This window comes from Meleagris gallopavo, chromosome 11 (genome assembly GCF_905368555.1).
Source record: "Meleagris gallopavo chromosome 11, MGAL_WU_HG_1.1, whole genome shotgun sequence".
Taxonomy (NCBI): Eukaryota; Metazoa; Chordata; class Aves; order Galliformes; family Phasianidae; genus Meleagris; species Meleagris gallopavo.
This window is the reverse complement of record NC_139414.1, coordinates 22,591,651-22,872,815: the sequence shown is the minus strand read 5'-3', so window position 1 is coordinate 22,872,815 and position 281,165 is coordinate 22,591,651. Positions and strand designations below refer to the sequence as shown.

The window sequence follows — 281,165 nt, the reverse complement described above, 5'->3', positions numbered from 1 at the left end:
AGGAGAGGAATATAATTTCCTTGTTGGCTCCCAGTGTCGAAATGCTAAACTGGGAATGAACCAACATTTGTTTTCACCAGAGCTGACAGGAGGGTGTGAAACAAACCACCGACACAGAGCGGTGTGCAGGGCAGCATGCAGCTGGACGAGCTGTAAGAAAGGAGAAAGCAGCGCTCTGCCTGTCTGCATGAAGTATCGTGGGGCACCAATTCCCATATGCTATGCTCGTTATAGGTTATTATTGCAGCACAGCTGGCTGCTGTGAGTCCATGCTCACATCTGCATGCAGTCGGACCCTGCAGGGCTGTTCCTCTCCCCACGGCAGGACAGGCACTGTGCCCCACCTCGCGCTGCCATCCGCCGTGTCAGCACTGCAGCACAGCTATGTGCCATCACTGTGAGTTCTCCCGTGGCCGTTCAGCTGCCGATGGTGCTGCACTGACCCGGCGCTTTCAGCAGATAGCTCTATTTCAGCCACAAACCAGACAGTATCACTCCTGTTAATCAGCTGCTGTGTCTGCGGCAGGCCTGGGGAAAAGTGATGGCTGTGCTTTGGCTCGACAGCTGGGATCCCTTAAACCGTCCCATTCCTGAAACCGCTGCGCCCTTTGAGGAGGAGCAGTTGCCATGTACTTCCACTTGAGCAACTTGACAGTTTTGCAACAAAATACTTCTAAAATGTGATCCTTTGGATCACAGCTGTATCAAATGCTCTTGGGAAGCAAATACTTTGATTGAGTGCCAAAATGCCAGAGTTTGCAAACAGGCCGGCGCTCACAGCTTCTGTCAGCACAGCAGCTCACGCTTTGCGTTCAGCATTAAACAACAGCTCAGCACTTGGCTGCAGCATCTGCCCGGGCAGCACCTGGTGGCTGGCAGAGGGGATGCACCGTTTGCTCAGAGCTCCGGGCCCAGAACAGTGCCCACCAATTACCTGCCCATGGCCCACACATCTCCCACTCAACACCCACCGCCGGTTTTGGGGCGATTTACCCCCATGCTGGAGCTGCTGCCAGGGTTCTGCTGGGCTCAGCCTCCTTCATTCCAAATACACGCTCTGGAATGCTACACCTGAAGTGTAACGCTCCAGACAAGTGAGAACTGGAAGTTGTTGCACCATTATCATATTTTGGCAAAAAGTGGATTTTTCCTGGAAGAAAAAAAAAAAAAAAGAAAAGAAGTGAAATAACTGTAGCCACAAGGGATCGGGAGAGCAAGAAATGCTCTTCTACATACGGCCTATTGCTGCTGCTGTCTTGTGCAGCAAGGAAGAGTGACCGAGCAGTGAGCTGCATATCCACTGGGTAAAATGTATCACCTGGACCTCCTAACAGCTCTCTGTTAATGCAAGCCATGTGTGGAACAGAGATGCCTGGAGAGAGGAAGGTCGGTCTAGCAGCAGGTTGGGTATTAACTGGGATGCAGAGTGGCAACCAAGGCAGTGGTGTGGCTGTGGGCAGCACTGGGAGCTGCTGGGACTGCAGCACTGCAAGCACTGCATGCTGCCTGGGAGCATTGTCCAAAAGGCAGATGGGAGAGATGGGAAACGAGTCCAAGGGTTCATGCTCAATTTGGTGCATGAAGATGTGCATTTCAGCTATACAGCTCCTAATGGGAAACTGAAAACTTTCCTAAACAATTAAAGAAGGGACAAGGGAGATTTCTGCAGCCCCCATTTATTATTGTTAATGATTGCTACTTTTTACAAACAGACAAGGGCTCCTGCTACTGCTACCTGTTCCCATATCCCAAGTCTGGATCTGTTAGACAAGATATACGGCAGGAAGGCAGAGCTGTTATCTGCAAGCACTGCGATAGAACGGACAGAGAGGAGACTTATCTCCCAGCTGGGGGGAGCACAGATTGTCCATATGTTTCCCACATTTCCTCTGATTCAGATAACCGCTTCCAAATTAATCAAGGTGTCCTTATTCATTTCAAACAAAATGCTCCTGGCCCCTCTTAGAATCACCACTTTTTTGCACAGAGCTGAAGCCTTAAGCAAAGCTCAGAAAAATAATGGAAATAAGAAATGTCAGCTCTAATAAGAGAGCATTACGACTACTGATGGATTGAGAACACAAAACCTTCCACACAGATAGAGAAAATGGCACAGGAAAATACCCCTTTCCCCCAGTTTACAGAACATGTACACAAGTGAGATCAGTTGTGTTGATGTTATTATTGACTCAAAAATGAAGTGATGTAGGGTTGTTTGCACACCAGGAACAATTGAACGCCCTGCTTTTGCCATCAGTCACCACTCAGCTGTTCCATGGGCGCCTGCTGAATGTCTACTTCCACAAAGTCAGAGCTTTAACCCAAAGCCTGCTGCTATCCCAATGCATTCTCTGTCTTTAACAGGAAAACTGCAGTTTGCCCATGGCAGCTCTGGGTCGCTCAGCTCTCTGCTCCACTCTACAAAGTGATGTCATCATGTGCTCCTTTAGTCCCGATGGGCCGCCGTGCCACCTCAGATGCTCCTCAGAGCTTCTTCAAATGAACTATGAGTAGAACATCTCGACGTGTTTGCATTTTGGAAAATGACTGGAAAAAACAAGTCACAGCCAACTGCCAGTGCGTGGGGTGCAGAGGGCCGAGCACGCAATGCAGAGCTTGCTGCATGGTGCTGGCCATGTGGTGCATGGCTGTGCTGAGCGGTGTGCTGCTGTGCTGTGCTGTGCATGGCTGAGCAGTGTGCTGCTGTGCTGTGCTGTGCTGTGCATGGCTGAGCAGTGTGCTGCTATGCTGTGCTGTGCTGTGCATGGCTGAGCAGTGTGCTGCTGTGCTGTGCTGTGCTGTGCATGGCTGAGCAGTGTGCTGCTATGCTGTGCTGTGCTGTGCTGTGCATGGCTGAGCAGTGTGCGGCTGTGCTGTGTGTGCACAGGCACCTGTCTGCCACACAGCTGTGCTCATGGCTGCAGGCACAGCCCTCGGCACACGACACTCAGAGAGACGTTCACAGCTCTCTCTAAAGAGGGTTATTAGTTGCTAATGGCATTTGTGCAGGGGAAAAAAAAAGGCATTTTGTTCAGTTCTTCTGCTTTTGCATACTGTTTTGCTGTCTGGAATAATATTTCCGTGTTGTGGTGCAGCCACCTCCATCTCCACAGCAACAACTCACAAACAGAGGACTATGACTTCAGCTGAGGAACATGCAGCGAGCATTGATGAGCTGCCAAGCAATGAAGATTTGGTTTCAGGGTGGATGCAGAAGCCAGATAGTGACATTTTTCCTGGGTTTTTGTCTGCCCTCCTTCCGGTGAATTCCCACTGAAGATAATTTGGGCTCTGAGAGAAGAAAGCCCCTCCCCAGGAACTTGTAATTTCAGTAACAGATGAATAAGGCCCATGGAGGTCTTCAGGCTTCGGACAACGCTTTGGAAGCCATAATAACAGCAAGGAAAGAAACAAGATTGAAAGTATGGCCCGTGGCCATCAATCTAGCTAGGCAGTCTGCTGCTGGTGGCACTTAAGCTGGATAGAATATGAAAGAAAAGCAAACCATGATCCAAGTACAAAGTGCCAACAATTTCATCTTTAATTAGTGGTTAATTAGTTGTTTTGCTCATTCATCAGAGCACGGATGTTTCCCAGCTGTGTATCTAAACAGCATTTCTCAGCCTTTCAGCATGGTCTCGCTGTGATCCTCCATCACTGAGCAGCCCTGGAGTTCCCTCCATGACCTGGTGGGTGCAGCCCTGCAGCCATGGGAGCTCTCAGTCGGGGCGATGCTCTGCTCAGCTCCAGTCCTGTGCCGTGCTCCCTGCCCAGGACTGCAGGGCTTTCCCAGTCTTACTACAAAGGAAAGCAATGCTTTCTCTGGAGTGTCCTTAGGCAGCATACCTGCCTAGTGAAAGATGACTATTCCTAGATGGATTTGCAGTCTTTTAAAAAACAGTCATGAAATAATTGAGTCAAGCTTTCATGAAATAGATCTTAATTTTATACTATGGATCTCATAGATCTCAAATTCTCAGAAACTGATGAACATCCATATGAACACTTTTGCTTAGAAACAGAATTATTTTGAAAGTTCCCAGTGCTTGCAGTGCAGTCCTGCAGCAGTGTGGTGTTGGCATAAGAACAAATGGGAGGAGAGCGTTAAGAGAATGTAAAATAAAGATAACTCTGTAGCAAACCCAGACAATAGCCAACCAATTACCTTATCATTCGAACTTTGCAGTTTGTGCAGAATTTATTATTGATCAGCAGCTGAATTTGGGGCACAAGATTTGGAACATTTGCCACATTCTGGATCTGCCTTTAATTCTGAGCGCCCCACCTGGGGAAGGCTGCTTACATCTGAAGGCAGAGCGGTAGTTCTTGCTGGAGAAGGTAACTATGTTTTTCCTGATAGCTGCATGGCAGGAGCCCCGCAGCGCAGCACAGCTCCCTGCCCAGGCTGCAGCTGCCCCCACCAGCCCAGGAGCACAGCCCAGGCGGGACGCAGGCTGGCACCGACAGCACAGCCTGCAGCCGCTCACCCATCTCACGCCAAAAGGGCCTCACACAGCGCAGTGGGAGCCACGCAGCACTTCCTCCTCCCCGTGCACCGCCTGGTGCCCAGCCCGGCGCTGGCAGACATCCCTCCTACAGTCTCCACCCCAGGCTGAGCACTGGGTGCTTCCAGAGGGTTCCACAGCCTCGGCCACAGCGGCCCCGGTGCTGGTGGTCACCTCTATGAGCGGCCCCAACACCCTGGTGGCTGTGGCAGGAGCGCCAGCCATTCTCCTCGTGCAGGGCTGCAGCTGTGTGCCGCGCAGCCCTTATCTGTGTCATGCAGGCCTGGTGCAGGAAGGGAACGTGGGGCTGGGCACCACCCACAGCCCTCAGCCCCAGGCCTGGCCTCGTCACACCGGGTGCAGCACCCGATTAGCGGCCGGGCCCGGCGCTTGCCATTGGGGAGTTTGAAGCATGCGGCTGTGCCCAGCGGGCAATGCAAAGTACTTCCCGTAGCGTGGCTTTTTTTTATTAGCTGTCAGTAATTTTGCTTCTGTAAGAAAATATATATACAAACTGCAGCCTGTTGCTATGGTAACTGCTCTATGCTACCTAGAATAGCTAATTCCATCTTCTCAGACCCATAGAGTTCAGAAGGTGCAATCGCTGCATTCACCCCCCAGGCCAGGAGCGTCCTGCTGCTGCAGAGCAGCACGCAGTGAGCAGCACGCAGTGAGCAGCGCGCAGGGAGCAGCGCGCAGTGAACAGTGTGCAGTGAGCAGCACGCAGTGAGCAGCGTGCAGGGAGCAGCACGCAGTGAGCAGCACGCAGTGAGCAGCGCGCAGTGAGCAGCACGCAGTGAGCTGTGCAGCACTGTGGGCCGGCAGTGGCACTGAAGCTGCGTGCAGGCGGAAGCCAGGCGGGCGTTCAGGCGGCGGGAGCTGCGTGCTGTCCTGGCTGCGCCCTTGCACGCTCCTGGCAGAACGATGTGCAGTGCCCTGGGAGGTTATGGTAAGCTGTTTGGAATGCTGTTTTTTTATACTGCATCTTACTGAATGTATTTGTGAGATAAATTGAGAAGATTTAAGAAACATGGTAAGGAAACTTGGAAATTTTGTTTGGCAAACTTTACGTAAAGCTCTCTGTGCTCACTGTGTACAGTGACGGCTACAGCTGTCTCTTGGGGCCAAACCCCAAGTCACAGCCATGCAGACCTTTCCCCGTGGGCTCTGTGGGACATGGCACACATGACGGGGATGCGGGAAGCTTGCCTGGCCTCGCCAGGCAGACGTGGAGCCCTCAGAGCCTCTCCAGCTTTTCCTGGGTTCTGTGGAGCGGTGTTCTGTCGGTTTGGGTTCTCGCTCCGCTAGGAAAGCTGAGGCCATGTGCCTATGGCTCCCTGAGCCCAGAGGCGCTGGGCAGCCGTGCCTCTCGCTGTGGGGGTTGCGGTGAGTGGAAATGGGCCCCTGCTGTTGGTTTAACGGCCGTAAAGTCGCCGTTACGCAGAACACACGCCGTATGTTGCAATTATTTGATGTGAAATTATTAGCGCAGATTTTGCTCATTTGTGCACTTGAAGACTCGTAGAAGTTTTTTCTAAATGTTTCACTACTTTTCATACAAGTAGTATTGCTGAGTATAGTATTCACACAAGGCTTTGGTTGGAAGTGCCGTGCAGCAGAAACGCCGGACGTGAAATGTGCCCGTTGCCTTTGCTGAAGCACACATGTCAGTGTATCGCCACAGCAGACAAAACCCCTCCTAGCACAGCAGCACGAGTTGGGTGCCTCCATGTTGCTGCAGAGCAGAAGCGGATGTTCTTCACTGAAGAACTTATGCTGTGACAAAAGGGATGTAAGAATCACTTTCTTTACTGCCAAGGCTGAAACTTAATGTCAGACCCTTTTGGAGAACATGTGCCTTATCAGTGCTGAACAAAAACAGCATAAGGAGTTGAAGAGCTTCCTGAGGGCTGTTATCGTGTTGGGTCTACAATTGAAGCTACGTGTGATCTGCCTTTTATGAAGGCCAGCAAAAAGATGGAAAATTAGAGCAGGTTTGTTTTGTGATGGTGTAAGGGAGGCACCAGGCATGCCTTGAGTGTGCAGCATGGCACAGCGTTCTGGTTTGCAGCAGGAGAGGTGAGGGCTTGGTGCTGAGCAGCCATGTGCTGCAGCCATACCCTGTGCACTGTGCCTTGTGTGCAGCAGAACGCTGCTATGCCAGGCACAGCCCTGCTTCCAGATGTGCAGCACAGTGTCTGTGGGCCTGAGCACAGCTTTCTGGGCTCCATTCTCATCCACCAGCACTGCTGGTGTTGGGGAGCTCCTTTAATCCTGAGATGTCAGAGCCCTGCTTCACTGCCAGAGTCACTGCCGGACCTGGTGCCGAGGGGTTCCTCTTTTGTGCTCCTGTTGTAACAAAGCATGGTGACTCTACAGCATGAAATGTCTTTTCTGTTTACACAATATGCTTCTCTTTTTTCCCTCATCATCTAATTTATAGCTTTTTCTTCTAATGACGTGTGAAGCTGGAGCATGAAATATTTCTTTATCCATGTTTGCCTGGAAGGTAATTAGTCCATCATTCTGGTTGGTATCCCAGATGATAACCTGAACCTGAGAATTCCTCACAATCTCCTCTTTCCAGTGCCCTGCCTGGAGATCATGTTACTGCAGAGCTTGTACTTCATACTTCGGGATGGGACTTGAGAGTTTGGTCTGCTGAGACCTATAAAACCTATAGTAAATAGCACGAATGCCTCATAGGATACAGCGAGAGAGCACATTGCTTAGGAATTAGGCATGAAACTAATGATAAAGCAAACTAGAGTTGCACCTTATCAAGGAGGAGTGTGCTCTGAGCTCAGTCTCTAGCACAGGGAGGTGCCAGCAGCGGCAGGTTGCTTTGGGCAGGTTCCAGCGATGATGGATTCTGGTGGTGACAGGTTCCAGAGTGGCACATCCCAATGGTGGCAGGTCCCAGTGGTGGCTGGGGTGGGCCAGCTGAGGTCCCAGGCAGCCCAGAGCTGACCCAGCAGCCAGGTCAGTGATCTTACATGAAAACGGGAAAATGACGGGAGTTGAAGTAAAACTGAAGTGTTAGTGCAACCAAGTGACGGCTCTGGGCAAGGCCCTTGAAATGAGTGGAGTGGAGGTGGCTGCATGGGCACAGCGGGGCTTTGTGGTGGCCATGCCAGCTGCTGGCTGCGAGCACCCCGCTGGCCACGCACTGCCTCGTGCTGGGGCCATGTAAGGACGCACATCTCACACAGGTTGTTTGTTAAAGCCAGCTCTGCGTGTGCAAAATACAGTCACTACAGACACTGACCTACTGCGGTTAATGAAGAGAAATCTGGGCAACAAAGAGTTCATGCAGAAAACTCTGTGACCGGAACAAGGGCTTTGCAAATGCCCGGCATACTGATGTAAGCACACAGAGCGGAAACAGGCTCCCGTACTCCTTTGTGATAGAACAGAAACAGGAAGAGGGACAAACGGCCCATTACTGTGCTCATTCCCAGGACTACCGAGGCATGTGCAATCAGTGCTGAAGTTATCTGCGTGCTGCATCTGTGCCCTCGCTTTATGTGGTGACAGGCAGAGCGATGTAAGTCGGGGAAAGGTACAAATATCACGGGATACCAATTGTCACCGAATCCGTACTGATCCACATTGAGCTTCTTTGAAACACAAGTGCAAATTTCCTCAAAGGAAAATCATTGTTCCTTTACGTCCTTCCAGCATTCAGTTTTTATGAGAAAATCTCAAACGGGCAAACAGAAATGCCAGGAGGCCCCGTCAGTAAAGTGCCTCCGCTTCCTCGGGTGCCATATGTGGGCAGCTCCCAACCTGCCCTGCTCAGGGCGGCCGTCCTTCCCCGAGGGGCTGCAGTGCTGCAGTCTGTTGTGTGCTGTGATTGGAGCACACAAAGAGTAAGGTAATTATATTAATGCCAGGCTGTACAATAGAACAAAAAACCTTAAGAAGGAACCAGCTGGAGTTCAGATCTCTGAGGAGGTATCATTTGTCCCCCGAAGTGAAGGAATTGTGCGTGAAAGCTGCAAAGCATGTTATCAACTTTCACGAACCTGACTGCTTGTTCAGCTCCAGTGTAGCTGGGGGAAAAGGCAAATTTACCTTCTTGTAGTCGCCAAGCCTAACAAATGTCAAAGCAAATAGCAAAGTGGTTTGTCTAATTCTGTTACAGATTAAAGGATGTAATTCTGAGGAATCACTTGAAACTTCAGAACTTGACAGGAGCTCAGTACCTATAAGTGAATAGAACAGAATTCAGTTGCAGTACTCAGTTTTTTTGTTGTTGTTTTTTTTTTTTTCCCCATTCATAAAGTAAAAAAAAAAACATTCTGGCAACTAGGTTTAGATAGCAAGTGATGTTCAAAATTATAAATTACATGACTTAGGGGGAAAGATAAGCACGAGAGGGGAAGAATGGGCAGTTCTGTCAGACCCACAAACCTCAGTACGTTTAGCAGGAAGAAAAAGATTGGAAGACAGCGTCTGCTGCTGGAGGGGTTGGGCAGGAAGAAGCCCCACTCCTGGTGCCAGAGAGAAACCTAGTGATGAGGAAGCCAGAGCCCTCCATAGCTTTGGGGTGCTGGTTTCTGCAGTGCGTGGTACCCAGTGAGCAGCCAGCTCCACTGCTGAGCACGCTGCTGTGCTGCAGACCCCATGGGCCACAGACCGGTGTGGAATGGGGAGGGGACCTCAAAAACACACCTTTCTACGGGCATCACCGGGTTTTTGGCGTAGTGTGAAATACGCTGTCACGGAACAGGACTCTTACAGTGAACGTTCACTTATTTGACAAACTAATTTTGAAAAGAGAAGCTCTGTGGAGGTGGAGCTGTGGCCGCCTGTAATGCTCTGTTTCTAAAAGCAGTTGCAGCTTCTGTGGAAACTTCCTGCCAAAACCTTGGTTCCTGCTGGGGCTGGGGCCATGCTGGCAGCTGGGCGAGCTGCGCCTGCGCCCAACACTGAGCAGAATTGGGCTGGGAGAATGGCCCAGCATGGCCACAGCACGGCACGGCCAACAGCACGGCACCGCACAGCCCGGGGGGCACAGATAGGGCCGGCTGCCCCACGGCTGCACTACGGGGGGCTGGTGGCTCCCTCTGGGAGAAAAGTATGAGGTTTGAGGACAAATGAGTAACTGAAAGTGAGGTTTTGGAAAGTATATTTGTGTATCCACTCAAGTGCAGTTCGTATTATCAATATATCGGTGTTCCATAGAATACAAAACCTTAAAGCAAACAGCTGGAATCCGTACAGATAGTTGTGAGGTTTTGGAAATCAAAAGACAAAGAGAATTCTGCCACTGATTTTATTAAAATAGCAAAATATAAAGTAGGCAACCAAAAAACGTAATTTTCAAAGATGTGAATATTTTGTGGAAAAGGACAAAAAAACTGTGAAGGAAAGCCATCAGAGGTATGCTGTAAGCCTCGGGGCTGGGCCTGGTGTATGAGGACAGCTCCAAAAGCACAAACCCTGGTGGAGTCAGGGGTGAACCTGCGAGAGGGACCACACGGGTCACTCGGCTCCCCAGGCCCAGAGCAGGACCCGGCACACCGAGCTGCTCCTCGCCCTGGGCCTGGTATCCTTGGCTCTTTTGTCTCTAAGTCCAGCCTGATTCTCTCTTAGAGCAGTTTATGGCTTTCATCTTGTTTTCTGCACCAGAGACAAGGTTCTTGCTCTCTGTGCTTTCTTTAAACCTTGGGAAATTGCTGCCGCCCTTCCAGCCCTGGCTTTGCAGAACCACCCCAGCTCTCCCTGCGCACTGCTCGCCCCGGGGCCGTGCTGGTGGCATAGGGCTGCGTGCCGCGGTGCTGCGGGCTGCTCCGTGCTCGTGGGAAGCCTCTGCCCTCCGGTTCCCCGCGCCGTTTGGCAGGTCGTGGTGATGGATACTGGGGTGTGAAGACGAGCCTCGTGCGAAGGGACACGTTCACGTTGTGCCTGACTGATGAGCGGTCTTGCAACTCGTTCTGGGGAATGTTATAGCAGAATCGATAAGGTTGGAAAAAAGATCACCAGGTCCAACCCCAACCCGTCCCACCGTGCCACGGCTCTTGAACACCGTTTGAGTTCCGTGCTACCAGAGGAGATGTCTCCAGAGGGGTCCCGTTCTGCTCCTCGCAGGGCCGAGCACCGCTCCCCGCGGAGAGGAGCTGAACCCCGAGAGGAGCCCCGGGCCGGGATGGCGGGGCAGAGCGAGGGGCGCGCGGCGCTTCGCTCCCGCGGGCGGCGCACGGCACGGAGCCGCTCCCGGTTCGCCGCCCGGTCGGCAGCGCGGGGCCCGGCCCGGCCCGAGACGGGCGCTGCGCGGAGCCGCTTCCACCGCCGCCCCCCCGCCCCCCCCGCCTCCTCCTTCCCCTCCCGAAGCCGGAGGCGGCCGCGCGGGGCCGCGCACGTGTGCTCGGCGGCTCCGGCACCGTGACTCATGAGGCACCGGGGCGCGCGGGCCCGCCGGGGATGAGGCAGGCCGCTCCGCGCCGCTCCGCCGCCAGCAGCGCCGCCGCCTCCCGCCCGGCGCCCGGGGCGCCGCCCGAGGCCCGAGGTGAGCGGGGCGGGCCGGGGAGCGGAGCGGGGAGACGACGGGGCCTGGGCCCCCTTCGGGCCGCGCTTCCGGGCGGGCGGGGGCGGCGGCGGAAGCCGGGCGCTGGGGCCGGGGCCGCGCGGGGAGCCCGTGCCGCCGTCGCCATGCAGCGGGCGCTCGGCCGCGCCGGGCCGCCGCGGGGACGGGCGAGAGGTGAGCGCCGTGCGGCACGGCACGGCACGGCACGGCACGGCGCCTCGCCCGCGGCCTAGTGCGGGGCGGGGGCCGGGGGGCCGCGAGAGGAGGGCGGCGGGAGGCGGCGGAGGGCCGGAACGGGGGGCCGCGCAGTGCCGGAGGCCGCCGGGCCGAGCCCTGCCCGGGCGCGGAGCCGCGGGGCGCTGCGGGGCTCCGAGCGGCCTCGGGTGGCTGCGCGGCCGTCGGCGCCGGGCACGTGGCGCGATCGGTGCGCCGCTCCGCGCTTCGGGGCGTTCGGTGTCAGCTGGGGCGGACGGAGCCTCTCGGCTGTTCCTTTTTTTTTTTTCCTTTTTTTCTTTCTCTGCGTGTGTTTGGGTGGGGGGGCGTGGGGGGGGGAGGTTGAATTCGGGGCTCCGCTTTGCAGCTGGGGGCTGGCCGGGAGGTGAAGGGCCGGTGTGCCTGGGGAGGAAAGCGCGGCGATGGACAGCTCGGGGAGACGCGGCGCTGCGGCTTCGAGGGAGCGTTTGGCGGCAGCGGGACACAGGTGTCAAATAGAGAAGGAGACGAAATGGAACCGTGAGGGCGGCTTTAACGAGGAGCTGCGATGGGAAAGAGCGATGTAAAAACTAATACTGCATTAAGTGGCTGGACTGCTTATTGGGTACAACATTTAAAAAGGGTCTCTGCCATCGCACTGCATCCCAGGGCGCTGAGGAGGAAGCTCTCTGTGTAACGCTGCACTGATGGCGGTGCTGGGCTCTTACTGCGGGGCCGGGGGACCCAGCGCTGGCAGAGCAGCGGCACCGGGCGTCCCGGGTCCCTGTGCAGGGTGCCAGGCCCCGTGCTGCCAGGTGATGCTGGGCTCCCTGTGTGCCGGGACTGGGTTGCTGGGCCTCAGGGCTGCTTTGCTAGGCTTAATGCAGACAAAAAGCGGTGGCAATTTGTAGCATTATAACTAAGTCGTCTCTAGACTTGAGAACATTTTGAAAACATGCCACCTTGTGCGTAGTATGTGTAGATTTATGGTAATTGTGACATCTACCTGGCTAACATGCCAACTAAAATACAGGGCTGTGCAACCACTGTTTCCTTGTTGAGGGAGGATGCGCAGGCAACATGTTATTTGGTCTGATATATCACAGAGAAAGTCACAGGGCTCATTTGTTGTGTTATTTGCTTAAAGCTGTCGTTGGATTAAGCATATTTTGAGGGGCAGGGTAGGGTCTGAGCCCAAAGGTGCTGGTTTGGAGTGAGGCAGTGGGATGGATGGGCAAAGCAGAGTGGTGAGTGAGGACTGTAGCTCACCTGAGCCCCAGAGCAGCACGGAAGCTGTCCTGTAAGAGCCGCCATCAGCTGCCACAGGTGGAATCATGTCCGTATGCCGCCCCACAGCGCTGGCATTTCGGTGCTGTGCAGCAGTGCTGTCATTTCCTCTTTTCCCAGCAGGTCCCCCTTTGAGTTTGCTCCCTGCGAAGCGCTGTGAGGTGCATTGGGCTGTGTGCTGGAGGGCCGTGTGCTCAGCGTGGTGCCCTGGAAGCCTCCTGCAGGCACGGCGGGGCCGGGCCGCGTGCTGCCCTGCGCACAAACCTCCTGGCGGGCGGCCGCGCTCCTCACCTGCACGGCAGCAAAGGGCACGGCTTTGGGTCCTGGGAGCCAACGGGCCACGGATAGCATCCCTCTTAAGGAGCACTAACGGATCGCTTTAGCTAGTGAAGCAGAGAGTTTTAGTGTTAAATTTCTCTGCTGTACGATTATCTAGCTGCTGAAGGAGTCATAGCAGTCGCTCAGAACAGGCTGCGTGCAAAGGCTCTGTGGGTAAACGCGGCCAGAGGACGTTTCCTTCCCGTGTGGCGGCAGTTGGCGTGCGGTGCTGTGAGCGCGTGTTGGCCGGGCCAAGGAGACACAGTGCTGAGCAGAAGGTGTGAGTGGGTGGCTGTGCAGTGGGACACGAGGCGGCCAGCGGCTTCCTTTGGCCCTGGGATTGCATGGGAAAGGCTCGGGGTTTGCTGCTGATGTTCGTCAGGCTGGGAATGTCAGGCAGTTGGTTCACTGTGCTTTGGGAAAACCAAGCAAGATAGGTAAAAATAAGTGGGTGTGAACTGAGCTGCTCCAGCCGAAGTTGGGAGTTTCATTTTCAGTTTTGGGGAAAGGTTAGCCCTGTTTTGTGTTGTTCCATCTCTCAAATTCTGGCACTCTGACACCTCGTTAAGACTGAGATACTGTTCATCATTTGCTGGTGATGCTCAGCAACAATTAAGGAGTTCATCTTCATTCCGCTTCCTATGGAGTGGCCAAGGGTTGAATTAGCTGACACCCTGGTGACAAATATCACACCCTGGCAAGCGTTTGAGGGCAGTGAATGATTTTGTTGCCTTCCTTTAAACCTGCCCTGTCTGGAGGGCTGTACTGCTTGCTCGGTGTGCTGCCCAAGGAGCACTGCAGATGTGCTACTCTGTGCTTTGGAAGCAGAGAAGATGATACTGAGGTCAGTAATGCAATGCAAAGCACTGCAGTCCGTCTTGCAAGAGATTTGTAGAGGGCAGATAAACCTCTTGTTCTGTGCCCTCTGTACAGTGTCCAAGCTGCGCTGCTTTGCATCACGGCATCCTCTCTATTTTTGTTTCCCTCAAGGACTCACTTTATTCTGCTTGCAGGTTTAATGCAGAGGTAGCAACCGTGCAGGGATGCCCGTGAGGACGGTGAGCCCTGGCACCTCCTGCTGCAGTGCTGCATGCACAGCAGGGGCAGGAAGTGCTCCATGCTGCATGTGGTGGTCCCCACCACCCCTTGGGGAGCAGCGTCCTCAGATTTTTATTAATAATTATCTATTGTAAACTTAGTTTCCCAACTAATGCAGCAAAGTAAACAACATTTCCTTCCTACTGGCCCATAATTATTTACCAAAAGAAAAACATCTGAGTGCTTTTTTATTGCTACCCGCTCTGCAGTGAGCGTGCACCGCTGTAATTCCCATCGGTGTCGGTGAGAGCTTGGAGCACTTAGCAGGGCAGGAGAAGGGCACTCAGAAGCTCACCACAGTCGTGAGGCCTGAGCAGCTCATGAGATAGTGCAGTGCACTTCTGGTGCCTGAAGCTGGGAGCGTCCTGGCAGGGCTCGGTTGGGCTCTCAGCAGCTCCGGCTGCTCTCCATGAGGTTTGGTGTGGGCCGGCTCCGGGTGAGCCCAGCCCCAGGGCAGAGTTGCCATCCCTTCGGGTGCCATTGGTGTCTGCTTGCTGTCAGCTGCTGTGTGCTGAAATTGCTCATGGTTTGAGTTGTGTGTGCATGTTGCATTGTTACAAAAGAGTATCTTCATCTGAAATATCCTTATTTCAGGATGGAAACTCTTTTTAATGTACTCTAAAAGCAAAACGTCTGCTGTGGATCTCATCTGTTTCTTCTCACTGGGTCTAAGCATCCACTAATGCAGCTTGAATTGCTCTTTGTTACCAATTAGAAGCAGGAGCAGCTTATAAGATAAAACCATACTGATGGCCCTGGGATGCCGAGTGCACTCAGAGTGAATTTGCATTGGAATCTGCAGATTGCACAGAAAATGGGAAGCTGGGATGGGGTAACCCTGAGCTGTGTGTGCTTTCTGAAGCCACAGACAGCCTAAAATCAGAATTTTATATCATTTGACATTTGGGAAAGTGAGGTTTGGGATAGCACTGGGTTGCCAGCCCAGCTATATGTGCATCGCCTGTCAGTTCTGTCTGAGCTTGCAGGTGGCAGCTGGAATCTCAGTATGTGCAGGGTGTTTCTGCTGGAGGTGCACATCACTGCCTGCCTGGGTGGGGGCTTTTGTGGGAAGGGGGAATTTCTCACTCATATACTTGTCGTAAAACAAACTTTTTTTCACTTAATACTTGTCATCAGTGTTATGTTTAGAGTTGGTTTGTACAGAGAGCCTTGCTCTCAGTCATGTGGAGAAAACGGAGGAGTGCACACTGCATTTCCCTTATCTCTCTGTGCCACATTTTGTGTATCTCATGGTAAGATGTTTTGTTTCTACAGTTGCGGACCGGTTCTGTTCCAGAAGATTAATAGACTTAGCCTCCCTGTTTGTTAAGCTCAGTGATGATAACACTGTCGTAAGTCATGAGACAGTCATGGAGCATCGGGCAAAGCACAACGCGCCTTGGGCTGGACTTAGAGCAGGTATTTCTTGGAAGGAAAAGTGAAATGCTGCAAACGTAACTAACAGTCCCCGGCTCGGGTGGCCTTTTGGGAGTTCATGATTGCCAGAGGAGCCCAGTGAGCCCACGGGCAGGCGGCCCCCAAGCAAGATGCCCACGGCTGGGAGCAGGGCACGGCAGCGCTGCCCACGTGCTGCACCGGGGGAGGGCGTGGGGCTGTGCCGGGTGAGTAAGGGCTCAGGAAGCCAGGCCGTGTCTGGGCTCCAGGCCCAGCCTGCTTCCAGAGAACTTAGTGGGAATTCACTCTGCTAAAAAAGGCAGCGCAGGCACAGCGCGCCAGCTCGGCCGCAGCACACTGCACGGCCGCAGGTCCTGTGCTCGTGTCCTGGGGCTGTGTGGGCTGCGTGTGCCCGGTGGCACGGGTCACTGTTGCTGCGTGGCCTTGCTGCGGAGGAGCGCTCCGCTCTCAGTACCTGGCTGCTGTAGGGGAAGTGAGCTCAGTGCGTCTGTGGGTCTGGGCAAAGCCCCAGGCCGCAAGCTCCTACAGCCCCTTCCCGTGGAGGTTTTGGGCTTTGAGAGCTCAGTGACACAGACAGATCTGTCGGGTTCTCCAAGCAGGCTGAGAGGCTGAAGTGTTAGGCCTGGATTCACCGCAGAAGAAGAAAGGGCAAACCCCCATCCGCAGGCAGACCCCAATCTGCACACACTCCGGTGCCCAGCTCCCGCCTGCTGAGCCCGGCAGCCCCGGCCCTGCGGCTGCAGCACGGCGTGCCAGCTGGTTTCCATGGCAGAGCTCCTGCCAGCCACGCAGGCTGATAAACACAGCGCAGCTTCCTTCGCACAAATAAACCATAGTATTTTTCCTGTGACTCTCAGAAGCTGGGGAAAAAAAAAAAAAGAAAAAAAATAGCTTCTTCCCATGTTTGGAAGCTTTATTAGTGCCTAGACAGCGTTCTGTCTGTGGGTAATCGCCTGTCTGTAGGGTAATCCTGTCTGTAGGGTTCTGTATGGGAGCCCTTCAGTGCCCAATACGGAGGCAGAACCTAAACTGACTTTGGGATTCCTTTCCCAAGCAGTGACAACAGAAGGCAGCAGTGCAGGCAGAGTGGGACCACGGCCATGTGCTTCTTTGCGTGCGGTGTTCTCCAGGTGTGGGGGCTCTGCTGTCTGCGTCTGTGTGGAGGGGGTCCCTGGGAAGTCTCTGGCTGCCCACCAGTGCTTTGCTATCTGCGGATGTGTTTCTTAAAGGACTCTTTGTGAGTCTGCTTTTTGTGAAAGCACATGCAGCTCTGTTCTTCTTTCAATGGTGGCAGCTCGCATACAGTGACTTGAACTTTTTTCACTCATTTTTTGCCTGAGTGACAGAATTTTGCTGTGGGTTTTTTGTGTTCTTGTTCTCTATGACTTAATAAGCATTGTCTTTTGTCATGGTAAGTGTCAAAACTACTTTGTTTTCCTTCAAGCTGTGCAGAAGCTGTTTGCAGGTACCCTGTGTTGGTGTAAAGGCAGCGCTGCAGCGTGCTGTGCAGAGCTGTTAGTGAGCTGGTGGTGTCGGTGATGCCAGTGCAGGAATATCATCCTTCAGGGTGAGCAAACGTAACGATAGTTCTAGCAAATTGATTTTAAAAAGGTCTTAAAGGTATTTCACTTCTTTCCCAGAATAAAGCATAGCCATTTCTTAATGTTGTTGGCTGATCAGAGCTTCTGCCTGCTATCCAAAGGCATGGCTGTGAGCTGGTGTGAGGCCGTTCGCTGCTCAGAGGGAAGCAGACCAGGGCGTGTGCCCCGAGCACTGTCTGTAGGCATCTCTGCGAAGTCAAGGAAGGCTCCTCTAGACCTGGCTCTGCTCTTGCGTGGCTCATGAGAGCTGCCACAGGCACCTCGGGTGGGGGCAAACCATAGGGTTTGAATTATTTGAGTTGGAAGGGGCCTTTATTTTTATGTACGTAATGCATGTATGTCATTTTAGGTTCAGCGTATTAACTGATGGGTTGTACAAGTTTTTACTACTCCAGAAGGATATGCCTGACATAAATCAAGTGTAAGGTCACAATGTGTTAAAAAATAGAAACTACTCTATTTTGGACGTGAGGTCCTTTGGGAAAGAGAGCTGGTTGGCTTTCTGGGCCTGGCAGCAGACATGGGAGCAGCTCGCAGTGCTTTCTCGTGCTTTGGCAGAGGCGTGTGATGGCCGCCGTGTCACCGCTGCTCCGCGCAGCTCTGCACAAGTCGCTGGGCTGTCCGGGTGGAGCTGTGCTGAATGCAGAAGTACCCGCAGCTCTTCCCTCACCACCCGACCCACAGCCCTGCGTCCCACAGCTGCGGGCACTGGGGCAGCCGGGCCGCACGCCTCTCCAGACAGAACCATCGCCGTTCCCTCAGCCGCTCCCCATAAGAATTGTGCTCCAGACCCTTCGTGGCCAACGTGCCCATCCCTGCTTCCCGAATGCAGTCGGCCCGTGTGCGTCTGTGGTTGGTCAGATAGAGTGTGCAAGAGCCTGGTTGTAAGTAATGTTTTGCCTTTTGGAAGTGCATGGAATTGTTGATCATTTTTGGTTTTGGAGTAGAGCTTCTGGTTATTACAGGTTCTGGTTATTTCAATCTGTGGTATAGCTCTCAGCATTTTAAGGTAGATCGCTAGGTTATTTTTTTAATATAAAGCTTGTTTGTAGACTTGTTTGAGCAGTGTCATGCTTATTGCATGGCTTAAATTCCCCCATAAATCCCAGGAAAATGCAGGACTTCCTATTTGTAACATACACTGTGTAAATGCTATGGTGAAGGAATAATCACGTGGGTAAGCTTTTACTACCAGGAACAACTTTTGCAACTTTAATGTTGGACATGTGAGTGCTTTGTAATACATCAATCGATAGCAATGGATTGAATGCACACAGTCCTTCCTGCTGGACAAGAGGCAGCCTGACCCTTTCCTGTTTTCATTTATGAGTACGCATCCATCGAATGCTTTCAGATAATGTGAACTATTACCAGTTTTGTAAAGGAGATTGATACATAACAACTGAATTAAAAAAAAAAATAATTCCAAAGTCATATTCTTTATCTTGATGTATTTTATTTAGAGTTGCTCCTTGAGGAAAGTTTATGGACTTTGCATGGACTTATGGACATTTTCTGGCCAGAAAATGGCATTACAGTAAAGTAATGAAGACTGGGCTATGGGCTTTGTAGGTTGGTAGAGGAATGGCCCTGACTGCTGGTAGGAATCAGGTCGCAGTTTGATGAGGGATATTCATCTTGGAGAACTGACTTCAGAAAAAGACCTTATTTCTGCACGAGGCGGTAATGGATGCACTCTTGGGCGCACTTTTTTATGATGTTACCTCTTCATTACTTATCCGGGCTTCTCGAACCAAGCTGGATGCATTAAGTTCAGGTGTAATGCTGCTTTTAGGTGGTTGTGCTGAAACTGCAGATGGGACGAAGGCATCAGAGGCGGGGCTGCCTGGAAGCCCCTGGGGTTGTGCTGCCTTCCCACTGCTGCCAGAGCTAGACCCTCATGGGAATAGCCTGTAAAACACCGCTCCCAACACTACAACCAGCAAAGTATGCATCTTATGCAAAATATCTGGGTTGTCAGTAATGTTACAGTAATGTTGGCTGGTATCTCACAGTCTCGGTGTGGGACTTGCTGTGCATTTAGTGCTGATGTGCCTGCAGTTGACAGGGCTGTAAGTCACTGCCGGGTGAGGGGCTCTGAGATGCACCTCGAGGAGTGGCACGTGGCTGGTGGGTTCCCTCGCTGCAGCTGTAATGGGTGAACACAGAAGCACCAGGGAGCAGCATCCCTTTTGCTGTGCCTGCTGCCCTGACGGTACGGAGAGTGGTTTTGTGGGTGCAATACACGTGTCGCTTGTTCAGCAGCAGAGTTGACTAGGGAATGTTTCTCTTTAACCGATCCTTTGCTGTTAGGTGGCCAAGATGTTAATTAGCTCATTGTTTCGGCTTAATTTTATGATGGTGCTATAATTACATCCCTCAGTTGTGCCATGAAGTAATTCCTTTTCCAAATTTTATGCTGAGATATGTTATTGGTAAACTTGCATTTGGCAGAGGAGTTTTGAAAATACTCTAAGGCAGTCAGTAATTTTTATATTTCTTTATTTAAAAGACAGCTATTTGGCAGTTTCAAGCTTTGAGATTGTACCGACAGTGTAAATAGGATATCGATTTTGTTCCATTTCCTATCTCATTAGTGTCATTGTCATGAGGATGGATCCGTGTTGTGTAATTATCTGCTCTCACTGACAGTTCCCGTGTCATTGAGACTCCTTCTGCAGCTTCCACTTTCTGTGAGCATAAAAATAGCACCCGTCACTGCTGTGGTGTTATCGTTGCTCTTTTTGATCATCCAGCCTTGTACCTCTTTCTTTAAGAGACATGTGTGAGTTGAGATAGAGAAGACAGGAATGTCCAGCCGTCCCCTTACAGGAAGAGTGAAAACAATGGCTCCTGCAGAGCCACTTCCAGTGCCTTGCTGCTGTGTCGAGGACTGTAATGAGGAGGAAGAGAGGATCGTTAACCTCACTGCACAACGTGTCCTTATAGAAACAACGGGAAGTAATAAAAATTGGACCCATTTAAGCAGAACTTAGACACCGTAACCATGTGGTCCTTTTTCTGTTAGTTTCACTTTCTTGGGCATTTTCAGATTACAATTTCATTGATTTTTGAAGCTGTTTCTTAATAATTTTCATCGATCCAGCTCAGCAGACAACTGAATCATCTCCATTACCCCCTTAAGGAGCGACTGCTCAGTGTTACTTAGTCTACTTCTGCTTCTGCCCTTTTTGAGAATAGCCTCTTTATTTGCTTTCGATGTTTCAAACTTTGTTTTCACCACTTGTATTTATTTTTGTTTCCTTTGCGTTCTCAACAATCAGCGAATACAAAGTTATACTTTGGCAGTCCCAGGACAAGTGGCAAAAAATTTGAGGAAAAAAAAAAAAAAGGCAGTTTCACACAGCATGTGTGTGTATGTGTGTGAAGTACTCCTGCAGTAAGGACAGCCCGTAGGTAAATCAAAAGATGTGCATCCGTGCTGCCCTCACAGCCAGTTCTGCCCTCTGGATTTGTTGCAGCGTTTCCCAGCTGAGTGCAGACATCTCCAAAGCGACATCTTATGCGCCTGCTGGTTTCTCAGAGATGATGGTATCCTTTAGGATTTGAGGCTCACCGGGTGACTGCTTTGTTGGCTTGCAATATCACAGGAGAATTTCAAAGTGATAGGAGCACAGTTTATGCAAATCAGAAGTTGTAATTGCGTACTGAGGGTTTCCTCCAGTTTGTGTAGTGGGGATCTGAGCACATGCCTCCGGCCCGGCGCGGTTCTTGTTCCTGGCAGAGGATTGCTTTAAAGGCTGTCGTTTCTGGCTGTTTTCGGGTAGATAACAAATTCCAACAAAGCGTCTTTTCTTCAAGAAACTGCGCAGACAAGATCTCTTCTCATTCAGACGATTTCCCTCCGGGGCGGCACAGCTCCTCGGAACTGCCCTGCTGGGAGCCGGCAGAGCGCAGGGCGAAGCTCAGCCCCAGGTTGGTCCCGGCGCGGGGGCAGCGTTCCCTGCGGGCGGCGGCCGCTCCGGCCGCAAAGAGGACGCGTGCCGCAGCCCCGGGGGCGAATCGCGCCGCTTCGTGAGCGTCACCGGATTTGCTGCCGCCGCAGAGCGAGGCTCTCATCTGTTTTCGCTCTGTTATCCGCCGCCTTGCCTTCGTGCGTGTCTTTCTTTCCTGGCCGGAGTGAACTCGGCGCGGCGTGGCTTTGAACTGGCTTCGGCTTTGGCGCATAGAGGACGCGCAGCGTTTCTCCCCCTGCAGATGATAGGGGCAGGACGTCCCTCGTCGCTCCTCGCCGTTGCCGCGGCGCCGTGCGGGTCCGCCGTGCTGCGCCGCGCCCCGGCTCGGGGCTCCTCGCGGATTCGCTCTCCCGTCCGAGCGCACCGTGCGGAGGGCGCTGCGCGGCGGCGCCTGAGGGCCGCGGGGACCGGGCGCCGCTTTAAGCGCCAGGTGCGGGCCGGCCCGGCGGTACGGACGGGGGGACCCGGCCCGAAGCCCCGGCGGGAGGGGGCGAAGGCGGCGGCGCCCGGCGCGTCCCGCGCTGCTGTGCCCGGCGCGGCGGCGGCGAGCGTCTGACAGGCGCGACCTTTCATAAGACGGCCCACGCCATTGGCTCGCCGCCCGGAGCGCCGCTGCAACGCCGCGCGCGATTGGCCGCCTCTCCGTCGCGCGGCGGGTCACGTGGCGCGGCGGGCGCACTCACCGCTGTCCTCTCTCTCCGCAGGTCGGCCCTGAGGGCCCGCCCGACGCCGCGCCGCTTCGCCCCGCTCGTGCCGCCCGCAGCGGCGCCCGGAGCCGCCGCCGCCACCCGTAACCGAGAGACGCTGCCGGGCCGCCTCCGCCTCCCAGTCAAAGTTTGCCGGGAAAGCAGGAGCCTTCCGGCCGAGCGCAGCCGGCCGCCCCCGCCCGCTCCGAGCCGCCCGTGCCCCCCCAGCGGCCGCTCCGAACGGCCCCGGCCCCGCCATGGGGTGCTGAGCCCGGCCGCCTCCCCTTCTCCCCCCGCGCGGTGACCGCTCGGCGCCCCCGGCCCCATGTGCCCCTAGCGGAGCGGGAACCGCCTGGAGCCGCTCTGCTCGGCCCCGCTGCTGTGTTGGACGTTGACCCCGTAGGACCTAACGATGGCCGTCAGCGTCACGCCCATCCGCGACACCAAGTGGCTCACGCTGGAGGTGTGCCGGGAGTTCCAGAGAGGGACGTGCTCGCGGCCGGACACGGAATGTAAATTTGCACACCCGTCGAAAAGCTGCCAGGTGGAAAACGGACGTGTCATCGCCTGCTTCGATTCATTGAAAGTGAGTAAGCGTTACGTTGTTTCCAGGGGTGTGCGGGTAAGGAGGAGCGGGTACTGTGGTGGAGACTCCGGAGCCCGAGGGAGTGCGGCTGTCCGCCGGCACGGGATCTGCTGTTGCTGCTGTTGGCACTGAGGGCTGCTGTCGTTCTCCAGGCCCAGGGAGAGATGCACCGGCACAGAACGAGCTCCGCAGGGCTGGGGTCAGCTGGCGTGGCTGCAGCCGGTAGTCCTCTGGCCCCAGATTGCTCTGTGTGTAGATGGAGTAGAGGGCATTTCGTTCAGAAACAGCTAAGTCACTGCAGGGACTCGCTGTTCTTAATAGCACAGACGCGTAAGCAATATGGTGATTGGTTCCCACCATGGCTGCAGGCAGGCTGGTGCTGTCCCCAGCAGCGGCATGCACATCTTGGAGCACCGCTTTTCCTCTATGTTCCTTGGGTGCCCTGAATGATGTGCTTACGGTTAGAAACGCACGGTTAGTTTCTGTTTCCCACTAAGGCCCAGGTGTGGGGAGGGCTGATGCCCAGCAGTGCGTGGTGCCCCTGGGTGCGGGGAGGTGACAGTGCGGTGCTGGTGTTGGGGCTGGGCCTGAGCTGGGCTCTGTGTGTCTTGGCTGTAGCTGTGGCTTCAGCAGCAGGTGCTGAGAATGTGTATTTGCAGCTCCTTCTCATGTTTTTTGGTAACTTCAATTATCTTAGCACTTAAAGTGCTGTTTGCAGGATGGGTATTTTAATTCAACATAAACATAAAAATCAAAAGTCGGGAAGCAGAAATATTGGTTTCTTCCTTTTGCATAATTTTCTCCCATTCAGCCCCAGACCCAGGAGCAGTGGGCAGTTGCAGCAGCAGGGCCTGTGGTGGGCTTGTACAAAGTAACGGATCTGAACTTCAAATCTGGCTCAGGTGGGGAAATGTGGTGAGCCTTCAGAATGTCCTCAGGTCTAAAATGCCCAGCCTCACTGCGCCAGCCTGCTCTGTGTATGGGAACTGAAACGTGTCTGTGTTGCTTATTAATTGTAAACCAACAGTTATTATAGCACGTGGTGTCCTCACTTTGTCGCTGATGGCAGAAGCCCATGCTGGGTGCTGTTGTGCTTGGTGCGGGCCATGCGCCCGGCTGGGTGCTCTGAGTGGCACTGCACTGCTGCTGCTCTGCCCCTCGGCAGAGTTCCTCTGTGCCTTAATGAAGGAGATAATTATCATCTCTGTCAGGAGCTGCAAGCCCTGGTTAATGGCTGTAGGTGATGTTACAGTGTTGTGTTGCTTCAGGGTGTTCTATCTGGGAAGGCTGCTCTGTTGCTCACATGAAGTCAGTGTGGTTAATTGAGTTGTAAGCCAGGGAGGATTCCCAGCCAGATATGTAAGAAATACCCTGCTTCACAGGAGTGCTTACTTGTGCTCATGGTAAAGGCGTGCTGCTGGTTTGGGGCTGGGCCACAGTAATGGCTCTGTATTGTTTCATTCTTTTTATTTAGTTAAGTAGCTTGTCTAATGTGGGAGAGTGTCTATATCAAAGAGAAAACAGAATATATCTCAGCACTGAACTCCCTGTCCAGTCCCAGCAGTTACTCCTTGTGTTTGTGTTTCAGATTTTTGCAGATTTCTGCACACGCTAAGCTAAACAAGCTCTGGTCACTGTGTTATGTTTGCTGCAGTATCACAAACATAAGATGTTATGCAGAAACAACTCAGGAAAGTGTTTTGCCAAGTTTGTCTGGCTCTGGAAGCTCAGTGAGTAGGTTACAAAAAGGAGGTTTTTCGTTTGGGACATTGTAACTTTTACTGCCTCGGTCATTCAATGTGGATCATGGGTGCCCAACCTTTGGGCTTGCTCTGAGCCACATCAGGGGCAGGGGAATTGTCTTGGGCCGTCTATGAAGTATATAATATTCATCATGTATGTGAGTAATAAAACTTCTTATATTTACTTCTGGTTTTTAATGAAACAAAAAAAGAGGACAACAAAAATATAAAACCTGCACATGAGATGGCAGCCCAGGCAAGGGCTGTGTGTGGGAGCTGCCAGCCCTTGGGTGGCTTTGGGGTCACTGTAAGACAAAAAGGTTGAGGCCGAGCGTTCCGCTTGGGTGCTGGAGTGGCTGACTCAGCTCCAGCTCTGGCTCTGCATTGTTCAAATTCCATCAGATTTTCTTCCTAAATTTGGATGCCTCAAAGCCCGTTGAACTATCCACAACAAAAATATGCTCTTGAGGTCCCAAGTCAGGAAACTGGTTTGCAACAGAAGTCTGATTTTAAGCATCAGATTACAACATTTTTTTTTCATATTTTCCTGGAAAAATCTGCCCAAGTAGGATTCACTGCTGAAGTTCTGGTCGCTTCCCCAGACGCCCCGAGAGCCGCCCTGGGGATGCTGTGCAGAGGGACGGCTGTGCGCAGGACCTGCCTGCAGCCCTGTGCCTCCTCCTGTGCTGCTGTGCTGCTTTCCTACCCATGCAGTTCGGAAATTTAAAAGCACAGAGGAAGGCAATGGGAAAAGGAGTGACCTGGATTCAGAACGTGTTTGCTGTGGCCGCTGTGTTCGGCACTGCTGTCAACAGATGCTTCTCCACTCCTCATGGCCGTTCTGTGGAATACGAGCTGCCTCCATCCAAACCACTTTGGTTCTCACTAATGTGAGCTCCACTGGGGTAAGGATTTGGTGTGATTCATTCGCTGTTTTACAGCTGGTGCACACTGTGGGCATGGCTGCTTTCAGTTCTCCTAAGCTTTTTGCCACTAGGGCTTTTTGCCACTAGGGCTGCTGCTTTGTGTTTGTTGGATGTCCCAGTGCAGTGCGAGAGCTCAGCCGTGCTCTTCCTGCAGCAGAGGACAAGTCTCAAACATTCTCGTTTCTCTGCTTTTTCGAAGTTGTCAGAACAGTTCCAGGCTGTCCTGTCGTGGCAGCGGGCAGCTCCCTTGCTCTGTGTCTGGCTGCTGCTGTGCCAGGTGTCAGTGTGTGGTCGGGGAGTGGCTCACGTCTCAGAAGCCAAACTCCTGAACTCTTTAATAATGACATTTCACTTTTTGTAGGGAGGCCTTAAAAATACCTAACAATATTGTTGTCACGGATGACACCGTGACCGCCCTATTGCTGCCACCTCACAGATGTTGTTAGCATCTCCCTCCTTTGGCACTGCTTCAGAAAGCAAGAGTACATTTTTAACTTCTCTTTGCCTATTGCAGAAGAGTGCAGGGTCAGGACCCTACTTATTTACATAGAAAGAAAAGAAAATTACAGTAAATTGATTTCACCAGTGATGTGAGAATGGCAGATCATTTTGTCTTCCTTTAAGGCAGGAAAAAGATGCGGACACCTGGTTGGAGAGCACGGCAGCAGGCCTCAGTGCCTGTGTGTCTGCGATGCTGTGCTGCGCGGGTACGGCACAGACAGCACCCAGCAGAGGGGGGGGATGCAGCTCACAGAGTAACCTAGGAAAAAAGTCTGAGTGCATGAACGGCGCTCAGATTCCTCAGTCAGCTCTGCTTTGCCGTACTGACCATAGCCGGGCAGATTTGTCTCCTCTTAAGCCTGGTGTGCCTGCCAGCAGGAGAGCTCCAGCACAGGGGCAGAGGGAGGGCGGCAGGCTGCGCGGCACCGGCGCTGCTGCTCCGCTGCGGGCTGAGCGCTGCACGGCTGTGGGGTGCTGATGTGTGTGGCGAGGAGCTCTGCTATGCACAGCCAAAATAAGGAGGAAACTTCTGAAGTAATTTGTGGGAAAAACGTAAGGAGGCCTACAGTCAGAATACCTCATGTGAAAGGAACTCTGTCATTTGTCCTGAGCCTGCAAATGAGCCATCAGAAAGGCTGAGGGAGCTGGGCTTGTTCAGCGTGGGGAAGAGGAGGCTGCAGGGAGACCTCATCGCAGCCTTCCAGTTGTTTAAGGCAGCTGGCAGGCAGGAGGGGACCGGCTTTTTACACGGTCTGATAGTGACAGGACGAGGGGAATGGCTTTACACTACAGGAGGAGAAGTTAGGTTAGATGTTGGAAGAAATGTTTTGTCTGAGGGTGGCGAGGCGCTGGCACAGCTGCCCGGGGAGCTGTGGGTGCCCCATCCCTGGGGGCATTCGGGGCCGGGTTGGATGGGGCCCTGGGCGCTGATCTGGTGGTTGGCAGCTTGCCCATGGCAGGGCTTGGAACTGGAGGATCTTTGAGGTCCCCTCCAGCCTGAGCCGTCCTGTGATTGGCAGCAGCCTGCCAGGCCTCTGTCCTTCAAGGCTGACCCCAAGTCAGAGCTCCTCAGTTCTCCCGAATACAGAAGCCCTGTTGCCAGGGCTCACTCCTAAGTTTGCTGGAAGCAACAAATAAATCACATCCAGGACTGAAGGATCACATCTGGTTTCTGACTTTGGAGCAGTGGAGGTGTATTTGTTGGGATTGCGTGGTGCTGTGAGCCCAGCAGCATCCCATGTGGTTCTTGGAAATCCAGCTGGTGTTGGGCAGGGCTGTGCAGGGCAGAACCGAGCGCCTGAGCCTTCCTTTGTGACAGCACTGAACGGGAAGGGAAAAAGGGCTTTGCAGGACAGGTGCACGTGGGTAAGTGCTTGGCTGTTCTGAAGTGGTTACGGGCACAGCTTAACAGAACCTCCAGGCTCTGGAGTGAGCTCAACTCTTCAGTGCATTGAAGACACCTGTACCTGCCCCTTCCTGCTGGCATTATCAAGGTAGTATCAGTGCAGGCTCAGGTGATAGCTTAAAATATTGCCAGAAAAAGCATGTGCTGGCATTCCTCAGCAGCCCTGTGCCCTCAGCCAGCCCATCATTCCGGGCTTGGTGCAGCCCCCTGCCTCCCGGGAAGGCCCTGCCCTGCCTGCCAGTGCCGGTGTCAAAGTAAACAGTCAGGGAGCTCTGGCTGCAGAGCGCTGTTCTGGCAGATCTTGGATGGTTTGACTTTAGAAAAATAAATCCTGCCGGCTGTGTTTGCCGCTGATTCGTACCCAGTGACCTCCATTCAGCAGCTCGAGCGGAAGAGCAAGGATGGCTCCATCCTCGTGTCTTTACTCGGTCAAAGCCCCAGCGTGCTCTAAGACCTTCCAGCTGCCGAGCAGTGCTTTCTGCTATTTGTCTCCTTCCTGCCCATGCATTTCCCAAGCTTTTTTGGGCTCCTGGTGCCCACATTCCCTGCTCTGGGCTCAGTGTTTGCAGGCTGCACCAGGTGCTCGCTGCTGGGCCATCCACATGCACTGCGGTTCCCCCGTGGGTCTCTCTGCGGAGAGCTGCGCACGGCCAGTGCTGTCCAGGGCTGTTTCTGTGTTTGGGAAGCTGTGCTGTGCCGTAGCACTTCCCTGCTGGTCCAAGCAACCCTGCTATGTCTGCCTGTGTTCCCCACCTCCCTTCTCCTTTGCTTAAACTCTTTCTTCTTTTAAGGGCTTCTGACTCCCCTTTCCCTGGCATTATCAAGCATACCAAGGTTACTGGTTCTCTGCTTGCCACTGAAATCCAGACTACGCAGACACGTTCACTGCAGTAGCTTTTAAATCATAAAGTTTATGGTCAAGTCCTTTCACTTCTTGCTGTTTAACCATTTGCTCATTATGTCCTTTTCTTCCCTTGTTTGCCTATGCCATAAAAAACGATTAACCTATCTTGTCTTTGTTTTGGCTTGCCGTGATTGCTTTCCCTCTCAATCTATTATTATTTAAACTTGCCTTTCCTTCCTGCTGTGTATGCATGCCCCACAGGCTATGCAGTCAAATACTAACTGGTTTTCTGGCATTACCCCTTTACCAACATCTGATGCTGCTGTTCTTTCACTGGTGAGTGCTGCGATGTGCTAGCAGTGTTTTCAGTGTGGAAGATCATCACTGGGGCAATCTGATCCTCGTTTCAACTTTCCCCCCATCTCTGAAGCTTCTGCAAAATGCCATTACAGCATGGGAAGCACGTAGCTCTAGAGCCTCCAGCACCGCTCCGTACGGCAGCAGGGTGCTCAGTGGGCCGGGTGGTGTCCCGTGGTTGTGTGGGATGTGAGCAGCAGGGGGCTGCTGCCCTGAGCCGCTCTGAGGCTCATGTGGGCTGCATGCCTTGCACTGCCGGGGCTGCGGGGGGTGCAGGGAGTGCCAGGGGTGCTGTTGTGTGGGTGCTCCTGCAGCACACGTTGCCCAGCGGAACTGCTTCTGCCATGAGTGCCCGGGGGGGCGGTGGTTCTCTGGGTGTTCTGTGCACCTGCCCCTGTGCGGGAGCACGGGCTGTGCGTGAGCTTCAGCTGGCACTGAAGCTGATTTTGGTAGAAAAGCACTTAGAGCAGTGATGCAGTTCAAAAGCAGCCTCTGAGTAACAGGTGATCACCTGGGATCTGCATGAAGGCCTGGGTGCTGTGAGCGTGCTCAGGGTGACGCTCCTTGGGGCAGCTGTATGCAGTGTGAGGATGCAGCCACGCTGCTCTGCACCTGCACGCAGGAGGGCAGTGAGCCACTGTGAGCACAAGTGTAAAAATGGCAGCAGGAGCCAAAAAGGAGCACTGGAGGCAATGGTGCGCGGCTGCTTGGCTCTGCCCGTTGGGCTCACTGTGTCACCTGGACTTGGTGACAGCATGGGGCATTCCTCCTGGTGCCGGGCCAGGTGCGGTGCATTGCTGTGTGCTGCGGTGTCTGAAGCACTCCGTGCTGCTGGAGGTCAGCCTGAGTTAGCTGATGTGACACTGATCCCTGGTTCTGTAAGTGGCAGTGGTGGTTCTGCTGGCCTGCAGAGCTGGAAAGGGGAGCGGGTGCTGCAGGGTGCTCAGAAGGGTGTGCTGTGCGGGCAGGACTACAGCTTGGCTTTCCTTCAGAGAACCTTTCTCTAAAAGTTAAAGAGACATAAAGCTGGTAGATAACAGTAGTGCCCAGCTGGTCTGGAATGATACGGAATGTAAAGCAATTTCTCACACAAAATTGCAAGTCCTGGTGATCTGCAGCATGCAGGCCTGGCTGGGCATGGGCAGGAGCTTGTGCTATTTTTTTTTTTCCTTTTGACTGCACCATAGCACTGTAAAAAGTACTAATTGCAATTGTTTTAATTTTTGCCTGCTGAATTCTGCATGTTAATAAATTAAACGGTAAAGAACACATCCCCAATTAAGTTCCATAGTTCTTGGTGATGAGCGATGACCATACAGCAAAGCACTCCTCTGTGCCTGCTGTCCAGATCGTGGCTTTGTCAGCACAGCTGCACTCCTGTATTGGAGTGCTGCAGGAACTGCTGCTATCCCTGCCTCACACCACAACCAGCAGCCCACAGCCCTTCTGCATACCTGGGCACTGCTTTGCCCCACACCCCAGGCAATGACATGGCCCCTGCTGGCGCTTTGCAGCATCTTGGTGGCTGCCCTGTAAGCAGCCGTGCTCACGTTCTGCATCCCAGCTTTATGGCATGTTGCACCTTGCTGGGTGCTGCCAGCCCGTGGGTCTGTCTTTGGGTTTTGAATTAGTCCCTCTGCTCTACAGTGCACTGCAGTTCTGTGCCTTGAGAAACAAGCACACATTTCAGCAGTTGTGGCGAGGCATAATGCATGGTAGCACCAGGTACTGTTTTATTGCTAAGAATTCAATGGCTTCTGCTCAGTTTCCCGCATTATTTCTGCATGTTAAAAATGCTTTTACGTGTTTAACTCCTTGTGTGCTCTAAGGCTTGCATTTAGTAGCACGACTTGCAACTACTGTTTTTCCCTCACTGCAAAGAGCCCCAAAGCTGGGTGCTGCTCGGAGGGCAGGAGGGCTGGGGCAATGCAGGGCTGGGGCTGCCAGGGCTGGGAAGGGACGTCCATAGGAATATCAGCAGGGCAGCCAGCCTCGTCTAGTGGTTGGTGACCCTGTCCGCAGGAGGGGGTTGGAACTAGATGATCTTTGAGGTCCTGTTCACCCCTGGCCATTCTATGACCTGACCTGCAGCAGAGCTGCACTGCAGCAGGGAGTGGCCTCAGCATTTTGCAGTGCTGGGAAATGAGAATGTGGGCAGCTGCGTGGTGTTTCCTGAAGGACTGCCCTCAGGTGGCTGTGGGTAAAGCAGGTGGGTGCAGCACGGCGTGCTGGGATGAGATGCAGTGCTTGAAGAGGGCCGTTGGTCGCTTGTGTAATTAGTGAAGCACTCTGAAAATACTTCATATATTTGCAAAGGAGGATTTGGTTGAGCAGTGGGTACATGGGGCTGCTCTCGGATGCTCCTGTGCAGAGGGAAGCGCGGTTCTCTGCAGCTGCAGCCCTGCAGTGTTGCTCACGGCACAAGTGCTGCAGAGCCATGCGCCGGGTCCTGCTGTGCACTGTCTCTGCCTGCTCCTAAATCACAAAAGCGAGGTTTTATTTTTGTATAATAGCAATTCAGTTTTAAATATAGTGTCCGTAATGGTGAGTGCCAGTGTGTTTACTCGTGGTGGGAGCACCAATTACCGTCTGCCTGCCCTCTGCCTCCCGCAGGTAGCACAGCCGCACACCGCACCAGCGCTCTGCTGAAACATTTGCAAGCAGTTGCATCTCCTTTTTCAGACCTATAAATGCGTGCAGCCTGCTTCAAAGCGGAGAAGGAAAGCAGTGCAGGCCCAAGGGGAGGCCGGAGGCCATCACACAGGGCCTGCAGGGGCTGCTCTCCCTCCTCCCAGGGCAGAGAGCAGTTTTTAGATCTGTTGGCTATTTAACAAGTGTTTGATGCTATCCATTATGCCATCTCTCCTATGGTGGTCCCTTTCCATTAACTTGGAGTTAGGTAATGCAGAACTGTTTCCAGGCTCTGCGGAGCAAGGGCCGTGTTACTGGGTGCAGGGTGTGCCAACCTGCGTGCGTTCAGTCCTGTGGCACCAGGGGATTGGGACCCTGAACATCACACTCAACGTTAATGCTGCTGCAGTGCAGCCGTTGGGCAGCTTCAGCAGAACCCAGCAGACCTGCAGCTGGTGGCCGTTGGAATAGGGGAACTAAGCAGGAGGGAGAGCGACTTGTTACCACACTGCGCTGAGCTGCTGAGCTGTGCTCCATGCCTGCAGCTGGCAACCGGATGCAGTGTGTGGGTCTGGAGTGCTAAATAACTGTAAATCCATGACACCTTGCATCTGCTTCTCTCCGGACACAAACATGTCCCTTTTACTCTCAGAACGTTGGGCGTTATGTGCCTGAGTGAGGGCCATGGGGTCACAGGAACAGCTCCTGAAGCACTGCCCATGAGCATCTGGCAGCAGACCTGGCCAGTACAGCTGGAAAGCGGGGCTGTTCCTGCTCATCCTGTGCCCAGGAGGTGGGACCAGCACCCCAGTGGGGTGGCTGTGGGGCACAGGGGGCAGAGCAGCGTTGTCCATCCCCAGGGGGGGAGCTGGGGGCTGGGCCAGGGGCAGCCCGCAGTGTCTCAGTGCACATCCTCATTTGCTGCTGTTGCGCTCAGTTTCAGGGTGGCTTGAATGTGCAGAGGTGAGTGGTTTGGTTATAGCACCGCAGTGACTGCTGAGTGTCAGTAAGCACGCATGTAGGCCCCGCTGTGGGAAGGGGAGGTGAGACATACAGCACTGTGCTGTGCTGGCCCGAATCTGCCTTCCCAGAAACACAGTGTGTATCCTCACTGCTGGAAGCCAGCATCAGGGCTGCTGCATCTTCTGCGTGGGACTTGGGCAGAGCCAGCGGGCAAGCCATGAGATTGTGTTGTAGGAGCCTGGGCCTGCGGGCAGTGGTGAGCTGGGTGCCCGGGCTGCAGGGCAGAGAGCAGTGCAGGCTGCTGGCAGCTGCTGCAACGAGAGCACAGTCCGAATTGCAGCATAAGGTCAAACTGCATTGAATTGATTTGTTTCCTGATAAAAATGTCTTTTTTACTGAACATAAGGCTGTCTTTTGCTTTGTCACTGTTCCTGCTTGGATTTGTTTCAAAGAGGAATGAGTAAAGGAAAAGAACTGTAATTTGAAGGATCTGTTTTTCCAGAAGAGGATTCAGTTCTCTTCTCCTTTTTAACTTTTTTTTTTTTTTTTTTACTACTGCATTATCTCCTCATCAGTGAAAGCTGAAGCTGCTCTGTCACCCTGCAAGCAGTGGATGAAATGGATCTGCTCAGCGGGTGCGGGTGGCCCCGCTGTCCTGGCTCTGAGATGGCTGCAGTGGCCTCAGTGCCACCTGGTGACCCTGGTGCTGTGCAGTGCCTCAGAGCTGCTCAGTGTGGGGCCAGCGCCGGGTGAGCCTCATCCAGCCTCACTGTGTGCTGCTGTCATGGGGGAAAATGCATCCCTGTAAGAGATGTGCATGCTTTACTTTACAACCATTGCTGCTTGCCTGGTTTCCAGCAGCAGCAGCATTTTATTAGCGTTGCTCTACAGAAATGCAGGTTTAGAAAGGCGAAGCAGCCAGCTGGTAGCGGAGCTGTGAGGACGCTTCTGTCTGCACTTGGCTGCTCTGGAAGGAGCTGGGGCTGCAGGGTTGGCTGGGTTAGGCTGATGGGGGCTCCCCAGGAGATGTGCCTCTGCCTGCCTAAGTCTCTTGTGCTCCTTCTCTTCCTCAGGGGCGATGTTCGAGGGAGAACTGCAAGTACCTTCACCCGCCGCCGCACTTAAAAACGCAGCTGGAGATCAATGGCCGCAATAACCTGATCCAGCAGAAGAACATGGCCATGCTGGCCCAGCAGATGCAGCTTGCCAATGCCATGATGCCCGGAGCCCCGCTGCAGCCTGTGGTATGTGCTTGGGGCCAGGGCAGTGAGTGCTGGGGGGTGGGAGCCCGTAGGAGCCCATAGATGTCAGGAACCAATGGGGAAATCCAGTGCTGGGCTGCATGTCTTTGTGCTACTCAATTCCTCCTTGCCTGAGACTACACTGTTTCACTTGTTAATTTAATTCTCTTTTTTATAATATATTTCTTAATTTTAAGAATGTGAGCGATGTGTGTGTGATTTTAGTAGACAGCTATTTCCTTTGCAATTTCATATGCTGTGGGAAACTCTGGGGGAGATTCCTGCTGGCTGTATTCCACCCATTTGGAAGAGCCCTCCGGGTGCTCTGTGTGGGCTTTGGCGGGGCAGAGCTCAGAGTGAGTGGTGCATGGAGCTCAGCCTGCAGCCATGGGGCTGGCAGCAGGGGGACAGATGCAGAGGATGGCCCTCCTGCACTCAGTGGCCTGTTTGGTTTATTTAATACAACTGCTATTCTCCCGTAGAGCTTTATGCCTCACTTATTTCAAGAGAAAGTGTACGTGGCTGGGAAGATCAGAAAACGCTGTGGAGGGATCTTCACAGTGAATTGCCTTTGGTTGCAGTTACCACAGTGTGGGAAGACAGGGCGTTCTCTGTGCTCTTTTGAGCATCCTTCAACACAACTGCACGCATCACCAAAGTGAGGGAGCGAGCTGAGGCCGTGCTGCCGTGTGAGCACCAGTGAGGCCACACTGTGCTGCTGCGCAGGCGTTAACTCCAGAGCTGCCTCCCCATAAGTTTTTAACTGCAAAGTATGCCACAGTTTTGTTCTTCTTTCCTGACTGGAGTAGCGACGCCACACTGGTGCCAACATGGTCTTACTATGAAGGGGGCTATGAAGAAGCTGAACAGTCAACATGTAGCAGATGGTGAAAGCCATTGCTTCAAAGATTCTTCACTATCATCCTACTAATAGGTTCATTACTGCACAGACGATAACAAAGTAATGAAAAGTATGGTTAATTAATAGCAAGTTTAATATTATTTTGTTTCTTGTGACATTTACGTATTTCTTTCTTGTTCACGTGGATGAAAAAGCAGATACATCGAAGAGAGCCCTCTGGTTTATGCAAATATCAGGCACTCTTTTTCTCCAGTAACCTTTGCATATATTTTTTGTGCAGTGTTTCAGACAGACTTGCTCCTTGCTTGCAAACAATTGGGTCATTTCCTCAGGAACTCAAAGCCATGTGGTGCTCTGTGCTGGCTGGCCTACATAGATAGGAAACAGAGAAAAAAGTTGCATTAACTCCATTGTTTTTCCTTCTAAAAATTTATGTGGAAGAAAAATGGAAACGCCTTGAGCAACTGCTTTATTTGGTTTTGGAGACAAAGAGCTGGGCAGAGTCCGACCGGCCGTGCCAGCACCGTGCCCTGCGCTCAGTGGGGCAGCAGGTCCCGATCCTCGCTGCAGCGCTTGATCCTGCAGCTTGCTGCCGCGTGCCGCAGCCCTCATGCCGGTCCTTTCTCACCAGCACCAGACACCTGCACGTGCTTTGGCTGCGTTCCTCCAAGACCTGCAGACCAGTTCCGTGCCCACGAGCGCCGAGTGGCAGCGTGGCAGGTGCCCGTACTTACGCGTGTGTCTCTTCTTGTTCTGCTTGCAGCCCATGTTCTCCGTCGCGCCCAGCCTAGCCACCAATGCCTCGGCTGCCTTCAACCCCTACCTGGGGCCTGTGTCCCCAGGGCTGGTGCCGGCGGAGATCCTGCCCACCGCGCCCATGCTGGTGGCGGGCAACCCTGGTGTCCCGGTGCCTGCTGCCGCCGCTGCTGCTGCACAGAAGCTGATGAGGACGGACAGGCTGGAGGTAGGAGCCCAACGGTAGCTGCTCCCGCAGTGCCAGTCACTGCCTGTGCCGGGGAGAATGTAGTTCTCTGGCAAAAGCAAACTGCAAGCATCACTTCAGCTGATGGTGTCCTGCCTTGGCTGAGGGCAGGGAGAGCGCGCAGCCCCATGCCGTGCTTGTGGCTCTGCTCCTGGCCCTGCAGCCCAGAGGGAAGCGGAGCACTGAGAGTGTCCTGAGGCCGCATTAATGTGTGCGCAGCAGCTGCTAATGGGCACGGGTGCAGGGCCTGCTGCAGCTGCGGGCTGGGAGCCGCTTCCAGCTCTGCCGTGTTCTTGCTCTGGGCACGTGCTGCTGGCATTGCCCGGCGCCTCTGTGTGCTCCTTCGCTGTGGCCCTGGCAAGCGCTGGTCCTCGCTGGCTCTCGCTCCCCCTTGCCCTGAATCTCTCTGATCTGAAAGTCTTGGCCGTGTCCTCGGTACCATATCGGCGTCGTGCTCGGAGGCAGCACCGTGCCATGCAGTCATGGTGCTGGGTGGTGCAGGTGGGTGACATCCCCGCTGGCAGTGTGATGCTATGTGCTGCTGTGCGTGGTGCCCTTGGTGCCAGCACAGATGTGAAGTAGCACCCAGCAGCTCCCAGGTACCCAGCAGCACCTTGCACCGCAGGTGTCTGGGGGCACAGGGTGAGCTGATGTTGTGGAGGTCATCCCTGCGTGTGGTGGGAGCAATGGCAGGGATCTTTTTAGAGTGCAGCCAGCCACAATGGTAGTGCCTTTCTACCTGCTTAGGCATCTGTGGTGATGGGGCATGCGTCTGCTGATGGGGGGCATGAGCACCTTCTGCTCAGTGGTGTCACCTCAGAAGCAGCATGCTGTGAGTGCGTGGTGCGAGGCGCAGGAGGCAGCAAGCTGCCCGGCACTGCTGTTTCTGGGTGTCACATCCACACAGGTGCCCTCCTGCAACGTCACAGCACTTCCCCATGGAGTTGGTGTGTCAAAGGGAAGAGCTCCTTGGAGCACATTCAGGTTGCAGGAGGGGCAGCTTCCCTGGGCAGGCGTGTCCTCCACTGTAAGAGATTTCTCCTCAGCCAGCTCTTTATTTCACAGAGGAGACTTGCCGGAAGGGGATTAAAATAAAATGCTGTCAGATAAACTCCTAAATAAACCACATTGGCCTCAGAAATAAAACTTGGAGATGGGCATTTCCAAGCACCCTGCCTGCAGCCAAGGGTGCAGGGGAAGGGGCTGCAGCAGGTGAGCCACTGCCTGCAGGCCCAGCCCTCCGCTGGCAGTGCGTTCTGTCAGAGGTTCTGAGCTGCTGGGCCACACTTCTCCATGCAACAGGGAGCTGTGGGAGTAACACTCTCACAGTCAGAAAAAGGTCTGCAAAAATACCTGAAATCAGACAAGTTCCCTCTCATTTCCTGATATCCCAGCCTGCCAGCACCTGGCAGCTTCTCTGCTGTGATTGCATTTACCTCAGCTGGCTGTGCATCCCAGTGATGCCTTTGTCCTTGAAGGAGAGCCGTCCCTCCCCGTCTCCCCGTAGCCCCTGCCTCCCTAGCAGGCCTTCCCATGGCCCTGCCTTCACCATGCAGCTCCCTGAGCCTCCTGCTCTCCTCAAGCTGTGTGATTCTGCTGTGACAAGAAGCCTGCCTCAGTGCAGCCGCTCTGCAGCTCCACGCCTCTCCCACACACGTGCAGTGTCTGCTGTGGGCAGGGGCTGCTCCTCCTCCTTTTTTTCCCCTTTGGCAAATGGAGTTTCAGTAGTTTAATATGTAGGGAATGTGGCATTGCCGTCCAGTGTAGTGGTTGTTTAATCTGAGCTATCTAGATTTAGTGTACGAATGACGAATCAACACATATTTTTTATGAACAGTAAGTCATTGTCATGTATTTTATTGATTAGAAAAATGCAGAGCAGATTGGGAAGATTTGACCTCCCAGCAGCTGGCACGCTGCAAGCAGCGCGTGGCTTCTGCTCCCTGCACTGCCACCGTGCTGCCATTTGTTCTTCCTGACTGCAGAGCTTTATATGGTTGGCTCTCTCTCTCTCGGAATGAGCTGTCCCATGAAAAAATAACCATGTGATGTTAGCATCTAATCTTGGAATATGATTTGTTCTGGTTAGAATTTTAAATACTTATTTTCAAGACTGATGTACTCGGTTGTTAATTCAGCTGGCACTCGTGTTCCGGGCTACTGAATCACACTGTCCCACAGCGGAGAGCTCTTTGCACACATGCCCAGGGCTCAGGAAGGCAGCAGGGCTCAGTGTTGTCCTGGGCAGCTGTGGGTGCTGGTGGGGCTGGGCTGCTACCTGCTCCTGCAGCATAGCTCCTTCCAAAGGTTTTGGGGTGCACTGCCCATGCTGATGGTGAGCAGATGTGCAGGTGGTCATCAGCCACTCACTGAAGGCATTGGGCTCAGCGTGGAAATTTCCTGGGTTCAGAATTTCCTTCAGCTCCCTTCGTGTTCCTGCCCAGCCATAGAGATCCTGAACAGAAGCTGGCTCTTCTGGTAAACAAGAAGAGAGCCCTCAAAGGAGGGGAGGTGGAGGAGGAAGAGGCCGCTCACCGCCCTGTTTGTTCACAAGCACGTTTCCCTTTGAGTGCTATCATTTTCTATTCAGAGTATTCGAGAATCAGAACAGCCACAGTCAAGCTGCCGTTTCCTGCATGCTTCACAGATGCCATTTTTTTCTGGATAAAAGCAGCTTACAAGTTCTCAGAGACTTGCAGATACTCACGACATGCTGGATGACAGTGCAGCCCTTCTGATAAGTTCGGTGCAGGGAAGGAGGTGAAAGCACGGGCTGCTGGGGGTGGGCTCGCACCGCGCCGTCCAAGTGAGATGCGCTTCCCTTGGCTGGCAGCTGGAGTCCTGCGGCTCCCTGCCAGCGTCTTAGGTTCTGTTTGTGCTTCTTAGCTTACCAAGTGGAAAATGATGATGCTAATTACAGAGCTACTAATAAACAAACAGATAAACACTCTCCAGATCTGAAAGGCTAGACCACATCTCGTGCTTCCATGCTTCTCTGTGCTCCAGCAGACGAGTGATATATTACTGTGTGCCTATGGCAAGAAGTAACACCATTTTCATTGTTTGCTTGTAAGTAAACAAGAATTGGAAACACTTGGCTAGCATCATAGTGGCTCAAAAGCCAATGAAGGTCATCCTCATTAGAAGGTGCAGTGGCTTCATGGCTTGTGTCTGGTGCTGTGAGTTGTGCTCAAAGATGGGCAAGCAGCGCTGTGAGCTGGGCATTTTCTTGTTGGCCACCATGTGACAGCTCTGTGAAAGCTGGCACTGTGCATGCCAAGGCCTTTGCCCAGCTATTCCAGGCTTCTGGTCATTTTGCTTTGGCTTTTAACTGGGTTAAGTTTCCTTACTCTATGTGTGTTTTCTTTTTCTCTCTTTTTCTGTGTATTTTGTGTGTCATCCTTGGGTTATTTATTGAGCAGTTCCTGCTTACATGCAGAGTTGTTCTGAGACCTTGGTTCTGTGCATTACCAGTGCAGAAGATGAGCAGAGGCAGCCAGCTCTTGTTTGTTGCATCTTTTATCTTCACAGCAAAAGGCTTTCCTAGACTTCTAGACTTCTAGCAAATAATTGAAACGAAGTTATCCACTCCTGTCTACTTAGGAGGCCTGTGTTTGGGTAAAAGACACTGATTTACAGCCCAGAAAGCATTCACAGGCAGTGGAAGGGAACTGGGGCCTGGTCAGGAACCAATCAGCCCAAAAGGCATCCGGCAAAGAAGTGGTTGTTTGCTAGCTGAGGAATGCGCCCAGCCTGTTCCATGTGTGCTACAACAACAGCCCTGCGAGCACTGAGCTGCGAGCAGCGGGGCGGTGGGGATGGAAGAGGAAGGGAGGTGCCCTGGCTGGCTTACTTGGGTCAGTGTGTTTGCTGCCAAACATACATCCACAGCCTTTGTCACCATATGGAAAAAAAACTATAAATAGGGATGACCGTGGAGAAAGGGTGCTCCCTGCAAGCAGGTCCATGCGTGGCAGGGTGTCTGTCCCTGGGGTGTTGTTCCTGAGCTGTGGATGATGGGCAGACGGGCCTGAAGCAGCACAGCGGCTAGAAATGCCAGCAGCATGCTGGCAGGGATGGAGAGGCAGTAATCAGCCGAGTCTGGTTTGTTGTGTGGATCGGAGCCAAGGGTCTCGAGGAAGTGCTGCTGATCCAGGCTCACGGCATCCACTTTTAAAAGGAAATCCCACCTACTAAAGCAGTTTTATTTTTTACGAACTTGCTTGCTTTTGTTTCTTTCTGTTTCCTACAACTTTTGAAACCTAAAATGACAGATCTGGTTTTGTTTGTAGTTTCTGAAGAGCTGGCCATAGAACCCATGCCATTTTCTTAAGGAGAATGTTTCCAAGGTGTCTGAGGTGGGGCCAGCACCGTCGGCACTGGGATGCAGCCAGTGGTGGTGCCAGCGGGTACCGTGTGGCGGTGGCAGTGACACGGCTGCAGTCTGCAGCCTCACTGGTCCGCCGGCACGGTTCTGCTGATCTGCTCGTGGTGTGGCTGTGCCAGGCCGGTGGCTGCTCTGCTGCTCCCTTCCGTGGGCTGAGCCCCGCAGCCCCATGTGGCGGTGCCGCTCCAGGTTACTCTCTGATGACAGCCGTGGGGAGCCAGCAGCGCTGTGCATGCTCAGCACGGCACAGGAGCCTGCCCAGCACGGCCCTGCTGACTTGTGGATGGCCTGGTAGCGTCAGAGAGCCGCGCTGCTGGGCAGCGCCCTGAGTGGGGCTCGGTGGGGCCGAAGTAAGGCCTGCTGTGGGTGTGGCTCTTGGCGCCGCCGCTCCCGGTGTTCCCTGGCACCACAAGCGCTCCTGTTGGTGCCCGGTGCTGTGCTGGCAGGGTGGGATGGCCGCCGGGCTGAGCTCTCCTCCCGGTGTTGCAGGTGTGTCGGGAGTACCAGCGCGGGAACTGCAACCGGGGCGAGAACGACTGCCGGTTCGCTCACCCCGCCGACAGCGCCATGATCGACACCAACGATAACACCGTTACGGTCTGCATGGATTACATCAAAGGGAGATGCTCACGGGAAAAGTGCAAATACTTCCACCCTCCAGCACATCTGCAAGCCAAGATCAAGGCTGCCCAGTACCAGGTTAACCAGGCTGCAGCTGCCCAGGCAGCAGCGACGGCGGCTGCCATGGTGAGTTGGGAAGCCGCATCCGACGGTATGAGTGCGCCGAGAGGGAGTGAGCAGTGTTAGCTACTGTTACTGGGATGTGCTTGGGGTCCCGGCTGGTATGGGGCACAGCGAGCTGCCCCAGCACATGGCGCCAGACCGGGTCTTGCGGAGTTTCAGACCGTTACAGTATGTCACTAATTCTGCCTGCTGGTGTATGGTACATGTACATATACATGTGCATATGTGTGTGTGTGTGTGTGCATACATGTATATAGAGTCTGTTGTATGTCAGTGTGCGGGTAGATGCATACCTGTGTCGAGGCACAGACAGACCCGTGGTGGTGAGCTGCCAGCAGGCTGTGTGCATGGCAGAGTAGCTTGAGGCCACAGCCACCCTGCACCCGCGGCAGGCAGCACAGGCAGGCTGCTGGAGCCAGCACAGTGCAGGGCCTGGCTCTGGCAAGTGGCCAGCGCGGTGTGGGGTCCCCGGCCACACGCAGACCCTGGTGGCGCTGAGGCCCTGGCCACATGCAGGCCCCGGCCATGGCCATGCAGGCCGGGACAGTACTGAGGCCCTGGCCGCGCCATCCATATGTGTGAGTGCAGGGAGGGTGCAGGGAGCCGGGCTGTGGTGCGGGGCACATGGGGGCTGGCCCTGAGAGCCCCCTGTCCCACCGCTCCCGCTGCCCTGGGCCCGATGTGCATGCCTAGTCTTGTTACCGTTGTACACGGCATCCGGTGATTTGTTTTTATTTGTTTTTTCTCACCTACCCAAATGCACTGCTGCCCCCATGATGCACCTCTGCTTGCTGTTTATGTTAATGCGCTTGACCCCACTGGCCATTGCCATCATGTGCTCGCTGCCTGCTAATTAAGACTCAGTCGGCTGTCAAATCACTGAAGCGACCCCTCGAGGCAACCTTTGACCTGGTACTATGACCTTTCACCTTTTAGCTTGGCATGTAGCTGTATTGTAGAGTCGAGTTGGGGGTTAATGTGCAGAATCCAAAAGCTCCCGGATCCCTCCCTCCCTGCCTGATGGTCGTGGGGGCAGTGGGACCAGGCCCCATGGCAACCTTAGCCTGTGCAGGCCCTGCCGACCCCGCCCTGCCCTCCCATGCCCATTCCCATTTCTATCCCATCCCATCCCATCCCATCCCATCCCATCCCATCCCATCCCATCCCTCTCATCCCATCCCCTCCCCTCCAGTCCCCATCCCATCCCCTCCCATCCCCATCCTATCCTTCCTGTTGCTGTCCCATCCCAGTCCCATCCCCGTCCCATCCCTGGGAGCCGCGAGGGCCGGGCCCGGTGCAGGGTGCGTTGGCATGGCTTGGCGGCGCTGCGGCGTGGAGGCGGCCGGGGGTGCCGGCATGCGGCAAGCTCTGCATGCCAGGCAGGCGCTGGGGCCGGGAGTGGGGTAGTGCCGGCAGCGCCGCGCCGTGCCGATTAACATCGCTTCTACGTGTTGATCCTCATGGAGCTCTCAGCGCTGCTTCCCCGCCCGATAGCCTTGCTCCTCGCCCAAGCCCTGAAGCTTTACCGTAGTGTAATAGTTACTGCAGTTCTTACAACGCGCGGCTCCGACACGTCTCCCTGTACTGCTGCCATGGTAGGCCGGAGTAGTGCTCCCTTGTGAAGCTTTGACCTCGCCTTTTATTTGGTAGTTAAAAGTCTGCTACGCTGCTTGCTTGCTCATGGAGAAACATGGTGCTGCCTGGTTTTTTTGCCTTCTACTGATTTTTCTTTTCTCCTTTCTCTCTTCTCTTTTTGTCTCCCTCCCCTCCCATCTTCCACATCCCACACCGCCACCCTTTTTTTTTTTTTTACTGGACTTTATTTTTATGCCCATCCACCATTCAGGGAATTCCTCAAGCTGTACTTCCCCCATTACCAAAGAGGCCTGCGCTTGAAAAAACCAATGGTGCCACCGCAGTGTTCAATACTGGTATTTTCCAATACCAGCAAGCTCTTGCCAACATGCAGCTGCAGCAGCACACAGCCTTTCTCCCACCAGGTAAGTGCCAGCGCGTGCCTGGCGGGGTGGGAGGGCGGGAGCTGTGGGGCAGCACCAGCCGCTGTGCGGTGCCGCAGTGCGGTGCGGCCGTGCTGAGCGGAGGATGCTGGCAAGGAGGCTGCTTCCCTCCCGGTGCTTTTCAGAGGCTGGGTGGGTGTTTTCCTCTCTAACATAAAAATCAGCACTGTGCTCTGTCCTCCCAAATCAGAACTGGAAATCTTTTCTCTCGTTCCTCTTTCCCTCAATTAACTTTTCTTTATGACACATCTCTTCAGCTCCTGTGTTTGTTTCTGTTTGCTGTGAGACCCCTTAGCCTTGCTGTGCTTAGAGGCAGGTGTGAGTCAAAACTGGAGGGTTTTGTTTCACTTTTGGTGCAGCGGTCATAAGGCCCAGCCAGGCAGTCTTGCAGGTAGCTGACCACGAGCACACGCAAGCAGTATCCACACCTCTGCTGCCAGAGCCTCGGGGCTGAGTTCAGCTAAGCAGAAGTGAGGTGTACTTGGTTTTAATCCAGCACAACCACAGTTACACTCGTCCTATTGCAGCTGCTGAAGCATTGATGTCTGTGCTACACACATAAGCAGAAATTCCTTTGAAGTAAACAAGACGTAAAGCTTGAATATAGCTGTGGTTCTGCAAACAGCACTTCACGCAGAAGTGTATTTTAGCCCACTCTGTGAGTTTCTGCCTGTATTAATACAGGCAACTCAGGTTTTTCCACGAGCCCCATGGTAGAGCAGCACTGTCAGTCTAGGAGGTAAGTGATGGAAAGCTGGGGACATCTGACAGACACATACTCAAAACTGGAAGGAGGCTGAGGACAGCCCTTCATAACTCAGGCTAGCTGAGGGAGGGGAGAAAGAAGAACACAGCTATTGAATCTTTACCCAAACATTTTCAGCATGTGCAGTCCTGGGAATTTGGTGCAATGCCTTTTACCATTCTTTCTTACTTGTAGAATTTTGGCATACAGTGATTTAAATGGCACAAAAATTATTTGTTTGATGTAGTGAATGGTAATAACTTACTTGGATTCCCAAATGGGGGTCAATGGAAATGGAAAGGCTTTGACTGAGCAGACATTAGGCCAGGTCTCTAGACCATGTTCTAAAATACAGACCAAATGCATAAGCAATCGCTGCCCATCCTGCTGATGTTAAACAATTTCACAAGCTTGCTTTGTAAAGAGTGGCTGATGTAGTTATCTGCAGAGGTTTCCCACTTCCATTAAGTGAAGTTGGCTGGTTTCTGGAAGTACTCAAACTGCTCTGAATTATGCCCTTTAAACTTAGAAACTCGGGTTATAATTTGTGTACACCAGACCTTATCAGCACAGCCTACCTTCTTACTTAGCTAACCTGCTCTGGAACCTGTAGGAGCTTGGTGCTTCACTTGAACTGTCTTGGCCACTCAAGTGTAGTGGGTGCCCAACAAGAGGAGTAAGGTCAGGGCAGTGAGGGACCGTCAGAGCCAGTGCAGCCCCGAGGGAGCAGATGTCACAGGGCCTGCTCTCAGGGGGCCTGATAGTACAGGGCCTGCTCTCTGGGCTGCTGGAGCTCCCCATCCTGGCCAGTGGCTGGGGGTGTTGCAGCACGGAGGGGAGCGCTGATGGCGCTGGCTCTCCGAGCTGAGCTGAGCTGAGCTGGCTGTACGGCTGATCCTGGCCTGCGCACGCCCACTGCACGCAGGAGGGCTCTGAGAGTAGATATCCCAGCAGGGAGGCACCTTCATGTGGGCTCAGCCACTGCACTGCTGCTGCCCTATGGGAGCTGCTGAGCACAGCCTTGTGGGGCTCCCAGGGTCTGTGGAAGCACTGAGTTCCACGTGTGAGGAAGGAAAGTGCCGGCTGTCTGCAGTCGCCCGGACAGGAGTGCTGGTGCTGTGAGGTGACACGTCCCTCTAGACTGGACTGAATATAATAGGCTGAAAGAAACAACATGAAGGGGAGAAGAAAGAAACTGCTTAAGCCACAGGTGAACGTAGAATATTCAAGTTAGCTCAATTCCCTCTGCTGAAATGGTTGGGAAGTGAGGCGACTGTCAGTTACTGGCACATCCTTGCATTAACGCTCTGCCTTGTGCTGAGCAGCTCGGGAATGTCTGCGACTGGGCATCTATTATTCATGTGTTCTCATTAGTCAGAGCTTCTGAAGTCAAGATGAATATTAAGGTCACAGCAAAAATGGTTTTTATTGCTGGTGAGAGGCCCATACAGCATTGTGTCTCCATATTTGCACATCACTGCACCCTAGTTAGGGTTTTCGTCTCTGCCTTAAGTTCATCTGCTGCGATTCATCCAGAGCTTTGTGCACTGGTTATAACACTAATGATGATAACTCAGACTGCAATTTTGATCTGAAAAGCTTCACAGGGACATTGCAGAGATTCGTTACAAAAATCTAACCTCTTTTTAGCATGTAGGCCTAATTATGCATGGAATGATCTAAGGCTCCAGATATAATGAAGCCTGCACTACCTTATAAATAGGGCTCTTCTTTGGAGAGGCAGGATTCTTCTGTAAATCCCCATTAACACCTGAGTGTCAGAAACATGACTGAGAAAACAGTTCTACTCATGTTTGTACTTCATGGCCAAATGTTGTTCCGTTCCTTAATCTCATAAGCAGTCCCACTGACATCAGCAATGATTCACATGGGGAAATCAGGAAAGATACCCTTCTTTTAACCTTTCTGTGTGAGTATTTTTCATCTTGTCCATTACACAGAAATAGATCAGTAATGAGGAAACAGAACTATTCCCTTTTCTTTGTACCCCTACAGACGCAGTGTTGACAGGGAATCAGCTTGTCCTTGGCAGTAGTGCTGATGACTGACTCTTTTCCTGCTTACTTAAATGCTTCTGAAGCCGTGTGTGCCCCAACACAGCACCAGGTCCCCTGCAGAGCAGTGCTCTGTGCCCACAGCTCTGCAGAGCACCGACAGCTCCATCTCCATTGCAATTCCTGGACTTCAGGACTTAGTTTCTGCTGCTTCAAGCTTAATTAGATATTTATTAATGGATTCATGGATATTCTGAAACATCAGTATTCGAATCAAAATAGAATCAAAAATAGAAAAGCCTGAGTTGAGTGATGGAAGGTGTTTTGCTGTGTAACATAAGCAGTGAGCAGCTTATTGTCATTTTAAAACTGATACCTTCGTGTTCATGAAGTCCCTTGTGGCTCTGTAGCTGAAGGGAAGGATCCAGCAGGTGCTGTCATCTGGCGTTTCTGCACAGCCCAAGGAAAGCTGCAGGGCCCCAGGAGTGCTGCACGCAGCACGGACCTGGGCTACTGCGGGCAGGTGCAGTTGAGTCTTTGCTGTATCTGAGGAAATCCAGTTAGAGAGCACTGCAACACTCGTGTCGACAGGCAGAGAGATGTAGGACGGCAGTGAGGTTCAGCTGCAGGACCCCAGGTAGCAGTGCTGGTGCTCCAGTCGCAGAGGTGAGCTCAGCCCCACAGCCAGCTCAGCCCCACAGCCAGCTCAGCCCCACAGCCAGCTCAGCCCCACAGCCAGCTCAGCCCCATTTCCCAGCTTAGCCTCAGCCCCCAGTTCAGCCCCACACCCGGCTCAGCCCGCTTCTCCCTTTCTGAAGGCCAGTTCTGATGGATCACTGTGCTGTGTGTGGTTTGATTGTGCTGACGGTTACGTGCCACTGTTCCCATAATAACAATTTTTCTTCTTTGTTCAAATGGAATTTTCTAATGACACGTGTGATGGGTTGTTTTAATTCTTTTCCCTTTCCAAATCCACCTTCCTGTTGCAATGCATGATGGGCAGGCTCAATATTGTGCATGACACCCGCTACAAGTGTTGGTAGGTGCCAGCTTTGTTTCTTGATTATCTTAAACCTGTGGTGCAGCTCACGGACCCTCAAAATCCACTGCTAGATCGTAACTTGTAGCTCCTGTGCCAATCCATCCCCTCAGCCTCCCGCACTAACACCTGTCAATTAAATGCAATCGTTTTATTTAATTGACACAGACACGTAGATGTTGTCGGTCCCGTATAGCACTTGTTTGAATTGCACATTGTTCCTTGGTGGATTTTGATTGGACTATGAGTTCCAGTGTTTAGAAACTATCTCGTTTTAAATAAAGACTGTGTCTTGCTATAGTGACGTACAAGTATACTGTCCTTCAACAAGATTAATTTCTGTTTTTAGTAAATATTTGGGTTGAAATTTTTAAAGACAAAACCATGTAAGTGTAAGGGCATTTTAAAATTCTTCTGTTGATTTTTGTACTGAAATGATGAAGCTTGTTTGTGTCGATTTCTCAATTTGATGGTAACAAGCATTTCCCCTTTTTTTCTCTTTCATTTCCCTCCCCTCTCTCTCCCCGGCATGTTGTCCTGCTTTGCACTGTGGTTGCATGTCACGCGCTGCCAATGACGTCTCGGGCTTTTTGCTGTGATAAATACCATGCTCAATGATCCTACCACATGTCGCTCTGGTTCCCATACTGCTACACTCTTCTGTATGTTTGCTTATATGATTTTCCTTCCGAAAGTTCCCATGGTGCACGGTGCTACGCCAGCCACTGTGTCTGCAGCAACAACATCTGCCACAAGTGTTCCCTTCGCTGCAACAGCCACAGCCAACCAGGTTTGCTAATTTACAGCTTTGTTCCTTACAGACATCTTGAAATCAGTGCTTTAATGAGCATGGGGGTTTTGATTATGCCTCTTGTTGGCCTACACATTCTCTGTAAGATCTGCGGCACAGCTTAATAAGCCTTTATCCATGCTCCAAAGGTGCTGCAGTTCCATTTCTGATGCTAAAAATAATCGATAATGGAGTTTCTGACTCAGTCTCAACATTTATGGGCCGTGCTGCTTATTTCTGCTCTCAGAGATGCAAAGAGAAAGGGATAATACAAGGAACTCATTACTTATTTCTATTTCTGTGAAGCCTACAGTTCCTCTTTGTGCAGAACTCCACTCAGATCAGTACAACTTTTGTGCGTGGGGATGGCAGGATCAGGACTGTAACTCTGAGCTTAGCAGCCTGAACCGTGTTCTGATTCTCCTCAGCTCTTCCAAAAGTAAAACAAAGACATTTGGGGCTGGGCCATGCAGAAGCAGGATTTAAGCCTTTTTTTCTACTTATGATTCTGCTAGGCAAAGGCTGATTACTTTATGCACTAGACAAACTTTTGTTAATAAAATGCCCAGTAAGATCTGACTTTATTTCCAGATAGTTACCCCAGTTGTTCCCATGTTTGGATATATTTTGGAAAAAAAGAATACTGTTTTAATGAATGAGCAATTGGAAATCCTGCCAGGAGAGCCCCAGAGAGAGCCTGCGGTGGGGACAGGCACCAGGGCTGGGGAGCAGAGTGGCCCCAAGGGCTGCACCCGCATGGCTGGGCTGTGGGAGGGCAGTCCCACACAGTATGTGGGCGAAGGTGCACCAGCAGAAGCTTTTAAATGACAGTCTTGTTTCTCTTAGAAAAACAAAAGGTTTAGTGAGTTGTACTAGAAAATGAGAATTGCAGTATGTCCTTAAGCCTCAGTTCTGCTCTGAGTGAGGGATCGCACACGTGCCTTTTAGAAGAGGAGAGGAAACATTGCCCGTAGCGTCTTGCAGGTGTGGTTCTGTATGGGTGTTGATCCTGGTTGTGGAGGTCAGTTTGTGAGGGAGGCCCCCTGTCCCCTGCAGCGCCCCTGCCTGCGCCGAGCTGCCGGGGCCACTTAGCGAGGGCTCAGAGGCGCCGTTCCGCAGGTGATTCCACTGCAGGATGCACAGGGCTGGCAGCCCAGGCCTTAGTGTTGTACATCCCAAACAGAGCTCCTGTGACTCTGCCTTGCAAGGGGAGATGTTTGCCCGATGGCCATGTCCCGGGTGCAAACCAGCGTGAGAACTGCTGGGTGTTTGGCAGGGCCAGCCTGGAGCTGCAGCTGCCTCTGCTTACGTGTCACCGAAGCATCTCAGTGCCACAGTGGATTGCGCTGCACAGTTAATTTAAGGATTTGTCCTTAGGTTCTCCGCTAGAGCAAAGGGAACAAGTCAAGAAGCCAAAGAGAGTCATCATCAGTTTTAAAATTTTCTTTGTCCAAATTGCCATGCGTTTTCCCAGACAGATCACAGGGAAGCTTTCCGTTGTAGAAATGGATCATTTCATGCATCTCCTCCCTGGAGCCTCATAACACACTTAGTGAAGTACCGCAGCCAAACCTCAATATATACATATATTATGGATATATGTATATACCATGTGAGCAATGCTAAAGTTATTTACTGCCACACGATGCAATGTGCATGCATGCCAAAGTCTTCAGATCTGGCCCTTCATCTTCACTGACTGGTGTTGGAGGTCCCTGCCATGTCCCGCCAGCACCGCCCCGATGCCCTCCGCAGCTGGGTGCGCCAGCCTGCCTGCAGCAGTAGGAAAATGGTACGAGACAATTCCTTACCGTCGAGGCATTTCTGTGCAAGTTAGCAGTGCGGTGGAGCTGTGTGACACTGGTAGGGGAGGAGAGGGAAGAGGGGTGGAGAAAACAGCACCGAGACCTAGTGCCGGTTCGGTTAAGAGAAGTCCTCTTCATTGCCTTTCCTGCTTGCATTAATAGACCAGTGTTCAGCCCATTAGGAAAGAGCCTCTTCCAGTGCAGTGTTTGTGGCTGTACGGAGCTGTTCTGCGTGCTGTGCCCAAGCACGTCCTCCTGCACGTGAACAAATCTATTTGCTCCATCCAGCAGGACCTCCTTTTCCTCTGTGTAACCACAATTCCTCTGGTCCTGTGTGCATCAGTGTCCTCCTCACTGAGGCAGAGCTGTGCTGGGGCCCGGCGCTGGGGGCAGGGCGTACGTTCCCACAGCTGTACTGCTTGTAGCCCGCTGGCATCTTCACTTTGTTTTGAAGAAGAGAGGAAAATGAGTTGATGGGACACTTAAGAAGCATGTAGTGAGTTGTGTCTGTGCAAATGGAGATTTTGAGAAGCGTTCTGCTCCTTGGGGCAGTCCCAGCTCTGGAGCCAGGCCCGCGGTGCCCAGCGGCTGCCAGGGACTCCCAGCTGTGCTCTTCCCCAGCCCGGGGTGCTGCAGGGCTGGGCCCAGGGACACAGAAAGCAGGAGAACTTCACAAAATCGGGCTGAAACAAGGGCAGGGTGGGATTTGTCATTTTAAATGGTACACTGAAAGCACCAAATTTTGTGTAGGCCAACAAAAAGGGCTATTTTCAATTACCGCACTGCATGACCTTTGTAGATTTTAACTTCTGTTATTTCCTCAATGACCAATAATACTTATTTGTATTTGTCAGTAGTACTTAACACAATGTTTTCCCATTTTAAGTTGCTATTGTAGCACTTCAGTTGACTTTAACTTATAGTTACAATGTAAAATCCACCAACTCACAGCTGATGCTTACTTTTCCAGACTGTTGTGTTCTATAGCAAAATACTGCGTCTCCGGGTTGGCTCATGGCACGTGTTACTCATTGTTTACATTTTTTTACCTATAGATACCCATAATATCTGCCGAACATCTGACTAGCCACAAATATGTTACACAGATGTAGACATTTTGTCATCAAACAGTAAGTTTCCAATGTATTGTTGCTTGCAGTTTTCTCACGTGTGCTTAATTTGTCATTTGCAGGGGGACAATGTTTTTATTTCCTTTCAGAGAAAACTACTGAGATATGAGGGAGGAGGCTGAGCTCCCTCTGCTGTCATTCTGTGAAGGGAGAGCCTATAGTTAGCAGTGCCCTGGCAGCCTGTGTGCTGGCCTGGTGTCAGGACAGGTGTGCATGGGAGAGCACTCTGTGCGTGCGGATATACTTCTGAATAGCAAAATCAGAGTCTCTGTGATTAGAGGTTTGCTTCCTATATATAAAGGATGATGACGCCAGCTCTGGGTAAAGGAGTCATGCCAAGCTCTCGTAGAAAGAAGCAATTTTAACTCTCCACATTTGGAAGGGCAGGGTTAGTCACCAAGTGCAGGTTAGTCACCGAGCTGCAGCCCGATTGCTGCAGGCAGGGCTTGTCGCAGCGGTGTGCTGCGCAGTGCCGCTCTGGCCAGGCAGTGCAGCAGGGATGATGTCGCTCCGGGTGCTGCTCACGTGCTGTTGCTGGAGCTGTGCCCTCGGGCATTGTGTGGCAGCACGTTTTTCCTCCTGCGCAGCCTGAGGTCAGTGTGCCTGAGCCGGAGAGGTTCTCCCCTCCTGTGTTTTCCTCTGAACCAATTGTAGTTTTCAAACTGTTGCTAATTCGCATGCTAAATTCAGACTATCAGCAGCACATCACCTCTGGGTACCCCGCTGTTTGTGTTATCCTTCTCCTTCCCATGTTCTCTTTCTGCAGTGTTTGCCTCTGAAGGGCCTGATCCTAACGGGGCACAACTTTGGGTGACGGTTGGCCGATGGCACGCCGTGCTTACAGCCATGAGTGCAGCAGGGGTGCCTTGCAGTGCTGTGCTTACAGCCATGAGTGCAGCAGGGGTGCCTTGCAGTGCTGTGCTTACAGCCATGAGTGCAGCAGGGGTGCCTTGCAGTGCTGTGCTTACAGCCATGAGTGCAGCAGGGGTGCCTTGCAGTGCTGTGCTTACAGCCATGAGTGCAGCAGGCAGAGCACCCAGCAGACAGCCCCGCTGTGCTGTGTGCTCTCTGGCTGCTCCCTCGTCTGGCCGCAGGGATAACGGCACTCTTCTTTCCTTTCCAGATCATCACTGAGGAGAAAAGGACAGTGTGTTTGGGTTGAGGAAGGACAAGTTCATTAGCCATAATGTATATACCGTCAAGCCACACTCAGAACCCCCTCAGCAGTAAGACATCCACACATTGCATGTTATGGAGACGAACGAGAACTTGGAAATCCACTGCACACTGTTGCCTATATACTTTGTACATTTAATTGATATTTGTGCTGAGGTGATCTTCTTGTCTAAGAACTACAGCATTGTCTATCTTTTCTAGCACAGCAGTGTGCGCACGCGTTGGATTCGCGTGTGCGGTCTGTTTCCTACGTGATCATGTGCGTCACCTTGAAAAGACAGACTATGATGTAACCATAAATCTATTATGTATTGGTACGTCTGTAGACCAAGATATAATTTTTTAAAGTAAGTTTATTTCTTTCAAGGTTTACAAATAACAAAGGTGCACCTTGTATTTAAAATTGCCATTATAGATGAGAGCGTGCATGCACAGTAATTTTTGTTTTAAGAGTAATATTTTTAATGTACTAGATTGTAAGAAGCGGTAAGAGAGGTATCTGACAGAGATGAATGTGCCAAGCAAAACCACAACCGTGTCTATTTTAAAGCACGTCGATGGCTTTAAGTACCACGTTGTTAAGGATTCTCATGAAGTGCCATAGACTGTACATCAGACCAGAGTGTTATTTTGCAGTGTTATTTTCAGAACCACGTTTTCGCTTTCCTTGCTCGTAGCGATCAGTCAAAGGGCACCGTTCTGTTTCCAAACCAAAGCCGTCTCAGAAATGGCGCTCGCTGTGCTGCCGCGCCGGAAAGGGAAAAGCCATTTCTGAGACGCGGTGACAAATGTGTGAGGAACTTCTTCTGCTTCTCTGTCTAGCCTCTGTCAGAAGTCAAAGGACTCTAAACGCTCTGCAGACGGGCTGCGCCTTCCCTTCGCACAGTCACGCCTTAACTGGTGACTCTAAACTAAGGCGGCAGAAGCACTGGGTCAGATGCGGACAAACCAAAACGTGGCAAAACGGAGACGTTAATAGCGTAGGAGTCGGGTGGGGGAAATACTCGGGTGAGTTTTATATGTGATTTTTTTTGTTCAGATTAACTGCTTATAGCCTTAGAAAGCCTTTACAAAATAATAATAAAAAAAAAGATAGATGTGCATTCAAGTTTTAAGAACGGATTCATCCAAAGGAATTCCTCTTTGTGGTTTGGATGTTGCAGCTCGTAAAGGGTATTTTTGCTCTGTTCAGCAAAGTGCTGACGTGGGGGCCAGGGCACTGGCAGCACAGCGGGTGGAAGAAGCGCGGGTTCGGTTCTAGAACCCTCCATACTTCCGAGTTTACGGCGAGTTTTTATGCTTGAGAGAGATGCTTTATAGTCTAAGAATGACGTGTTGATTTTACTGATTGTACTGTACATCTATTAAAGCCTTAGATTATTACATTACGGGTTACAACCCATACCAATGTAATTTCAATCGTGTTAAGAAAGTATAGGTGACTTCACATGTTATCGTAGTTACTCGACATTATAGAATATTACTTATTTTCTTCTCGTTAAAAGTGTAGTTTTTATTTCTTACATTTATTAGGTAGTTTTCGTTTCCTGTTACCAGCTGAGTACCGTTTCAGCTCCTGGGGTCGTGTTTTGTTAGAGCTGAGCGATGAGTTTTCTGAAATAGAGAGCAGTTTTCTTCATCACGTAACTCAGTTTTGGATCTCCGTGTAGCGTCATCCGAATCTTCGTATTCTTGTTGACAAAGTGACTTCTATTTTGCCAATTTAATATGACAATGTAAGAATGTCAGTCATCGTTAGTTCTTGTCTAGTTCTCATTAAAAGAACAAAGATCTTTTATATGGATATCTTATAATTATATAATCATTGCTAAGTAAGGAGTTAAGTTGTTGCTATGGCAACGATCCTGGCAGACAATTGAGTAATATTTTGATGATTTATTTTGTTTGTAATTAGTTATTATGAGAAAATCTAGTTCCTAGATATTAGAATAAAATTTATTTTCTACTGTATCCATTTCAAATGTTAAAATATTGTTTAAATATTTTTTGAGATCCCTGAATATCAGGCCTTGTTATAAATAAGCTGCATAATCGATAGATCAAGGGACTTTTTGTTGATAATCCAAATACTCAAAGTTTACGTAATGAGAATTATAGCGTGTGTGTGCAAACTCGTGAGGGTTGATTATGCTGCAGTTGAGCATGTGGGAACGTACCGGGAGAAGGTTGACTTTTTGCACTTCTGTATATAGTCAAAAAAGAGAGAAACCTGTATAATAGTAAGATCTTATTTTGAATAAAAATGTCTATAATTACAAGGAGTTTTGTTAAGGCTAATAAAATGACAGGCTGAACAAAATTGCTTGCAAAAGTGGCACAGAGTTAGCACTCCATACCCCTTCGAAAAAGTTGCTTTGCTTTATGTGGACAGCTTGTAGTTTGCCAGGATTTTTTCAGCTGGAAAGATATGCCATCCTTCCGAGATCTCATGACTGACAAAAGCTCCACTGGTTCAAATCTGCCTGAAAACCATTACGAAAAAAGGAAAAAAAAAAAAAAAAAAAAAAAAAAAAAAGGAAAAAAGGAAAAAAAAAAAGCAGGTACTTCAAACCATCAAGGTGAACCCATGGATCCAGTATTCCGTACATTACTCAGAAACTACTGCATGTTTAAAGTATCAAAGCTATATTAAAGGTATATACTACTCAGACCAGTTTCTGACCATTTCAGTGGTTTATTGTTCACAAAAAAGATTCTTCAAAACCGATACTGACTTTCACAAAAGAGTTGAATCATGAACAGGCAAACCAAACAGCACACCGTAGCTGTAGTTGTTACGTGATTATTTTTTATTGCTGTAGTGGTCCTGTTCTTTTAGCAGGTGAAAAAAAAAAGAAAAAGAAAAAAAAAAAAACATACAAAATTTTACAGTTTTAATGGGAAGCACTCAATAAACCTCGTGGTTGTCAATGCCAAAGCTGGAAAGAAAAGGCGGTGGGGCCGTTCCTTACCTCCCTCCGGTGCTCGGACGCAACGAGGGGTAAGCTGCACTTATTTGCAACCCCGCAACTTTCATCTGCTGAAAGGACAGATGTGCTTGGTTTTACTATTATGTAATCACAGACTTACTTTTGCTTGTAGTTGCTCCAAATTATGTACTCTGTCCTGGGCTGCAATTTGTTTTTATGCTTATTTTATTCTTACTGCTATAGTTGACCTTGCTGTATGGAAAAATAAAGTGAAATTGCCCTAATAAAAGTTCTCTTTCTTAATTACGTTTTTTGATACCAGGTTAAAAATTGCACCGTTCTCTTTCACACACAGCTTTGTCTGTGAATTTGTGCGTCTGAGGGAACATCCTTTGCCTGCAGGGGAAGAAGCCTGAGGTGCCCCTGGGCTTCGGTTTCCTTCCCCAGCACACAGCAGCCGTGGGCTCTGCAGGGCTGAGCTCCTGCTGTGGCAGTGGGGCGGAGATGGCAGCTTTGGACAGACAGGCTGAGCCCCACGAGCCGCAGGCTGCACTGCTGCAGGCGCTGGGCTGGGACACAATTGGGGTTCCCAACTTGGAGCCCCACGGCAGCTGCACGCCCCAAAGCCCCCTGTGAGCACTGCTGCTGACAGCCCCGTCCACCCGCTGCTCGATTTTCTCCTCTGAAAGCACATCTCTGGTCCAGGAGTGGCTCAGCAGTGGGCGTTACCTCTTCCTACCTTCCCCTCCAGTACTGCTGTCTTGTAGGGCTTCAAGCAAAATGAGCTGTGTTCCTCATTGCCTGAATAGTGTGCGGTGCCAGGGGAGAACGCTGCAGTGAGCCGACCTGTTCCGGGGGGAGTGCCTTGCTCAGCTCAGCACCGGGCTTTGTGCCCTGCAGCGGCATGCTGAGCATCCATCAGCAACCATCCGCTTCCATCTGTGCAGAGGAAAATCTCCTGGTTGCTCACACGATGAGGAGTCCCTCCTGGAATCCCACAGTCCCACCAAAGCTACCCAAGGGGTCCTGTTTTGTGCAGTGCTGCGCCGCAGAGCGCAGACACCTCCACAGGGCTCTGCTTGTCCCTGCTGCATCGGGGACAGCTCACAGGGGCACGCTGCTGCAGCCTGGGCATTATGGGTGCTGTGTCCTGTGCGATGGGGTCCCAATGCTGCAGTGTCTCCACACAGCAGCTCTGTGGAGAGGGATTGCAGAGCTGTGCCAGCCCCAGGCCCTGCAGGCTGCCTCCCACTCCTGATACGCACTGCTGCTGAGTGCCGCTGTGGCGGCGTGAGCTGTGCTGCTGCTGGGGCCTGGCTCAGAACGGAGCTCTCAGACACTGAGCTCTCAGTGCTGGATAAAAACCGGCATCAGCCACTGAGAGCCGCTGCATCCCCGAGATGTGAGCTGCACGCGCTGCGTCGTGCTGAGCAGGCTCTGCTGCTGCGCTCACTGCAGGGAGCTGAGCCTCAGGAGGCTGTGCTGCAAGGGGAGTGCTGTGTGTCTGCAGATGGGGCTCCTTTGCAGCTCCCCGTGTGGCTCAATTGCTGCATTCCTGCCGCCCTCACTCCCCCCGGTTGCAGCACATCCTACAGCAGAGCTGCCGGGAGCCGTGCAGTGCCTGCACTCACAGTGCTGTCCCCACAGTGCATGCGTGCACTGCCCTGCACGGGGTGCTCCTCCTCGGGGTGCACTCTGGGTGAGGCCGGTGCAGCCCCAGAGCTGAGAGCTGGGCTGGGCACCGAGCGCTGCCAACCCCAGGAGCATTGGCATGTTACGTACTGAGCAGCTCTGGCTCAGTAATGAAACATGGGGAGTTTTTGTTTTTGGAGTGCATTTGGTCCATAAGTGCCAAACTCAAGGTGCCACCTTTGTATGCCCATCCCACCAGTGCCGGCTGGGAGATGCTGCTGTCCCAGAGCCCCCACCACTCCATGCAGACCCCGCTGGGCGCACTGAGCGCTGAGTGCTTGGAGAGGACCGGCCCCGATCCTGTCTGTTTCTCAAGAAAGTTCTGGATTTTGACTTTAACACTGACTTACCCTGCTTGGAAGGAGGCCACAGTGCGGTGCTGCACTGCTTCGGCAGTGAGGCCGTGCATTAGGGACAGTGCCAACACCGACCAAAGGGACGCTTCTTGTCTGTACCATTGCCTGCTTGCTGCGGTGCGTGGCTCCTGGGGCTCTGGGCACAGCTATGTGGGAGGGGGTTTTAATTGCACTCCCAGCTCTGATGGCGGTTCAGAGACGGGCTCAGGCTTTCCAGGTCCCAGCTCTGCCATTTCTCTGTAGGTGGCACCAGGCCGCCCCTCTTGGCTGCTGCTCGCTGTCTCTTGGCCAACCCTTTGATTTTTTGGCCTTCACTTCTTTTCTCAGCCCCCACTTTTGTTCCAGTTTCCCACTCCTTTTCAGCCTCTCCGTCTTTTTTTGACCCCTGTTTTTTTTTCAGCCTTCCACTTTTTGGCTTTAAGAGTTTTGGCCCCTGCCCCCCGCCCCGGCTCCCCGCTCCCCAGCCCCGGCCTCCCACACCTCAGCGGCCTCATTTCCACGGAAGAAGCGCAATGCACTCTGAGCTGTAAATAAAACCCTTTCACAGTTGCCCTGAAGTTATTTTCTAGGCTTCCATCCCTCCCCCTCCGCCCCCCCTCGGGTCAGCGGTGCTCTCCCGGCAGCTGACCTTCGCACCCAGCACTCGGGACCCGGTTGTTGTCCTTTGGAGGGGCCGCGGCAGACGGAGGCGGGCGGTTGGCAAACAGGACATTGGCCTCCAGTGCTCGGCGATAAACGCAGCGGCAGCGTTGGCGTCTTAGGGCGGGTGCTCGGCACAGTGGCAGCACCGCTTCGTCCCGCTCGCATTGCCCGTACCCAGAGCTCTGCTGCCCCTCAGCCTGCCCGGATCCGGCACCGCGCGGGGCCCCGTGTGCAGGGCGAGCTGCGGGCCCGGCTGCCGGACACGGGCGGCAGTGCGCCTCGAGCAGCGCGAGCCGCTGGGAGCGAGCGTGCGGCTTCGAGCTCCGTGAGTCAGCGGTGGGCACGTTGGGCAATCCTGTGTTTCCCAATCTGTTTTCCTTTGCAGGAATCCAGCCCTCGCTCTGCCTCCTGCACGGCCAAACCCAGCCCCGCTGCCGCTCTGCACGCACGCTTCTCCTGCCTGCAGACACGGCAGCGCCCCGGGCACTGAGGTGAAGGCAGAGCGCTGCCCGCAGCCCCCGCCGGCCCGGGGCACAGCGCGGCTCTCTCCTCTCCGTCCCAGCGGAGCGCTGCAGCCTGAGGTCCCTCCGGGTGAATGGCCGCCGTGCTGCGGTTTCTTTGTCAGTCCTCCCCCAGCAGCACTGACATCCACGGCTGTGTAAGCCGTGCTGAGGTCTCCTGCCCTCCGAGGGGCACCGACTCACCGCGCTGACGGGCAGGACTCGATGAAGAATTTGGCAGCTGGTTCAGGCGTGCTGTGACAGCCTCTCACCAATCAGAGTATTTACTAATTTCAATCCCCAGTGCGTTGCCCTTCTGAGGCGAGCGCTCGCTCTGCAGAGAAATCTGTGAAATGAGGCACATGATTTTCCAGCAGCACCACTCGCAGTTCGGTTTGAGATGAGAACAGGAAGAAATGTGTCAACACTTTCGTGTCTCTGTGTGCCTGGCCAGGGCTGTGTGCTGTGGACACACGTGTCACGGGCAGCACCAGGGGCTGTGTGCTGTGTGCGGTGCTGTGCTCCGCTGTGCAGGGCTGTGAGCCCGAGCCCCACAGCACTGCAGGGGCTCCTCAGCACCGCTGTGTGCAGGCACTGCCATGTGCCAGCAGGGCAGGCCGTGCTCTGAGCCTCTCTGTGGGCTTTGTGATCATGACAGTGTGCCCCACACACTGTGGGGCTGCAATTAAAAACAGACTGTGTGCAAACCGTGTGGGGCTTTGTATTAATTACGTGTTGCCTCGTAAGGTGTGTGCTGGGATACAGGGGCTGCAGGAGTGGGGCTGATGGCAAAATGAGCTGCTGACCCAATGAGCTGCTCAGCACCAGGAGGACCAGGTTGGGGGGGCTCTCATTGGGGGGCCAGGTCCCCACTGCAGCCCAAGGCCAAATCACAGAAGCCACAACCCTGCTCTGTTCCTCTGCCCGGTACCCGCAGCACTGCCGCTGCTAACATGGCTCTCTTGTTAAGTCAGGACAGTTTTGGAGACAGTTCTGAGGCACACGATGCACTACTCAGCTCTGGGTGCTGGGGCTGCCAGGTCCTGCTGGCTTCGCCCACAGCTTCGGGTTGCATCCATGTGGGATATCCATACTTTCTGCCCTATGCACATGAGCGTTTTACAGAGAAATGCTGTCAGCATCCTGAGGAGCTGCTGCATTCCGGCATCTCAGTTTTAACACCACTCAGTGTGAAAACATGAACATTTTGACACCAACTACAGAATGACAAATGTGAGCACTAGACATCTGCCACTCATTTCAGAATGTCGCCGTTCCCCACAGCACAGCAGTGCTGGCACAGGGCTGTGTGGGGCCCCAGGTGGTGCTGCTCCTTTGCCCCATCCCTGCCCACAGTGGGGGATCCCAGCAGGAAAGCACCATTCACACTGCAGTGCGTGTGCCCGGGTCAGGAGCTTAACTCATCCAGCAGCCACAGTGCTGTTTGCAGAGCTCTTCGTGCACAACAGCTGCATCTGCTGAGCAGCAAATTGCACGGGAAGGACATCAATAAATTAAAAGTTATTAAATGTAAACAAAGGCTGTACAGGAACAGCTGAAGGTTCAAAAGTTGGGACCACTGAGGACTCCTTTCGTCATCCCTTGGGAACCAACTGGAACTTCTCAAGAGGAAGAATTGCTTCCCTTCCCTGCAGGCCCACCTGAACTCACTCCCCCTGGCTGCAGCCATGTGCAGACAGAGCTGTGCACACCCGGGGGCTCCGCGGGGACACGGGGTCGCCTGGAAGGACCTCCTTCTGCAGCACTCCTCCATTTGGGAGAGGAGGAGGTGAGCAGCACTGCAGTGGGGTGGCAGCACCCAGCACAACATGCACTGCTGTCTGCTCTGCTCAGTGGTGTTGGTTCCCGCAGACTGTGGTCAGGATGGGGCCACCCTGCCCTGCACTGCTGCAGGAAGGAGCTGGCAGCAGAGGCCCCAGCGTAGTTTGCAAGGAGGAAACCAAAGCGTGTGGCTGCACAGCTCACAGCACAGCACGGGCCAACATGCATGAGTAGCAGGCTAATAGCCACAGCCAGCAGCGTGCCCGCAGTGCACGGAGGGCCATTGCATTCCTTCCCCCATGTCACACTCTGCATTTGCTCTGCAGTGAGTCGTGGATGAGAACGCTCAGCCACCCAATGCAGGCCACTGCAGCGTGGCCGTGTGCTGCAGGGAATGCCACCAGCGCTGCCCCATCACTGCGCTCTGCATCCTGCGCTGCTCTGCAAAGACGGGAGCCCCCGGCACAGCCCCGGTCCCACACAGCCCACTGCTCACCCTGAACCTGCGCGTCCCCCAGTGGGACCGTGGGGTGGAAGAGCCCATCTTTCCCAGGCAGCGATGGGATCAGGAGGGGTTGTGATGGTGCCTGCTGGAGAGCAGCCGGCCCCTCTGCCTCCACTGTGTGCAGCCCTGTGAGTGTAGCGCTTTTTCTGCAGCTGCAGGAGATGCAGTGGGGTTCACATCCCGCTGCCTGCTTGCTGTTTTTTTTTCTTTCAGCTGGCTCTGAGAAGTGCGGGTAATTAGGAAAAATCTATAACAAGAAGTACAAACAAGTCACGGTCTGCCATTAGCCAGAAAGTCTGCCCTCTGCCTCAGCTACAGCTTGATTCAATCAGAATAATGAAGCAGAAGCTGTGCAGAGGGAAACAGCACTTGGAGAAGATCTGAAAACACAGAGGCACTGCACGAGAGCACGTATTGCAATGGAACCTGATGTGGGGGGGAAGGAGAGTGGGCTGATGCTGGGCCAACACCTCTGTGAGCGCAGTGCTGCCCACGGCGTGTCCAGGGGGGCACTGGGGAAAGGCACCGTGCACTCAGTGGAGGGAGCACAGCCCTTCCCCTGTCCCACTGCCCTTCCCCTGTCCCACTGCCCAGCTGCTGTCCCACCCGCACCCCTCAGGCCCTGACCACCCGCACTGCGGGGCTCTGCCCCTCGCTGCATGTCCCCCTGTGACCCCTGAGGGCCGCAGCAGCTGCAGAGCTGTGTGAGGAACGTCCTCCTGCCCTCCCACGCCGGCCACATGGAAACCCCCGCACCGGGAACTGAGCATTCATCTCTTGTGCATTCTATTAATTCCAGGCTTGGTGTTCTGAGGAGCACGGAGTTGCCAAACATCAAACACAGAGTAACTAATGGTGAGCTCACCATGGTTCCGCGCATTCGCTGCGAGGGGAGCACGCAGCCCTGAGGATCAGCGGTCGTCTTGTCTTCACTGCCCACCCTTCGGACACCGCTCCCAGACCCATGGAACTGAACGTGCTGTGTTTGTTCTGAACCTGATCCTGCTCAGTGCCTGCACGGCTCTTCTAGCAGTGCCCATGCAGCACGGGCTGCAAACATGGGGACACGGCATGGGGACGCCGCAAAGGGCTCACGTGGGGACGGGCGAGGGGCGGCACTACGGCCACCTGGGCTGCACTCACTGCACAGCTGCACTCCCCCCCGGCACCACCAGCGCATCACAGCCGCTCTGCTGAAGCTGTGCACTGGGATGGGATTGCACTAAGAGCGTGGCACGAGATGAAAGCAATTTGTATTTACTGCTCTGCCACATCCCAGTCACTTCCTGTAAACCATGTGGCCGTGGGGAACCGACCTCTTGCGTTCCTCTGTTTAGCTGCCCTGGAGTCGGTGAAGATGGGTGGCACAACTGCTGGGGGTCCCAGTGTGGAGTGGGGGCTTTGGGGCCGGGGGAGCCCCTCTGCACACCCCACATTACTGGATGGGGAACTCATGGCCGAGGCAGCGTGCCCCTCCCACCAGCCGCTGTGCGCTGAGCCAGATCTGCCCCCATTAAGTACAAGACATTAAAATCAATCATTAATAACTTTAAGAGGTTTGTGTAACAGCAAACATACCCGCTCATGTCTGAACATTAACAGAGGTAATTTTCCTTCTTTAACTTCTCGTAGATAAATTCTAGATATTACAAAAGGATTTGATAATTCCAATTGTGTTTTCCACTACATTTTCAGAGTAGACATTGCACCAGGCTGCCGGAGCTCCAGCCCTGGAAGCAAAGATTGATCCCAAGAGCCCCCCAGCCGAAGCAGCTCAGGCTCTGCGTGGCATGGCCCTCACCCCCAATCTTGGCTCTGCCCACCCATGTCACAGCAGGGCACTTAGGGTGTGCGAGGCTGCTGGTCCCAAGGCTTGGCTCCTCACTACGCAGTGCCCGCTCTTCTGCCTTCCCGGCTGTTTGGGAAATGTGAGCATCGTCTGAAACCTGGGTGGATTGTCTTCCTCTGCCAGAAGCTGTACCAAATAGCTTATCTGTGGAGAACAGTAATTCCATTTAAAATGGCAGTACGGGAAGGAGGCAGAGTGCCCCATGCTGAAATGAAAGCAGTTCTCCTGTACTCGCTGTTATCTTTAGAACCCAAAGTGTGGCTGCTCGGCTGGGACCATGAAGCCACTTCCACTGTGCAGCACGGCAGCAGTGGGAGCCACTCGCGTGCTCTGAAATTCAGAAGGCACTCCAAACTGTGGCTCAGATACCCTTTGGTTTATGGTACGAGGGAGTTTTCATCAGAGAGGGAGAGGAAAAGACACAGTTTGTCTGTTTGGGAATGCGTGACAGTCATGCTGGGTATTGTGCAGTATGGACTATGACTCCAAGTTCTCATGTTACCCACTGCTGACCATAAAACTGTAATCTGTAGATTATGGGACCATACTCTATACCCTAACTGCCACTACCAGCCCCAGCCCACCAATGGCTTGTGTTGAGAACCAAATGTCAGCTCGGGCACAGCACACACACAGCAGCACTGCTCCCACCAGATGGGACGGGGCATGGCAGCGCACAGGGTGTGCCCCGGCCTGGGGGCACCGGCCCACCAAGCATGGCCAGACACAGCAGCCAACCCTGGGGACACTGCTGGGCTCTGCTCTGCTGCAGCGTGCGGGCAGGCAGCAGCCAGGCTGCTTCCTGGCAGCAGCGCAGACCCTATCTGCTGCAGACACCCCACAGCCCTTATCAGCCCCGCACTGATATCCCTGGCTTCCTGCCCAGAGGGGCACTGCTCAGCTCCATCCCACAGGCTGCACACAGCAGGCAGAACTCGCTCACTGCATGTCCTTTGCACACCTATCTGCTCGCATTCATGCTTCCCAAATGCATCACTCCCAACTCAGGGCCAAGTTTGGGCATTCTCAGCAAGCAAACCAAAGCTGGCAGATAATGAGAACTGTGATGAACAGCCATTGCTAACAGCCTGTTGTTAAGCATTTTTAAACAGACACGAATGAGCCTTGCTTCTCTTGCACGGAGTTTGCCCACATCCGTTAAGCCAGACTTTCCTGAGCCTGCACATATCTGCACACACACACTCCTATACACAGAGATGTGCCCACACCTTCACCACCAGCAGCGGTTGCTGTGCTCACGCCCAGATCCCAGGCTCGAGCTCAGGCCCACTCGTCACCCTGGCATCCCAACACACAGAGCTCTGCACCCCAACACACCATGGAGCTCTGCACCATTCCCCCCGCAGGCTGCAGCCCCGCAGCGATCCCAGGCCATCCCCGCACACACCGCTGCAGCGCAGCACTCATCGGCCTGGCTGGGAATTTCCATGTGCTCTCCAGTGGGCACTCATTTCTCATTAGGGATGTATCATCCCTTGGAGTTAAATCAGCTGTTAAAAGAACAAAACATTCGTTTCAATGGAAGTCAGCATCATAAAGCCCAGCGTGTGCAGGAGGGGAGCTGGGAGGCAGAGCTGCAGGGGGCTCAGCCTCACGGCAGCGGTGGGAAGCAGCTCCCAGCGGCACATGGCAGAGCACAGAGGAAAGGTGCAAATGGAACATGTTGGATGGTTGCGCTCCAAAATAAGAACAGATCAGTGGCACAAGCAGGAAGACGCTAATTTGCTGCCTGCAGATGAAGTCATGTAACAGCATGGCTGCTAAAAAACATGCCTCGTTCTTCTCTGGTGGAAGCACCAGGCCTTTAACTGTTGCAGTACTGCGGCTGGAATGTGCAAACTTTAAAGCAAAGCGCGGGACCACCGGAGGAAGGAGGCAAGAACGCCGGGGACTTAAACACTGCATGAAAGGGACCTAAACTCTGCACGAAGGGCACATAAACACTGCGGGTAAGGGGCTTAAACGCTGCGTGAAAGGGAACGTCTCAGTGGCAGCTGCTGTCCGGCAGTGCTTCGCGTTCCTCCCGGGGCAGCGGGGCGAGGTGGGCGCGGAGCACCGGAGGGCGCTGTGCAGGCAGCAGCATCGCAGCGCCGCGTCCGCTCTACAAAAAGCAACAGGGAGACGGGAGCACTGGAGACACGGGGGGCAGACGGACACCTCCAGAACCCCGCCCAGCACGCGGCAGCGGAGGTCCTCAGAGCCCTCGGAGCCGGCGGCGGCGGCCCAGCGGCACCTCGCCCGATTCGTCCGGCCGCGCTCCCGCACTCCTCTTATTTACGTCTTCACATCCATCCCCGACTGTGCACGTGGGCCCCACCGGCGCGTCACACCGAGGGCCACCTCTCCGCGCTGCCGGGACGCCGTGGGGAGCGGGCGGTGCCCGGGGCGCGGCCTGTGTGCCGGCAGCGGTGCTTCGCGTTTCAGTGTCCTTTCCCGAGCCCCGGCTGCCTCCAGCAGAGACCCCGGCTGCCCGCGGCAGGACGCGGCTCGCACAGCGCGGGGCCGGGGCTCCCGGTCTGAGGCTGCGGCTGAGGGCACCGCCCCGCCCCGCCCCGCGCCGCGCCTGGTCCTTTTCTTCCTTTCGTACTAAACTTCAGAAGAATCTTCAAAGCATCAAACGTGCAGTTACAAAAAAATGGCTATACGAGACGGAAAGCTCTCATTAGGACAGAATTCCAGACGTTGCTTCAAAGTGGCAGCGCCGGGCGGACGGCCCCTCCCGCACAGCGCCGGGCGCAGGGGGTGGCCCGGTTCGGCTCGACGGAGCGCTCCTGTAATTGAGCCAGACTTCGAAGTTTGTGGGATGAATCCATATGCATGAGGCACTAATAACGCTCTGTCTGAGACGCGGCTTTCAGCCGCTCCGACCGGCTCGCGTCTCTCCCGGCGCGCGTCTGACTCCGACGCGAACGAGGAGAGGCGGCACGGAGCGGCGGAACGAGCGTCGCCACGGCGAGGAGCACCGACGCGCGGAGCCGGGCGCGCACCGCGGAGCGCGTGGGGGAGCTCGGGGCGGCCGGACCCACCGGGGGGGCGCGATCCCGCGGGGCGGGCACGCGGCGGGGCCGGGGGCCGCGGGCGGGGCGGCGCGGGGCCGGGAGCACCTCCCGACGGGGCGGTGCGGGGCGGTGCGGGGCGGCGCGCCCCTGGGCCGAGCGCTGCCCGGGGCCGCCCCCAGCGCCGCTCCCCGCCCGGCTCGGGCGCTGCCTCCCTCCCGCGGCGCGGGGCCGTGAGGCGGCGGATGGAGCCGCGGCCCCGCCATGGGCACAGCTGCGGGCAGGACGCCGCTTCGCGCCGCCGGGGAGCGGAGGAGAGAGAGCGGAGCGGAGCGCGGCGAGGGAGGCAGGTGGGGCGGCGCGGGGCGGCGCGGGGCGGGGGGGGGAAGAGCGCGGAGCGGGCGGAGCGGCCATCCGCCGCCGGGTGCCCCGCACCGCTCCCACCCCGCGCTGCGCTCCGCGGAGGACGGCCGGCCGCGGCGCGGTGTGTCGGGCTGCGCGGCTCCGCTCACCTTCCCGCCCGGCGCGCTTTGCTCCCCTGCTCCGTTCTCCTTTTCCAGATGCGTTGCTGTTCCCGTAGAGCCTTCGCCGCTTCGCCCCAGGCCGTCGTGAGCGCGCCGGGAGGATCATGACCGAAGCCCTCATCTCTGCTGCTCTGAACGGGACGCAGCCCGAGCTGCTGGCCGGCGGCTGGGCCGCGGGAAACGCCTCCACCAAGTGCTCCCTGACCAAAACGGGCTTCCAGTTCTACTACCTGCCCACCGTCTACATCCTCGTCTTCATCACCGGGTTCTTGGGCAACAGCGTGGCCATCTGGATGTTCGTCTTCCACATGCGGCCATGGAGCGGCATCTCAGTGTACATGTTCAACCTGGCGCTGGCTGACTTCCTGTATGTCCTCACGCTGCCCGCCCTCATCTTTTACTACTTCAACAAAACCGACTGGATCTTCGGGGATGTCATGTGCAAACTGCAGAGGTTCATTTTCCACGTGAACCTCTACGGCAGCATTCTGTTCCTCACGTGCATAAGTGTGCACAGGTACACGGGCGTCGTGCACCCGCTGAAGTCGCTGGGGAGGCTGAAGAAGAAGAACGCTGTGTACGTCAGCTCACTGGTGTGGGCCCTGGTGGTGGCCGTCATCGCGCCCATCCTCTTCTACTCGGGGACGGGGGTGAGGAGGAACAAAACCATCACATGCTACGACACCACGGCCGACGAGTACCTGCGGAGCTACTTCGTGTACAGCATGTGCACCACGGTGTTCATGTTCTGCATCCCCTTCATTGTCATCCTGGGCTGCTACGGGCTGATCGTGAAAGCTCTGATCTACAAGGACCTGGACAACTCTCCTCTGCGGAGGAAGTCCATCTACCTGGTCATCATCGTGTTGACGGTCTTCGCCGTCTCCTACCTCCCCTTCCACGTGATGAAGACCCTGAACCTGAGGGCCAGGCTGGATTTCCAGACACCGCAGATGTGTGCCTTCAACGACAAGGTGTACGCCACCTACCAGGTGACGCGGGGGCTGGCCAGCCTCAACAGCTGCGTCGACCCCATCCTCTATTTCCTGGCCGGGGACACCTTCCGCCGGCGGCTCTCCAGGGCCACCCGCAAGTCATCCCGGAGGAGCGAGCCCAACGTGCAGTCCAAGAGCGAGGAGATGACGCTCAATATTTTGACAGAGTACAAGCAGAACGGGGACACCAGTTTGTGAACGGATGTGAAAGGTGTGGGAACACCTTTTTGCAGTAACGCTGCATCCTGACACCGCCGGACAGCCCTGCGCACGCGTGTGTCGGGGTGATCTGCCATCCCCATTCATTTTAGATAAAGGCTCTTTTTCTAAGATTAGAAAAAGCTTAACACAGTAAGTGGAAGAATTTTAATCTTAGTGGAGAATAACATGTCAGAATTCAGCTCTCCTGCTCCTTGCAGAGTTCTCATTTCTTTCTGGCTTGTGTCAGATGAAGTAAAATGAAGCAAATCCCCTAAAGGAAGAGAGCAATCAAAGTGCTTCTGTTTTAATGGCTCAGACTCCCACACTCCAAAAGGATCTTCGCCGGCCTCCCTTGCAAACAGGAAATGCAGACGAGGAGCTCAGCTCGGCCCCCGGAGCTGCCCCTTTGGTAGCAGCCCACGGCCCCGGCGCGGCTGCCGGCGCTGCGTGCTGAGCGCTGCCGCTCCTTCCCGGCCTCGGCGATCGCCCGGCGCTTTGGCAGCACCGGCACCGAACGCCGGCGCCGCAGAGCCGTGCCGACCGCCGCGCACGTCGGACGATCCGAGGGGACGGGCGCGGCGGAGGGGCAGCGGACACGGGTCGCTCTGCAGGCGGGGCGGCAGCGCCCGGCACACGCAGTGCTGTGCGGCCGTCGGTGCCGTGCTGGGCCGGGCCGCGCTGCTGGGCTCTTCCTGCGGTCCGTACGGTGCAGCGCCAGGAGCGCGTGCTGGAAACAACTCCCAGACGAGCGGGGCTGCGGTACTTGAGCTGCCTGCGTCCTGCTGGGTGCGGGAACGCCGCTGTGCTGCAGCCCTTCGGCAGCGCCTGTCCTTCCCAAGAAAACAGTCATCAAAATGAAAATCTGTACACGGACTGTCTTCTACATTGAAGTAGTTGAGAGGGAACTGATTTCTCGGTTTTGTGACAAATCACTGCGTTAACAGGACGTTGCGATATTCCACAGACTAAACCCGCTGCTCAGTGTGTATCTTCTCCCAACATGGAATAGGTCATCTAAAATTAGTCAAGTGTTGTGTAACGCGAGAGTGGTCGGAGCGCGGCTGAGCTCCTCCATGGGCGGTCTGAATGCCTTCTCATATTTTTAAGAAACGTGTTTGAAAATATTGTGCTAAAACAGTATGAAAGCATGCTTTACGTTATAGATTCGGTGTGCAGAATTGGGTTCTGCGTGATGCTGGGGGTGACTTTAGCAGATCCTCGTTCCTCCAATCTTCACGGTGAGTGAGACGGCTCGACGTTGCTCACGGACTCGAGCGGTCAGTAAGAAGCAGGAGCAGCCCTGGTCACAGCCGTGCACAGCAGCTTCTGCTCGGACACACAGCTCAGCCTGCAGAATCCCTATTTATTGAACTTATTTATTAGAAGACTAAACGTCGAGTTTGTAAAGTGTGGTTCTGTGTTCATATCAGAATTGGGCATTAGTGGGAAATTTGGCAGCATGTTTAAGTCACTGTAATACCACGTCTTCTGACAGAACATCTTTATAATAAACTCAATTCCACCCTGATTTTCACTCTTATGCGTAACCCAGAGATAAAGTAAGCTCATGGATTGTCCATTGATAAATTAAACACTGCTCAGGAAGCACAGCTTCTTGAAGCGACGTTACGATCTCATTTAGCACCGCAAGGTGAAGAACGCAGAGAGGAAAAGAACCCCAACCAGGGGTCAGTTGCTAATTAATCCCTACTGACAAACACTGCCGAACAGCACAGCCTGCTCACACCAACAGGGAAGGACTGCGGTTCACAAGGAGCGATGCTGCAATGTGGGGCTGGGCTGACACGCTCCGAACCGCTGCCCTGGGTGAGAACCGGGGCTGTTTCTCTCTTTTCTGTCAGTTGGAAACACAACGTTCCGCTAAGTCACATCTGTGAGTAGATCCCGAGTGGATGGGCAGGGCAGGACACGGAGCCTCGTGCCCGTGCCAGCACACTGCTGAGCCGACACCGCTGCTCCTGACGGGCAGTGAGGGCACAACCGGCCCCAGCAGGACCTCGGGCATTTCACACAGCTCGTTTTCCTCCTTTTAGCTCCCGCGGTCTACAACACAACGCTCTCAGCACACGTCCTGCCCTGCTGCGACCCCCGAGGGCACAGCCCCTGCTGTCACCTGCAGGGCAACGACCCAGGGCAGACAGCTCATGGAGCCAGTAATTAGCAAGCACTGACGGCAGCGGGCAGTGCTGCCTTTACCCCTCATCTCACTGCAGTGCCAGCTGAGAGCCCATCTCCCCTCACTGCTCTGCGTCCACCTTCGGCTACAAACAGGGTTCCATGCATCAGGATTCCAGGTCACACCTCTGTATGGGAACTGCTGAGTCCTGGCCTGAACCACTGATGGAGCACCTGGGGAAAGGACCCGGTGAGCCCTGGGAGCTCAGGTGAAGGCAATTCAGCTGTGGGACCAGGAGGGGAGGAGCCTGGCTGCAGCTCTCTTGGACCCCATTGAAGGGCTGACTGCCACTGGGGAAGGGTCTCTGGTTGGAGATTCCTCTCCTATGGAGTTTTCCCTGTAAGCCTAGCTCTTCAGAGATGGATGGGTGAGCACTTTCCTTTTTTCATTGCAACAGCTTTCTATCACGCTTGTCCCTTAGTCATGCTTGTTCCTTAGGCATTATCCCTCACGTATCACCATTCCACTGTGTTGGTCCTTCTGATTACTACATGCCTCTAACATTTTTTTCCTCTATTTGGGAATCTTTTAATGAATGCAATAATTCCCAGAAGATGCCAATACCAGCTTGAAGTAAGAATCTCTCTGTGAGCCTAGGACTACCATTGCTGAGCATGCAGGGAGCCATGCAGGAAGGGGTTGCTGTCAGCGGCTGTACTGTGCTGCTGCTCATGGGGCTGCTTTTCTTCTCATTTATGCCCATTAACTCCCACGTGCAGCAATCTTTAATACAAAATGAAGTCAGGATGAAACATACACAGGCTCTGCTGTCAGTTCAGGCATCTTCATAGAACAGTGCTGAGGATCAGGAGGTCCCTTCCAGCTGAACCATCCTGTTTTTTCATACCCACTCTGTAGAACACAAAGGCTATGAGATGCTGGCCAAGGACTTTAAGCAGGTAGCACCGAGAACCTCAGGCTCCATCCCAGCCCACACTGCAGCAATGATCTGAGCCCCCCTATCAGAGCCCCACGCCATCAGAGTTTAAGGGTATTTGTGAAAGTGTTTTCTACTGCTGAATGATTCAATGTTGCTGAGTTCCATTTCTGTGGGGCTCCAGTGAGATCTGGCTTTGCAGCACCCACAGAGATGCATTACCTCTCAGTACTTGAGCTTTGAAGCTTCTTGGCTTACTCAACTGCTTTCATTAAATAGTAGTGAAAAATCCCAATTTGCATAATTATAGTGACCAGAAGCTGTTCTTTCAGCCCAGCCCAGCCGTGCTCAGTGCCAGGTACGGCTCTGCAGCCGGGACTATTTTTAGTGGCCCAGCACTGCAGCGCGCAGCTCTGCACCTAGCAACCTGCATGGGAAGGGCTCAGCAGCAGCGCTCCTCCTGCCTTTGTGCTCCTGCCATTAGCTCACACTCCCGGGCAAATCCTCAGACAGCAATACATGCTTAAAAATAGATAATAGAAGGTTTGCAAAAGATGTGTGCTGTGAGATGCTCTGAGGAGACTGACGGACCTCTCCCGATTCCAACACACAGCCCAGCCAGCTCAGCCCAGATCCCTGCCAGCACTCTCCCAGCTGCTCCCTCTTAGTGCTAATTGTCCTCATGAGGACCAGGTGAGCACAGCCCTCTCCCAGCCCTGCACAGCTGGAGCTGCTGCTGTGTGGGGCAGTGCCTGGGGGCCCAGATCCTGCTTTGGGGGGGGCAGCTTCTGGTTTTTGAGAAGACTTTGACCCTGAAGCTGCTGGTGCTGATGTGGGGCTCTGACTGTGATCCTGCGGTCCAAACTGCAGCTGTGTGGCATATAGTGCAGCCATATTTCATTTGTACCTGCTTTACTTTGAACCCCCTTGGCATAAGTGTGCTACTGGCACTGAGCTCACTGAGCAGCATGGGCAGCAGCCTTGTTCTAGAGCGTGGCTGGCAGCTCCCAGCACACTGCTGGCTGTTGGCAGGGCCGCTTCCATGTGCCTCAGCTGTGGAGAAGCATCATGGCTGTGCCTGCTTCCCCAAGGTGTGTGCTGAACCATACTGCTCCCCTTGGTGCACAGTGGTTGGTCACAGCTGAGTGGTGTCAGGAAGCAGGTTCACCCTGTGCTGTAAAGGAGACATCATTCATTTGTCCCATATCGCTGGCCCTTTGCTATGAGAGACTTGTTATGGGGAATAATGGCAGTGGCCTTATTAAATGCGGTTTTGCTCCTGCTAAGCCTCCTCACAGCCATCCTGTGGGCACCTGGAGCTGGTGCTGTGGTGGCCACAAATGCCACGTGCAGGGCCACTCTGCTGTCACTGCTCTGACACGAATGTCCCAGCCATGCTGTGCAGCGTGGGCTCAGAGAGCCCAGAGCTCATTCCTACTGAAGGGAACCTAGAACTTCTTTCTGCACCACAGCTGTGTGTGGCCCCATGCAGGCAGTGCTGGTGGTGCTGCAGACAGCCATGGTTTGGGTCACACACAGAGAAACGCTCTTGTGCTCTGAGAAAAGCCTCACTAGTGCAGAGGCCCCTTCTGGAACAGCATGGCCCTCAAAACTGTGAATTAATTCAAAGCGAAGCAATGCAGGTTTTGTCGCAGCCTGGGGACAACCCAGGACACCCAACGGCACCAGTAGCAGCAGGAAATGCTGTGGTTTTGTTGCTGCTCTGAGTTAGTGACCCTGCCTTTGTGCTGCCGGGCACCCACAGCGTGCTGCAGGAAGCCAGTACTGGCAGAGATTGAAACGTCCCAGCAGAAATAATCAACCACTTTGCTAGCAGGAGGAGACTGCCCTGATGCAGTTCATCTGACAGAGTTAAAAAGAAAAGTCAAATCCCCTTCAGACAGCCTGTGTGTGTGCCCTGCAGGTGCTGGGATCAGGGGGTGCTGGGGGCAGCAGGAGCCCACTGAGAGGTCCTGGGCTGTGCCAGGAAGGGGCACAGCGGGTCTGGGTGTGCACACAGGTAGGTACTTCCCTGCCAGCAACAGGGAAGAAGAAAACCTTTTGTTCTCTATTATACTAATTCCATCACTAGAGTGCTTACCTCCATGGAGCTGCTCAGGGTGGCAGCACAAGGCAGGGACCACCTCCATTTAAACCTTACCCCATCCTCACTGCTGCTCCATGAAGGACACAGCTCTGCCAAGTGCAGGATGGGCTTCACTGCTCCCTGGCACATCCAGGACCGGCACTGTTCTCAGGGGAGGAAGCTCTGCAGTTGTGCAAATACCCGAACAAAGGCCCGGGAGGCTCCTGTACCAACCCCTGTGAGCAGCAGCCACAGCGCAGACAGCAGCACGGCACAGCTCTGCCTGCACTCCCTCCCAGCTGCAGCTCCCCTCCACCCCAGATGTGCTGGGACACGTCGGGCACAGGGAGAAGCAAGCTGTTTGATATTCTGCATGTCCCAGGGCAGTGGCATCGATGCTTCCTGCAGAAAATGCCCACGAGTGTGTGCTGTTCCAGGCCTTGCTGACACAAGTGCTGGGCAGGGAAAGCAGCCCCATTCCCCCCTGCACGCGGCCGGCTGCCCATTAGCATCCTGCTCACGCTCTCACACAAGGACTAATTTTGGCAGGAGCCACTCCTGCCCTACATTTCTTGAGGCTGCTTGCTTAAAACAAAATCGCTTTGGGGAGGTGAGAGCTTGGGGGCTGCCCCCTGGGCCCACACCAGGACCCCTCCATGGCACAGTGGGAGCTGGGGGCGTCAGCCCCCATCAGAGCTCAGCGTGAGCTGGGACTCAGCAGCGGGAACGAGAGTGATCCAACGCTGCTGCTGACATTTACACACTAAAAATAAAGCTGCCGGTGTTAAACGCTTTCAGAAAACGATGCCAATATTCATATATTACTTAGGGGACTCAATTCAGAGCAGAAGCTCCTGTTCTGTGAGCCCGCTCCTCCTGCAGCAGAGAATCACCAAAACGACCTACTGTTCCTGAGCCCTCTTTTGCCTGGCAAAAAGCTACCGCCAAAAAGCTACCGCCAGCAGCACTGAGCCCAGCGAGGATCAGAGGAAGGGACCGGGGCTGCCCGGAGCGGCACGATGGTGATACGCAGAGTGGGGAGCAGCGCCGCGCAGCCCTCACTGCGAGCAGATGGGAGAGGCTGACGGAGCGCTTGGACGGCGTTCAATGAACATGTTCTGCAGCCTTCCATTCTGCACAGGGAATGAATCTGCAAAGAAGAACGCTTCTCGGTGCGGTTGGGCCGGTACCGTCCCGCTGATATCTGCATTGCTCGGCCAGCAGCATGTGCGTTCCTCAGTGAGCACCCGGGCGGGTTCCTCAGGCTGCCGCGGGCTCCTCAGCCGCTGCCCAGAGCTGAAGGATGCAAAATGCAGCCCAGGCGGTGCTGTGTCAGCAGCTGCCGTAGAGCACACACAGGGAGGCACACCTGAAGGGCTGGTCGGCAGCGTCCCAGCTGCAGTGTCCCACACTGCCCCAGCCCACAGCCCTGCACCGGGGCCAGGCTGCCCGGAGCTTTGCTGCTTGGAGCTCTCCTACAGCCGATGCCGGGAGGGATGACTCACCCCTAAGTATAGTGTCCTGCACCCAAAATAGAGCACAGGGCGTGCTGGGCTGTGTGTGGCACCAGCAGGGAGCTGAGGTGTGCAGGGGAAGGTGATGGGAGCTGGCTCCAAACACCCGCCGCTGGTCCAGGCTGCAGGAGTGTTGTGCCTGCTGCAACAAGTCCTGCCACGTGCATCCTGCTGCAACCAGTCCTGCTGTGTCAATTCCTGCTGCTCTTCTGGACCAGCACAGCTCTTTGTGGTGTTACAGGGACAGAAGACTTCAGCTGTCATTTTTCTCAATCTAACCAGTGAGCTTATGGACAGGATCAGTTTGCACTGTACCTAAAAATATACCATGAGCTACATGCACATGGACACACATAGATCCATGCACATAAATCTGTGCATGTGCACATATTCAGAATGCCGGGAAACAGTGATGATTTATGCTCCTTTTCCACTTTCAATGCCCCATTGGTCATCGCTCACTGTGACACGGGGAGAAACGTTGTGCACTTTTGGTCTCAGTTCCCATCACCACTGCTTGGAAATGATCAAAGAGACAATGCCAACACCACTCTGTGGCCGTGAGCACTGAACCCAGAGTGCCACGGTGCTGTTCCAGGCAGCCCTCTGCTCTTACACGGCCCTGCAGACACTGCTGTGAGTGCTTCAGGATTTCTCTGCTGGACACTGCTGCCTCTCTGCGGCTCAGTGTGGGGGGAGGCAGATGGCACGGGGCTGAGCGTGGTGCGGATGGGATCCTGCTGTGCCCCAGGTGCAGCACCAGGTCCAGGAACCACATCCATCCCTGCACCGCTGTGCTCTAGCAGCCACGCTTGCCCTCCAGTATGAATTGTTGAGGACACCAGGTCATATTCTGCCCCTCAGAATAAGATAAAACAATTACATCCAGACCCAGTCTGCAGCAAGTGCCAGAAGTCACTCTACAGCTTGTCGGTGCAGGGAAGCCCCGGGGGCGAGGTGAGGAACCAGGTTTACCCGTCTGTGCCTTTCTCCACGGCCTCCTTATGCCCAGACCAGGGTCCATTCCTGCATGATGGCCCACGTGGCATCACTGCTCCCTGTAACCATGGACCTGACGCTGCGGCTGCAGGAATGTCCCCACTGTGTCACAGCACCACATCACAGCACATCACAGCACCACACACAGCACCATACCACAGGGCTGTGCCCAGGGTCCTCACCCAGGGGCAGGAACAGAGCTGGTGCAGCTCTGCCCGCCCCAACATGTGAGCTTCCAGGGGCAGAAATATGCACGAGACCACTCCAAGTGAGTCACCCCTCAGTGTCATCTAATTATTAGCTATATTACATGATATTTGCCAGCTCATGTTGTAAACAGAGCTGCTCTATAGAGCATATGGGGAAGGGTGTTGGGCTGCTGGGGGTTTTCACAGTCTCTGCTTTGGAAGTGGTTCACATGTGATGCTGTGTTCATAGGCTCCAAACCCAGGAAGCTGTGCCTCATCCCTCCAACAAGTGTGGCAAAGAAAAAGGAGTGAAATGCCTGTGCTGGGATGTCACTGCTGGGATTTAAGGAAGTGTCAGCTGCAGCAAAAGAAAAACAGAAAGGTTCCATGCACCCCCGTTCCCTGCTGCACAGCAACCACACAGCGGGACTGGCACTACTTCCTTCCCTCATACATACATGCCTTCATCATCAGATTGCAAACTGTCATCTGATCTCCAGACTGTTGCTCTCCTCACAGGCTGCAATTTGCCATTTGCAGATCTTAATGCAAAAAGAAGTAGATGCAACCTTGTGATAGGCAGCTCTGGTGCGAGAAGGATCAGGGCGGCAGCAGCAGGCAGGCAGCTGCAGGACAGGGCATGGCTGGGAGCTGCCTGCCTTGCACCACGTGCTCACATAGAGCAGAGGGGCACTCCCAGCAAAGCAAAGCTGCTGAGCTCTGGGAGAGGCCATCAGGCTGGGGCTGGCAAGTGCTTGCAGGGTTTATCCATGCCCCCGGAGCAAAAAGCCACCCTGTTCCAAGGGGAGCAGCACGTGGGATGAATCTCTTTCCTTTTCACGCCTCTCTTGGCACTGACTGTGGTTCTGTCCTCCTGACCCAGCCGTGGGGTCAGTGCTGCTGCACTGACATCAGTGGTACAGCTGCGGCATTCAGCCTGGTGTCCCACGGGTGTGGGCAGGAGGTGGAGTGAGCAGCAGGCAGAGCCTTCAGCCCTGCTGCCGCCGCAGCCATGCAGGGAGCTGTGGGGTGGCCCATGGTCACAGAGAGCCCCAGCACGTGGCTGGAGAGCGTCCGTCCACCTCGGCTGCATGCAGAGCCCGAGCACTGCGCCCACAGAGTGCGGCACCTGCATCATGCAGCACCCTCCGCATGCACAGTGAGCACAGCACACGTGGAGAGCAGCAGCCGGTGGCACCCCTGGACAGCAATGGTGCAGACAGACCAACACCACTGGCCACACCTGGGTGGCAACTCATTGCTGAGCAGCGCCTGGAGCACTTCCAGCATGGAGCACGGCCCTGCTGCTCCATCCCACACAAAGCATTCCCCCCAGGCCCCGTGCCATCCCCGGGCAGTGTGTGTCCCGCTCCCTGCACTGCCCAAACAGCCATGGTTTAGCAATAATTGGAGCTAAAACTGAGGGTATTTCTTTAGCAAGGGCCTTATGTGAAGCTGAGGTGATGAAGTGCAGCCCACCACATTTCCAACCACTTAATTAGAAGCGGGACACTGTAGGAAATTATCATACCACATCTTTTCAACGAAAAGCTTTTCAACACAAAGATTAAACAACACTGTAGCACACGAAGGTAGGAGCAGGTTGTAATTACCACTGACCTCACCTCATCAGCAGCATTTAATTGATGTCAGGGTCTTTGTCTGCCTGTTCAAATTAATCAGCATCTTCGTCCCCTAAACACCACGTTGCACACCCCCTCGGGAAGCAGAAAGCTCTGTGTTATTTTCTCTCTCTCCACCACTCCCACCCACCTCGCTGCCAGTGTGGGCACACACTGCTGCTCAGCATGGACTGAGCACTGGGCACTGCCTGCTGCTGTGCTCCCCTGGCACTCAGAGTGTGTTGGCTGCTTGCTGGAAATGCGATTCCACACCTCCAGAAGCGAACTGGCTGCCGTGGACTCCAGTATCCCCTGTTGGTCCCCACGCAGCCCGCAGGTCTGCCCTGCGCTGAAGGCACAGAGAACTGATGGCACCGGGACTGAACTGAGCCGGGGAGCTGGCCGTGTGCTGGGCACAGTGCGGGTGGTGTAGGCACCCAGCCCACCATGGGGCACAGCGCAGGGATGGGGTTCCCTGCATCACACCACGCCTCACTGTGCCTGTCACTGAGCTAAGCTGATCAGTGCCATTAAAACTGAAAGAGGTTTAATTCTATATGGTAGCAAATCTTCTCTACCAAATGCATTCAGGAGTAAAGTGCTTCTTCTCAGCAGCCCAGAATCATTAGGAGAGATTTGCTGCGGGAGTCTGCTCTCTGACTGCTCCATACGGTCTCCCAGTGTGCTGGGCTTCATTCGGACTCCATTTGTTAAATGCACAGGAAAATATATCACAGCAGCACTGAGCTGAAGTTAGACATGTCACAGACAGACACACTGTGTGTCACCTCTGAGCACAGCACAGTGTCACCTGGAGCTCCTGAGTCCACCTCTGAGCGCAGCTCTGCACCTCAGCACTCCACCGCAGCTGGCCCCGCTTCCTGCAGCAATGCTGAGGGCAGCTGTGCCATCCCTGAGCACGGTGGACAATGCCCAGAGCAAACCAGCAGCCCCACTCCCACACACCAGCAGCCCCACACCCGCTGCCCGTGAGCTGCCACACCACAGGGAGCAAAGCCCTGCTCCGGAGCACCCATCCTATGTGTGTGACTGTGTGAGCTGTGCTGTCAGCCCAGAGCTTCCAAAGCTGGAAACAACAAAAGGAGCCACTGCAGGAGAGTGATCACTGGCACCCAGGTGAGGAGCAGCTCCCGCTGCCCAGCACTCCCACCCTGGCCAGATCCTGCACACACACCAAGCCCTTGCTCTGCCCTGGCCCAGCCGGTGCTTTGCATGTCCCCCAAGCACAGCGCCCACACTCCGGGCTCAGCCTGCACTTCAGATAACATTTAGTATTGCACAGCAGACAGGAACAGAAATGTTATACAAGGGATACCGCGCACCCACGTTTGCTTTTTCCTGCAATAGCACAGCATTTTGGGCTCCACCAGCCCACGCACTGCTGCAGCTTCAGCTCCGTCCCCCCACCAGTGCCTGCAGAAGAAGCCGGGGGGGGAACAAAATCGAAACTTCTGCTGGGGAGGGGAACAAACCTTAAACTGCTTTTGTGGGAAGAACAAAGCTGTAGCTGTGTGTGCTCCCCTTGGCTGCAGGGAGATGCTGCAGAGGCCCGGCTGCCCACTGCACACAGCTCTGCACGCAGCCCCAGGCCCAGGGGCTGCAGGATGGCCCCTCTGGCTCCGGCGGTGTGGGGGCAATGCTGGCAGCACTGGGCCCGATGTCACCGGTGCTCCACTGGCTGTGCCCACGATGCGGGCAGGGGGAGCGGTTCCATTTCATATGCTGTTTACAGCAGGCTGAGCAATTCAGAAGGCTTCTAAATGTAAATGAGGGGGAAAACTGTTGCTGATTTAGAAAGTCATTTTGTGCTTGGAACCAGCAAGCAGCTGTTTGCTGCCCATCACCCTTCCAGCAGAAGCCTGCCCTTCCTTTCAGCACCCTGTGCCTTGGAGGTGTGCCAAGGAGCCAGGTGCATCTCTGTGTGCCCAGGTCCTGCAGCAGGCAGCCTCAGCCCTGCCAGCACAGCACTGAGCACAGCATGTGGTGCCACAACAGTGAGGAAGGCAAGAAGGGGCCCAGAGCAGAGCCATGGTGTTTTGATGAAACGCAAAGTGTTCTGGCAGCGTGCTCGGAAAACAGCGACCTGAGTATGGAGGTGTGGTAGAGTGGAACCAAGGCAAAGGATGTCTGCTCACCCTGGCAGCTTACAGAGTGCTCCGGCACTGAGGTCTGTTCAAGTGGGTCGGTAGCAAGAAGTTGCATTAAAATCAGGAAGGGTTTTATTTCTGGAGGGATGATATATTGCTCTTGAGCTCCATAGTGTCCCAACCCCACTAAAAAAGAGATGAGGTTCTAATGTGAGCTCCTAAATAATGTATCATGGGTCAATTTAGAAGTGTGCCAGACTGTTGAGCACTGAAGGTTCTCTATTCCCTTTAGGTATGGTAATGCACTCGTTGGATCCCAATATCTCAGTGTCTCAGAGGTTCTTCCCATCACACATGTGCTGCTTGGCACGGGCCGGGGTTGGTGCTTTCTAATGGGCCTCTTTCCATATTGCAAAGCTTCACGATCTGCCTTCAGATGGGGGCAGTGCAGGCAGGACCAGCACCGACAACACCCTCAGCTGGCCAAGAGGGCTGCAGGAAGACCCTCTGCCACACTCCACCCACCCGCAGCCAGGCAGACAGCAAGGCTCCCTCTGCAAAGCTCCCGGCTGCAGCGCAGCCACATCCTGCAGGGATCCCACACCGGTTTGCTGCTGCATGGAAAGCATGAAGAGGGGGCAGAACAAAGTGATGCGCTCCCCCCAGCGAACGGCCTTTCTGCTGCCCTGCAAGGGGCGAAGAGCCACAGCCAGGCACTGCAGAATGCTCAGCTGAGGTGACAGCAACAGCGGTCGTCTCTGCTGGCATGGATTTTGATGAGTGTGGCATGCAGCTCTTATTCATCGCTGGTGAAAATGCACAGCTAATGGTGGTGACTGTGTTGAAAAATAATGTTTTGTAGCTAAGAACGTGCTCTCTCAAATTTAGCCAGAGCTCAAACAACAGAATGGGGATGAGCTGGTGTATGGCACCACTGCAACTCGGAGCGCAGTGGAAAGAGCGGAGGCGGAGGGCCGTCTGCTTCCCTTCGTTCCGCACACAGCAGGTTCTGCTGCTCTGCCCACAGCCCCTGGATGGACAGAGCACACGTCGGGCCGAGCGGCACCGAGCAGCAGTGTGAGGATCACGGTGTGCTTCTCACCGGCACCCGAACGGAGCTGCAGCCCAGGGCAGCGCTCATGGCCCCACAGTGCCAGGGCTCGGGGAGCACTGGGACACAGCTCTCATTCGCGGGGATTGGCTTCGCGTGATCCCTGTAGGTCCCTTCCATCCGGGGACGTTCGGCGGCTCTGCGACCTGCAGCTCGAAGGAGTTGAAGGACCGCAGCTTTGCGGTAATTGCTGTAACTGAGGAGATCCACCGCTACCGCCCGGTCAGGGCCGCACCGCGCTGCGGAACACCCGCAATGTCCGAGCGCAGAGCCGTCCGCTACCGTGCGCGTCCCGCTGCGCTGCGCTGCGCGTCCGATGCACCAGGGGGCGGCCGTGGGGCTGCGGTACGGCCCGGAGGAGGGAAAAGAAAGGAGAAGGTCGAGGAGGAGGAGGAGAAAGAGAAGAAAAAGGAGAAGAAGGAGAAGGAGAAGGAGAAGGGAAAGGAAAAGGAAAAGGAAAAGGAAAAGGAAAAGGAAAAGGAAAAGGAAAAGGAGAAGGAGAAGGAGAAGGAGAAGGGAAAGGGAAAGGAAAAGGAGAAGGGAAAGGGAAAGGGAAAGGGAAAGGGAAAGACGTGCAGGCAGGTGGACGTTCATGGCTGATCCGATGTCAGCACCCTGTGCTCCCTGCCTGGGAGAGCCCTCAGCCCACCTGCAGGATGTCCCAGCTGCTGCCCACTCCCCAGGTATGCTGCTTCTCCCCAGGCAGAGCAGAGCTGCTCCTGGCCAGGAACGCGATTTATTGTGTTTGGATAAAGCAGTGCTGCTTGGAGCCATCTGCGAGGTGGTCAGTGCTTTATCCCTCCTCGCAGCATTCAGAGGCTGTAACCAACCCACAGTGATTTTCTGTTGGACCAAAGAGCTCTTAGTGCTGGGCTCTGCTCGGAATCAGAGCTTCAGTTTCAATCCATATCTGAGCAAGGGGCAGAGGCTGTTTTGGGGGGTTCCGTTGTCTTCATTCTTAAATCGGAGTGACAGCACTGAGAGGAAAGCAAAAAGGTATAACTCAGCCCCAGGTGTGCTCATGATGCTGAGGGCACCCCGTGGGCTCGGGGCAAGCTGCCGGCTGAGCATTGCAGGCTGTGCTGCGTTGCCTTGGAGACATTTGTCATGCAGCACGTGCAGGGCTCCTATCCCACAGCTCCTTGGCACAGTGCTGGGTTGGGGTGCAGGGGGCTGCCACAGAACAGGCGGCGGCTGCTCCCTCTGTGCCCTGAAGGAAAAGTGAACTGCACACCTGGCCCTTGTGGGCACAACGGGAGGCAGGTGTTGCCCATGGGTGAACGCCAGCTGGCCACGGGCTGCCTGGTGTGGCTGCATTGCCTCCAGCTGAGGCCTGCCCAGTGCTCTCCGCTCTCATCCCAGCTCCCAGCTCTCTGTGTGCACACAAACCCTGCAGCTCACACCCTGGGGCAGGAGCATGCTGCACAGTGGCTGTGGCCAACAGCCAAAGCTGCTGGAGGGATTCTGGGCACCAGGAACAGAGCTGAGCACAGAGCCTTGGTCTGGGATTGCTGCCTACCTGGTGCTGCCTACCTTCTGCAAACCAGCACGAGAGGTAGCAGTAAGGTGGCACCAGGCCACAGTCCTCGTAAGCTCCCCAGGACTCAGCGTTTATACACTGGGGCAGCTCAGTGGAAGCCAGTGGAAGTGCAGCAGCCTCCCCACACTGCTCCTTAGGTCCGTGAATTCTTTGTGCTCTCTCATCATTGGGCTGTTCCTGGCCTGGCCAAGAGATGCTCCTGCTGAACCCACTGGCTCCCACAGCACAGCCCAAGGCACTCACAGTGCGATGGAGCTGCATGTCCTGCGTTGCAGCACACTGGCTGCACAGTTCCATGTAGCTGCTCTAAATACACAGCCTGCTTGGGCAGATGGTTATCAGAGAATCATAGAATGGTGAAGGTTGGCACAGAGCCCTGGGACTACCACATCCAACCCCAAATTTCCCCACCATGCCCACTAGCCAAGTTCCTATGCTCCTGGAATTTCTCCATTTGAACATCAAATGTCTCCTTTGTGTGTGGCTGCTCACAGCCCAGCACAGAATTTGCCCCAGTGCAAGCAAACAACAGTAAGTCTGGTCTGGATTTGTTGACTACTGTACAGTAACTGCTGAATCACAGCCTGAACCTCTGACTGACCAAGCAATGGCCAGGCAAGCAATGAGTCAGCCCTGGAAGCACAGTTGAAGGCAATTCTCCTTGATGAAGGGCTGGAGCCTGGTTCTGCCTCTCCTAGACCCATTTAAGAGCTGACTGCCACTAGGGAAGGATCTCTTCTGGAGATCGCTCCTCTTGGAGTCTTCTCAACGAGCCCAGGATAAGGGTAAGCTTTCCATCTATTCTTCTTTAGTGTGATAACCTGTTTAGTCTAACTTTTCTGTATATTTCTTAATTATAACATCTATATATTCATTGATTACGCAACTATTTGCTGAAGCTAATGAGGCTCTTCCACTGAAACAAAGTCTAGCTCCAGATGATTGAGCAATGCCAGAAGTGCAAAGACAAGACAACGTGAAAGGAAGCACTTTTCAAGGGCAGATGATTGCTAACGTGTGGGCTGTGGTGCTAAAGCCAGAAATCCGAAAGTAAGTACAGTCTGTGACTCAACCTGCACTCCCAGCCCATTGCCATGCCCAACTCAGGCTGGTGCTTACAGCCACCCCCAGCTGCAGGCTGAGGGTATTGCAGCCCCATGTGCAGTCTGCAGGAACTGGGCTCTGAGAGCAAACCCCCAGCAGACTCCTTCCTCCATCCCTTGGACGAGTCAAGGCTTTCCAAACTCTCTGCCTGCATAGAGATGAAATACAAAGGACAAGTGATGAGTGAATGTCTGTGCAGGAGGAGTTTGGCAAATGCTGGGAGAGGCAAAGCTCTCCGGAGCCCTTATCCCCTCACTGCCCCCGACTTCAGGCACCACCTCAGAGCCCACTGCCCAGCCACAGCACATACAGTGTGAGCCCCTCGGTGCCACATTAGGAGACTCTGCGACTTCGTGCATTTGGAGGAAACCATCTGCATTTATCATCTGCTCAAGAAAATAATATTACCTCTAGTTTATTTTCCTGACATGCTTTTTCAATTTGCTTCTTTAATAATGAATCAAACTGTTGCTTTCTTAATGGAGTGCAGGGCGCACCCCACATTTATCTGTCCTGCATCAGCAGATTGTCATTAGCTGTATTAAATGGGAAGTTAACAGCTACAAGGCAGGAGGAGGCTATTTTTTTATTTCCTTTCTCCTCTGAAGTAATAATAGTCAGGGAGCGTATGCTATGTTTGTCAATTATTTGGATGATTGGCTGTGGGGGTAAATAGTCCTTAAACACAATGGCAGTAGATGTGGCCATTATAACTTGTAAAACCACGTCAGCTTTTCAAAATGTGTTTATGGTATGAAACCAGTGAGACTGCCTCACAGCCGGCTCCTGGCCACCAGTGCTGTTGTCCCTGCTGAGGTGATGTGTCTCCTCACCATCAGTGTGCCCTTCACTCAACTGGAACCACAGCAACTTGAGGAGAGGAAGTCCATCCAACAGGATGATCCACCATAGAAAGGGCTGCATGGTTTGAAATTGCAACCTGCCATTGATTTCTGCAAGTCATTTAGAAAGACTTGGAAGCTAGAATAGCAATTTTATCAGATACGCGAAGCCTAAGAAAGGGAGAAAAGGGCTTCTGGGAGGGGACAGCTGCCCATGCTGGGCAGAAGCAGTGCTATCAGCTGGACAGGAAGGCAGGAGGTAGTGACACGAACATGGAGACAAACTGTGACATCTTGCATTGTCCTTCCATAAGCTCTTTGAAAGAGAGACATGGTGACACAATGATGCTCTCACAAAACACAATTAGAATGCTTTTTATCCCAGCCTGCGCAGATGTGAACCTCGATCTTCTGAAATGTCTGAGTTCAGGCCACTTGGAAGCTTGGCCTCTAACCCACAGCAGGACCTACTTGCACTACAGAGGAAGACACTATTCTTCTGTACCAGAAGTAATAAAATCCTGCTAGATAATGAGATAGAATGGCTACACCAACCATTCAAAGACAGGAAATACAAATAGGACTCCTCTTGTCGCAGACATTCTTAGGTCAGAATTAAGGAACACCATGGACGAGCTCTACAAAACCTCCACTTGGACCAAGTGCTGCTGCCCCATGGCAGAGTGTCCATGTATCAAGACCCGGTCTTGCAAGAGCTCTCCTTGCTCTCTGAGGAAAGCACTGGCATCGCTACCTTTTGTTAGTTATTTGTTGGCTGAACAGTTGAGTGCATAACTCCAAATCATTCAAAGCCAGTGGTGGCTGACATGGTAGTTAGCCCTAGCCCTGCACTACTGCTGGAGATTTACAGAGCGGACAGCTGGAGCTTATTACAAATTATTTTTAACATGCAAGTTAAATGCTTTATATTTGTCTCTTCTGTTTGGATCCAGTCATTGTCCCTATAGTCTTCTTGGGAGACGTCCATGTCATGCATGTTTCCAATTTAATATGGTTCCTCAAATATCTGCATGTTAAAAATAACATTAAAATTGTATTTGGTTGGGCACGTTCTGCCCAGCTCAGACTAGCTGTGGTTTCACATGATGCAGGCACTCCCCTCGCCCTGAACCGTTGCACAGCTTTGGTGTCATCTGACTGAGGCGTCCCCTCACCCCCCACCCCAGGGCTCTCCATTTCCACCAGCCCTTGGCAGCTCCAGATGGTGATGACCACAGCGGGACCCCGCGGGGCTCTCAGACCCCACTGTGGGCTGAGGCCGGGGGCTCTGCAGAGCAGGGCACTCCTCCTCTGTGCAGGGGTTTCGGTGATGTTATGCAACCCAGCAATGAGAACGTGAGCAGGAACCAACGATTTAGTGGCAGTGCTTATCAGTCTGGCAGTGCTTATCAGTCTGTGTCCTTCTGCCTCCTGCACGGAGATCTGCAGGAGCGAACCAGCGTGCCTCCCAAAGCCCTGAAGCAAACAGTTCAGCGCCGTGTATCAGGTTACAGGATATGGGCCCTGAACTGGTTCTGAACCAATGACCTAATCCCGTTCCCAACCCCGTGAGTCATTCATGTCCACTAGGAGCTGGTAAAGTAGTTTGCGCTTCATGAAACTCGCTGGAAAGACCCAGCATGTTGGAATGCCCTCGCCATGCTGCTGCTGTGCTGTGGGCACAAAGCGCTCTCACAGCCCCAGGCAGCTCCCGCTCACAGGAGGACGTCAGAGGAGCACCAGCAGCTCCGGCCTGGTCCTCCAGCAGACTGCGCCCTGAGCGAGCTGCCCCCAGGCAGATCCCTGCCGAGTCCCCTGTAGCTGTTCAAGTCCCTGAAGCAGCAGAGCTAACCAACACAGCTTCTCTGTAGCCCTTAAAGGCCTGCACTGGATCCACCTCAAGCAAACAAAAAACAGGAAAGCAAGAGAGCAAGCACATCAGGATGTAACTAGTGCCATCAATCACGGGCTCTGATTTCACAGCTCTGAGTGTAGTCTGTGGATTTTGGCCAAAACGAGGAATGAAGAGTGCCTGTTCTGTTACTCCATGTCTGGATGAGTCAGTTTCAGACAATATTAGACAATTCTTTTATCAGAATTCAGGTTTATTTTCTTCGCAAATGTTGGCAATCACTGCGCTAAGCTGCACTCCGCAGTCACCCTGCTCAGCAGCGTCACCTCTCCTCCCCTCCAGGCACCACTGACACGTTTCTCCAGGCCCTGTGCTCTGCTGCTGCTCCAGGCCATCCCCATGCCCCCGTGGCAGAGCTGTGCTCGGCTCCCGCTTTGCCATTGGGCTGGAAGTGGTCACTGTGACTTTGTGCTCTGTGCTGAGCAGAGCGGACAGCACGCCCTCTGTTTTCTGAAACGGTTCCTTTGTCATTAATCGAATTCTAATGTATGCCTCAGCTGCTCTCTTAAATTCTAATCCACGAGCTACGGAGCAGCAGCGGTTATCTGCTGAATTAAGTAGTCTGAGTAGAAGAATCACATATATTGTTTCCAGTCAGTGGACACCATGAATAGAGCTTATGTAAAATTACTGGGAATGCATAAGCCATTTTGCAAAATGTTATGGAATTTCTTATCCCAAAGTCCATGTGAAGCGTAAGTTATGTTCAGCTACTGGCAGCTGAATCGTACTCAGCATTCATATAGCACTTCATATATTCCAACAGCCACAAAACTTTAATTAAGCAATAGCTGTCCTAATTCTGAGACAGTGCACTTAAAGAGGCTCCGTGTGCTGAATGCTTGGGGCCTGTGGGCCGGGCATGGCCAGGACCAGCGCCGAGCTGCCCCTCCACATCCACATGTCCCGGCAGGGCGGTGCAGGAGGACTGAGCCCTGCTCTGCCCAGCAGTGCCCAGTGCAGGCCAGAGACCTTAGACAAAAAGAGTGACTCTGTGATTCTATCTCAGTGTTACCAGTTTGTTCTGAAAACTGTAAGGCTCGGCTGCCGCCAGGCTGGGTCAGCTCAGCACATTTCCCACCAGCCGTGGATCTGGCAGAGAGCAAGCAAACTTGACACACACTTCTTAAATGCCAGGGACCACGCTCCCCAGGTACCCCAGCACTGTCACCGAGCCCTGCTGCTCAGTCCCTGCTGCGGTGGGATCCAAAGCCCTGCCCCCAGCGCTGCTGCAGCCCATGCAGCCCCACGGCCCTCCTGCTTCAGGTGCTAAGCCCTGCAATGTTCAGTGCTTCTGTCAGAAAAAATGAAACACTGAAAGGCTTCTAATTGGTTTGTCAGTGGAGCCACGAAGGTTCCACAGAGTTTACTCTCCCATTCTCACAAGAGCAGTTACTTATATTTGTTTGCGGTAGGAATCAATCCCATCTAAACTGTAATGTTTGTTGTTTGCTGTACAAAGACAGATACTGAGAGATTAGTCCACAGTGAAACCAAAACTGACTCTTATGCATATGTTTGCATTAGTCAGTCACCCCAGCATCAGCACAGAGTGCTTCATTAAACAGTCTGTGAAAGAATCAGGAAGATAATAACTTGATAAGAAATGGACGTGAATCCAGATCTAGGTATGAACAAATCACACCACGCTGTACTCAGTCTTCCTTTGTTAGAAGAAATGGAAACCAGTGGCTGTGATGTGTTCTGGACTGTAGAAAAGCTTTTGCCACATCCTCTGCTTTTAGTAAGAAAACCATGATTACATTCTTTCATTGCATTCAGAGTAGTTATCAATTGTCTGTCATAAAACTGGAAGAGATATTAAAAAAAAAAACTGTAATGTAGTTTTAACACTAAAAGCCCAAATGCAAAATTTGCTGCTGCTATCACGATGGTTATGAGCATTCTGCAGAAGAGAATCAGAATTTTAAGTGGCTTTGATAAATTGGCTGGCTGTCCAACATTTGTGCCTTGCATGTCAAACTTAATGATGCATTTAGTTGTAAGTTTTGATTTGCCTTTACGCAAAAAGAATCTTCTCACAGGGTGCAGCAGCCTTCTGGCTTCACTAGTAGGGTGATGCCTAAGCAAAAAGTGGAGGGTGGTTGAAAACTGAACCTCTCTGACCGTCTTTACATTTTGTTATGCTTGAGGGATAACATCTCATCTGCTTCATTCATCCTGAGAGGTCCTCAAAGTTCACCTCTTCCTGAACAGTCAGAACCAGCCCAAATGAGCAGAAGCATGAGTAAACCTGATCAGGGTAGATCCTGGGACCAGATATTGTGTTTGCTGTTTATGAGTGGGACAAACAAGCAGAACTCAGTTCTATCCTGGGGAATACACATCCTGTAAATAAAGTAACTCATGTACATTTCCTGTTTACTATGGATCAGCTCCTGATACGGTAGTGTACTTTTATCCACACATTACTCAGATAAGCCCTGTGCTCTTTCCCATGTGACCGGTCTGGCCCGGGGTGTGTTTTACTGGCACACGTTGAACAGCAGTACCTTCATACTGAACGTGCTGATGACAAAGTGTACATAAATATAAATACATCCTGATTCAGCGAGTGATGGTATTTTGTACTGATTGCTGCAGTTACAGACAGTAGCACGCAGGACGTCCTGCAGCACCAGGAGCACGGAGCAGGAGCTCAGGGCCCTGCGGGAGCAGCCGGTGTGCCGGCAGTGCGTGACCATCTCCACTTTCACATGCATTCTCTAAAGCGTGTGGTCACACCAGCATTCCTGGCTGCCCGGGCAGACAGCATCGAGCACGACTTACAGATCAAACAGAATCAACATCATCTTATCTCTTCATTCTCATGAGGTCATCTGTCAGTAGAGCAGAGGCTGCCGATGTGCTGTGACTCGGCCTGGAGTCAGGCTGGGTGGGGTTATCTGCAGAGGCCAGGTGTCGCAAGACTTGGTTTGCTCCCACATTTGTGGTGATCTGGCCCAGCAGCCACAAGCCTGGGCAGATGAAAGAGTGTGTGGTGAGTGCACTGATGGCACAGCCAGCAGCCAGCCCGCAGCAGCCCTCCAACCCTGACCGGACAGAAACAACTCCACCATAAGCTATAAGCAGCAGGCCTCTTACAACGCGCAGAAAAAGTAATGCTTTGTTACTGTGGAGGACTTTGAGAGATTTGAAGTTTATTGAGGCTGAAATAGGTAGTCTGAACCTGTCACTGCCTTGGTTTTCTTAAAAAAGTGCTCCATTGTTGATATGTTTACCCACGATGTACTTAGAAATACTCAAATACAAGGCTATACACCTGTAAATAATAGCAACCAACTCCTACACTTAAATGTTATCAATCACCTACGATGCAGCAAAGAACTTTGCTGGTTACAAAGGAAGTATGTGTTCTTTATAAAGAACAGTGTTGCTTTCCGTGCTGAAACAAATGCCATCCTTTCTAAGATCTTGCCTTACGTATTCTTCTCGGGTGACTGAAGAGTGAAATTATGCAACTGGCACTGAAATGGTTCTCACTGACCTGCCATGTGGCCGTTAGAAAGGCTGCCAAATTTGGCACAGTTGTTTCATAAACTGCCATTGCCCATATGGCCACATAGCTTGCAGAGATTCGCTGAGCTTGCAGTCTGCCTGTGCACTGCAAAATAAAGCTCAATGGAGCAGGCAGGTCCCCTCGTCTAGCTTAATTTCTTTCCACTTGCAGTCTTCAGGACTCAGTCAGAGTAAGGCTGAGGGATCCAAGGCTTCCCTGACTTCATGAGAGCTAGAGATGCTCAGCTTCCCAAAGGGCCGTACTGTAAAGCTGTAAATATTTTACGTGTTTGTACCAAGTGCCTAAAAATGGGTGCAATTTTTTGTGAACTTCTGCAAGTCTAGTAATATTGTTCTTGATAAAATTGTGTGCAGACAGACTCAGAGAGAAAAACATGCTCTGTGTCAGTGTTCCATCCTGCACAGCTCTTACCACTGATTCTCCTGACCATGAATAAAAAATAAAAATATATTTTTTTAAAAAGGAGGCAAATGTATTCTGTACATTTATATGGCTTTAAAGCTTTGACAGCTCACTGACTATTGTACGATCCTTGTTAAACCTGGAGAGACAAACTGCGGCTTGTTTTCAGCAGCCATCAGAGAAATGCTATTTTAAGCCATTTTCAGTACTATCTGATTTGGCTCAGGAACCTAAAGAATGGGGTATGCTAACACAGGACAGAGAACAATGAGTCAGTTGGCAGATCCACATTGATCTACTGGGTCAGATGTGAATTGATGTCAATGTTCCTGCAGGTAGAATACATGAAATTCTTCCACAGCTCCATCCAGTTTGTCACAATCAGTGTTCCTAACTTGGCCTTTTGTTCCTAACAATTTTCCTTTTGTAACCAACAATAAACAATAAACACCCTCAAATTGAAAACCTTTTTATGTGCTTTTGCTACACCTCCATCCACAGACACACTTGTTTTTTCAGATGAGTGTGTGCTCTTCTCACTGCTTCCAAGGTAAGAAATCCCCAGACTTTAGTAGCTCCCAATAATTACAGCCATAATTTCGCATCACCAGTCTGAGGCAGCAGATAAGCTGTGGTGACGATTCTCGGCAGAACACCATGACTGCACAGCCTGCCTCCTGCTTCCTCAGGACTTCTGGAAATTCCCACCTCTCTTACGAAACAGGGCTCGTGCCTGACTGCCATGTGACCAGAAGTGTCTGCTAGGAGCAGCTCCTTCTTCCTGGTCAAGTGATGGAAGAAGAAACAAATTCAGCTAATTAAAGAGGGAAAACTCTCCCGATTTTAACTCGCTGCTGTTTATTGCCAGCAGAGTTTATACTGCAGTGTGACACCAGGCTAGAGGTAGAGGAAAATGCATTTTTCAACAAAAAGGGCAGTTGCTGCAGACAGGAAGTTTATTTTTGAAATTAGTCATCAGTTTCGGTTCATGCTGATGATACCATTTCCATTAACATACAATAGCTCCATTTCCATACAAGTGCTATCAAGATTACATTCGTGGTTCCACGAGCCGTTTCAGCACACCTCCTTGCAGCCTGCCTGCTGCACGCACTGGCTGATAAGCCTTCTCTCTTGGTTTCACGTGTTAAAACCCCAATCCTCATCACCTCGTATTCAAGATGCCTCGCAGGTAAATGCCCTAAAAGAGGACTGAAGATGAAGAACTGTAGAAATAGACCTGAACTTTGATGTATTGTGCATGCTTTTACCAGAAACATCGTATCTATGAGTGGGATACAAACAAGAAACTGAACACAGGAATCTAAGCCGGCATCATTACATCAGTTCTGATGAGACCCTGTGCAGTGAGCTCTGGCAGCGCGGGCCGTATTTACAGCAGTGATCTCTGGCAGGACTTGTGTTGGAGAAAACAGCCTTTCTTTTCTACAAATTAACTACCCTTTAATTACTATTTCTTTACGTTCACTAGTAGCTGTTACTATCTCATGAAAATGAGACTCGGGTATTCCATCTGTAAGAGTCCTTTTTGCAGCAGGTAGTGCCAGCCAGGCCACGTTTCCCAAAGCTGTGTGCTGGCCCTGCTCACACGGGCAGGCAGCAGGACGAGGGCACAAAGCCCTTCCTCTCAGCAAGGAGCGGGCAGAGGGAACTGCTCTGCTGGCTGAGTCAGGGGAGAAAGCAGCTGACCCTGCTGCACTGCCTCACGCTGCAGCACCAGGCAGCACCTTTGCCCAGAGTCGCTGCGCGATTCGTCTTATCAGTTTCTTTCTGATTATCTGGGTGGAACAGATGGAACGGTTTCACTTACAATAAAACGACTCAACCCGTGGAATTACCCTAATTGACTACCTCATTTAGCTCCATATGTGGGCATCTTGATTTAGAATAAGAACAGTTTATACCACAGGATAAAGATAAACAGAAATCAGGCAGCCTTGTTTCAGATATCTATTCACACTCAGAATTATTGGGAGTAACTCAAGGTGTAGACAAGTTAACTATTGCTAATTTAAATTCTCTTGAAATGCCAGTTTATTTTTTGTGAAGAATTTGAAAGTTCTTTTCTGTTCTTTTCTTTCTTAAATATGAACCTTCTGTGGAGAAACAAGTGCAATGTTATTGACAATCACATAATTAGGACACCAAAACATCCACTTTTTGCACACTTTTGGGGGGAGAGCATGAGAGCAGCATGCTTTATTACAGCAATCTGTTGCACTGCCTTCTGATCAGCACTCTGACTTCCTGCTATTGGAAAGAGGAAGGATGAAACTGGAGAAGTAGAGATAGGATGAAAGAGATCTTCAATCACCCATTGCCAGGATGTGGTCACACGTTCAGAAGCAGTCAGCAGCTTCCTCTGCTATTCCTAAAACGAATTCATACCCACCACTTAAATCTTTCTTGCTGACTTCTGGTTAAAGTTTGGCAGCAGGTTTTAAGGGCTGAGCATCTCTGTTGCACAAGGCTGAGTGCAGTACCACTATTCAAGAGGAGCAATCCAGCTTCGATAAGGAGAAATGAAGATGTTGTTCCAGAGCAAAAGAGACACATTGAATGTCAGTATTAATAGTATTAGACATTATTGTGACAGGCATAACTGAATATCAACCAAAGCCACTCGCAGCTAACAAAGGGGTGAGGGGAGGTATTACTGAGCACATGAGCACACAAAGTCTTAAAAATTGTACCATTTTCCAAATCATTATTAAAAATGGGAAATATTTTAAAATGTGAACACTTACATACTTGTGCTCAGGTCATCTTCTCCTTCCTCAGCTCCCTAAGCAGTGTACAATCAAACAGCCGGTGAGTCTGCAATGAAGACTTCCGTATGCCACTGAATTGAAAACTAGTTCAGGCCCACAGATCATTCACATTCATATATTCAAAATGAATAAACATTGAACATTTTCTCCAGATTTGTCCAACGCCAGAAAACACTTAGTGTAATCTGTACTTTGAACTCTTGGAGATTATTTCATCTTCTTAGCTTCCCTCAATCAGTATTCTCCCTTTACTTACAGTACACTGCTAATACTTGTGTTACATACCGGCTGTATGGGAGTGGGAGAATAGCAGCTCTTCCCAAATGATTCCAAATCCTCTCAGTTTGACTGTTCTATATTGGATTATGAGCCTTTTAAGTCTCAACCTAAGTGAAAAGAAACAGATCTCTGATTTATCCAGGGAACAGTTCAGCTGTCAGGCAGTGAAATGGCTCTGGCGGTGCTCTTCAACCAGGGCTGCCCATCAGGTTGTATCAACAGCAGCACTGAATTAAGACGTCCTCAGCCCCAGTGGTGCTGCTAAAAACGTACCAATTCCCTCTTCAGTTCTTTGTATTCGGCCCCAGTGGCCCATAAGCATTTAAGCAAAACCCACAGCAGAAGGATTTGTTCCTGCCACACAGCAGTTGATGGCTGTTGCAGGGCCTGTGTACACCATGGATCTAAAAACTATTACTGTATAACTGAGGGCAAAAAAAGGGCATGAAGTAATTTTGTCACATTGCCACAGAGGAAAGGAGGAAAAATATGTACGGAGCTGCCTCTTCCATGGAAAATCATTACCTAAAAACATGTTACAAAATTGTCTCTAAAATCACTACTATCTCATTAAGCTTGAATATCAAAATATATTTAGTATTGTTTGTAGCTTTACAGCTCAATTGCCACCACACCTCCCCATCAGCGGCAGAGCACTCCGATCTCAGATGAACTCATTCAGTCAGAAGCGTTTCCTGGGTATTAATAAAAATGATTTCAATGAGCAGCCACTGTCAGAAGCCAGAGAAAGCCTAAACGAAGGCTCTCATCTCTTGCCACTTGAGCTCTAAGGAGTTTCAGGTACAATCACTTTTACACACACCGAATTCTGAGGGTATTTTCAGAGGGTCTGTTTTAACCACCCAGTGCATTTCCTGCAGGTTCTGGCTCTGGTTCATTTACAGAGCTCAGGGCTTCTGAGTTCAGAAGTTCTGTCCTTCTGTTCCACACACATAGCACAGTTTTCTGCGAAATACTCGTCCCAAACAAGCTCAGTTGTACTTAATTAGCTGCCAGGTTATATATCCCTTTGTTGACATTGACCCTGGCGGGGGTAATGCTGTGTGTGTAAGCGGTTTGGCTACGTCTCCTCCAAGAGGAGCTCCAGGGCAGCTGGCTGGATGGTTGTACCAGAACACCTGCACCTGTGCTCAGGGTGTCACATCTTGACGTCCTCAGACACTGATGAACTTTCATGGTACTGCCATTTACAGTTTCATATGTTGATTTAGTCTTTACCTATAATTAAATAGATTTGGGGGAAATTAAAAAAGAGCAAGCAGCACTGCTTTGGAGCTGTGTGATGCTGATACTCATATGTATGGACAAACAGAAAAGCTAACAGCTTGATCTTCTACGTTATGCAGAGAAATAAGCATTACCTGTCTGCTGGTTTACCGAGCGAGCAGGGTTACTCCACACAGCAAAAGCTGGCTGTATATGTAAATATTGTATGGTAAACTGCCTACTAATCACGTTTGTGCTTTTTATGCTGATTTATACGTGACATTTCTGAGCTGTCGACAGCACAAAGAGCAGGTTTTGCTCTGAACACAGTGCATTTTCTTCTTCAGAAGTAACAACGATCAATAGTGTTGTGTAGAATGAAAAAAAAGATACTGAAATTTTATTGTCACTAAAAACAAACAAACAAAAAGAAAATAACAACAACAACAACAAAAAAAAACCAACTCAATAGCGAATTGGGATTTAATGGGCTGATTCAATCCGGCATCATAATTATCTGGTCTTTGTAAAAGCTGTTCCTGCCATGTTAGAAAATGTAGTATAGGTAACTTACGTGTGGGTTTGTTATGGAGAAGATGGAAGTCAACAAACACATTTGTCCCCAAAACTTCATAACAGTGCAAGCTATGAAGAGTCAGCAGAACATGATTTTGTCTTTGTATTGCAGCCTGCAGACACCCTGCAGACTGGACGGGCTGTGAAACCTGGCAGAGCTGTGGGTGCCCCTGTGTTGCGTTGGATTGACGGCCCTCAGAGGTTGCTTCCAACTCAAACCATTCTGTGATTCGATGACTCGAAAATATTCCACTCATCTCCAGGTTGCTCTGTGCAGCTCTGCAGGTGTAGCCGAGGACCAACCTGCAGCCCACGCTTGCAGGTGAGCGCGCACCTGGGGAACCAGGCAGCGGCCTGGCAGAGCTGGGGGATCCCAGCAGACAGACATGGGACATGACCTGCTCCCACAGACCGAGCAGGAGAGCGCTGGCTTCTAGGTGTGTGACCTCCTAAAGAAGGCTGCAGCCCGACACTTTGCTTCTATCCTGGCTGAATGCGACATCCCTTATCTGCAACCGCAGCACAGCACTGGGCGGTGCTGGCAGCAGGAGCAGTTTGAGCAGCCACCGATGGCACAGCAGGGCTGGGGAAATGCAGCTCTGTGCTCGTGGTCGGCAAACACCCACATGAACAGCAGACGGGTTTGGTGTGAGCTCCTGGCTAGAGGTGTGGCACTGACCCGCAGATGAGCACAGCACTGCTCAGTGACAACAGCATGCAGCTGATGGTTAATTTTGGGTACTTTGCCTCCCATGGCCCGTGTCACCCACTGGAGTGCTCCAGTGACATCGGCTATACGCTGCGGTCAGAAGGAGCCACACGTTACCAACGCTTGAATAAAGGCTGAGAACAGTAAGGAAGCGGGTGGGATATAAATGCAAAAGCTTGCGGTGCCAAAATAACCGGCGGTATTTCCTTGAAAGGAACGTCCTCTGGACAGAAAGTGCAAGAAAGCCCCGTACGAACAGACGCGAGCAGGCAGCGCCCGCCATCCAACGCGCCCGGACGAGGCGTGCGGGGCTGCGGGGCGGCACGGCGGGGCGGCACACAGGGGAAGCACACGGGGGAGGCACACAAGGCTGGCCGTGAGCGGCGTTCAGCCCTCGGGACGCGCACAGCGCGGCACGACGCTCCGGCATCGGGGAGCGACTGCCCGCAGCCCAGCGCCGCTCGAGGCTCGGGCGGATCTAACGGGGCTCGGGACACCGCAAGCCGCCCTGAGAAGCGCCGGTGCCCGAGGAGCGGCACGAGCGACGCGAGCACGCGGCCCCGCGCACGGCCGATAGCGGCGGCGGGCCGGCGGGGCGGCAGCTGGGCTGCACCGCCCACAAGGGGCGGGCAGGCGGCAGCCGCCATTCCCGCACTCCGAGCGGAGCGGCGGCGGCGGCGGGGCGGAGCCGTGCTCCGAAGCCGCCAATGACGGACGGCCGCAGGCGGAGGGCCGCTCCGCGGGGCGCTCCCCGCCCCTTCCCCTCCTCTCCGCGCAGGCCCCGCTGCCCGCCCCTCCCCGGGGCGCGGCGCTGCCCGGCGGGGCTCGCCCGGCGCGGCTCCGCGAGGCGCGGCCGCCCCTTCTCCGCCCCGGCGCCGGAGAGCGGCCGGCGGGAGCGGCCCTCCTTCCCTCCGCGAGGGCGGGCGGAGAGCGGCGGCGCCGCGCGGGAGGCGCTCCGGAGCCATGCGGGAGTACAAGGTGGTGGTGCTGGGCTCGGGCGGCGTGGGCAAGTCCGCCCTCACCGTGCAGTTCGTCACCGGCTCGTTCATCGAGAAGTACGACCCCACGATCGAGGACTTCTACCGCAAGGAGATCGAGGTGGACTCCTCGCCGTCCGTGCTGGAGATCCTGGACACGGCGGGCACCGAGCAGTTCGCCTCCATGCGGGACCTCTACATCAAGAACGGGCAGGGCTTCATCCTGGTGTACAGCCTGGTGAACCAGCAGAGCTTCCAGGACATAAAGCCCATGCGGGACCAGATCATCCGCGTCAAGCGGTACGAGCGGGTGCCCATGATCCTGGTGGGCAACAAGGTGGACCTGGAGGGCGAGCGGGAGGTGTCCTTCGGGGAGGGCAAGGCGCTGGCCGAGGAGTGGAGCTGCCCCTTCATGGAGACCTCGGCCAAGCACAAAGCCTCGGTGGACGAGCTGTTCGCCGAGATCGTCCGCCAGATGAACTACGCCGCGCAGCCCGGCGGGGACGAGCCCTGCTGCGCCGCCTGCGCCATCCTCTGAGCGCCCGCGGGGACGGACCCGGCCCCGCATCGCCCGGGCCGGGCAAACGGGGCGCCGCCTCCCGCCCGCCCCGCTGCGCTGCTCCGCTCCGGGCCGCGGCCGTAACGGGGCCCGCCGGCCCGGGCGCCCCACACGCTATGCAAGGTGGAGCGCGGCGCGGGGAGCGGCGCGTCCACCCGGACCGGGACCGGACGGAGCGCGGGGCGCCGCGACCGCCTGTGAAAGGATTCTCTATTTTGTTTACCTGCTGTATCACGGGGGGTCCGCAGGAGAGTGGCAGGGTGTTATTTTTTAATGGTTCTTTTTTTGCGATCAGCTGTGAAAACGTTACAAGTCTGCACAATGTTTAGGTGTGCGTGCGTGTGTGATTTCGTTATTTTATCCCCCCCCTCCGGCGGGCGAGGGGCGTTCCTTCCTTCCCGGGCTCTGTCTGGGTCGGCGCTGCCCCGCAGTGCCCCGCTCCGAGCGGCACAGCCCCCCACCCCCCGCACCCCGTGCCCGCAGTGCCTTCCCCGCACCCCGTGCCGGCCGGTGCCAACCTGTGAGCGCCGCAGAATCCCCTTCTCTGCCACTCCGAACCCACGCGCAGTTCCCTCTCTGTAATCGTGCCGAACAGGCCAGGACAAAAGGGCCCATTGTTGGTGGGATTTGTTTCTTATTGCCACCCGAGCCTCTTAGCTGTAATTTCCACGTCTTGCAAGTTTGGCCTTCATTTACTTCAAATTTGTGAGAATTCAGCATTTTGGGACTTGGAGCGGTGGGCTTTTTTTTCCGCCTCCTTCTTTGTGTTTTATGATGGTTGTTGTGTGGGGTGAGCCTCCAGCCAGCAGCGGAAGAAATCTCAACATTGCAACGTACCAAGAAAATTCTAACACCTGTCCTTTTGATTCCAGACCTGCAGTTAAGAGATGTCTATCCATTTTAAGAATTTTAATACAAATGCTGTTTTTTAGAAAACAACTTTGTGCGCTTTTATGTACGACGTGGAACAAACGTTAATTGTTAAACATTAATTAGATAGGCTGTTAATAGCATGGTCACAGTAAGAAGGGCGTGAGGGGCTTCATTTAGCTGAGGATGGTGTTTAAACAAAAAGACCAAATGCCAAAGCCCAAGATGACTAAATAGCCAGTGGAACAGTAACACAGAATTTCATTTGTGTTTGGGTCCTGATCCCGTGTGAAGGCAGCGCCGCGCTCAGTGGGCAGCTGTAGGAAGTCCTGTGTTGTAACAGCAGCGTCACGTAAGGTTGGCACACTGGTCTTCGCTATGGGCGGCCCAGTTTGGTAGAGCAGAAGTCTGAAAGTCAGTTATTTATGACATCTCTTTGCATTTAATGCCTCGAAATTGTGGTTTCCTGATTTGAAGAGGGAGCGGGGTGGGAGGAGGTACCTTCAGTGAGCTGGGGCACCTGGGCTTTGCTGATCTCCCTTACCTTTCTCTCTTAGCTCCTCTTCAAAGACCAGCACACAAAGTGCAGCTTTTTCCCCGTGCCAAGAAAACTTGAAATTGTCTTTCTGTGTGAAAACAGAAATTGAGCAATGCTGCATGAAGGGTTTTTAGTTAGGCCAGTGCAATCTGACTGCCTCGATGCCCGGCGTAGATCCGATGTTTCTCCTTTTAAGTAGGAAAGCTTTCTGCTTCAGCGCTGGTAGAAGTGGCTTTAGTTAAATTCACCCCAATGATTGACATTAAAATGACAATATTATGTTTTAGTTGAAGATGGGATATTGATTTTAGCAACATCCAATACCTACTAAAAAATTGGATGCTGAGTATTAGGGGCTTCTTTTAACAAAAATGACGTGTTGGAAAGAAAGACTGCAGGCATATCTTGCACTGAAGTTTACGGAAGAAAATTTGCCATAAATTCACATCTCAGCTATTGCGATGGTCAACGTTTGCCTTAAATTCAGTGAGACTGTGTAGTGTTCAGCACCTAACCGGCCTCGTGCCAGATCGATGTACTGGAAGCAAGTCGTTCAGCTTGGTAAAAGCAGTTCTCTGCAGCAGGCAGCAGATTTGTCATGTTTCGTAGTGCCTCCTGTTTTCCTATTGCCTGTGTTGTGATTGAGGAATGATGTACAAATGGATGTAAGTAGCATACGGTGGGACGCAGAGTCCCGTGTTCCTTAGCCTGGCAGAGCAGCTGAAGGCAACTAAGGAAACTCTGGACTGTGCTGTTGTTTTTTTGTAGCTATACTCTTAATTCTTGCCAAAAAGGTGCGTTCGTCAAACGGCGAAGGATTAAAGAAACCACGGCGTGGGTCTGACCGGAGTTCTGAATGTATTGAGGTGTTCAGTGTTCTCTGCGACTTGGTGAGGACAGCACAAAAGTAGAACTCAGCGTTTGATCTTCCAAATCCTCTGAAGTGTTCTGGTGCTTGTTAAACATAGGCCTTGTCTATCAAGTAGAAACAAAATCACACTGCTTTAACTTGACTGAATAATGAAAGCTATATTTGCTTCTACACTAGAAAAAAAATGTTGTATCAATATAAAGGTACTCTTTTATTCCTTTTCCCTGTGGGAATATGTTATACCAGTGTCAATGCAAAGGTGGTATATAGTTCTTTTCACAGTGAGAATTGCAAAAAAGTAATCGATTTGGAAGAAAAATTACATTCCCAGCCAGAATACTTCCTGACAGTGCAGAAATTGTATAAACAAGGCCTTGGTTTAAGGCTGGTCTTATGACCACATATTTTGCTGTACATAATGATGGTATTTTTAAAAATCCAAGCTTGTTCTATCGCCAGAAAGCATGCCTTTGAAATCCCAGTCTCTGTGATTGTAACCATGCCGTATTCCGGACTTTGTTGCAAATACAAGTGTGGTTCTCCCAACCCCGTGCTCAGGCTCTGTTGATGTGTGCAGTTCTGAGGGTGACGCTCAGTGCTCTGGCTGTGGGATTCCTGGAGGTTCTGCTGCTCTCAAAAGAATGTGTGGCAGGCTTTTCTCAAGGAGCATTTATTTTCAATAAAGGGCAGCTGGCTCTTTGTGACTTCTTCATCTGGACCCTCCTTGCGTGCAGGTGTTGCTAAGTATCGCGTTGCCTCGAGGAGTGACAAAATGCAAGAACTTCCATTTTCCCGAGAGCTTTGTGTGAAAAGGAGCAGCGTGCGTGTCCTTGAGTCCTCTGCCATTCAGAGTAACGGGCAGCTCCCCTGGGCGGCCGTGGGAAGGTTTGGAGCAGTGAGCCACGAGGAGCTCTGTGACTCACAGATGAGCAGAGCAGGCAGCCCAGGAGCCTTTGTGGCAGAGCTTTGCTGTACCCTGGAGGACTGCTGCCATGAGCGCCCATTCGTGGGCTGAAGAGAGGCTGCTCTGGAAGCAAGTATGTGTGTGAGCTCTGTCGAAGGTGGGATGGTCTTCAGTAATGGCCTTCGCAGCCCAGAGCCTCCTCCCGCAGCATTTATAGCTTTGTACAAAACGTGTACGTCAAAAAGGCTCTTCTGTCATATTGCTGTAACCCCGTGGTCTGAAATCTCATTTTTTAGGAATTCAACATCTGCATGGCTCCTAAAATCTTTTATTTGGAAGTGAGGAACTCTGACAAACGTATGCATACATATGAGAGTGATGAAATAGCAGGATGGTTCGAATGGTTAAAGGTGCCTAAGTGAGCTGAGTGCTGACGCCTGGGGTGCGGCGCTGGGCCGCCTTGGTTCGGCTTTAAGCACGCCTCACACTGTGCCAGTCTGTAATGGAGAAGCTCTCTGTGTTTCCCAAGGAAGAGTGGTTGTGTGGGGTGTGTGCTTCTGCGTTTCTTCTGACACGGCTGGAGTCAAAACTCAGCCTTAGCACCAGTGGCCTCAGCCTCTGTGCTCTCCGTGCTGCATACAGTCACTACGGCGTGGAGAAAACACGCAGTGAAACCTCAACTGGTCGAGAGATACTGACATTAAAATTTCTCTGTAGCAGTCTTATTTTGCGGGGGGTATGAGTGCTCTCATGCACACTGGGTGCCGATTTAATATTGTTGATGCCAAGCGTGGTGATTCACGTAGCTGACATACTGTGCAAAAACCAAACACTATAGATAAACACTTAATCTGCAAAATCTAACATGTCTTAGATCCTATCTAAAACACTGTAAAATTAGAAGTGAATTAACTAGAACTTGTAAGCTGTTCAAGTAAGTCTTAAAAGATTGGAAGCAGATGTTGTGCAGTAACTTTAATATCTCCACAGCATCTGGGTCTCTGGGAAGTTTGGGCTCAGACAAAGCTAAGTGGTCCAGAGTCCAAAGCTTTGTTTTGATAATCTGGGCAGAGGGAGGTTTTTTGAGAGAGTGTGTCAGACGTGTAACTTCAGCTTTAGTGAGTTAAGAAAACATTTTACTTCTACAAAATTCTTTGGTTTTAAGGGAACATTATAAAAAGTGCCTAATTAATAGATCTAAAGTCCAGGTAATGAATTTCAGATGTTTCTGCTGCAAGAAATCCCGTGGCAAACAGTCTGGTCAGTGACACTGATTTTGGTGGTGTATGGGAACCGCTGAATCACGGCCTGAACCTCTGATTGACCACCTGAGGCGAGCAGTGAGCCAGCCCTGGGAGCACAGGTGAGGGCAATTCTGTGCCTGGCTGCGCCTCTCCTAGACCCATTTAAGAGTTGACTGCTACTGGGGAAGGATCTCTTCTGGAGATCGCTTCTCTTGGAGTCTTCTCAGTGAGCCCAGGACAAGGGTAAGCTTTCCATCTATTCTTCTTTAGTGTGATAACCTGTTTAGCCTAACTTTCTTCTGTATTTCTTAATTATAACATCTGTATGTTCACTGATTATACAGGTGGGTTGTTGCCTTTTTGGGTTACGACACTAGGATGCGATGGGATGTTTGGGGTTATTTGTGAGGGTGGTTGTTAATCAGCTTTGAGGGGAAAAACGACCCACCAAAGAAGTGTTTTTTTCCTTTGAATTGGGAATTGAAAAGGTGCAGGCCAGCATTTGTATCGGTGTTCCTTTGCCAGGTTCTCTCTGGTATATCAGTGTTATACACTGTTTCTACCACGCTACTGTTAAACTAATTAAATAATTAGTGTGAATACCTACAGATTCATGTTATTTTGCTGGAGTTGCAGGTAAGACCATAAACGCTGAGCTGCAGGTGTACGTCTGCATTTGACCTGCTGTTATTAATAGGCAGGATTAACAGGTACGGACCCCAGCGTGGCTATTTGGAAAGAAGTCTCAATTTTGCCATTAAAAGTTCTGCACTGCAGATGTTCCCAGGAACGCAGCTGTCCGTGAACTGTGTGCCCACTGTGTTCTGCAGAGTGAGAGCAGACGGCAGAAGGAGGTGCACGTCCTGGGGCAGGGGGCATGGCGCGTCCCTGCTCACAGCCAGCATTTCAGTTCCTTGCCTTCTCGCTGTCTCCAGGCACCATTAGCACCGCTAGCAGAGAGAGGAGGGGCAAGGCCTGACCTGCTGGCTGTGTCAGGTGCCCCATCGCCCTGTGCCGTGCCGTGCCCTGCTTCTGGCTCCCTGCTTCAGTGTGGAACTCCTGCGTACTTGTAGCACACCTGCTCTGCTTTCCACACCTCCATTTTTGCACTGCGTGTTTTGTCAAAGTATCACTTTTGGTGCAGGTGTACTGATTTCTCCTGAGACTTTCAGTCTGCAATTGCAGTACCAAGTGAAATAAAGGAAGAAGATGGAGAGAGTCTGAGGATGCTGCAGAAATGTTTCTTGCAAGAGGATGTGAGCTTTTTCCTTCAAGACAGAGGTAGACATTGGAAGCCAATTTTTCAATGAATGTCTAGCAGAAATCTTAGTTTAATTAAGCCTTATGCCTAATTCAGAAGAGACACTTAAGAGCACTTGGATGATTTCAGATAATTATCTTTGCCACTTTCACCACCTGGTACACATGCTTTGTATTCACTTTTGCATGTCCAGAGAGCTGGCATGCAAGAGAGGTCTTGCATAGATGTCCTGAAAGTGCTTTCTGTATGTGCATCCTATGGATGGTTTCTGGGGGTGAAAGCAGAATCTTTCTTTTTTTTTTTTTTTTTTTTTTTTGTGTGTGTGTGTGTGTGTGTATTGTTTTTAAGAAACTTACATGACTTCTGTTTAAATTCCTGCACTGGGTTGTGGTTCCTGCCCCTGCGTCATGGCTGGTGTGCTGGAGAGGTCTATTTCTTTAGAAATCGTGGGGGTGATCAGAAATAGCATATATACTTTTTTCAGACCCGTAACAAAAGTAAGTTTGAGGGTTATTATTTGTGCGTGTCCGTGACATCCTGTGCACTGAACAATCTCCTCCTGTGCATTTCTGTGAGGCAGGTGTACGTGACCAAGGGCTAGCAACGTTGGGTCTGTAAAACACTGGGGTGCTCTGGGAGAGAACTGGTAGAAATTTTCTGTTTCATATGTAAGTAATAGCCTTTTGTTTGTGTATATCATGGGCAGAGTAGCTCTTAACATTTGGATTTACTTCTATTTTTCCTCCCTGCCTCCTGGGTGAGTCTGTACTTCCCTGTTCTGGGCCGCATGCAGCCGTACCAGCGCAGCTTGGACTGACCTCTGATTTCATGTCTTGTAACTTATTAGGCACAGAACATGCATTTGTAAAGGCTGAAATTCTGGATTAAATATGCACGATCTTTGGAAGGCAATCTGATGTCCCTGTGTATTGTTACCAAGCAGTAGTAGTGTCTGTTGCACTACACAAGTTTATGAAAGCATCAATTTTAAGTGGTTAGATGTCAAATTAGTAATGTGCTAAATAGTTATTTTTCTAAATCATACTTTTTCCCAGCCCAAATCTCAAAAAGGTGCTGAGGAACTATTGGGCTGTTTTAAGAGCTGATATATGTCATGCAGTTCATAAGGTCTTGTGAACATCTGCTGTGGATTTTATTGGTGCTGAGTGTACTCGAAACTGCAAAGAAAGTTTGTGCAGTCGGTTTATGCACCAGGGATGCTGTGACACTAGGTTCTTCCTAGCTTCTGTATGCTATAGCTCACCAAAATCCCTGCTAACCTGTGTAGGACTTGACGATAGTGATGGTTACAGTGTGACTCAGTTGGGAGCCATGTGTATTTCAGTATTATATTTGTGATAGCTCTATTCCGTGAATGAACTATGGTGATACTACATACCTCAATTCAGTATTGGGAGTTTCCTGCCAAGTTTACTTGATGATTAGCAGAGGTAAGATGAAAGCATGCTAATGAAGTACTTGAGTAATTAAGTTGCTAATACTTGAGATCTTGATTTCTAGTCTCTTTTGAATACTTGCCTGCATTCCAGATTGGCTGTTCTTCTGCTGGGTTCCTCGTTTCAAATATTGTGTTTCCTTTAGTATGGGTTTTGTTTTTTCTTTAGCTGTTGGATCTTTTGCTTTTTCCTTAAACCAAAGGAAAAAAACAGAGATTCGCATTGGAATTACTGTACAGCACGAGCTGCCTAGATTCCAGCAATACCGCCCCTACACTTTACGTGTTTTTGCCATAAAAACAAGGAGAATACTGTATGGTTAAGGTATTTCCAAGGCTGGGACTTTCAGCAGAGAAACAGCTTGAAAAAATTGATTTACCAAAGAACTAGGTCAGTCTGGTGGAGTGAACTAGAGTGCTCACATGTGCTTTGGTATTTATTTACTTACAGAACCACTCTACTAAAACCCTTGAGCAAAAGTCACAGGTTTCTGAACATAAATATTTATGCACGCCTACAAAGTTGTATCTGGTATCCACAATTTGGGAAATGTACAAATTTTTCTACTCTAGGCATAGAAAACCAGGAATAAGGTGCCTACAAGCACTGAATGTTAGACTAGTAGGATAGAAATATAGGCATGTATTTATACAGCCAATTAGGAGCAACAAAACAGAGTCGTCTTGTTCCTTTTCAAGCATTTTTGGCCTGGCACAAATTAATTTTCAGCATTCCTAAACCAGAAAATCACAGCGGTTGTTCAGTGTGTGCAGCCTTGCACCAGCTGCAGGGGTGGCAACCAGTTAAACTAGTTGCAAGTGTTTGTGGTCAGTGCTGTCTGTGGATGAACCTTCTAGCTCGTGTCTCACTTCTGTACTGCTCGTGATAAGTAAATTGAAACCAAACCTGCCTTGACAGAAACACTAAGAGTTCGAGGATGGGCATTCTTGGATTCCCTGGAGACTTTATGATTAATTGGAATTGCTCAATGTGCAACTGGTCATAGCTTGTTTCAGGTGTTGCTGAGATGCTGACTTCCTGTATCAGTCACTCAGGGGTTTTCAGCACTTATTTAACAGAAATTAATTGATGGGTAACCGGAGTTCATTTGGCAAGCATGTTTGTGCATACTGATACGAAGACATAAACTGTAATATTCCAGGATGTAAACAGACCAAACTGATGTGTTCAGTGCCCTGGCTGTCTACAGTGGAACTTCTAATGTAACTTCAGTCATGAAGTTCAACGATGTGTTGAAGGATTCCTAACAGTGTCCAAACTAATTTTGTAGGGTTTTGAAGTCCAGTTTGTTCTAAATTGTGTGGTCAGTTTGAGAAAGAGACTGTATTTAAAAAAAACAAAACAAAACAAAAAAAAACAAACAAACAAAAAAAAAAAACCAAAAAAAAACCCCTGACAAATACTTTTAAAATAACACTGTTCTCTAATCACAGAATTATAGAATGGCCTGGGTTGAAAAGGACCACAATGATCATTTAGTTTCAACCCCCTGCTGTGTGCAGGGTTGCCAATCACCAGACTGGGCTGCCCAGAGCATCCAGCCTGGCCTTGGATGCCTTTAGGGATGGGGCATCCACAAGCTAAGCAATAAGCCTTTAAAAAAGTTTTGGGTTCTTACTGCACGTAAAGTCCCTCTGCTAGTAAATGAGCTAAACATTTTCAACATGCAGATTTCAGAAGATGTAGCAGATCCCTGGCAGAGCAGTGGTGCAGGAGCATAGGCTGCCCGCAGTGCTGGGCTCCCTGCACCTGGATGTGCTCAGGAAGGCAGGGATGGGCGCTGAGGGATGTGGGCAGATGCTGGGCTGGGGATCTTACAGGTCTTTTCCAATTGTAACTATTCTGCGATTCTTTGGTCTGACTGAGGCTCTTCGTCCCTGAGGAGCAGTGCCTACCTGCTCAGTGAGGACATCGGCAGCGCCTTCAGCCACACCATGGGGAGTGGGGAGGACGCGGCTGTGCCTCCTCCTGCCTGCACTGCCCCCACACAAATGAGTCTGTTTCTTTTTTGTCTCGCTGCTCCTGAATATCTGCTTCAAAGAGGATTTCTTTATTGCTCCTCTTTACTCTTGGGAAGGAAGAAGGGATTGAAAAGAGCCTTGTGTGGGGCGCAGGGAGCTCATAGTAAGCATTACTACGAGCATTAAATGCATTATTGAGGAGGCTTAATTGAATGCCTTCCCCTGTGACTTTAGCTGGATTTTCAGATGTCTGAAATGCAGCTTTTTATAAACTTTGGTGGGCTTTCTCAAATTGAAGTCATACTGGGGTAGTATAAATTATGAAATTGCCAACTTAAAATGGCAAAAGGTTGATAGAAAGTAAATTTTATGCAGTTGTTTCTTTCCATTCTATCGGGATTTATAATACGTTGTTCAGTGAGGTTTGTTCATGCCTGTTATACATCCATTAGGCAACCTTTTATCCTTGCAGTGTTATCTAATCCAATGTGCTGTGCAGGGGTGCTGCACACTGGCAGGCTGGGGGCTGAGCTGTTACAGGGTGAGGCCTCTCCTCGATCCTGGCTGTTCGTTGCAAAACTTCAAGACATCAGTTCTGAATAGGATACCGACTACCAAATCCAGCTTCTCTTTAGTATGTTTAACAGCATTTTTTCTTGTGGAAAAAATGATCAAAGAACCCTTTACCCTGTATGGCCCAAAGGATGTTGAGGTAGGCTTACAAGCACAAAGGTTTATTTTCAGAGTCCACAGCTGATGGCATACATTGACTATAGCAGTAAAAATTGCTTTTGTCGAAAACTTACTTAAAAAAGAGGCAGAGATAAGAGGGAAAGCTTGCACTAACAGTCAGAAGCACTTGGGCCTTTGCAGATAGGTGTCCTGCTGGGGGTGTGCTCTCCAGAGCAAACAGCAGCCTCCCACCGTGCTGCTTCTGCATTGTCTGTATGGTTTTCCAGGACGTGCTCAGACTCCCTGCAGGTTGCTTCTGTCCCTGGTGCTTGCAGTGCTGCTCAGAGCATGCCTGGGTCAGCTGCAGGTGTTGCATGCTGGCTGAGCGTTGAGCTTCATGCACACTTGTTGCTCAGCACTGTGCTTTGTCTACATAAAGGATAACGATCTGCCAGGTGAATTGTGTGGTAGTTCATCAGACTGAAATCTGCAGCGGTTCTGAACTGATGCACAAACTAATCTTTGTCCCAGCAGTGCAGTCCATGATGCCTGCTGCAATTGCAGCAGCTGACAGCCAAGAGAGCAGCAACACCTGATGGCTCCAAAGCCCCGAGCCTGCTGTGCTGTGACTGCTGTGCTGTGCCCCAAGCACACTCCTCCACAGCTGCTCTGTGCTCTAGCCAAAGAGCAAAGTTAAGCAAAGCTGTTGCTTTTTTTTTTTTTTTTCCTTTAAAGGCTGATGCCAGGAGCAACATAAACCCCTGAACTATGTCAGCATTGGAGGGAGAACAAAGGTGCCCTCAACTTTCCTTTTCCTCCTACCCTTTTGCCTTTTCTGCATTCAGGAAAAGATGAACTCTGAGTGTTGGAGTCCATGGGTCACTGCAGAGGCGTATGATCCACGTGTGTGGAAACACATATATTCTATAATAAAAACCCTTGCTGTTCTGTACTTCAGGAAGCAAGACTTCTGTGTTGCTTTGGCGTAAGTACTATGCTGTGCTGCAGAACCTTTGGGAAGAGAATCATTTGTTCCTTAGATTGCCTCCTTCACCCTGGGCTCTTTGAAGAAACCTGGAGATGTTTGTGTCTGAAATCCGGGGGCTGGGTGTGAAAGGTGCTGTGTGAGGGTGTGCAAATGGAATTCATTTGTAAATGTTACGGTTTTCATTTGCTTGAAATTGGGTCAATTTCCAATCAATCCTTTTGAAGGATAAAGCCTATTTGCTTCAAAAGGGCTTTTGTGATGACCCCGTATGCTGCTCATTGAATTAACAGAAAGAGTTGATCCCGTGGTGTGTTGAAAAAGGGAGTGTTTTCCTATGTTTGGAGGGTTGCAGCAGGTAGCAAGGTCAATCTTGGCAGCTGCCACAGCTTTCTGTCAAGGAAATACGTTAATTCAGTTTATTAATTACCCTCAAGGAAGAGGAAAGAGTTATTTACCACTCTTGAGGAAGGTTTAGTCAGAAGAGTGGTGACTGCAGGGCTCTGGATGGGGCATGATAACTTCTTTCAATTACCACTGCAGAATAAGGGATGTATATCTCCGTGCTTCACCATCTTGTGGAAACTAGCGGCATTTGGATCGTGTTGTGCTCAGTTTGATCTCTTGGGCTGTGGCTGGAAGGCAGCGCACCGGCCCCTTGTTCGGCAGCCTCGGCCTCGCCCTGCCCAGCGCGGTGTGTGTGACTGAGGGCAGCCCTGCAGGGGCTCCGTCCTGCTGCACGGCCCTGCCAGGCCGCACGTGAGGAGCAGGCCCAGCTTGCTGCTGGCAGAAATAGAGCAGCAGTTACTTCTGCAGTTACGGTGCTTCCTTCTTCCTCTCTTCCATGTGACAGGTGCCCATCCCTGCACGCAGGCAGCACAGTGGGTAAGGAGCAGTGGGCTGCGGTGGTGCAGGGCGGCCGGGCCTGTGCTGCCGGGCGGCACTGCTGGTGACTTACAACTGATTAACTCCTGTTTGCCTGAAAATACCTCAACTTGTGCAGCCTGTCCGTGGGGGCTGGGTCGTCTTGAGTCCTGAGGGCTGTGTGTGGTCCAGCAGCTGTTGGTGGTCAGCAGAGCCCCCTGTGGGCTGAGGCTGGGGGGGGTTGGAGGTGACCTGGTTACCTGGTGCCTTTCCTGTCTGCTTGGAAGAAGGGCTGCAGAGCAGTGTGGCCCTTCAGCCTGGTCATGGTTGCATGGCGTGCAACCCCACGCAGAAGCCCAGCAGTTGGAGTTCAGCAGGGATCTGATGGCTCCTCTTCCTTCCGAAGTGGTGCAGGTAAGTAAACATGCAAGCAGAGTGCACAAGTGTGGGGAGGAATCTCCATTGCATGAGGCCTTCAGGGCTGGGTGACTTTCTAGAAGATGCCCTGGAGCAGCAGTGGTGCTCTGGCTCTGTGCTTGGATTTTGTTTCTCTGGGAGCATATCTCCAGAAGGGGTGTCTCGTGGCACCTCCCAGATCTGCGTTTGCATCAGGTCCTCAAAGGATCACACCTTGATACCACTGTGCTCCTTGTTCAGCTTTTCAAACCGACAACGGCAGGAGCTGCTGCCAGTCAGTAGTTCTCTATGGGAGCTGTAAAGAAGAGCAGAGCCGTGCTTTGAGCAAGTTCAGTGAGATTGTGATGCAGGAAGTGTGGAGCCTGCATCTCCTTCCTCTCCCCCATGTGCTCAGCTCACCTGGTACTTCACAAAACACAAACCTAGCGGATGGGATGGGAGCTGTGCAGCCTGAGGTGGCTGCACAGTGTCTGGAGAGATGAGAGCAGCCTTTGGTTCCTACTCTGAGCTGTGGCTGTGAGTTCTGGCCGAGCACCTGTGCTGGTGCATACAGACAGGCTGTGCGGAGCGTGGTGTGCACGTGGCACCGCTGCTTTCAGAGGTCTGCAGCTGCTTAATTCGCACTTGGAAACCAGGGCAATTGGTAAAAGAAAAATTGTTGTGTGTGTTATACCCTTTTTCTCAGCCATACTAATTTCCTAATATGTGTTAGGAGTTAGCATTTTATGTTTCTCCATAACATAAATAGGATAAAACAAAAATGGCTGGCATTTCAAAGCCTATTAGTGTGGAAAGCTGGGAATAAACATCCACTTTGAACAACTTCCCCTTAGCCTTGCATCACTGTCTACTCTGAGCACTGCTGGAACCGACAGGTTCTGGGTCAGGCTCCTGGAATGAGGTTCCTGTCAGTGAATCCCCTTCCAAGGCGATGCTGGCAGCAGGGCATGGGGAAAGTGCTCCAGAGGAGGGTGGTGAGGCTTCCTCAGCTGAGAAGTGTCGGCCAGGCACTTACTTGGAGCTGGTTAGCAAGGCCTGCCTTTCTGCCAGTGCTCACTTTGACATTCACCCTTCTCTTTTGGCAATATCCAAAATAAATGGAGCCAGTTAGTGCCCTGCGAATGGGATGTGGCAGTTGGGATTCAAGATTTTTTCAGCATCATACAGGTCTGGGAGGGACTGACATTCCTATAAAGATGAGGCTTCATGCCATTATTCACAGGGATGGTGAACATGCAGTCAGATGCCTTCTACGTAGATTATACAATTAGATAATTACAAAGTACAGTAATTTCATTAATTTTTAGCGTTTCTTGCTTGCACTATTATTATATGAGTGTAGCTGATACTTGCTGTTGGATGTCAGCTATTACGCACATAGATGCTTCAGTAGCAGTCATACTTATTTTAAGGGAAAATGTCTGCTTTGATTTTTTTTTTTCAGTTCTTTTCAATGGGTGTTCATTCATAGGTGTACGTCTAAACTTATTTTTCTGATTCTTTTTTTTTTTAATTTATATTATATTTTGAGGAGAGCGTACAAGAATTGCTAATTAATGCCTTCCATGGCTGCTGCTGACAGATGTGGCTTCCAGCCCTGCTGGTGCAGCCTGCCCCATTGGCCTTGCTTCCTGGGGGAAGCTTGGTGTGGGGGAGCAGGGCAGGGCAGTTTCCAATGGAAAAGGAGGTGTGGCATCAGAAATGGTGCAGTATGAAATGTGAGAATTGTTGCTTTTCACTTAGCTTCCTCGTAGTGTAGTGGGAAATGCTTTGTGCTCAGGAAGTATCTGGACAATATTGTTGTATTTCATGCCATGTAAGCAGGAATAGCGTGTGTTGCTCCGACATATTAGAAAAAATACATACAGATGTATTCATCTGAAATAATTTTTACTATGCCGAATATGCTTATTTCGAAGTGCTTTCTTGTGTGTCTGATCACAATGCAGGAGTTCTGCACAGAACAGCAGTGTTACCCACTGTGCCCTGTTGGATCCGGGCTGCAGTGTCCACCTGCCGTGGGGCAGCCCTGCACTCTGCCCGTGACAGGGCTGTGTTCATGGGCCCCAGCTGTTTTCTCTACTGGTACCAAACTGGCTATTTGAGTAGGAAAATGAGGCGTGGAGTCCTTTCTATCCACTTGTAACTCCACTTTTATGGGTTTCAGGGTAGACCATAAAAGCTTTCTGTACAGCATTTGGATGCTGACTTTGAGTGCTATGAATAAAATGCCCATCCTGAGGTGTTGCATTGATTTTTTGATGGAACTGTTAATCTGCTGACTGCCTGGTGAGGAGCCAGTGGAGGGACTCGCAGTATGGATGATTCAAGCTCTGAAAGAAGTTCCTATTTATGGCGTATTGTTAGCATTTATGCTGATCATATATATTTGACCATAACTTACTTTTGTTGAACATATTTGTTCTGGGATTAATGCCAGGACAAAAACTGAAGGAAATGAAGAAACCAGCATAAACCAGCCCTTTCTGCTCCACTCCAACTGTTCTCTTTATTTTTAGGGCGTTTATTTAATTAAAGAGATTGGCAGAATCTCAGACCCATGTTCCTTGTGAAGTTAAAGAAAGCACAAGCTTCAGTACAGGAATTTCAGCGTGTCTCCAGGGCACCTTTCATTGGCTTCAGATTCCTTAACAACATTTTCTGTCCTGTGTTTCCTTCTCTTAACAGTGATAATAATCTCATATCAGCAGAATTTTGAAGTCCTTTTAAAACTTCCTTATCAAATGTTGTAGTACAAGATCCTCCTTTGCCACTTACTTACTGCTCTGAAAAGTTATCCTATGAAATGTGAAAAATGCTCCCAGTGCAGCATGGCAAGGTGCAGCACCCTCTCTCCTGACTCTGCAGAGCTTTGTTTTCTGTGTTGTGGTAGATGGTGAATGTTTTCCAGGCACCATCTTCAAGAAGAGCACAAAGCAGAAATCTGAGTTCCTGTCACACTTACTGCTTCCAAGCGTCCTCCAAAATCCCAGCGACAGCCCTGCTGTTTCTGCAAGGGCTTCCCTCTGAGCCGCCGAGTGCTCAGTACCTTCCCATAGGCAGGTCAGGTCTCCCAGCTGCACCCAGCAGCCGTGTTGTAACCCCTGATGTTGTGTCCCTGCGGAGTGTCTCTAAATGAGAATTTCAGATATTTGCAGGTATCTTTTATTGCATTTTCTGTGTATACGTGCTGTGAAATGAGGCTTTGTAGTGTAATTCTGTAGGGGTAGTTAGTATTGTTTTGTACAGTTATTTATCCTTTCCCACGTTATGGCTAGCTGCGTGTCCCAAGATTCTGCAGCACTCTGCTGTGCTGGGCTGCTTGCTGGTCCTGCTGCCCGCCGCTCTGTGCAGTGCTTGCTGTTTCCAAAACGGATGGCTCCTTTCGCACGCGGCTGGGCAGGCAATTTATGTGCTGATCACCATAGAAACCTGCAGATCCATCGCTTGGTCAAACTGTTCCATATTGTATCGGCAAGCTGGCATCGGGAAATGCAAATGAGGGAGGTGAGAGGGGGCCGGCGAGCATGGAGATTCTCTCCTTTATCATACTGGTGCTAAGAGCATTCCAAGCCACCCCTGCCCTTTTTGGCCCCAGCTCAGGCTCTCCCCTCACCAGTGTTCTCCCCATGGGGTGGCTGTGTGTGGCTGGGCCCTGCGGCTGCCCGAGGCCTCAGTGGGGCCATGTCCCTCCAGCACCGCCATCCCTGGGTGGGGGGGTGTCCCTCCAGCACCGCTGCCCAGTGGGGCCTGCTGGGCAGCCGGCTCTCATGGCCAAAAGGAGTGCTCAACTCCTTGCAGGGCAGAGGGACAGCTGTGTGGGTGGGGGCCCGATCGCTGGTGGGTCAGTGCAGGTCCCAAGGAGTTTGGCCGCCCTATAGCCCCACAGCCCTTGCTGCGGGCACCTGTTTGCCATCGTCTTGCCTGTCACCGTCTCACTGCTGCGTTTTGAGGATTTTCCCCTAATTAGAAAGGCGATGCTTGGAGCTGGCTGTAAGGGAGCGAAACAAGGTGTAGGAAGGAAATGAATTTTCACTGGAGAAGGGCGATTGCTGTGTAAGTGGGGCAGCGTGCCGGGTGAGAGGATGTGTGTGGGTGAGGGCCTCCAGTTCTGACACAGCATGGGTGCCCGGGGCCTTCGTAACCTGTTGCTCAGTCGTTCAGGCAGCTGTCGGTGCCGCCGTCCGTTCCCACGCAGTGTCCGAGCTGTGGCAGTGCCTCGGCCCCTCGCTGGCACAGCAGCTCCATTCAAAACCAAAACCCGGTGCAGCACACAAGTGGGCGATGCTGGGGTCACTGGGCCGGTTTGGGGCAGCAGGAGGATGTGGTACGAGAGGTTCTCCTTTTGACTTCTCTTTCAAAGCAGTGGTCGGGCACGGCCTGTCCCTGCAGAGCTGATGGCAGCCTGTGGTGTGTGGGGCGAGGAGGGCGCGGGGGAAGCGATGGGAAGCATTCTGTTTCGTATTTTCAAAACCGAGCTTCATTTGGGAAGTGCTAAAAATGTGTGTGTGTGTATATATAGATAGATAGATAGATATTTTGCTTTAAGACATCTTACATTCAGTTTAAGAATTGGTCTAAATTGGATCTGAATGTGCTAGAAAAAAAATATATTTCTAGTGCTTTTTCTAATGGAGTTTCTTTATTTGCTGAACAACTTTAGATTGGAACTGATTCTGTTTCAATGTAGCTTGAATTTTTGATGTTATTTCTTGATTTAGATACCAGTAATGAAGCAGAAAGCTTCATCCAACAGGACATTGCAATGGTTTTAGGATGTCTGAATCCTTTTGTATGAACTCAGCAATAGCAAAGGTTGTAACTGTTCCCATGGTTTCCATAGTGGGCCGTTGTTTTTTCCCTCCTTGTTCACTGACAACCCAGAATCCTAGTTTGATGGCACCCATCAGATGCTGTCATTGGGTCCTCGGGTTTTCCTTCCGCTGTGGGATTCATTTCCTCAGGAATAGTTCACGCTTTTGTGCATTTGATTTTTAGAAGTATATTTGTACGGTGTCCAAATGTTTGACATGGTAATCAGTTTTTCCACTATAAAATACAAACTAAAATCAAGATCGCACTTATTGCATCTTATCAAATGCTTGCTCTTTGTTGCTTTTGAGGTGTTAAAATCAGCTTACGTTAATTATGTTTGTTAATCAGGCAGGATTTGACTTTGGAAGTGGCTCAAAAGGTTGTGTGATGAAGGAAGCCTTCTCTGCAGCCATGGCAGCCTGCAGTGGTTTCCTCTGCATGAGGCAGCAATGTGATTTATTGTTTCTGCTGGTGCTGTCTTCCTTGGATAGAAAAAAGGAAGGGGTTTGGTTTTTTTTGGTTTTTTGTTTTTGTTTTGTTTTGTTGTTTTTTTTTTTTAGAAGGCATGCTGCATGGATGAATAAGGTTTGCATAATGTGAATGTTTATAGGTTCTTTGTTCAGATTGCACCCATATAATGTATACTATGTTTCTGGTGACTTGGCAGCCATCTAGGAGCTCTGCATAATAAATCAGAAATCACTGCTCCATATGCATAACTAGATAGATGCACATTCTCTCTAGTTTGCGTGCCATGCAGCAGAAACTTAATTCATATGCGTCCCCTATCACGCAGTGCTAGGTGATCCAGAATATGGTAACCAATAAATTAATAAAAACCAGCGTAGCATTTTTGTCTCGCTGGGTTTTACGTTTGCGTATTAATCGGAGGTGCAGCTTTTCTAAAAGTTTTCCTCACTGCTTGTTTCATGGTGTTCATTTTTGGTTGCTTAACGTTTTGTGCAGAACAGCCTTGAATGAAAGGTGGGAGGTCGTATTTGGAGCGCCCTGCTCCGTTGTATCTGCAGGCACACGCGGCCTTGGGGCTGGGCCTGGCTCTTAGCACACAGATGGGTTTCTGCTGTGATAGTGCTGAAGTTGGCTCGAGGTTTTGCTTCTCAATTTTAGACCAGAGAGCTGTGCCTCTATCACAGCATTTGTGCAGTTTGCATATGGGAAAGATGAGGCAAAGCTAGCAGTTCCTGGCAACGCTTTTTTCATCTTTGTTTGCAGAGGGCTGCGTGGCCACTGCAATTTGTTCCAAAACAGAGCACTCCCATTAATGAGTTTCACGTGTCTTCCAAATTTTGAATGATCAAAATATTACAAGATACATATTTTTGTCATTACCAGCCCTCTCCTCCTTGTTTTTCTATTCGACTTGAAGCATAAACTTGTAGATCTGTGTGTAGGAATCTCAGTCCTGCTGTATAGTGAAGAGACAGCTGCTGATGTCTCTCAGAGTGCTGTATGCGACTGTTTGCGATGTTTTTAATCAGGCCGGCAGTTTACAAAGGCTAAATTATTTAAACCAGCGCTATTTTCTTTAGGAATACACAAGACAGAGCAGAAATACAAACTGCATGTGCCAAAATAGCTTTTGATTTTTAATGCAGTATCTGTTGTCAGGGATCCTGTTTTGTGATCCCGGAGTCCTGCACTCTGCACTGTGTTTGGGTGACTGCATCGGTTTTGTTCTCAGAAAAGCCAGAAACCAGAGGTGACACTGGGACATGGACAGGCGCTCCTGTGAGGCCCCAGCACATCCTTCTCGGTTGGCCCCACGCAGGAAGGCACGCTGCTCTGCCCCTCTCCACTCGGGAAGGGCGCTGCGCTTCCCTGCAATGCTGGCTCCGCATGCCGGGCCCTCCCATGTGGCAGCTCTGGTCAGAGCATCTGCTTCAATACTTCCTCCTCCTGGGATGGATGTCACTGTTGGTTGTAAACTTTGGCCTCTGCCCATCTCTCTCCTTCAGAAGCTTTTTTCCACGGTGTTGTTTTTCTTTCTTTAAAAATTCAGGTTTGACTGTCTGTAGCTTTCTCAGCACGGCTTTCTGGGGGATCTTGGCTCTGTGGCACTGCATCAGTTTCTTGAAGGCTGTCAAACGTCTGCAAGTGGCAACTAAGAGATGTGCTTTCTGCATTAGGTAGTGGATCAGCCTGGAGAAAGCTGTTAGAGGAAAAAGATGTGGCTTCCCAGCCTGCCTGTAAATACTGACAGCAGCAGAGAACGTGGCCAAGAAACACACACCCTCGCAGCCTGTTTTCTCCTGCCTGTGATGCTCCTGCTGAGCTACAGAATTTCAAATCAGTCTTTATAGACCTACATCGGCTCATCAGGGATTTGAGTAAAAATAGATCTGTAACGATACCAGTGTACAGCAGTGAGAAGTTATAAGGAGAGGGGATGCCAGCCCTGTCGGGTCGCAGTGCCCGCAGAGCTGTGCTGTGGGTGTGGGCTCAGCTGCTGGCACAGGAGGCAGCTCGTCTTGGGCACAGTGTGCCACAGCTCTGTGCTGTGTGGGGCTGGAGGAGATGGGGCAGCACGCGCAGAGCTGGGGCTGATGGGGGGAGTGGAGCTGTGGTGGGTGCACGGGCACTTGACCACCACAATGGCAGTTCTGTGCTGTCTGGGCTCTGTACAAGCCAGGGCACAGCAGTCTGGAAGTCCATTTTTCTAACTAACCTTGTCTGAAATTGAAGAGAGCTACTGGCAAGGCAGTTTCTGAGTGTGAGCAGGGGTTGGGGTGGGCGATTCCTGCTCCAGGCAGCGGGGCTGTGCAGAGGCCTTGGAGAAGAAAAGCAGACAAGTAGGTTCTGCTGGACCCGCTGCCATCCCAGCCCCTCTCCCCTGGTTTCACCATCTCCTTGGATCTGGTCGTGTAATTCTGCCCTGACCACTACTCAGGTTCTACCTGGCATTGCTGTGAGATCCCTGTGGCTCCTATTACTCTCAGTCCAGCCCTAGAGGTAATTGCTAGATATTTTCCTGGTGTTTGTGTTCTTTATCTAGTTATGATGTGCAAGAGAATATTGTGGTCAGTTTTCACTTTATAGCTTCAAAATCAGTACTACAAAATTTGACCCTTGTGTTTTTAAGATAACTTCTTGAATGCCTCTACTACTTTTCACCTATACTGAGAGATCTTTTGGTTTAAATACGTTCTTTAAAAAATAACGAGCAGAATCCATTCCTGGAAGCATGATTTGGTTGGGGGAGACCAGAACAAAGGCTTTGAATCCAAAAACTTGTCCAAATGTCTTCCCAGCTCCAGCTTCTCCTGCTTTTTGTCACAAGCAGGCCGATCCCGATGGCTACCCTATCCAGACCATTCTTTGGTGAGTGTAACCTTTCGATTTTCTTCCTGCTCAGTGGAAGGTGAAGATGGGACAGCAGTTCTGCTGCCAGCGTCTGTTGACAGGGATGTGGTAGGGTAGGGCTAAGTGCTGCAGGCAGTCAGTTTGCTGCTGCCCTGCTGTACCGTTCGTTGCAGAGTAAGCTTGGTTTTCTGCTGCAGCTCCTCCTGTAGGGCGTCCTGTGCTCTGGCACTGTTTGGGAAGCTCCATATTTGACCCAGAATAGACCTGGATGGTTCTAACTAGTTAGCTCAGCTCTCTGTTAACTTTTTGCATCCTCTCTTTTGGGCCTGATCGCAGGAGCACCAGTTATTCTCAGCCCCCATTAATTGCTCCTGTTTCATAGCTCTAAGTTTATCGGCTTTCCACCAGGTTTACTTAACTAACAATGCTGAGCAGAACAGTATGTAAAGCTACGGATGTGTACTCAAGCATTTTCAGATCTCAATTAATTTCTGAGGCTTAACGGGGTCAGTCAGGCCAAGTCATTTTCACCAAGATGAGCGACAATTGCTGAGGAAATAGAGAAGGGCTCATTAGAGCAGCAAATTCAGAATTATGCATAAAGAAGCAATAACTGGTCCCACTAAATTCCTCCAGCACTTTGACACCGAATAGCTCTCTTAATTGAATGTTGGAAGGGAACATTGTCTTTCCAAGCAGAAAATGATCAAATATCCACACACCAGGACCGGGCAGTAAGGCCTGGACAACAATTGCCACCTAATGCAGAAGTGCTCCCAAACACCACAGCAGAGCACACGTTTCTCCAGCAGGCTTCCCCAGGCCTGGGCTGGTGAGCACCGATTTGTATTTTTCTTGTCATCCTGAGAGAAGGGTTAGAAAGGCAAAATTGAAACAAAGGATTTGTGGTTATGTTCCTGGCTCTTAGAACTTATTGGGAGCACTGGATGGCTCCAGGACAAAAGCTGTGATGCACCATTCCAGCCTCATCGCACGAGAAATGGATTCTGCCTGTTTGTTTCCCCTTCTTATCTTCTGGGGCTTTGGTTGAGCACTATGAAATGTTCACATAGAAGTGAAATAGAGATTTCAGTTCAAGCTGAGATTTGTTTTGGAGAAGTTCCTGTGCAAAAACGTGTGGTACATGTAAATATAGTGGGCAGCACGGCTGCAGCTATGCTTGCTGACCTATGAGCTGTTCTCTGTTCAGAGAGAGCTGCAGTTACTATGATGTGTGCTGGAATTCGTCACAATTTTTGAATCATCTGGCACTCGCCTATATTGCAAGAAATCTGCAGCGCAAAAAATTCTTGCCATTGAGAGTTTTTCCTTTTGTTCTGAGAAAGAAACCTTTTTCTACTGCAGAACAGAACCCAAGGAAGGGGATGTTGTGGGTGCTCTGGGCTGGGCTGGGTGGGCACTGGGCAGCCTGCAGTGGGGAAGCTGGGGTAATTAGAAAAGCTTCTTCGCATTTATTCCTTGGAGGAGTTTTCAAAGAATAACGATCAGGATTTAAAAACAAAAGCAGGTGCAGTGTGTTAAACAGCAGGATATGGTGTTTAGCATCTCCTATTATTCTATAAATTGCTTTACCAAAGCTGGCAAGGAGAGAAAGAGAAGAGATGGATGGTTTGGTGTTGTGTGTGAAGGTGTGGAGTGGCTGTTGGTGCCCAGCCTGCCTGGCCAGGGCCAGCAGGGCTCTCGGGTGCTGCTCACAGGGCTGGCACGGCGATGGCAGGCTGCTGCTGCCACCCAGTTCTGGTGATGACACGCGGCCTATAATTGCCAGGCAATGCAAGCAGTGAGCACAGAAAGGCAGTAATGAACGGCGTAGTTTGGAGACTCGTTTAGGCTGCGGCTCTGACAGCACTGAGCCCCTCGGTGCCAGCTGCTCGCTGCTCAGCCCCTCGGCTCTGTGCCTTGTAATAGCACTGCTTTGCAAGGGACTTCTCCTCACTCAGAGCTGAGACCTGGCTGTCTGACCTGTTCTGTGTAGGCAGATATCTGTAAACCAAACGGGAAGGTGAAGCCGAATCCCAAAAGAAACTTCGTTTGCTGCGTTCTGTTGCTGTTGAGCAGCTCCGAACTGCAGTGCAGTGTGTGCCCCTCCAGCAGTGCGGGCGGTCTGCAGGCGGGTGTCCTCACAGGGAGCCCATCCCAGCTCTGAATGTCAGCGTATGGAGGCCGTGGGCTGGATGCTGGTGTGCCGATCTGCCTGCCAGCCCTGTGGCAGCGCTGGCAGCTTACAGGGGCCATCGCAATCTGGCCATTTTCAGAGGCCCAATTCTTGTCCTCCTTTACTGCTCACCTCTTTGTGTCTCACAGCCTGGCAGATGAGTGCCCCGCTCCTGGAGCAGCCCTCACTGCAGGGGGGGGGAGCAGGGCTGCCTTGGGGATAAGGAATCTGTTGTTTCTGAAAAATAGCAAATGCATTTTGATGCATCTAATTCAAATGTTCTAACAACCCCCCCCCCCCCCCCCCCCCACCCCTTTTTAGCACTGGTTTGCTTAGCTGGTAGCACTTCTAATTTTTCATAATTTTCTACAAATTAGAATAGGAAGCATACCATCTGTCACCTCCTTTACATTAGACTTGTGCTGTATTTTGGCTGAAAACTCCCTCCAAGCTCCATTTGTCAGCTTCTATCACAACTGGAGGTGTGCCTATAGGGTACTCAATGCCTAGAGCCATTGGTGAGGTTTTTCTATCACTTTAACTGTAGTTTGCTGGTTCCAAGAATTAATAAACGGATCAAAATTATTCACCGTGAGATCATTGAAGGGTGGGAACTGTAGATCAAAGGGCTGAACCGGAGAAATACTCCCGGTGGAAGCACCAGCCATGATGCAGTTACTTTATAGCACAGATCCTTGCCTGACCCAGTTGTTTGTTGCATGAGAGGCAATGAGCGATGCATCTTTGTAACTCTTAAACCCGCTGGAAAGCAAATTAACTCCGTGTGCAAGTCCTATCATTTCTTTTAGGCAGCTCTTTTGTTCTCGTAGCGCTGTTAAAATCTGTCTTCCCACAAGCTCACAGTAACACAGACTGTCTGAAACGCTGCTGCTTTTTCATTTGGGGAGAAAGCTGCTAATTAGTCTGAATGTGCTTGTCCCAGCTATAAATATGTGCTTGCTGATACACACTGTCAATGGAAAGTCATTTAGGTGACATAAATTGGTTTCATGTCATTGCACATCATGCAATGTGGCACCTGAAGTGCTAGGATGCCAGCTGCTCTCTGGAGATAGAAAGGACATGAGTGTTCCTCTTTTTTTCTCATTTTTTTTCTTTACTGTAGAAAAGCAGGTAGAATATCTTTACAATTCAATACAATTTTCCTCTTTGTTCCAGCATTGCAGGGCAGCATTGCTAGATTTTCTTTTTTGTTTTTGTTGAAGGGAGTATTGGAAGCCAAATGACTGCTTGCTAATTAGAGACCCCGTTTGGCGGCGTGCTTTGTTTTATTAGGCTGTTTGGAGAATGTAATTAGCCATCAGACCAGGATAAGGCTGCCTGTCTCAAACCAGACTGAATCAGAAATGTGACTTGGTTGTTGTTCAGTTTTGTGGTTTAATATGAGGTTGTCTGCATTTAACAGTTTGAATAACTGCAGGAATTCCCCTTCTTAAAACCTCTGATCTTTTTGCACTTGCACTGTAGTGCTCCATGGGAAGTGGTGGTGACCAAAGCAGCTGGGCTGTGCTCTCAGGCAGGACAGAGGTGCTGCTTTCAGGAGGTGGAGGAGTTCCAGAGCTGTCCTCTGAGCTCGTGGAAGCAGAACTGGGGAAAGCTGTGTCCTTTGATAAATTCTGTCTTCTATTTGCAGCCATATTAATTCAGAATCTCATAAACTAGGTGACGTTGGAAAAAGTACTGGAAGAAGCGACAACGTGCAGTAATTGTGCTTATGGATCTTATCGAACCAAGGCAGAGAATCCTGTGTTTGCCATGCAATTCTAGAGAGACAAGTGAAACAGCAGATGCAACAAATGCTGTTTTCTATTGCATTTCATGGCCCAGTTCTCCTTTAGCTGCAGTTATAGTGGAGGGCAACAAACCAGGGCTGGGGAGGAATGTTGATTTCTCCTTTTTTTTTTTTTTTTTTTTTTTTTTCCCCTGCACCTTCTGCTTCTCAGACAAATCACCATCGTTGTTTGTAGCTGCAGACACCATAAAACCACAAGGTAACCCAGGTTGGATTTAATGCAGCGCTTTGCCCTGAGCAGCGCGTTGCCCCATTTCAGCTCTAGGTGAGCTGGTGCCTCTGAGAGCAGCAGACGCTTTGGCAATTCCAAAAGCATGGAATTTGGAATTTGGAAGCTGCGGGCAGCCTGGCAGCAGCAAGGGAGAGATGGCACAGCTTTGGGTTGTTGTGGCCTTTGTTTGGAGATAATGGCTGCTGTTCCATAATCAGTGTGCTTTCTGGCAGTGCATGTTTTCATGTTATATTAAAACAGACGTGTCTGCCAGTGGAAATAAAAGGAATGCACCCAAACTACACTGCTGCAATGCTGAGGACCCAGCAGCACGATTGTCGCTGGCTGCAGCGGGATTTGGCCCCAGCTCCACACCAAGGAATCTTCTTGAAGGAAACATAGCAGGAAGATTGATTTATGAGGGTTACGTAAAGAATAGTTCACTGAAAGATATCTTCCTAGCATTAAATACAGTGCAGGATGTCAGATAAGCCACGGGTTCTTTGCTACTTTTACAGTAAAAATGGTGCTCTGCATACTGTAGGTGCCTATTGGTCGCACGCTGTGTCTGCACAGAGGTGAGGTACCTGCCGGCTGCGGGGAGGGCGATGTGTCCGTGGGGTGGGGAAGGGCAGCTGCTCCGTGTGCCGACGGGTCGGGCAGCGTGTTTTGTACGGCTCCTCTTCAGTCTGGCTCCTGAACAGAAGGTAACTTTCCTGGAAAGCCTTACTGTAGCACAGTGTCTGTTCCAGGAGCGAGTTTCTTGTCCGTGCATGACCACGTGGATGCCCCGCTTGCCAGTTCCCAGTGTGGCATATAAAGCACCACGTGGCTGCTGCTCGTCAGCACTGATGTGGGACTGAGACTGCTATGGAAATAGACACTCTGTAAGCAAAATTCCAGAGCTGCAGCTCTGGAATCACAGCCAATAGCCATTTGGTTTTAAGAACGCTGTTTCGGCAGTGATATTGGTGGAGCTGTTTGGGTGAGGTGCTCTCATGCAGTCACCATTCAGGGGAAAAATCCTTGGTTTGCTTGTGAAACCACACCACGTGGCTGCAGAGAGCATCTCCTGTAAACCATGGGTTCCTCTTTTTAGTCAGATGGGTCTTGCTGTGAGCACTGCTGAATTCTAGAGCTTCCTTCTAGAATGTGAAGAAAACATGCAGAAATCCACAGGCTGCCCACTGGTAGGCCCTGCTGGGCTCAGTGCTGCCCAGCAGCCTGCACGCTGTGCTGGGTGTTGCTACAGATTCCCTCGAGCAGCAGTTTCTGTACCTCTTCATCTCACGGGGCTAAGGAGGCTCTCTGTTTTATGGACATCCTTGCTGATTTTCTATGGATCTATTCCAGCTGGAATCTTTGGAGGAGAAGCTGTAAGGCCGGCATGCTGCACTCCTGCTAACACCATCCTTGTGCCTTGGCCAGCACTGCTGGCATTCCTCTCTCTGCAAGAACAGCTGGTCTGAGAAATGTGGTGGATGCACTGTGAAGTGTCCTTGAGCCCCCCTGCTTGTGGAGGTGTTGGAGATGTTATTTACAGACCAGTTCTGCTGGCATTCTGAACAGGGATGTGCCCAACATCCTGGCTCTGGACATACCCTCTGATTCTCACTTGTCTAAATGCAGTCCGTTTTATTGCTGCTGTTCCTCTGCCCTTGCTCCTACATTCAAGATGATTATCCTCTTTGGGGCAATTGTTGTCAGTTTTGAAACAAACTGTGGCATTTTGTAACTTCTCTCCCATCAGCTCCGTGCTACGGCCACCTTTCCCTCTTCTCCCCAACAACATGAAGAGGCTCCCTCAGGATTGTTCTTCCCAAGTTAGCTCAGCTTGCTGCTTTGGTGTCCTCAGTGCATCCTCTCACTTCACAACACTTCCAGCACTTCTGTTGCCATCACTCACTGTTTGATTGTTTCTTCTCTTTCCTGCATAGCTCATTCCTGTCTCCTAAGCACCATCTCCCTGCTGGCCACCCTGGAGCTCTCTTCAGAAGCTCTCTCTCCACTTTGTTAGAAGAACAGTTGGTTTTTTTGATGCTGAGACTAGAATATAAAAAGTAGAGTTTCCTCAACATGCAGCCACCTTACCTGCCCAGTTCACTCACTGCTCCCATTGAATACCTGAAAATTTTACATTCTCGAAGTATGTCATTATAGGCATTTGCTTATAATAAGTGTTTGCTTATTTGTTTTATCTTAATTTTTCATTTAAATACCCAGTGTGTTGATGACCAGGATTAACAGTGTTTTTTTCCCTGTTTCCATAGTTGTCTCTTGTCTGGCTGCAGCTGCAGTTTCTGAGTTTTGGCACAGCACCTTCATGTATTCCTCTGGCACGTATGCATTTTTCTATCGTTTATTTTCTAGATGTATTTTTAATCCCCTAGTTTTCTCCCTTGTGAGTTCTGTCAAAGCTCATTTCACACATACATAACTTCTATGAGATATCTTCTCATGACTAATGCATGTCCCACATCTTCTACATTTACTTGGCTGTGTTTTCTCCTCCATTTATAGAGCTATATTCCACCATGACTTCAGTGAATATGGTGATTTCTTCCCATTGTCTTCTGTTTTTCCATTGAAAAGAAAATGCCCAACAAACTCAGCTTTGTTTGCTGCTAACTCCTTCCCCAGTCCCTGTCCAGCTCCACGTTCCCTCCAGCTCCATGGCTCCAGCTTTGCTCAGACCCCCTCACCACCCAGCCCTGTGCAGCTCTGCAAGTTAAGTTCCAGCAGAGCCAGGGTGCTGTATGCTGCCACCATCAACCTGCAAGGAATGCAGTTCCAATCAAATCCACTCACTGGCATCTCTCTGAAGTCACATATTTCTCCATAGGAGCAAGTTCCTGCCAGTTCCATTGGTGTGACTGGGTCAGAAGCTCTACCACCCCGTGCTCAAGCGTGTGCTGCAGGAGCAGGGTGCTGCAGGAGCACACTTGCAGGGGCACAGTGCTGCAGCAGGCTCTGGTTCACATGGGTTTCCTCCAGCCCAGCTTCCCTGCAGCACATGCCCTAGATAATTGTTCTGTACACAAATGGTGATGTTTCCGGTGTGCTTCAGACACAAACAGGAAAACCTTCCTTCCTGAAGCGGTAAATACATTACCTCACCTCCAGCAGTGCTCATTACAATGGTGTTTCCCTCTAAAGGGTGAAGGGCCCCGGAGTGAGGGCTGTGAGCTCAGCAGGACGGGCACCGTGGCTGCCTGTGGGTGGTGAACAGCTGGGAGCTGCCAGGGTGATGCGCTGGGCCTCACAGGGAGAAGCGATCCCTTCTGAAGCGGTGACGGGGAGGATTAATGCTTTCCACTACCGGGATCTATGTGATGCGCCTCATTATCTGAGTTGGAATATGTCTGGGTTTTGGCAGCTTCAATACCTTGATTTTCTTAGTTCACATAGGCTTCCTCTAAGGAGATTGCTAGGTGGCTTGCCGTCATGCAAGTGAAAAATATGTAGTTTAATTTCTTATTCATAGGCAATGTACCAGCTCAGGGGCTAACCTGGCAGGACATTAGAATGCCTTATGGAAAGAAGTGGTTGGTGGGTGCTCAGACCTCAGCAATGCCCTGCAGCCCCTGGTGACTGCTCACTGCACTGCTGCTGGTTGTCATCGGATCCCTTCAGGACAAACGTTGCCCACTCTTGCAGCTTCCAGTAGGAGGATCTTGCCCGATCTGAATTCAGGAATGAATACCGAACAGCTGACCAACTGGGTTCTCACAGCCTGTGCCTTGCAGTGGGAGCTGCCGGGCCTGGAGCCGCAATCCTCCTGTGCCGGGGCTGTGGCTGCCTGCCCAGCTCAAGGCTGGCTCAAATCATCCCAGAGCACCACCAACGAAGAAGGAAGTTTTACATCTAGGTGTCCTTCAAGGCTGAATCATAGTCACGTAGTATTTCATAATGATAAGCCTTGGCGATTTCACGACTGATGTTGTACTGAATCTCACTCTCAGGTTTGGGTCTGAACTAAAAGAATACATTTTAAATTTTGCGTTTGTAGCATGTTACCATGCACAGACGTAGCTGAAGTGCTCGGGGGGGCACAGGTAGGCACACTGCTACATCTGCTCCCATACAGGTCTCTTTGGGACATCTTTTCAGTGGCACGAGTGGATCACAGCGTGCTGCTACAGGTCAGCTGTGTCCATTCCTTACCGTAACCTTCAACCACTGAAGAAGCAGAAGGGAACAAGTGAGGTAAAGGCAGCCGTGAGCACAGGCTCCTTTATGTTGTTTTAGTTTTAATTATTGCTTTAAGCAAAACTTGTGGTCTTGAAATTGAGTCCTCAGCAGTCATGCAGCTGAATGGAACAAAAAAGATTTCATTTCAAGAAAGGCAAGCTTAATTGTTTCTACAGTGTTTTAAAGGTTATAAAAGTCTCTAGACAATAATGCTATTTCAAAGTGCACAGTGAATGCCAAAAAAAGCTCATTGAGGTTGGTTTATTATGCTTAAAGCTTTATGGAAAAATCACTTTAATAAAAACTAAGCACATTGTAAAATAAATAAACGGCGTTCTACAAAAACCAAGTATAGAAGGCAGGAGGCTGCACGAGCCTGCTGATGTCACAGCCCAGTGCGTGGTGAGATGCATCTTCCTTTGCTCACATTCCTGCTTCAGTGTAATGGGTCTGATGGAGAGAATAATACACACACAGCATTATTCTATATTACTGATAACAGGTCATGAAAAGTTGTTAGACTTTTTGTATTAAGACTGAAAATATTTGTGAATTTCTTTTTCAGGTCAAAGTATGTTTTTGTTACAGAGTATCTAAATAGAGATTTGATCTGTTTGGGAGTAACGGAATCCCAAACCACAGTGCTTCCAATGGGCAAGATTTTTTCTCCACTGCAACTTAAACATTCCAAAGGAGAAAGTTTGTGTTATTGGTTCTCGTGGAGCTAAAAGGTCTCGTCTTGTTGTAAGGATGTCAAAATATAACTTGGAGAAAACTGTCCTGATTTTTTTTCTTAAATGCCGTTTAACTTAAATGATGCTGAGTTATTCTAACATTCTGATTTATGTCTCTTTTACAGGAATATCAATAATCCTTAAAAATGTGTGCAGGAGGGACAGTGATTTTACGTGAGGTGTTTCTGCAGGGAGTGTTCCTTCACATGCAAAGGAAAATTCTCTTCAGCTTATTGTGAACATTGCTGTAAGTATTCCTAGTGTTGTTGGGGATAATCCACGTAGAACCAAACTCTGGCTATTTTTTTCTTCTTTAAGCAAAAGATGAACAAAAAGTGGGACCTTAAGGCTGACGTGGCTCCTGCAGTGACATCATAGTGGATTTATGTGTGCTTCTCCATGAAATACTGGCTCATGGGTCAACCTGAGTTCAAAATCATTTAGAAATAGGAAAGTAGGAATAGTTTAAGAAATGCAGACACTTTCGACAACTCGGAACATAATACTGACAGGCAAAGTAATACACGAGACAGAAACACATCAGGAATCAGCTGCAAATTGAGTTCTTTCAAGAAAAAAGTCATTCTTATCAGCTCAGCAGTATGGCTTAGAAGAATACCAAATCCATGTTCTCTCCAGAGCTGAACTTGCTGAAATCCTTCCAGGCACAGCAGTGCAGGGCAGGAGGTTGGGCTGGCAGCACAGGGCTGCAGGGCTGGGCAGTGGCAGCGCTGGTGAAGCAATGCTGTCATCTGTGTGTCCCCAGCCAAAAAAGTTATCGTACGCAGTGATGTTCAGGGACGTCTGATTTTCAGGTGTAATAGCAAACGTGTGCCTAGAGATGCCTAGAGATGTATTGGCTGTATTAAGCATATCTGCAGAATGACTTTCTTTGCCTCTTGGAAGTTTAATGGAGCAATCGCTGAAGCACACTTGCCTTGTAAAGCAAGCAGCAGGGAAAAGCATATTTTACATCAATCTTCAGAGGGTCAAAATATTTTATTTTTCCTATTGAGACTCATGTAATTAAAAAGTGAAAGCATTTATAATTCTAGTGTTCATAAGGCATGATATAGGAGTAGCTAGGAGTATAAATTAAGAGCTTCAGGCTAGAGATGTAATAAAATGCTGTTGGGAAGCTTCTGTGCCGCTGAAGATAAAAGTGAGAGTTGCACAGAGCTTTATGAAGGACAGACTACTGTAAGTTGTCCTTGGCCTGCAGAAATGTCAGAGAACTGCAGAAAGGAAGCAGCCTTCCAGTCAGTGGCAACCACATGGAGCAGTTGGGAAACGCCCGAAAAGCTCCAGTTGCTGTTGGTGCATCTGGTTAGGGCAAACATAAAGATGGCTTATCAGGAAGAATGCAGAGCAGACTAAAATAGTCCTTAAGTCAAATACAAAAAAAAAAAAAAAAAAAAAAAAAAAAGGCATTTCTTTCATGCATAGGCTTTATTTAGGTGTTATGTTAAGCTTAGGAAGACTGACGTGCCTCTCTAGGCAGCCCAGGGCTGAAGATAAAACTTGAGGAGTGATGCAGCGTTTGGAAGGCTAAATATGGTTGACATGAATGAAAAAAATTCTAAAAATGATTTCAGTGTATGAGAGCCTATTCCAGACAGCTTCATTCTTCTAAAATTGTGGGTGAAGACAGCTACATGATAGGCAAAGACTGCAGCTGGGGACATGCCGAGTCGGCCTGCCGGCTGTGTACGGCCTCACGACAGCTAGCAGGCAACGGCTCTGTCGGATTCTTCCTTTTGCAGCTTCCAGCATGGCTGAGCAGCAGCAGCAGAGGCTGAGCGGCAGGAGATGGGAGCAGCGGGTGCTGCCAAGTGCCTGCAGCCAAACCGGCACCTGGAGGTGCCCGCGGTTATTGCAGGCTGCGCGACAACAGAACGCCTCCGCTGACCGATACACAAACACAGGCAGCCGCTGTATTAATACATGCTAGGCAGCATGAAAGGTGGAAGAGGAACTGCAAATTAGTTTAAAATTAACAGTTACTTGGGGAAGTACCACAGGAGGATCTGCCGTAGTCGTTCCCCTTGATCAACCACTTAAGAAACAGTTGTTATCGCTGCTCCTAGCAGCCCAGCAGTGAGGAGACCCAAACACCGCACCTCCTTCTTCTCCAGTCAACCTCCCGTTGCAAATGAAATTTGAATGCCTTAAGATGAGAATTCACTGTGCTCTCATCTGTGCCTGACTCCCAAAGGTTCTAATGTGAGTGCATTCAGGGCAAAAACCACAGCAGCCATCCTCACAGAGTCGGTCTCCGGATGGATGTTTTTGGATGTCAATGCTTTGCTCAACAATGAGAGTTGTGTTTGGGTTAAGCTCAATTAAATAAACAGTTTGGCTGAGGAATATTTTTAAAAGCTAACATTTAATTTCAGTGTTCATTCATAATTTCATTCAATTACACATTTTTGTATTTTCTTTCAGAAACCGGGCTGAATTTAATTAAAAAAAAGATTTTTAAAATGAAGTAAAACGCTCATTTCACAGAAAGTTTTTCTTGGGTTTTCCTGAAGAAACTCTGAGAGCTTCTCATGGCATTTCCTTTGCCTCTGCCTACTTCCAGCTCTCCCCCAGAGCCGTGCTGCAACACGCAGCCCTGTGAGGCTGGTGGTCAGGCTGCCCATACAGCAGGGATTCTGCAGCTGCATTTCAGCTGCTCTGAAGGAGGAGAGATGGTGTGGCCAAGATTCACACTGGGAGAGAGTTGCATGAAGTGGGGCAAAAGAAATAGTGCAAGTGTGGATGATTTTGGCAATACAGTTTAGGAGGAAACATTTTTGAGAGGTGATGTCAAAGAACAGGGTGTGAATTAGCCAGTGGCTGTAAGAAGTGGAGAAAGCAGTCAGAGCTGATTGAGGCTACGAGCTCGGGTCAGTAAAAGGACAGGGGGTGTTAACCAACAGCCAGCCAGGATGAGCGAAGCCTGAGGGTCAGGTGAGGGGCAATGAATGGCTTTGGGGTAGCAACCGCATCAGGCATGAATAATTTGAAGGAGGAAGTAGGAAAAGTGATTAGAAAATATCCAAATCTGAATTCTTTAGAGATTTGAGCAGGGAGAAATAAAACAAAGAGAAGCTGATTCAAAGAAGTAAAGAAATGCGAGAGGCACAGAAGCAGAGTGCTGAGCTGGGCTCTGAGGTACCCCAGAGCTGCAGCTTTGCACCCCTCCCTGCAGACCTGGCATTAGGGTGACAGGAGGCCAAAACAAAAGCACAAACTGAATCATTAACTTTATTTCATCACGTTGTACATTTTGAAAAAGGTTTCTCTTTTTTTTTTTTTTTTTTACCCCAGGAATATAAATCGATGGTGGACAGAAAGGGGAAATAGCTGCTAGAAACACCCCACAGTTAGGGAAAACCTGCTGGTGTGCAGGGATTGAGTCCAAACCTCTGTACTCTCCTCTGGAATATCTCTAAATTATCAGTATTGTTTTTAGCCATAAAGCACATGAAGTCACCATGCTGCTAGCAGTGTGTACAGAAAACCAGGCTGGAAGCAAACAAGTCTACCTCCTGGAAAAAATGGATTTCCTACGGTGTCAGTTAATTATTTAAAAACTCATCAGTTACTTTCTGAGCTGCCGCACGTGTTTTCGTGCTCCCTGGCAGCGCCAAGGCGGTGCAGCGCTGGCGGTGCCCTGCTGGGGCGGTGTGAGCAGGACACAGAGCTGCGAGCTGCGCGCTGGGAGCTCACATCCTGCTGGTCGGCTGGGATCCGTGTCAGCGAGCAGGCAGCGAAGGTCAGGGCTTCAACACGGGCATGGGCCTGACGGTGTGTGTACGTGTGGATCACTGAGCACGAGCCTGCTTTGTGGTCAGTCTGTAATCCATGGGGCTGGGGAGAGTTGTGCCGTTAACGTAAATCAGCAGCAAGCAAATTAATGATCCCGTGGCAGTGTCATGAGAAGTGGGAGAAGATCTCACTATGGAAACAGGAATGGCAGCCTCTGAAAAAGCAGTGACCAACAGCAGGCATCCCACGGCACAACGAGCACACACACAGCACAGTGAGCAGACACACGGCACCGCTTCGCGCCGCGCAGCTCCCGGCACAGCTTTCCCAGCACCGCCTTCCCAGCACAGCTTTCCCGGCGCGCAACGCGCGCAGCAGCGCCCCCCACCCAGTACCGCCAACACTGCACAGCTGCAGCACCCCGCCAAGCAAAGCCGCGCGCCGGGCCGGCGCTCCCATTGGCCCGGCTTCCCGCGGCGCGCGGTGATTTGTGTTCGCGGGGCTCGTGGCGGTGCCAGGCTGAGGTGCGAAAGCCGCCGGCCTTCTGGAAAGTTCGGCGCGGTGCGCGCAGCGTGTCGGGAGCAGAGCGGAAGCGTGAGCCCGGCGCCGGCCGTGGGTTCGAACGGGAGCTCCGTCCCAGCGCGGCTGTCGGACGGCGGAGGCGGCGCTCGGGCGGCTGCGCGGGCGAGTAGGTGCGGAGGTGCCCGTGCTGAGGGCGGCCGGGCGGTGCCGGGTTTGGCGGTGCCTCGCTTTATTCCGGTCCCCGATCCCCGCAGTTTTTGGTGGCGCTCCGGCTCTGGCCGCTCGCTGTGAGCGGCGCTCCGTGCCCTGCTGGCGGTGGCCGCTCGCGCCGCTCGCCGTGTGCGGCTGAGAGCTCCGGGCAGCCGGCCGTGAGCGTCCCGTTACGGAGAGTTTGCCTCGAGCGCCCTTAAATCGCGTTACCGCGGTCGTGCTGCGGCGGCGAGGAGCGGAATGACGGAATTGGGTTGGAAGGAGCTGCGGGATCGCGGTATCCAGCCCTGCTGCGCGGCTGGTGTCCGGGCGGGTCCGCGGGATGTCGGAGAACAGCCCGGCCTCGTGTGCGGCCCTCCGTCACCTCACTGAAGTGCTCACGCGTTTATGCTTCAGTTTGTGGCCGTTTCCCCTCGTCCCGTTGCCGTGCACCGCTGAAAGGAGTCCGGCCTCGTCCCTCTGCCTCCAGCGCCGTAGGTGTTTGTGGTGATCTTACCCCCTCTGAGTCGGCTTTTCTTGAGGCTGAACAGGCGCAGGTCGCTCAGCCCTTCCTCATAAGGGAGCTGCTCCAGGCCCTTCAGCATCTTCACGGCCCTCGCTGGGCTCTTCCGGGCCCTGCAGGGCGCTGTGCCAGCTGGGCGGCAGGCGTTGGGTGCTGGGGAGGAGGGCGATGGGCGGCCGTGGGGAGCCGGGTTCGCACAGGACTCAGGTTGTGCTGCTCCGCCTGCTGTCCTGCCAGCAGTGTGTGTCCGTCCGGCAGAGCTCCCCGGCCTCTGTGGTTGTAGTTGGGTTCCTCTTGCAGAAAGTGCTTAGCGTGAATAACTCCAGGTGGTGTAAGAACTCCCCTAAAAGGTGGAGCTTTCCTGCTTGTGGATTCTGATTCTTTGGGAATGGGACCCGCGGGTGTGCACGCATGGTGTGTGTGTGTCTGGCACGTGGCCTTGGCGTGTTGGCATCGTGCACCTCTTTTGCCCCTTTGTTGTTCTCTGGCATTGATCTGGAATGCTCTGCAGTGCTCTCTGTGAAATCAGGCTGCTGCGCCGGGTGTCACAGCAAATGTTGGAATTATTTCTGTTTTTTTAATATCAGAACTCTTAATGGAAGCAAGTGAGGGTTGTGCTTATGCAGCCAGGAGATCCAAAAAAGTGCAGTGTGTAATCTGTGCTGCATCTAAACATGAATTGTAAATGTCTTGAAAGGGAGATGATTGCTTGGGAGCGGTGTTAGTCCTAATCAAGATAACTGCTCTGAGATGTTTGCCGCAGTCGTTCCGGATAAAGGAATGAAGAGGCTCTGCCATTTACTGTGAGTTGTTTGCTTCCATCAACAAGAGCGCACGCTATTGCCCAGTGTGATACGCGTTTGGGAAGAGGCTGATCAGCAATTAGCTCTGTGTTGTGTATCCGTGCATTCTGCTCACAGCTTCAACAAGCAAATAAAGAGACAGAGAAGACATTGTAAAAACGTTTAAAAAAACAAAAACCCGTTGGTAAGGCAGTGCTGGCTCTGTTTGCAGCACTCTGCAGAGCTGTTAGTGCCTTACTGTTGCTGTGCAGTCCTTGCTTCAGTTCCATAGGCTTGCTGTCCTAACACAGCACTGCAGCACTCAGAAGCCGGCCGTCCCGCTGTGCTGGGCGCAGTGCGGCTGCAGGGCGGTGATCGTCTGGCTCAGCTGGGGGCTGTTACAAACCAGTTGTATCGGGGGGCAGCTTTACTATGGCTGGGGGAAACGTTCCTTTGACTCTTCTGTGCTGGTGGAAGCACTGCTGTTGTGACTGCTGCTGGGTGAACTGGAGCCTTGTAGATGCAGATATGGGTAGTTTTTAATCAGGCTGTTTTCCAGGTTCTCGTAGACCGAGCTTTCTGTTCTAAAGCTTCGTTCTAAGAATCCCTGATCTGAGCTTTTGTTGTCCAGGCTCAGAATGCCTGATAGGTGTCTCTTCCTGGCTGGGCATTGGTAGCAGTGGCTTTCTGCTTTGTGCTGTGCGTGCCCTCTGACAGTCGCAGCCATGGGTGGCACCGGCCCCGTTCCTCTCTTCTCAAAACTTCCACCCATACCTTTCAGGGATTGTAATGCTTTGTGCAGCAAAAAAGAAAGCCTCACATTTTTGTCTAACAGAGGTGGTATTTTTCTCCTGGAGGCTCTGCAGATCTCCACGTACTTTGAAAAGTGTTATGCAGGAGTTGCTGAGGTGATCCTGTGGGATGGAAATGCGGCAGTAATTTGTTGTTAAGTTGTTTATAGAAGGATATGAATGAAATTTGACCGCCCACAGCACGGCAGCACGCTGCTGGCAGCTCAGGAGCAGTTCCATAGAGAAGAGCAGCGCAGAGCACTGTGCTCAGCCCCAGCCCCCCCAGGGACGATGAGACACAGTCTGGATGCTGAGGGGCAGGGCTGTGAGCACGTCTGTTGTTGCATCTTGTCATCATTTTAACCAAAATGAGAAGTTATTCACATTTTTCATCCTTTTGCTCTGTCTCTTGGATTTTTTTTGTCTGTGAATGATTTGACGGCTGCTTGCTGAGAATGCTAAATGTCCACAGGTTGGCACAAACAAGCCCTGATGCTCCCAGGAAGCTTTCCTGGTGCTTGAGCAGGTGGAGGGCTGAGGGCAGGCGTGGGCCTGGTGCCTGCAGGGGCTCATGGCACCGTGGGATTGCTTCCTCGTGAATGCTTATGATCATACGTACTACTATTTTTTTTTCTTTCACAACTATTGATTTAGTTTTTAATCGACCAGGCAGGCCTGACTCCCCAGTAGAAATACTCAAAATAAACAGCGTGAAGAGTTCGCTGCCTGCTGCACAGGAGCAGGCTGAGGTACCTGAAAGCCTGTCAGAATTCCTGGAGTGCCTGAGTCTCTTGCCTTCACCCTGAATTGTCACTTTCACTCTTAACTCACAGACTCTGCAATCAAACTAATTTTCCAAATCTTGTGAGATGTTCTCTTCCATTTCCTTTTGCGTTCTCTTACTTTGTCTTTCTGCATACTTACTTCTTGTGTACTGCTCAGAGATGGAAGCGTTCTCAGGTTTAAGCTTTGACATTTCAGACCCAAGTCTGGCTTTTATTTTCCCTCCCCCTTAATGATGTTCTGGGCAGTGGTGTTTGGAGATGTTAAAAAGAAGCGATGGAATGGAAATACCGAGTGCTGTCCTGTAAGAGGCATGGGATCTGTCACCCTGCAGGTAGGATGCTGGTTGGCCTTTCTGGGCTCCTGGTTCAGGTAAAGCACTGCTACTCATCCGTGCGAGTCCTCACCAAGGGGGGCTGTGCTTTCCAAACACCTGAATTTCTGTGCTCTGTATTTGTGTTAGCAGAGAGCTGTACCTGCCTTCTGCATGCAGGGGAGGGTGTTGCTGTGGGTGGCTGAGCCTTTTGGCTCACGCCACGACTCAGGAGCAGTTCTTCTGCTTTTTCCAGAAGAGACAAGGTGAGTGGGATTGCAGAGGCCCCAGAATGTGGCTGGTTGGTGCTCCCTGCTTCCACCTGGTTCTGGTTCACTCTGCCCCGCTCTGAGAGATGGCTGGGAATGGTTTGGTCTTTGTTTCGTGGTGCTCTTTTCCCTTCGGTAGAGTCCCATATTGCATGTCTTGCTTCCACAGACGTGTCTGCCCTTTTCTGGCACTGTAGCTTGATTTGAATTATAAAAAGCAGCACAGAAATGAAAGTATGGAAAATGAGTTCCTTGAAGAGCAGTGTCTTATCTGCTGCGTTGTTTGGTTTCTGTTTGTTTAGACCCGAATCAACCAGTCATCTTCATTTTATAGGGAGGTTCTGTCCTCAGAGCTCACGGCCGTGTGATGGGATGACAAATGCCGTTGGCAAAGCGTGGAGCAATGCAGAAACCACCGCGGTGTCCCTTGGAGGGGTTTGCTGTAAGGTGAGCAGTGCAGGGAGCTTTTCCTTCTCTGATGCACCTCCCGGCTGAAGCAGGCCTGACTAATGGAGCAGATACTGCAGCTCTCAGTTCTGTTGGTGTTTTACGTGGAACGCAAAGCACAGTAAGTGTGTAGCTGCATATTAGAATTTCTGAAGGATGGAAGTTTCCATGGAGACACTCAAGCAGCCGAAGAGCTGCCAGTGAGAGCGCTGCTCCGTTGGCTGCTGGAGGTGTGTCTGACACCAGCTGTGCTGCCCCTGCTTTCCACCTCTTTGGCTGTGAAGCTGTGGGGCTCCTGGCTGCTGTGCAGGGCGGTCGGTGCTGCGCTGTGTCCAGCTGCTGCCTCGGGTGAAGGGTTGGTGCAGCTGGCTGGAAGGGGGGAGCTGAGAGCAGCAGGGACACGCGGGGCTCCCTGCCTGCCCTGCTCCTGGGGGAGGGATGCACTGTGCGTTGTAAGGCTTTAATTAATCAGATTTTAATTACAGAGATGGCCAAGAAATAATCCTGTATTAAAAACACAAGCTGAAGCCAGAATGTTTTACATATGGAATCTCTTTTTACAAACGACTAGAAGTGCTCTTTTATCTAAGATAGTCTGAAACTGATTGGTCCCACATAAAGTGGGTCCCACCATTCATGGGACATGTAGGAGAGATGAGCTGGGAGGTGTGGTTTTCCCAGCACGTTGGTTTTCCAAGTCAGTGTATTTGGGGGACGTTTCTAATGTCTAGAAAGGAAACTTGAAAGTCAGAAGGGTGATGGAATCTGCGGACTGACAGCATGTGCTGAGTGAGATGGGGGAGAAGGGTAAAAGCAATAAGCTGGAAGACAGAAAGAAAGTAATTTGCTATTGATTGCTGTGGGCTTCAAGGTGTCTGACTGTACTGCTGGAAAGGAACATGAAGTTTGGGGAAGTCCTCCAGCCTGTTCAAGGGCGCATGTAATGCTTTCTGTGCACACCTCAGCATTGAGGAGGAGCTTCAGAGGTGTGGATTTGTGGAAGACTGAGTGGCTTAGGTACAGTCAGTCTCAATGGTAACAGAAGTTGAGCTGTACGCTACGCAGTGTGTTTTACAGAAAAGGAAGTGACTGATGATGTGCTAACAAGCTCAATTCCTCAGCTTGCCCTTCTGAGCCCAAGGAAATTCCTCCCTTGCTGCGTGGCAGAGCTCTGTGCTGCAGAGGGGATGCCCTGGGCTGCGGGATGCCTTTCTGCAGTGCTGTGCAGTGATGGCAGAGCTGTGCTGGTGGCTGGGCTGCAACTGGGCAGGAAGGGAGGCTTCTCTCCTGGCTTCAAAAGCATCGAGTAGTTTCTGTTCCACTTCGTCTCTCTTTGGCAAATAAATTATTTTATTTTCTGAATTGGAAATATCGTGCACAACTTTGCTGTAATATGCGATTTCTATAGTTGTGTAGGTTATAGATCAGAAATTCCACCTTCATCTGAAGGCTCACGAGTGATGGGAATTCCTGCTGTGAGACTCCCAGTGCTGTGTGTGAGCCCATCCTGATGGCTGGTGAGGTTTCTGGGCTTCATGTGCTTAATGTCATGGCTGTGCTAAAGGGAGGATCACAGCAAGGGAGGGAACACCACAGCCTTCCCACCTTAACTGTGTGCTGTATGAGAAATCCAAGGAGTCACCAGAATGTGGTGGTTATGCCGTAGGAAATGACTGAAGAATCTACCAGAGTACTGAATAGAACTGAAAGCAGTGGAGGGCTGTGTTATTTCTAGTGGCTGTGGAGTAGAGGAAGCTGTGGGACGCTTCCTTTGGCAGTGTGATGCTATGGAAAGGTGTGGCATCCTGCGGAAATGAGGAGGAAATCCGTAGTGCTGAGGTGCAGTTGGCTGCTGGAAGGTCAATTGCAGTTTGGCCCAGGGCTCTGAGAAAGCAGGCAGTGAGATTGGAGGGAGATTTTCCAGTAGATTTATGAATGAAGAACCCGGTGTGAATGGCAGGAAGCTGGAAGCTCCTGGCACGAACGTCGTGTGGCACACACTGTGTCTGCTGAGGTGGGACCAGCAGCTACAATAGCAGTGCCTCTCATGTGCAGAGCAGGGTGCTTTGCTGCAGGCCAGCGTAGGATGGTCAGGTTGGAATGCAGTGTGTGGGCAGAGCTCTCATCCCGTGCCTGGGGAGCTTGCTGGGCTGTGATTCCTCGTTATGTTGTGCCTTTAGTTTTTGTCTTTGGCGCATCTTAAATGCGCTTTTTGAAGCACTGTGCCGAGTGCTCTGTCCCATTAGCCCATCTCTGCGTGTCAGAGGCACACTGTGCTGTTGGGCTGCTGTGCTCAGCCTGGAGGCACGCAGTGCAGGAGCTCTGGGCTGTGCTGTGCTCAGCTCCTGCCTGCCCCAGCTGCAGGTGTCCCTGCTTACCTTCTTACTGACACAAGATTTCTGCACGTCCCAGAAATGTTTTTTGTGTAACTGTTATTTAAAGCTTCCGCTCGGTAATGAAACTTTGTGTCCTAGATAAGGGCGAATAAATTGTTCCTGGAAAAGCTTGTATCATATGGTTAGTGGTGTTGTGAGGATGATGAGAGAGCTGGTTAGGCAGACGTCACACAAATTACCTTTAGGGAAGCGGTGCCAGGTGAGGTCCTTCAGGTTGGGCAGTGTGGATCACTGAAGATGTGCCCCATCACCGTGCAGAGCACAGGGAGCTGCCTGCGCACCCAGAGCTGCGAGCGGGGCAGTGCTGTGTGTGAGCTCAGCTCACAGCTGGAGGAACGGCTCCACTGCTGGCAGCTGCCCCACCTCCCACCTGGTGGTGCTGAGGGGTTCTGCTCCCCTGCCATCAACACCAAACCAAGACTTGGCTCCAGGCCCCCAGTCAGAGCACCTGGCTGAGAGCAGAAGGGTTTGGGCAGTGCTCACGGCTGTGTATTCTGTCTGAGTTGCGTTAAATAGCTGTGATTGACATTCTGTACAGATTCATTCACACTTTCTCTCACGTTCACTTCCCTGCATTGAATTTCAGTATGTTTTCTCAGAAGTGGGTGTGCAGTGTGGGGGACAGCCTGTTTGGGGAACGTGTATAAGTACTGCAGCGTTGCTGATGCTCTGAAAATGTTTGCTTTTGTGTTGTTTTGATAAATGGAGCAAGCTATGAATTATTCTGTGAAGAGATTTGGAGACAAGGCTGTGCCTATTGATTTTCCTGCAAAGCTTTAGCATGTTTCTAAGAGCCTGCGTTTTCTTTTTGGTCATTACTGGTATCTGGCAGTTTCTAATTTAAAGTGATAATTAATCACACGTAAAAGCATTTTAAATAACTACAGTTTCAGTCATTCAACTTTGGAATGGAGTTTGGCTGTGAAAATTGCATTGTAAGTGAGAGAGCGGGAGGTGCGGCAGCGATGGGGTTGCCATAGATCAGTTATCGAGAAGCAGCTGAGCAGTGGCTTAAAACAGAGCTGCTGTTACTGCTGATGTGCCTTCAGACCGTGCAGCTTCAGCGAGATCCTGGCTCACATCAGCAGATTGACTTTAAAACTCAAAGCAATAACTGATTTGAATAGAAATGAGAAATGGAAGCAGTTTAATCCAAAATTCAAACAGAACAGCTGTGAAAAGTGTACTGTTAAATCTGTCAGTACTGTCTGCTTTTCTTGAAGGCTGTCCTGCTGCCACGATGTGAACATGTGAGAGTCCTTGGATTCTGCAGAGCATTTCAAACTCCCCATCTAAAGGGTGATGTAAATAAAACAGCCCTACCCAAGGTGTTATTTTCAGTGCTTTCAGGGGGAGAATGTCTGTAAATGTGACGTGGGCAGCCTTGTTTTTAGTCCAGGTATCTGTTTATTCATCAACTCTTCGGGTGCCATCGCCCAAAGAATGCAGTAGTTATTTTAACATGGTACAGTTCTGAATGAAACTTCTTTTCTGCTTAATGTGATGTTTGCATGCTTGGCTGTGACAGTGCTGTGGCATTTTAGTGCTTTGGAGCGGGAGCTTTCCATTAATTTGGGAGATTGCTGTAGTAAAGGGGCACTGTGCTTTGTGTATAGAAGACCAGGTGTGGTTAAGACGCAGTATTGCAGGAAGCCTCAGTTCAGTACTCAGAGCGCCGTGCAGTGATGGCTGCAGTGCAGCCCTGCAGTGTGCAGCTGGGGTGGCACTGCGTCCCTACAGCTCTGCTCAGCACCGGGGTTCACAGCGACGCGCTGATGGCCTTTCTGGAGAAGTCAGCCATTCTGATTCACAGTGGAGCGTGGGATGGAAGTTCTTAGATTGACGTTTTCTTTCATTCTGGAAGGGTTTATCTGAAAGAAAGAGCTGCTGGTATGTCTGAACCCTCAGACAGTTAACGCAGGAAGCTGGCATCAAAAGTTTATTTCGCAGCATGCCAATTCCAGTTGATTCATACCACAAAAGTTTGAGAATTCTTGTGGATTTTTGCCAAATCCCACAGTAGTGCTGGGGCTCTGTAACCTGCAGCGTCACGGCATCAGGGCTGCAGCTGCCTGTCATTGCCAGGGATCCCTCTGCTGTGCTTCCTGCTCCTGATGGAGAGGTTGAGCTCAACAGTGGGAGCTGGGGCTCCAGGAGCTGGAAGGGGGTCTGGTGCCCAGCTGTGGTGTGGGGGTCCTGTGGGGCACCGTATGGCTCACCTACGTTGTGTGGAATTCTTAGCCGTGTTATTCTTACATGGCAGCGAGCAACAAATCTCTCCGCTTATGCATTGGAGGGAGGAGCTGCGCTGCCTTGGTGTGGGTTTGCTGAGAAGAGCTGTTTGCACGTTCAGGGCCGGGTCACTGCTGCAGCCTGCAGCCTCAGCAGTGCCAGGAGATGGGTGCAGGTGAGGGGCAGCGAATGGCTGAAGGCAGCACGGGGCTCTGTGGGAGATGTGTTCTTACGGTTGGATGGGCACTGAGCTCTTTTCCACTGTAGGTTTGGCAAGCACCTTTATTGAAGTCTTATTTCTGTCGGTTCATTTCACCCAGTATTATAGAAACAAAATCACTCAAAGGAGGAAATACGTTTTTTTTCTGCCTCCTGAATCAATAGTGTGTCTGCCTCTTTGATACTACTTACCTTGATTCAGCAAACTAGTAAAAATAAAAAATAAAAAAAAAAATAGGGCCTGTGTTTAAGTGTAGGATGTGCCCCATCCCCATCCCTGCCTGTAGCACTGGCAGCTGCTGTTCTGCTGTGCCCAGCCGGGGTGGAGGAGCTCCAGCTGAGCACAGAGCAGAGACCAGAAGCACAGGGCTGGGCAGCAGTGCCACTGCTCCGTGTCGCTCTGCTTGGTCTGTGTGTGTCCAGGGCATTCTGCACTCGGTGGGACCAGGCAGCCTGCTGGGAACAGGTGCAAGGATGTGGAATCTCTGCCCAACTTTCAGGGCTGTGATTTTCTCCTCCTGCTTTCTGAAGCTGCTGTTTGCCACCTCTTTTAGTGTTATGCGTTACTGTCTTTCCGATCACTGGTTTTTACCACCAGTAATTTTTGAAGGGCTTTGGGGTGGAGGGAAGGGAGGAATAGGAGATGTAGCAATTATGAACGTGTTTGGTTAGATTATAAAGTCTCAAGGCTTATTAAAAATGAAAAACCATGGCAACCTCAATAATAAATCCCACACATATTATACCTAACTAACAATGTACAAAGTACATTTAGAAGAGAGAAATTAAGCAGATAGAAAAGAAAAAGCTTTCTCTTCTCATGGTGCTATTTTTAATTTTCAGATGGTGAGTACCAACAGGCTTGTGCTGGCAGCGCCTCTGAGCTCTACCTTTAGAAAATAAAAATAAGCAACTGATGGTGAGGCTGCGAGTCTCTTCTACTGCAGATCTTTATTCTCCCGAGCTCTCAGAAGGACTTACAGGAGAGGCAGCTTTGGTGGGAGGCGGGCAGCCAGGCGGTGGGGGTGACAGGTGCTGTTCCCAGGAAGCTGCCTTCTCTCGAGACTCCCGGCTTTGGGGCAGCCCTGCCTCTCCTTGGACCACGAGCAAATGTGCAGAAATGTGTTCTTCTTTCCGTGCAACACATACTCCATAGTGGTACAAATGCAATATCAATTTGTATCTTCTAATTCAAAGATTCTTGACCTGTACATCTCTTGTGAGAACCCTGTGGACTTCCTAGATCTCTTTGGGCATGAATGGGTGAAGATAGCCAAGGTTCTCCCTTGCAGTTTGTTTCTGAGCTCCCAGCCTTCAGAAGCAGAGTGGCCGAGGAGCTGTGTATTCTGGTGCTTGTCAGCTGTGTGGCTCACAGGGTTGGTGCACAGAAGGGTCTGTGCTGCTGCCCGCAGCCATGGGGAAGGGCTGTGCAGCTTTGGGTAAGGGCTGAGTGTGCTGCAGTGCAGGTGTTGCGTTGTCGTGGAGGTGGGGTTCTGGTTCTGCTGAAATCAGCAGAAGGGTTCTAGAGAATGCTGGCATTCATTGTGGGTCTGCCTTTAACTTTGTAAGTTTTCTTTTTTGAGATGCAGAAGGGTTACAGTCTGGAGCTTAAATAAACCATTACACAAGAGGATAAATGAGAGGCGGGTGAAGTTTCTCTTAAAATGCCTCGACATCAGAAGGATTAACTGTGCCACCCTTGTTCATTTGGGACTGCATTGTGGGGAAAATGGAGCCACCTTCATGGCAGGTGAACATGGGCGGAGGTGCAGCCTTGCTGCTACCCGTGGGTTACAGACTGGCCCTTACATAAAGGGAGCAAACAGTTGGCTGCACCCTCTGAGTTCAGTGGGTTACTGTGATCATTGTAGCCCTGGAACTTGACCGCGACTGCCCATGGTGTCTGTATGGATATTTCCTCTGTTGTTTCTGTGTGGCCGTGCCCCAAAGGCTGCTGCTGGGTGTGCAGGGCTTTGCCCAGCTGGGCAGCGCTGTGCTGTGCTGGGAAGGCCTCAGGCAGTGCTGGCAGCAGCAGCATCCTGCTGGAGCATGGCCTGGCCTTACCTTCACAGAAGGAGGAGTTCCCTTATGTTGCCTGAGGTTGTGACCATCCTCGGGACTTTGGGTAGCTGAAGGCTTGGATGGCCTGAAATTTTAGTAAATGCAGGGAATTACTGAGCAAAAAAAAAAAGTGTTTGGTGCCAGCTGGGCTTGGCAGCTGCAGGAGTTTTGTGCTTGTCCATGTGCTCACATCAGCATTGCTCTTTCCTTGGGTGGCACTGCATCGTGGGCTTCCCCCGTGCTCCCACTGCGAGGTGTGTGAGTGGATTTGATGACAGCAGGGAGGGAACAATAACCTATTTCTGGTGTGACTTAAGAAATAAGGCCCGTGTAAAGGAGGAACGTGCATTATAATGTATGGAATCGTATCCAGTTGTTTGGACGAGGAGCTGCGAGGTCTGGTTTCGTGCTTGTGGTAGCAGTGGTCATGGGAAGATGGTTGGACTACATGATCTTATAGGTCGTTTCCAACCTTGTGGTTCTGTGATTCTATGAAAAGGAGATAGTGTGCCTAACAGCTCTCTGCTCTCCTGATGCCGTGTATGTGTGCTGTGCTTTTGGATGCTTTCATCTCCTTCAGTGCTTAACACAAAGAACATCTAAGGACGAGGCAGCTGATCAGAGTACCACACCCAGCAGTAACGTGCCCTTGTGCAGACAGCATGCATCTCACGACTGGGATGCTCGAAGTACTGTCACTGCAAGTAGCCCTGTGAAATGCAGTCTTTGAGGTGGGGCAGTTCCCATTTGAGCTGCTGTAGGCTTACTGCAGACCTGGGCAGATTTTTTAAGAGAAGGGGGACTGCAGTGCAGCCAGAGGTCCTGCAGGAGGATAGCAGTGTTCTCCCTGAGCAGGTGCAGCAGTTTGGAAAGTTCCCTGTTAACTGCTGCAGTGCTAAATGAAGTCATCAGCAGGGCTGTGTTGTGAGGTTAAATGCCCCAGTAAGGCCTGCACAGCCAGTGTCAGAGCTACAGCAGTGCTGGTCTGTAGTCTGTGCGGATCTGCATTTGTTTCAGTGGGCAAGTACAGGAGAGTGCCTGTATGTAAATGGTGAGGGCAAAGACTCTATTGAACCAGTAATAGACTCCCAGATCTCATAGTAAGAAGGGAAAGAGTTCCTGGTAACTAGAAAAATCTTCTAGGTATCAATGTATTAGACAGAAATGTGTGTGGGAGTGCTGAGCTTGTCGTCAGTGTGGTACATGCAGTACCACTGAAATAGCAGTTATTGCCCTAGAGACTGCCTGTGGACACTGATGGTTTCTATGCTTTCTTTGCCTTAAAAAAATGAAATACTTTTTGCAGCCTTTCTTTATATTGAGCTGGTATCACAACCCTGGGCAGAAGGAACCTTCAGCTTTAGCTGCAGACCGCGGAGGGGTCTAAAAATGGCTGAGAGGGAGCTTATGTGCGACTGCTTTTCCAAATGCTGTGCACAGAGAAATGGGAATCCCAGGACCAAGGTTAATGAGTTCTATTTCTCTAATGCACCTTATGCACGCTGTGTGCACAGCAGCAGTTAGCACTGTAGGCAACGTGGGCTGCTTGCAAGGGCTGTTAGCTCCGGGCAGCTGAGCTTCAGTGACCCCGTTTCCTTGTCCCCATCTCAGCCCTTGGCCACACAGAGACTTAGGGCGGTAGGGTTAGTAAAGCAGTATGGAGGGTGTCATGAGTAGAGATCAAAGAAACGTTCTCCCTGCATGAATTCACACATTCTGGGGATTATGAACTCTTAATGGCTTCTTTTTAGCAGACGTCACTGTCACACTGTGCGTGTTCCAGGCAGGATGCATTCTGCTTGTTTTACTGTCAGCAGTTGTACGACTCCTGAAATCTCATCTTCTGTTCCTCTTCTCAGTCAGTGACTCCAGTTAGAAGGGTGGGTTGTGGCTGCATAACAGCACGTACAGAGGGGTTGGGTATTGGGCTCTTCCTTCCATCCTCTCTGCAACCTTTCAGCACTGTCTGGTACCTGCTTGCTTCCTTATTTTTTGAAAACCGTCACTGTTTATTTATTGACAATCTTTTCTGTGGCCTTCACTATGTTGTAATGCTTCTCATCTTGCTCCCCACCCCATTAGTTGGTGCATATTGCATGCTTTGCGGCACCACTGTTGGCTTCCAGAACCGCACTGAGCTCCTGGAGGCACCACTCGTGCAGCATCCTGCTGGGAGCCCTGTCTGCTGGGAGCCCTGTCTGCTGGGAGCCCTGTCTGCTGGGAGCCCTGTCTGCTGAAGCGCAGCGAGGGCTTGGAGCAGTTCTGGTTTATCCCAGCTTGGCCTTGGAGTCTCCGAGGTGTCTTAGTGAACCTTTGGCTCAAACGTGAGCTTAAAATTGGACACTTATCCTGGTAACTGGACAGACTGCTCTTCAGTTGCAGCTCAGGACCAGTGTGGCCCTGGGTGGTGGGAGCACCAGAATGGGTTGCACTGCCTGCAGGGCGTTCTGCTGGCAGGCAGGGGATCCAGCCCTGCTCGTGGGTAGCAGGAGGCAAACTGCTCAGCAGTGCTATCGTGGTGTGCGTAATTGCAGGACTTCTTGTGCAAGATTTTCGTATTGCTAATTAACAGCAAAGCTCTGTAGCATTTTGGGGCTTGGAGAATATGGCCTGTGAGGAGAGAGTGAAGGAACTGGGGCTGTTCAGTCTGGGGAAAAGGAGGCTGAGGGGAGACCTTATTGCTCTCCTCAAGTATCTGAAAGGTGATTGCAGCAGGGCAGGGCTGTGTCTTCTCACTGGTGACAGGAGGAGTGGAAATGGCCTCAAGTTGTGCCAGTTAAGTTTAGGTTGGATATCAGGAAAAACAACTTTACAGAAAGGGTTGTTAGGCACTGCAATGGGCTGCCCAGGGAGGTGGTTGAGTCACCATCCTGGATGTCTTTAAAAACAGTTTGGATGTGGTGCTCAGGGATGTGATTTAGCAGAGGGTTTTTGGGTAGTTTGGTCAGGTTGTGGTTGGACTCGATGATCTTGAAGGTCTTTTCCAACCTGAGCAGTTCTGTGATGCTTTGTGATGGCTGCCCTGATGCAGTGGCTGACCTCCCTTCCTCACCTTCTGATGTGTGGCTCACATAGGAAGAGCTGCAGCACGTTTTGGTCTTTCAAGGCTTTGTTCACTAAATACGCTGCCGTAGATCAGTGCACTGTAGCTGTTGGAATAAATAATGAAGCAGTGTGGTTGTCAGCGTTCGTTAGTACGTTATATTTTGATGTGTTGTTCTTACTGCTTTAAGTTCTGCTCATTCATTTGATGATTAATTCATGAATTTCAGCCACTCCTAATTGTGTCATGGGTGTGAACTGTTGCAGTAAAAAATAAAAATAAGAATCAGTGTGTTGAAAGGTGAGGTAGGAGAGAGGTTTCTCTTTCTTTTCCAGTAGTAGAAGAGGTGAGTCTGTGTTGATGAACAGCTGGTTGGTGGGCTGCCCAGACATCGTGTCAGGCTGGCTGCGGGCAGTGCTGTGTGTTGGGAAGCATCCTACACAGCAGCCACGTGAACGCTGTGCGCCCGTGGCTTCTGTGGGGGCTGTTAAAGCTGTGCTGCTGTTGAAATAAGGCAGCGGCTTCCTTGAGCTCCGTCCCGTGTGAGCGAGGTGTGCGGGTGCTCGGGTGCCCCATGTTCTGCTGAGAGCTGGGGAGGTGCGGGGCAGGGCAGGCAGCTCCTGGGGGGAGGCACCCGAATAGCCAGGGGTTGCTGCTGCTGCGGGCTGCTTGTGCTTCCCAGGGTTAACCAAGGGCTCCTGCACGTGTTTGTACTTCTTAACCGTTCTTGGTGTAAATGTTTTCTGCTTTAATAATACAGCCTCATTTCTGAGCTTTTAAATTAGTTTTAAATACTAAAAGCAGAAGGGGTTATGTTGGAACCTTTCTGGGGTATGGGAGTATCAGGTGGATCAGTGTTGATGTTGAAGATGAAATATAATTTATTTAAAGAACTACTGGCATACCTGTGGTTAGGAGGGGCTCTTCCAGCCCTGAATGAGGGGGCTTTGCTGAGGGTCAGCCCTGCCAGAATCTCCAAGTTGAAACAGAGTTCCTTTGAATCACTGCAGGTCAGATTTACTGCTATTGGAGTTGACACATTAAAGGTATTGTTCTGAATGAATCCCATTTGGCTGTGTTAATCAAGCACAACTGGATCTATTTACATAGACCTATGTGACTTTTTTGGTAAACAAAGTAAAACTTTGGCTGCCTTTTGTATTAGTTACCTCAGTGCTCTCTTCTATGAGAGTAATAGAAATAACTGTTTCCCAACTGTTTGCCTTGGATGAGATGTTGGTGTTACTACTAAGTTGCCACGTGTAGGAAGTGTTAGGTTTTGTATTGGATGCACTGGTTTTTGTGTTTTGTGACAGTTCCTGGGAGCTGTGGCTGCACTCCATGGTTGTCCTTGGGCACGGAAAGTCACCGGGAATGCTGCAGCTGTGGCTGGAGCAAAGGGACAGAAAACTTCAGCTTCTGCTTTTTTCCTGCATGTGGAGGTGACTACAGAAGGTGGGCACAAGCACAGGGCTCTGTGCTCGCAGCTCTGTGCTCTGGGTGAGGCTCTGTGATCTCAGTGCAGTGCACGGCTCGAGTGCTTCTCCCATCCAAGGGATGAAATTTCCTGTTAAATCCTGTGGGATCCTGCTGTCTGATAGGAAATCCCTAGCAGAATTGGCTCCTGGAATGAAATGACATCTCCACACTCTCCTCTGGGCAGCAGCTTGCTTTAGGGGTTCACTCTGTGACTCTGCTGATGTCCTGAGAAAGAAGGGCAGCTTCTGTCAGCTGCCACAGCTGGCTGCAAGCAAGCTCTGGGGGTGGTGGGAAGCAGTGCCCCAGGGAATGGTGCTGCCCAGGGCTTCAGCAGTGGGCCCGCAGGGTGCTGTGCCCAGGAGGTGCTGTGATTGAGGATGTGAGAGTGCTTCTTTCTGCTCTCTCCTACTCCTGTGCACAGCCGAGCGCTCAGGGCACGTTAGAGTGCAGATACACAGCTTAAATCTGGGGGGGAAGACATCCAGCTTCTGTTTCTGTCTAAACTCTCTCGGAAGAGTTAGGAGTGTGAGCGGAGCCTTTTTTGGCCCTAGAGCTGCCTGTTGGGAACCCAAATGCTGAGCCTATGGAGAGCAGGGCAGAAGTGCAGCAACCCCAGCCCAGCCTCTGTCCCTCTGTGACTCCTGGGCACTGAACTGGGGGAAACCTGGCTTTAATTTTCTCCCTGGGGTAGAATCCTCCTCTTCCCCTCCCACTTCCTCCTCCCTGGTCTCAGAGCCCCGCAGTGGTTCTCCCAGAGCTGGAGGCACACTGTGAGGCATGCAGTGTTATTTCATATAGGCAGAGGGAACTTTCTGACATGGGATTATTATTGTGACACGTAATTATGATTGGATGTCTTCATTATATAATTGCATGATATATAATGAGTAGCAAAAGCTTATTTCCTCTGCTCTTTGAATACTGAACTTCTGAGATTAATTAAGCTGATTCTGAAAATGCTTTTAATTATACATGCTGCATAAACATCACTATTAAGATCAAATGAGAATGTTATTGCTGGAGCACTTTCTTACAGTTTTTTGAATGCCCACTGTGTTCTATATTGCTGTCTAAAGAATCGTTTGGGTTTTCTTTTTTTTTTTTTTTTTTCAGGGAGAAAAACCTCCCCAGACAATGCATGAAATAACGAGGTGGTACCTGAATATTTGCTGAAACAGCTGGCCTTCAATCTAATTGCAGTGTATAAAAGCAAGCCGCTGTAAAAGTAAGGATGTTTTATTTCAGTAAAGAAATGCTTTATTGTTGGTCAAACACGGATGTACAGGATTATCAACATGCAGCAGTAGTATGTGCAGGTGGAAGAGCAGGGTGTACTGAACTTGTACGTGAACATTGCTTGTGTGGTTTAGCTGCCCCTGTTCTAGTGAAAATCACTCTGAAGGAAAACTGCTTCTTTAATGTGAAGCTGTAATCCTTGCTGGGTTGTTAAGGACGGGCTGGGCTGGGGGCAATAGGAAGCTTTTCCTGGGCTGACCACAGTCTGCCATCTGCACCCAATCCGTCCCACCTCTTTCTTTCTGATGTAGGCAGAGGCAGCCAGAAAGAGAAATAAATAATAACTGTAAATAACAGATGGGCTGAAATTTCCATGTCGTTGAAGGTTTCTTCACTTAGCAAAAGACAATAGGCAAGGTAGCTACCTAAAGTACAAACATACAACAGCCAAACCTGGGGTTCCCTGTGTTGCAGCACATGCAGAGGTTCATTGTCTGAAGAGGACTTCCAGGAAAGTCAGCAGAAAGATTGATAGCCTTCAGTTGCAATATCAGAAAACACTTTTTTTTCTGTAATGGTGTTGAGGTGCGCGTCCATGTCACACCAGTGTTTTTCTTCAGGTAACTACTTGGCTCCTCCGTCCTTTAGAACCCAGCAGAGCACCCACCTGCTGCACGGCTGCGCTCTGTGCTGCTGGGTGTGCAGCTCACGTAGCTCTGCTGTGCTGCACGCTGCTTCCAACGGCCCATCGGCTCGGGTAATTGTATCGCTCTCGTTAGGAGCTTGGCTCTGCTGAGAGTGCTTATCCACACAAATCCCTGTGGTGCTCTGAGCAGAGGATTCCCCTGCTATGATAGCCACGGGATGCTGTCTGTGGCTGAGCAACTGGAGCTAAATAGGCTGTTGATGGTATTTAATTTCCTTGCTCTGCTCACTGAGCAAGACCATATGAAACAATGCTTTCAAAATATAAAATTATGTAACAAAAATATTCTGGAGTAGAGCTTGAAAAGGACGTGTCCCAAATCTCAAATCTTCAAGATCTACGCAGTTGGGCGCAATTAATTTCCACTACTGCACGAGGTGAATTGGTGGTATTTATGGGTTAGATCTATTTTTCCTGTTGTTCTTTGTCATCTTCATGCAACAGCTGAGGAAAAGAGCAGAATTTAGTCCAATATAGTTGTCCCTGTGGCCTGTATTCGACGTGATCTTATGTTACCAGCCCTTCATCCCAGCCTGCCTGCATTACAGGGATGTTTGTGGAGCGAGGCAGCAAGCAGTCAGCAGTACCAGGGCTGTTCAGTGCCTGCGTGCCGGTGCCCCTTTGCCCAGGGCTGCTCTGTGCCCCTGGGGGTGGCCTGCAGGCTCTGCGCTCCCTTGCCTGCTGTGCAGAGCATTCTGCCTCTCTTCAGAAGGAAGTTAAAAATGACATTAATAGGATTTATTCTGAAGCTTGTTGTTACACCTGGGATTCCTGGGCTGTTGTATCTCCTAATGGAAAGGATAGGGATCCCATCAGTTGGCGTTAGTCTTACCAGCAGTCTTCTCTGCACTGGTTTTAGAGGTCTGTCTCGGTTGTATCTTTGATGCCCTTCCTCATCATATATTACCACTAACGTGTCTGCAGAGCACAGGAGAAGTTTTTCAGAGTGCCGTTTGTTCTTTTGTGTCTAAGAGGACACAAAATGTTGACCAGGGATCACAGTGCTGTGTGTGTGCAGTTTCCCCTTCTGTGCAGTGGACTTGCTGATCTGTGTTGTGCCCAGGAGAATGGACTCACAGCTGCGTAAATGGATGTGTGTTTGCAATGAAGAAGGACTCAAATTCACTAATTGATGCACTAATATTCTCATTTACATGCAAATCTGTGTGGTGTTTTTTTTTTTTCAGAAATGCATCTATTTGCATAAATAAAACCTCTTTTCCAAATATTTCTGTGAACAAAACCAATTTCAGTGGATGCCAAAAAAAATGTGTTTGAAAAGGAAAGGCCAGAATTTGCATGATAGCTGCTGGCTGTTTTCCTTGTGTTAGCCTGTCTGTGCTTACAGCACCGTCCTGGTGACCGCTGCATTTCTGCAGGCAGGTGAGCAGAAGGGCTCAGTGTGGGCCGTGCTGGGGCTCAGGCTGCTCTGCATCCACAAGCACTCCCTTGCTCTGCCAGAGCTAGGGAATGGGCTGTGAAGCTGGGAGAAGTTGTTGCTTTCCTCCGAAGGAAGGAGGAGGTGTCGGAGTTGTGCTGTGCCACTTTGGTGTCACGTCTTGTCCTGTCTGCGCCTCACTGTGAGGCTGCAGGGATGGCAGAAGGCACCTGGGATGGATGGGTGCGAGGCAAAGAGCTGCAGTGACAGGAGTGCCCCTGCCTGCCCCGTGTCTGCTTTTGGGACATGGAGGCTGCACTGATGGGACCTTCAGTGCCGTGTATTCGTAATTCCAGCTGGTTTGGGGGAGCGGCTTTCTTTCCTCGTCTGTAACTTTCTTCCTCTCCCGTGCCCGTGCTTCCTGCCTCTCTCACAGCCCCAGGAGAAGAATTTCAGGAAGCCAGCCCATTATCAGCCCTTGCAGACGTGCCTGCAGCACAGCCCTTCGCACAGCCCGCTTCCTGCAGGCGCGGTGCCCGGATGGTGCCCCTTCCCGCAGCGCTGCCTCGGGGCCATCCCGTGTGGCCACGGCTCAGCTCGTGAGGCACGTCCCTGTCTTTTCAGGAAAAGTCTGACACTGTGCTTTCCTTCACAAGAAATGTGTCTCCGCTGCAGAGGAAGCACGCTTTCCTTTCAGAAGTGTGCCACAAGGGCAGCTGTTGGCACGCCGCAAGGCACAGGGCGCGCACCGTGCTGTGTGAAGGCTTGCTGGTAGGTCAGAGAGTGCCTAACAACAGAGAGAGGGGCAGTGATGTCATTCCTGGAGCTCAGAGGAAGAAGTGAAGCAGGAAGAGGAGTTGTGTCAGTAGAGCAGTGTCAGTGTGGTGTGAGGCTCACATCTGAGACGCCTCCAGTGTTCCCCATCCTCCTTTGGAGTCACGCAGTGGTGCTGTGTCAGTGAGCTGGGTGCTGGGAGGTGGCTTTTGTCCTTCGGTGGCTTCGGCTGTCTGGGGTGCCACAAACACTTATGCAATTTCTTCTCCTAGAAGGTGTTTCTAAATTGTTGATCATTATGGAAACATCAAAGGTGAATAAGTGCATTGAGGTTGTTTTATTTTTGTGTTGTTTTAGCAGAGATAAATGTAAAAGCTTCACGCTTTTTTTACTGTGTGATTCCTCTCTCGATGACAAGACACCAGTGCCATGGCATTGCTCGTGGTGCTGCCTGGCAGAGGCCACCATCCCTGTTAACCTACGGGATGGCTGTGCCACGCAGGCTGTGTGTCTTGGAGGTGTGCAGCGCTGCGTCAGCAGGGAATTGGTGGGAGAGCTACGAGGCCTCTTTGTGTCCCCACATTCTGTAGTGGAACAGATTGTTCTGCTTTAATCTCCTCATCCTGCAATCACACTTTAAAAGCATGAAAAAATTGATATAAAAATTGAAATTTACAAATACAGTGTGTGTGTGTACACATAATAGAGTGTATTTACAAATACATCATGTCTCATGAGACTTGCTTATTGTTATAATTTATTTTTTAATATTTTGCACAAAAAACTTTTAATTTAGGACTTGAAGACTTGTATGTTTTTTTTGGGGGGGGGAAACCAACCAAAAAACCCAACAACATTCTTATCATGAAACACACAGCAGTCTCCTTCATTGGGCCGACCTTCCCCAGCCCCAGCAGCAAACTGCTGGCTCTGCTGCCAGCAGGTGAGGTACAGAGGGGCAGAACAGCCTGCACTCAGTCCTGTGTTCTGAATGAGAACCTGAAGGAGGAAGAAGCCAATTGTAAGGGCCTGTAAAGATGCCCCAGAGAAAGCAGGCTCATCTGCAAACCCAGCTACCATGAATAGAATGGGCAAAACAGAGGTAGAGCCTCATCCTCACTAAGCTAAGTTAGGGCAGAAAAAAAAAAGTCAGCTTTTACAGGGGAAAAGATGATTTTGAAATATCCTGACAAAGCTATCTGTAAAATGCTGCTATTAATTTGGTGTCTGAAATACTTCCTTTTTGAAGCTTTGCAGCTCAAACATGCTTCTCTATATCTATTACTATTGCATGAGGAGGTTGGAAAAAGGATGAAGAAACTTCCATTGATATCTTGGGAAGAAGGAATTTTGGAATTGTTTCGTTGTGTGCTCAGTGGTTCTGTTGTTTTACACATCCAACATAAAGCCATAGCATAACCTAGCAGGAATATAAGGACAGGTAAGGAAAAAGATTCCAGTTGGAGTGTCTTGATGTCATTCTCTTCTGACCGAATGCCATTATCATCAGTTAGCATTTCACAGCTAAATGAAAAAAGTCACTGTGTGAATTTTACACTGTATTCTCTCAGTGGCACTGGAGAAGCACTGTGCATGGGATTGAACTTCATAATAGCTGCTGAGTTGCTACTGCATTTATTTTAGCTTTTATAGTTTCAGCAGAGCTCTGTGTTGGTTGTGCAGGCTGTGGTGAATCAATCTCTGCGTTGTGCTGGGCTCCAAAAAGCCCGTTAATATTTCTGCTTACACTGTTAGAGTGCTTAATGCATAGAATGTGGTCCCAAACAACATCATCTTTCTCTCATAAAGGTCTTTAGGTCTAGCTTAAGATAGGCTGTGTTCCGTTCTAACCGGCTGCTTTGTCTTTTGGCGTGGCTGAATGCTGTCCCTTGGTTTAGACAGCAGTGCTGCCCCACGCCAGCCCATGGCTGCTATGGCACAGAGTGCTGCCCACTCTTACTGTGCTCTGCCTCCTTTCTGCCATCTCTGCAGAATGAAAGCAGCATACGATGTAGCAGCAGCATTTGAGACGTGGAGCGAAACACTCATAAATTCTCATGTTGCATTTATTGTAAATATGCTTTCACTTTCACAGTTCGTGGCGGTTGCTAGGCAAACCAAAGGTTGTCTTTCGATCAGAACCAGATGTTTAATTAATTTTTATATGAGCCTCTTACTGTATTAGAAGTGATAAGTGTACGCTTTTGGAGTGCACTTGATGACAAATGGAGAGCAGTGTGCAGAATGCCCCAGTGATGCTGGCAGCGCTCCGCCCTTTGCTCTCCAGCAGCCCCCCGTGCTGCAGGGCTGTTGTGGGGCTGGCAGTGCTGGGCGCAGGGAGCCGCGCGGAGCAGAGCTGCGGAGGGCTGGCAGCACGGCACCACGGCTGGGGTCCTGTGGGAAGTGCTGGCGGGCAGAAGCACTGCCTGGGCGCCCTGCCTCGAGTGTTTCCAGAGGAGCTGTGGGGAACCAGGCCTTCAGCTCGTGTGAGAGCCGTGGGCAGCGGGACGCACAGGTGCTCCTGGAAGTTCCACCCGACCTCTGTACACGCCATCCGGCACCAGAACGCTTCTGCAGGCTGCCCTTAGGTGTTGGTTGGTGCGCGCAGCTGCTGAAGCCCTTCCACTGACTTCGTGGGGGTGCAGTGGGGTTCAGATGCTGGCAGACTTGAGCGGAGATAATGATAAACCTACTCAGAAAGCCCAGCTTCTCCTGCAGGCAGCCTGGTAGCTTGGTGTCCATCAGATGCTGATGCAGAGCCTTGGAAGGGCAGCAGCTGAAGGCTGACCGGCTCAGCGCAGGGTGAGGGTCGCTCAGCAGGCGCTGTGCTCAGGGTGCCGTTAGGGAGGCACTAACGGGGTGGTAGGCTGCTTTCAACTCCGGCTGTGTCTAATTTCCAGTCTCTAATTTCTTCTCAGAAGTATGCATCGGTTCCTACATTTGGGGAAGAAATTGCCCTAAGTGCACTGATTGCCTGTGTGCTTCAGAATATGCTAGATGGGAGCTGTGTGTCATTTCAGCTTAACAGTGTCATGCAGGAATGAATTCTAGATGTTAGGATTAGTGCCTTTTTGTAGGAGGTGGAATTTTTTTCCTTTTTTAAGGTAGTTTAATGAGTCATACCAGCTTTATTACTAGCAGGACTAAACAAATGATGAAGGGTAAAATGGGGGGGGGGGGGGAAATTGAGCCAGGGCCTGAGTCTGTTTTATTTTTAGCACTTTTTCAAGTTGTTATTCATAACTGTCAGAAACTGGCAAGCAGGAGAAACAGTGTGAATCAGGACGTTCAGGAGTCATCTGCTCGCATTTTGGATTTGTGAATTTGGCATGCAGATGGTGATTGTGCTGCTGGTGTTGATGTTCTGATGTGTCTGTGCCCATCCTGATGGTGGTCAGCTGCACAGGGGCTCCAACTGAAAATTCACTGATATCTTTCTGTATCTGATAGCCATTAAAATACTTGGGGGGAAAAAATAAAGGTAAGAATCCAAGATTTACAGCCATGAGTTTTGTAATGCAGTTTGCTGCTGCAAAATAAGTCAGTCAGAAAATGAGGACGAGTCTGTGCTCTGGTAAGCTGAGTGTTGTGCCTTGGGAATAGGGACTGTCTGCTCTCCAAGAAGTGGATGTTTCTGTGAAGAACCCCCCAGTGACAGACCACGATCATAACATTTTAGTACGTTGCCTACCCTAGTTTTAGTTTGAAGGTAGCAGTAACCGTATAGCCATAGCCAGCGCCATTTGGAACAGATAGGCAAGTTTAGCAGACTGATCTCAGGTCCCTGCAGGCCCTTCCCTGTCTGAGTGCTGCAGGAGGGCTTCCAGCTGGCAGTGCTTACAGCAGGACAGGGGGGTGCAGCGTCAGACCAGCCCCTTAGCAGGAAGGGAGCGCCTGTTTCAGGAGCCCCTTCTGTTGGTGTGTTGTGCTGATGAGAAGGGAGGGAGATTTTCTGAGCTGCAGTGAGCGGTGGTTCTCCCGGCCACGTGCATAGTGCTATTGTCTGATTTTATCTGAAGAAAAGTGAATTCAGGCTGGTTGCCTGGGCTGAGAGCTAGCTGAAGGACGTGCCCTGCAGTGTGCAGCACATCAGGTGCACTGCGGAGCAGGGGCTCAGCTGGTGCTGCTGGGCCTGGCTGGCTTGGCACTGCTGGAAAGAGAAAGCAACATGAGAAAACTGGCACGAAAGTAGCAGGGTTCATTTTGTTTGATTTAGGCCTTTTATCTGAAAGGGAAATAGTTTCCACTTCTTGTTGCAGACAAACTGGAAGGGGGGAGAAACGGTTCCATTGCCTCATTGCCTACCTAAGAGGATGTTATTCCAAAAGCCTCCGCAGCTGATTTGGGAAGGGAACAGGAAAACACGCTGTATTTTATACCATTGCTGTGCTCACGCAGTACTGGGTTTTTTTTAAAACTTGGATTTAGCGTATTGCTCTGTGAGTCATGTTAGCATTAAAACTGACAACAGCTACTGATGCAGTTAAAAATAACAAATAGATCTTAAAATTTGAGGCCTTTGCCTTACCAAATCAATTTACACGCTTCATGCAGAACACCTAGAGTGACCCTGAGGGTTGCTGCTGATACACGTGGAATGTGCAGATTGCACGGAGACAGCATTCCACTGGTTTTGTTGACTTTTTTGATGTTATATTAGGGGCTGATGTCTGGAAGGATTCTCAGGGTTAAACATATGCAAAGAACAGTGAATCATAGGGCGGCTTGGGTTGGAAGGAGCCTCAGAGATGGTCCAGTTCCAATCCCTCTGCTGTGGGCTGGGTTGCCAGGCACTGAATCCGGCCCCAGGTGAGGCTGCTCAGAGCCCCGTCCATCCTGGCCTCCAGGTGAGCTCCAGAGCCTCTGCCTTGGGGAGCTGCAGCCCACCTGGTTGTGCCTCCAGCCATTACCGCTCCGTCAGCCAGAGCTGCTCGTTGGCCCTGCTCTGCTTGCTTGGAGCCTTTAAATGAGTGTAAATTGGAGCTGTTCCAGAAGCTCTTGAAAACTGACAGAAGTTTTAAATGCTGTTCAGTGCTCCCTTGTTCCCCGTAGGCTTGTCCAAACTTGAGTGCAGTGATCAGACACACAGAACTTCTGGTCTGTTTTGGTATGTTCTGTGCCAGAGCAGACTGCAGGCTGCCAGGAGTGTGCTCTGTGTGCAGTCCTTGTGGAGAAGGAAGCACTTGCTGCCGACTCCCAGCTGCAGGTGGGGTGCCAGCACTATGACAGTGCTGTTGCTCTGCCTGTCCTGCTGCCCCGCTGCTGTCCTGTGTGCCACTGCTGTTGAGCACTGAGCCCCAGTCTTCCTGGGTAAGGTGTTTTTGGGGCTGGAGCATCCAACGATGTGTGTGAACGTATGACGCTTATCCTTCCCTTGTGAGGGTAGCACAAGATGTGCGTATGTTTCTAAAGCACTTAAGAGAATGTGGCTGAGAAGTATGAGATGTGCACGCAGTAATACTGTTGAGCATTTTACTGAGGCCTCTTTCCTCCATGGTGGAGTTGTGTAATCAACATGGACGGCAGTGGAACTGAGAGGGAATGCTCTTTGCGAAGCTCCAGGACAGTTGCTGAGGGCTCACTGCAGGTAGTAATCTACAAATCTTAAAAGTAATCTAAAATGCATATCTGAGCCTTGTAAGTAGTAATTTTATTGCCCTGTTTATCTTTTATCCCTCAGAGGGGGAACATGATAACATACGTGTTGTTTCCTTTGAGAGATTTTGAGGATTTCTTTTTGCTGGATTTCAGTGTTAGCACTCAGTTTGCTCAAGCAAAGCAGCAGAAGATAGCAAAGCTTTGGGGCTGACCACGTAAGTCCTGCTGCCATATGGTGGTCGGGGCTGTAAGTCAGTGCATCCCCGTGTAAAGCCAGTGCTCGTTCTCATGGCTCTGTTTGGGAGCAGCACTTGGGTGCTGGAGCACTGCCTTGGGAGCTGCGTTCTGACAGAAGCTGTTTGTTGAGGCAGTGACTTGCAGGCACAGCGGGGATGGGGGGCAGAGCCCTGTGCTGTGTGCTGGCTGTGGAGCTGCACACCTGTGTGGTGATGCGGAGCCCTTTTCCTGCTGAGGTTTACGTTGTGCCCAGAAGCACTGTGACATTCAGAACTGATTTTTTTATTTTTTTCCTTGCAAAGAAAGGCTTCTAAAAGAGTTTATAGCAGTAAGCTCGCATACATCAGTGCTGCAGAACTTCTGCAGTGGGGAGCTTTGGGAAAAGTGCAGGACTGTGTGTATATTAGAAAAGAAATAATGTCTTTAGTTAGGCTACTGTCTTGGCTGCATTAATGATTAATGATTAATGAATGATTGTAGGTTTGCCTATTTTGTGAGTAAAGCTGCTGTTTGAATGCTGTTCAGTAATAATTTGAAAGTGGTTGCCTTGAGCTCTGCAGTGGTCACCAAAGGAGATGCTCCTCCAGCGCCAGGTGGGTGCTGCAGGGCAGGGTGACCATCCTGCACACATCCTGAGCTGCCAGTGCTGTGCACACGGCTGCTGTCAGCAATCAAAATGAGAGGTGATTTATGTACATGTTAATTTGGGTACCTTTGGGGGCAGAGTTTTGATATTTTCTTAGTGTGTCATAGAGCAGTCTTCATTTGTGTCACTTTTCAAGATAAATGAAGCAGTTTTCAGTTCAGTTTGAATGCAGCCTGCACCTTTTGTTCTTCATAAATGACCTTCCACCTAAGCTCTGATAAACCACATCTAAGCAGGAGCAGAGCTGCAGCCTTCCCACAGCACAGCTGTGCCTAGAGCAACCCAGGTGTGACCCAGGCTGTGCATTCCCATCTGAAACAGACAGACCACGGTTTGGCCCCCAGTGTGGAAACTGTTGGGGCCTGGCAGCAAAGCTGCTTGATTGATGCAAGTATTATTTGTGTGGTTTCGTTTCTTGGTATGCATTCTGCTAGTAGATACATTACTGTTCCCAAGTGGCACATGTTTAGTAAGATGTTACTGACTCATTCAGTATTAAATAAAACCAGTGAGTGTGGTTATAAAGGTTATTCTTCCACTGTACGTACAAAATAAGAAGTTCAGGAAACTGATATCAGTAAGTGCTCGGTTCTTCTAATATGAATGGAGTTGAAAGGGACTGCTTGCAGGTTAGTGCCTTTTTCTGCAGCCGGATCTCTTAGGAGTGATTCTTTGGAGGTGAGAGCAGCCAGCCAGGCAGTGCAGAAGTTTGGTTTGGGTGGAGGTAGAAGCGATAATTCACAGATCTCTCTCCCTTGCTTTTGCCAGCACGGAAGTCTGCCTCGCTGCTGCTCGTTTCCCTTCTCCTGTCTGTGCTGATAGCTGTCTCCGGTGTGCTTTGTCTGCTAGTTCCATGCAAGTGATGTTTGCTTATAGTCATGCCTAATTGTAAGTGATGTTGCTGTATTCGTGAGAAATAGGAGCACGAAGCAGTTTTCTTTCATCTATTTCAGCTGCTCAGAGCAGTTTAAGGTGCAACCTGAATTGTACAGGCTCACACTAAAATCAAAGGGCATTTGGCCATTTTTATTTTGTCAGTAGCAGAGTTCTCATAGGCTGGGCTCTATCTGCTTATACCCGAGTGCAGTTCAGAAGATGCTGATATTGGTTTGGAACAGGCTTGTGGGTGCTGGCATCGCCATCTATGATGGGAGGGAGCAGCAGGGGAGCAAGGAGCCTGGAGCCTGTGCTTGGCAATGCCGTGCGTGTTCTGGCCTTGCTGCTCAGCTTGCCTGCGTGCAGTGACAGGGTGAGATCCTGCTTCTGGTAAGCTCAACAGGAGTGCTTTGCAGAAAGTCTCATCGTTCCGAACTGCTGCAGCTGCTCTGCCTGCTGTGGCCTGGGGTTGGCAGGCTGTTTTCATTAGGCCCTGATAATTTCTGTGGAAGCATCTTAATGTTGTTAGTGCTTGTTTTGCTAATAGATGGGCTGAAAGGCTCGCCGCTTGCTGTGTGCTCGTTGATTACTGGCATTATTAATTTGTTCAGAGGCTTAATTTGTAACCTCTCGGTTCTATTAATCCGTTATATTGCAGCCGAAACGCCGCCAACCAGAGCGTGCTGAACGGGCTCTTCCTGCCTGGAGCTGCGTGTGTCCCGTCCGTTGGCCTTCAGCTCTCCTTTCGGGCCGTGCTGCAGACTGCAGGGATCACACTTCTGTACGGCCACCCCCCAGGCTTCTCCTGCCCTGTGCCCGGAGCACGGCCTGCAGCTGCTTCCCAGCACCCTGCTGTCCTCAGCCGTAGTGACGTCGGTTTGGCTGACGTCTGGGTGCTGTGCCCTTGTCACAGCCTGCAGCAGTGCTCAGGTGGTTGCTGCACGTGTTACAGCACTGCAGGCAGAGCTCTCTTCCGCTCTGCTCAGGCATCTGCTGCCTTTCCCCTTCGCTTGGCTGCAGAGCCTGGAGCTGTCAGGTGGGTCGCCTGCTGCAGGCTTCCAACTCTGCACTGCTCCTCTCTGCGTGGATTGCTTACAGTCCAAGCAGTTACAGGGCTGTCATCCTGGCTGTGCTGAAGTCGGTGGGAGTTCGGAGTCTTTCCTTCCCTGCTGGCAGAGGTCTTGCTGTTTTAAAAGGTCTACTGCTGACTCTATAGATGGGCTTTCCAAGTGAAGGTGAAATTTAGATAGGTCTTCCTTGCCTAATCACAAAGTTAACGAATTTGGGGGGTTAGATTTTTATGACTAATGTTCCCAGTAGTGAAGGGTGCCTGATGTGCCTGAAATGTGTAAGAGTCAAGCAGTTGGATGCTGCCGAGGCTGTTCTCTGCAGCTATTGCCCTCGTGGAACCTCAGCCCACAACGAATCAGGTCAGTCAGCAAACTGGGACAGCTCTGCCTGTGGACCTCATCTCTCCTGAATTGAACAAACAGCAGAGGACGACAACCCAAGAAGTTATAACGAGGATAGAAATAGGAATGGCTAGTTTTGACTTGAATTTTCTTGGACGTGTTTCTTTTTTCTCTGAACAAGGGTAATTTGGCAAGGCAGGGACATGGTGCTTGTTACTGAGCTTCCTAACAGAACACAGACTGTCTGCTGTCAGCTGGCCAGCCCTGCTCCCTGTGTCTCTGGCGGGGCCTGCAGCAGATTTGGGGACGTGCTCCCCTCCCACCCCGTGTGTGTCCCTGCAGGACTGCCTGGCTGTGCTGTGAGTCAGGGAGGAGGAGTGGGCCACTGCCATTGCTGGGGGTTGGAGTCCATTGCTTATCCTGCTCTGCTGCCCTTCTCTTTGCCATACCTCACAGTGTTTATTTTTGGTGTCTTTGGGTGAGTAGACTTTGGTTTTATGTGGATGTTGCTCAGCAGTATGGAAGCAGTTTGAAAAACATTCATTATTTAAATGTTCCTACAGGTATTTTTCTAAACTGTACTTTTAGAATGAAAGATTTCCCTTTTTGTTTGATTTGTAACTGACAGCTCACAACAGAACCAAGCTAGCCATGGTGCAGCAAGGCAGGAGGCTGCTGCAGCATTCGTCCCTCTGCAGGCAGCAGTCACCCTGGGTTTATTCAGGAGCAGGCAGAAAGAGGAGCGTGCATCTGTGCTGTGCCCCAGCCCAGGCCTTGGATCGGTATCAGCTGCTTCTTTCTGTCCATTTTTCCACTTTTTTCTTCAATGTGTAACAGCAGCCTCTCCCAGCTTCCTTCTCTTGGAAGTACAGGAAGCATCGCTTCCTTCTCTGCAGGCTGGCAGTTAGGGAAGGATGCAGGGCGGTTCTGGCTCAGCTGCGGGCGCAGGCTCCGTGCCGTGCGGCTCAGCCAGGCTGTGTCCCACTGCTGGTGTCCCTGCAGGACTCTGCCCCTTGTCTCTGAGGTCTCCCCAGGGGCTCATACATCCCAGCCTGCTGCTGTCGGAATGCTTCGGTGCTACTGCAGTTACGGTTCTAATTATGGCGTTACTGCAGTGGAGCCCAGTTGGTGGGGTGAAGCTTTAACTGGTATGAACCCTACAAACTTGAGAGAATTTTGCCTGGACTGATGTTTTTGCCACAAAGTGGAACTGCGTGGCACCTCCCTGCTCCCCACATGCAGCCCAGGCGCAGGGGATGCTGTGCCTGCAGAACAGGCTGCTGCTCCTGGCAGTGGGCTTCCTTCTGTTGGTGTTGGGCTGCTGCTGGGCTTTGGTTTTCCCCCTGGAGTTAACAGAACTGAACTTCAGAAAGTACCTGCCTCAGTGACAAACACTGTGCTGAGTGCAGCAGTGTCTTTGCATTTCTACATGGGCTTAAAAAAAAAAAAAAAACCTGTTGTTTTTTTTTTCAGGGCGTAGAATCTTTGTATTTTTCTAATGGCTTTAATTGTAATTTTGTTGAGATTTTCTCATTTTCTTGTGGCAAGCAGGCAATCTGTGCAAAGCAGGTCCTGACCCTCCCATGTCTGGGCTGTGTGTGCTCCCCCTGCAGTGTCCCAGCATTCAGCAAGGACTTCCACGTGCTTTTTAGAGTAATAGACAAACGCAGCTGGTTGGGTTTTTCCTCTCTGCAGCTTGGGAACTGCTGCTCTAAAAAATGATTTAATCCATGAAACAGTGGCTTACTGTTTCCTAAGAGTAAGTTACTGTTAAGAAGGAGAACAAGGTATCAGTAGGCACGGAAACGTTTTCTTTGTCAGGAGCATCTTTCAGGAGCAGCCGTTCCTGGCTTCAGTGGCTGCCCATGGCGGCGCGTTCCTCCATCGCCTGCCTGTGTCAGAGGTTTCCTCGCAGACATTTTGAGTTGTCCACCTTCTGATCTCTGAAGAACTCATTACTCCATGATTCCAAGACTGCTTCAACTCACTGCAACCCACCTCATTAGCTAAGAATTGCCTTCGTCTCTCTTTCATTTATGTGCTTATGAGAATCAGATTCACTTAACGCTTCCAGTATTTGCATGCTAGTACTGACAGTACTTAATGCGTGAAACAGAACAGTTCTAATTTGAAGAACAAGCGCATTAAATGCAAGCTGCAAATTTTCTTGCTAAAATAAGTGCTGTTCTTGTTAAAGTAGACTTGTATTGCCATGTCCTGAGGTAATTTTGTTAATGGTTACGACGTTTGATCAATTGTCCCTTGGACACTTTGCATTAAGAGAGGTTTGCCTCCACCAGAGAGCCCTGGTGGTAATTGGAGGGCTCTTCAAAGAGTGCAGTGAGGACAGAAGCTGGAGCTGTGCTGCCTACCTGCTGCACAGTGCAGCACTTGAAATAGCCCTTTTTCCTGGGGCCCATTCGGTCCATCACCACGAGTAAAACGATGCAGCATTTTTCCAGATTATCAACAGATAGGCAATAAAATCGCCGATACGTTTGTGTGAGGTGGGACGGCAGAACTGCAGAGTGAGCCAGGGTCCCAGTGTTCCCCCCGGCCCTCTGCAGTGGTGCCTGGAGAGGTGCGGGGCAGCCCGACTCAGCACCAACCCAGGGCAGCACAGGGCTGTTGCTGACCAAACCCACGTCTGCTAGAGAAAGCAGCTGCCCTGTGGCCAGGATGGATTTATGAGAACGCGCTGCTGTGTGGCACTGAGTTTCTCTGCTACTGTTGACAATTAAGGCATTCTTTTCATAAAATCAGCAGATAATCAGTGCTGCCTGTGTAGAAAATGGCACTGCTTAGTGGGCACTGGCCTGGCTGGAAGGGCTGGAAGCAGTGTGACCCTTGGGCAGGGTTCTGGTGGCTGCCACCACCGCTGTCACTGCATGGAGAGCAGCTCTGAGCCCAGCAGCTGTGGGGCTGCTGGAAGGTTAGAAATCCTACCAAAGACCTCCTGAATTTCCAGAGACTCGGAAATGTGGAGTGTGCAGAACAGCAGCTGCTCGTGTTTCTGAAGGGCTATTGTTTCATCTGCCCTGACAAAGAATCCCGAAGAATGCACGTTGTTTGTGCTTTCTAAACACTTGAGATATCATTTCTTACGGCTCAGCTGACTGTGCAGGAATATCCATTCAACACAGATCCCTCTGCAATCAAATGGGAATTCAAAGGAAAGTCTGTTCCTGTTTCAATATTTACAAAGTGGTTGGTTTTCAGCAGACATATTACAGTTGCCAGAGGCATTGATGAAGATGGTTGGAAGCCAAAAGGATTGGTCACTCTCTGTGATTTTCATTTGCTTTTTCTTTTTTGCTCCTAGTAGAGACCGAGGGAGGTGGAACGCGCAAGAAGAGCCTTACAGAGCTTTAGAAGCACTGAAGTGTTTGAATTACATTAACGGGAGCACTGGTAAAGAGACTGCAGGGACATGTGTTGCTGGTGCCATTCTCCTGAGAGTGCTTCAGCTGACCCAGGGACAGCAGCTGTGACACTGCAGGTAGAGCCACCTCCGTGTTACTGACAAAGCCTCCAAACAAGCATTGTTCCTTAGTGCTCTCCAACCATTATCAGGGCTAGGGATGTTTGGTAAGATGGAAGATATTCTTTGGAGAAAATTGGAAAGGGTGGAGCTGTAAGAGAAGCTTTTTGAAACTACTGAGCTGTATGTGGACAGTGTAGGTGAAGTAGGATGAGCACAATGCCACAGGAAGTCATGCTGTAGCATGTGTCTGAGTGGGGTAGAAACCTTCCTCCTGCTCCCCATCACCACTCAGGGATGCTCTCAGCTGCCCACCCTTCGCTCTGCATTCCGTAGCTCTGCTTTCTCCACTGTGAGCTGTGGGCAGGCTGGGTGCCCTGCAAGGGCACTGGGAGTTCCCTCTATCCTGGCTGTCCTGTGACTTTTGTGTCTCTTGTTCAGACTCAAGCTGGTGCTACTGTAAGATAGATTTGTCTTTTCTGATGTGTTTTCCATAGGTGGCAGCAGGGCTGGGCAGCCCTGCAGGTGGGGTCGAGCTGCTCCCTGTGCCTGCAGCCACCCCGCAGTGGGGTACGGCTGGGCAGCGCTGCCTGTTCCCGTATGGAAAACATGTCCTTGCGAAGGCAGGAATTCTCCTTGGAACCTCTAGTGCTGGATGTTAAGGTGTAAGGAATTCAGCTTGCTCTTAGCAATGGCAGTTTTAGGTTTTGGTGCTGTTCTGGTGCTCTGTGATGCTGCTTCTGAGCTTTCTGACTTTCCAGTGCTGCAGGACGTGGTGGAGCCCGGGGCCGTTCCCTTTGAGGCAGGGCAGCAGGGCAGCACAGCCCCGTGCCCACACTGCTTGGGATGGCTGCGTTATGGCAGAGCTTCAGACTAAGGTCAGGGGAACGATAATGTTATGTAATCCAGATTAATTGTGTTATTTTAATGTCCTTTTTGAATGTGCATAAATGTTATTTCAGTACTGTGTCTAAGTTACACAAGAGGATTTTTTGTCACTTCAAATAATTGGTAATTGAAAAGTCCTCCCCGTCTGTTGATAATGAAACACATCTGTTTAACATCTGCAAGAGAAAAGCCTTTGGAGGGGGGCTGTCTGTGTGCCAGGGTGGGCACTGCTGGGAGCCAGGAGTGAAACCAACTGGGGACTGGAGGGGCTGAGCCTCGGCCCAGTGCAGATAATCCTTCTGCAGCCACCGTGCAACTCCTTACGGCAACTCTTCTGTGTAGCTTCTTAGGGCAGCATCAGTGAGAATCGCACGTCCACCCTAGAACTGCTCTGCTGCAAATACGGGCCTGTATTCAAAACAGCTGTTTGCTGTCACTTGTTGGGTCGGATCCTGCGGAGAGCATCGCCTGGGCTTTCCCCAGAGCCTCTCCCAGCAGTGCTCTCCCTGGCAGGAGGCATTCATGGCTCTGTTCCTTCTCTTCCTGCTGAGAAAAGAGGGCAGCTCTTGTTCCTCAGAACCCTTATGGCACTGCAAATGCCACATCATTATCCATCTACCATCCACTGTGTTCTCTTTGGCTTTTTCACCATTTTTGTAGCAGTGAAAGCTTTTGTGTGTGGTGTTGTGGTTTTTTTTTTTTAAGCTTATTGATGTGGTTCTAGCCTGTAACAGAGTCAGAGCACATCTCTGGTAACGTCTGTGTTCTTACTATGTTTCAGCTGTGACATTCTGCAGTAAATAGCTATGAAGTATACAAGAACCATTTTTCAAGGAAGACGTGAGATTGGCACTGAATTCCTGGTATTTGTAAGGAAAAGAATGAGTGGAATGGGGGAAAAATCATCCATTGCTGTTTCCATTATTTCTCGAAACTCTTCCAAGATAAAGGCAGAGTAAATCGCAGTTTGATACATCTCTGATAGCCCGTGTTCCAGCAGTGTGCCTGCAGGGGCTGAGCTCCCCGTGCACAGAGCCCGAGGCAGAGCAAGGATCCAGCCTTCCTTCCCTAATGTCATTACACACAAATTAACACATGAAGCTTTTCTGAGCAGATTGGGCTTTGTTAGCAGGTAGTGGGAACACAATGAGAACAGCTTGGAGGAAGTAACTGCAGAATAACGATCCTTTGGTTTGGTTTCAGAGCAGCAGCCCTCTGAAGTGCTTCCATTCAGGACACTAAAGCATGAAAATTCAGCTTGTGGTGGTGGTGGAGCTGATGCTGTTCTTAGTGGGTACTGCACAAAGCAATGGCAGCTCCTGCAAGGCAGCACAGCTCAGGCCTCCAGACATCGGTTTAGGAAATAATAATGAGTTTGAGTAAAGTTAGTTGTCTTTTTTTTTTTTTTTTTTTTTTTAATCCAGCTCTAAATATGCTTTAAAGCCCATTGACGTTTGACTTATTCCATTTACTGCAGTGTGGAATCTTCGGTTCCATTTGCTGGCTCACGTGGGGCTCCCAGCAGGCAGCAGCTGTCCTGGCCCTGGGTGTAACCCCGTGTGGGGCACACACAAGTGGGGCCAGGGTAAATTTGCTCACCTGGCTTTTGGTTTTCAAGGAGCATGGCACTTTCTTACATGAACATTTCTATGTAGTGCCAAGTTAATGTACTGTAACTTTCTTTCTGCTCTGACAAATGTTTTCGTATCTCCTATTTTATAACAGCAGGTAGGTAAAAAATAGTGAGCAAAATAAGAAATGAAGTACCTTTTTTGATTAACTATAGAAAACAATGAGTAAAACCTACTTCATTTCCACTCTGCTTTTTTTTTGTTTACCATCTCAGGAGCCCTTCTGTTTTCTGTAAGTGTTACTTAAAATGCTCACGGAAGGTTTACAGCTTTTGAAAATAACAACTGTAAATAGTAGGACCACTTGGCTTATTGTCTTGGTTTTCTCAGGTTCAAGTGTACATGCTGTGCCTTTGTTCCTATGGCTCTGTCCTTGTCTCACTCTGCCCCTCTCCGCAGCACGTGCCCCGCTGTGCCCACTGCACACAGGAGCTCCTCAGCCCCCAGGAAGGGGAGATGAACATCATGGGAATGAAGGACTGCGGGCGCGTCGTGTTTCCCTTCTGATGTGTGGGGTGCCTCTGGCAATCACAGGACATTATTTTCTGTGTACGTTATTCTTAATCAGGGGTTGTGTCGCTGCCATATGGTGTCTATCTGGTGTTGGCTCCAGCAGCAGCATGGCCTTCCTGCACCAGCTGGCTCTGAGCAGCTCCTCCGTGTCAGTGCTTAAAGGTGTGGGTGCAAGCCTCCTGTCTTGGTTCTGTGCTTAGCATGAACATGTTGGAGGTACAGCAGCGCTCACACGGACACGTCGTGTTAATGTTCCCTTGTAAGGTTCACTGCAGGCTGTGTGTAACAGCTTCGTGTTATCCAAACGTCACTGCAGATGAGGGATCTGTCATCAGCTGAAATTAACCTGCTCATGGCTCGGGTGAAGATGAAGAGATTTAAATATGCCAGCTGGAAAGCATTTGCTGTTCCTTTTTATTCCCCCTCAAACATGGAAAATCCCATAATGTGCATCTGTGTAGGTCTCACAGTGCTCCGAGGGGCAGGAGGCTGCGTGGCACTGGGGCACCGAGCCCTGCAGCAGCCGTGCTGTACCAGGGATCCTCCTCCAGGGTCGGTGAGCTGGAGCTGGGGATGACTCCTGCTCAGCTCTCAGCACTTCAGCCTCCTCGATGGGATCTGTGTGGGGTTAGCGGTGGTTTTGTGGAAGGTATTAACAGGAAGGGAAATGTTTTTGTGAACAGAGCCTCTGTCCTGTGCTGCGGGAGCACTGCTGGGGACAGATGCAAAATCCAGCACCTCTGGAGTGTTGCAGAGCAGAAATCACCAAGTTTGGAAGCGTACAAATGGAGCAGATGAATCCATTTCATCATATGTATTGGGCCAGAGCAGCCCTGCTGGGTCTGTTTGCCCAGAGCCTTCTACTGTACAGGTGGAACTCAGCTGAGGAGGGATTTATCCAGATGCCTCTGTGGTTTCAGTGCTGTGGAAGGCTAAGTGAGGCCAGTCTGTTCCATACCACTCTATGCCAAAACAGTTTATAACAGAAGGCTAAAGTGGAATAGGTGGAGATGTGCTCTGTAGGCCCTGATCACCCTGTAAGCGCTGTCTTGGCTCTGCAGGAGCACAGGTGTCAGTACAATTCTGGGTATGGAACTGCTGCGTGTGCAGCTTGGCCCAGAGCCCTGCTCCTGGCATTGCCACACGGCCACTGCCACCCACAGTGCCTGAGTTCCCTCTGTGTGACACGTGTCTGCTGGGCCGGGCAGAGCTTGGGCCATGTTCTGACACTGTTTTCTTCTGGATAGTCTGCAATTGCAGGGTGCCTTCAGCTGCAGGTGGTAAAGCTATGACAAATCTCCGTATCTGTCTGGATGTAAATGACAGCACGTTTCTGAGGGTGGGAGAAGGCACAGTAGGCACCAAACAGCAGCACGAGGAGTGGGACTGCACTTCCATTCACTGCATGAACAGAAAATGAGCTGAGGTACCCAGAGCACTACTTGCTTTGGTTCTCCAGTGTTTGGAGGTCCATGTTGCTTTGTAGTGATGGAGGGAAAATAACTGCACCGTGGGTTGTTTATTTACAGACTGTACTGTGAGTTGTAGCCAAGAATACATCTGCATCCTGTTGGCTGGCTGGCTTTCCCTCAGCTGAAAATCAGAGAAGCGTGTCCCATGGTGTGCTTAATCCCTGAGACTGGAAAGGTAAGGAATTCCTGGGACCCAAAAGGACAGCCTCGTGCAGTTTGGTGTTTGTTGGGAAACTCGTTGGGCAGTGACAGTGACAAGCACAGTGATGGAGGGCAGTTTGGGTGGCTGCCGTTAACATCCTGGTGCAGGCTGTTGATTTGCTGCAGGCTGGCACAGGGCTGCAGCTGAGGGGTTACTGGGAATCAGTTTAGACGGCAAGTTTCTGTCCTTGGTGGTTGTGCTGCTCTGGCACCTCTGCTCTCATCACCATTCAGTGTAAGCACCAAGCTGTGGACAAACCTGCTGTAGGTGGGCCTGGGCAGGTGTGTTCTGATTAACTCAAGGAAAACCTGGGAAGTAAATTGAGTTCATTCTGAAAGAGCTTGTTTGTTAAAGGTAACCAAAATCACTTGTTCTCAGTATTTTGCTGCTGTTTTCATTGTGTACGTGCTTCTTAAAGAAAAAGTGAAATATCTTTTCCAGCAGATTAACATTTCATCTGGGATAATGCGATTATGAAGATACCAGAGCATTTAATTAATTTGATTTCAACAAGATTAAGTGGAGCATAGCTGGGGACCTGGGAGGAAGTTGCCATTGTGTTGTACTGCTGCACTTTCACACCTGGTGGGAACTGCGGCTTGTTGCTAGAAAATGAGAAAAATCAAGATTGTGGATAATGAAATGCATTGAGCATTTTGGCCAGCAGCGCTCATGCGTAGCTGCAGTACAGCAGTGTGCTGCAGGAAGCAGCTGGTTGTGTCTGAAAGGAGGAGCTGGAGCGATGCCTCACAGGTTTACACTGATTGCCATGGACTGAATATTTCAGAAGTGGCTGTACACTTCCAATCTCCTCACTTTTGTAACAAAAAAGGAGAAGGGCAGGTGTGTAATGAGCAGGACTGCTTGCTCCCCAAATGGAGCTGTGAGTTCTACATGGAAACCAGAACCAGCACACGGCCTGCAGAGGACACAGACTTGGGTTTCTGGGTTCTGTTGCTGTGGTTGTTACTCAGTGGGCATTACACACACCCCTATCACATCTACTTTTACAAAAGTATTAAAAAGTCCGGTCTTGGAAATTAAAAAAGAAGAATTTTTTCCTGTTTTTAAAAACTCTGTTGCTGGGAATACTGGGCTGGGAAGGAGTGCTCCCCAGAGTCGGTGCAGATGTGGTGCAGGTGCTGATGCCACACCAGGTGCCAGCTGGGCATCCTGAGGTCCTCTGTGTGCCACAGGTGTGTGCAGTCACTGATGGTAGGGGTGAGGTTGAAGAAGTAGCAGCGCATCGCCTGCCCTGCTCTGCACATTGGCCTTCTGCTTTCAGACTTGGATTTCATTCGTGGGGCTGCCCTGTTTGTGTGTCTGTATTCCAGCTGCAGCATGGGAGGATGCTCCAACACAATGCATGGTCTGTGTTAACGCTTTGGTCATTTCAGAGTGCTGTGCCCCAGATGAATTAAAAAATGAAGCATTGGAAGAATGTGTGATGTGGCACGAAATGCATTGCTGTTTGTTGTTGGACTGGGTCAGGTCCCTTGTTGTCTGTATCTCAGATAATTTTATGGCACTTTCCATATCAGTCTGAACAGAGTGTGTTCAGTCATTCTTATAATCTGCTGTTCAGTCCAGAATTGTTGCAGTGTTTCCGAAATATCTGCGCAGCAGCTACTGGAGTGCAGAGGACAGCAGACACATGTTAGATATTGGTTGTGTAGTGGAAATGCTGAGACACAGCTTGGACCTGTGATGGAGCACCTGGTGGGAAGGCAGGGCCAGTCCAGGGGAGCTCAGGTGGAAGCAGTGTACCTGATTGATGGAAGGGGTGGAGCCAGGATGCACCCCTTCCCAGACCCATTTAAGGGTTGGCAGTGGAGGTGAAGGTATTTCAGTGGAGATTCCTGGGTACCTGAGGCCTTCTAAGGGTAAGCAGCTTCTTTCCTTTGTTTCTGTATCTATGGTTGCTTCATTTGAGTCAATCCTTACTTGCTGTAGCCTGGAGATCTGCTATTATGTTCTCGTTGTGGCAGTTTCCATTGTGGTACAGCGTTATAGTTGGGTACAGCAGTTGGCCGTAGTAACTGCTGTGTGCCATGCTGATCTGACAGCAGTCAGTCAAAGTGGGGCTTCTGATGTGCCGCGAGGACACCAGGTACAAGAGGAGCAGGGGAAGAGCTCCACTTTGGTCACAGAAGAGGTTTGTGTGCTGGATGGTCATTGTTTGCAGCTGTGTTGTGGACAGAATTGTCCCTCACAGGTGTGTTTGTCAGCAGGGATAGCGAGGCACAGCAGAACCTGGGTGAAGCCACAAGCCACTGCTCTTGCAGTGTGATTTCGGCTCCCAGCTCATCATTTTGTTGTAGTTGTTATGAGTCAGTAAGCTATTTCAGGCATTGCCTGCATGAGAAGAACCCATACAAGAATAGATGGGAAGAACAGCATAAGTATTGCTGTAGATAAGGTTGTACTGCTGCAGTGTTCACCAAGAAAAATACTCCATTTCCAGTTTGTTAGAGGAGCCACAAATGTGAGGGGTACAGAACAAAGTGTTAAAAGGGTGAGGAGGCAGCTGGGGACTGAGGGGCTCCTGCTCCGCCTGCCCAGCACTGCAGCTGCAGGGTCTGTGTGCAGGCATCGGTCCCTAGGGGCTACCAGGGGCCTGCAGTGGCGAGTAAAGAGATGGGATGTGGCTCTCCTGTAGGCTGGCTGGCTTTCCCTCCTTGCCAGTACCTGCAGTAGGCCACAGTAGGCTTTGCAGTAGGCTTTGCCTCGCCTGGGTGCTCCAGCCTAGCAGTTCCAGCTGCAGGATGGGGCAGGGTGGGCAGTGCTGGGAGCTGCGGCAGTACAGTGGCAGCAAAACATACAAAAGTAGTTACTGGATGTGAGGGAGATACCTGCAGGCTGATACAGGAGAGTGTGTCACTAATGCTGCTTTCCTTCCTTACAGGGAAGGAGGTGGAAGTGCTCCTGGCTGCAGGGAAGCATGCTGAAGTTGATGGCGTGGTCAGGTGCAGCAGTGGCAGAGCTTAGCAGGTAAGTTTGTGTCTTTAGGTAGGTGTGTATGAACAGAGAGAGGGACTGAGGTTTAAAATAGAATTCTTCACCTGCCTTTGGATCTTTTTTTGTAAGCAGGTAAAACTTTGAATGGTTGAACTGAAGGAGAGTGTGTCTGTTGCCCTATCCTTAGTATACAGAAGTACTAAGTAATGTCAGGCAGAAAACTACAAGCCTGATAATAGAAAGCTTTGTCTGATGCTAACTAATAACAGTTGAAATCTTGGAAGGGTTTCAGTGGGCTTCACAGAAGGATAGTAGATTAGATCTTGAAGGACTCTGCCCTGATTTTTCTCCTAGTCTTTTCCACTGGTCAGTAACTGGTTGCTCTTATGGGTTGAGTTTCTGTGAAAGCAAATGTATTGTTTTACTTTTCAATATTTCAGTTTAGCATAGTGTTGGAAAATGGGCTGAGCAAAAAGTATTGCAACAAAGTGTAAAAACTGCATGGCAACTCCCATCTGATGCATTCTTAACAGAGCGAGCCCTCTGCAGGGTTTATTACAGCACGAGCAGAGGGTAATTAGTGGTGACTCAGTGTGAAAAAACCACAGTGCTGCTGTCACAAGCCCATCATTCTCTGCCTGAAATGAATGCTAATTGTTGTAGTGCCACTTGGTGGTGAAACTAGGAACAAGGTAATCATAATTTCTTCTTTACATATGAGCACTTACCAAAACGAGCTGAAGACCTGCTGAGCTGTGCAGGTGGCCCAGCCTGGGGGGAGGTGGGCACTGAGCTGACAGTGGGCACGGAGTTCTCTATAGGCACTGTGACTTTCATGGTGGTTCTGCCCTCGGAGCTCTTGAGAGCAAGGGCAAGCTTCTAGGCTTTTGTGCATGAGCCTTTATCAAGGAATCACAGAACTGTCTGGGTTAGAAAAGACCCATCACTTCCAACCATCACCTACCACCAAGGCCTTCCCTGAGATGCGTGCCAGCAGGCCGCACGTTTCTTTCAGACAGAAGTGCTGTGGCCCATCAGTGAGCCATGCTGTCACACGCTGCAGCAGGTGAGCTGTAGTGAGGCCACTGAGCCATTTCAGAAGGCTCCTAGAACAGCGAAAGGAAGAACTGCTTGCCAGTTAAGTTTTACAGGTTTTTTCAGCCTGCTCAGGCTGACAGCACAAGCAGCAGCTAGGGCTGGTGGGGGTGCATGCAATTAGGATAATTAAAGTGTGTTAAAGAACAGCAACCAGTATTTGAATTGTTCAGCTATTTAAAAGTAGTTCCCCATCCATGGCTAGTGCTGTAAGTGCAGGAAGCACAAGCTGGACTAAGTGGAATCAATTTTCTCCATTTATTTCCATAAATGCAAACTGTTCTTCTAGGTGCCCCAGTCTGGTGCTGTCATGGACACTAAAGGTGATTTCACCACTCCTCCCTTGCCATACGTTTCCCAGCTGCCTTATTTAGTTCCTTACCCAAAGATAATTAAAGCGAACACATACAAGCTATTGCTCCCAAGTGTGATGCTTCAAATGAGCAGAGGAGGCATTTTCTTTAGCAAATACAGCTTTATATGGACAGGATGGAAAGAGCATCCCGTGAATTTGTGTGATGAGTGTTGCACTGCTGTGTGCCCAGCTGTGCTGGTCACCTGGGCAGGGCCTCAGGACAGCACGTAGGCTCCTATTCTCTGACGAAGCTGTGACACTTTGTGTGCAAATAATGCGGGGAGGAATCTGATGGCTAAGAGCATGGCTGTGCTAGCTGCCATGGCTTCCATTTTTGGTGTGAAGTTCCATCCAGTTAATTGTTTAAAAGCTGTTCTGTGGGGCCAGGTTGTTTAAAAGTACTTTCAGGATACAGGATGTTGAGGAGGAGAGGTAGGTAAGACCTGTGTTAGTTTCTCGTGTTCAAAGGGTTATAAAGAGCCAGTAAAAACAAATTGGTTCTTTGCTGCCTTGTTCTTTGCACTCTACAAACAGATCAGAAGCATTCAGATTTCACATTTCTTCATTTGTCTGCGTGCTGGTATGAGCAGCTGAGAACATCCACTGCTGAGCTGCAAACCATGAAATCCTTGCCTTCACCCAGAAACAGCTAACAGGAGGCTGTTTGATTTGGACAGCTACTGTGAGAGCTTAGGAACTGTGCTTTGCAGCCTCAAAGAAATTGTAACTCTGTTCTAAAGGAAGCAGGTGATCCTGAAATGCTTGTTCTTCAATACCATTTCCACAGTAAGCTGGTAAGCTAATAAAGCTCTCGGAAAATGGCAGAACACAAATGACGTTTAAAGGTCTTTATTTTAAGGCCTTTTCTTCTTCTTCAGATTCTAGTAGCGAACCAACTTCTGAACACTAACCTTGCAGTGACCAGCAGGCCTGGATGGAGATGAGGGAGAGCAGCGGCAGGCTGAGCAGTGCTGGGTCTTGGGCTCCAGCCAAGCTGTGGGCTTGCAGCGTTGAGCTGTTGCTAGGGAAACATTGACCATCTCACAGCTGATCAAACCACCCAGTAAAAATCAGTTATATATTTCATAAAAGCCAAATCTTAGCTATTGTAACTGTTGAACTCTGATCCTCTCAGTTAATCGGTGCTGTCTTTATCCCATGTTAATTAGCCATACACTAAGTGCCCAGATGCTTGCTTGCTTTCTTACTTTCTCATGGCAATACTCTGCCTTCAGTGCTTCATTTCCCATTCAAATGAAATCTGTCTTTGAGAAAATTATCATGTGGGTGGTTCCTTACTTCATTATGTTCTCTTCCAAAGGCATTCACGTATTGTTTTGGGTAGATTCAAGATGTTGGTAAGAAAAGCTCAATGCATTGCCCTGTTTTCATGCTAATCTATTGCAAGAAATCTTTTCTCCTGCTACATGACAGACCATAGGAAGGCAGAAGGTACAGGTGCTTGGCAGGCAGATTGCCAAAGAGAAGTGGCATAATTAGGGCCTTCCTTGATGGCTGATCTGGAACAAAGTGCCCAAGATTAATCATCAAAGGACAGCAATTCCCAACCGTAAGGATTGAGGCTGTTCAAAGTGATCATTTAATTTTATTGCTTGCCAGAGGCTATGGAAAAATCTAGAAAGACTGCTTCCCCATATCAGTCTGTCAGGAGTATCAAATATTGGGCTGGTCTCAGTGCTGGGAGCATCTCATCAGCTTGGTGCTGTGGTGGATGGATGAGCACAGAGATGCCTGGAGGCACTGAAGGATGCAGAGGGCAAAATCGTGCACTGGAGGAAAAGCAGGAGGCTGTTAGTTGTAGGCAGTAGTGACTGAATTTTGTGTGGTTACAAATGAAGAGTTTCCCAATGGTTTTATGGTGCAGATGTGACTGACTGTATCTTGGTGCTGCAGCTAAGCAGGCAGAAGAGCACAGAATTTGAGGAGGGCCCACGCTCATACCCTGCACAGAGGTGTGCCCAGTTCTTAACTGTGGCAGATTTACACAAACACATCTGGAACTGAAAAATCCTCAGTCTTTAGGTTTTCCGAGTCCTGGATTGCAAGGGTCGTTTGTGCAATTAATTGTTCCTGACAGACTTCAGTAGGAGATTTAGGTTTTTGTTCACTGCTGTTCTGCGTTCCATCATACGCTAGGCATACCTCGACCCAGTGCAAATTGCAGTGCTTCACTAAATATGACATTACAGAAGGTATTCGTGTTACAAATGAGATTTTGTTGCTGTGACTGATGTCCCCAAATATCCATACCATCTTAATGTAGAAAAAACAGACCTCCAACCCAATGCAATGTGCGTAACTTTCTTAACCAGATCACAGTCAGATGCCACCATAGTGCTCAGAATTTCGGTATTTAAAATTAGTTTTGTTTTGCTGATAATTTAATCTTCTGTGCTTCTGTTGCAAGCTGAAATCAGGGATCTGAGGCTCGTGTTCTCACACAAGTCCCACGGCAGGACTGCGCTGCAGGGAAGCGGGTTCTGGGCATACAAGGTAGCAGTGCCTGACTCAGTCCTGTTGAGCTCTCAGAGAATGACCTGAGAACGGAACAAAGGGAAACGTTTCTTCCCTGGCCAGCATGAGGGGGATGTTTGTTTGCACTCTGCTCTGTGATGATTTTAAAAAGCAGGTCGGGTACTGAATTACAAATAAAGAATGAGAATTGTGCCAGACAAAGTTAATTCTTACTCTTGAGTTATTGTATTAAGTGATAAACAAAGAAGGCTGTTTATGATCGTTTTAATGTTGAGTAATATTACAAAGCCAGAATGTCTAAAATCAGAATTTTCTTTCAAGTTTGAAGTCTTAAGTGTGTGTGTGTGTGTGTATAAAGTAAATAAATTCACTCAATTCAAATTGAAAGATCTAACTTTCATTCTAAGGTCATATTTCTAAGTCTTTTTTTCAAAAGATTATCTGTGCAAATGCTTTTGGCATCAGGATCAGTGTGAGGCATTGCTCTTCGGCAAGGCAATCCCAGCTATGAGTGTAGACTGGGAGAGCAGTCTTGAGAGCAGCCCTGCAGAGAAGGACTTGGGGTCCTAATGGAAGAAAAGCTGAGCAAAAGCCACCATTGTATTCTTGCAGCCCAGAAGGTTGCACCAACAGAGTGGGGGGCAGAAGGCAGAGGGCGGAGATCGTCCCCATCTGCTCTGCCTTCGTTAGGTCCCAGCTGGAGTACTGCATCCAGGCCTGGCCCACAGCACAGATAGGTTGTGGGTTGGAGGTGTTGGAGTAGGTGCAGAGCAGGGCCACAAAGATGATCAGAGGGCTGGAGCATGTCTCTTGTAAAGGAAGGCTGAGGGAGCTGGGCTTGTTCAGCGTGGGGAAGAGGAGGCTGCAGGGAGACCTCATCGCAGCCTTCCAGTTGTTTAAGGCAGCTGGCAGGCAGGAGGGGACCGGCTTTTTACACGGTCTGATAGTGACAGGACGAGGGGAATGGCTTTACACTACAGGAGGAGAAGTTAGGTTAGATGTTGGAAGAAATGTTTTGTCTGAGGGCGGCGAGGCGCTGGCACAGCTGCCCGGGGAGCTGTGGGTGCCCCATCCCTGGGGGCATTCGGGGCCGGGTTGGATGGGGCCCTGGGCGCTGATCTGGTGGTTGGCAGCCTGCCCATGGCAGGGCTTGGAACTGGAGGATCTTTGAGGTCCCCTCCAGCCTGAGCCGTCCTGTGATTATTGTGTTTTCACAAATCCCCATAAAAATGTGGCAACAGATAGAGACTCAGGGCAGGATGCAGAGTGCACGAAGCGATCCTCTAGCAGAACGGGGCTGAGCCTCGCTGTGTTGTCCCCAGCGGTGTGATCCCATCCCTGCCAGATCAGAGTTCTCACAGTTCGTATGGCGTTCAGCTGAGATACAGAGTTACTCATTTACAGAGGGGAGGTGCACTGGAAGGCAGGAGGCAGAGATCAGTGCTGAGGCCCAGGGTTCTGTACAGAGAAATGGCAAGTCCCAGAGTCCAGCTACTGGAAGTCCAGTTGGCAGAGCAGCGAGAAATAAGATTGTACAGCAGGCATCTGTACCTCTTCTAATGGTAATTTCTAGACATCGAGTGAGAATGGTTTGTGTTCAGGAGGTCTCATTAATCTGGATGACCTGGAAGTGGCCGTAATGTCATAACGAGCCTTAGATCTCTGCCAACTGCCAGTGCAGCTGTTTGAAGGCTTTTTAAAGAAATCCCACTTGGAATTGCAAAATGAGCAAAACCATTTGGGTCAGCCATATTCAAAGAAAATCCCAGGATTTGTATACCATAACTGTGCTACCTTTGGCAGTACAAGGATGAGAACCAAAGCAATCTGAAATAGAAAACACTGTTTCTGGATGGCATCATAGTTTAACATGAGTAAACTCCAGCTTAATACCATAAAGCTTTTCTAGAATCTAGGGAAAGGGAAGAAGAGGAATGGAAGTGAGTTAATTCCTAGCTTTCCATTTCATATTAGGAAGTAATAGCTATTGCTAATTAAGAAACAAGTTTATATCACTTCATGAAGAATTTTCTAAGCTTATTGAAGTTCTCCGTGTAATACAGGGAGAATCTCTTTTACACCTGCTCCTTTCTTGCAGGCAGTCTGTCCTTGTCCGAGCAGAGTGCCCCACGCTCCTCTGGCTGTATTGCCAGTTTTGCCTTCTGATCCACGTGGGTTGTCCGTTCTTCTGCCTGTGTCTCTCTCGTAGTGTTTTTCTATATAGAAGCCTCTTCCTGCATTGCATATCCTGCAGGTCTGACTCATCCTTTGCCAGTGGCAAAAGATGATCAGAGAAGCTGACAGAATAATCCTGACTTCCTTGTTTGCACTCTGCACCTGAGTGTGACCATTCTGTTTACAAACCATTGCAAATCCTTCATGTTTTCAGCTAAAATTTGGTGAGACTGTGAACCCCAAGCCAGGTAACAGGTGCAAGAAATGCCACTGAGAAGCTTTGTGAAAGGATTAGTGCCAGAAAATCTGCCTTAGTGTATGTGCTGAGAGCCCAGCCATGCCTGTGCACTTTGCCCCAGGCAAGCGATGGAGTTGGCCCCTCTATCCCAGGGGAGAGAGCAGGAGCTTGGTGTGGCCTGGCACAGCCCTGGGCTTCCTGAGCCCAGGTGTGCTGTGGTGGGGGAATGCTGAGGGCAGGGCATGGCCAAGCGCAGAGCACTCTGTCCTGTTCTGTTCGGACCAGGAGGAACCTCGGGTCAGACTGTTTGCTTTGCTTTATCTCACCTGTTCTTACTGCTGAGCTGGTTGTTGGCATGGTAGGAGGATAAATAGAAGCCTGGGTTTGTCTGGAATTTGAAATAGAAGTGCCATCACAAACTTGGTCTTTCAAAAACCCCCCACAGTTTTACACTAGTTCTTCATAGAAAAAGTGACTTGATGTTAGTATATTATACTGATACGATATATGAAGCTGTGGCTTTGAAAATGCTGTACAGTTTTGTCGTCCTATGAATTAAGAAACTGCCTCTGGTTGCCACGCTCTGTCATCCTAGTGGCAGAGATTCCTGCTGACAGGAGATCCTCGTGTCAGTGCCAGGGACAAGGGCTGAGCAAGCAGTGGCTGGGAAGGGATGGGAGAGAGCCAGAGGTTTGTTTTGTAGGTGTGTTGTGAAGCAACATATGCATGTCCTGAGATGCAGCGTGCAGACAGTTTTAAGTCCTGGTGTAGTCTTTAAGTATCCTTAGAGAGTCCCTGGTCTTGCAATCATTTATCTGCCCAAACACTTCTGTGCCTGGCACTAAAATGGAATGTGGTAGCCAACACCAGCAGAGTAATGAATTGGAACTTCTGGTAACACTGACACCAATCTTCTTTATCCTCTGTATGCCTCTACAAGAGTTGTGTCCCACAGAAGTTGTCTAAATTGCAGTCACAACATGAAATCAATGCTGTAGCTACAGCTGCAGGAATTCCAGAAATTCCTTCTCTGGATTGCCTGCAATGTAAATCAGGGTGAGCTCTTCGAAACGAGTGCTGATGCTGGTCTCTGCCTGCTTCATCTCAAAATAAGTGCTTGCTTCTCATTAAAGACAATGTGTTTTACCCTAAATTCATCACCAGAAGGCCACCTAACTGGGTAAATTGCATAGCTTCATGGTTGCCAACCAGCATTTAATTCCAGGGTTAACTTCTACATTATTTGACAGGAGGAAGTGCTGCTTTGCACCGGGCATTGGAGCGTGCAGGTCCTGAGGCACACGCCGTAAGACATGATGTTACCTAGGGATTAGGCCCCAGCACTGTCTTAATTCTCAAGTGGGTCTGCTGGGCACACACAGGACTCCTGCTGTTGGTACCCTGCCTGGAAAGGAAATGTCTGAGGAGGGACGTGGCTTGTTGGGCATGTGAGGATGGGTTGATGGACAGATTGATGATCACAGAGGTCTTTTCCAAGCTTAATGATTCTCTGGGTCTGTGATACTTGCAGTGTGGTGCAGAGCCTGCACCCTGGCTGCCTGTGCAGCTGTTCAGCCACGTGCTGCTGTCTGGAGGGGCTGCAACAAACCCTGCTCGTGTCTTAGCACACTCATCAGTATTTCTGAGGGTTAAAAACAAGATAAACAGCTCTGTCTAGTGGCAATTTCAGTAACTACATCAGAAGGAGATTACTTCGGAATTCAGCCTGTATGTGTTGAATCAAGTGAGTTTGTAAATATCGTGTTGGCTTGCTTTTTCATATGGCAAATACTCCAGGTCCTGCAGAGACCCGAGTTAGATGCACCAGGCTGTTCTGTGATTAGTTTTGTCCCAGTTCTCAGAGATTTCCCCCGACCCAGTGCACAGACTTGATGCATATACCTCACATGCTGCACTCTGCCTCCCCATTGCAGCAGTGTGAAGGCCCCACGTCCAGGCTCACCATGCAGGCCGTGGGCCGCAGCAGCAGACCTGGGGGTCTCTGGGCTGTGCAGTGCTGTGCTGCTCCCTGAGGTTCTGACAGCTGAGCCTGGGCTGACTGCTGCTGGGCTCTGGCCTGCACAGACCCCGCTCCGGGCCTGCCCTGTGGGCACTGAGCCTCACCAGGCAGGGGTGGCAGTGGGATGGGCAGCCCAGCAGGATGGGGCTGCTTTTTGTCACTGGAAAGTGCTCTTGGTGATGGTGGTGGCCAGGGCTGCCATCACAGCCTCAGAGCATGTGGAACAGGAGCTGAGGGCAGGGCAGCACTGTGCCGCCTGAGGAGAGACCGAGGCTGGGAGGAGGTGGCCGAAGGTCGCCTGGGATTGCAGCTGGAGGCTGTTACCTGCAGTGTGGGTGTGTGTCCTTCGTGACAGCCCATCTGCCATCTGAGGGGAATTCTGAAGCAATGGTCAAGTTCCAAATCACTTCCCATCTCCAGAATACCACTAAAAGATGTCACTCATATAGTATTATAAAAATGTTATTCAAAGAATTTCATTTAGCCTCGTGGTTTTGGTGCTGTTTGAAGTGGGAACAAATCAACTCATCACCCCTCTGCTGAAGTGCTGTACTCTGAAGAGAGGCATGGTAAGTTCCTGGCAGGGCTGTGGGACAGCCAAGAGCCTTACCTGCTGGGTAGGGACACATTCCTGCATGAGAGCTGGTGCAGGAGGACCTCCACAGAGAGCTTCAGAGTGCCGGAGAAATGAGATCAGAGGGCTGTCTGCAGGTGGCCAGGAGATCGCAGGGTTCTGGATGCAAGCACAGGAAACTCTGTTCCTTGAGGTCCAGTTAAGGAAATCTCTGAGCTGACTTGGACAAGTTGCCAGCCCCTGATCTACACCTGGAGTGGAGCGCATTGCGCAGATGTTCTGCTCTTGGTTCTTGGCAATTACCAGGCACTGTCTCTGGAGTTTTAGCAGCCTGATGCCCACGACTTGGTCTTGCTTTTCTTACTCTTGCTCTGTCGCGCTCACTTGTGTGCTCACCAAGATAAGAGATTCCTGAAGCCCAGAGGCAGCTCGCAGCCCTGCCTCACACCCACCCCTCAGTGCTGGCTGCTATCTGGTCAGCTCCTGTAGAATGTTTCAAAGCACCCTTTTTTTCTTTGCACGTTGATAGTACTAAATAAACTAAAACAAACACAAGAAACAGCCTTTTTACCCAAAGAGAGAGTTGTAGTGAAGGGAGAAGTTGGTGAAATTGTTGGAGTCGTAACTGATTTGTTTACTTCTGTATGTTCATACACATCTGTGCATAGTACAGCCTAGATCTGAGCCTTGAGCTGCTTGTACTAATTGTGGTAAATGAAAATACGCAAGCACAAATAGTAGAGGAAGTTGAAGACTCAATGTGTTGTTGTGTATTGATGTCAGCATACAGAGGCTCGAAGGTCAGTGCCCAGAGCTGGAGGTGACCATGCTGGAGGTCGGAGCGGTGCACACCCCGTGGGTGAGCAGCAGTGTGCCTGCTGCAGCCAGACATTGGCTGGGGAGCTGATGCTTTGTAGGCTGCAAAACAAATCACACGGGGCTTCTGTTGAAACAAGAACTCTGCTTTTTCTGGGCAAGCAGGCTTTAATTCTGATAATCGTGGTAAGCAGATAGAGACAGAAGTGAAACTGTCTCTGGCTGAGAGTCGTGTACAGCAGAGTTTTAATGTGAAGTCTGAACTTGCATGTTTGAAAGCTCCAGTGAAGGCAACAGAATTTTATAAATGGAATGCATTCTTGATAAATCTGTCTCCTCCCTTGCAACACCTCCAGTCAGCAGTAGCATTGCCTGCAGCCCTGACTTGCTTTTTGCATAAGTAAAGGCTGAAGATAAGGAGAGAGAAACAATAATAAAACCCTGCAGCCTACAGATTGCCCTGCCCAGAAAGAATTCAGGACTTTGATTCGGCTGCTGTCTCTGCACTATCGCTTTACCCCAGTTCTGTGTGAGTGCTTCTCACTGCGCTCCATCGCTTTGTTTGCCTTTCTCTCGGGTTGTATCTGCTGAATTAGGTTTTTCAGTTATTTTTGTCCAATACTTTTTAAGCTGCAAGTCCTGGATCACATCTCTGTTCTCTGATTCTCCTCTTGTGCTGAGTTTTCTTTCTTACATGTGTTTTGTAAGTTCTGACTCATTTCAGCCTCATTGTGTATCTCAGCATCTCCCATCGTGCCAATTCCTTCCCATCCCCATGTCATCTCCATGCACTGTGTTTCTGGGCTGCTTGCCCATTCTCAGACTCTTCACTTCAAGATTTCTAGGATCTGCTCTCTTGAGATTTTTTTGCCTTTATTTCCTCTCCTGTTCTAACATTTCAAACCATTTCTCCTTTGGCCCTGAGTTGAGCTCTGTAAGCACATGGAACATCAGCAAGTTCTGCGTGCTAAGTTGGAGCATGCTGAGCTGGGCAGGGTGGCAGGGAGCCTTGTGAGGTGCTCCCAGGGCCTTACTTAGAGCAGAAGGGTCTCTCAGCTGTCTCTGGAGAGCAAGGCCTGTTGACCCAAAATACAAAGTTTTAATATGCTCCAAAGAACAATGTATGCCAAAAATTCCATTTGTTAACAGGCTCAGGGAGGGCAGGAGGGTAGCTTTATGTTGTTGTTCCTATTTGCTCTGAAGGGTGTTTCCCACTGGCACGCATGTAAAATCGAGAAAAAAGAGCAGGCTAATATGCAGGGGACAAAAAACAATGCAATTGTTTTTTCTTTGCCAACATTTTGTTAAGTACTGCAAACTTGAAACAAGTATGTCAGTTAAAATGTTCCCATCTGGCTCATTTATTCTCTTTAAATGTAGCTGTACATCAGCCAGCTTCTCTTGCAAACACATTTCTCAGTCTTGCTGGAAGTTGCTTGCTATTTTGATATTCTGTTGCTGTTTTTGCAGCTCCTTTTAGGACCAAATGGCTGTTTTGCCTTTTTTTTTTTTTTTTTAATACAGCAATGTGTATGTCAGTAAGATACAACATGAGCTTCCGTGTTTTAACATTAAATGGACACGATCACTCTCATACTCTTCCTTTGTCCTTGCCTCTGTGGGAAGCAGGCGTAGAAAGAGACGTGTTCCAGAACTTGCCAGCTTACATATGACTTGCTCCTGTCCTCGGAGATGTCTGTATCAGACTTTGCAGAGGACAGAAATTTGTTCCAGACTTGTCTTTAATGTAGGATTGAGGCTGCAACTCCATAGTGCATGTTGCCCAGCATAAATAGTGTGGTAATCAATAAGGGCTTTTACAAACAGAGAAGAAAACTGCCTTCTCTCCCTCAGGCTTGGATGTTGTGTTATTCATTACTCCATTTATACGTTTGTATAAATAGGACACATGGATATGTTCCTTGTAATCCTTCTGTCTCTGTGGAGTAAAGTCAGTCTTGACTTCTGGATAGGTTGAGTAACCTAATGTGCCAGACTCAGAGATTGCTTGGGTCGTTGTGAAGCAGCCTTTCCACTAAGCTGACCAAGTTAAGGATTTTGCTTTGTATGCACGTATGGTGTAGATATATATATATGCAAACCTTTCTGCTTTTGGTGGTTTTTTGCATAAGAAATACATCACAACGCGTGACTGATCATGTAAGTCGTATACTATTGCTTCTTCTGCTCTAAACCCTTCCGTAGTATTGTTACCCTCATCAGATTTCCTCACTGAGGATGTCTGCACCTGCTCGTACATACACACAGTACGATGTGTGTTTGTGTAAGCAGGAACACAGGCTTCGTTCTACATGCACAGGTCCTGTGGAGCAGAAGCGGCCAGCAGGCAGGCCGTGGTGCTGGAGGTGCTGTGGAGCAGCAGGAGCAGCCGGGTGGGCAGCAGGCCACACTGAGTCCGTCCCTGCTGACACACGCTGTGTTTTGCACAGTTTGTTTATCTTTGCCTTAGGGCTCATGTAAACTAGAGCTGTAGTGATAAACTGTGCAGATTTCTCTGTTACAGATTCTTGAATTCTTCCTTTATTACTTAGTGTACTTATAAATAACACTTTTTTACTTTATGAATTAGGATTGAAAGCACTGGGGCTCCTATTTAATTACATTGTGTTTCTTATTACTGCCAGAAGCGTTCACCACAGCTGGAAGCACTGCAGTGACTACTGAAGGAATTATGCCTTAAGTGGAGTGTGAAGCAGAAATCCCATTGTGCTGTTCTCCAAAGGTTCGTGTGAACTGTCTGCTGTTTGCTCCTTCAGTTCTGGTATTGAACATGTTCTGATCTGGCAATACTGTCACTTAGCAGGGCTTACACTTCAAGCACTCTCCTAAGGCTGGCTGCTCTTCTAAGCCAAAATGCCTTAGAACCACAGACTGAATTTGGCTGAAGGACAAATCTGCAGGAGCAGCTGCTTTTGTGTTGGGGTCTGTGTGCATTCTGCAAGAAGGGTTGGCGATAGGGCACCAGAACAAGCAGAGAGTGGTTGATAATGGCCGTGGTGTGCAGAGTGAGGATCAGAGAAAGGCCGTTCTGTGTGTCTGCTCAGTGGTAGGAGTGAGGACAGGGAACATCAGGCAGCAGTACGAGGTGGAAGGCTGCAGCAGATAAGGGCAGAGTGCAGCAGTGGGAGAAAAAGCAGCACCTGGAGCTCAGGGCCGGGTGGTGTGGTTGCAGATAACACGTGTGGCTTGTTGAGACTGTTTAAAACAATTTCTCCTACAAACTAATTTTTGACAGTGATTTAATTGTTGGTTTGCAACTGCATGTGAATTACTGCTTAAGCTGTTGTTCGTATTTATCTTCCTCAAATATCCACGTTAATTCCGGAGCAGTAGGATTGTCAGGCTACCATGTATATTATTCTGATCTGTAAATGAAAATAACCATTAGTTAACGTCCAATGGAGTTCATCAGCTAGATGTTTTGGCTGCAACTCTGCTTTATGTGGGCTGAATTTAAATGGGATTGGGGTTAGCAGTAATTCAGTCTGATCAAGGATGTGGGGTTTGCGCATTGCTGAGCTGTATGCAGATTAGGAAGGGTCAGAGAACTTGCATTAGCTGTAAATGAAAACAAAGATTGATCCATATCTCTATTCTTTAATCATCACCTTGGGTGGGGATTCTGCTTCTTGAACAAGCGGGCAAAGAAAGGTGGCAGATGTCTCTTAAGAGTTTCTGTACCTTTGATCTTTTATTATCCCTCTCCAGTCGGTTGCAGCAAATGGGCCGCGTGTTTCCTGTGCCAGGATATGCATCACTGTGCTGGGATGGATCCCTGTGCCTGCTGACCTCCTCTGCCTACAGCTGGGCTTGGTGGGAGGCAAATGGAAAAGCATCACAAAATTCCTCTTGAATCATGGTCAAAACAGAGGCCTTATTTCTTAAATGATTAAGTCATGTCTTCATTTTTGTTATGTTCTTGGTATGTGAATACAGAATTTGGAACTGCCTGCTCTCCACTTGTTTTTCCATGTTGAAGACGTTCTAGCTCTGCTGGTGCTTTGTTCCACACACAGCCCTCTGCCCACTGCTGAGCGGCTGCTTTGTGTGGGAAACTGAGCTCTAGGACAGGACACCTGTGCATCTGGTCTTACCCTCGTAGCACTGGTGCGTAGGAAATAGGTCTGAAGTCATTTAGCAGTCGCAGTGACTGACTCAACTTTACATGTTTCCCTGTTGTTTGAAAAGACTTCTCTGCTAATTTTGGTTTTTCCTAAAAGAACATTTTAAAATAGTCTTTATCACAGATATGCACTTGTCTGCCCCATGCAGGTCTTTCAGAATACAGTCTTTTCACTTCTCTTTCTCCAAAGAAAGCAAGGCGGGACAAAACGTGCAGCATGTGTAACTGAATTGATGGTGCACAGCCTGGTGGAAAAAGGGGATCATTTAGGATAAGGAAAAAACCTCTTGAACAGATCTCTGTCTTAATGGATTCGGAAGTTGCCTGTTTGCTTGTTAATGTGGGTCTTTTGTAACTGCTAGCTCAGCTGCCTGTTCGGCTTTGTGAAGAGCCTTCCATACTGTAGTTTTCAAATACAGAACTAAAACCATGCTGAGCTTTTCTTCTGCCCTGACAACAGCTTTTATGTATGTGCAGTGGCTGCCTTCCATTTGCTAGCTTGTTCTTCAGCTCTGAGCAAAGCTGTGGATGTGTTAAAAGCAGGCAAGGCAGCCCCGTGTCCTGGCAGCACCTCCACTTAACTGGGAGCAGCGTTGCTGCACCTCTGGGAGGGGTGACGTGTGTGTTGGTTCATTGTTTGTCCTTCTCTTGCTTCAATGACAGAATATGTTTTTGCTTTGAGAGGGATAGGGAGAATGGAAAATAGTGCCCTTCTTGATGAAGAGACCTCAGGCTCTTTGTCAGTGGCAAGTCAGTTGTGAATATAGATTTCCCCAAACAAACGTTCCCTATATGTGTGTGCTGACAGTCTGTTTAACATCCTTGGCCTCAGCTGCTCTATCTGGCGGCTTTGGAGGTATGCGAGGCACGCGGAGGTACTGGCAATGATGGGTTAAGAATAATAACAGAAGAAATAATTACAGAGTCTCTTTTTTTTTAAGTTACATATGAATGCACATAGGCACATAACTGATGAAAAGAACATGCTTCAACATTAACTTGCTAGGCAACGTGCTTGGCATCGCTCTGCGCCTCTCTTTGCAGCCATCCAATCATACAGCAATCCAAGCTGCCCAGGCACGGAGCCAGCCCTGCCTTTCAGCTGTGCTCCGGGGGCTGCCCTGCCATCGGGGGCTGCATGTTCACATCCCGCGGGGCTCCGTCGGCCTTCCCAGCTGTGTGTCGCACAGGGCTGAGCAGTGCAGGGCTCAGTGACAGCCTGTGCCTTCCTTGAGCCCGGCCCTCTGCCTGCAGCAGGAGGAGCAGCTCCTGACGGCGTGTCTGGAAAGGCTGGCAGCTGTTACAGAGCCAGTGCTCCCGGTGCAAAAACCTGATCTGGTTTCAGTGGATCGAGTCCATGTTTCTGTTGTGCTCTCCTTCTAGGAAAAAAGAAGCAGAGTATTACTAGAAGCAGGAAAGGTGACGGATGGGATTTAAGGTAGCTGGGTGACACTGGTTGGTCTTTTGATCTCCCGGTGCAGGGGGCTGAGCAGCTGCTCGCGGTTGCTCTGATTTCCTGAAGAATTGTGTTGTTACCTGGAAAGCAGTGGAAAAGAAAACAGTTTGTATTGGGCTGTATGGAAACGAGGTCTTGTAGGGTTAAAATACATGAGACTGGAATGAAACGTTTTTGTTGTCATGATTTTTTCCCTTTCCATATTAATTTCCTATTTATATAGAATTTCATGTAAATGCAGCTTTTTTAACTGAAGACTTGATTTCTTTCCTGTGTCTGAACTGTATTTATAATGATATAAAATAGGGAAGAACTGAGAAACCTTTTCTTGTCTTTCTTCACCAGAGCGTTTGATTCAGAATATAACCAAAAATACAATGCCGAGTATATTTGTATTTAAAATACTTCTGGGCACAGAAATGCCAAGAGTTAATTAAAGCAGGTATGGAGTGCTGAAAAATATTTTCTTTCTGAAATCATAACCATGAATTAAACCAAATGGATAATTAGGAACCAGAGACCATACAGCCAAAAGGCAGGAAAAGGTTTCTAATTATCTTGTGATTTAAATACGTCTTTCATTCCAAGAAAGGCTGTGAGAAAGGCTATTTTTAGGCTGAAGTTTTGCAGAGCCCAGTGGTAATGCAGTGTACCTCTAATAAATCTCGTCTCCTGTGTTTCAGAGATTTCCAAGTGCTCATCTGAGAAGCTTGCTGTCTGTGTTCCTCCCTGTGCTGCAGCCACTGGGGCTCTGTGCTGTAGTTTTGGATGGCTGGTAGGGGTGTGTTTAGTCCAAAAACATTACTGTGTTTTTTATCCTTGTGATGAGACTCTGCTGTTAGTGGTTTACTTAAAACAAAGGCAGACGCTGGCTGTGGTGCTGGCTGGCCAGCTGGAGCTATCTGGGGTATTTCAAATATTTCTGGGTTTTCACTGACAAGGATAAAAACATCTGTAGCTGTCTGTCCTTAAAGCTGCTCTTCTGGCTCAGTTATTCCTCTCGGAATTCCCGGGGTGTTTGGGAATGCTGGCATTGAGGGCATGCAGCAATGCCACCATTGGCTGTTTCAGACCCTGCGTCCTTGTAACGTGAGGTACTGCAGTGGATGTTATCTTTGATAGAAATAAAGTTAAACATCAACGCAAAGAAAACAGAATCGGGGTACAGGAAGACTGCATGTCTGTTTCATTACAGGACATGCATGTCTTCATTCTGCAGAAACTTTTCATCCATTTGTTCAGTGCTTCAGTATATCCTGAGGACCGTTCTTTCCTCTAAGAAATAGATTTTATTCCACTAAAAAAGCTGCAGTTAAGGCTGCCCTACGCTTTGGGGGAGACAGCAGTTGGTTCACACTGTGCTGCCTCTCAGCACGGCTTAAGCTCAGTGTGGAAGGAACTGCAGAACTCCCCTTTGAGTTCCAGTCCTGTGTGTGAGTAGTGATTTTGTTGTATCCCCACTGGATGCACTTAAATCTGCTTAAACCCCGGCTTAAAAATGAATTCTAAATCATTAAACTCCTTTACGAGCATTTAGAAGGGAGTTTGGACAGGCTGAGCCGAACGGATCATAAAGGATTGCTGCTAGAGAGGTGTGGGTTGTGCCGGGGCTCAGGCTGTAATATAAGACCACATTCCTTTCCTGTGAGCTTTACTGTATGACTGCTGCCAAGTCACAAGAGTCCATAAAAGCACTTGCAAGCTGATAGACAGTTAAATCCATGGAGAGCATCTGGAGGGAAGCAGGCTGCTGGACAGGAAGGAGCGTCCTCTCCATTCAGCATGTGAAAGTCCATTGCTTGCAAGCATTGTGCCTGGTATCTGAGTATCTGACATCCCTGAGCTAGGTCTTGAAAACAACTGCTCTTTTCAAGAAGCCCATATAACCCACAGTGAGGTGATGAACCACTTTATTTTGGTTGTTTCCCTATTTAAAAAATGCAACAAAACTGTTATAGAGAGCAGGCAGACACCAAGCTTGGTAATCTGGCTTCGTAACACTTGTTCTTCTGTTTTCTCTCAGAGGAAGAGTGTTCCCTTTATTTCATTCTAGCTTCTGGCTTTTGTCACCAAAAGCACCAGGGTGCCCTGCACCACGGCAGTGCCTGGGAGCACCACGTCGTGCTGCTGGGCTCTGCAGCCTGCAGGGCCTGCATGGGCAGCCCTGCTCAGCATTCCCTCAGCATTCCCTTTTCTTGCTTGTCCCAGCTGCTGAGGGATAAGGAGCACAGAAATAAGAACAGGAAGCAGTTTCTGGAATTGCAGGCAAATTGTTGCTCGCAGTTCTCTTCATACATTTTCCATGTAGTGACAGAAATGTTCAGTTTTTCTTCTCTTGCTTTCAGACTGCAATTTCAGCAACTTTGTTTTTCCTCTCCTGGGAAGATTTGAACGAAGATGTAAATGATGCATAAGGCCATTGACGCCACACACGAGTCCAGGAGTACATATTTAATAGCATTCCCTAAAGCCAGCTGAGAAGCAGCTGTGCTCCTACACGTTCCGTACAGCTCATCTTTGTCTCCGTGCGGTCCAGTGAAGTGCCACGCTGACTCCCAGTTTCAGGTGCTTGCAAGGCCTTTGCAAAGGCAGGGGAACCTCTGGGCAGGGCTGTTCCCAGCTTGGTGCAGCACAAGATGTCGGTGCTGGGCACTTGCAGCACGCGATGCTGGGCCTGCTGCAGGGACAGCCCTGGGACTCCACAGCATGTTTTTCCTGCGTGACTTGAAAAGTGTTTAAGCTCACTACTAACACCCATAAAACAGCTCGTTCCCCACAGCAGCTCTGCTGGGCGGTTTCTGCTTTGGGACCAGAATTGCTTCTGTGGAAAAATACCCGTTTCAAGGCCACAGTCACCTTTAGTTTGATTTCTGTATAAAACTAGTCTGATTTTGAGGCCAACTGAAAAGCAGCAGTAATATTTTGTCTAAGGGGACTCGTGTCATAGATAAAAATAATCTCACAGGGCTGCTCAGGCTGAGTGCCTTAGTGCCTTGTTCTCCTTCAGACAGAGGCCTTTGGCAAAGCATCGCTTTGTCTGTCCATATCTTTTCCCCCCTCTTTTTAAATTCAGACTTTTTCTCTTTTGGGATTCACTTCCTGGCTCGGGAAGTGTCTCTCTGTCCTCATGCTTTTTCTCGTTAGTCAGTGTTGTACAAATTCTCACACATCTCTGCTTCTGATACGCTTGTTAAAGATGAAGGTGTCTCTTTACTTTCTTGCCATACAGCCTTCCACACACCCCTTCTCCTTTTTTTTCTTCTCACACCTGCCCCTGTCGGTTCTTGGATTCCAGCTGCCAGAACCTCTGTTTGCAGACCGTGCAATAAATGCGCTTTGTAAACTGTGCTTGTGCAGCAGCTTGCAGTGCTGAGCCCTGTGCAAGCACACAGCTGTGTCAGGGTGCCGGGGTCAGGTGTGCTCCTGTGCTGCAGGAGGAAGCGCTCTGGTGTGTTACTGTAGGAAATGCAGTGCTGGCTCAGTGTCAGGAAAGAAACCCAGATCCTCTGCCATGGTGGTCACTAATGGGAGCCCCTCAGAAAGGAGCTCTACGTGGACAGCTGGAGATGTGCGTTGTGGAGGAGAGAGAGTAAGCTGAAGAGAACTGACATTGCAGGTTCTGTTTCCTATTGCATCAGTGATGCAGGAGATGTAGCAGAAGTGGGGCTAGATTGTGTGCTTCCCTGACCGATCCTCAATATAATGACTTCTGGACCACCTCCAAAATCACCTGAATTAGATAGCTACAAAAATAGAAATCAAACATGCGAGAAAAAAAATACAACAATACAACAGTACCAGGAAATCCCAGATTTTTGCTTCGTATCCATTTTCTGACACTGGCTTACACTTCGTTTTGCAGAAGTCACTCCACATAATTGCATTTTCTTCCTTTCTGATGAAAAATGATGCCAGCAGGCAGAGGCAGGGTTGGAATACGAAAGATGTAGATGTAGGTCACTGCCACGTCAGGAGGCTTCCTCGTTGCCCTGGGCATGTCCTTGGTGTGTTTGGGACACAGCAGTAAAGCGGGAAGAATTGCAGAGGGCAGTGACAGAGCTGGAGCTCACCAGGTAGGAAGACAAGGACTTTGAAGAGATGCTTGAGTTGTGTTTGCAGTCACTGTGCTTTTAACAGAGAATTGCTGTGTCTGAGTGCTGAGATGTGCTTTGGGATTTTGTGGGCTTGTTTTACGTATGCATGTGTATATGCGTGTAAAAATGTGTGTAGCTGGTCAAAATTATTTTGGTAAAGCTATGTGGATTCTTATGCATTGCATATGTAATTGCATTTAATAGCCTGTTAATAGGCTCCTATCTTAATTAATATAAGGTTCTTTTAGGGAAGCAAATGAGAACAATTTCAAGAAGATCCACTGAAGAAGAAAGATAGCGAGTTCCGAAAACGATGGTGTAATGGATGAGAAAATGGATGCATTTAACAAAAGTTGGATCTGGGATGTGGCCTTTCTTTTTAAGGATCTTTCATGAAGCAGAGCTGTAAAGGGACTTTGAAGCTCTGTACAGTAGGTTAGGAAATAAGCCACAGCCAAGGTGATGGAGGTGCAAAGGGCTCAGATAGTATGATAAAAGTTATTTTCTAATGAGAAGATCACTCAAATGATGGCTAGAAAGTAAGAACAGAAATCTGACTGGAAATGACTTAATTGTAGAAAGTTATGCTTGAGCTTAATGAAACTGTACTGCTGAATTTCAGCACGCATCAGCAGACTGAATCCTGACAGTTCAAATGTCTGAGTTAACTGGCAGGTTCAGGGCTGAACCTAATAGCTGGAAAGGAAAATGCCATTTTTTTCAGCATGTTTAGGTAAGGAATGACCTTATGAGTGCTGATACTGACCAAAAAGGGATGAACTCCTTACATGTGGCTCGGAGAGCTTATTGTGCATTGTACAATGCCGTGGAAAAGAAGTGGTGAAATGAGAGCAGGTTCTCAGGTAGCTCCTCCGGCATGCAGTTGAACTTACAGTTAGTCAGGTGCAATTAGTCATGGCCAGCCAAAATCACAGCCTTCTTGGTGTCAGTACAAACCTCCTGCAGCCTTTCATGGAGCCAGGACCTCACCCGTTACACGTGTTGATGCATAGTTTCCACTGGAGAAACCTCAGCCAAGAAGCTCAGTGAAGCGTGGAGTCTGAAAGTGGAGTACAAATGGCAAACTTGAATTTAAGGAGGAGAGGCACACTTCAGTGTCAGCTCGCTAGAGAAGAACAGATAGAAGCTTCCATGCCTCACACTCTGCATCTCCTCGTTTTCTGATTCTGTTGCTATGGCATTCATCACATTCCAGTGTTTTTCATGCAGCAAAGGGACAGCGTGGTGCATCACTCTGGGTTCTTGGCTGTCTGGGTGCCTGGGTCAGCTCCAGCATTTCTGACAGTCAGCCCAATTTAGGTGAGTCAGTACGTAGGGCTGAGGAATTGAACCTGAGAGGTGCAACCTCAGCCTCCACTTCGGGCAGGTGTCCTACATGGAGCTGGGCGCGTGGTCTGCCTGGTGCAGGGCAGGAGGGAGCTGTGTGCTCCTGGGAGCTCCTCCCACTGTCAGTCATTAAGGAAGATGGTCAGAAACATAGTGGTTCTTCAGACAGTTTCTCAATATTATTATTTTTGATAGAAACAGAAAGTTCATTCCTCCCTTTTTTCTTCTTTTTTTTAACAAGGAAGAAATGTTAGCTCCTCGGAAACGTGCCTGCAGTAATGGCTGCCCCTTCCCTGTCACTTATTCAGGCTGTCTGGGCAATGTGCAGGCAAAGAAGGAAAAAAAGAAGAAAATAGCATCCTTCAGCTTCAGAGATGTGGTTGTGCAGGATCCCAAGCTTTCTGTCGTTTCTAATAGCAACCACACAATATCTTCAGCTGTGGCAAGCATTGCTTCAGTCCTTTTGTTGGCAGTGTTTGAAGCACCTTATCTTCCTGCTAGGCTCTTTAAATAGCAACATCTTCTGAACTATTTGTCTTCAGTTAAAGGAGTTTGTGTCTGCGCTTTTCAGACTGGTCTCCTATGGAAAGGGCATTGTTAGCAGTAATGAGATGAAATTCACTTTCAGGCATGTAAATGGAATATTAAAACTGGGAAAATACCTATAGAAATGAGTTGGAGATGGTTGGACTCGATTTTTGATTTCACAGTTCTCTTTTATGATTCTGATTCACTGCACGTTGTGTGAACAGAACATGCAGGTAGGTGTGAATTTTGGAAAGTTTGATAACCTTCAGTAGAAATAACCCACCTGGCAGCAGACAGGCCTTGTCACCCAGGGCCTCATATCTCCATTGAAGTCCTTGCAAGCTTTACTAGTGAAAGTATCGTAGATACAAAACTTGTTGGAAAATTAAAAGTAACCAGAAAGGAGTTCAGATAATTCTATTGAAGACAGACAGGGCTCCCATATCTCAATTTAACACCCTCCCCCTGACTCGATCAGGATACTGAGATCTCAGGTTCTCCCTACTGGAAGATTCCCAGGCACCTCAGTGAATGGTGGGTGCCAGGCAGCTGCTGGACGTGGTCTCTGGATCCACTTCTGATGCAGTGAATGCAGGATTTTGCTTCAGATGTGATAGTGCACATGATGAAAGCACCAGTTACTGCTGTGTCCCATGAACTTACGCTGACACTGTATCTGAAGGACCCCACAGGCACACTGATGGCATTGGAGTGACTTGCAGCCTGTTGCTTTTAGACAGCGTGCACAGCTGGCTGTTATTGGGAGCTGCTTTGAGGCAAGGGGTAGGGAGAGAAGAACTCTGCAGTGAAACTTCTTTTGTACTCAGTGGCTAAAACAAAGGCAGTCAGAATGCCAGCATTAACAGATTCTTTTTTCCTACTGTGCAATCTGTTTTTTTCTCCTAAAAGCTTTTTAGTTAATGCTACAGAGCATTAACTTTTGCTGATTATTGTAACCACAGCAAACACAACTAAGAGGGAAGTGGGAAGAACCAAGGCACGTACCTCTTGCTGATTGATTTATAGTTACAATTCAGCTGAACGTTGTTCAGAATAAAATAACTGTCTGTGGTTGTGCTGAAATGAAGGGGCAGGAGGGGGAGGCTGTGTCCCATCCTGGTGGCTGTGAGCGCAGATGCCTGTGCTGCTGTTGCAGCCTCTCCAGCACAGCCCTCCTGCCCGTGGCAAGAGGCACCGCTGCCTTGTTGGGTTCACATCCCTGCCACAGAGGGGAGAACAGCAGAAGTATCTCACGAGTGGCCGGGCTGCATCCAGTCCTTTGTGTTTGTGGTGTCCTCTGTCCCTGCTGTTGTTATGAGACAGTGAGAGCCCTATTTGTTTGTGCATACAGTTACGATAGAGACTTGCACTAATCTGAGAACAGTTGGCTCGTTTTCAACTAGCTGCGAACAGGCTGCCTGAAGTCACGAAGAGAGTCTAAAAAGAACGTTATTGATATTTCCTAGCTGCCAGTTAATGCAGTGGTGTAGGGCTGAGTGCAGATGGCAGAGCAGCCCTGAGCTCTGAGCCTGTTGTGCAGGAGGGCAGTACCAACAGCACAGCTCCCAGCAGCTGTGCAGGGTTGTTCTGCTGCAGTCAGTGTCTGTGAGCAAAGCTTCGCATCTCCTCACACCCCAGAAACAACTGGGACAGAGTACTGATAAAGGTACCGTATGCCATGAAAAATGTGCTGAATGAGCAGCTATCCATCTGCACGTGGCATCAGAAGAATACAGGGAGTAAGAACAACATGGCAACAGCTTTGTGCGCTGCTTTGTGGTTCGGTAGCCCAGGACCAGCCCTGTAAAGGCTCCAACCACTGTCAGACTTTGGATATATTGAAGCCTTTCGGGTACGAGTGAGTACTGAGCACAGGAAGGGCAGCTCTGGAGTGGCCGTGTGCACCACCATCCAGCTCGCTCAGTTAGCGGCACACTGAGATCTGTGGCACAGGTGGCGATGCTCAGAAGCACACTCTTGCTTTGAGTGCAGGGAGGGATGAATAAGTTTTCATTTTCCTTGGTAGATTCTCAGGGAATAGCCACGTTTGCCACTGAGCCTATCTGCATGTGCCTTGTGCCTGTTTGCCTGGTGGCAGCCATGGGAAGCACTCTTCTGGGGGTTATTGCAATTTGGTGGCAGCTGGGCCCAGAAACGCTTTCAGCTTTGGTTCAAATTCATTACAGCAGCTGGAGGATTGACTTAGTTTGCAGTCGGTGTTCACGGCCACTAACAGGGCTGAACTGGTAGCCCCGTGCACACAGCTGGGTGCTGCTCTCACAGGTTTCATGGCTGGGTGCAGTGCTGGCAGTGCTGTGCTGGGCAGAAACACCTGTGTGCCATCTGTGAGAGCCCTGCAGGTGGGCACATTCAGCTCAGTTCGTTTGTACTGATCTGACACTGAGAGCTTACTGACTATGGGGTGTCAATAACTATACTTCAGTTTCCTTGTTTTAAATTACATAGTTGATTCTACTTTCATTACAGCTTCAGTTTATTGCAAGAGCCTATTTCTTTAACGCTGTGCGTGAAACCGAGTGCTGAGGTGGCTCTTCAGAAACAGGAATTACCCTTGGAGTTGCATCATATTTAATAAGTACGTATAACTCAGTAATCTTGTGAAAGCTGATTACCTCAATTATTAATAATTAGGATTTATGAGTTAAGTAATATGCTGCAACTGTGTCCTATTGGCAAATCCATACGGAAAGCTTAGAGATTATTTTAGAAACGTTCTTTATAGCTGCTGTGTAAGGCGGTGCGGTTCTGAGTGACGAACGGGCATTTTGGGGTATGGGTTGGTGAAGGTGCTGTGCCGACGTGGCTCCGTCTCAGCAGTGAGGATCACATCAGGCGGTTTCAGCGTGCTTTGCTTCGTTTTATTCTCATAAAGATTCTGGTTAAACGTAGCCCCTGTTAAACGTACAGAGGTGCAGCCCCGTGCGTGCACTGCTGAGCGCGGGGCTGGCAGCGCCCCTGTGCCACACATCCCACGGCTCCCTGCCCTGAGCTGCCCCGGCCCTGCGGCAGCGTGGCCGTAGGGTCGCACCGCGCCGCTTCGGCTGCTGCTCCTTTGGGGCTGAAATCCGGAGAAAGCAAGGTTGTGCCCTGCAGGTGGGGGCAGGGAGAGGCGCTCAGCGTGGCAGAGCCTCCGCTGCCCCGAGCTGTTCTCGGTTTCCTGAAGGTCGCTGAGATGCGAACGCGGAGGGCAGCGAAGGCGGCACGGCGCGCGGAGCGGCCCGGCCCGGCGCTGGGCGTCCCGAGACGGCGGGCCGTTCCCGTGCCGCATCCCCGGCAGGTGCGCTGGCGGGGCGGACCCCAGCCGCGTTCCCGCTGGCGCGAACCGGCGGGCAGCGCCGGGGAGCTTACCGGAACGGTGCCGCCATCGCCGCGCGGTCCCGCCGCTCCGGGCTGCCGCCGCGAGCCGAGCGCTCGTGCGGCGCTCCGCGGGAGGCTCGGGGCGGGCGCGGGGAAGCCGCTCGGCGCGTTGCCGTCACCGGCAGCCCGCGGGGACGCGTTCTCACATTAACGCCGAGGCGAGTTACCTCGCTTTGCCGGAACCGTGCGGGGCGCGGGCAGCGGTGCCTGCGGGGCGGGAGGCGGCCGTGCTCGGGCCCCGGCGGCGCCCCGCGGAGGTGAGGCCGCGGGCTGCGAGCGAGCCGGGCCGGCTCCTCCTCCTCCTCCTCCCCCCCCGCTCCCGTCCCGGCGCGGGGTTGCGGCTCTCGGAGGGCCGATCCGCGGGGCGGGACGCGGCGCTTCCGCCTCGGGGGAAACGGCGATGGACGCGGGCGGCGGGGCGCTGGGGAAGAGGAGAGGCGCCGCGCGGTCGCACGGCAAGCCCCGGCCGCAGTCCTGCCAGAGCCCCGGCGGGCTGCTCGTCACCGACTTCCCGGTGGAGGACAGGTGCGCCTTCACCCTCGCGCAGCCCGCGGCCACCGTCAGCGCCGTGCCCCGGGGGGCTTCCCCGCGCCTCCCCGCCCGCGTGGGCTCCGAGCCGCCCGCCGGGCTGCTGGCGCTGCTCTCCAGCGCGTCTCTCGGCTTCGTCGCCAACGGCGCTTTCCCCGGCGGCCCGCCGCCCCGAGAGGCTCTCGGAGAAGCCGAGGGCGTCTCCCGTGCCGTGACCCCGGAGCGAGGCGTCGCAGCCCCGGCCCCGCTCCCCGAGCGGCCCGCCGTCACGCTGAGCACCCACAGCCCCGCCGCGCTCAAGGTGGGCACGCAGCAGATCATCCCCCGCAGCCTGGCGTCCGGCAGCAAGGCGACCCACAAGGGCGGCGGGCACGGAACGGACGCCGGCAGGAGGGTGCTGAAGGCGCGCAGCATGGTGGAGAGCCCCGGGGTGCCGCTGGGCGCCGATGAGGAAACCGAGGGTGAGCCGGACAGCCCGGGCGTGCTGCGGCGCGGCCTGCGCTCCACCTCCTACCGCCGGGCCGTGGTGAGCGGCATCGACCTGGACGGCTCCGCCAACTTCAAGAAGAAAAACAGAATGTCTCAGCCCATACTGAAGGCTGTCGTTGAAGATAAAGAGAAGTTTTCCAGCCTGGGCAGGACAAAGGTAATTGTGCCGTGCGGCGGTGCGTTGGTTCGGGTGCTGCCGGTTACACACCGGCACAGCTTGTCGCCTCCGCTGCTTCTGTTAGTGCTCCTTTACTTCCAGTTTCCTTTTTGCTACCAAAGCCTCTTTGTAATTGCTGTCAAGTCCCGGAGGTGGCTTCAGGTGGTGCTTCCAAAGCAGTAGCAGGGATGCTCTGGGCAGCTCCCAGCTTGTGCTGCCAGCCTGGTGCTGCCCTGGCCCGGAGATTCTGTGTCACAGTCCATGATGCTTCAGAACCTGCAGCCAGATAGCAGTGAACGGGAAAAGAGGCCCTGGTTTTGTTAGGTTCTGAATGCTGGAGTAAATAGACTGACAGAAAAATAAACTTAGTAACAAGTAAACTTACTAACTAAGTAAACTTAGTAACAAGTAGTGCCTTGCTCGGAGGCACTACTTTAAAAGCACTTGAAGAAATCAGAGCGTGGCTTTCAATGGAGCCGAGCGCCCAGCGTTAATTCCCGATGAGCCCTAGGGATGGTGCGTTTCTGTAGAGATGCATTAAAAATGCATTAAAATTACATTGTTAAGCCTCATTACAAACAATTCTTAAATGTCACACCGTTCTGAAATTGTGGTTCGTTTTTTAATACAATTTGTTACTTTTATTTAACGTAGTGGTAGATTTGTGCAGCCCATGCAGAGGGCTCATTTGAAGCTGCTCAAGTCCTTTTCAGCTTTGTGACAGCTTTTGCCAAATTAAAGATGACGGTTTTGGAGGCTTCTGTGAAGGTGGGAGGGGTGGTGAAGCAGTGATAGATGAGAGCTGCTCCTGCAGGGGTTGGCTGGAGCTGTGCAGCAGTGGCTTTGACCAGGAGCAGCAAGGAGCGGAGTCTGAGGCGGGATGCTGTGACACTGCCTGACTTCACACGCAGACTTTTTGCCAGTAGCACTTTTCTGTGAAAACTGACCTAATGGGCCTTACAGCACCACAGCAGCCGTTCTGTTTCAGAGCTCTGTTTTGGTTCTCAAAACTTGTGTTTATGAAACTCTTCGTGTGGCTCTTTGCAGAGGGCGCAGAGCTCCGCGCGGCTCAGCGGAGCCTTGTGTCTCCTGGGGAAGCCCTGAGACTCTGAGCCAGGAGCTCACGGAGCCCTCGTGGTGGTAATGCACGTCGTGCTTTGAAAGCCTGAGAAAAATAAAACATTTGGGACAAATGTATATAAGCAGTGTGTGAGAGGAGGAAAGTCCAGAGCCTCTGTGACAAAACAGTTGTATTTGTGAACACGTGTCTGACAGAAGAAGTTTCTGGAGGAGGTCCTGCTTAGTCTGTGCTTAAGTATGGCATGAAGTTGTTGTTACCGGTGGTTATTTTGTTTTCTTTTAATGTGTTTATGTCTCTTTTCTACTGAAATCATTAGAAGAAAACGCTGAAAGGACAAGGGACGTTTGATGGGGAAGGTAAGCCTGTTTTTGTCCATTAAGAGGTGCTTAATGACAAGCAGAGTGAACTTAAACATAATTTTGCACAGTTCCTTATTACTTGATTACTCCAAATACCTTGTTTGCCAATAAATTCACTGTAATACGGAGCCATAATTCTGGTACAGCCGTACTTTAATGGATCCTTTAAAGAATATGGAACGATGGGTTACAAATGCATTTTGTTTGAAGTATGTCTTCTCCACTTAAGCTCCTGTTCCTCTTAAGCTCCTGTTTCTCTTAAAAGATGAGCTGGTTGATGTGTCTCAGCCTTAGCAGACCTGCAGAGGAGGTGTAGGTGAGGCTGTTTTTCCAGCTGGCAGACACAGCTCCCACGGGTCAGCCTCGGGGTCAGCACTTGCAACAAATGCCTGGATTGTTATTCTGAAAGTTCAAGGCTAATGCAGCTTTCCCCCCTTTTACACTAGGAGCAGAATGCTGGTTCCACTGCAGTGAATCCCTTGACTTTGTAAATCCTTTCCTTTTTTTTCTACCTGGGCTTCAAATTTCAGCGTCAGAGAAAAGCTGCCCGTGTATCTGCCCTCTCATGTCACTCGTTAGTTCAGAGCTTCCTCGGGTTTGCTGCTGACAGTATTCAACACAAAGAACTTTTTGCCTGGCGGCAAATCTGTGGCTGTCACAGTGAAACTGCTGTCCTACAGCGGCTGCTGCTTCCCTGGGCCCTGCTAATGCCTCCTGAGGACATCTCAGCTGCTGCCTTACCTTCCCTTTCCTCTTGCTTCCGTCTTCCAAACTTCACGCTGTGTCCTGTTTGCATCTCTCTGTTTCTTATTTCCATCTTTTTGTGCATTGTCTTCTAATTACTTCCCTAGATTCTGTAGTGCCTCTCAGCATGCAGTTACTGTAGGGGATTTCCTGTCTTCAGAGTACACAGATTACATAGATGCGTTCCAAGGAACAAACAGAAGCCCGGTGCAGTGGGGTGCCGAGGGGCAGAGCAGACCCGTGGGGTGGGAGCTGATGGCTGCAGGTGCCCACAGCTCTGTTCCGTGCAGTCTCTGTGCGTTACTCAGCTCCTAAAGCTCTCTGTCCTTTTCTGAATGCTTTTGAAAAAGCGACCGAGGAGGCTGGGAAAGGCAAAGGGCTGCTGCTCATTGCCTTTGTTACTGATGGCACTGCTGAAGCAGTTAGAAAGTATGGTGAGTTAAAATTCATAGGCTTTATTCTTATTCAGGCAACCTCAGAAGTTTCTGTTTGGATTAGTTCTGCCTGCAGATTTCTGAAGCCTGGGTCGTTTCCTTCTCTTAGGGAGGTGGGAAGGCAGTATTTAAAGCTGATGGAGTAGAAGTGGGAATTGGTATTGGATTTACAGTGACCTTTCTGATGAAAATAGCTAGACTTCCTGATTGATGACTGCTCTGCTGACAGCTCGTTCTGTTTTTTAATTGCTGGCTAATTATGAAACGTCATACAACAAACCAAGGACGAAAAAATTGTTTTCTGTTTTTTTCTTGACAAAGGACACATCTGTTCTTTAATGCAGTCAGTGTGGATCTTTTTGGTAGCGTTACAGTGATCCATTGTTACTGCACTGCTCCATTGTCCATCCTAAATAAGATGCAATATTTGTCTTTTGGAGTTTGTGAACAGCACGTTGACATTTTCATTTTTTCGTTGTTTAAGTGTGACTTATTTTTTATGAAAAGCAACTAAATAACCTTATAGCAATTAATGACACATTGTTATTGCTTTGTAGAAAATGCTGTGTTATATCAGAACTACAAAGAAAAAGCTCTGGACAATGATTCTGATGAGGAGTCTGAGCCCCGAGAGCAGAAATCAGATGAAAAGGTTATTTTTCCCTATAAGCCCCTGAGATCAACATGGAGTCAGCTATCAGTTGTGAGTATTTAATCACTGCATAGCCGGACAAAGGCTATCTGAGTCGCTCAGAATGCATTGAAGCAAATCTACTGAGTCTTTTATCATCATCTTTTCTTCCCTTCCACAATATAAAGTTTCTATGGGTCCTTCTATCAACAAATTTGTAACTGCTCAGATGTTACCAATCCAGGTTGTGGTTGTGCAGATTCAGATTTTATTTGGATCTTGTGTAAGGTAACTCCATTAGCTTAAAAAGCACAAATCATGTTCTCAGTCAATTTCAGTAGGTTTAGACTCATTTTCTGTGGTGCCACCTCTCTCTGTCATTTGCTGGCACAAGTGTGTGTAGGCTCACAAGGGTACAGGATCTGATTTAAAGTGACCAAGAAATTTCAGTATAGTTTAAAATGGAATTAAACAGAATGTCGAAATGCGGAGGACTTTGGATTTCATTATCTTACACTTTAAGATACTTATTTTTAAAACTGTGCTGGACGAAAGAAATCAAGCACATCTCGTTTGTTTCTGTATGTAGTCTGAGACCACCTGCTTTTGCCAGGCTCCAGAGGTGGTGGCTTCAGCCCTGCCTGCAGGTGGTGTTGGCAGTGCTGGTCCTTAGAAAAGCTGTGGCTGTGAATGGAGATGTTGTGTCAGTACTGTCTGTAGCCTGGAAGGAGGTTCAGCCCTACCAATGAGCTGTCTGTGGGTCGGAGCAGCATGGAGCAAACTTTAAATAGCTTTTAGTCCCTTCTTGTTCTTTTTTTTTTTTTTTTTTTTTTTTTTTTAAACTAACCTTTGTTATTCATTTTGTGAAAAGAACTTGAAGGTCCTGATCAGTTATTGGTCTTTTCCCTGCTGATAAGCTGGAAAGTCAGTGATCCCTGTAGCTGTCCCAGTATGCATAATTCTGAGACCAAAGAACAAAATACTGGTGTTTCTGTTGTTACTTTCATTTTGATTTTTCTGCGACTTCTGGGGGTTATCCATAAAATTGTCACTTTTCTTTTTCTAACTTTTAGAACCTCATCTTTATGTATGACATAAGGAAGGATTATTATCATAAGGAAGGATTATTATCATGACAGAGAATATTTGACTGTTGGGACTACTAGCTGTGTTTAATAACTATTCGTGCTGAGTAAGATTTTCTCAGTCTATTAGAGTGTCTTTTTAGAAGAGCTGTCTTACAGGTGCTGGTGACCTTGTGGTTCAAGGTACTGAAATATGAATACCTCTCTGAGTCGTTAATTATAAAGAAGCCAAGACAGTATGGTTTTAAGAAAGATCTGCTTTGAATTTTCTTTCAACAGATTGAGTACTTAAAATGTAGTTCATTTTGCTTAATACTGCAAAAACATTGTTTCTAATGAGGACAAATTGGTTTTCTTTTGCCTTCTAGGCAAACTAGCAGTTAAGTGCTCGACAGCTGAGGTATTTCAGAAGGAATGATACTCAGTAATAATGATTGCAAAAATGCTAATTTGTCTTGAGACTGAAGTAGAATTGTCTCAGTGAGAGCCAGTGGTGTGCTGTGCTTACAGTTACATAAACCAAACTCGTTCCTCACCATTTCTAACACGGCAGACTTGTTCCTTGTCTGTACCTGATTTACAAGGCTTGCAGTGGGAAGTAAATGGGAAGAGGTGCTCTGTGAAAATCAAGGGTGGGAACCTGTGAGTCTCACAGTGTCTCTGTTTACAGCTCTCGGGAAAAAGTACGTGTTGTCATTTTGTATTAAAAAGAGTAAGTGCTGAGTTGTAGCAGGGAGTCAGCTGGGAAATGCTGAAGCATTGGGTTTCAGCGTGCGTTAGGAAAGGCAGAGTGTAGGAGGTGTCTGGTCCTTGTTAGCAGTGACTGTGCTGGGAGATGAGGGGAAGGACCTCAGAGCAAATCCATCACCTCTGCGGGATGTCCGTGGCCACGCAGCCCTGCCAGCTGATGTTGGTTTGCTTTTGGAGGTGAAACCTTCACGTATTGAGTTGTTAAAGCCTTCAGACTGTAATAAAAAGGTGCTTCTGTCTTCTTGCAGCATATACACATACGTGGAAGTAAGAGACTTTTCAAAGAGCTTTTGAAGTCCCCGAGGTGGGATAGTATTTAAATGCAGCTCCTTTCAAACTCCTTTGAGCCCTCTTCCTCTTTAGGTTCCTGCGGCACTTTGAGCCAGCTTATCTGCTCCCTGTTCTTTCCAGCCTTCCTCTGGTAAAGTTTTAATTTGAAGAGAATAAACAATACATTCCAAAAGCATCTTAAAACATTTTTTTTAAGAACTCACAGCAATCATATGCAGTGGTACTGTCTGGTGCATCGTGTGAAATGTACGACTGCCAACACGCGCTCAGCTGTGATGGATGGCACCAACGTGGTGCTGGGTGTGCGAGGAGCTGCAGGACCCAGCAGGCAGGAGGGCAAAGCCTGAGGTGGCTCTGCTGGAGTGCACTGCCCAGGGGGATCCAAACAGCCCCCACCTCCATGGGCCGCCTGCACTTGAGTCTGACTGCATCTCCCGGTAGGCTGGGAACTGCAGTGCCTGCCTTTCCAGGTGCTCTGAGCCTGGAGAGCACAGAGCACGTTTGCTTTGTGTTACTGCGGTCAGTGCTGCCCTAATTCCTGTCTGTATCCACCTTGTCATCTTGTTTTCTCTTCTTTTTAGATTGCTGTGGGACAAGCACCGTTGTGATTTTCCTCTCTTGTTCATTAACAAGTTGCTTCTCTGAGCCACCCTCCCTGTGACCTTCCATGGTGCCTCTTCCCTTTGGTGTCAGGCAACAGCTGCCTGCCTCAGGGCTGATCTCTGCATTAGCTCCCCTTTAAGAATCTGAAGGCTTGTGTTCATTTTGGTTTATGGTGTAGCTACCATTTGTCAATGAAATATTTCATCTGAGTTCTTCTTTCCCCTGTGTAGCTATTTCTTTAGAGGAGTGTCTGTACCTAAGTGTGGGATTAACCCCTCATTCTCCTCCGTTCCTCCTCCTGCTGTCAGGTGGGCTCCATCACAGCTGGGCTGTGGGCAGGAAGCTGTGCGGTCCTGGGGGGCACAGCAGTGCTGGCCGTTGTGGTGTCCCTTGTGGCTTTCTTGTTACTGCCTTCTTAGCCTGTATTGAGTCCTTGTGGATGACACAGCACCACAAAAGTGGTTTTTAGAGTCTTAAAGCTAAAACATTTTGGGCACCTCAAAAATAAGAGTGGTATTTTTTCCACAGAGCGTGATGAAATTGGTCTCTGTATTTGCACCTCTTTTTGGAAGATTGAACATTGATTAATCAGGAGCTTGAGCCATTTGCTTCAACAGCTGATTTATATGTGCTCTTTGGCATGTGCAAACCCACGTTTGCCACAACAGTCACAAAACACAGCTTATGTTTCTGGAACGTGAGGGTAGCAGTTGCTGCATTGTCCTCGCTGGAAATTTACAGTTGCTGTATTAACAGGAAGCATTGTAATCTCTTGGATCTCTTCATAGGTATTTCCTGTGTCAGCATATTTTTAGAAAAGCCCTTCATGACATCCAAAAAATGGTCACTTCATTTCCTAGTGAGCACTACCAAGCTTTCCGGTTGTTGATGGAGAGATACTTCAGTGGGAAGGCAGCTAACTGGTTCTTACATGTGCTTGAAGTGTGTGCTTATGGTGAGGTATTCAGAAGAGCAGTTACAAATACAAATACACAAATGGAGTATTTCTGTTTTCTTTGTCAATATGAAATGCCAAGCAATCTGCTGCAAATGAAGTACCATTACCGTGCTGCCATCCTCGCTGGTGAGCCCGGCTTTGTGAGGGTGCTGTGCAGGAGAGCAAGTGAGATGATGCAGCCTTTAAAATTCCAAGGAGCAAGTGGAGAAGAACAAGCTGCTGCTGCTGGTCCGATAGGAGCTTTTGGAGAAACCTGATGGAAAGTGGGAGGATGGAGGTGCACCAGCTGAGCGTCTCGGGAGCAGCTGAGGTCCTGTCCAGACAAAGCTCTGCAGAGCACGGTGCCTGTGCCCTGCTGCTTGGGGTCACCTAGGAAGTGCACAGAGCCAGCCCCTCTTGTACTGCGGCCTCCTGGGTTGGTCAGTGTTGTCCTGGCACTGGTTCACACTGAGAAAGAATCAACTTGAGAAGCGTAGTGTGGGTTTGGTAGTGGAGTGTATGGCTCCCAGCTGTGCGACGGGGCCGGCTCTGCACGGCTGGTCTGGGTGCAGGACCGGCACCCAGGACCTGGGTGGAGGGAGAGAAATACTTCTCACTAAAGAAGTTAGACATCATAGGGCTGGGGATGGTAGCATCATGAGGCACTTACTCAGGACTTTGCAGGTCTTTTTAAGGAGAAGATTCCTCCAGAAGAATTTTTGACCAACTCTACCTAAAAAGACCTTAAGGTGTGTTTCACAAATTAAGATACTAATGTGTTTCAGGCCAGTGCAGAAAATGCACCTTGTGATGTTAGGTGTCCCGACTGACACATGTACTTGAGAGGAGAAAAGAGTTCTCGTGCCTCAGTGTGTGTGTGTGTGTGTGAGAGAGAGAGTTGTGCTGGAGTCCTACTATGGGAGTGCTCTGCTGGTTTTTAATTACTTCTTTTTATTGTTTGGAAATATCAAATATTATACATTGTCTTTTATACTTTTGTTTGTATAGATATTGTTGTTTATCTCAAGTAGAATAAAATATGTATGAATTTTTAGTGCAGTACTTAAATTGTTTCTTAGTGCAGTGTTCAAATAATTCTGCATGTTTGATTCTTGTTGTCTTGAAACCACATTTTTCTACAAAATACGTTAATGAATTAATTGTTTTGTTGGTTTTTTTTTAGGTGAAAAAGAATGGATTATCAGAAGCAATCAGCCAGGAAGAAAGAAAGAGACAAGAGGTACTCCCTTAAAGAAGAATGTTCTTTTATGTTGATAACTCAGGGCTGCACTGCATGTGTGGTTTAATGCTCTGTGTTGGTTCCAAAGGAGAGGAGCCCAGCACGCTGCTCCCTGCCCTGGGGGAGGCCTGCTCTCTCCCCTGCTCTCTCCCCTGCTCAGAGCTGTGATGCATGCAGTGTGCTCCCTGCAGCAGGGCACCTGCTTGGTGCTGCTCACTGGGAGCAGTGGACGTGTAACATCAACCTCGTGTTTACAGAGGTGGGAGGCAGCACAAACAGGGCAACTTCTTGCATTGCCCTTCAGCTGTAACTCACCTGGTGAACCATTCTGAATGGATCTCTGTGCCCCAGCCTTCCTAATGCCTTTCCTTTTGCACTGAAATAAACTGGGAGCATCCATGCTGTCAGCAGTACAGGAAGCAGCAGCAGTCACTGATGCAATTCTCTTTTCTCTCTGTCCCTTTCTTTCTCTGTCCCTCTGTCTCTCTCCTTTTTTGCTCTTTCTGTTCTCTTTATCTGCTTTCCCCTCTCTCCTTACTTACAGGGGCTATGTCAAAAAGAATGAGAGGTGTTGAAAAGAATAGCCTGACCTAGCCAGCTATTATATCCCTGCAGCTCTTGAGGTATGTCCTTCAACAGAAAACAAAAAAAGAAAAAAAAAAATGATGTTCTGTCTTTCGGTTTGTTTTGGGGTGGATTTTTGTTGTTGTCTTGGTTTTGGAATAGCAGCACTGCAGAATTACCTGCTGTGGTCATTTGCTCCAAAATCTCCATTTCACTTCAGGACATACCTTGGTGAGCATAGTGGGCTGAGATCTGAGCGGGGCTTCCCATGGTGCTCACAGGTGTGTGCAGCAAGCCTGACGCCCTGGGACAGCAGTGACCTGAGCTGTGGTGTTCGTATACAGATTCTGAAACGTCTCCTCTGGCATATGCATCATGTAGACCATAGGGATTTTGTTTGTTTTTAATAATCCTGTGTTTCCTTGGCTATCTTCTTTTGCTTTTTTGGGCTGTGAGCAGTTGAGGCTGTGTGTTCTGCTCTTCTGTCCCCTCCTGCTCAGAAGCTCTGAGTCACAGGGCCTTTATTTTGGTCCTCAGGAGCCTGTGGTCTGTATGTCCTGAAGCCATGTTTGCATCCCCTCAAAGACAACAAGTTCTTCTGCTGTCTTTTAAATACAAAGTCTTAAAATGTCACCAAAATAGTTTCAGCTTGAGGGTTTTAATTCGAATATTAGAGGCCTATCTTTTCAGAGTGAAACTAAGCAATATTTTTACGATGTAGTTGTACTGTCAAGTCATGTTATTTCTTTAAAATTATCTTTTATCAATTATTGTTTCTTTTTTGAGTCTGGTTACATTATTTTTGCCATCGTTATACATTGTCACTGCAGAAAACCATATTTTTTTGTTTGAGAGAGTGAAGATTGGAAATGTGATGGTGGGCAAAGGCCCTGCTGCCCTTCTCAGGCTCCTTTCTGCCTGTGGTCAGCCCTGCTAGCTGGTACATCTGCTGCCAGGGTGGGAGTACACCTCTGTTCTCCTGGGTGCTTGGTGGGCAATTTCACATTAAGCATCACCTTTGCATATATTCTTGCACAGCAGTGTTTGCTCTCATGAATAACGTGGGGTGCTGTAGCTGCTACCTCCCTGCTGCTGCATCTCTGCCTGTGTTCCAGCAGCCGTTGAGGTAGGCAGGAGGATGGAGTGATGCTGCTGAGCCACGTGTTGGCTGGGCTTCCTTCCTTGTGTGGGCATTGTCTCCGTAGGTTTTCTGTGAAGCTGATGAATCTTAATGGCTTGAGCCCAACCTGATCAGCCTTAAGGGCTCGAGGTAAAACAGCTGCTTCTTCTGAAGGCGGCTTTTTAGAAGGGTAGGAAGAGCTTTGAAGGTACAGTGTGGGAACACTGAATCTCACGTTATCCAGGAGAAACTGTATGTGATCAGAAGCTTACCTCAGTAACCAGCAGAATTCTCTAGACTTGAACTCTTAAGAGAGAATGTCCCCAAAGGAAATTTTTAGTTTTGTTCTTTCCCAGCGTTGTTTGTGTCAGCTGCAGGCTGGGATTATTCAGCATGCCTATAGTCTCTCTTGGTTTTATATCTTATAGACAGAGCCTCTCTAGAGCATCAGACCACCTATGTGAGCACCTTCTGTAGTCTGTCACTCACAGGCCCTTTCTCTTTCTCTCTTTCTGTCTCTCTTTCTGTTTATGGAACCATGATCATCATCCTTTCTAAATACTCAGGTTTGTGGTATTGCATTTAAAGTTGGGCTCTCTCCTATCACTTAGGATGCTTGGAAAAGTTAATTGCAAGTAACTAATGAAGTGATACATGCAAGTATAAACACCAGTTATAACACAAAATTGCGTTGGCTCTGCTGATAGTATTGTCCCTTGTTAGCTTTGCTCGGGGGTCACACTGGTGACAAATGCCATTTGGTGAAGCTTGTGAAAGAAGTGTTCTTGAAAATGTTTTCATGATTTTTCCACGGTGCATATGTGTATAAAAATGGTAGTGGACTTACAGCCAGTAAAGCCTGAAGGGGTAAAAGATGTCCAAAAGCTGGATAGTTTCCCTGTCAGAGATGGACGTGTCCAGTGGAATGAGGATTTCAAAGTCCAAGAGTCTGCTGGGAGGTGTGCTGTGAGTGCAGCCAGCGGGGAAGGGTACGAAGCTGTGTGCTCTGAGCAGTGGGATGGCAGCGGGCACTGGAGGCTGCTGTGTGATCCCAGTGCCTGGGGTCTGGAAGCGATGGCAGAGGGGACAGGCTGCCACATTCCTGCCTGCCCAGCCCTGGGCTTGGCCCTGCTGCAGGCGTCCCAGCTCCTAAGTGGGTGCTTTGAAAGTGGCCGAGGTATCAGTGTTGGTACGTGTCTAAACCCTGCATTTTGCAAATGGTTTTGCTTTCTGCAGATTCTTGGGTAATCAGAGTTGTTAGCTAGGAATGCTTCTAAGCAAGTAACTTACCAGTTTCTCTTTAAAGAAGGCAGCGGCCGAGTCTGGCTGGTGAACATTTGAGTTACTGATGGTAAGTTTCCAGTCAGACCACAGAGACAGGCATGTGTCTTTAAATTGCAAACAGACAAACAGAAAAGCCTCTTCTGAGTATGAACGGGGAGTGATCACCGTTGGTGTTGCATTTTTGTCTTCAAACACCATTTGCAGTTGTTTTTAAAAGTCTAAATACAGCTTTTTGTCCCAGTGTGAAATCACTCATTTCCAAGGGTAAATGATACAGATCTCGTGGAAATGAAAACTCGTGTCACCATTTTCTCTTTGCTTCCTTCCACAAACAGAAGGGACCCAGCCTCATCAGAAGTAACCCTTCTCTTTCACCCCTCCACTTCACAGGCCATATTTGAAGTGATATCTTCTGAGCATTCTTACTTGCTGAGCTTGGAGATTCTGATCCGGATGTTCAAAAATTCCCGGGAGCTGAGCCTCACAATGACCAAAACGGAGAGCCACCACCTTTTCTCCAATATTACTGATGTTTATGAAGCAAGTAAAAAGTAAGTGTACAAATGCAAGAACTCTTTTTTGATTGTACCTGCGGGAGACTACCTATAATCAAAATGTCATTCAAGCAGGAAATGAAACGTAGCATACGAAATAGTGTTTTCACTGTTGCCACAAAATGGAGCAACAGCCACAAGGTAAAGCTTTTGTGGAAAGTTTGGGCCTGGGATGTAAGAATGTGCAGTCAAATGTTGCACCTGTTGTAAAAAAAAGTAATTGAGTTAGAATGGACTTTGGTTTTCTCTGCATCAGGATGTCTGCAGTGCTAAGGATTTGCCTTAGCATAAAGCAAAAGCTACGGTTTTGATTTTACCAAGCACAGATTTCTGCATTTGTGATACAACCAAGGCTCTGTTGGTTTGGATTGTATTTTCCTGCTGTATCTGCCAGGCAGCCCCTTGGGTAGGAGAGCTTTGATCAGTACTGCTCATGATATGTGGTAGTATTTGCAGGCTGTGCCTTTCCTACCCCTCTTGTCCTGAGAGGCAGCTTGCTCTCATTTGGAAAAATCAAATCTTTTCTTGCTGGAATTCTCTGTTCTTAAAACTTAACACCTGCTTTCTTTTCTGGCTGTACTGGTTTAGCAAGGAGAGCTTGCAGGTTGTCTGAGCTAGAGATGTCCAGTTATATTTTCATGACATAAAACTGAGTTTCCTACTTGAATCTCAGGTGATGTTGAAGTGCTAAACATCTCTTCCTGAACTTTCATGCAAATATGGAGATAGAAAAAATAGTGGTGAACGTGCACAGCAATTTGTCAGTCTCACTTTGTTCCTATGTTTGAACTCATGTTTTGTGGAATAGACTTTGGTATTAATGTATCTAAAAAAGGGTAGAGGCAGGAAGAATGTTGTGCATTTCAGTAGGAATAAGCATCGTTGGCTTCTGGGTGGTTCTTAAGCTGGCTCTTGATACACTGAGCAGTCATATTTAGTTGTGCAGTCTATCAAATTAAACTTACCTTGCCCCTATTAAACAGTTCAGAGTTAAGCAGGAGTTTAATACTTGCCCTCAGGAGCTGACTCTTGCCAGTGTTGTCCTAAGTGAGTCAAATCTGTTTACTTTCTGCTTGGTACTCAATGTGCAGCACGCTGTGCAGCTCTGCTATCTCCTATGTAAATAGCACAGGCACTGGGAGCAGCACTGTGCATCCACAGCACATGGCAGCAGAGGCTGCTCAGATCTGCTCTGCTTTTTTCTTCTCTTTTTTAAGTTCATTTTTAAATTTCTTCCCTACAAAGTCAGCGATGGAGAGGATGGATACAGTCTGCATAGAGCCTGACGAGGAGGAAGTGCTGGCAGGTCTTCAGTGGTGCAAATAGTGTGAAGCCTGTTTTATTATTGCTGATAATTACTGTCAGAATCGTTAATATTGCCTGTGCGCATACATGTGCACTCAGAGTGTAGTTCAGAGTTATGAATACTGCAAATTCTTCTTCAAAAATGTATTTCATGAGGTTTTGCTTAATGGTAACTTGTTTGTTGCTTCAGTGTGATCAGTAGCAGCACCAGAAGTTGAATTACTATCACTTACGTAATTAAAAAATAGAAGTGTGTCTGCTTCTTTTCTGGCACCTCGTTTCCAGTTTGAACTGAAGCTGAAGGATAAAATGTTGTTTGATCTCCTACACTGTTAGTGCCCCTTGCCTTCCTTGTGGAACACAGAATATTTGCCTCATTTCTGATGTGGGCAGTGGTTGGGGGGCTCTGCCAGGCAGGAGTGCTTCTGGAATCAGCCTTTTCTACAATTCATTTGTCTTTTAGTCCCTTTTCTTTTGTCCCCTTTGGTTCCCTCTTGCAAAAATCATGTTTTTATGAATTCTTTTTCACCAAGCCTTCATTTCCCTTTGTAGAACTTCTCAAGTTCCATGTTCCAAGCCCTGGTGACATCCTTTCTTGGCTCCCATTTCTCCAAAGCCACACGTGCTGTGGAATTTTAAATCGGTTCTGCAGAAATTTGAATTCATGTCTTCTAAATGTATGCAGTAATGGGGTTTTATCCCACGGAGCATATATGTTAGAGGGTCTCACCTGTTGTGGCAAGTAGAAACCTGTGGTAGGAGCCGTGTGATAGGCATGTGTTTGAGCTTAACTCAGTTGTGTTCCAGCATCTCCCGTTGCTTTTTGCTCATCTCCTTTTCCTACACTTGAGATCTGTTGATGGAAGCTGGCTGTTACTGGATCCCACAGCCACTGCAGGGAGGAGAGCAGTTTGGCAGCACTGTTGTCAGAGGTGCAGGTTATCCAAGCCCTTATTTTCTAGGAGTGGTACTTTTAAAGGCTTCTGCTCGTCTGCAACGTGAGTAAAAGTGGAGTATCATGTGCTGATTTTTTGCTAGGGTTTGCAGAAACATCATCTGTTTGGGGGTACCTGCTGTCTTTTTTAGGTAGCTTAAAAGAACTGAAAGGCTAACGAGCCTGGAGACTTTGTTGCTGCCTTGAATTGATTCTGTAAGAAGCAGTGGAACATAGCAGTACAGCTGAGCTATGATTGTTTTTCCTGTTCTCAGTGACTGAGTCTTCAAAACCATTAAATCAATCCGCTTCTGAATTTCTCAGTTAAAATGTTTGAAGCAGAGGTGGGGATAGCAGTGTATGTATGGGAATTCTTTAAAACCCTTTTGGTTTGTAGTCCTCAGAGGGGAAAAAAAGAATGGAAAACCCCACGCTGCCCTAAAATTATAGTCTTATTCTTTTTGGTCTGGAAAGTGTAATGGCTTAAGAGCTTGATTTAGTACTACTTGGAGTGAAATCAGAATTCATAACCCTTCTTAAACTTAAATGAAAGCATATTTTGTTTCCTGAATTATGCAACACTGTTAAACTATAACAAAATGTGCTCACTTTCTGCAACCTCGCTGGTGTAAGTAATGCAAAGGGGCTTTAAGAAGCTCTTTCTCAGTACCTCCACTCTGTTTCCAAGGTCTTCCGCAGGAGCAGAACCCATCCTTTTGTTGGAAAAATGTAACAAAATCAGGCATCTGTGCCACCAGATGTGCTCTGGTTTAAGCTGCCTTTAGTTCTCTAAAAAAGACAAAAGAAATGTGAGTGCATGGGTGCAGTTCCCAGTGCTTTGGCTTGCTCGGACAAAAGTTTAGTGAAGCTGAAGAGTGTGGATGGCTAGAAGTGGTATCTTCAGTCAGAATTGCTTAGCAGTTATATGTAGAAACTTTGACTTGGAACAGACTTAGTGGAGCTCTCCAGAATGCCAGGAGGCCCTGCGCATGACGAGGCTGTTGTAACTGAACAACACTGCCTTTGTTGGAAGATGAATGCAGACAGTAAAGATGGTCTCTGCTTTTGGGAGGTCACTGGGGTGCTGCTAACAAAGAAGAGTTGGTCTGAACTGTGCATGCAGCATACTTGGTGTGTTTGCTAAAACATCCTAACTCCTTAGTGGTGTATTTGCTGTATATGTAATGTGATTGCTCCTGGCTGGTAGGGCACAAAAGCACACGAGTTGCATCCAGGTCAGCGAGAGCTGTTCTGCTGAGATGTAACCTGCTGGGCGTGCCGTGACTCAGCTTGTTTGGAACTAAAAGCTTGTGTAGTGTGAGAGTGCTGTGCAGTCGCCTTAGCAGGCAGAACTCCATCCAGCCTCAGTGCACGGTGCTGGGAGGTCAGGATCCCAGGAAGGGGCTCCTGGGAAAGAGGAGCTGCAGGGAGCAGTGAGGGAAACGTCTTGAGCAACAGTTGCTCTGAAGGTCAAACCCACAGCTTTACAGCAGCTGGAGAGCTTTGGTGCGTTTCTCTCTACCGTAAGGGCAGCAAAAGGCTTATGGGTATGCAGAGGTGGGCATTAGCAGAGAGAGGCACAGAGAGCTCACCAGGACGGATTCCGACTGCGTGTTGACTTCAGTAGAGAAAACTGTGTGCGTTGTGCGATAGCTCAGCATCTTATCTGAGTACCTAAATTAAATTCTGCTGTGTGAATGTATCCTCGGATCCAGATAAGCTTTTTATAATTGCTTCTTCTATAAATTAGATTGATGCTTCATCTTTTTCCAGTATCCTTATGTATGGCAAACCTTAATCTTTCTCCGTGGAATAACTTGCTGTCAGTGTTCATTGAAGACATGTCTGCACTGGGTCAGTTAACAGCCATTAGAAGCACTACTTTTAGAGAAGGCAGAGTTTTGTTGCTTAATTTATTTGAGAGGTCAAGGGCAAAAAAAAAAATAGCCAAGTACAACAATAATAATAATAATAATAATAACAGCAACAATTGAAGGACCGTGAGAAGACCCCAGGTGATTCAGGTGAGCTGTAATGAAAGTGATCTGTTCACAGGCTGCAGCTGACTGCTTGGATTTCCCAGTACCAGTGGTGTAACAGTCAGTACCATTCTCTGCTCCCACGTGGCCTGGCAGTCTCAGTGCTGGATTTATCACAGTTGTTGCCATAGCCGGCTGTGAAGGAAGCTGGTACACTGAGCATGGTTCCCAGGTGGCTCAGTGATGCTGCAGTGTGTTTGGGGAGCAGTTTTCTGCTCCTGTAAGGAAGGCTGCTCATACTGGAGGCTTTGAGGTGGATAAATGTCTCCCTTTCCAGTAAGCCTGAGTGGTAGCGCTGTGTTCAGTGGACAGAGAAAGGCAAACGAGGAATGAAAACCCTCCCACAGCTCTGAGTGCTGCGAGGTACCTGTGTGCAGGGGGGTGCAGGCACTGAGCCACAGCTGGTGCTGCTGATCCCTGGGCTCAGTGTGAGGCTCTGGTCCTCAACGTGTGGAGCACTGCTGAGTTTACTCTTTGTGCCTTTTTTTTTGTTTTATTGCTGATGGGACTTTTGATTGTCAGGAGGCTCCAGGGAGCCCAGAGAGTGCGCTGAAGAGCTGTGAGTCCAAATACCACTTTTTTCTCTGAATTTTAGGTGCTGACAGAATACATTCAGGCATTCATATCAGACTTGGGGCAGTGAGTTTATTTTCGTGTTTCATCAGCTTTCCTCCTTTGGTTTGTTTGGACATCAGCACTAATTGCTGAACTCTTCAGCTCTGATGTTAAGGGATTATTTGTTTGGAGAGTTCTTTCAGCAGCTGAGAAAACTCCCTGGGCCGACCTGACCATGTTTGTCTGCAGTTGATGTGCAGCACTGGAATAACTTGAAGAATATGGAACTCGGATTCCTGAGCTGGTGATTCTTCTTTGAGAAGTTAGCTTCCTTGTTTGAGGTGGGACTGGAGGTAGGACTTCTCTGTTCAGGGAATCATGTTTCTGAGTTACGATTCTGAACGGAGTTACAGTTTTCTTAGGTTGGTTGGTGAACAGAATTTGAGAGAGAATGCTTTTTTAGGTGGTTAGAAATGTTTGCACACGCACATATACTTACATACATGTATATATATAAAATTACAACAATTCATTTTTTTTTCCAGCTGTGGCTCTCAGCATAAGAATCTTTATTTTTACCTAAGACTCTGTGCATGATTGTTTTTAACATAAACCCCAGCTGCTTTTCATTGAAAGAAAAAAAGAAACATCCAAACCCCAAATCTTCCCTCTGCCAGTGAGTTAGGACAGTTTTGGCATGAAATAGAAATACCTTATTGTGAGCTGGAATACTGATTGGAGCTGGGATTTAAAGCATGCTGCAGGTGATGGCCCTGTGACCGAGCACAGCCAGCGGTCCTCCAGCCATGGTTGTGCTTCAGGACCGGCATGGTCGGTGCTGGGGTTTCCATTTGGTGGTGGTTTGTGTTTGCTGCAGCTGCTGGCATCACCAGAGCTGTGCCATAAAGCTCCCATCTGCTGTAATACTTATTTGTGCTGCAACCCGTTGCTACGTTGTATGAATGTATTCTCAGTTTAACAGAGAGCTGCCAGCAGCAGCGTTCCGAGCTGAATTCCTGCAACCTCTGGCTCTTCTCCTGCGGCCTGAGCTGTGCAGGGACTTAAGTATGTGTTTGTGTTTGAGGACAGTTGCTGTGCAGAGCAGTGGCACTTGCAGCTTAAGGCTGTGCAGCTGGAGCCAGCAGCTGCTTAGCAGGAGGGGCTGTGCAGGGACTCCTATGGTGCCGTTAGCTGAAGCTCTGACCTGCACGGACCCTCTGCCTGGGTGCTGGTTTGTTCTGGTTACAGCCCTTGCACCGCTTCTCAGCTTTATTGTTACTGCAGGAAGTGTAAAAGAGGAAAACTGGATTCATCTGCATATTTTTGATAGTAAAGCTCACGGATGTTCAGCAGCACAGCAATTAGATCAGTACAGTGGGAAAGGCATTACAACAAAGGTGTGATGATGGAAGGACCAGCATGATAGGAAAGTGCTATGAGGGAAGGGAAGAAGATTGCTCACCCATATCAAAAGATTCTAAGATCACAGGGGAAAACTCCACAGAGGATGGATCTCCACAAAGAGATCCTTCCCCAGTGGCAGTCAGCCCTTCAATGGGGTCTAAGAAAGGGGCAGCCAGGCTCCTCCCCTTCTGGTCCCACAGCTGAATTGCCTTCACCTGAGCTCCCAGGGCTGACTGGGTCCTTTTTCCAGATGATCAATCAGTGGTTCGGGCCAGGACTCAGCAGTTCCCATACAAGCAGTTATTCAGACTTTTTAATCTGTGCTTTCCTTGCGGCGAGGCTCCACATTGTACGTTGCCTGGAAATGGTTGTGTTTAGCACACTTGTCAGAGCAGGAGGAGGTATGTGTGTTCCTTTGGCTCCTCTCCCTGTATCAATGGGTCAGTGTACTATTTTAAGATGAGATTTTAAAGCTATACAGTCTGTGCAGGTCTGTGAATCCCTGAGACAAAGCTTTCCTAGCAGGTGGGTAACATCACCAATACGGGGCTGTGCAGCACCGCAGGCTTTCCCCCATCGCACTGCTTGCTGCAGGGCAGCCTGGTTCCTGGTCCCTCTCCTCTGTGCTCTCAGGCCTTAGCTTGATGTGCTCACTCATTTGGGTGTGTAGCAAATCAAGGGTGTTAGATGGGAACAGCTTCACTGCTGTGGGCAGTAAGCTTCACAAAAAGATCACAGAACCACAGAGTTGTAGGGTTGGTCAGCACCAAAAGCATTGTGAAGCTAAATGTGCTTTTTAATCCCTGTGCCAGAAATACAGGTTGTTATAACTTCATAAAATTAACCAATAATAGTAACTTGAAGTGAATAATCGACAGGGCAGATCACAGTTCGTTTCCTTGTGCAGAGTGGGCTTGATGGTGGGGGATGCTTTGACTCCTGGATAGTATTTTGACATAATTGGTTTTCTAACTCTTCTATGGCCTGTCTGGTTAGAAGCTCATGGCCAATGACAGTTTTAATCCAGTGCAGCCTAATTTTGACATAACTGGGTAATAAGACAGCACTGGTAAAAATGTAAGTCCAACTTGCTTATTATCTTTGTTTAGGGATGAAGAGAGAGCAAACATAGAAAAGAAAGACTGAGCAAAATAATTAATGTTAGCACCTTTACTTGATAAATCTGTTCATTGCATCCCTTTAAGTAGCACTTGTGCTGGGGTCGATGGGAGTTGGTGCTGCTAAGGGAGGCATTGCTGAGTCCTGCAGCATAAACACGTTGTGCTGACACTGCTGTGCTCACCTGGCTTGGCCCAGGCTTTGCAGGAAGCTGTGTGTGTCAGGTAGAGATCAAAGCAGTGCCAGCTAAGAGGCAGAATTAGCTTAAGAAAACTGCCTGAGCAAATCCTGGCATGTTGTTCCACATGATGATGGATGGGTTACTAATGATGTGCTTAGAGGGAAGAACCTTAACACAAAGCTCCAAAACTGCAAGGGGAAACTTGCAATAGGGCTGGGACAGCCCTGGTGCTGCTGTGTACTGCAGTGTTTCTCCTTCCCAAGCTGGAAGAGGGAACAAACAGGAAATTAATGACATCTGTATTGCTGAGTCTGGCACGCAGCCTTTAGGAGAGGAAGAGTTTCAGGGTATTTTGGATGGGACGTTTCTCTGAAGCAGCACAGGGCAGGGCAGAGGAAATCAGTTTCTCTGTTAGGATGCTGTTTGACTTTCACTTTGGTGGAACTAATTAAGCAGGAAAGCTCTGGAAATAAATGCTTTATTAGGTCCTCCTGCTACTAAGAAAAAACAGTCACAGGGCAGAGTGCAGCTCATTTGTAGCTGGTTAAATTGGCACTGAGTCAGTCAGTACTGATCCTCACGACAGAATCTGTCTGAAAATATTAAGTAAAAGTGATTTGGGACGTGCCTGTTTTGTTGGTTGCACTGTGATTGCTGGGAAGGTGACTTCTGAGTCCAGGGTGTGATTTCCAGCAGTAATGTTTCTTTCAGTGCATTCTGAGGGTGATGGGACGTGGGAGTGCTTTTTCTGTCCCTTTTTTCCTTTTTTCTTTTTCTTTTTTTTTTTTTTAAGGTATCTCCTACTAAGCAGGATTTTTACTGATTCCTAGAATGGCTGTGACTGTTGGTGTCATTGGTGAAGCAGGAGAGAAGCTTTACGAGCCTCAGTTCCAGCACAGCACGATCAAACACTTGCTCAGCATGCCGTAACATGGAGCAGGGAGAGGGACTCTTTTCTTGAGCTGGCTGGGCACTGAGGAGTTCTCCCAGCCATCAGTGGGTCTGAGAGGAGTGGAGATGAATTCTGGTCCTCTGCAGTTGTGGCCAGCAGCTCAGAGCTGCCTGCTGTGGTTCTGCTGGCTGGCAGAGCTCGCTGCAGCTGGGCATGCGGTGCCAGCACTGCTGTCTGTGCAAGAGCTCGTAGGTGACACAGTGACAGTCTGAAATAGCTCATGCTTTGAAATGAGATGGTTGGAGAATAGGAGTCTGGAGGACTGTATCTTCCAAAATTGGCAACGCTATGAATGATACTGCTGCATCACTCTGGGGGACAGGGACGTACTGCATCTATTTGTGAGCAGTGTCCTGGTATTCATTAAGTGCCATCAGCTGGTTAAAGCTGCAGCTGGTGTGTCAGAGCCGTCACACCAAGCCCGAGGCGCTCCGTCTGGCTGTGTGGCTGCAGTCTGAGCGTGGCCATCGTCAGTCAGACAGCAAAGTATCTTCATTTCTGTGACCCTCTGTTAACACACCTGCATAATGAGCTGCTCTTTGTCCTCCTCTCTAGTCCTTACATCTGTAAAACAAGCTGTGCAGAGCACTGGGGCACCGAAATGAGGTGCCTCAGGGTGACAGGCTTTGAAAAGCCAGTGGTTAGTAATGAGAAAGTAGGATAATGGGCCAAAACAAAACAAAATGAGACTTCCCAGTGCTTTAGCTTGATACAAAGCTGTGTGTTTCAAGTATTTGTGTTACTTTGCTGTGCTTCATGTCCGTTTTTTAGTTAACTGGTTTATCCTGGCAGGTTGCCTGGTTGTAACACTTGCAGGCAGGAAAAATACCAGGGGGATTTTCAGTAACTTCTAAATGGTTTTTTTGCATTGCACTGATGTCAGATGGCTCTAATGACCTTCAGTGGCTCTAATACCAATTCATTTGAGCCCTTATACTCCAAAGGGTCAAAATATTTCTAATGAGCATTGCTGAAATGCTCATTAGAAGGCATTTATTTGGTTTTTGATAAAATTACAAGGGCAAGGAGTGAAAAGCTTTCAGAAGTCAAAGGGGCTCCAACTTGGAATAGAGGACGAGCAGCAGGGAAGGGGAGTTTGGTTTGTTTCCTCTTTCTCTGTTTCTTATTCTGGTACTGTACTTCCCTTATTACAGGAGGAAATGGTGATTTAATGCTGTGCTTGAAGTTGTTCCATTTCTTTTTCAACCCCGTTTCTGGAAATTCCCGTCCAACAACACTGTGTGGGCCTTGGTGGTTTTGGCAGCAGCTGGGAGGTGGTTGTGGGGAGCTGTGCCAGCTGACACCCACCGCCCCGACGGCATCAGTGAAAGGCTTCCCACGCTGCTCTGCCAGGAGGAGGGAGGACCTCACCCTTCCACAAACTATTCAAATTGTCATTAGGTTATAAAAGCCACGGGTTGTGTCGGTTGAAGTGTAAAATGTTGCAAGGAAGTCTGCTATTTTTTTTGTAAAATGAGTGATTCCTTTCCTTTTTTCACAGGTTCTTCAAAGAGCTTGAAGCAAGACATCAGAACAACATCTTCATTGATGATATTAGTGATATTGTGGAAAAGCATTCTTCTTCAACATTTGATCCTTATGTGAAATACTGCACTAATGAAGTCTATCAGCAGCGAACGCTTCAGAAATTGCTGTAAGAGCTAATTTTAAAATATGATTGCAAAATTACTCCCTTTATAGTAGGAGGCAAAGGCTGTGGTTCTTGGTGCAAGGCCTGGGGCTCACAGCATGTCCTCACATGCTTGGTGTTCCTTCATGCAGAAGTGCCTTTGAAGTCACTGAGGGTGGAAGCGTGCCGGGCTGCATCGTGCAGTCCTGGTAGTGGCTGTGTGTCACAGCACCTTTCTGCTGATAAGTACAGTTTGTGGATTTGCCAAAGCTGTGCTTTGCTTCTGTGTTATCTGTGAGTCTGTTTGCACTCATGTTCTCCTGTGGGAGAAAAGGAGCTCTCTAAATATCAGTTCTGTCATGCATATCTAAGTAAATAATGCTGAAGGCTACGATACAAAGTTTTCAAACTGCATTTCCCCATTTCTGAAATCTGCCAACTTTCACAATCCTTGGGTAAAATATTCTCTTAAGTTCCCCTCCCTTTTTCCCACCAGAGCCACAAATCCAGCATTTAAAGAGGTGTTGTCACGCATTGAGTCCCACGAAGACTGCAGGAATTTACCGATGATCTCCTTCCTCATTCTCCCTATGCAGAGAGTTACTCGTCTTCCATTGCTGATGGATGTGAGAATGTTGTTTTTCTTTTTTTCCTTTGTGTGTTCTTTTAATGTTAGCACTCCTTTATGTTCGATTCCTGGCTGATCCCATTGCTTGTTCGAGGTGCAGGGCTGTGAGTACCGGCAGGTCTGCTTAGCATGAAGTGCAGCAGCATTTATTTGGTTATGCAGTCAAAAATTAAATATTTGGAAGTCCAGTCCAAAAGGTTCTGTAGTAGAATTGATTCTGAAACCAAGGAGGAATAACCTGGCACAGAGGCTACACAGACTGTTAGGATTAAAATCAATCAGTTACTGTCATTTCATTCATCTGTAAGTCCATAGTGTTCTCTCATTTACCTCATTTATTCGTAAGTTCACAGCTGGCACTTCAGCTCTTTGATTACCATTAATGTGTATGTAGATTTCTGTATTTGTTACAGTCTGTGCTTCTTAGTTCTCTGAAGTAATGGATGTTTTCTTTCAGACTATTTGTCAGAAAACTCCAAAAGATTCACCAAAATACGAGAACTGCAAGCAAGCCCTGAAGGAAGTGAGCAAGGTATGTCCTGTAGTGCAGAAAAAGTCTGTGCTTAAACCTTCTTTCTTTTATTGCACATTAAGGGTGTCCGCTGCTGTCAGTTGTTTGCCAAGAATCAAAGGTAGAAGAGTGCAAGTCCATTTCCATGAATATTGGTTGGAGATTTCGACAGCACTTACATAACAAATTCCAGTTTGTTTTATGTGAAATTAAGCAAGCTGATTATTATTTTTTTTAATTAGTGAGAAATTCCAATTCATCTGTTTAAAATACATGTATACGTGTTTTAGATAGGTACAGATAGGCATAAGAAGACTTTCAAGCAGAGCACTGTGGTACAAAAAGAAAATTAAGAATTTCAGGGCTACTTTTTACCTGCAGGATCTCAGTTTCGAAGCCACAGCGCATCATAGACTGTTATTTTGGGTGTTGAATATTCCTGTGTAAGGGAGAGCAGAGAAGGATATAAAAGCTCTAAATTGTCTTAATTAAAATCAGTCCACAATGGCCTTTCTCTTGGCTAAATTATTGTCTTCCTCTTACTTAGGAAAATATCCTAAACTCAGGAACACTGTACTGTTGCCAACACAATTATTTTTCCATAGGAGCAGTAAATGGTTTGTAAAGTGATTTTTAAAAGAAGAAAAGGCTTATTAACTGAAGGAAATCCTGTGTGATATTTATGGAGTTAAAGGGAATGTGATTTGATGCCCTTCTTACTGCACCTGTGAGCGTGCATGCCTTTCCCTGGTGTGCAGGCTTCAGTAAGGCTATGGTGTGTGCTTTGAGATTGTGTCCTAAACGTCACTGCAATGAAACCATCCTGGGGTAGTTTCAGAGAATCATAGAAAGGCCAAGGTTGAAGAGGACCTTAAAGATCATCTAGTTTCAGTGCCCTTGCTGTGGGCAGGGTTGCCAACCCCCAGAGCAGTTTGCCTGAGTCCAACCAGATGGCACTGCAGTATTTGTATTGGGGCTTTCTTCTGTGAAGGAGTTGCATGCATGTGATAGCCATGTCAGTGTGCAGCACAGATTGTCAGGCTGGAAGGATGGGTTTTGTGGGGCTGGGTGCTCATTTAGATCAGTGAGTATAACTCTTTTCAGTCAGGTCTTCTGGCTGTAGCTTTGTACCACGAGGGCTGTGCTGAAGAAGAAATAGTAATTATAGCATGGTGGAATGGTGTGGGTTAGAGGGGCCTCAGGAGGTCATCCGGTCTGGTCCCAGAGCAGAAGCAGCTCTCAGCTCTGACCAGGTCACTCTGGTGCGTTCAGTCGCATCTTGAAAGCATTGTGATCGTCACTGAATGTGAAAATGTCAGATCTTTGTAAATGCTTCCACAGAAGTGTTGTATCAAGGAACAAGAGTTGCTGGTATTACAAATTGTGAGGACATGAAATGTGCTCAGCAAATGTCTTGTTTTTCAGTTGGTGCGTTTATGCAATGAAGGTGCTCGAAAAATGGAAAGGACAGAAATGATGTACACAATTAACTCCCAGCTGGAATTTAAAATCAAGGTATGATTAAATCAAGGAACCAAAATCATTTAGCATAGGAGGAGCTTTGACAGCGTGTTAAGTTTTGGTAGCTTCATTACCAGCACAAAGTAAATTAGGGCAGGCTGTAATCCTGATGTGACTTCTCAGTTAATGGGAAGACAAATTCATATTCTAAGGTAGCTGAAGCTCTGGAAACTTGAGTAACTGAGGACTGCTGCACCTTTAGCAAGGTCTGTTAAGCTTTGAGGTGAGACTTTTTAGGGAAATAGAGTATAAGAACTTTTTTTTTAAGAGTAAAGTAGCATAGATTACTGAGGAATGTATGCCCAGACTTTGGTCTACCTCTGTGGATGAAAGCCTGTCCCTGGTGGAGTACCTAATATGACATTTACACTGTTTTATGTAGTTTATAAAGATGTGCAGGATGGTTTTGTCACAAATACTGCATGGTGCCATGCTTTGCTCTGCCTGTGTCCTTCTCATCACTGGTTTTCTTGAGGGCTGTCAGGTTTTGAGTTGCCTTTCTCTCTCTTTTCTCTCATATAAAGAAAATCAGAGAAATGCACAGCATCATTTCTGATTTGTATGAGAAGCATCACAGTTCTCTGCTGCAATGGCAGCCATGTCATGGAACCTGTGTACCTCATACGTGAATTGACTGATCTGAGACAAAGAAACATTTCTGGGAGGAGGTACTGCATGGCAAAGCAATTGCATTTCTCACTTGAGCACATTGTGAGGCAGAGTGTGAATGACTTCTGATGTGTTTCCTTACACTGATGGGCACTGCCATGAGCTGTGGACAGCTCTGAAATTTTGCGTAGATTTCAGACTTCAGCTGAGGAAAAAAACATCCTTCTATTAGCAGTGAGTTAGCGTATGTTACAGCAACAAGGGTTTTTTAATACCTGTTTGAGGAAGTGTTACTTGCTCTCCACGTCGGGTCAGCAGCAGAAAGGGACGCCTGTTTATCTATTGCAGCTGAAATAAAACAATTCATTGGTTGAGTTCTAGCACCACAGCACTGCATTTTCTGAGAATGAGAGGTAAAGTTCAGCACCCCATTTCTGTCAAGGTGTGAGTTAATGCTGCAGAGCAGGTGTGTGAGCTGCCCTTGTCCTGCCCTGCTGCTCACTGACAGCACTGCTGGACCAGGAGATTTCAGCCAGTAGGTGCACCAACCAATGGTGTTGGTCCAAGAGGGGATCCTAACATTGTTTGAACATCCAGATTGCAGCAGGGTGAAATCTGTAGCAGAAATAACAACAGTTAGTGGGGTTTTGTTCTACGTACAAAATACTTCTTGAAGTCCATCGACTCTTCTTCGTATTCATTGTTAAAGTCCCATTTCTGTGATTTATGCCTCATCCCACTACATAATGAGTATAGTTTTGAGAGAAGGTTGGTTGGTTTTTGTCATCACATTTGAAGTATGGATTTATGCCTTTAAGTCGTCAGTCTTGTTCTGAGTAAATCCTGTCTCCAAAAAGGTATTTCTCAAATTGTCCAAAGTATTTCTATTTTACATACTAAAAGCTGAGAATAACATTTATTTAACAAGAATAAAGGAAATGTCTCCTGAGAGACATCACAGCATCTGCTAACACTGGTGGATAATAGTCTCAGGTGTTTGGATAATCTAAAATAGAATTTTAAATAGTTTGACAACTTTGGGTGATTGGCTTCCCACATTCCTTCCCAGTTTCCTTACCTGCAGAAGCACCTAGGAGATTTTCAGTACCCATTTTTCTGTTGGCAGGGGATCAGGATAAGGATCTGACCTTGCAGGAGGAACAGGCCCTGTGTGATCCTTGCAGTGTGCGTGCTGGGACTGGCAGTTCTCGCTGATTTCATGACAATAATAGAACTTTATTTTTTTTTTCTGTATTCTTTATGCAAGATTTTTTCCCTCCACACCTCTTAAATTTGAAGTGGTTTACACTTCTTCTGCTTGAGCAGGTGCCAGCTGGAATGCTTGCTGGATTGTTTTGGCCAAGTTTCAATACATTTTAAGTTCTGATGGCTTCTTTTACACAGAAAGCAGATGATGTACACATCGTACTCTTTTGGCAATTAAGGGAAAATTAATATTAAAATAAGCACAAGATGCCTCTGGAATACAGTTGACTAGGAAAATCTGATGAACTCATTTGGAATAGAGATTAGAGAGCTTTTTTAGTTCATGCTCTAGAAGTCTTTAAGATAGCTTTTATCTGAAGAACAATCATGATGATTCTATTCTATAACCATTATAAATCAGGTAAACTATTTATGTTTTTTTCTCATACAGCATTTTGTAATTCTTATTGTTTTCTTTGCTGTGACTGTAGAGCATTACATGGGAGCAGAGGAGAAGCTGTTAAAATCTACATCACTTTTGTACATGGCTCATCTGTAGGCTCTGTATTTTTAATGAAGATTCAGATGTGGTTTTTCTTTTTTTTTTTTTTTTTGTGCTTAGAGCCAGGAAGGGAATTTTCTGCAAAAACTTGGGTCCAAGAACCAAACTGCTCTATCATTTCTGGACCACGTAGCCCAGCCTTTTGATTTCGTGAAGTCCCATAGAGAGGTGGTGTAACCTCTGTGGTCTGATGTTTCACATTTAGTATCATCACAGGGAACTGCTGCTGCATTTCAGGAAGGGTAAATATGTGAAGCTGTCTGCTTACAAAAATGTACTGAAGCTGCAGAGTTTTGATTCAGTGTAAGACCTCTTTTAAGTTAAATGCTTTCATAAACTTCAGAAATTACTTAGATTACAGCGATGAAATTTGGAAGCTCTTCTGCGTTGTCATGTCAGAGTACTGAGCTAAATCGGTCCTTTGTAAGCTGTGTGGTTAATTGAGGTGTTTCTATCACTTTCTCCAAGGACTGTCACTTAAGGTTGGATTGATATAAGCCACAGATGTGAGATGAGCAACAGTGTCAGTTAATGAACTCAAAATGACAGTGATTTCTAAAAAGACTGTCTGACTCACTAACAGAGATGGAGACTTGGATAAAAATCTACCTAGGAAGTATGGGTTTAAATCAGATCCTGCATTTTTGAATTGGAGAATATGGAATCATAGAATCACCAAGGTTGGAGAAGATTTCTTATGATCATCCACTCCAGCCACCCATATATCCTGTGCTGACCCAGCCATGTTCCCAAGTGCACATCTGCCCTTTCCTTAACACCACCAGGACGGGCACTGCACCACTTCCCAGGGCAGCCTGTGCCAGTGCCTGTCTGCTCTTTCTAAGAAATACTCACTGAAATAAAGGCAGGTTATGACAGGTCACTGCTGTACATCTGCAGAATAGCGAAAGTGTAGTTCCAGTGGATGTCTGCAGAGAGGACCAAATCCAGGTGAGCAGTCACTGTGGTCTCTTCTGGATGTGCGAAGATACAAATCAGTCTGAGGCAAGACTAAAAAAGTTGAAGGCTTCTTTAATTTGTAATGATTTGTAATGGTTCCAAGGGAACCAGCTGCACTGCTGTGCGTATGGAGGGACAGAGGTAGCGTGCCTGCTGGAGAAGCCCTCAGCACTGTGAAGAGCTGAGTGCCGTGGGCAGCCCGGCTCCTGCCAGCAGTCAGGGACAGCAGCCCTGACGAGTCCCGTCCGTGTCCATGCGCTCTGTGAGGGAATGAGCTGCTGCCAGCAGCAGACAAGCAGTTTTCCTCTTCTTAGGGCATCATTTCCACCCTGAGGTGCGAGTGGTCGGGTGCTCGTTTTTATCATGGATGAGCAATTAGGTTATGAATATGAGAATTTTCAAGTACTTGCAGGCTCTTCCTTGTGGATGGTATGGATGATAAAGATACTTTAAAGCTTGTACCCCTAATCTCTGCACTTTGAGTTTATTCAAGTGGGATTCTTTCCGAATATTTAAGACGTTTCCTGATCTTAAAAAAAGGAGGGGGAAAAAAAAGCTATTTTTAAAAGATTAAAATGTTATTTTCTTGATTTTTAGCCATTTCCTTTGGTTTCTTCTTCACGATGGTTAGTGAAAAGGGGCGAGTTAACAGCCTATGTAGAAGACACGGGACTTTTTTCTAAAAGGACTTCTAAACAGCAGGTGTACTTCTTCCTCTTCAATGATGTCCTCATCATCACCAAGAAGAAGAGGTAAGAGCTTCACCAGTACAAAGTCTTGTGTTTGGCTCTTGCAGCACAGAGAGACCACCCAGCATATAGTTGTCCTGTAAAGTTATTGTGACTGTTGTGTGTGCCTCATCCCAAGGGAAATGAAAACCAACATTTCCTGCCGTGGGAAAGGCAAACTTGATTGCATGCACAGAATTTCTCTGTATTTTCTAGCCATTTGCTAATTGGAGAAAATGAATGAGGTTTGAAAGGGCCTGGTACATTTGCAGTGTAAAACAGGAGGAAAGGTGGATTAAACGTGTTAATTAGTCAAAATTTGTGAAACTGTTTATACAGTTATAGGAATTACTTTGAGAGAGGTTTATGGGAAGATGCTTCCAGTAGTCCCCACTTAAAGTTCTATCACTGGATTTGAGGGAAGACTTAGAATAATCTAATGGAATTTGCATCCTCTGATGTTGCTGTTAAATAACACTTGATAGACAAACCTTCCTGAGGCTGAAAACTGTTTGGAAGGATGATTTTGCATTTGTGATGATCAGCTGAGCCAAATTCCAGCTGTTCGTAAGAAATGCTCTTCTGTGAAACTTCAAATCATAATTTTAATCAGAACTTATGAGGAATGAGGTAGAATATAAAATTTGGGAAGAAAATGTGAATATTCCAAAATGGAGGAAAATATATTTAACTCAAAAACCTGCTATGCAGGTGAGGAGAAGAATTAATAGAGTTGTCCCCAGCTCTTAATGCTGTGACCATGATTCAGTGTTGATCGAAGTCCCGCCGGAACGTTCCCTTCACGGCCCCTTGTTACATCTCTGGCTGCTCACCAGAGCCCTCTCTCATTTTTTAAGCTGTGTTTTTCTCATGGGCCTGCTGTTGTTGTATGGCTGTGTTGGTAGCTAAGTAAATGTCTGAGTTAGGAAAACAATGACAAGTTTATTATCTGTGTTGTTACGTTGCTTACTGGCTGGTTGTCCAGATTATAATGCAGATTTTTATAACAATGCATCTTATTAAAGCTTTGGGGCTTTTGTTTTATAACATCTTCCAGCTGTTGGAATTGAAATGTCCTGAATGTTTTTAAATTAAACTTAAAATTAAAGCAAACTTAACAATCAGCTTGATCTGGTCACTTGAACGACACCCCCTGAACAAACCAGAACTGAAGAGGGTTTGTGTGAACCTCCCGAATCCTCTGGGCACGAAGCATGCACTGACCCAAGTGAATAGGTCATTAATAACATTTGAGCTTTGGTGAGCTGTTCTCCTTCCCCCAGTGTTACCATGGACACTGCAGCAACGGACAGAAATATTTGTTGCTAGCCGAGTTCAGATATTTGTATTTTTACTGCAACAATTGCTTTCTCAAAAGATTCTTAACATTGCACAACAAAATCACTCTACTGTGCTAAAAATACTAATTACTTAGTGCTGCAATCATGCTGCTTCATCCTTTCCCCAAAGTTCAGCTGTCCTGTGTGAGCAGTTTGCCATATATGCAGAAACTTGTGTGTGCTGGGATGGCCCAGAGCTCCTCTTCCCAAAGCACCGTGGTGGTGGCTGTGCCCAGTGGCAGTGTGAGGTGCTGCCTGCCCTGTGAGAGACAGCTGGGTTCTGCCCACGTGCATTTTAGGAACAGTTTGCAGATGTCAGAATTGTCATTGGATGAACTGCACCTTGAATAGCAAGTGAACTAGCACTCCAGAAGCCTTTTTGTAAGGAAAAGTACTATGTTTTAGCTGAGCAAATACAAAGAGTGTGTTGGGGCGTTCTTAGGATGCACCAGGGTTCTTGTTCTTAAATTTAATGATGCTTTATTAATCGTAGTCATCCTGAGCTACAGTCTGACCTTTTGTTTGAAATTGAAGCACCAGGACAGGCAGTTGTTCCATCACACTTTGACCAAGTCAGGCAAGCAGTGGCTGAGTGATACTCAGTACTATTGAGAAAAGCACAGAAGGAGACGTGTGAGTGATGTTGTGGTACCTGTCACATCGATTCTGGAGAACAAAAACCTGCATTTCCGTACTGCTCAGCTCTCAGTTTTAATTTTTTCTCCTTAATCTCATTGCTGAACTGCAAATTGCCACTGCTGTGGCCATGACTCCCACTACAGGGTCCCTTAAACCAACAGTGTGTGTTGACATTGGATTTTGAAGGTAATATTGCAACACAGCGAGTAGCGGAGTAGCAGGCAACGTAATTCACATCTTGAGTTCTTTCAGTCTGCCTCGTGATGCACATGGACCGCACAGTGGCTTTTCTTACTGGTGCCATACCTGAGAAATGGCTTTCTCTGAGCTAGTGAAGAAATTCTTCCATGTTCTGCAGAGTATGATGACAGCAGTGCCTTGCTGAGATGGAGGATATTTACTTCGTGCATGATGCTTTCATGTTTGTATGCATTCCTATCGCAGTGAGTTTTCATCTTTCTTCCTCTTCTAACCCCAAACATGGATGGATAAGAAGGACTGTGATTACATCTCTCCTGCACAGCTGATGAGTGTAACTGCAGGCTGTGGATGTGGATTTGTCTGCTGTCAGGCACACGGAGCTTCCTCAGAAGAGTGGTCACTTTACGAGTTGCTCCTTGGGTTGAAGTTGACCAGCAGAGGCGATTCTCTTTTTGCAGATTTGTAAGCTTACACTGTAACTGCTCTGCTAAAAACAGGACATGGCTGACTTACAACTCTACCGAAAGTCTGATACCTCCTTTTTTCCAGTGTGTCCTCCTGGGACCATGGAGATCTGCTTTGTTCCTCCAGCTGCTGGTACTCAGAACTGTTGGTGAGCTAGCTCTGCATTCTGTGAGTTCAGGAGAACCTCTCAATTAATGAAGCTTTGCTACACGCAACTAAAGTAGAACTGCCTTACTGAGTGTTCAGAAAATTTACCTACAACATCCTGAGTGCTGTACAAGACTGCAGGCTTATATTTGAGTCTGAGTTTACATTTACTGAAAATTCTGCTTTCTGTGACCCCCTAAGAAAACCTCTCCAATCTCGTCTGCTTTCAGTGCTCAATGGCTTGTCAGCTTCTGAGGTTTATCTTGACAGTGGAATGCAGCTGGACTTCTTGCACTGGAAATCATCTGAAGGTTAAATTCTGCTTGGGAATGTTACCTGTTCACAGCTGCTTGAAAAACCATGTTTTTTTTCCAAGCTGCCGAGAATTGTTTTGTCAGTAAAGTAATAATGCTGACAGTAATTAAACGTCGCTGAAGGAGATTCACAGAGGAATTTTACCAGTGTTGGTGGGCATGGTGGCACTGGGTTGGGGTTGGGCTTGAGGATCTCAAAGGTCTTTTCCAGTCCTTATGATTCTGTGATTCTTTGCCTCTTTTTAGAAGTCACAGTTGGATGATGTTATGTAATTAGTTTCAGAATAATGTAAAGTAGATTTTAGCACCTTATACCTGCAGGTGGACAAGGAGTAGATGATGATCCTGTATTTTAAAGGTTGATTGTGCTCTGTTGGGAAGCAGTTTGCCTATCCATATTTCTATGGGCATAAGGAAGAGGGAAGTGCATTTTTTTCTCACCTATTCTAAAACGAAGGTCTGTCATTCACTTGGAGGTACAGAAGGAAATGCATAACTACACCATTCCTGTGCCTCATTTCTGGTTTTAGTGGAGTAAGGTGAGCATATGAAGCAATGCACTGCAGGCAGTGGAAAGCTGGTAGTTTCAGAAAGAAATGTGCAGAAAAGATGAAGATACAAAGAATCAGAATTGTGCCATTCAGTGTGGTTAAAGCAGATTCTGATACTGGATTTGCTTCCAGAGGTACCTAGTGGAAACTAACACTGAACTTGTGCCTTTTGTTTCTGTTTTAATTGTTCTGCAGTGAGGAGAGTTACAACGTCACAGATTATTCCTTACGGGATCAGCTGGTGGTACAGCAGTGTGACAGTGAGGACCTGACCTCTTCTCCCATGAAGAACACTTCAGCCATGCTGTACTCACGGCAGAGCTCCCCAGTTCACCTCTTCAGACTGTCCGTCCTCAGTAACCATGCAGGAGAGAAGGTGGAGCTGCTTCTGGGAACAGAAACTCAGTAAGTAACAGCAAATAGCAAAATAAAATGTTAAAATACTGGAGGAAGCCATATACCTCTTTGAGCTTCTCTGCAGTAGCTTTTCACTTGCTGACCTGCCTGCCTTCCCTTAGGGAAGGCCTCACAGCAGCTTGCAGCCACACCAGGTTCTTCATCACAGGGCAGTGGGCATGGCCACAAGCTGCTGGAGCTCTTAGAGATAGTCTGGAGTTGGGTGGTCCTCTGTGGGTCTGGGTGCTGGGATCCACAATCTTTGTGCTTCCAGCTTGAGATACTCTAATCCCATTTGATCTGCAAATGTGGCTGAGGTATCTGAGCTCCCACTTGTTGTAGCATAAGTACGTTTGTTTAAACACTTCTTTGACACATGTTCTTCTGAGAGCTGGAAGTTGCCTGTGAACACAGAACCTTTCTGTGCTAAGTTATGCCCTGAGGGCAAGTGCCTAGAGGAAAGCAGAGTAGCAGCTCGTGCACTGCAGTTGAAAGCACTCCATATATCGTGCATTCTGCAGCCTGCTTGCATGCACAGCTGTCCTGCAGGTGGCTGAGAACAGCGCTCAGGGCTGAAAGACAGCGGGGTGCATTCCTGAGGAGCGCTCTGTGAGGAGCACTGCAGTGGTGGGCTGAGTTCCAGCTCTGCTCCCATCTCACCCTGCAGCACAGCAGCTGGCCGGCAGGGAAATGCTGCCTTCCGTGCGCTGGGTGAGGAGATTTCCTTTTTGTGGGTCTTGACAGGACAACCTTGAAAAATCTCACTGCAGACTCTTTCAGGATTGCTCTGCTACTTCTTCTGTACTGGTTTCTCCCAAGCAGCTTATCCCAGTAGTTATTTGAGCAGCGTGGCATTTATAACACAGCACAGCTGCATCCTGAGGCGTGGTGGTAGCAAGCAGACATGGGGTGTGAAGGCTGCGTGCTGCTGTCCTGCAGCTGTGGTTTGTGCACAGTTGTAACAGTGGTTGGATGATGTGGGAGTGGGAACAGCACAGCAGTGACTGGGAGGAGGAGTTTGGCATCGCCTGGGGAAGCTGTGGAGCTGTGCTGGGATAGAGGTGGTCCTTGTTCTCCTGAAGCAGTTCTGGAGGGTGTCCTGCTTTTGAACAGCACAACAAGCAGCATCTTGTTCTTTCTGGTGCAAGTCCCCAAGAGGCACCCGGTCCTCTGTGGTGCCATTAACTTTCACACAGCCTTCACAAAAGTGAAAGATGTTATCTGTTTGGCGGGAGCTGGAGGCAGGACAGAAGGCACAGAGCACAGAATGCTCCAGACGGAACCCAGCCTGGAAACATTTGCATTTTAGGTTTGCCTTTGGAGTTTAGAATAACCCTGAAAGAAGCTACAGATCATTAATGATATCTATTAAAGATCTCATTATAAAGTAAGCAGATGATTCAGACTTGTTTGGAAATGCTTTTTTATTGGGGAAAAATGAGGCGCATTTTTAGTTGTCTGGTCTTCTTACAAAAAGACATTTTGTTCTACAGATTTGTTACTGCTTTGCTATATGTGGTTTGTGGTATAAATAGCAGTCTAGCAGATTGTCATCAAGAGGAAGAGTTCTGACAATAATTACTTGATTTGAAAGCTGTTTTTTTATAGATTATAGATTATTGTGAACTGCATACACGGCTTGTAGACAAACCCTGGGGTTCGAGGGCAGGCAGGCAGTGTGCAGCTGAGGCCGGGCTGCAGTGCTCACTGCACACAGCTTTGCACGTCGAACACTGATGTCAACTCAGATTTGTAGAGCTGTGTGCTCCTGTTCTGCCACTTGGAGCAGCCGGAGGCTCCTGTAGGGAAGGAGGAGCTCTGGGCAGGAGCTGTGCAGGACGGGAGCTCACAGCAGCGCTGTGCCCAGGGCTGGGTCAGAGCCTGCGTCCTACGGCCATCCTTATGGCACTTCTCCCAGGTACAGGTGCTGCTCTGCTGCAGGCATTCCTTGTCGTTGAATGGTCGTTTAGCATGAGCTTATCCATTGGTGCTGGCATCTGTTTTCATATTATTGATTTCCAGATTGTCTTTTTATGCATGAAACGTTCACTGTCTTGTAAAAATACATTAAAAGCTACAGGAGTTCATGTGTAAAATAGAGGCTTTCCTAGATGGGCTGAAAGATAGAAGAGGTGTTTTCTTGACTGGATTTTTCATTTAATACTGCCCGTGGGGAGAGGGGGACTCCAGTGGGAGTATTTTCATAAAGTAAATGCTGCTCAGATGTATGAAGAATGGAATATTTGGACTGGAAGGCAGTCTGAAATTACCCCATTTTTGTCATTTGTCTGAAAGAAAATGCAATTCTTGTGTTAAGGAAACGTGAATCTGTAAGTAACATGCTTCTAAAGCTAAGAACAAAATTAAGCATATGCAAAACACTGTATACTCCTTCACATTTTGGTTGAAACAAGCTCAGTATGTCCTCAGATGTTTTGTGAAAAGATCAGGCTTCTAGGGACGGCAGATGTTCATTATTTTGAGTTAAAAACCAGTGGCAGAACAAAAATGCTTCAGCCCTGCAGCTCCACGTGTTATTCTAACCTGTACTGACAGCAAAGCCCTTCAACAAACATGAGATAAAACCGGTTTACTGAAATGGAATTCACATCCTTGTTTGCCAAAATTCAAAGCTAGAACAAGTAAGTTTTTAGCTTAGTTGTTACCTGGGTGAGGATTAGCTTTATTTTCCTCTCTGGTTTGACATCGCTTCTGCATCTTCTACTCCTTTCCAAACTGAGCTGTAGTAATTTGCACTTGTTGTATGTATGATGCTTAGAATCTAAATAATTCTTTCTGCTGTCCTCAGAAATGCTGATGGACAATCCAAAGGCCAGTGATGTGTTCAGGCCTCCGTCCAGGACTTGATTTGAGTTGTCTCTCAAATTTCCCACATCAGCACATCTGGAAACAGAAACGTGCCCTGTGTGCATGGAGATCTTATTTTCCTGACTCTTGCTTTTCATTCTAAGTACACTGTGCTGCCAAGCCCTGCTCAGAGGCAACCTGTTGATACTGTGTATTACAACAGCTTTATTATGTTTGTCAGATGCTTCAGACATGAGGTGGATTACATACGATATAATCATAAGCTTGGTTTTGCTCTTTGCAGGAGTGAAAGAGCTCGCTGGATTACAGTGCTTGGACAAGACAGAGACAGGCAGAGCACAGACAGAACCAGTAAGTTCAGCTTCGAGCAGCAGTGAGCACTGTGACGTGGGACTGAAACGCACTGCCCCTTAGTGGTGCCTTCAGTACACGGATGCTGTACAGACCCCTGCTTCTCCTGGGCTCTGTTACTCCAGCACGTGTGGAGTTGCCATCCCTTCCTTGTCCAGAGGCATTTCTTTGAGTTCTGTTTTGCTCCGTGATTTCTGTTCGTGTTCATTAATGTTGCTTTGGTGAGCTGTTCCAGTCTGTTAACAAAAGAGCACAGCCCCTTCCCATGTGTTCAGTGTTTGCTGTGTGATGGGGAAGCCACTCGCTGCTGCCTTTGGGTTTTGTTTTTTTGGGGGTATTCTAAGTTAAGGACGTACACATCTTCATAGAAGATTTGTTACAGGAATTGTGTACCTCAGCTTTTTTTTTCTTCTACAGCTTTGACACAGGTAGAGATCATCAGAACTTACACAGCAAAGCAGTCAGACGAGCTGTCTCTTCAAGTTGCAGATGTTGTTTTGGTTTATCAAAAAGTAAATGATGGTGAGTATTGGTGGTGGTAACCTGTCAGCACTGCAGATGAGTTTGTTTCCTCATTAGCTTCCAATTAAAACCTGAGTCTTTTGGTTCAGGTTTCCAAAGGACAGCCTCTGTTTAAGCAGCACTTGCTATAAGTAACTCATCCCTGTCGTAGCCTACAGAGATAAAGAGCTGGGGACGGTACGGGTTGGGTGGTTTTGACATGTGAAATAGCCACAGACATGAAATTGAATTGTCTAAAAATGTAGAGCTGGGCACTTCATCAGGCACCGGGTTTGTCACTGCACAGGTGCACAGCTGAGAAGTGCTGCCACAATGTCCTTCAAAGTCCTTGAGAAGGGTTCTCACTCTTTGTTCACGTTGTGCAGGTTGGTATGAAGGGGAACGACTGCGGGATGGTGAAAGAGGGTGGTTTCCCATGGAGTGTGCGAAGGAAATCACGTGTCGTGCCACCATTGACAAGAACATGGAGCGCATGGGACGTCTGCTGGGACTTGAAACAAACGTGTAGATGATTTCAGCATCCTCATATTGTGCTGCAGGATTTGCACTAAACTGCTGGCAGCAGAGGCACAGCTGCACACAGTACAGCTCTTGCATGGAAGACGTGAGGCACAGATGCATTAAATACAGTGACAGCACTGATACTTCAGATAGCCCTTTTTGATTCACGTTTTGAGAGCTCTGAACTGATGCCTGGCTTGAATAACGGCAGTTTCTATGAGAATCAGGTTCCTGGGCAGTGGAGATCAGCCATACTTTCTTTTTTCCTTACATGAGATTTCCCTTTCAGCTTTGGTTCCCTCATCCCCATTTGTATTCTTTCTCCATCTGTTTTCTTGATGATTTTTACTTTCTTTCTTTCAAATTTAAAACCCCTCTGTAGCAGGCTGAGTACCAGAAGCTCACCAAATAATACATACACGGAGCTGGAGGAGAACAGGAGCGTAACACTGGGGGAAGCGAGTCCCAGCTCCTCAAAGCTGCAGTATTACATTCCCAGAACCAGAGAAGGTGTTGAATGGGATACTTCCCTGTGTTGTCAAAAGCTACAATGAACAGCATATAACTGATGAAGGACTGCCTGTCCAGCAGCAGCCCAGGGTGAGCCACATTCTGTAGGACGCAGTGAGTTACTGACACGAGCTCCAGAGGAGCCAGCTGTACCTCGTGTGGTGGTGCTGTGTGCTGTGTGTGTTACTCATACAGCTCGTGCTCTCTTCCTGCTGCTCCAGAAAGGGATTGTGAAAGCAAGCAAGAGGTACCAGCTTTTCAAAATAAAGATACTGAGTGTCTCATTCTCTGATACGTTTTTTAGCATGACCATCAGACTCGAGCTTGTTTTCATTAAGAATATTAATATACAGAGTTTGAGCCCTTTGATGTCCTCCTGTGCCTTACGTTGTTCCCTCGAGGAAGATTCTCCTGAAACCCAGTTTTTGCCAAATGCTGAGGCCATTCTGTCCTGTGTCTCCACTCCAAAAGCTCTTCTAGCTCTGGATGCTTTTGTGGGAGTGATTGCTTTTCCAGTATCTTTTGCTAGGTTGCCCCTTTAAAGATTTGAGCCACTTTTTTTAATACTTACCACTAAAAATAATTAATTTCAAGCTGTAGAAAAATAGCTGTACACATAACATAGGAATGTGTTTTTTCCTCACTAGCATCAACAACCTGAGCCCTGGGCTCTGGTTCAGAACTGAGATGCCTGCACTCACAGGATGTTTCCTGGTGTTTTAAAGCAGTGTAACTGCTGGAAATGTCTGTTCTTAGTTCTTCCCAGGTGCTTCATACTAAGCTATTGCCTGGATGGGGCCTACAGTAAACATGAAATGCTTTTTCCTATCTTTTTTTTAGTTCTTCCTTCTTGCTCTGCTGAGGAAATGAGTTATTGCCTTCTGTGGAGGTAAAAGTTCGACTGAACTGAGTATCATCATTATCATCATCATGAGTATAGTTCACTGAGTATCATCATTAGCATTTGTTAGCATCGTGCTGAATCCACAGCCAAACCCAGGAGGGCAGTAATGAGACCCATGGGGCTGATGAAGCTGCTGCGCCTTCAGCGTAGCAACAGTGAGGGCAGCAGCAAGGAGAGGTGTGGAAAGCAGAGTGGGCATCTGTGTCTTCCCCTACCCCAGAACAGGAGGGGAGCCCTGGGGTGGACCAGTTCACATCCACCCTTCTTGGCTTTGGAGAAGACCTGGCACAGTTGCACTTCACACAACGCCTGTTTTTGCATCTGCAGTTTAGCCTTGAAATTCCACTAAGAAAAAGAACTACTTGGCATGGCGTGAACAGAATGCACTCAGAATTAAGTTAATTCCAGCTCCTCCTTTCTCTGTATAGACATGACAGTTTGCATTACAGCAATCTCCACCTTTTTATGGACCAGCTCACAACAGAGCAGGCTTCTGCGTGCGTTAAGTGAGAGAAAGATGTGAGTCAATCCTCGTGGTTTTTAAAAGGTTCTGGGCACTGTTTTACATAGAATGTAGTGTGCTAATGTGTGAATAACTTTGTAAATACGTACCTCTGTAACAATTGAAAAGCTGTTAGGAAGACATCTGTACAAAAATGCTTCCTTTGGCAGCCTGACAGCAGCTTCCAGACTTCGGGATTAATTTATAAGAAGTGGACTGATTAAAGGGTAATGATACAGACTGTACATTGAACAGAGTCTTATTTAACATAGTAGAAATACTGCTAATATTTTAACAAAGGATTTATTGTACACAGGCAGATGTTTAACACATAACTGAATGTATAAATCCAGGCATTAATTTTATTCAGATTTTTAATACACTGTATGTATTTTTCATACCTGTTTTTTCCAGAAGTGCTGTAATGTTTTTTTAAAAGCATTTTTCTTATTCTCAGACACGGTTCTTAAGGAATCAAAGACTTTTATGATTTTATAGGACAACAATCAATAAAATCCTTACTAAAATACAGCCTCAGTTTCTCTTCACCGGGCACTGAAGTGCAGATCATTAACACCATTCTTGTCAGAGAAGTTGTGTGTGTCTGAACCAGCGCTGCCCTGCCTGCTGCCAGTGGCTGTGTGAGCAGGGAACCACACAGGCGTGGGAGAACAGCTCAACTCTGAGCAAGGGAAGAAGCCACAGAGCTATCCAGGGATGCGGTCACTTGTCTGAAGGAACCACAGCACCGAGGGCAGTAGCAAAGCAGTCACCTACCTTTGCTGTGTGCCTCTAAGGCCTGGTCTGCCAGCAGTGCCTTTGAGGGAGGATAGGGAAGGTTTGTGGCATAGAGCAGATAGAGTGAGATGGAAAGCACCCAGTTCATTATGTAGCTGCACTGCAGAAAGACTACTTTAATTTGTAACACATGACCCAGCTCATAGTGTCCGAAGGACAGTGTGTCAACTAAAACCACACCTTCACCTGCGAGCAGCAGCAGCCAAGCCCAGCACCCAGCTCCCTTCCCCTTGCTGCAGCTGCTGCTCCAGCACAGCCCTCCCCTGCCCCAGGCCTGACCAGGTACACCCAGCACAACCAGCTCACACCCAGACCCTGCAGGCAGCGTCTGCAGGGGAACACACACAGGGTGCTCGGCCCAGAGCTCCTCCAGCACCCTGCTTGGGGCTGCAGTGACAGATGGGGCCACCCTCACCTGCCTGCCTCCTGCCCTGGTCTATGAATCCTTCTTTCTGGCTCAAAGCTTGCTTTCTGAGGTATTTCTTCTGGTAAGACTCTAGGAGATGAGAGATCGGTGTTGCTGTGTGGCAATCAACATCACTGTGTGGACAATTTTACATTTGGAAGCATTTCTTTGGAGCTGTTTACCTTCAGAAGATAGTGCTCAGGACTGTTTACTGGTGGAAGATCTATCTTGTGACCAAATAACTCCTGTTTGTTACGGGAGACTGGGGGATGATGCCACTGTATGCTGTGAAGACAAGGTTCAAGTTGGCGCCTCCCTGCTCTCTCGTCTGCTGGCAAGGCCAGGAAGATGGGAACAAAGCTGTTTCCACTGAGAAGAAACTGCCACTCCAAGGAGAGCTGACTCAACCGCTTTGGATTTGAGCTGTCACTCCAAAGAGAGCTGACTCGACCACTTTACTACCATTGAAAAGTTGCCACCGTTGTCCTCAACAGAACACCACCCACCACTACTGAAGATCAAAGACTGAACTATGAACCACACTGGATCCATGGTGGTGACTCTCTCCCTCTTGCTTCCTATAAACACTCCTTACTTCTTTCCTATCTTTTCTACTGCTCTCCTTCCCTTCCCCATTACCCAAATTCATAACAGTGTCTGTCCTCCCCCTCCCCATCTCCCTAATTAAGATCTGTAATAAACTGGCCAGATCAACATTTGATCCTTCTTAATCTCACCTCCTCTTCCCTCCTATAAATTGCAGCAAGACACCTGGGCTGGGAGCCCTTTAGCTCTGCCCTCCCTGCTCAGATGCAGCCACCACAATCAGGCTACACTTGTGAGGGCTGCCTCACTGTGATTGCACCCACCTGTGAGGAGCCCAGACAAAGGATTACCAAAAGTCACAAAAATGGAGAGGGGAGTTTTTGCTGGCCTGATAAAGCAGCACCCCCTGAAAAGCACAGGTTTTATTAAAGCAGCTGACAGCAGCAGCACCACCCTGGGACCCATCATCTCCCACACACAGAACAAAAGCCCACGCAGTGTTTGGGTTGGTGTGGCACCAGGCCCGCAGCTGTGCCCAGAACAGCCATCCTGCCTGCAGTGCTCACAGCCTTTGGCTTTCATGCCAGTCTGAATTCCCCCATGGCTCTCAGACATCTCAACTTGAAGGCATCATAACAAGCAGTTCACCTTTAGGCAAAGCTTTCCTTCAGTTTGTACAAACACATTTTCAGAGGGTTTGTTGCTTTTTGTTTCTGCTTCCTAGCACCCTCCCCGTGTTTTCATTACCCATAAAGAAGTCACCGTTCTGTCTGTCTGCCTTGTTCTGAGACGAGCCTCTGAGATTTCAGAGAGAAGGACCAGAAACTCCCCGCTGGCGTTAAGGCCTTCTGCTCTGCCACCACCCAGCACTGCACTGCTCCTAAGGCCCGGTGCGGTGCCTTGTATCAGAGCAGAACCGCACACACGGAGAGCAGACGAGCGGCCAGACACAGCCGTGCGAGCACGAGGCCGTGACGTCCCAGCCCCGAGTCTGCCGCTGCGAAGTGCGGTAACCCTTCCTCACGGCGCCGCCGCACAGCACAAAGCTCGCGGCTCCCGTCGATCGCAGCTCCCCGCCGGCCGCAGCCCCGGGGCTCCGGCACCTCCAACCCCGAGCAGCGGCACCGATCGACTGCTGCGAATTCACCGCGCCCCGCACCGGCTCCACGCCGCCCTGCGACCTAGCCAACACAACGTCCCTCTACTGAGCTCTTTAAAAAGCACCGCTACAATCACTACAGGCCGCCTTAAAACCAAAAATAAGCGGGTCCTCCATCGCCCAACGCTGTTCTGCGCCCAAGGAAAGGGGCAGCGCCGCCCCGCCCCGCACACGCCTTCCGCGGAGCAGCGGCCCGGCACGGAGCCCCGATCCGCGACCGGCCTCAAGGGAACAACGCGCGGCCCCGGGAGCGCCGCCGAAGGGCAGCGGGGCGGAGCGGGGCTCCCCGCCCGCGGCCACCCGCAGGGCCGCACCGCCACCCGCGAGGCCGCCGCACCGCCCGAAGCCCCGCACCGCCCGCCGCAGCTCTCACCTCAGCGCCGCCGCCTCCCGGGCCGCCACAGCCGTTAGAGCCGTTGGAGCCGTTAGAGCCGCGCACGCAGCCCCGCCCCGCTGCGATCTCCGCACCTGCAGCCGCGCGCCGCCCCGTGCAGCAGCGCCGAGCCGCACCGCGGGCCGAGAGCAGCCGACACCGCGCCCGGGAGAGAAGTCCTTTAATTGACACGGACAGAGTAAAAAAAAAAAAAAACCAACAATTTAACACAACGAAACCTTAAGGCGGATTCCACCGCGACCGGAAACGGAGACCCGCTCGGGCCGAGGGCACAGGAGGAACGGAGGGGCAGAAAGGAGGAGGGCCGCGCTGCAGCGCTCCCGCCCCGGCCCCGCGCACAGCACGAGCCGCTCGCTGCACGGCCGCCTCTCGTCACCAACGACAGCCGAGGGAGCACTGAGCAGAGCGGAGCCGTGGTCGGAGCTGCAGCGGGCGAGGAACGAACGCTGCAGCCTTACGGGAGCTTAAGAGGAGGGACGGAACCAAACGTACACCAACTAACACTGCTAACGCTGCTGCTTTGTTACTTAAAAAGCGACACAGAAGACATGCAGACACAGACACGCTGCTGCAGGAGCTGCCCTCAGCCTTCCCTCCAGCTCAGTAACTGCTATCAACAACGAAACAAAAGAGGGGGTGTCGGTTTTATCCAACAACTGAAGTGCATCAGCTGTAGCGCTCGCTCTGGAATCGCGGAGCGAAATTCCTGGCACTTTCGTTCTCCTGGGTGGTGATTAAGTCTATAATAGCTGTCAGTACTGCTGTATCCCTGCATTTAGTATCGTTCCAGTCCACAGGGTGGGGGTTCTCTATTTTCTCTTGGAGAAGATCATCGAGCTCTTGTCTTAAATTCTGCAGACAGAAAGGGTGATAGAAGGAGAGAGAAAGAGAGAAAGGGAGCCCATTAGGAAGCACACGGCATTACCCCAGTAAGCACAGAGCCCTCTGCCCTCTCTTCTCATCCCTACACCTGCTGCTCCCACATGCATTCATTTCAACATTGCCATCTTTAGCATCAAAAGGCAGCTTTCCAAAACGAGCGCTTTTGCTTTTTATGACACAATCGTTGCTGGCTTACTCACTCATTAGCTGACTATTTCAGGTCTAAAAGTATTCAGGTTTAGAAAAAAAAAAAATCAGATGCCATTTCTAGAATCTAATATACAGCTGCATTCAGCTCCTCTTCCCACTGGAGAGCATCACTGCCATCAAGAGCCCCATCCTCTGGTTTCCACATCCATCTGGTTACTCCATGGGCACACACAGAGCTTTTGCTACAGAAAACTACAGAAATCACACTCTTCAATTCTCTTCCTGTAAAACATGTTCATAAATCCTTGCCATCTGCCCCGCAACACTCCTGTGAAACCTCCAGGATTTTTCAGCATCCCCCAAACTTTTCAGCAGAGGCTGCACAGCTGAACACCTCATTCCACCACTGCAGTAGCAGCACAACCCTCATCCCCATCAGTGCAGATATTGTGCTGAAAACTCAAGGCTATGAATTTGGAATGCCTGCTCCTAAGGCCAAACACAATGGAGGTCACTACTGCTTGCTTCTGCCCAGTTTATCAAAGGAATCAGACTGTTCTGAATGCTACTTTTACCACCACTGTTTACGGACTGACCTGGGTTGGAAGGGACTCAAGGATCATGAATCTCCCACCCCTGTTTAGCCTGCATTCGTACACTTACCTTCAGAAGATAGATTTTGTTTACCTAGCATACCTAAAATATTTACTGGGAATACATGAAAAATACTGATCTGTTACACCTCTACAATGATACAAGGTCTCTAAGAAGAGCTACTGCTACACTGAGATTCCATACACACGATTATTGAACACAGTCACCTTAACTAAGTGTGCTATTCTTGCCGGAGACTGGAAAACTATCCATTCATCCACAGCAATGGTGTCCTGATCTTTATCCTTCTGAATGGATATGTCTCCCCCGAAGAACAGCAGACAGTATGGAGACACCTCTGTACAATCATACAGGTATATCTGCAAGAAGACAAAATTTTCCAGTCACTTGAAAGCATCTCAACTGACATCACAGCCACTCAGGAAACTCGAAGCAGAATTCCATTTTTTCTGTCATTCATTGCAAAGCAAATCTGAAGCAACTCAGCTGGAAGAGTTACACCAAATGAAACAGGAGCAAAAATGGTCCCAAATGCAGTCATTTACACAAAGTGAAGAACCAAACTAATTGTCCCATTGGCAATCAAACAGGAAGAAGAAGAGAGTTCACAACGCATTTGGGTTCCCAGCACATTTAGAAGCATTGCATTGGCTGGAAATACAAAATATACAATTTTATTTAAAAGCAGAAGTAAGCACCTAGCAGAAGCTAGTGCTTTAGTTACTTATGGAACAATCCCATCAGTATTACAGGGAACAGACTCTGAGGGAGTGTCAAACACATGACTCAAAAGAGGGAAGCTTCAAACAAAGCTGTTCCACACCTTCTGGGCCACAGTAGGAGGCACTGTTCACATACTCCCTCCTCCTCAATTGAACCTCATTAAAGAGCTACAAAATTAAATTACACAAACATAAACCTCCACGTACACTGCTAGTTCTCATCTTCAAGTGGTACACCAGCCAGTTGTAATGGAACTCTGTTTCTTCCACATTAACCGATTTAGGATGAATATTCACTGTTCCATCTGTCTTGGTGCAAACCTTCACCCTTAAAAAAAAAAAAAAAAAGGAAATATATTGGCAACTTAGCAGAACCAGCCTGTCCAGCAAAGTGGTGAGTGTAACAGATCTTGTGTTTGGTGAATCTCAGAGTTGAATCTTCCTTGCAGCTGGTTTATACCTAGCTCCACCACGTGGCTAAGATGCAAAGACAGCAACTTCCATCAGACTGGTAAACTTTCTGTTAAGTGCATTGTTAAGGTAATCTTAAGCACACCCTTCTCAGTTTAAAATGGAGAAGTAATTGACCAGAAGTAGTGCCAGCTGCAGACAGAACTAAATTAGTCAGATTTCTGACCACCTACACTTCTACTATCTTATCTACTTATCTACAAAAATCACTTATTTTTGTTTTGTTTTCAATTCCAGGAATAGTGATTGCTCTTGAGTTTGCTGCTTCTGTATTACTTGCTCAGAAAGCTGATCCAAATGTTCAACCCTTTACTCTGTCTTAAATCATGTTCATGAGAGCATAGATATCCCTTCTCATAAGTATACTATTATTAGGAATAAAAGTTATTAAGAATGAAGAGCCTGACAATACGAGAAGTGTTAGATGAAAAGACCAGAATTGCTGGGCTCTGTCTTGACAAACAACAAGAAGAGACAGTGTTTCAACTGCTGCTGCAGATAGGAGAAAAATGACAGTGTCTCCTTCAGCAGCTGTGTTAATAACATATTTTAGCATCACAGATTTGTATGATAATGTCCCACCAATTATTTCACATATCAGCCAATAGCTAAACAGTCAGACAACATCTCAGTTCCTGTAAGTAAAGACCAGCAATCCTATGCTCAGATCTGTCACTCTCAAGCGAGGTAACCCACACCCACGGATGATCTGTACAAAGAGATTCATTCATGCAATTTAGCCACTGCTCTGCCTTGCCCATCTACCTGATATAGAAACTACCTCCAATGCAAACAAAGGTTACAATACCAAATCCTTACATTTTCCTCTTTTTGCTAAAGCTTGGCCGGATCTTTGCAACTTTTGGATACAAGCCAGCACAGATGACAGCTTTGAGCAACTTCTCATTATCTGTAGAAGACAGCAAAGTAAGTAACATGGTTCTGCAAACTGTGAATCTGACTGATCAAAAGCTTTCCATTTCCCCTCACTGTTTACCTGAGTTGGTATTAGACTTGGGATCCTTGGGGTCTCTGCTGTTCACAAACCCAGCTGCAAGCAGATGCTCAGCAAATTGTCCTTTCATGTTATGCAGCATCTAGGAAACAACAACAACAACTGTCCCAGAACAATGCTGTGCAAAAAAAAAAAAAAAAAAACAACAAACTCTTCCCGTTTCCCATCAAGATGTTTCCCTTCCCCCACCCCTAACAGCCAGAATGTTACCTGGAGAGTATTTGGAGACAGGAAATATTCCCAGCAATAGTCTTTCTCAGTTCGGAATCCACGCCGACGAGTCTCTTCCCAGCCCTAGAAATTCAGACCATCGTTCAAAGGAATCTTTTAGGAGAAAATATACTTACAAAAATTAAAATAAGGACAGAGCAAAAAACTAGAGGTCAACAAAAATTACATTTTTTTCCTCTATGAGAGAGAAAGCAGACCTTTCCAACTCTTTGTATTATATTACATACACACAGCATTTGAGTAGAAAAACATTTTTGAATAGAGAGAAGTGAAACCTAGTCAAATTTGCCAGAAATTCATTTGTTGATATTAAAAGTAGCAACCATTTTTCCACACCATTTATTTAGTGGCCTTCTTGCCCAATGCTACACAGCAAAGTCTCCAACACTTCTGAAGTCAGCCCCACCCTACTGCAGAGGACAAGAAGCACTGATTCAGTGACTTCTGAAGGGCTGCCACAGCATACTGAGTTCATCTCTCATCAAGCACCAAGATAACCATGAAGTTACATTTCCAACAGCACATCCATAAGAAATTTGGCTATTGAGGTGGAAAACAAGGCTAGAAGGGTGAAAACTAACCTGGTTTTGTTTCTGTAGAAATCAAGAAATACTTGAGAGCATACACAGATCTGATCTTTCCTTAGAATAAAGTTTAAAACACAAATAAAAGTTTCTGAAACATTAAAGCATCCTTACTGTGAAAGCATTCACCACAGTCAGATGATCACTTTTAGTATTCTTCGACAGCTCCTTTCTTCTGGCATCTGCCACTTTCTCTTTGCCCTGAAAACAATTTGAATTTAGAAAATATTCATGACTCACAGGCCATTCCTCCATCCAGTTCTTTCCCAGCTTGTTCATATATATGTTTATATATGAACATATATAAAGCAATACTTTGTATGCAGCATGCACAGAAAGTAATGCTACCTCCAATATTCTGTAGACAAATGTGTACAAGTGCATCATAGTACGTGTAGGCAATCAGTACTAATAAAAAGTGCAGTTAACATCAAAGTGAGATTAAAGTGCTCTTACACTACATTATATCAGTGGCATCCTAACATTCTTTAGAGATTCTTAAAATCTTATTTGTAATTCCTGTTTTAGAAACGTTACCAGAGGAATGACAAAAGGGTCTTTGAAGCTAAGGCTTGCTGCGATCGTAAGTACTGGATCCAAGCAACAGAACAAAGCCCCAAAGAGGATCATTTTCCCAATATGTGGTTCAACTGGTAATCGTGCTAAATGTACACCGAGTGGAGTCAGCTCCTCTTGTCTGTCCAAAGCATTCTGTCAAAAGAAAAAACAAAGCGTTAGTGATATTTGGAGGATTTCCTTGAAACAATCATTGGAAAATTTAGAAAACAAAGGAAAGCCTAGTATCTGGAAAAGGCAGCTGGTTTTAATAAGGGGGTAGAGGCAGGAAAATGGCCATGAAGTTATGCAGAAGTGGAAACATTCAAGAGACAATAAAAGAGCAACCACCTTTAATTGTGTTTCAAGTGGTTTACTGGTCAGTGTCCTTCTGTACAGAAGTATGAAGACTAATTAACATTTGAGTGCCCTACTGTTCTTCTGGCCAAGCATTTCTTTCAAATCCATATCTTTCTGTTAATATCACTTCTGTTTTTTATTTCTTTTACTCTTTGCTACTTACACAGCCTTGACAAGGCAAGGAGCCAGTAATATGAACGTGTCATTGATCTCTCCCTCCCCATCATCCAAAAATCACACTCACAGATGAGATCTTTCTCTTATTTGCTCACAGAAAATACATCTCCAACTCTCCACTGAACTGGCTGGAACTCTTGATAGAATCAGACATGAGCAGGGTTTTACAGAACTACCCAGGTAAGTATCTGTAGGGAATCTAAATAAAACTTGTGCCAAATGTTTTCAGCAATTCAGGAACTACTTCATGCAGCACATAAACTTCCAGTATTATGTGAAACTGCCTTCTCTGTTCAGTCAGGATGGCAGAACACTGTACAGTCTGAAGATATAAAGGGTCTGCATAATATAGTGTTTCAAATGTGTAGACTTGTGCAGCCAGAATAATCTTTCCAGCAAACACCAAAAGTAACAGTTTTCCTTGCATGCATGAAACAGGATGTCAATTAATACTTTACCAGCTCCATTAGATGATTAATGGCCAGCATTACAGCATCACGAGATGGTGGATCCATGAGTTTACTCAGAAAATAAGCAATTCCACCAAGCTTTAGAATCTGGAAGAGAGCAAACAGAAACAGCAAACCTGCAGCAATTGGAGAAAGGTGACAACCTACCTAAAACTAGTGCACAGTGACCATGCTAATTACAAAAGATGTGAGTAGTTCAGTTTGAATTTAAGATTTTGCTAATTAAGCAAGGACAAAAATAGAAATGTATTGGTTGAAAATTTCACAACATCTATACTACTTCATTCAGAATATACACACATGGTATTCCTTAGGCTGCACTGGAATTCAGTATAAACTCGCAGAAAGGAAACCCATGTCTACTTCAAAGGAATTTTACCCAGAACTGTTCTTAAGGAATCCTCTCTTCACTCACTGGCAGTTTCCACAGAAGCACCTCTGAGTCAATTTTTTTTTTTTTTTTTTTTTTGAAAAAAAGCACAGTTGAAATTTGCATCAACACTTCAGCTTTTATTTATCCTAAACAATTATCTCTCTGGGTTTGGCTGTGTTCTGCCAGAACTGCTCCAATTATTAGCTAAATATATTGTTCTTATGGTGTAACAGAATTTACACTTGAGGACAACTCTAAGCTCAGAGTTGCAATAATTTAAGCTTTCAACCTTTTACACCAACAGAAAAGTGAACACCTGCAGACAAGTATGCCCACCTTGATTTGTAAGCAGAGTTCTTCCAAAGGTGTCCTCAAGATCTCTGGTAACTGATAATCATCCAGAAGGCTGGCACGCAGCCCGTTGTACAGATGGTAACAGTGGCCTGGCTGCACTCTGGAATATATTTAAAGGAAAAAAATGTATGGGTTTTTATGACACTGGGACACCACGATTGCATTTACCTACAAGCAGTTTTTCAAAACACTCTGAAAAATTAGAATGGATTTATCTACAGCTGTAATAGTTACTGCAGCTCCCAGGTATGCAGACCCATCAACAGGGAAACAAAGCCACAGAAAAAAATCTCATAACTGCTCAAAAGGAACAATGAGAAGAACAGAGAAAAACTGTATGTGTGTGAACAAAACAGAAAATACTCCACAAGGAATTCTGAGATGTAGAGAAGCTTCAAATAAATTGGTACACAGCTGAGCAGTGTTAATTTGTAGGCAATTTCAGCTTCAATATATTGTAGCCTCAAAAGTGAGGGCAAATGCTACCAATACAAGTAAATAAATAATAGAACACAAGATTTATTATTCTGTGACAAGGAAGGAAACTCACGATTAAAACACAGAAGTTATGTCAGTCTGCTAGGAAAACCATGAAATTACTCCTCCCAGAACAGTGACAGAGCGCTGTGCTTCTGCCTGCTTCTGAAGGCATGAATAAGCAGGCAGTACCTCCAGCACACACGTGCTTCAAGGCCAGCTGAAAGTTGATATCACCACGTTTCCTAACCAGCCTCATCCTTACCTTCCTGCTCGACCTTTCCTCTGCTTGGCGTTAGCTTTGCTAACCCACTCTGCAGCCATTGTGCTAATGTTGTTCTGTGTATCAAAGTGGGTTTCCTTGATTTTTCCACCATCTATAACGAACACCACGTCATCTATTGTAATGCTGTTTAAAAATAAAGAGAAAATAAATAACTCTCCATCTTTGCAAGCTTAACCTACAATTTTCCAAATTTAGGCTTTCTTTGTCCCCTCCCAAACCACGAGAGAAGGAAATAAAAGTTCTGGTATTGAGAGCAAGTGCATTACTGAACAGTTCAATAGCAAGCTTGCTTTATTCTGACAGGTCTGGCATGAGTCACCACATGCAGTTTAGAAGCCTGCAGAGGACAGCCAACTCAGCAATCATACACAACTGCAGGCCATACCATCATCCACATTTTGATTTTTTTAGACAACTCTCAGAGGAAAATTCCAGCTTGAGACACATTTGCAATTTAATAAATGAATGACACGAATCTTTAAAACATACTTTGTGAAATATTAAGCAGGTTATACTTTTATTTACTGTATCAAAATTACAGGTGCTACATGTATGTGTAACTGCTATTTACCTGGTCTCTGCAATGTTGGTAGCAATCACGATTTTCCTGACTCCCGGCGGGGTCTTCTTAAACACCTGTAATTATCCACAGCCCATTTATATGTTTGAAAAACCAAACACATTCACAATTATTCTTTTTTATGGTTGTGAAATGTTACTTTATTGTGTACCAGAAGAAATGCATACCTGAGTCTGGTTAACTGTAGGCATCAACGAATGCAAAGGGATGATAATAAAGCGATCTGAAAATTAGAGGAAAAGATGTGGTGTAAGCACAGAAACTTAAAATTATACAGGGAAAAAAAAAAATGAAACCAAGAATGCAGAATAGAGAAACTGTGCTGCAAATGAATGACTGCTTCTATTTCTTATTCTGAATAATGGCATATGTACATGTTTGCTTTCTGTTAGCAGTTCAATACATCAATGTTAAATGCAGGTGATAAATCCTAATAAAGATGTAAATTTAATGAATTAAACACCAGCTATAATGAAGTGTGGGGCTGGGAGGAAAGGGGAAATAGAACATTTTTATAAGGATGACAACTGCATTGTAAGCTCAAGATATTACTCTGAGAATTTGTCTTTTACCAAGACCATCACCACAAGTATTCATCACTGCTCATTTAAACAAAGGGCCAATTCTGAAATGCATTCCTGTTTTAAAACATAAGAATCTGTGAGCTACCTGAATATTTATCTGTGATTAAAAAAAATCATCCCATTATTCTACTGAAGCAGCTTGCATTAACCTCTAGAAACCAAAACAAAGCTATGTAACATTAACCATTGAAAAAACCCTTTCCTTTTTTTACCTGACTTAAACATGACTTGTGACATCAAGAGATCATGTAGAGAGCTGATGTTGTCCCATCCTGGAAGAAACACTAGAATTGCACCATCCTATAGGTGAGAAAATGAAGGGAAAAGGAACATGTTAGAATGTTACATGCTGTGCAAGAAACCAAAACAGCTCCTTGCCCACTGATGTGTCTTTTGGCTGAGTGATATCCAAAACCTCCTCATTTGGACAACACTTACAGGCTTATTTTCCACAAAAAAAGTGCACTACACACCTATCTAAGATAAGAAACCCAAATTTCTTTTTAGACACGTTTTCCCTGCGGTGTTTTAAATGCTGCCATACAAACATTTGAAGAATTTGAGCTGCAATGAAACACAGAAAAAGCTAATGTTTGAGTTTTCAAGGAAGAACAAAATAAGAAACAGCAAGTTTATCCACAGCTTCAGTGCTCTATCAGTTCAAATTTCAAACAATTTGACGTTCTTAATAACCAAAATTCTTTTCAAGAAGTCAGCTCAAGTTTCAGCTCTTCCACGGCTGTTTTTGAACAGAGAAATGAATATATAACTCCAGGTTATATGTAACCTGTGTACCTGAGATAACAGAAGTTACTCTTACTTCAAGCACAGAAGCACTCTGATAATAACATACCTAACAGTATTACTGGAAAATCCTTTTTACTGAGACTCTAATTAGGATTTTCAGCCTCAGAATCTGATGTCTTTATATTCCAAGAGCCACTTCCTCTAACACAAACAAGAGAGAAAGCTAGGAATCGAAATTAATACTGCAATTAGGTATTTAAAGATATTAGATCGCTTTAAAAACAATCAGAAGACCTCATATCTATGTAACAGATGAGAAGAATGAATATTTATAACAGCCACTGGCCACAGTTCAGTCGTATCTTGAAAATACGACGCTGTGAAACAGAAACGTACCTCTTCTTCCAAAACAATGTGTCTGATAAGTGCTGCTATTAGGTCAAGGTCAACCTTGTCATCATCCATCATCTCCAAGGCATCTATTGTACCCGCTGAATACCTACAGGCATCAAAAGCAAGCATATTGGTACACCCACAGTCATGCACTCACGTCCATTACAAGGCTCCACAATTACTCATCCACGTACACTGCTGCTGTTCAATTTCTTTTTTCTTAATCTGGAGGTACAACATTTGAACAGACAACGTGCTCTCAAGATTCTGTTTAGAACAACTGTTGTCAGTTAGTAAGCTAAGCTAAAGAATGTCATTGTGACTGCACTGTATTTCTCTTCTCCTCATGGATCTGTAGCCTGAGCTCACCCTTCAGTTCATCCCTCACCCTTCAGTTCATCCCTCCCTCTCAGTGAGTACAGGAAGCCTCATCTCTTCAGCCCTTTGTTTTCATGAAATCTAACACCAATTAGCAATTTGCTCCACAGACTTGGTTGGGAGAGGGATGAAGAAGTACAAATGGGCAAGTGGATCGTGGGATAGAACACACAGCACTGATCACTTGTTTCCTTAAGAGGAAGACAAAACTGAGCCATTATTATTACTTTTATCAAGCTGAATACTTAGAATGTCACAAACTGCAGAGGTAAAATAAAACAGGAGGAAAACAGAAAAATGCTGTTCCTGAGATACAATTGCCCCACTACCTAATTAACCAAAGGGGTCAAATGCTGGCAAGCAAAAAAATGTCTCAAGTGGCAAACCTCTGCTGGGTGCTTGAGAGGCAAAATGCTTTAGCTTGGTTTCAAACCACTTGAGAGGAATATTGAAATATTCTGAGGAAAAGTCTTTTGGAAAAAAGAACAGTAGCACGTTTTGTATTATGTTGATTACAAGATTGCCGTGCTGTGAGATCTATCACTGAAAAAAAAAAAAAAAAACTGAAAAATAGCAAAGCTAACAAGGAAAGAAATCAGGAACAAAGCATAAGAAGCCCAACACTATGCTGAAGACTGTAGTGGGCAATAATATCAGCAGCAAGTGAACCTGACAGCTGTAAGCTCCCTAGAACCTTGCACATGCAAAGGAAGACAGGTCTCTATGACTGGCTAGACCACTCCAGCAGTCAGAGCCAACTGTACTGGCACTTCCATCATTCCTGTCTTCCACAGCATTAAGTACTACATTACTAATGAAAGCACAGTATTAAAATACAGAATACAATTCTGTTTCTTAGCTGAAAAACCACAAACAATGCAAAACATTTGAGAACAACCTGCCCCGCAGCTGCCTTAAATATTCTGGCCATCGTTCCCTGTAGATTTCTTCTTTTTCTTCTTTTTCTGGTCTGCTTATATGTCCTTGCATGAAACTTTTCTTCCACCGCGGCCGACGGTCTGTGTTTTCTGGAGTATATCTTTCAAGTTAAAGAACAAATTCGATTACATTTTGAAACTAAAGTCATTTGATCCAGCTGCATAATTGTTTTTTCCAAACTGTGGACAATACAGAGTATTTCAGCCATGTCATATAATAAGATAACTGGATACACTTTTCCTGAAAAAATTTACCTATTTTTTAAAATAAATAACAGGTGCCATCTCCAGCAAGCATGAGAACAGGTACAAATAAACAAATCAAAGACTAGCTTATCAGCCTGAAAATTCACCACACCAAAAGAAAAAGCAGGATTTTTTCCTCCTCAAGCCACTGTTTCCAGACTGCTACACTAACAGCTGCTGAATGCCTCTTGAAAGTTTTTCTGCAAGATGATGTCTGCTCTCCAGCAGAATTTTCCTTCTTCAAACAGCTGATTTTTTGATAGGTTATTCATACTGCAATAATATTCAAAAATACACACCAATAAAATGCCAAAACCAACCAAACTGTGAACTACAGTGGCGTCCAGAAAATACACTTACCTCAACTTCTCAATTACATCTTCAAGAAGGTATTCCACCACAGGAAAAGTGAACCCAGGTATGTGAATCATTGGACAGTTATCTAACGAGAAAGGTGCAAGTTGTTTTTAAAACAACAAATAAAACGCTGCACTATTAAAGTCCACAAACATTTTTCACTGTTTTTGCAATATAGTTCCAAGCCTATAGAGTTTTTTTGGTTGTTCCCCCCCCCCCCCTTTGAGTTCTCACAGATGATGCCAAATTCAATTCCAAATGAAGTGACTGAACAGAAGCAGCACAGGCAGCAAGCAGCACTGCCCTCCCTGCATGTTCACCTCCTCCCAGCTAGAGAATAAACACTGCCATGTGAAGAACAAAAGGCTTCACTCTGCTTGCCACTCATGATTCTAACATGCAGTAATCATCAGTAAATATTTACTACAGAAACACTCTTTGCAGAGTATTCATACAATATGTAGGAGTAACAAAAGCAGAAACATCTGCTCTTCATGGAACAGAACTGAGGAAATAAGAATTCCAGCAGCTGGTGACTACCTGTGAAAAATGAAATCATTAATTCTTCTGATAAAAAAAAAAAATCAATCTTACAATTTGAGAACTAGGTGACAGATGTCTAAATTACTTCAAAGGAAGATTCACAGGAAGCATTTCACCTACCAAAATACTCTGAAAACTTCTCTGCATTTAAAGTAGCACTCATTAGGATTACTTTCAGATCCAAACGAACATTCAAAAGGTCTTTTATAATGCTCATTAGAACATCTGATTGAAGATTTCTTTCGTGAATTTCATCAAGAACTACATGACTAATACTGGACAAATGCCTAAAACAGAAGAACAACATTCACCATTTACTTTTTGCAGTAATAGAAAACAGAGACTGACAGATGTAGCTCATTAATCAAATCATTTGATAATCGTTTTCAGTTTCTTATTAAATAGGAAAACTTACTTATCTGACTGGAGCCACTGAAGGACAATTCCTGTGGTACAGTACAGAATTGAACCTTGTTTCCTTGGTAACCGACTGGAAGAGATACATTAAGAGTTCTTCAATTCTCTTCCTTATTTTACAAAGTACTTCAGAAGCTTACAATCAAAACGCAGACAGCCATTACAGACATTGTGAAGCACACCTCACACTTGAACCTGCTCACAGTTCAGCTGGAGGAACAAGGAATAGGCCAGCAATGCAATGTTTTTGTATGGATAACAACCACTGCCAGAATCTCTGGCTTCATCATTACTACACTGATCTGCTGATCCAAATTCTTACAGTTATCTGAACTCAACACAGACAACAGCTAAATTATATAGCACTGTGACATTCTTGATTAAACACTACAGACAATGGCAGATGAGACTCAATGAACTAGTGCCTTGAGCTCAACACTGAGCTGCTGCATCCCTCCAGCAGTATTTCCATCAATCCTAAGCGAGGTGTTATTATTCGCTGGAAATGTTCCATGTATTTTTTTCATATTACTGATGACTCCAAACAGAAACTTCAGTTCTGTGGCACTAGGTCTGCGGACTCTTATTAATGAGCCTAACTCTTACTAACTGATCTCAATAAAATTGCTCGCTTGCTCAGTGCAGCAAATACATAACTTAGCCCAGAAATATAACTTAAAACCTCCTTCTTCTTCAGCATTTCATTTTTTCTTTGAAATTCATGGATTACAGGCATCGGTTTTACCTCTATCCATAGCAGGGCCTTTTAGAATATCTTAATAAAGCATAGTTTGGTACTAACCATTGCTACACAGCTTGACATTCAGAACTGACTTTGCAAATCAACCTCAAACCACTCATTTACACGCAACAGAGAATGTAACAACCACATTTGTTGCTACCTTTCAACCCATTATTCCCTATACCAGCTGTTCAGAGGAACTCCATTTGGAGAAAGAAGGAGAGTAAAAGCACTTGTCTACAGTGAGAACTAATTCTCACTTATTTCTTGCTTGAATAACAATAGATACCACTTCACAAGAAGGAATAAAAATTGCCAAGAGAGCCTCTTCTACCTTTGTAGACGAATCTGGTATCCTGTACTCTTGCCATTACCACATGCTTCTGCCCTTTCAGCTGCAACTCTCTCAGCCACCTTAAAGCAGAAAAACAAATGCGTTACACATTAAATATATATGCACAAAAAAAACCCAAAAGGCTGAGCTATAATTTAGCTACTCATCAGTAGGAAACAGCTAGAAACAAGATGCAATGCAGACAATAAAAACCTGAAAAGCACACGTTTTCTGAAAGCCAAGTGATTGTTTTCCGTCAGCAACTCAGAAACAGGCTTGCAACCCAAAATATATTTTAGAGAATGAAGTGTCATATTCTTATTGATAGACTTCTAAGAGCCTTGAAACAACACTACTGTTCAATTCACAACTTCACTGCCCAGATCCATTAAAAGCACCATTATAAATAATGAACAAATTCTGGGAAAGGAACGTCCACTGCTTGTATTGTAACTACTACTAGAACATATGAAATGACACACCAGTGTGTATAAACAAAGTTGTTATTTGCAATAGAGTCTAGCAGGACTAGTGATGAATACATAGAAAGCAGTATGAATTGGCCGAATGCCAACCTTGAGCTTGAAGTTCAGCATGATGCCATCTGAAAGTTGATTTGTCTCTTTGAGAAGTGTGCAATATTTGTCTGGTCATTTCCTTCAGATCTTAGCTATAATTAGTCTAGCAGACTGTATACTCAGCTAATTAATTTACACTGGCTCCTTATGCCCAGTACAAAACGTATTTTCATTCAAACAGAATGAGACAGTAATTTTATCTCAGAATTACAGTGAGAGGTCAGACACTAAAGAAAACAAACAGCAGCCCCACCTCACAGCACTTACTGAGATAGCACTGATCCTCCTGGGTTGAGTACAAACAATTCTGCACGTGGAGCCTTTCCCTCGCTCTATGTAATCATCCAGGATGAACTGTGTCACCTGTGTTGTCTTCCCACAGCCCGTTTCACCACTAATTACAGTCACTCGATTATTGTTTATGAGGTTTACAAGTTCCTGTTTCCAAAAAAAGACAAAGTGTTTTCAAGTATTACGATGCACAACAGATGTCTGAAGTATTTTGGTAAGTCCCTGTTACTGCGATACGACCTTAAAAGAAAACACATATGTAACTAAAGAGACAGATACTTATCTGTTTCTATTAACACTAAAGTTTATTTACACCACACAAAAGTAATTCCGGTACATTTGAACTTCACATGCGTAAGGCTGACCTACACACACTCATTTATATGAACAATGCCACCATCACTGATGAGGCTGAATAAATTCCTGCATATCATGAAGCAATAAACCTGAGAGGGATACCGGAAAAATCTAAAACTCAAGTCGAAACTCTGGAGGCCTCAGTATCTTCGCAGAAGGCAAGAAAACTTTCCCTCCCACTGGCCCCAGTTACACAAAATTTACAGCAGAAATTCATCTCCTTTCAAATTAAACACACACTTACCTGTCTCATCCCATACGAAGGGAGTTTCTCTCGAAATCTCTGAGAAAAGTGAAAGTAACAGGGCATGTTTTAAAATATCATTTCAACACTGAATTAATACAGCACACTCCGACTATGACCTAGACTAAACTCAGAAACAACAGGACAAACTCCCCAGCTTAGGCTGGACTTACTGAACTTAATTCCATGCACGTTTTCAATGTCGTTACATTCAATAAAAATGTAAAACAGTTCAGCACATAAAGAGGTACGTGCAGCTGAAAGACCCTGAACTATTTTCCCATCTGATGGATGCTAAATACATTTCATTGGGCAGCTCTACATATGCCATCAGAACAACGTGAACTACATTTTTAAGAAGTGTCCCCTCAGAGCCCATGACCCTACTTTTAGTTTTATAAATAAATACACAGATAAAATCCTTAAAAAAGAAAGCCAGAACTCCCACCCAACTAAATGATAAGTACACTTAAGATGTTGGATTTTAAGCAACCAGAAATCATCACTGACAGTTCACCTTTTTAATCCCTGTCCTGCTGACACATCCTGTAAGTGTTGATGGATTTTTTTTTTTTTTGACAAAGTAGTATCTATTTTCTCCTTAACACCTGGAAAAGTACCTGCATTTCAATATATCTAGGATCAGATTTCTTCTTTCTTAAGTCTTCTTTAAGCTGCTCATCTAAATCTGCATCTTGATCACTTTTTTCAAAGAGGTATTCCACATCCTGATCAAGAAATGTTTTCTCCAAGACTGGTCGCCGTTTTACAGGAGCTTTTTCAGCTTTTTCAGCACCTGGTTTCACTTTTGGAGGCTGTTCTGGAGCATGTCTGAAATGCATGCAGGGAACAGAAACTTCGAAGATTATTCAATGTATATTTGGTCTCTGAGGAAAGTGTAGGGAGCCGTGCCAAGCAAACCTTACTCTGTTGCTGAGATATTATGCTGACAAGTTATTTGACCCCTAACCCAAAGAGAACATGACAAATGAAAACGATTAAGTCTGAAAACCACCAGTTAACAAAGACTCTACAACAGTATCTAAGGTGTAACGTGTCCTTCTCCTGTAGAGGAAGCTAACAAGGCCACAGAACGCCTCTGAAAGCGGCTGCTCAAAGCACTGTTGGAACTGCTGCTCCATAACTGCATCTTTCAACCAGGGACTCACCTGCATCACACCAGTGGAACAGAACACACAGCCGCTCATTTCACTGCTACTGTTCTAAGTCCTTTAAGATAAAGCGTTAAGAATGAGTCCTACCTCACAGAGACCACGAGCTTCCCAGTGCTGCAAAACGTCAGAAAAAGGGGAGCCCGATGCCAGCCCTAGGAGCGTGCCCGAGGTGCGGAGCTCAGAAGCTCCGGCCACTGCTGACTGGGGGTCAACGGCAGGGCTCTGCGATCCTAAGAGCAAACCCGGCACTCCGAGCTCACAATCAATCCGGAGGAGCCCTTTACAGCAGCGCTCGCTGCCGGCCCCCTCACGTGGCAAAAACGGAAAGGACCTCCGCGCCCCCGCCCTCACCCCGTCCCTCGGTGCCCCCCCGCCCCGGGCAGCCCGAGGAGCGCCCGACCGCTCGGCGTGCGCGCAGTTCTCCAGCAATCCGACGTCCTCGCTGAAGCACGCCGCGAAATCCTTCCCGCCCGCCTTCTTACCCGTCCTCGTCCCCGGACCACCACGACATGGCTTCCTGCTCCTTCTCGGCCCTGGGCTGCACGGCGTTCAGCAGCTGCACGATCTGCTCCTCCCGCCGCTCGTCCATCCGCACCACGGCGCGCTGCGAGAAACGCGGCGGTCGGCGGTCAGCGCGCCCCGCCCGGCACCGCGCGTCGCTCCCGGCCGCTCCGACGCCCCGCAGAACGCGCGGCCCACCTGCTGCCGGTCCGCCTCCTTGCTCTTCTGGCCCTGCTTCCGCGCGTACCACAGCCCGATCTCGCGGCCCTTGAGGTGGCTGGGATGGCGGCCCCGCCCCCCGCCGCGGCCCCCGTGTCCCCCGCCGCCGGAGGAGGCCGCGGAGGAGCCGCCATCGCCGCCGCGGCCCCGACCCCGGCCCCAATCGCGGCGTTGCTCGTAGCTCATGGCCGCCGGCACCCGACGGCACCCAACGGCGGCGCCGCCCGCCTCCTCCGCCGCCTCACTTCCGCCCGCCGCGGCCCCGCCCCCAACCGCGCTCTGCGGGTTCGAGTCCCGGCCGGGCCGGAAGCGCCCCCAGCGACCCGCCCCAATCGCTCGGCACGGCGCCGCCCTCCCGGCGGGCAGCAGGCGGCGGAAGCACCGCCCGCTTTTATGGGGGGAAACGGGTTGAAGGCGAGGGTGGGAAGATCGAGGTTGGATGTCAGGGGGAAGTTCTGTGCCGGAACAGCTGCCCAGAGAGGCTGTGGGTGCCCCGTCCAACCCTGGAGGTGTCCAAAGCCAGCCTGGGTGTTAGATACCGAGGGTGGCACCCTGCCGGCGGCGGCGGGGTTCGGAGCTTTATGGTCCTTTCACTCCTCTCCAGCCCAAGCCATTGCGTGATTCTACAATTCACACTGCTCTGCCACGCTCCACAGCTCACACCGCTCTGCAAGGCGTGCTCTCTGGGGTGTTAAATTAAACATTTTAATCTATATCAAACTATTCACAGAATTATTACTCCTTTAACAATAATCAGTGCTCTTTTTGGTGCCTCCAAACACCACTGTCACACTACGAACGCTTCCCCAATCCCACCTCCTGCTTATTCTGTCCCTCCCAGCCTCCTGCATGCCCCACAGCAGCTCCCAGAGCACCCTGTAAGGAATGTGTGGGTTTGCTGCAGTTCTGTTGAGTTTCAGGTAGAAGGAAATGGCAGAGCAGCTCAGACTTGAATTCAAATTAACAAACAGGTGAGGAAGAGAGGAAGATCTCTGAGTCGTCAGCACAGAGAGCAGCAGAACTTTGGGTGAGGTTACCCAGAAGGAACAGAGCCGAGTACAGAGCACGCAGGCATGGGAGGGTATGAGGAAATCCATCTCAAAGGTAAATGAAAGGAAGGCACGTGGGAAAGAGAGGAGAAATCCAGCAGGAAATACCTGTCCTTACTTTCCCTCCTCTCGTGCCACACCTGTGCTGTAACGCAGACCAGAAGGTGCTCCATGCCTCCTCACTTCTCACTGCACAGCTGACAGTAATGTCACAGCTTTCTGCAGAACTGCTGGGGAGCAAAGAGAGCCAAGGAAAATCACCAAATAAATCATCAGAAATCCAAGAAATGTTACAAGATCCCTTCATGAAATGTGAGCAGTGTGCCCATGCGAACCAAACATGGAAGAACCTTACAAGTCCTTCCAAAGTTTTCCTATGTCATCTCTTTAAAATCATTAAAGGAACATTCCTTGTGCTATCAAAATAGTTTAAAAAAAATTCTCAGGTCACCTTTAATTTGGGAATTAGAGGCTCTGATGGAAAAAAACTTAAGAAAAAAAACAACTTTACCAGGAAAAAAACTGCAACTCTGGTCACAAGAGGAAAGCAGAACAAGCTGTCAGCTATTCGGCTGTTCTCCCTGTTCACAGGCACACGGTGAGGCAAGGCATGCGTGGGCACTGGGGGCAGAAGCAACAGGCAGCAGTGCTCCTGTATCTTGGGAGCGACTGACCACCTTTAAATCAGGCCTGAACGAACAGAGAGCTTCTATGCAGTTTTATTCCACTCGTAATGTAAGATGTGGACTGATGAATAAACCGTCATGGAGAGATGGAACAGAGCTGCAGGAAGGCTCCGGAGGCCAAATCTGGTACAAGGACACAGCAGCACAGCAGCTTTCAGCTGCTCCTCCCCTAACTCTTGGGAAGAGGTATTCACCCTTCATTGCTCTTCAACAGCAGCGTGGTTTGAGAATGAGACTACAAGGATCTACTTTGGTTCAAAACAGATAACGGTGCCAGGAGATCTGGGCACCCCAGGAATGGAACGGAACTGCAGGCTATCTCGAACACAACATACATAATGCATAAGGCCATTACATTCAACTGATAACACACCATGATCAAATTAAAAAGCAAGAATTGTATTTAACTGATTTCCTCATCACTTTGCAGGAACATCACTTACAGGATGTTAATAGATTTACTCTGTTGAAGTGTAATTGGGCACCGAAGCAGTGCACATGAATGGGATGTGCATAAATCGGATTTCAATGCCAGGGAAAATTGCCTTTTCTATGCATGTAACTACTGCATTTCGGTCATGTCTTCTTAACAATGAGGAAAAAAAAAAAACATTCTAAAGGAAACATCACAAATTCAAGTATCTGCATTCGATGTGTAGGTTCAAATGTTGGAAGGATAGCGTAGCTATTTATTTAAAGATCACTTTCTCATATACATGCCAAGATTTCTTAAAATGCTCCCAGTATTTTGCCAATTACTGGGCCTTTTCAAATCCCTTTATCCACTGCCCACATTCATTTTTCATCCACTTCAGCAGCACACTATCAAGATGCAAAACACATAATTTCTTCATGCAGCAGCATGTTCTCAGAGAGGTCAGAACACAGCGCTCTCCTTTCAGAAATCCGAACTGAGATTCATCCAAGTTGAATTCCTAATGATTCCCTAAGGTCCAATTCCTGACAAGAGCACAAAACTTGTCAGGTGTGAGGTGAGACACAGCCGGAGCGGTCCCACGCTTCAGCTCTGACCCCAAGGAGTAACCTTGCTGCTGCACACCAGCACTGCAGCACTCAGGAGGGCCGCCTCTATGAGAAAAGATTTGTCTGAAGGACTGAAGATCTTTAATGTTACCTTGTTTATAAAACAAACAAAAGTGTTCAGCATACAGGAGTGCATGGATAATGTAGCTGCTGCTTGGGACTAGAAAAGCAAAATTTATTCTGCTCTGAGACATCTGAATCTGCAAAATTCATGAGAGAAACATACCAGTCAGAGCTTCACCTTGGAAATCATTATAGTGATACATACCAGGAAGTGCAATCATGTTCCAGAATATATGTATCAACCTCAAATCTATGAAGGTAAAACAGTGTGTAAGTAAAATGTTAATTACTACTTTTTATGAAATAGCACAATATCAGTTGCATATTCCATCATGACTAGAGTAAGAAATGTACGTTTCAGTACTGGGCCATATCTCCTATTTCAATTAGCCCTTCAACTGAGGCATTCGGGATTTGAAGCCTGGTTCTGCTTATTACATATTTACTTTTCTTGTCACTCTATTAGCTTAACTTTCTTCTCAGTGCATGTGTGTGCCATCGAAGGGAAACTCCAACACACTGGATACACTGCTTACCTAAGATTATTTCAAAAATTCTTCTGAAGTTTCTTGTTTCCTACCCTTTGAATTATTCAACAGCCCAACTCTAAGAGCAGGGGGAGGGCAGGGGCTGATGCAGGTCACATTTTCCAAGGGACTTTCTCAGTCAGTTGCTATGGTGTCCGAGCAGAGATGAGGTCTCTTTCAAGTCACCTTCAAACAGCCCTTGACAAACACTCTGCCCTCAAATGTCAAGCTGTCACTGAAATACATTAAAAGGTCAGGCAGGATAAACAGTGGAGGAAGACTTTTTTTTTTCTTAAAAACCATTACAAAATAAGCATTTAAAAGTGTAAGTCTAAATACATTTCATAAAGTGATAAACGAAGACACTTTGACAATTACCAAATACAGGAACCAAGAGTTCTCTCTTAGAGCTTTGTGAGGAGCTGTTATCTACTGAGTAATTACAACTTGGGCTTCCAGACACTTTAAAATGTTTAATGATGTGAGTCACTAAAATAAAATATGAAACAGTCAGACATTCATACATGATCAAATTTACAGATTCATTAAAGAAAATGTATTTTTATCACACCAGCAAGACAACATTCTACAATTAGGTCGAGCTCAGGGTCACAGCTATGCAGATTCTTAATGCCTCCAAACCTGGACACAATCTAAATGCGCCCATCAGAGAACGTGACCAAACCGAGGCAGTGATGCAATGCGTCCCCCCTCACAACCTTCTGCTGGGTTGAGCATGTCTGCTGCTATAAAGCAACTTTCTGAGCTCATCCTACAATCACAAAGCAAAGCAGTACATCCAGAGACAGCAGAATGTGTCTCTGTGCTGCATGCACATGGATATAACCTATTCAATAGACTTACCACCGATTGCTCCATCTACTCCAGTTTCTTGTTAAATCTGAAGTGTAACACAGCATCGCAGCGGCAATAAGAGCCTTGAGACAGTCCTATGAGAACCTTTGTTTTCACCTTGGAAGAGCAGCACATAGAAGCACATCTTGCACAGAGTGATCCATCTCCATCCCAGCAGCCTGCAGTCTCTGACCCGATTCTCCTCAGCTCTACATCACTGTCACACAGTGATCATGGCAGCAGGCCTGCTTTGTGTTGGTGAAGTGAGAAGGCAAATCACCTGTTCTTTCCACACCTCCATACTGAACACAAGCAGAGCTTGTCGGCCCTTTTGCTCTACCTGTTCACAATCCATAAAGGAATGCTAAATAGGGCTGTTCTTACTTTTCTATGTTCCCACTGAGCGGATAACAGGGTGAGTGCAAACACCTAAGTTATTTTGTTGTCACTCACTGAAAAGTGAATCTATTAACTAAAGAAATGGTGTAACTTTTAGTCAAACCTCTGAAAACCCTGCTGAAGTCTACTTCTGTCTAGCTGAACGACAAAATCTCAGAAAATGAGCTCTCAGTCAAAAAGCATTAGACTAAAGGACTTCATTTACTGTTTCAGCCTCAAATTTGACAAGAAACAGTCTATTCACAGGTTTTAGTTTGATTTCAGACTTGGCTCTAGGTTTCCTGTAAGGCAGTATAAGGATAGGCTCCTCCAGAAGGTGCTCCAGGGCAGGAAGCTAATGTGGGCAATCAGCCTCAAGCTGAGGTCAACAGGTAAACTGGGTCTCTAAGTTTGGCCTCCTTGAACAGCCCTGTCCCCTCTCCTAAAAGATCAAGGAGGCAGAAAATGGCACGCTTTAGAGTAACCAGCATAAAATCATCCAACATTTGACACACTCGATGAAAGAAATGTCAAGCCAAGAGAACACATTTTCACAACGTTGGTCTTATAAAATGTGCATGCTTAAATTTCAGCCACCCACATTCAGAGGTCTATACAATGGCCACTTACAGAGACACTACATATCAATCACGTATGGAGCAGTAGAACCATGTAGGCAGCATACAATCCCTAACCAAATGCATGGCTTAGTCTTAGGCTTGTGCTACATATTTTCAGTGAATGTTTCAAGTCTGGCACATCAGCAGGAGAACTGCAACAGTCATTGAAACCTGTTACATCTTCATGGGTGTAGAGCTGTTCTCTCATGTTCTGGCTTCCCGAAGACCACCCAGTGCCAACAAGCATGCAATTATTTAGGATTCCTTTCGATGCAAGTCTTCCTCAAATAAAGAGATACGTAAATAAGTTGAATTTCATTACGCAAAGCTGCAAAGCACTGAAGCATTTGTTTTCCCATTTGTAAATGTTAACTATTTAACAGTGTACCCAAATAAAAATAATTTATATGCTAGGAAAAAAACAAACCCAAAAAACACTTGGCATTGTATTTGTTAGGGTAACTTGAGTCAAGAGGAGCAATGTCCACTGAATCAGTTTAAATGCTTAGATTAAATGTCTTTCAATTGCTGTTGCCATCTTCTTCCCGTTTTCTGTATGCTTTATTCAACATTTGTATTTCTTCCTGATAACCACCTCTCTCCATGTGCTGCTTTTTACTATTCTGCCGGTGAGCTTCCACAGTGTCTGGGATTGTTATGTTAATATCGCTGTCAGGATTGTTTGATGGTATGAAGAGTGAGTAGAAGCAGTTTCCCCTAAATCACATGAGACAAATCTGTTTTCTTTCCGTGAATAGCGTAAGGATGGGGATCTTACCTGTGTGGAGGACTGGCTGATATTACTGATGATGGAAACAGTATCCAGAGCCTCTTCATTGTCACAAATTTCCAGAACCTCCAAATGAATTTTAACACTTGTGTCAGCAAATGAATTAGGACACTCCTCTGGGTTGGGGTCATGACCAACACTTTTAGATCGATAGACTTCGATTTTCTTTGACGTGGGTGTTATCTTTTGTCCTTCAGTGCTTACCTCGTACGTAGACAAGGAGAGAGTTTTTCCTGTGGGTGCCTGAAGTGACACAGTTCCTTGAAATGCACACAGAGGAATAGCTAAGGCCCCACCTGATCGCTGAAAAGAGAAAAAGGACCATTATCTAATGCTAACTTCAGAAGCTAGCATCTATTACAAATAACCAGTCACGCTTAGTTTGTTCACTTATTTTACTGTGGTAGTCTTTTCCTTGCATTGTTTTAGGAAGCCAGTATTGAAGTTAACCGTATGATTTATCAAAGAGCATAAAAAAGTGTTCATAATCATGCACTTCAGTATAAAAAGTGAAGTCTGAAGTGACTGTGACTCATCTACAGCTCATGGACTCTTTATGGAAACAGTCCACCATTAACATTTCATTGCAGCCAGTCCACAGTGAGACAACCAGCATTAGCAGACACTCTCTAGCCAGTAACAGCAGCAACTTCTTCAAGTGTCTTCACTGAATTTCTGCTTAATTCCAACTGACATGCTGATCTCCTGAGGCTCCATTCAGTCAGCAAAGGAGAAAATGACAGCAGAGAACTTTACAAGAACTGGACCCCATGCTGACAGCACTTGTCTCCTTGGGCACTTAACTAAATTGGGTGCCACCTAGCAACTGAGCTAAAATCCCTGAAACAGCTTTACAGATACCATTCAACAATTTTTCATACATATATTTGTTATTTTTATGATGGAAGTAAGTATAGTATCAGTAGCAAATCCATGGTGGTGGTCAGAGGGCCCATCCAGGTCTCCCTCCCTCCCACGTTTCACACAAGTCCTAGACACCAATATGGATTTCTCTCTAGTACAAAGCTGAATTTATCAGCAGAGAAATTTTCATACACTTGAAAGTATAGAGATAAAATTTAGTTACAGCTCTGTAGTTCTAAAGGTCATCCTCAAACGAAGAATTTTCAGCAGTTTCAACGAAAGAAGTGTTTCAAGAGGCTGTAAATAAATGAAGGCATTACACAAAGAAATCACCATGTGTGCCTGCATGGAGAACAGAGGCAGTTTGCTCCCATGCAGACAGTGGTTGCTCACTCAGAGGTGAGCCGTTACGTGTTCCTGTTCACAGTGCTGCAGGACAGATCCTGCCTCTCTTCCTCACCTTACAGACTGGCATTTTTAACTGTGGAGGTCAGCCATTCAGTGACTCACGCCGGAGAGAACAAACAGGCTCATCCTCACCTAGTCTGCTACAATTGGGCTTTGACTGTTTACTGAGAGGTGCAAGGATTTGCATCCAAAAACAACTTCTTATTCACTAAAAAAATACAACTAAAACAAACCTCAGCTTTGCCAAAGGCACATTCCTTGGCAGGCAGTGGAAGCACTGGTCTGGGACAGGGCAGATCACGTGGAAGGGCTGCACTGGTCAGACAGAAACATACAACAGAGAGACTGCTGAAACTGGGAGAAGTGGCAGAAACCAGCTCCACTCCCACCTAGAAATGTGCACTGAGAGCACTGAAAAGCTGCCAGCCACAAGGTGATTCACCCTAATCACACTTCTGCACTGCTCTTGCTATGATGCTTTCAGGGCTCCTTTTGTTAAATCTACCTCAGGTATCCCCAGATCACACTGCTATGTGAAGTGCAAGTGTACTCCTTCGGTGCTGCAGTTCCCTCTCCAGTTGCAGTGCTTCCATGCTGTCTGGAGGAGCAGATCACAGGCTGAACTTCCTCCTCCTGTCCTTCCTCTCTATGCAGACACACACAGGGTCCCTCCTCAGCAGCACAGACCTTTCTGGAAGATTTGGGAATACAAAAAAATAGTACAGCACTCACGGGATAAAGTGAAAAAATGGCAAAGCATGACATGAGTGGAGCAACCAGAGGAAGACAAACAGCTGATTTATCAGGATGTGGAAGTCTGAAGCACTGAAGAGTTTGGACAGCACTCGTATTTCTTCCTGTAGAGTGCAAGGGAGGGCTGAGATGAGACAGAGACATGCCTAGGAGAGCAGGGACATCTCTTTGTCTGTGGATGCTGGGACAGATCTACCTGCAAACAGAAGACAGTCCACTGAAATCCTTCAAAGAGGAGCAGTCTTTCCTTGTTAAGTTACAGGGAAACACTGAGCACACCCTTGGAAGCAGAAGCTCCAGTGTTGTCCTCTTGGGCTACTGATCTACCCTGTGCAAACAGTGTGAATACAAAGAAGGAAGAGGAGGAATAGGAAAAACAGGTCTAATACTGGCAGCAGGGAGGAGCGTGAGCACTGCTTAGGCACTGAACGGAGCTCTTCCTCTTGAAACAGTCCTGCTTATGTTTCCTTTCCAGTAATACTGAGAAAGTGAGTAGAAAGAGAGACATTTCAGATACTGGAAAGGTGAAATTCTTCTTAGGGAGCTGGGAAAAGCAATTACTTGCTCATTATTAAAGGCAATGCTGTGATGAGACTTCCACAGAACAAGGCAGAACTTACAATCACAGCTCAATCAAGTGACACATTACCTCACCTTCACTAAAGAGCATGAGAAGGAAAACAGGTTTCATTGCGTGGAAAAACCTTGCCAGACTGTGACTTCACACGGTCCTTCAACAAAGAAATCTGGCTGACAAAATGCTAGCAGCTGGGTTGCCCTGCTGGAAGGAAATGAAAGTTGTAGTAGTAGTCTCCTCAATGTATCTGCCAGACAGAAATGGTGCTCAAGTGTTCTTCTCATACGCAGTTATGGAGACAACAGTTGTGCTGTGCATAGAGGCAGCAAAGAACCCACACACGATTGTCAGGTCCAGCACCTCACTGCTAGCTCCCAGTTGCTGGTGGGACACTGGGGCTCCTGGAGAACAGCTCTGTTAAGGGCAGGCACCAGCAGCCCTTGTTTTAAAACAAGGAATGGGGCACTTTTTAGTTAGGTGTTGTCACTTGTATTTTCTGTAGTAATCAGGACCACTCCTCCAGGAAATACGTAAGTGAAACTATTTTCTTTTCTGTTTTCTCTCTAGGAAGTTCTAGTCCACTCATCTTCCACCCCAGATGCTTTACTGACGCCACCAGAGGACAGAGCAGCAAACTCAGATCTGGATAAGATCAAGTGGGCAAAGCCTGCTAACTGTTCTGAGCAGTGTTCACGGAGGTGCAAGTTCACTTTCTTTGATAGTGCAACACACTGAGCGCGGATATAATAATTTGGTAACATGCATTTAAATGGTGCTTCCCTTGGACACTGAGATACTGCTGGGTACAAGCCCTGTAGCTCTGCTTCCAGCCTACCTAGCTTCAGCAATCAACACTGGAAGTCCTTGCAGGGTCAGTTAAGCGTGTCTGCATTTCTGGCAGTTAATCAAGCTCAGAGTCTGAAGAACTGTCTAAAAAAGCACTTACATTATGCAGAAAGACATCAAAAGAATACGAAATAATAGGTTAAATAAGAACTGATTACTTCGGTGCAAGGTTACATTCTGCTTTATAAAACACTACAGATTTGTCAGAATGAATGTCAAGATGGAAGATCTGTCAGAGGGACCTGGAGGACAATGAACAACCCTCACTTGCTGCACTGACTACTCCAGTTCTGGAAAATAAGATGTTTTCCAATGATGGTAGAATTATTGGCTCTTTCTCTGTCCGTCTTCTGTTGAGAAATTGATATTTACTTTTTGAAATGAAGCAGACACACCCTGTCTTATGTGCCTGGTCACCAACCAGGAAGCCCAGAAACTGCATATTTTTAACTAGGAAAATTCCAGTAGAAATATTAGCCAATTACAGACACCTTTAACTAGTTCTACAATTAAAAGTATGCAGAAAATTAAGCATATTCTGTTTTTTAGATCTACTTAAAGATACTTATTCTTTACATGCACATAGGCATACATACACAGAAGTATTTATTTATTGTCCATACATATATTCATGTCTTCATTTCTGGCAGTTCTGAAGGGTTCTGGGTCAGAAATGCTCAAACGTTTCAATTCAAGAAGTCATGGAATTCCCCAATCAAAACATTCTGTAAGCCAAAACTGCCATCTCTATGCTGAAGCTGGCTTTAATTGAATCTCCTAAGATTTGCCCAGTCTCACGAAAGTTACAAACTAGCACTACGCCCCAACTCTCCCTCTGGAGGATTGTTTTCTGCAGGTTTGCATCACAGAAACATCAGGTTGGTAATTTGTGAGATTGTTTACTCTATTTCCCATGCATTTCAGCAGTCAGGAATGCTGCAGGATCTCTGAGGCTGTGATGCTCACCCCGAGCTCCCTGCCAACAGGAGCTGCCCTGCCTGGTGTTGCTGTGTGTGCAGAGCTCGCTCCCACTGTCTGGTTGCAGGGCACACTCCTGTGCTGCTCCTGCTGGAGGTGGCTGCGGGCTGTTCTGTCTGCTGGAATCTGGGGCACAGCTCTCTCTGGAGGACTATGTGTACCAGCACATGCATTTTTTAACGAGCCATGACAAAAAATTACAATGAAGCAAATCACAAATGTACTTGTTCCTTAAGGAGTGCTGATGCGTTCTGAACAGAGAAATCTCTACATAATTGATAAAGCAAATGCTTTCATTATTAAATTAAATCATCCACCTCCCAGATTTCATAGAAGAGTTGTTGCCACGAGGCAAACCTTCAGCAGCATCACTGCAGTTTCAGGCTGGGCTCTCCTCTCCCATTCTGGCTGATTCCAGCAGGTCCAGGTGAGACTGTGACAAAGGGGAGGTTTCAGCCTGCGCAGGGGACAGAACCACACCTTGCAGCCACTGGTCCAGGCAGGGCAGTGAGAAAGGGCCCACAGGAGTCACCCGACTTCATGTGGCCTTGCTGGGCCACCTACAGAGCCCAGGAAATCCACTGTTTGCCCTGAAGAGAAATTAAGTTTCTGACCTGTGACTTTTTTGAGAAGGGAGGAAAGGGGAAGGTAACTTTCATACAATCACTGTATTTATTCCTCCTCGCAAACCAGTAGAAACAAAATGCCCTTTTCTATCTGGTTTTCAAAAAAATGGTTATACTTATGTGAAAAATTAATAAAGGAGTATTAAGTTCGAATTATACTTCAGGAAATTTTTTTTTTTAATCACTTGTCAAAGCACAGCCTCATTCTACGTGCTGGTGAGCACCTGCTGAGGATGCATGGTACCCCTCTGCCCCCCTTAGTGTCTGCAGGACTTACCAGCAATTGGCAGAGCTGGGCACTTACAGAAATGTTAAAGTACGACTGTCATCAACTTTGAATACTGCTTCTGATGGTATTTACATCTGACTTTCAAAATAATTTGTTTAGAACTGTAGTTTACAAGTGATCAATAACTTCTGCTGGAAGAAGCTAAGGAAATTCCTTGAGGGTAGCACTAATATTTCAGGTACCGAACACTTCTACATGTATTTTGATTTTCTATTAAACGTGGCTGGATTCATTGTCCTGCACAGAGCTTAAACTCATGGTCCCAGTTCTCCAGTGCCCGGATTAAGCATACACTTCCCAAGATTTCTTGTTAACAATTTGTTCCATGGAGCAAATCCCTGCCAGAGCAGGCAAAGCAAAGCCTCACTTTGCTCCATTCTCCAGACAGTTATCAGTCAGTATTTCCTTTCCTGTGACCAAAGGTGACTCTGTTTCAGAAGTAAGTTCTTAGCTAGGAAGCACTTGCTAGCAACTGAAATCAAAAATAAAAAAACTGTTCAGCAACTTACTTGACCTGAGTGGTGGCTCAAGTCATCCACAGCTCAGTTTGATTTTAATGACAATAAGTTGCTGTTGCATCACTGTAACGGCCAGTGGAGAAGAAAACTTTTTTACTTGGGGAAAGAAAGGAAGCGTGTTAGCAGCCTGAAATTCCAACATGATCCAAGGTAAGCAGCACATCTGGAGGATACTCCAGTGCACCTAAGGTAAGGGCTCTCCTCTCTGACTATGTGAAAAGGATGCATCCTCAAAACAGACACCCAAAATTTGCTGTAGCTGCCCAGGCCTGGTTGCCTAGTGCCACGTGAGGCACCTCAGAGGCAGAGCTGCAGCCTCCTGAGGCAGCCACTGGAGTACAAAGCAGTTGATAAACTCCTGCAGCCTCTCAGCTGCTTCAGTTGACTCCAGCATAAGTTAGTTGGTAAATTCGCTAATCATTCTATGAGTCACAGGCTCTAGAATACTAAGACAGGTGTAACATGAGCATTAGAGGGAGGCAGAGCTTATGTCAGTGCACATCTGTCTCTGGGAAAGGCAGGAGAGCTTTGAAGTGAGCTCACAGAGCAGGACACATCCCCCAGTGCTGCTGAGCAGCGTGCTGCGGGGCCATGAGCAGGAGGCACGTTTTGCTGTGTCCTGGTCCAACACCACTGCCATGGGACCACACTGCCTCCCAAACAAAAATACCAGTACTATGAATAAAGCTCTAATGAATTTGTAGTCCTAATGACTTTGATGGAATATGGATTCCAGCTAAAAACGTTTGATTTTAGAACGGTTCCAGTAAAGATTCCATCATTTCCTTTCAGAGACAATGTGTTTTCTGTTAATTTCAAAACAGAGCCTTAGTCTTCCTCTTTCCAAAATTAATTACTACAATGACTTGCCCTTTGAGAGGCTGTCTGCAGTAAATTTAGACTCAACTCAGGGTATGACAAGAATAGACAAGGTCACCTCAGATGACCTGAAAGCCTGGATTTGTTGTTGGCCTGCCCCATCTGGATAGGCCTCGGGCCCAAACACAACAGAGGCACCCAAGGAAAGAATACCAGCACTGAGGTGTCAGAACTTCTGTACTCAGCTGTCTGAGTACCTGAAGCAAATGAGCCCAAGACAGTCCTTCAGTACTGTATGGGAGACGGTACGCTCACATTAATTCCCATTTCTGTAGCAGCTGCAAAGCCTTGCCCTTTTCTCCACACGTGGTGAAGTTTATTTCATTTATGTACTGCCACCCTTAGAAAAAGTTCTGAGGTTGTTTGCAAGCACCACTCTAAGAGCCATTCTGCTGAGCAGCAGGCACTGTACAGTTAACCTGAATGTGTTTATGCTTTCTAGGAAAATACAGTGATCAACAAACGTGGTGAAGAAAAGCACAAGCCCTTAACAAATGGAGAACTTGCTAGAATGGACTGGCTTTACTGGAACAGCTTTTGTTACTCCTACTCCATGAGGTAGCATTAGACTCAAGATACAAGGATCCCTTGAGGAGAGAACACTGGTATCAGCCAGTGGCAGCTTCCTGCAGCAGTTAGAAGATGGAGAAATGCTAGACTGATTCCAACCACTACTTGAAGATACAGGATGAGAACACCACCATAAATTAGCATAGATACAGTTGTATGGCTTGTGGGAAGCAAATACAATCTTCAAGTCCATTCATCGTTTACTGGAATATTTACAGCCCATCTGGAGCAAGACAGACCCTGCACATTTATCACTGCTAAAAAAACTTCAAACTCCAGACATAAAGAGATACAGCACCGACTCCTCCTAAGTGAAATTACGTACACACACTTCCCCTTTCACTTTGCAGAGAACATAAATACATGCTATACACAGAGTCTTTTGAAAGAGTTTGCTTGAGGCAAACCACAAAAGGAAGAGAAAAGTTAGCCTATAAAGATTGCAAGCCTGGCAGATTTCTACTGCCTGAAGGCTCCTAACTAGAGGCAAAAACATACATGGCACATTTATGGACAGGAAAGGGGGACACACTGCTATTTTATGAGATGTTAAAGGTAACCTTCAACAATGCAGCTGAGAGAGATTTAGAAATGACAATTTTTGGCCTCCCTCTCAATTACAGCTGGCCTATACAGGTATCGAATAAAAAACACTGCCACATTCTCCTTTCATGCCATTTTCCTTCCAGAGAAATCACTGATGGAGCCAAACTTTATTCCCAGAACTGAAGGTGAGCAGACAACCAGCTACAGCATTTTCCACGATAGTACCACCTTCCAAGCAGCACACAGCTTCAACAGAAAATCAAAGACATCACATGTATTTTCTGGCACTCTACTGTCCAAAAATCTAAATCAAAGTGATTAATACCTTTCTCACTGCTACTTTATGGTCTGAAAATAACAGGACAAAAAGTTCTGCTGCCAAACCATGAATAAAAATGGGCAGCCTTCTGCAAGGTGCCTGCTGCTCAGAGACTGAACAAAATGTCATCTGGTGCAACACTTCTCATCTCTTGTTTCCCTCAATCATCTCAGGCAAGTGAGTGGTGCCAGCCAGCTGCTGTGCCTTTCCCTGCAGCCAGCACTGAAAAATATTCAGCTCCATTAAGAGTTACTTCCCTTGAAATACTGGAGTGGCTGTTGGCATTGGGTGTCTGAAATACCAGCAGCTCTTGTAATCACAGCTTTGTGAAGACTGTGACAAAATCCTGCTAGTTATAATGGAGTACTTACCAAACTAAAAGCTGTAATGCTTGCACTTGGGGGCTGATTCAAAGCACCCATTAACCACCCCTGCTACTTACAAACTTTGGTAGAAATTGTCAGGCTTTTTTTGTCTATTTTGATGATGTTTGAGTAATCAAAGGACCTATCCACACCTGCTTCTGACTTCCCCACTCCCAAGGCTATGCAGGGATGCTGCCTGGGTTGATGTCCCCAGGTCCTGCTCCCCTCACCAGCAGCCTGCTGCTCTCACCCCTTGTCCAGCTGGGCTGCAGGTGAGCACCAAGGCTGCAGCCACTGCAGGGCTGGGCCTAACCAGAAATTCTTTGGGCTTTTATCTCCCAGTGGGAATCAGGGAACTACTTTAAATCTGCAAAGATGAAGTCTCTCACCAAGATTCACTGCTTGTGCTATTTTGAACCACGGAGTCCTCAATACTGGCCAATTCCCACTTGGCTGAAACTAATTACCTTTCAGTAATCACTTATAGTAGCTGATTAACTTTCAGACAAGCACACAGCCTTGCACACATTAATGCTTGAACACAGTGCAGCTGTATGGTTCAGTCCTGCTACACCACAAGCCACTCTGCAGCTGTATCTGTACCAGGCTGATGGAGCAGCACCTCGAGCTCTGTACCCAGCTCACTCTTCAGTAGAGATGCACTCCTTCTCTGGGCCATTACCTACACCTCGTAGCACAAGCTGCCTTCAAATATGATGGAAATCATGCCAGAGTTCAGTAAGATTTCAGCAAGTCTGTCGCTGCACAGCTTTCTGGAGTTCTGAGCAGTGGCCTGTACATAGGGCTAATCTACCCAATATGTAGTGCCTACTCTGGGGGACAGAGGAATAGGAAATTCAAGATTAACATTTCTTCAGTAACTGAGAGAACACCACATAAAACCATCGTATGATGATTACAACCATCTAACACCTCTGAAAATCTCCTGCTATAGACAGAGAGCTGGAAGGAAACGTACAAGATGGCTCTGTAGGACAGAAACATAAGGGGACATATCTCCAGAGCACTGTATGTGGTTCAGCCTCTTGACTTTCATTAGTCATAATGGGGAAAACCCAGCTATGTCCCTACCCTGACAATGCAGCCCAAGAGGATTTTTTTTACCTATAAACACGGTGATTTACTGCACAGCAATGCACACAGTATTCCCACCTCTGCCTTCATTTTGTCAGCACAGTCATTGCCATGTGCTAGCTCTGCAGCAAGACAAGATTTATGGAGGCTTTCCTTTTGCACTCACCTTTCCCATGTTGCTACAAAGGCAAAATGACAGCTTCTAGGTGAAAGGGCTGAGTAAAATTACAGGGAAGTATTAGAGAAAGAAAGAAAAAAATGGACATGACACAGCAGGAAAGTGTTTGAGTGGAGAGGTGAGAAAAGGAAATAGGTGACATTCAACTGCTCAAGTATCAACATGCAAGAAGACATGTCTATCATCCAAAGTCACCTAATATTTAAGTCAGCATTACAGAAAAATGTCCTCACTGCAGGTGGACATTATGGTCTTTATAGGTCCCTCCCAACTCAAGGAACCTGTTCCATTCCGTTCCATTCCATTCCATTCCATTCCATTCCATTCCATTCACTTTCTATTCTATTCAAGCACTTTACTGTATTACGCCATGCTGCTCCTTCCACATACTTCTCAGTAACAGGGATCCAGCTCTCCTGTCCCCCTCCAGCTGCCCTTGGGTTTTTTTCTGTTGAAATGCTGCATGCTCAGAGAGCAGTACTTCTACAGCAGAGCTACCTATCAGCCCTTGGCTACGAAAATGAAAGAAATCTGGAAGAAAGGCCAAACACAAGCCAAGGAAACTGCTGCATTTCTTTAGAATTGCGATACACTGTGGATAAAAACCTTTATAGAAAAAGTTCAAAGATGGATTTTCTGTAGTAGCAGAGATGAGCAGCTGCTTCCTCCTCTTCCCTCCCAGCCACCTGTCACTCGTGCTTCCAAGTATTTGTGATAGGAGTTTGGCAGCTTCTACACAAATACTTCGCAAAACTAAAAAAAAAAAGGGGAGTTTATAAGCTAAAAGCACATCAGTGAACTCTATAAGGAATGTATTTTTCCCTGCAACTACACTCGAGTCTGTTAAATTTGCTGGTACTTACTGCTATTTATTTTTAAAAGCTTTCAAACAAGGTAGTAGAATAGAAATGATATAGAATTTTTGTGTGAGAAAAACGCATTCTAATTTCCTGTAGGACAAATCACTGTCCTTTTTCAACAAGTATTTGCAAAGGGGCTGAGGTTACACATCCTGGGCTGCATCATAAGAGGCTTAGCACCAGCAGGGAGGTGATCCTGCCCCTCTGCTCCGTGCTGTGAAACCTCACGTGGGCTACTGCATCCAGATGTGGGGTATTCAGCAAAGGAGAGATGCAGACCTGTTGGAGCACATCCAGAGGAGGGTCAGAGAAATGATCTTAGGGATGGAACACCTCTCCTAAGAGGCCAGCTGAGAGCTGGGGCTGTGCAGCCTGGAGAGGAGAAGGCGCTGGGGAGACCTGAGAGCAGGCTGTCAGTACTCGAAGGGGCTGTAAGACAAAGGTGACAGACTCATTAACAGGATCTGTTGTGACAGGACAAGGGGAAATGGTTTCAAACTAAAGAAGGAGAGATTTAGATTGGATAAAAAAAAGTTTTTTTTACAATAAAGGTGGTGAGGCACTGGCACAGGTTGCCCAGAGAGGTGGTGGATACTCTGTCCTCGAAGACACAGTCAGGCTGTACAGGGCTCTGAGCACCTGACTGAGCTGCTGGTGGCTTTGTTCACTGCAGGGAAGTTAAAATAGATGAACTTTAAGGCTCCTTTCCAATTTAAGCAATTCTATGATTTTATGATAATATGTTTTTCTCACTAAGTTCTCAAGCTGACTAGCTGTACCTTCTGCTATGCAGAAATTCAGCACATAAGAACACAGTTACCACACCACTTGCAGCTATACAGAAAATTTATCTGTAATTGCTATTCTTCCTCCTACTCTAAGTTATTACAAGTTCTGCTTATTGAACAGAAAGCTGGAAGTACTCTAATAAGCACATCTATACTTATTTCTGTTATCAAGCATTTACAATCTGAAAGTACTGAAGATGAGGGACTTTCATCCTGTTAGGATAATCATCCATTTCCTGGTAAGGTATGCTATCTTCTCCCCAGTTGGCAAGCTTAATTGGCAAAGCAAGCAGAAGTACATGACCAATAAATGCCAGAGAAAGTCTCCGTCCTTAACACGGTGAATAATAGTGAGACAAGGAGAAAGTGACTTTTCTTAGATACTCAGGCACTTCCAGGCAGACTGAACAAAAGGGAAGGCTTCCACCTAATTTAATGTTTGGCTCAAACTGATCTTTCTCTCAACATTTATCTGAGAAGTGCATTAAAGTTCTTTTTAGAAGGCTTGCAGGAATTTCATACACTGCCCTTTTTCACCAGCAAAGCAAATGTCAGCACTGTGACACTCTGAAAGCTCGTGCTGAATGTCAGAAAGAAGGACATCTGTAACTTAGAAGCCTTGAACTTTTAGACCATAGGACCCTTAATGCCTGGCAATTGCACACTGGGTTATAACTTGGAAAATGTCAGAAAAGGATGAATTAGGACTCCTTGTAACACAAGTACTCAAGAAGTCTGCCCAAAAGTGACATATAAAGCCCTGGGGCAAAAGCAGCCAGCCACACGCAGTCATTGCCAGCTGCTTCCAACAAGATGCTTGTACCTGTTCAAAGCAAAGTCACAGGTCTAGCAACGTGAAATGGCAGCCATGGGAAATGGGAAAAGCAAACCTGTCTGGAAACTACAGCAAGGAGAGCCAAAGGGAGATAATGGCACACAGCAGGGTAGCAAGAACTACTAGATTAAAAACAGGTTCTGTCATCATTTACTTTTGCCCACAAACGGTAGTTCATCACTGCACCCTGCAAGGGAGTGAACATTTGATTTTTCATGAAAGGGATGATCAATCGAATCTGAAATATCAAACAAATTCCTACTTTGACTCAATTTATAAAGTTGTGTTTATCAGAAAGAGAGGAGATTCTGCTATTGAGATATGAAATACATCTTATACATCTCATCTATGGATGCCCAAGGGTCTGAGCAAACTGCTCTAGCTTTCAGATCTGCCCTGCCTGGAGCAGGAGATGGATTAATTGACTTCCAGAGGTCCCTTCCAGCTTAAAGCATTCTGCAGCTCCTGTCCTGTGGGCGTCATGCAGGATCTAACCTCTTTCACACAGAGTGTAATGCCAAACATCTACTGAATGGTACAGAGCACAGCAGAACCCTCAGAGCTTACCTAACACCTGGCTGGGCAGCCTGGCTTCAGTTTCTGGCTTATGGCTTTGGCTTCCAGTTTCCAGCCTCCTGCTCTGCCTTAGTGGGGAAGGTTTGAGGTAGCAGCACGTATCACGAGCAAATAAGCAGGGAGAGGCTGCGCCCACTGTGGGGTTCACTGAATTGACATGTTGGAAAGATTATCACAAGCTCTAGTTTTGCAAAAAGGCAACAAAAACATAAGTTTCACCCAGCTCATCAGCACTGCCTCCAGAATACATGGTTCTCTTAAGCCATAGCAGTAATAAAATATTTTAAAAATATTTTAACATTCTCCATTTTCATCCTTGGACATGTGTTTTCTGGCTGCTCGCGCACTAGGAATTGAAAGCTGATCCTGACTGCTTTTAGATTCCACCAAGAGAAACTTCCAAAGAGTAGGCAAGACTGTCTCTTCAGGTACCTTAGCCAATTTACAGCAACAAAACTGTGACTATGTCACATCTAAAACATTAAAATGATGTTCTTCTATGCACACAAAACCACACTGGTTTATTTAGAGAATGGGTATACATCTACACTGCCAGGTCAGTATGTACATTTATAATGCAGACCAAAATTTTGAACTGGAGCATAAACACCATTGCCTAAGGAAGGCACCCAGACCAGGTGCAGGTAACACAATGTACCACTGCCCTTTTACAGTCTCAGACAACCCTGAGATGCCTTCCAGAGCCCAGTATGTGAAGAGAGAAACATGTAAACTCCACAGGGACAAGCAGCTGCTGCACATTTCTATTTCTACTAGACATGGACACCTCATGTCCATGTTTGGCCTTTGGTTGGTAACATCAGAGTTTCAGCAAACAGAAAACCTCACACTCACTGCCAGTCTAACAAACAGTTGACAAGGGAACCACAAACAATCTTTATCTTTTTAAATTAAGAGATTAAATATTTTTCAGCATTCAGCCTGCAATAGCTGTTGTGACATTTTTGCTCTTAAACAAACACTGACTATAAAAACAAAAGCTGGCAGTTCTCCTCTGTGTTCTTACATGAAATAATAGCTGTCCTTTTGCTGGATCCAGTTTCAGCCTGTCACTCCACAAGTGGCAGTTCTGGGCAATTCTCTCTCCCATCTTTTTACTGCTGAACACAACTCAGAAGTTGAAGCAGAGACTCTCAGCATGGGCACTAACAACAAGGATTGTCATGGCAGAACAAAAGTGCCTCCAACCCGAGGAAATCCCCGATCCTGCTGTTACTGACAGGGGACATCAGCCTGACAAGGATAGGATTACTCCAATGAGGACTCAGCACTTGGAACAAACAGTGGCTATGCAATCTGATCATTAAGAGCAAAGCCCAGCTTCTGTGGTAATGGGGGTACGTTCAACAAGATACATCTATAGGTGAAAGAGTCACAAAGCAAGGAACTCTGTATTAGTTGTAGATGATATCTCCTTAAAAACTATGGGTTCTGATACTACTCTTAAGCTATGAAAAGCTCTTTCAGATTCTATAAGCAGACAGCAAATACAAGGGAGCAGAATCAGGACCTCTGTGCAAGAACTACGGCTGTGTTCATAGACATCTTTAAGAAACCATTAAATTCAAATACTGACAAGTTAGGACTCCATCTTCAAACTCTTTTCTCACAAAGCTAAAAGATTACTCAGAATTTCTTCTTCCTGATAATTGTCTACATTCTTAAGGAAATGGATGAAAAATTACTAGGCGTCCTTGTGATTTGACTGAAACCTGCATTCATCTGTAGTTCCACCACTCAGGTTTGTTTTTTCAGTTCTCCCTTTTTCCCTACACAAAATGTAAGTATGACTGAAATGTCACCTGCTACTTGGAAATACTCTTAAAAATACAGGCTTTTGGAATCATCTGGAGAGAAAAATCCTATTCACTAAGATGAATTAATATAAGTCATACTGAATTCTTGCCATATACAGATTATGCTGGTATATACAAGGTAATAATTAAAAATCTATGATTAAGGAAACAAGTGAGGGAGCACTGCAGGACCAGAATCTGCAATAGGAGTGAAGTTACTAAAATATACAACACTGAGTAAGTTTTCTACTAAAAATAAATATGCTATCAACAGAACTAACAAAAACTTCAGTGTAAACAAAAATTATGCCTTACAGAACAGTAACTCTTACTACAAATAAAAACAAGCGCAAAAATCCACTTTACCTGCCGAGGGGTCCTCTCCGACTTACTTCTGCACCACTCCCAGTCTGTGAGCTCTGGCTTGTGGCCCTCTTCGTGAGACAGCCTCCTCTCGGCTCCATCCACGCTCCTGCCGAGGCCCGAGGCCGTTTCTCCGCGCACCCCCGCGGTGCCGGGCCGGGTGCTGTCTGTGGTGCTGAATCCCGCCGGACCGGCTCTGGCGCCGTCCGTGGTGCTGAGCCCCGCCGGGCCGGGCCGGAGGCTGTCCCTGAAGCTGAACTCCGCAGGGTCCGGCCGGGCGCTGTCCGTGGTGCTGAATTCCGCCCGCGCCGCGCCGCCGCCACCTCCCTTCGGCGGCTCGCAGGGTTTCTCGCAAACCAGCAGGTTGTGGCACGACGTGGATTTACCATCGCCATCGTGGAGGTGGCTCTCAGGGGATATTCGATAGATTCCATAACTGTGCTGGAAGGAAAGGTTGAATTCGAAACCTCTGTGTTTGGCTGAACAAAAAGGAATGAAATGTTTTATCAGGAAGAGTCAAAGCCAAGAAGAAAAATGAGATTACATACGTAATGAAACTTACTTTCTAAAACATGGAATACATACTCCAGCCCTAGAGATAACCCAAACCCAAACCCACATCCCATTTTTTTTGCATATTGCTATGCATAAAAAGAAAGAACCATTGAGAATCAATGTCTCAGATAGCACTGCCTTGTCAATGAACTCAGAAATGCTGCATTTCAAAGTACAAGGACTCCAAGAAACTGCTAGGTTGCCTGCCATTTTCTTGGAGCATCATGTTTTATGGACTACACACAAAAAAGTATTTGAATTTTGTAATACCTTTCTTTTCCCCCCAGAGCCTGTTTCAGCCACAGTCCTAAAGGTGAAAAATTGTACAAAATGATGAAACATTTCTGAATACTGAAAATCAACCTTCAATGCACATACTTCTCTCAGAGTACTTGAAGAGTTGTATTTTCATTTGTAATTCAGAATACAACACCTCTGCACAGACACATGAACACTGGAGATTTATTTCACAAATAACTGTGAGCAGGAAGTTTATGGGAAAGCATTATGCAAAATTTGAGTCATAAATATCATGTTACCCACATTTACAGAAACCTAAAGGTGTTTTTCACTAGGGTAAGTTCACAGAGTGACAGCTGCATTTCTGTTTACTGCCTCTCTGAGAGTTACCACATGACCAAGTTCATTACAAAAAGGACAAAAGTCATGCAGCATCCAAAGAGACAGGCTGTGGCATAGACAGCACATTCTCTTGCAGCTGGTTTTACCTAGAGGCACAATGAAAAAAAGGCCTTCAGAAAATTCTAAAGGGATTATCATGTAAAGGTCTGCTATTCTCGGTTACCTTCAGGTAATCTTTATAAGCATGCAATAAACGTGAAATTTTTGAGACCAAAGCTGTGTAGTACGTCTTCAGCTTTGAACTAACTCCATGAATGTACTGGGATAATAGCCCTCCCTGTCCTTTGTAGCTTGCTTTCTTGTGTCACTATGATTTGCTAGCTATAGGGCAGGTGTAGAAACAATAGCTGTTCTCCTCTTTATAATCTCCTTGCAATTAACATGTTGCTTTTTCCCCATGCCACAGTTAACATGGTCCATGTATTTCACCAGTAGAAGTCAGATTCTGGCAGATACATCTTGGAGAGGAGAGGGAAACTAGGATAATTCAGAGCTCTGCTGAAAGCTCTGCCAGCGACTTGTGAAACTCAGCAAGCTTCTATGCCTCACTATCCATTAGTAGCAGCCAGCTTACTTTTCTCCAGCTATCTCACAAGAACGCAGAGAATCGCTTATGCTGCTCCAAATAATGTTCATGTAATTCAGGTACTTTGGGTAAATGATTTCAAGGAATACCAAGAACTGTTACTAACTTCCTAACTACATTCCAGCTGTATGTTAGCCTCTCAGCCTTACTTTTGAGTTCCTCTGAAGACACAGCATATGAATTCCTCCTGCAGTTTATGATGCAGCCACAGGGCAGGTGGATCCAGTGCTCTGACAGGACAAATACTGGGGTGACCGTGGCAGCTAGCAATGTCAGCAGGAAGCTAAGTGTCTCAAACGAAAGGCTTTGATAGCCAATGATGTGCTGGACAACCATTTGTATCTGAAAGGCAGAACATTTTGAAATTTAAATTGCTTTAGGCACATGATATACTTCCAGGAATAAAAAGAACATGAATGTGACACAACTAAAAACTACAAGTTTTCAATATGTTTGTATGTTCAGCCTAAGAAGTTTTTTTCTAAGAGACAGCTGAGAAAACGTACTGTCAAAGATTCTCCTCCTCATTCTCAATTTCTTAGAAACCTCTTACTTAAGCTAAACATTAAACACAGATGCCCAAATACCATTAATACAGTCCAAGCATCTCAGAAGAGACTAATAGCTCAATCTCTCCTGCCTGATATTGAGGAACTCCACTTCCTGATGGGAAACAGGAGAACTTCGTACCACCAGGACTGTGCAGCAGATGCTCTGTGACGCTCTCTTTCAGTTGAGAGAAGCTTAGATGCTGTGTCTACACATACTCCAGCCTCAGAGATAACCCAAACCCAAACCCACATCCCATTCCCTCAACCTCCTCCTTCCTAATTATTAACGAGTGTATCTGTTCCCAAATATACCAGTGTATGCACATGAAAAACCACCTGCCTTACCTCCTATACTCTTTGTATAGAGATTAAAAAGATACATACAAATCTCATTTTTCTAAAAAACTCCAATTTTTCAGCCAGTTTGGCAAAGGATGTGACTCACCACTATGAGGAGGGGCACAAAAACTAGCTTACTAATATTCACAGACCCTATAATGCTGAAAAAATGCATGTCAGGCAGCTGGAAACACAAAAAAGTGGACCTTACTCATCTCTGTGCTCAGGTGATACAAATGATGTGATGACAGTGTAATATTCTGACAAATCAGTCTCTGTCAAACCTGCTGAAAAGCAGTTAAATTCATGTCAAGTGGTGCAGACATGTTCAAAAGGACTTTTGCTGACACAGTGTACACTATAAGGAACAACTCAACAGCTACTGTTCATCTATTTCAATTCATGGCACATCAACTCCTGACCCATTTAAACATAAATAAACATTAAAAAGCAAATCAATCTGATAATTTACCATCATTGGAAGCCAGAGAATGACTTTTGTCAATGCAAGAATCAGTGAGAATCGTTTCTGGGCAAAGCCCACTGTGAAGCTCCTGCTCTTTGCGTTGTTCATGCATCGGGGCTCGAGTCCACTGCTCTCAGCCACACCTTTCCTAAAAACTGCCTTTGAGCTTAGACATGCATTTGGGAAATGCTTCAGGGTTTTATCCACAGGGTCCACTGGTGACAGACATGGGGTGGCAGTACTGCAGCCTGCAGGTGTCCCAGGGGTGATGTAGCCTCGAGAGATTTCCTGGTAATCGATGTGTAACAGCTGTTGTTCATCTGAGCACAACAGCTGGTAAGTTAGAGGGACAGAAAGCACTGTGAGGAGGCAAAAGCACAACGAGTAGACAATAAATAAGAACAAGATGTAGGAACTTGCATGGTCTGCGAAGCAACCCCATGAGGTGGGGATGTACCTGCCCCAACCACAGAGAGGCAAAATGCAGATCAGCAAACTGATGATCCAAATGCTGAGAATTGCCCATACTATGCTCACTCGTCGTTTGGAAGCACTGCAGTTCATTGTCTCAGTTTTGTTGATGCTATAGAAGTTGTAGGAAACTATAAGAGACCCTTTCAGATTGCTAGAAATGCCCTGGAATAAATATATAAGTGCTGAGGTGGTGCACAGAGGCTGAGGAAGGGCATCACTTGACCACTGGGTGAGCATGAAAATAATCACTGGCACAATGCTGATCAAATCATCTACTGACAAAGAGGTCACAATCACTGAAATTGTGGATTTATTCTGCATTTTAAGCAGGGTAACTAGTGAATAAATGCTGCCCAGAAGCACTGTGAATGCAATGATACAAGTCAAGCAAAATAGAAAGACATTCAAAGTTCTCTGCTCGTTAGGTTTATCCATAATGCTATGATTTTCAGCGAAGAAGCTTGTCCCATTGAGTGACAAATTACTAAGCATTACCGACATTGTCCTTGGCAAATGTTGTTCCTTGCCTTCTCACTGACTCTGCAAGTTTTCACAAGCTGAAACCATAACTGTTAGTTCCACATTGTAAGTTTGTTTTCCTTTCTTTTTTTGTAGCATCCGGTGAAGAAATATTCAGGTTTAAGCTCCCTTGATAACCAGAATAACTCATGCTCTTGAAAAATCAGGCAACAAAGAAGTACCAGAGGTGCTGGAAAAAATACAGTTCTTCATAACCCTTTCAGTACTGGAAGATAGTTAATTCAGTCTCTTCAGGTAATAACAAGCTATTCACTTCTGAGAGATAACAGGCAACGTGCCTTACTCACGAGTTCAGCTGAAATGAAGGTAGAGCACCAGGTATGTTCAAGCTCAAGGAGAAACATAGTAGAAATGGGAGGCTGTTGGATTCACCCTGTGCTGATCTGAGCTGCAGGAGGGAGGAGTCAGAAGCAAGCAGGATAGCAGAGAAATGGGGAGTGAGTATCTTTCCAGACAGAGCTGCCTCTTAGCTGGATCAGTGTCCCTGCTAAGCCCCACCTCCGATGCTGACACTGAAATCCAATGCAAATACTCAGATCTGATGTCAGCCATAAATGTCATTCCCGTAAAGCCCATGGCTGCTTCATGGCTGTGCATCACCAGCTGGAGAGCTGCTTTTATTCTTCTGCACTTCTGTGCTCTGAGCTTAGCATGGTAAGAGCTGCGGGAGCCTTTTATGAAGATGAAACAGAAGGGTGTGCCTGCCTTGCCTTTTTGTATTCCTACTCCCACTGCAAGCGTGTGTGTATGCATGTGCACACCATATGGATGCTAATTGTACAGTTACTTAGTGACAGCCCCTCATTAATGACAGGCAACAGCCATGCACATCAGCAAGGTGCTGCCTGTCTATGTGGTATATGTGGTCTCTCAGCTCAGTCTGGGGTTTATACAACTTTCATTTCCCATGTGATTAAGACCGAAGTGCTCACTGCCTGCTCTAAGCACACACAGGTAGAACCACAGCCATGTGCATTTCGGTATGTTACAGACATTTTCTCCTAAGAAAGTGCAATACTGGTAAAGCTTACAAGCTGACAAAATTTACACTTGGACAGTAAGTGAGCAGGTAAGTTCAATGCAATCTTCTAGGAGAACTCCACCTCTCTTTTCTTTTGGGCACCACTCTGCATTCAAATACACGACAGAGACGCAGGAAAATATTTTCTGAGTAAGGATTGCATGGTCAGGCTGCTCCAGCTACATTATAATCTGTGTAACACTACAAATCCACCTGTTAGAAATCTGTTAGTAAGGACCCAATCCCATTCAGTTCCCTTCATTAGTAAGGGAGCACAGAGCCAGCCCTGGTTGCCAGCTGTCCTCCCTTGTGCTGGAGCAGCACGGGGCTCCCAGCGGTGCCAGAGTCCCCAGAACAGGCAGACAACACCAGCACATGGTTGTGGCTCTGCCACAATTAGCCCACAATGCAAGGAGCAGAGCCAAGGAAATCCATATTCTGTCCTTCACTCCCAGTTGCCAAGCTGCTCAGCCACAGCACTAGGAAGGCTTGCACTCATAACCAGCCAGATCTTCAACCATCATACCAGAAATGTGCATCTGCCTTCCACGTGAGGCATAGTCCTGGATCTGGACCATCCAACTGGCCTTTAACTCAACAGGATTTGACTTGGCTTCTGTGACTTATCCGTCCTGATGGACAACTGATTGTTAATCTGTGCTGTGCCAGCTGAAGGCCAAGGCTCATTTCTTTCTATTTACAAATCACCATCACCTTTGCTCCCACAAGTCAACATTAAATTAAGGACAGTGTTCTAAATCTTTAGATTAACAGTGTGAGCCTGGTCAGAAGTACAGTCAAGAGATAAGAAGAGAAAGAAGCATCATTCACCCTCGTTTGGACACCTATTAGAGTCTGGCCTTCTCAGGAAACATGTGACCACCTGTGAAATATGCAGATACACGTCTCTCTCCCACTCTTAACTCCTCAATTTCTCTTGACAAAATGATCATTTTAGTCACAATCTAATGGTGTCAAGCTACTCAGTTCTCACAGTTTTCATGAAAATGAGCAGCTGATGAGAGGAGACAGACTCTGGTGGGTTCCTCAGCCAAGAGACAGATTGCAGCAGAGTCCAGTTCTCCCTGTATCCTAGTGAATACAGAGACTTTATAAATATTCCAACAATAAAAGAAAGCATCAGCTGGGATCTATGCCTTCCCAGCTATTAACTAGCCCAGATGCTAAACTGTGGAAAACCAGCTTAAATCACTCCAGCATATCTTAGTGCTTCCTGACACATGATCAATCACTTTCATTTTTAAATTCTGTGTTTCCACTGCCTGTGTTGTCTTCATTGGCTCTTGTCACATTACTGTGAGGTATTCAGAACAATATTAATAATGCCTGGGAAATATATTTTACCTACTATGGAAATTTTTGCTGCTCTATCCCAAGCCATTAAACCTGCACAGGATGTGTAATAGCTCTGACTGTAGATATCAACCAAAAATTTTCTAACTCCCCTATTATGATCTTCTCTGCACACTTCTTCACTGACCACGCTTTACCAGCTGGTATCCTGGACTCGTGTGTCCAGTACAGTCTGAGTCTGAAACCTTCTTACAGCTGGAGCAAAAGAATCTGCACTAGATTCACTGTTCTCTTCGAAAGTACAAGTTCATACTGCACCATCTCAGAACGTAAGGGTACACTACCTTTCTAATTTCGATTTCACCCATAAATTTCACTGAATTTTTTCAGATTAAATTAGACTGAAGGTGGCAAGACAGGTAGGCAAGCAGAGAGATAGGCAGTGTCATCACAGCCCCCTTCTACTCCCATGTTTTCTAAGCAAACAGGAAAATAGCAGTGCCAAAACCACAACGGATGACCTTGCAGAAACCAAGAGAAATAAAGACACATTTATCTGATGCTACGTCCTTGACTGAGACGGTGTCA

The 281,165-nt window shown here is 48.5% G+C and overlaps 7 protein-coding genes and 1 long non-coding RNA gene across 23 annotated transcripts; 5 read left to right on the top strand and 3 right to left on the bottom strand.

Annotated features, from left to right (window-relative positions):
- Window positions 1-5,292: 5,292 nt before the first annotated feature.
- MBNL1 (muscleblind like splicing regulator 1) lies at window positions 5,293-53,720 on the top strand. 12 transcript variants are annotated; one of them, XM_085233443.1, is made up of 11 exons: window positions 5,293-5,454; window positions 21,631-22,198; window positions 32,641-32,811; window positions 34,434-34,634; window positions 39,529-39,786; window positions 40,642-40,695; window positions 41,630-41,783; window positions 45,565-45,600; window positions 46,296-46,390; window positions 49,251-49,325; window positions 50,449-53,720. In XM_085233443.1, exons 2-10 carry the CDS (start codon window positions 22,025-22,027, stop codon window positions 49,305-49,307), a joined length of 1,200 nt encoding a protein of 399 aa, XP_085089569.1. In that variant the 5' UTR covers window positions 5,293-5,454; window positions 21,631-22,024; the 3' UTR covers window positions 49,308-49,325; window positions 50,449-53,720. The 12 variants fall into 12 exon arrangements, with proteins under 12 accessions (XP_085089569.1, XP_085089567.1, XP_085089577.1 ...); XM_085233441.1 differs by lacking the exon at window positions 5,293-5,454 and adding an exon at window positions 10,881-11,019; XM_085233442.1 differs by lacking the exon at window positions 5,293-5,454 and adding an exon at window positions 11,073-11,211.
- On the bottom strand, window positions 9,773-12,565 carry LOC116217035 (uncharacterized). Its single transcript, XM_085233205.1, has 3 exons — window positions 12,499-12,565; window positions 10,559-11,554; window positions 9,773-10,447 (listed from the first exon to the last, which is right to left on the bottom strand). The coding sequence occupies exons 1-3, from the start codon at window positions 12,563-12,565 to the stop codon at window positions 10,122-10,124; spliced, it is 1,389 nt and encodes a 462-aa protein (XP_085089331.1). The 3' UTR covers window positions 9,773-10,121.
- A 10,151-nt stretch (window positions 53,721-63,871) lies between the features above and the next one.
- P2RY1 (purinergic receptor P2Y1) lies at window positions 63,872-67,022 on the top strand. 2 transcript variants are annotated; one of them, XM_085232422.1, is made up of 2 exons: window positions 63,872-64,124; window positions 64,335-67,022. In XM_085232422.1, exon 2 carries the CDS (start codon window positions 64,403-64,405, stop codon window positions 65,489-65,491), a length of 1,089 nt encoding a protein of 362 aa, XP_085088548.1. In that variant the 5' UTR covers window positions 63,872-64,124; window positions 64,335-64,402; the 3' UTR covers window positions 65,492-67,022.
- A 26,855-nt stretch (window positions 67,023-93,877) lies between these two features.
- RAP2B (RAP2B, member of RAS oncogene family) lies at window positions 93,878-97,634 on the top strand. The gene has a single exon (XM_085232783.1). It carries the CDS (start codon window positions 94,084-94,086, stop codon window positions 94,633-94,635), a length of 552 nt encoding a protein of 183 aa, XP_085088909.1. The 5' UTR covers window positions 93,878-94,083; the 3' UTR covers window positions 94,636-97,634.
- Window positions 97,635-154,861: 57,227 nt separating this feature from the next.
- LOC109369541 (uncharacterized) lies at window positions 154,862-188,682 on the top strand. Of its 4 annotated transcripts, XR_014885569.1 has the most exons (7): window positions 154,862-154,991; window positions 155,897-156,274; window positions 159,973-160,149; window positions 164,693-164,810; window positions 167,743-167,828; window positions 180,210-180,307; window positions 181,294-188,682. It is a non-coding gene; the product is annotated as an uncharacterized LOC109369541 (long non-coding RNA). The 4 variants fall into 4 exon arrangements; XR_014885571.1 differs by lacking the exon at window positions 164,693-164,810; XR_014885572.1 differs by lacking the exons at window positions 180,210-180,307; window positions 181,294-188,682 and adding an exon at window positions 169,180-171,667.
- Window positions 188,683-192,818: 4,136 nt separating this feature from the next.
- On the top strand, window positions 192,819-232,905 carry ARHGEF26 (Rho guanine nucleotide exchange factor 26). Its single transcript, XM_031555033.2, has 14 exons — window positions 192,819-193,685; window positions 195,083-195,122; window positions 196,861-197,006; window positions 201,784-201,840; window positions 205,199-205,359; window positions 215,353-215,505; window positions 215,978-216,107; window positions 216,567-216,641; window positions 218,046-218,135; window positions 222,076-222,230; window positions 226,059-226,268; window positions 229,372-229,439; window positions 229,857-229,961; window positions 230,327-232,905. Exons 1-14 carry the CDS (start codon window positions 192,912-192,914, stop codon window positions 230,467-230,469), a joined length of 2,307 nt encoding a protein of 768 aa, XP_031410893.2. The 5' UTR covers window positions 192,819-192,911; the 3' UTR covers window positions 230,470-232,905.
- Window positions 232,906-236,179: 3,274 nt separating this feature from the next.
- Window positions 236,180-253,281, bottom strand: DHX36 (DEAH-box helicase 36). The gene is made up of 25 exons (XM_085233194.1): window positions 253,007-253,281; window positions 252,790-252,911; window positions 251,753-251,963; window positions 251,133-251,171; window positions 250,508-250,678; window positions 249,663-249,742; window positions 248,585-248,659; window positions 248,290-248,456; window positions 247,630-247,711; window positions 246,984-247,124; window positions 245,711-245,813; window positions 244,780-244,867; window positions 244,151-244,206; window positions 243,975-244,039; window positions 243,383-243,526; window positions 242,623-242,740; window positions 241,902-242,000; window positions 240,889-241,062; window positions 240,466-240,552; window positions 239,747-239,830; window positions 239,519-239,618; window positions 239,341-239,431; window positions 238,258-238,378; window positions 237,535-237,687; window positions 236,180-236,533 (listed from the first exon to the last, which is right to left on the bottom strand). Exons 1-25 carry the CDS (start codon window positions 253,211-253,213, stop codon window positions 236,348-236,350), a joined length of 2,964 nt encoding a protein of 987 aa, XP_085089320.1. The 5' UTR covers window positions 253,214-253,281; the 3' UTR covers window positions 236,180-236,347.
- Window positions 253,282-255,849: 2,568 nt separating this feature from the next.
- Window positions 255,850-278,675, bottom strand: GPR149 (G protein-coupled receptor 149). Its single transcript, XM_010717035.4, is given in 5 exon segments — window positions 255,850-258,955; window positions 258,958-259,342; window positions 274,093-274,568; window positions 276,022-276,214; window positions 277,235-278,675. Coding segments are annotated over 5 exon segments (2,208 nt in total). The 5' UTR covers window positions 278,204-278,675; the 3' UTR covers window positions 255,850-258,770.
- Window positions 278,676-281,165: the final 2,490 nt, after the last annotated feature.

Bases quoted from the DNA above. Each gene is read 5' to 3' on its own strand.
- LOC116217035 (XM_085233205.1), bottom strand. From the start codon at position 12,565: ATGATTCCACCTGTGGCAGCTGATGGCGGCTCTTACAGGACAGCTTCC. The intron at 11,555-12,498 runs GTGAGCTACAGT...AAACACACGCAG, and splicing joins CGTGCTGCTCTGGGGCTCAG to AGAAAGAAAAAAAGGAAAAA. The intron at 10,448-10,558 runs GTAGCACGGAAC...AACATTCCCCAG, and splicing joins CTCTGGAGACATCTCCTCTG to AACGAGTTGCAAGACCGCTC.
- DHX36 (XM_085233194.1), bottom strand. From the start codon at position 253,213: ATGAGCTACGAGCAACGCCGCGATTGGGGCCGGGGTCGGGGCCGCGGC. The intron at 240,553-240,888 runs GTAACGTTTCTA...AATTGTTTTCAG, and splicing joins ACCCTTTTGTCATTCCTCTG to GGCAAAGAGAAAGTGGCAGA. The intron at 239,619-239,746 runs GTAACATTCTGG...GTTGTTTCCTAG, and splicing joins TGTCTCCAAATACTCTCCAG to ATGCTGCATAACATGAAAGG.
- RAP2B (XM_085232783.1), top strand. From the start codon at position 94,084: ATGCGGGAGTACAAGGTGGTGGTGCTGGGCTCGGGCGGCGTGGGCAAG.
- MBNL1 (XM_085233443.1), top strand. From the start codon at position 22,025: ATGGCCGTCAGCGTCACGCCCATCCGCGACACCAAGTGGCTCACGCTG. The intron at 32,812-34,433 runs GTATGTGCTTGG...TTCTGCTTGCAG, and splicing joins GAGCCCCGCTGCAGCCTGTG to CCCATGTTCTCCGTCGCGCC. The intron at 46,391-49,250 runs GTTTGCTAATTT...TTTTACCTATAG, and splicing joins CAACAGCCACAGCCAACCAG to ATACCCATAATATCTGCCGA.
- P2RY1 (XM_085232422.1), top strand. From the start codon at position 64,403: ATGACCGAAGCCCTCATCTCTGCTGCTCTGAACGGGACGCAGCCCGAG.
- ARHGEF26 (XM_031555033.2), top strand. From the start codon at position 192,912: ATGGACGCGGGCGGCGGGGCGCTGGGGAAGAGGAGAGGCGCCGCGCGG. The intron at 193,686-195,082 runs GTAATTGTGCCG...TGAAATCATTAG, and splicing joins CCAGCCTGGGCAGGACAAAG to AAGAAAACGCTGAAAGGACA. The intron at 216,108-216,566 runs GTGAGAATGTTG...GTTTTCTTTCAG, and splicing joins GTCTTCCATTGCTGATGGAT to ACTATTTGTCAGAAAACTCC.